The sequence below is a fragment of the Camelus bactrianus genome, chromosome 15, assembly GCF_048773025.1.
Source record: "Camelus bactrianus isolate YW-2024 breed Bactrian camel chromosome 15, ASM4877302v1, whole genome shotgun sequence".
NCBI lineage: Eukaryota > Metazoa > Chordata > Mammalia > Artiodactyla > Camelidae > Camelus > Camelus bactrianus.
This window is the reverse complement of record NC_133553.1, coordinates 36,631,269-36,919,626: the sequence shown is the minus strand read 5'-3', so window position 1 is coordinate 36,919,626 and position 288,358 is coordinate 36,631,269. Positions and strand designations below refer to the sequence as shown.

Here is a 288,358-nt window from a genome sequence, read left to right as displayed (position 1 = left end):
GAGAGAGAAAAACAAAACAAAAAACAATGAAGAGGTAAAATTAAAACTAAAATTACAGACTGATACTTGTGTAACCAAATCTCCCTAATAGTCATTACTCAAACACATAACTAAATTAAATTCAATAGAAAAAAATCTTAGTAGGTTCATCTTACATCACAAATCAAAACACAATTTTTCATAGTCACAGGTGAGATTGTTATTTGAAATCACAACTGTGTATATGTATATATCTTTTATTGAGTGAGGATTTGTGGGAGCTGCTACAGAGAGATGAATAAGACACAGTCTATGCTCTCAGGAATTTGCTGTCCATATATTATGAACAACTATTCTCATATAGCTGATAGCTTTTAAATGCACTTAACAGAGCATATAAACAGTATCATTTGAACTCACGAATGAAAATCAGCTATTTGCTTTGATTTGACTGGACTGGATGGTACCATAATTATATCTTTTACATTTTTGCTATGATTACTTTACTGACCTGTACTGAACAGAGCCCACAGTCAGTAAACTAGTAGTGAATCCAGAATGTGCTTCAAATTGATTAAAGAAATGTAATTGCCGCTTACAGGAAGGCAGAGGTCTTTGCAACTACAAATATCTGTAAGTGTGTGGCCACTAAACATTCACCCATATCTAAATTTTGAAGGTTATGGGCAGCGAAATACACAAGGGTGGCTGAAACACTTGACCAGCTACAAATTTGGTAGAATAGAGGACAGTCTAGTAAATATATGCAGGAATTTAAGTACAGAATATTTTCCCCACTCAGAACTTTTTAGTCCTGGAGGCACTAGCACATTAATGTTAAACATTGTCAAATAAGCCAGTAACTGCACATTAATGACATGTACCTGTTATCTTAAAATCCATGTGTAGATATAATTTATATAAAATACAGGATGCCTCCAAATATGATGGCCAAAGACACGTATCACTGAAAATAATATGAGATATCCAAAATGATAACACAGTACCTTCTTATAACAGTAATGTTTACCTCTTGTTTAAGATGACCACCAGACCCAATAATTACAATTTTTCAGGAGAATCTTTTATGTTCCTTCCTATTTGATTTAAGAATTACTTCTACAACATCCCTAGTATATGGTTATCTAATGTCTGCTTAATAAATCATGGTGAAGAGCTCAGCACTTCAGAAGTAGCCTTTCATGTAACCTAGCTCCAAAAGCCTTTCATTACTCTTCATGTTGCAGTGCATTGTCATTTGAGTATTCGGAATTCAGAGTAAGAAACAGCTGATCTGAACCTCATACTACTGGTGTAATCTTAGGCATAATTCTGAAAGTCTCTGCTTCCCAATCTATAAATGGGGATAATAACAATACCATTTCATAGAATTGCTGTGAGAATTAAGTGGGGAGAGCGTATAAAGCAGTAAACAATGAATGAAACTTAGTGCTTAATAGACACTCTTATTGATCACAATTCTAGTGTTTGTTGTTGTTGTTACATTATGTGACTACTCTGGGGCATTATTCCTGTTCACCACACCTTCCCTTTGAAACTCTTTCTTGCCTTGGTTTTTTCCACGATGTTGCAATAAGAAAGCAAAAATTTTCCTGTACTCATTTTAGGTTCTTGGCTAGGGCTCTGTAATAAAAATTAAATCAACAAGAGAAAAGCACATAAATTTATTTAGAATAAGTTTGACATGACATAGAGGCCCTCATAAGTAAGTAAAGACCCAAAGAAGTGTGAAACCTAAGTACCTACATATTAGGTAGAACAAAGAGAAGCAGTTGTGAGATGCTCAATATCACTAAACATCAGAGAAATGCAAATCAAAACCACAATGAGATATCATCTCACACCTATCAGAATAGTTATTATCAAAAAGACAACAAATAACAAGTGTTGGTGAGGATTTGGAGAAAAGGGAACATTTGTGCACCATGGGTGGGAATGTAAACTGGTGTAGCCACAACAGAAAACAGTATGGAGGTTCCTCAAAATGTTAAAAATAGAACTATCATATGATCCAGCAATTCCACTCCTGTGTACTTAGCCAAAGAAAACAAAAACATTAATTCAAAAAGATATATGCAACCCTATGTTCACTGCAGCATTATTTACAATAGCCAAGATATGCAAACAACCTAAAAGCTCATCAATAGATAAATGTATAAAGAATATGTGGTATATACATATATACACACACACACACATTCAATGGAATGTTACTCAGTGCTAAAAAAAATCTTCCTATTTGCAACACATGAAAAGACGTAGAGAGTATTATGTTAAGTGAAATAAGTCAGTTAGAAAAAGACAAATACTGTATTTCACTTATGTGTGGAATCTAAGAAACAAAACAAATTAACAAACATAAAATAGAAACAGAGTCAAAGGTACAGAGAATAAGCAGGTGGCTGCCAAAAGGGAGAGGTATACGGAAAGGAGGTGAGGGAGATTAAGAGGGACAAACTTCCAGTTACAAAATAAATGAGTCATGGGTATGAAATGTACGTGTGGGGAATACAGTCAATAATAATGTAGTATCTTTGCATGGTGGCAGATGGTAACTAGACTTATCATGGTGATCATTTTGAAATGTATAGAAATATCAAATCACTATGTTGTGTACCAGGAACCAACACAATGTTGCAGGTCAATAATACTTCAAAAATAAACAAACTCATAGAAAAATAAGTCAAATTTGTTGTTATCAAAGGGAAGGGTCAGGGAAAGGGGAATTAGATGAAGGTGGTCAAAGAGTGCAAACTTCCAGGTATAAGATAAATAAGTACTAGGGATATAATCTACAACATGATAAATATAATTAACATGGTTATATGTTATATATGAAAGTTGTTAAAAGACTAAACCTTAAAAGTTCTCATCACAGGGAAAAATGAGATGATGTTCACTAAACTTACTGTGGTAATCATTTCATGATGTATGTAAGTCAAATCATTATACTGTACATCTTAAACATATATGGTTCTATATGTCAATTATATCTCAGTAAAACTGGAAAGAAGGGGGGGAAAGAGAGGCAACTGTGGAAAAGTAACCAAAGTACATGGGCAGACTGAGGGAACATAAGAGTTACGTTAACAAGCCCTGTTTGGACAATTTTCTCAGCCTTGATTCCTATCTCTGGTGATAATAATGTTTCCTTCCTCCCTAGTAGAGCGAGAGCATCTTTCAAGTGGGAGTTTTATTTCCTGCTTTCAGGGGGAAAAAAGTTGGGGCGGAAGCTGGAGCATCCTTCTTGCACCTCCTGCTTTTCAAAGACCTTTAGTGCAAAAATCATTATGCTAAAGTAGCACATTTTGGGGTGACATATTCTACCATCCTTCATTGCTTTCCCCTGGTTTCCCACCTACGCCTTTGAGTCCTCTCTCTCTCCCCGTTGTTAGTTTCTCTTTCTCCACCTACCATACAAACGTCAGAAAACTTAACCATTCCAATAGAAATAAAATATTTATAATAGCCACCACTCCATCCCTGCTCCTGTAAAGAGTAAGGATTCTTACTTGATAGGTCATCTCCTTTTCCTTCCTGTTAAATGCAGAAGCAAAGTAAGGAGAAAGAAAATAAATCTAAAGAATTCAAATAGTACAAATTTATTTATAAGAAAAATATAAGTCAAAAAAGGAAAACAAGAGTAAAAGCCTTCAGGAGGCAATTCAGTACAAGTGTACTGAACTCTTTATAATCTTTAATCTCTTTAGTAATCAAAGAAACTCTTTAGTAATCAAGAAAATGCAAAGCAAAATATGTATATTGTATATTTATATTTAATATTTTATATTGTGTATGTATACATATAGTGTATATATGCATTTGTATACAAGCCGAGATAAAGCAAAACATCACTTCTATATTCCACTAGTGAGAGTGTAACCCTAGAAATGAATTTTAGTGAATGTATGAAAAGTCGCAACAGTCATACTCTATCTATAATTTCACTTTTAGACTTCTATGCAGAATATGTATACATAATGATATGAATTAAATCCTAGATAAATATAATCATTGCAGCATTGCTTATTATAGTAAACTTTGAGGACAACTTAAGCATCCAATATTAAGAAATTAAGTATTCGTGACATACAATATATCCACAGACAGAAAATCATTTATCTAACAAAATACTACTATAAAGGAATCTAAAATAGGGAAAAGTCATTCTGAAAATAGCATTTTTAAATGTCACCAAACCATATATTCCAAATGTGTAAAAACTGAATGTATTATACGTATATTCATTTTTTAAAAAGACCTGAAGAAATACCACAAATGTTAGCAATTACAGATCAAAGGAGAGTTGGGGTTACTTTTCTTTTCTTTTATATTTCTTTACATTCCAGTTTTTATAAATGTGTGCATAATTTTTTCCAGTTTTATGGAGAAATAATTGTATGTGTTTAATTTAATGGTTGTAATCCTTTCTTGCAAAGACAGCCAAAATGTCCTTTCCTCAGAGCTCCTATCTCTTCCACACCATGCCTGTTAGCACTGTGTTAATGCCAGATTCTGAACAGCCTTTCCCATGTTGCTCCTTCTGCCTTTTGAGAGCTGAAATTGTAAAATATTAATCAGATGTTCTCCTTTTAGCACAATAAAATTCTGAGTAGTTACCCAGAGAGTTGAATTGTGTTATCACTGGTACATTTTGCTGTTCTGCCTGTTTTATAATCTGAGCAATACATGTACAATTCATAACTTCAACCTGCCTATGTAGCCTGTTGACTGCTCTCACAAGAATATCCCTCTGCTTCTCTCACCTTTTATCCTCACCCACCTCTCTAGTAAGCTCCACTTTTACATATTTGAATATTCACCTGAATACCTTCTTTACTATGCCACTTTACTATTCTCCTCCCAACCATTATCGATTCTCTCATTTACTCAGTCATTGAACTTTAATACATTTTTATTAGAGTGACTCGTGTACAAGGCACAAAGAAACACATAAAACAAAACAAAAAACAAAGACACTTCTTGCCTTAGAGTATACAGTCTGGTAGGAAGTCAAAGAAACAAGTAAACAGTCACAATATTCTTACACGATTGCTTTAATGGAGGACTGTGTGAACTTCAGCTTGAGCACTTCTAACGGAAAGTCAGGAAAAGCTTTGGAATTGAAATCATATGTCAAGTGACTTAAAAGAAAGGAGTTTGAAATGTACATGATCTGTCTCCAAATGAAAGCAGCAGCATGATTTGACAGCTCATATGAGACCAGCTCAGAAAAGCGTATCTTGTATTCTTCCATTGTCCTATTCTAGACATTAATCCCACCCCACCTCACCAGTGGTCTGGGGTCAACAGAATATGTCACTTTAAAGCTGGTCCATTGGAACACAAAAGCGATGAGGCCCACCAGTAAAGAACAGGCTGCTGCAAGTTCGTTGCCCACAGACAGCCTTGGATATCCTGCTCCTGCTCACCCACTCATCTGATACATAAAAATAATGTCTATATGATTATCTTCCAGATCCCACTTCATCCTTCTCAACGTGCCATCTAAGCAAATGACCATTACTTCCAGTTCTACTCGGTTCTAGTCCTGGAATACGCTTCTCTGAATCCACTGATTCCATAATCAAGTAATTTTTAAAGAGCCAATTTTCAAATCCTGGCTCCTTAGTTCTTACTCAACAAGTTACATAGTATCTCTGAACTTCAATTTCTACATCTGTAAAATAGAGATGATAATAGTATTTAATTTGGGGGGATTATAGCAAGGAACAAAAAAAAAAACAGCAGCAATGAGTAGAACTTAAGTTCTGAATAAAAGTTAGCTGTATCTATTAATATTGAAGTTACTATTACTACACAACACCCTCTTCCAATAAAACCAACTCTCACAAATTATAGCACTGGAAATACTGGAAAATCATACTAACCTTTTTATGTTGTTAAAATCTTGGTTCACTTAGCTTCTTCCCCACAAGCCACCTATACCATGGTCCCAGTATCTAAGTCTGCTCCCTATACTTGAGAATTACTGTGTTAATCCTTGACTCAGCCACCTCTCTTCACACTATATATGTTGTTCTCCATGGGTATGTTCTTATTTTGGGATGTCCCCTCTGTCTCAGCATTTACTTTAAAACTTTCTAGATTAGCAGTTCTGCCAAACATATGCATCTTCCAAATTTTGGACCTTCCCAGGAAATACAAAAAACCTGGAGTTTTAGATTATAGTTAAGCAACCAAACCAAATTAAACTAGACACTGCAAATGCTGAAGATAGTCTTGTTCTATGTCAAATATCTGTTCATATCAAGGAAATAAAATAGAATAAGGGAAATGGATGCAACCTGGCCACTTCAACATTGCTACTACATGTTTTTTGGTCTATGAGAACAATTCAACACCCTTCAGGAAACTCAAAATCATGTTATAAAGTCTTGAACTTAAATTGTGCCAAGACTTTTATAAAGGTGCTTTTTCAAGTGATTTAAACATTCTAATGTTCAGAACTCTCCTCTAAATTTGTTAAGTCACCTACAATTGCTTATTTCAAGACTGGTGAATGGTTACAAAGACCCAAATCATTAGAAAACATGAGGATCTTTACACCATTATGTCTACTGCAGCTGTCAGAACATACTACCATCATTTTTAGCAGGCAGACATCAAAAAGGAACATCTGGTAGAGTTTTCTGTACTGAGCAGATTACAGACTTGGTTATTAAACCAAAAATATTTGAACATAAACAGCTATTTTAAATTTACATATTTACTCCTCCAAAGCTGAGTCATTGGCAAAGATAAATTAAATAGCTTTGTAATAATATAGTCTTCATCAATTATCTGACCAAACTCAGTATGAACTCCCTAGTTGAATGATTTGAGATGATATAAATTTGGCAACCTACAAATAGGTACCTTTCCACTGAGCCACTGGCTCTACATATAGAAGGAAAGTAATAATAATATTTTTATTTATAACTGAACAAATGGATATTTAGCAGTCAAGACCTTCATAAACTTTAAAACTTGGTTTCTAAAATGCAGGACATCTGGTCTTGCAGGACTCTTGGTACCTCTGTAGCATATTACACAAGAGGATTCCTTAGAAAAGTAAAGCCACTGTGTAAACATATTTGAATAGTAAGGCTTCTATTACCATAAAAGATATGCAAAGATTCAAAACATAAAGAATTAAAAATTGTTCTACCCTGTTCTAAGAGGAATAATTCCTTTAGGAAGTAACTTAGATGGAGCCGATCTATATCCTAATGTGTTTCTCAGTTCATATTCAGATGATACACCAGCCATGCTTAAGCCTTGCCTATGTGCCAGAAACCTAGTTTTGCTCTGTTTCTATGGTAAGTCCCTGATGGCCAGTTACTGAGACAACTCTTTTCTGACCATGCACACTGAGTCTCTCCATCTTGCTCAGGAAACTTTCTGCCTTGCTTTGGGCCACTATCCATGGAAAGCTGAGGCTCTCTTCAGAGGTTTTAAGATCCTCATAATTCTGTTACAGTTCCTCACTACTCTCACAATCCACCCTGTTCAGTGCAGCAGCAGCTAGAATTTCAGGCAAAAATGTCTCCAAATAAAATAAGACTTTAGGAAGAAGTCCTGAAAATTCAATGTATTTCAATGACAGCAAATGCTACAACCTGTTTAGCTCTTGGTGGAAAAAGAATAGAATGGCTTGAAAAATAGCCAGCACTTATATTTACATCAATTGCACCTTTCCAAATAATACTGTGCTGTTGATGCCTAGAATAGGATTTATGTTGGAAATTCAATTTAGTGGCTGAAATGAAGCAAGTATTTACAATGTTTCATTGAAAACCTCTTTACCCAAACCTCTCCCATTGTCAGGTTTGTAGAAGGTACTAAAGATGGATGAGGCCACACATAAACCTGACTCGTTCATTGATAGCCAGTTGAAGACTATCCTCTGTACATAAAACTGAGAACTACTGAACAGTACTTAATTGTTCATCCATTCATTCCTCACCTACCTAATTACTATTTGTGAAATGCCTGTTTATTATTATGAAAGTCACTTCAAACAAACATTTTGAAAAAAGGGTAAAAGAATTCTTTAAATCTGTTTAGACCATAAGATCTAACTTAATTCCCTGCCAAAACATTTTACTTACTATTTCATCAACACAGCCAAAAAGTTGAAACAAATATACCACCTATGAAACTGGATTTTAGGCTATAATTACACGAAATAATCTCCAAAAGCCCCTAATGGTTTATATGCATCATTCTGTGAAAAGAACAAACAGGCATATTGAAGTCTACCCCAATGGTGTATTTGAATATGCTCATGTTTATGTGACTCAAAGGTAAAGTGGTTCATGTGTCTCAACATGAAAATAAAGAGACTGTGAAGAGATCCATTTCCAACAGCACGGTGGTTAAGAACTCCAATCAACTCTGCCTCTAAAAATAATTTAAAAGACTAGAGAAATTATTAAAGCCTTTTTTAAGATGTTCCAGATGGATTTTAAAAAATGGTAAGAAATATTCAGAGACCAAAAATTAAGCGGAAACAGGAATCGAGAGAGATTAGCAAGCGACGACTAAAGTCAGATTTTGTCCTGAAGCACACCAAAACTGGTGAACCTGACCTTCATTCATCATGACTTCCAGGGACAGAACCAGGGACAGAAATAAAACCAGGGCCCCTCCAAGTCAGGAAATCCCACAGAAGACTCCATCCATGAAGCTACCTGTCTAACAGCTATGGCCTCAGAGAAAGGTTGGAATAGACCCACATCCTCATCTCAAAGACAGCCAGAAAACATTACTTGTTGAATTTCAATGCTGACTGGCAGGAGAAAAATTCTTCTCTCAAAATTCTTAACTACAAGTCAGTCTTCATGAGTTTTACACAGCCCAAATTCATACTGCCTGATCTGAATGGTCTGAAAAAGCTCAGCAGAGAATTTAATGTAGTGTCTAGAAGTTGGCAGTTGGAAGTTAGAGTGCTGATCGTTCCCGAAAGTGCCTGGAAAAATGCAAAGTGCCTCAGCAAAAATAGCAAGAAAATTGAGTTAATGGTCAAAAACTACAAAACATACAAGGAAACAGCAGATACAAAAATCAGACCTAAAGAGACCGGATGTTGGAATTATCACATATAAATATAAAATATAAGCTTATTTTATTATATATAAAGAAATAAAAGAGATGAAAATAAAAGTAAAAAAACAAGTATTTTTAAATGGCCAAGAAGATTTGAAAAAGAATAAAATAGAACTAGTATCTATTTCTAAGAAAGGTAATGATAAATGTAGAAAGAGTGATATGATTAAAACATAACTGATTAGAAATGATAATAAAATTACTGATTCAGGCAAGAAGTATCAACGGATGGTAGAACTACAGATAAAAGTTTAGGAGTTCAAGATTTGCAGATACTGACAGGTATATAGAAAATAGATAAGTTTATACTGTATAGCACAGGGAAATATATTCAATGTCTTGTAGTAGCTCATGGTGAAAAAGAATATGAAAATTAATATATATCTATACTCATATATGACTGAAGAATTGTGCTGTACACCAGAAATTGACTCAACATTGTAAACTGACTATAACTCAATTTTAAAAAGTTTGATAAAGCACAGAATATTTACATAATCCATAAGTTTCTCTCCACTGATTGCTTATTAATTGTAGAAGGGAAAAATGAAAAGTAAACAGTAGACTGGCTGACACCACTCTTAACCAGGTGATCATATTAATAGTCTCAATACTGAAAGAAACTGACATTGTGGTATCAGGCACTGAAAAGGCAACAATATAATTTATACAACATTCTTTGGATCTGGATTCAGGAGAAGAATGTTGCTATAAAAGGAATTATTGGGACAATGATTGAAATTCGAATATGGACTGTGTAGTAAATAACAGTACTATATCACTATAAAATTTTGTGACTGTGATAAACATATACACTGACGTATTTAGAGGTGAACTGTCATAATATCTGTAACTTACTCTCAAATGACCCAAAATAGAATACCTGTGTTGAAGAAGAAAATAAAATGAGGGATGCCATAGCAGGTAATCAATATTTTGAATTTTTAGTAGTTAATACACCACGCTAGTAGCGGAACAGAATAGATCAACGGTACAGATTAAAGGGCCCCAACAAAAGACCCTCACCTATACGAATACAGATGCCTGACAAAAGATGACATTATCTGTGAATGTGAAAAGGATACCTTTCCATTAAATGGCTTTGCAATAATTAGTATCCATATGAAAGAAGGGAAACTGGACCCTCACACTATGAAAAGTCAATTCCAGGGGATTAAATACTTAAATGTGGGGGCAAGGGGAAACTTTTATAAAAAAAACAACAGAAGAATGCCTATTTCCCTATTTGGAGTTCTTATACCAAGGTAAAAAGTTCAAACTATAAAGGAAAGATATATTTAAGTACATTACAGTCATGATTTTCTGTTCAACGAAACATTCTGACAGAAGAAAACGAACAAGCAAGCCATAAAAAAGTAAAGATTAATTCAGTATGTAATGACATATCAAAAATCATGAAAGATAAAAATTCAATAGAAAATGGTTCCAAGACTTAAACAGACAATTCTCCAAAGAGGAATATTAAAGGGCTAGTAAGTTTCAAATACACTCAAGTTGATTAGTAATCAAAGAATACAAAATAAAACATAATAAAATACCATTTCAAACTTACCAGACTAACAAAAATGTACTATGAATATCAAGAGTTACAAAGACATGGGGCAATTAGAACTCTAATACACAGCTGCTATTAGTTGTTAATGTTATGTCAGAAAATAATTCGGCATTTCTCTGGTGATGTGCTTATGCATGAATCTCCAATTACACTCTGTCTAAGAAACCTGGACAAGAATACTTCTACCACTATTAAAACTGGAAACATAAAATACCCATCAACAGTAGAATGATAAATAATTTGTACATTCATACAATAGAATACTACCCATATATTACAATGGAATAATTACAATTTAAAATGAACTACAGTAAAAGTAAAAATATAAATAAATGTCAAGAATACAATGTTAGGAAAAATTTTAAAGCACACAGAAAAGAATCAAAATCTCAGTTTGACTCCTTTTATGTGAAGTTCAAAAACATGGAAAACTAAATAATTTACTACGACAGAAAAAGGGAAAAAAATGCTATAGAATTGAGGAAGAGAAGCAAGGAGTCTTCAAAATTACTGGTATTTTCCATTTGTCAAATCAGGTGGTAGGAATACTGTTTCCCCTGTATCTGTTATATAAAACACATATTTTGAAATACTCTTCTATCTACTTAATAAAAGAGAAAGAGAAAGAAGGACTTTGTTTCTAACGAACAATATAAGTTAGAGAAAACAGGCTAAGCTTCCTATATTGAGATTCTTGACCATGACATCTATGCTCTTCCAGTGTTACATTTTTGTTGGTAATCTTTCTCTAGCAGATCTTCAAAGCCAGCAACAACAACAAAAAAAGCTTAAACGCAAGCTGTAACACATAGTCATTCATATAAGATAAGGTTCGAATTTTATTTAAATTGTGAAGAGAATAAGAAGGTAAGATGCATGACTTTGACTGAACTACTTACATTTGGCACTCATCTAGGTCTGATTGGATCTGAGGATAAATAGGCCTGGGTAAATCCAAGATACCATGTTGTCTTGGATTATTTGTTTTAAAGATGTATATAGTACACATTTGAAGATATATATACATCTATATATGTGTATCTTCAAATGTGTAGTATATTTCATGTGAATGAGCATCTTGGCACTCCAATAAGAATTTCAACTGAGTCCTGAATTTTTTAGAGGTGTTCTCTCCTACTAGAACATTTGTGCTCTTTATCTGTGTGATTTTCACTTAGGATCATTTCTCCTCCTGATTAAAATTATCATCACCTCCAACTATTCTATGGACAATTTCTACACCCAGGGTTGCCAAACTCATTCTTTCATCCTTTCAAAAGGTTCTAAAGTCCCAGATTTTTCAACCTCCCACCCAAGTAATACGGAAAATAGCTGGTGTTCACCCACTGGTTCCTTCTAGTAAATATATCACAGTCTTCATTCATAGTCTCTGGCACAGGATTTCAAACATTTCTATGAACATTTTTAGTGCAATAAAAATTTAACTTATATTTTCATTTCAGGCCTGACATTCATAGAATGTGCAATACGTAACAATTTCAGCAAAGCCTTGACAGTTTCCCATGATAACACTGAAGACAGATTAAACAAAGGAGATCAAAAGACAGTTGTTACTTGTTGATTAATATGGTACCTTACATATCTTTTTCTGCCTAAAGACTATAACCAATCTGAGGTCAGTGACTACATTTATTTATCATGATACCTTAAAATACCAGACACTCAACAAATTTTATGGAATGGAAGAATGAATAGATATTCAACTGTAAATCTTTATATTAGATACTTTCTGTTTTTGCTGCCAAGGCCTCATTTCTCCAGCTGGTAATGGCATTCTCATGTCATGGGTAACCATCTCTTGCACACTTTTGTGTCTATGGTTTGGGCTTCAGCTATCTCAAAGCTCCCAGCTCCTGAAACAGGCATATAAAATGGCCTGGTCACTTAGCTCTAGCCGTAGTAACTTATTCAGGGATGGGTACAAGACACAGCCCAGACAAACAAGACTCAAGTACAGGATGGGTGGAACTATTGGGCAGAAGAAGCACTCTTTACACTGACAATGTTAACTCTATGGATACTATCAATTTGGAGCTACCAGAGGCCGCCAAATGGACAGAGCCTGCCTGAAAATACAGCCAGCACAAAACAAAGAAGAGCCAAAATGGAAGGAGTCATAGCCAAAGTCCTAATGAAATTTGTTGAGCCCTATATCTAGCAATGTGTGATGCTGATCAACATTTAAACTCAGAAAATATGAGATAATACAACTTTTTTTAAACCTAATTTGGGTTGTGTTTCTGATCCTTGCAATGAAATGAAATGATTGATACTGTTAACTTCTAACTAGTGACTTAGTCTTAGATGAGGAAATAAAAACATTTTTAATGGGTTTCAAAATATAACTTATACCGATTTACATAAATTCCTAATACAGAGTTCCATAAACCCCCTGACAAGTGGCAATATAGTTAAATAGCCTGGGCTCACTGAGCCTATAACCAGGAGTTTCAAAACCTGAGTGAAAGGCCTACAGTTGGGGGATAAGGAGATGGATACAGACACATAGGGAGAAGAACTTAGAAGCAGTACCTGGAGGAAAACAAACCAGAGTGTTAGTGGAACAATTCTTGTGGGAGAAGATGAAAACATTAGTCTAAGGCAGAGACAACGGGAAGCATTAAGAGTAAATAATACAATTCCCTTTAAAGAAGGACTTCGCAGGTGACTGGTATAATACCCTTGGCCCCTTCTCCAGATTTATTTCCCAACACTGCTCCTCTGTAGCTCCTTAATTCAAGCCATTTCCAGCCACTCATTGGTGACCCAAATAGGCTTTGTGGATTTTTTTTTTCCTCAGTGCCTTTGCATATACTCATCCCCATGCGTGGACGCCCTTCTCTTCCTTCACTCAACCTTCAAGACCCAGCCTCAGACTCTTCTAAGAAGCCTTGAGAGGTCCCCTCTCTACCTGGTGACCCACCTCCATGGGAAGGCCTGGACCTCTGGATGGCACTTCCTTGTTCTCATATTTGTCACTCATCTATAATACAAACTCCCTTAGTAAAGAGATATTGTCTAATTCATTTTAACATCCCAGCACAATGTCTGATCCATAATACATACTTCAAAAATATGAACTGATAAAATTAAATTGCATAAATAAAGACTAAAGATAACTAGCAACAAAATAGTACTATAGGTTCTATACTTTCATCAATCCCAAATAAAAGACTTCAACAAAGCATCATCATACTAGAAGATCAAATAAATACACTGAGCATTTACTATGGCCATAGCACTGGAAAGTAATTTCTCTACATTCTCATCCAACCACTATCCACCTCCAAATGCAAATCAGGTCTTCCTCCAATTACTCTCCACCCCATAGAGTTGTCTCTCTGCCAGAACAAGGCATCCTCTATAAAGCAGCATGCGCTCAGCTGTCAGAATGCTTCTGCTTTCTGTCGGACACATTATTTGTCTCCCCTGTATTATGAACCATAGATAATGACCAAATATCTGTGTGTGTCATTTTGTAGTAAAGCACTCTATGTAGCTGAGTTTTTATTGAATAGTTTTAGTAATTATGATTTGACATAAGAAAATGATAATTCATTCAGGTTCTTTAAATATTTCATAAATAAAAAAGTAAATATTATTTTAGACTGAATACTGCTTAGTACAGATTTTTCCTAAATCTTAGAGGGGAACTAAGGAGCTTATTGCAAATATTTAAAGTGCTAACATATAATAGAAGAATTAAATTTAGCATGGTTTCAGAGAATAAAACTACAATAATTGTGCAGAAATTAGCAGAAGACAGATTTAAGCTTAAAATATGGAAGAACTGTCCTGCAATTAAAGCTGTCCAGTAACAGGGGGCAGAATTAAAAGCAGAGAATTTAGCAAGAGTCATAAAAAGAAATGTTCCCATAAATTTTATGTCTTAGAGACATTACTTCATTAATGTTCATGGCATTTTGAAATATGTAACCAAGGCATCAGTCTCCCTTTTGTAGACAAAGAAATCAACAGGCTTAAATGATTTGCTGAAGGTCACATATTAACTAATACAAGTCTGATTTTCTCTTTCTTATATAACATTTGTTTGTTGTCTTAAAAAATAATAAGCTTCCTGCAATTATAGGTGATACTACTTATCGCTATTTAATTCTTGATCTCCTAAGCAAAACTTGGAATTTTATATCTAAGAGTTGGTCTTCTTGGAATCTTTTAGTAGGTAAGGCTTTTATAGTTCTGCAAATTCTTAAGCATGGCACTTTAATTAGTTTTAACCAATTTCGAATTTTAAAAGTTAGATGCTAATGATTAGCCTACAAATTTCTAGATCATCTGTAACAAGTGTTAAAACCATTAAATGTCAACATGCCATTCATTACAAATAGAGTGGCAGTTGGGTGAATAAATGTCAATTTTTTTCATTATTTTTCTTCAGAGTTTAAAAAGCAGCTGCTGTTAGCCACAGTTAATAGTCCAATCTTTCTGTGAAGAAGTAAGTGCTTGTATCAAACCACAAAGCAAAATGACATATAAATTTCCCTCAACTCCCTGAAGTTTATAGAGAATTCGTTCTTCCATAGAAGGGTGACAATTTCAAATTAAATTAGCATTACAAACCTACTGGGGAGAAGGGGCAACTAAGATTCATTAAGGAAAAAAATAGGGGAACATAAACACACAATTTAAAGAATAAAATTAGAAGCAACCAATAAACAATACATAAAACTTTTTCTTCATTAGTAGTAAAAGAAATCAAAAGTAAAATTATAATGAAATGTGATTATTTTGACTTACCAAACTAAAAAGGTTTTAAAACATTAAAACACTCAGTGCTGGTGATGATGCAAAGAATCTAGCGCTCTGTGATGGGCAGCTTCAAAGACAGTTACTATGATTCTTGCCTCCTTGTATTTATGCCCTGTGTAATGCCCTTCCCTCAAGTGTGGGCTCGACTTAGTAACTTGCTTTTAACAAATAGAGTACAGCAAAAGTGTAAAATGTCATTTTCAAGGTTAACTTACAGAAAAACAGTGCCTTCCGTATTCCTTGCTCTCTCTCTCTCTCTCTCTCTCTCTCTCTCCCCTATTCACTCAGAGAAGCCCACTGCCATAATGTGAGCTGCCCTATGGAGAGGGCAACGTGGCAAAGAACTGATACCTCTGGTCAAGAGCCAGCAACGACTTTAGGTCTGCCTAAAGCCACCTGAGTGAACTTGAAAGCAAAAGTACCTAAACTGAGCCTTGAGACAACTACAGGACTGGCCAACACCTTGGCTACAGCCCTGTGAGAGACCCTAACCCAGTGGAACCATGGTAAGCCATGCTAGGATACCTGACCCTCAGAAACTGGGAGAAAATAAATGCTTATTGTTCTCAGCTGCTAAGTTTTGGGGTAATTTTTTAATATAACAATAGGGAACCAATACATCCTGCACAAACTTTTAGATTCTGGAAAGTTAGTGTGACAATACGCATTAAGAGCCTTGTAGAAATCTTATTCATTTTTACTCAATAATCCCACATCTAATATTCTTTATAAAGAAATAAATTGAAGTGTGGTAAAAAGATTATTTACAAGAAAATCTAAACATTATTTTTTACAGTAAAGCTTAAAACTATCACTTATAATTGCTAAAATTTGGTAATAAACCAAATGCTCCAAAATATGGAAAATACATAAAATACCAAACAAGACTTTTGTAAAGGAGAGAATTCTAAAAAAATAAAGTAATAAGGAAACACTAGTTCTACCCTATATTAAAACATATTTTAAGTTACAATAGTTAGAACAGTAAGATACTGGCACATAAATAGATGAATAAATGGTTCAGAATAGATACTCCAGAGATAGACACAAAGAGATACAGAAATATAATATGTGTTAAAATGATATTCAAAACAAAGGCGAGAAGATAGTTTACTTCACAGGTAATTGAACAAGTAGTCATCTGGGGAAAAAAGCACTTTAATTAATGCTTCCAATTGTTAAAATGAAACAAAAAAGTGAAACATGAAAAAAGACAAATAGTAGTTTTCACATATAATCCTAGGGCAAGAAATTATTTCCACAGAACATATGAAATCTAGAACGCATATAAGAAAATACTGATAAATTTGATGACACAAAATGTTGAAAATACCAGCATGGGAGGGAAAAAAGAATTAATGAAATTAACAACACCCATGACCATGGCAAAATGGAGAAAAAAATAATCCAAGAAAACAATTTAGACTCCAAAATCTAACTTTCTTTACTCTTCAAAGCGTTTCTAAAAATAAATTTTAAAAAGACAACAGAAAGTATAGAAAAGTGGCTAAGTAACACGAAGAGTAAACGTAGAGAAAAGGAAATTAAATAACTCAAACATAGGAAAGGTGCTCAAACTCTTTCACAATGAGAAATGCAAATTCAATGAGATAACAAGTGTCACCTATCAGAATGACAAAAATCCAAAGTGCCTGATAGTATGAGTGTGTGGGAAAGCAGGCACTATTAAACAGTGCTGACAGAGTATTCGTTGCTAAATCTCTCTGGAGAGCAATTTGCCTATATCTATCAAACTTCTGACCCTGCTAGAACTTCATCCTGCAGAATCACTCACATTTGGATAAAATCATATAAGTTCAGGGATATTCAGTGCCACATTTTTAATAACTAAGCATGTGGGACAATTTAAATAGGCATCAATAGGAGACTGGTTAAATAAATGAAGGGACTTCAATATAATGGAATGATGTACAGCTTCTACAAAGAATGAAGTAGATCTACATATACTGATAACAAGTGACTGCAAAATATACTGCTAAGTTAAAATAATGTAGAATTGTGTGAATATGCTTTCACTTGTGTCCAAAAAAGGATATATATTCTGTGTACATACCAGCATATAATTTATCAGGGACTGCAAAAATATGTATGTATTAATGATTTTCTCTGAGGGTAAGATTGCAAATGGCTTTTATTTTCTTAATAAACTTTCTCTACATTTTCTAAAGTGACCATACATAATATTCAAAAAAAAAGTAAAGACTTTCAAAATATGCATTTACATATTAGAAAACAGTCATGCTAAACTTTATGTCCAATACTGATTTAAGGGAACAGGAGAAAAGTCTCTGATTTTTTTTTTAAAGTTTCTCATAGCTGAGCATTTTCTTCATGCAGTCATGAAAAATGAACATTATATTGACTCTCATGTATGTTACAGAAAATTGATAAGGACAGAGAACTGGAAGAAAAGGTATAATCAATCTTTAGGTGCAACAGTTTGCTTTTCTGTTAAATGTCTCTTCCAAAGCAATTACTAAGGAAGAAGTGAAACCGGAACCAAAAGAAAAACAAACAAGTTAACATAAGCCTTCAAACACCTTCATAAGTTAAAGTAGTTAGACTGGGCAAGTAATTGTCTCTTTCTGTGGAAAGAGAATGTATTATGGGAGCAGTGTATTTGGTAATTTGGGGAAGGGCCACACTAAAAGCAAAAAATCTTTACTCACTAATTTCAACCTATCAGTAATATGAACAACCTGTTGGCCAAACTATAAAGTGGAAAGAAACACTATTATGCAGATGTATAAAGCTACTGAAATATATATAATAGTACAGAAGTACCTTCCAATTTAGCATCATCCATTGGTAGGTACTATGGTCTGAATGTCTGTGTTCTTCCAAAATGCATATGTTGAAATCCTAACCTCCAAAGGTGATGGTATTAATAGGTGGGGTCTGTGGGAGGTGACTAGGTTATGAGGGTAGAACCCTCATTAGTAGGATTAATTAATTATAAAAGAAATCTCACAGAGCTCCCTAGCCCCTATCACAACATGAGATAATACAGAAGCCTGCAACCCAAAATACGGCCCTCCCTTGACCATGCTGCCACCCTGATCTTGGACTTTCAGCCTCCAGAACAATGAGCAATAAATTCCTGCTGTTTATAAGCCACCCAGTCTGTGATATTTTGTTATAGCAGCCCCAAAAGACTAAGAACAGTAAATCTTCCTCTTCAGGATCCCATCTGCCATTTTAAGGCTTACTTATGAGGGTGTGTTCAGGAAGGAAGGTATGGCATGGAGAGAAATTTATTTCTCCGATGTCTGGTTTTCTAGATTTTACTGATGCATAGGGAGAAGGGATATGGTATGAGGAGAAGCATGATGTGAGATACATGGGGTTTGGCACAGTGAGGGAGAAGTGCTAGAGAAACTAAAGGGAACTGGAGAGCAGTGGTGGGGGATGGGCTGCCCCAAAACATGTTTGGGACCCTAAGAAATAGTTGCTTCCCAGGATAACCCCAGTCCACATGCATGGTCACAGACACTGGCAACTGTGGGAGTGTTCAGTTTTTGTTAAGCAGGTAGAAGGCAAGAGCCCAGCTTTTTTGAGAATGAAATGATTTCAATGTCATAGTCCAGATCTACCAAATCAGAATTTCCAAGGTGAGGTCCCACAACCTGTATATTTTAAATTTTCTAGCTGATTTTGAGTCATGAGGACCATCACCCATTGTTTGAGAATGACTTCTTTTTCACATCTGAATGACTCCTATATGATACATTTCATTCTTTTCTAGTCATAATATTGTTATCTTTCAGACCAATTCATTGTTCTGACAGACTAAAGCATGGAAAATCATCTGAATTTTTCACTGGCCAACAGTATATAAACAGTTGCTAAGAAGTTAAATCATTATCATCAAAAGATAAACTTCAGTAATATATCACTTGATTAAACCTACACAAAAAGCAGGATGTGTGATCAATCTATTTCTAAGCCCTTTTTCTGTCAACTACAGTTTTTGAGTACTACAGGAAAATCAGTATGTAATTTTATTTTGAGTCACCAAGGAAATACAATACTGGAATCTCATAAACAGAAAAGACCTTAAAAGTCATTTAGTCCAACAACCCCTCTAATGCCTAAATCTCTTCTACAGCACCTCGGACAGGTGATTTTCTAGCCTGGCACAACCAGAAAATAGGAATTTCTCAGTTAATGCCCAGAGAAGAAAATACAAATCTGCCGATGAAAAAGAAAATTATAAACACTTATGTGAAAGCAATCTCAGTCACCCAGAAAATTACAAGGCTGAAGTTTTGCTCATGTTTTCCTGGTGTTGTTTTGACACATGTATTCGGGGTTGGCCTAAACAAAAGGAGAACAGCAAAGCACTAGACTATCCACACAGGATGGGTTTCCTTGAAAATACTGCCTTTATACTTATGCAGAAATAGCATAATCACTATAAAATTCAGATTGCAAACAGTTCTAAAGTTAGCAGCACAGTGATAATGGGCCACATTCTTACTGCACTAAACATCCCTTCTGTAAAAGAGAGACAGATGGGCCAGAGGAGGGTCTACACTGGTCATGGCAACTTAGTTTAGGTTAAACCAAGCCTGACTCTTTTGCAGCACTGAAGGTGGCCATGGCCCTCCTGGATAACCCCAAGGTTGAACAAGCATAAAGCAAGTAAACATGTACTTTCTCACTACCATCCCAGCATAGGGGGAACACTCTCAGTAGCTACTGAACTTCATGTTTCCTAAGCTCCAAATATCGAAAGAGGTTGAGGGAGAGGCCAAGTTCATCCAGAGTAGACACTGTCTGCTTACAATTCTGCCACTTACATAATCACTATACAATCTAAGAAAAGAGCACAAAAGAGAAAAATGAAACTTAAAGCCAGGTTTTCATATACAATTCTTAGTTGCTTAATGTTGACTTTATCTACATGGCCTTTCTCCTTTCTCCACTAAAAAGTCTAGCATTGGGCAAATTATTTAACCTCTCTCTGCCTTAGGTTTCTCTTATGGGAAACCATGATCTTTCAAAAATATGACTCAGTGTTTCTTCCCCATGGTTAAAAATGTTAATGGCTCCACACTAACAACTGAACAGAATTCAAAACTGGTTTCACTTCAATTCCCAATTTGCTCTACTATCCAATCCTACTCAGTGTCCCCTGGCAATGTCTTGAGTTTCTCTACCTCCATACCCTTCTCCACACACACTTTATCTCTGCCTGCTGAAGTTCTGTGGATTCTCTGAATCTAGAGGAAGTCTTGTATTTCTCAGTCTATTGTTCTAGCCATTAATCTGACCCTTATCATAAGCTGCCTGGCACTGCTGCAGGTCTTCACAGGTGACTCTATCTTCCCAACAAGATGTTTACTACTTGAGTTAAGGTATCCTCCTTTGGGACTGCATTTGCCAAATAAAATACAGGATGCCCAGCTAAATTTTAATTTCAGACAAACAACAAATAGCTTTTTAGTATAAATATTTCCCATGCAGTATTTCAAGTTAATCCAGGGTAGAGGGTGTCGGCTACAACTGTGCCACTGAACACCCAGTTTCTATGCAATCTAGAAAAACTTCCCAATATTTGAAACTTAATTTGAATCTAAATATGAACAATTAATAAATGATGATAATCTCATGAACAGAATTTCTTATAGAAAAGTAGAAGTGAATGGAGAGTTAGAAAATCTAAGGAGCATGTATAAATTAGCAGAACCAGATGACATACAAGTATTAAGAGAACTGACCACCTACAGCATCCTTTCTCATTTTGCCTCGAAGACTTGTGTGAAACCAAAATGACTAGAGGGGTGCTGAGGAAATGGTGTTAAATCTTTGTATCTTAATATAGATCTTGGAGAAAAAGTGATCAGCAAGTTAATGAGATTTTTCCTGATGGTCCTGAGAGATGTTGCAAATATCAGTGACCACAGATAAAATAATGAAAAAAAATAAAATAGGCTTGGAAACACAAGTGAGACATAGCTGTGTAAAACTCAAGGTGAAAAATGCTAACTCATTCAACTGAGAAGCTTGCTGTGCCCAAAGGACTAGAGGAAACAGGGAACTAATAATGAAAAAAGACACCAACAGGCAAAGAAGAATAGCAAATTAGAAAGAAGTTTATATTATGAGCTTGGCCAGGCAGAAGACTGAACATCACTGTTTGAGTGTACGTACAAAATTCTATTACCCAACTGTGGGAAAAAAACGTATATAGCAAAAATCTACTGAGATTGCTGAGGATGATGTACCAAGTTTGGGGATTCAGAATCTGGTCACAGTTATGTCTAAAGTAAGGGGAATGAGAGACAAAGAATGAACGTGCTATAATAAAGGAAATAATAGTTCCCAGGGAGAGAAACAAGGGCAGCTGAGTGGTTCATAAAAAATGGGCAGCACATGAATTTACTCCATAAATATGTGAAAACGATGTGTAATGGAGGGTGGCATTTTGTCTGAACAGAAATTAAGAAAGAGGAGGGATTTTAGAAAGAGAAATGAAGTGTAATAACCTGGTAAACCCATGAATAGTGAAGCTATGACTCTAATGCTGCACAGGGAATAAGGACAAGCTCATGTCTCCAGGCCTTTAAACTAGCTGGGATCAGATGCTAGAGAGCGTCCTTCCTATCTGTGACATGGTCTTACTGGTGCAATGGACCAAATGACCGACAGAGTCCTTCCTGGGGAAAAGTTTATGATAGGAAGAAACATATGTCCTGCTCTCAGAGGGAGTATCTCTCAAATAAGAATGAAGCAAAAATCCTGGCTCCCTACAGTTATTACATGTCCCAAGACCCAGTTTCAGCAGCAACCCAAATCCCAAGGCAAATTCAACTTAATATGTGACACTTTCATTAGCAAAGAGGACATGTGGCTTCAACACATTTCTTCTACTTAGAAAGTTTCCAACAAAGGTCATACGATGTAGGAGAATTAGTGATGTGTTCCAGGACTTTAGAATAAGTAAGACTTACAGTACTAAAAAAAAGAAAGAAAAGAATTAAGTGCTAACTATTATAATGTCAAAAGTGACAGAACTATGAAAGTTATATCTGAGAGTCTTGGGATATAGGGAGAAAAGGGCAGGGATTGCATTAAGTATGAGGTGTGAGAAGGAGACAGGGTCTTTCATGGTCAAGCAGGACAGACTGGGTAGAGAGAGTTCAATAAATATGTAAAGGAAAGTAGAAGGGCAAAGGGAAATACAGAAAGGAGGAAAGAAAAAAGACCCATACCAGGATTACCTCTACGCCATTAACTGGGAGCTCCACAGATTGCAGCGAGTAGGGACTTGGGGCCCCCTGGCATTCTGATCCAGCAGATCCAGTGATACATAAATTGTCTATAGAAGAACAACACATTGTAAGGAGCCTACAGCTGTCCCCAGTGGGGAAGGTGGCCTCAAGGATTTTGTATTAATATCATGCACTCTCTGTTAAGTAACTATTTTCATTTTGAGAAACCACTCTTGGCTTAGTATTAAGCCCTGGTAGAAACTGAGTATCTTATAATGGAAAATGGAAAATGAGTATCTTAAAATGGAACTAAGTGCTATTTGACTTTAACAACTCATAAATGTAAGTATACCCAGGAGTACCTCGTTATCTAATGGACAAGTTATTTAGGAGATCAGGCTTGAGCACACCCTTAAGGCATAAGCAGGTGGCTCTCCCTCCTGATGTGGCTGCTCCTAAAGTCTCATTCCTAAAAAGTCTGTGTAACCACCTCTCAGTCTACCCACTTTTAAAGTTCAAAGAGAAGTTCTCTATGTCCACTTGACTAAGAGGACATTATAAGCCTGACTTACAGATATTTTTATCCAATTTGCTGGCACCAGAAATGAACTGCTGTAGTGAGTGAGCCTTTGAGCAGTTCTTCATGTGGGCAACTTTGCCTAGAAGCAAAGAAGCCCTAAGGTAAGAATTCGTATCAAGTCATGGATAGTAGTTCATGATTTATACAGATTGTCAGGAATCTGGAAGGATCAAGCTCCTCAGGAGATTCAGGAAAAGGGAGTTTGTGGTAAGAGCTATATACCTATCAGAATGGATCCACAGTGCAAGAATGTTTTTGTCCCATATAAATGATGACCAGAGGGCCTCCAGCAGGGAGGAAGCTTTCTATAAACAATTATTTGTTAGCATCTTTCCCCCACCAACCAATGCTTGCTCATTGGGCTCATGACTAAGGTGACCATGGAGACAGGAATGGAAGTTATACATGGGTTCAAAAATATGGACTTTCACTATCCTCTAGGATAGGAATAGAGCAGAGGGAAACAGGGTGCAAAGCAAGTTTGGGGAACTACTAGAGATATATCAAAGCAGGCCTTGTACACCTATTAAGGATGTTGGTCTTTATCTAAGAGAATTGGGAAGCCATGGTAGTATTTAAAGTGCTGGCGTTTGGGGAGGGGGGATGTATAACATGCTTTGGGTGCTTTGGAGGAGATTCCAGTATCCTAGGCAAGAGGCGGTATAGCTCAGGTGCTGCAGTAAATAGATAAATTACAGAATAGAGCAATCTTTGGTAGTTAACATCAGGATTCATGACTGATCAGGCAAGGTAAAGAGACAAGATGCACGCAGGGGCCCTCATCAAGACAGGAAAACACTGGAAAAGGACCCAAAAGGAAGGAAACTGTCTTTTGGATAGAAATCCTGGGTATTTCTTCTAATATATCCAACTTCTTTAACCAACCACCTCAAAAGATTAAACCAATTTTATTTTTAGTGATCAAAAAGCAGAATCAGGCTCTGCCTCAAAAATACCTGCCCACTGCTCACTGATGCCTGATGTTTTTTTGAAAAATAAAAAGTCAAAACCTAAGTCACCACACTCCATAGTTAGAAGTAAAGGGCATTTTACTGGTTTCCTAAGGCCACCATAAGTTACTAGAAACCAAGTGACTCAAAACAAGAGAAATTTTTTCTCTCACAGTTCTGGAGGCTAGAAGTCTGAAATCATCACCAGCATGACCAGACACCTTCCAAAGGCTCTATACAGAAGAGTCTTCCCTTGCCTTTTTTAGGTTCTATTGGTTCCTTGGTTATGGTAGCATGACTTCAGTGTCTACTTCCTTCTTCACATGGCCTTCTTCTCATATGTATCTGTGTCATCTCCTTTTCTGTGTCTCATAAGGACACTGTCCTTGGATGGAAGGCCCACCCTAAAACCAGAATGATCCCATCTCAAAATCCTTAATTATATTTGCAAAGACTATGTCCAAATAATACCACATTTACAAGTACCAGAGGGCTAGGACTTGTACATATCTTTTGGGGGCCACTATTCAATCTACTAAAGTGTAAAATATAAACAGATTGCTTAGAACATTTTGCTTAGGCACACTTAGATGAGTTTCAACTAAAACAGCATTCTCCAGAGTGTGTTAGACAAACAAATTCCTGGAGATGCTCGAAAGAAACTTTTACTATCACGACATAAGTTTGGGAAACACTGAATACTACATACCCTTTCTACGATTTATCATTTCCAATTACACATTTCAGTTTCTGAGAAGTCCTACAGTAATGAAACCCATTCATTTTGTTCAACCCTGGATTTTCCCAACTTATCTGACCCATAACCTCTTCCTTTTGGTTACATGGCACTGACATCTGAAAAACTGTGGCCCACAGAGCATACTCACAGATATGTTGAGTTAAAATATAATCAATTAATACTCAGTAAGCATAAATGGTCTGAGCTTCTGGATGTGTCTACATTTTGACGGGGAGGCATAAGAAATGAAAGGTCTTAAAACTTGAGGGGACGAGAGGGAGTGACCACTGAATTCAGGAGGTGGGGTATACTGGAGTAAGCAAGCAGAATGCTGGGGAAGGTGCAGAAAGATGAGACTGCAGGCTTATAAGAACTTTTGCTCAAAAAACTCCTTATTCACTTCAAACTGTGAGAAGTCAACACAAGCTGTGAAACAGAGTTTTTTTATTGATTACTTAAATTTTTTATTCGTTGGTGTGTTTTGTTTTGTTTTTCCAATCAAGTAAAACCACATATAGCAACTTGGTGATTTATAAGTCATTTTTGTTTTGTATTTTCTCAAACATAATGATTTCCTTGTGAAAGGGCATGCTTCCCATGGGTTTTATTAATCGAAGTGCCACTATAATTGCATTTCTGTCATTCTGACTTCTCCCTGTTGTTGCTACTAAAAGCAGTAGTCATCCATCACTTAGCTCCTCTAACACTAAACACATATAACAGAGTGAGGTCTTCATCAATGTGACTTCGGATCCTTCATCTGAATGAGCTATAAACCTAAGTATCTCTGCCTTTTGGCCAAGGTGAGCAAGTAAGCCCCACTTATCTGGTCACTTCCAACAGCCAAGATCAGATCAGAGGCCAGGGTTCCAGAGAAAACACAAGTTTCTTATCCATCAGAAGTTCCTCCTGATTCTTGCACCAACTACAGCATTGTCACCATGCCTCCTGTGCCATTCTTTGTCTGTGTGAAAGAGACACAGCAGATCTCTCAGCCTCTGGTGCCATTTCTTCACTGGCGACACCAAAGCTGGGGCTTACCTTCCTTTTTCAAGAAAAAAGATGATATATACTCTTGGCTCCTCATTCACTGAGACCCTCATACTTCCTCTCAACAGACAAGTAGACTGAGACAGCAGGTAGTGAGCAGAGGTTCTGGATCTTTCCACTATTCTTTTCTCGCCTCCAGATTTTAACCAGAGCTGTTGCTCTCGAAGGTCTGTGTCACAGCAAGCTCAGAAGCACTATCCCAGAGTTTCCCAAAATGAAAGTCCTGTATCATTAGGGAATAGCAACTTCACTGTATTTGATACAAGAATAAACACAGCTTATGGTTTATAAGTTTATCTTAACTTACATTAGCAAAAAAGAAAAGCAGAACACAAAATCTATGATTCCGTGAATATGATCACAGCTTAGAATCAGCCTAATTTTTTCTGATACTCTTAGCTTAATCCAAAGTTTATTTTATTTCTGTCATTCTGAAAACATCAATAATCATACAGGTGGTAAATATATATGAAAGGTTTTACCTGAATGAGATTCAGGAAGCACCACTACATCATACAATAAGAATGAGACTGAGACAGAATCTGAGATTGAGAGGGACTTTCACGACAGCCTCAAGAAAGTCCTTTCTCTAAACTTCCCCTGACAAATGGATTCTACTCTGATTTCAATCTCTGTTTATGTGGGAGAAATTTCAAGGGAAGAGACTTTTCTATCACAGACAAGTTCTTATTGAAGGAAGACATGTAATGCTTTTCTTTCTTAGGAAAAAAAAATTAAAAAGCCAAACAGACCTAAAGCAGAAGCCAAGGTTGACAAATATCAGGTCTTGGGGAAACAGGCAAAAGATTTTATTTTGGAAGATGTAACTTCAGAGAGTAACAATCATCAAATTCAGAGGGTATTTGTTTGTAAATATGAACAAAATCCTCACTTGATCTAGGAATGAGGCTTCCTAGCATCATGGGACAAATGAGGGCTCAAATCAATATTTTTCCAAACTTTTGTTCATGTTGATATTTTGACCTCTTCCCATGATATGGCATCTAGAAGGGTGAATCCTTTCCAGAGGTTTTCAACTGACTTTGCTCTTATCCATCAGAGAAATCACTATTCATGATAGCTATAACCTTATGAAATGTATTTCTTACTAGTAAGGAGATCAAATCAGTAATCAAAAATCTCTCAGCAAACAAAAGAATTCACTAGAGAATTCGACCAAACATTTAAAGAAAAATTATTATCAACCCTTCTCACTCTCTTACAAAAACATACAAGAGGGAGGAAGACTTCCAAATCCATTTTACAAGGCCAGCATTATCCTGATACCAGAACCAGAGAAGAAAACCACAGAAAAAGAAAATTACAGGAAAGTATCCCTGATGAACAAAGATGCAAAAATCCTCACAAGATATTAGCAAACCAAATTCAACAGTATATTAAAAGGATCATACTCCCTGAGCAAGCCGAATTTATTCCAAAGATACAGGATGGTCCAACATCTGCAAATCAATCACTGTGATACACCACATTAACAAAATGAAGAATAAAAACTATATATTCATCTCAGTAGATGCAGAAAAGCCTGTGACAAAATTTAGCATCCTTTCATGATAAAAACTCTCAAACTGGGTTTAGAAGGAACATACCCCAACATAATAAAACCATATAAAACAAATCCACAGCTAACATCATACTCAACGGTGAAATTGCTGGATGGAACCTTTTCCTCTAAGATAAGGAACACGACAAGGATGCCCACACCCACCATTCTTAATCAACATAGTCCTGGAATTCCTATCCAAAGTAATTAGGCAGGAAAAAGAAATAAGAAGCATTCAAATCACAAAGAAAGAAGTAAAACTGTCTATTTGCAGATGATGTTATACATATAAAACGCTAAAGATTCCACCAAAAAAATTGTTAGTCCTAATAAATTCCAAAAAGTTGAAGGATACAAATCAATGTAAGAAGTCAGTTGTGTCTGTATAAGCTAATCAACTATCAGAAAAAGAAGTTAAGAAAACAATCCCATTCACAAGTCATCAGACAATGAAATGTTTAGGAATAAATGTAAACAAGGAGATAAAATATCTGTACATTTAAATCTATAAGATATTGATGAAAGAAACTGAAAAAGACAAAAATAAATGGAAAAATATTTCATATTCATAGATCATATTACTAAAATGTCCTTACTGCCCAGAGCCATCTGGAAGTTTAACGCAATCCTACCAAAATTTCAGTGGCATTTTTCACAGAAATAGAAAAAAAAATACTAAAATACAAATGGAACCACAAAAAGCCCCAAACAGCCAAAGAAACCTTTAGAAAGAATAACAAAGCTGGAGGCATCACATTTCTTTATTTCAGACTACATTACAAAGCAACAGTAATCAAAATAGTATGGTAATGGCATAAAAACAAACATATAGATTAATAGTACAGAACAGTAAGCCCAGAAGTAAACCTATGCATGTAAGTACAATTAATTTATGACAAAGAAGCCAACAATATACAATGGGTAAAAGAAGTCTCTTCAATAAATCGTACAGGAGAACCTGGATAGCCACCTGCAAAAGACTAAAACTAGACCCATATCTTATACCATTCACAAAAATCAATTCAAAATGGCTAAAGACTTGAATATAAAGCTTGAAACCAAAACTCCCAGAAAAAAAAAAAAATGGGGGTAAGTTCCTTGATGTCATCTTGGCCATGACTTCTTGGATTTGACACCAAAAGCAAAGGCAACAGAAGAAAAAGTGACAGTAATAATAAGTCGTACTATATCAAACTAAAAAGCTTTGCACAAGCAAATGAAACCATCAACAAAATGAAAAGGTAACCTACGGAATAAGAGAAAATTTTTGCAAACCTTGTACCCGATAAGAGGTAAATATACAAAATATATAAAGAACACATACATCTCAATACTCAAAAAAATCTGATTAAAAAATGAACAAAGGAATTGAACAGACATCTTTCCAAAAGGTACATTAAAAGGTGCTCAACATTCACTGAATCATCAGGGAAACGCAAATCAAAGCCACAATGAGACACCACCTGACACCTTTTAGAATGGCTATCAAAAAGAGAAGGAATAAATTCTGGCAAAGTTATGGATAAAAAGAAATTCTTGTGCACTATTGGTAGGAATGTAAATTAGTGCAGCTACTATAGAAAACAGTATGGAGATTCCTTAAAAAATTAAAAATAAAACTATTATATGATCCAGCAATTCCACTTCTGGGTATATATCCAAAAGAAATGAAAACAGGATCTCAACAAGATATCTGCATTACCATGTTGACTGCAGCATTATTCACAATAGCCAAGATATGGAAACAATCCTTAGTGTCTATCTATGGATGAATGTATAAAGAAGATATGATATTTGTATATAGGAATATTATTCAGCCATGAGAAAGAAGGAAATTCTGCTATTTGCAACCATGTGAATGAAACTTAGGAAACTTATGCTAAGTAAAGCATCACACAGCAGACAACAAACACTTTATGATATCATACATATGGAATATTAAAAAGCTGAACTCATAGAAACAAAGAGTAGAATGCTGGTTGCCAGGGGTAAGGGGATAGGGGAAATGGGAAGATATTGTTCAAAGGCACATACTTCTAGTTGTAAGATGAAAAACTTCTGAGGAATTTAATGTACAGCATGGTGATTATAAGTAACAATACTGTATTATATACTTGAAATTTGCTAATACAATAAATCTTAAGTGTTCTCAACACAAAAAAAGAAATGGTAATTATGTGAGGTGATAGAGATGTTAACTCATCCTACTAGTAATCATCTCACAATCCGGAAGTATATCAAATCAATATGTAGAACTTAAACTAATGTTATTGTCAATTAAATCTCAATAAAGCTAGCAAAATAAAAAGAATAAGAAGGACAAGAATAGAGAATTGGGTTGAGGCTCCAGAGCAGTGCTGTTCAGAACTTTTGCAACAATGAAAGAAATTTCTATATCTGCACTGTCCAATGTGGTAGACACTAGACACATAATACTGTGGTTATTAAACATTTGAAATGTGACTAGTGTGACTAAGGATCTGAATTTTTAAATTTATTTCAATTAATTAAAATTAAACAGCCAGATGTAGCCAGTGACCATAGTTTGAACAAAACTATGCTCTAGAGAGTACACAGAAAAGGCCTCATAAGAAAGTCTCCTAAATTCAAGCAGAGGGCAGGGAGAGTGGTACTAGCCCCAGGACACTCACCAGCCACTATGAACAGAAGAAAGCCAAACCCAGGGCACAGTAAAGCCATGGCATAAAGAACTGTAGAAGGATGAGTTTCATCCTTGGCTTCTGGATCTCAAGGGCATGCAGCAACAAGGCCGAGAAAGCACAGACATTGAAAGCTCACAGGGAGGCACTCTAGTTCTTCTGCCATGGTTTACACCTACATGCCAGGGTTCTTCAGACTTAATGAGACAGAGCCATGAACCTGCAGCCTGCCTGAAGACTGCTTTCCCCAGCCACCACACCTTGCCCTCTCAGAGCCAATAACCCCAACCCCACATGTGTCTCACACTCCTTCCTTACTCATCTCAAAGCCCATGTGCTTCACCTTCCAGGAACCTCATAATCAGAAATTCCTTTCCTGGGTATCCTTAATGCCTGTGCCCTTGGCTGACTTCAGGCTGAGATCTCTGAATGTGATGCTCTGAATGAAATGCAACCCAAATTTCCCACCATAAATATTCTACCACCTCCTCCTCCTCCTCCTTCTCCACTTAAGTGCCTCAGTCAGCCTCCTAAAGTCAAAGGGTTCCAAAGGACAGAGCTGGTCTCTGCCATTCATTCATCCAAGAAACATTTGTGTTCAATTTATATTACATAATTCAATTATAATTATATTCCATATTCTATTATGATCACTGGGAGAGAGATATGGTAAAATGACCCCCAGGCAAATGATCCCAAGTCACTGTGGTAAGGACAGACTATGCTAGTTGAAAATAGAGAAGGTTAAGAAGCCCCAAAGAAAGCAGATCATAAATTCTGAGAGGATGGGTGAGGGATAGGTTACTTCATAAAGAAGGAAACAGAGGAGAAGGGCCTTAAAAATACTCTCTCTTGACATCACAGACAGAGACCAACCATCTACCCTTTACTTTGGACACCTCCCCAAGCCCCTACAAAGGATGGAGACTGCCTGAGGACAATGCCAACCTGCCTATTCATACCTGTAAGGAAGTTAATGAAGGCTGACACAAAATTGTGCTTCTAGGTCCTCAGAAAGAGCTGCATGCAAAGGACACTGTTATAAAAGTGGTGAGAAAAGACAAGATGACTGCAGAGAGCAGGAAAATCCAGCCAGGGATGATGTAAACTGCAGAGGAGTTAGAGCTAGGGCTGGAGCTGGGGTCCCTAAGTAGAGTCCTGCAGAGTCTGGGTAGGGATGGCCCCAGGAGCTTCCACCACCCACATTTCTCAAAGCATGGCCTTGGAGTGAAGCTTCTAACTCTGCCATTTTGCCCCTAAGACGGCTCTGGCCTTATCATTTTGTTCCCAATGACACAAAAGTAATACAAAAAAGAAAAAATATGTGGACAATTTCAGACACTGAAATCATAAATCAATTCTTACCAAGTATTACTATGTGAATCTGGTTATATCCAACCATGTGAGGAAACAATATGTCATCCATTTGCAAAAAAAAAATGGTGGTTTTAATAAAACTGGAAACAAATTTTAATGAAAAAAAAGAAATGGAAAAACAGGAAATAAAAAAATGAAACTGGAAAAAAACAAAGAATAAGTAAATGCAGAGTGGTAGGTCATCCTTACAAGTAAGCTCTACACTCAGACCATGAGAAATGGTTGATCTGGGTATATAATGCAGGAAACTGGGATTTAGGATGCAAAAAAGATAACAACTTGAAAAGGAGCTAATAAACCCAAGGCATTAAGAGGCTTGAGTAAAAATGATGAGAGAACAGTCACTTATCCACAGAAACACAGGTCCCAAAAGTCAAAAATTTAAATGGGTCAAAAACCTGCTGATTAGTCATTCATTGAGGACCTCATGAATTCTGGAAGGGCAGAAATCAGAACAGCAGACTACTAGCAACAAGGAGACTTAGAAATGTAGATGACATTCATCTCAAATAGTTTTCTAAACTTGTCCCAAGGGAATAGTTGTTTCACTGTTTATATTTTGTTTTAAAGTAACAACTTGATAATTTTTGCTAAAATGTGATAGAATGAATGCATATTTATTTAGTTCCCTTCCCAGAAACCACTGAAATGGCTAACAACCGAAATAGAGCCAGAAAAATGTCATCCATGATGTAACTAGGGAATGGTGAAGACACCATAACAGAGACCATAATGAATGTCTGTGTAGGAAAACGCACACTAAGTCAAAGAAGGATGCATAGAAACCAACCAAGTGTGCTTGATCCACACCTCTTAAGAAAAAGGCAGATTTCTCTTCAAAAAAAGAAGAGAGTCCTTACATGTCCTACCCAAAATCCTATGCCTTTAAAAATGGGGACAGGAGTTGTGAGCAATCAATAGGAAAAAACTGCATGCATTATTTCAACAAATAGTTACTGAGCAACATCTATGTGCTGGAGTGGTGGGGCTATTTTATTCTTACTTTTTCTTGATCCAACTATCTATATATGAAAAAATCTAGAGGTGAGGAGGAACAATAAACAGAAGCCAAAATTTCTGCTTGGCTAAATTAAATGACCTCTACACCAGCAAACAAAAGGTCTTGACAATGAGTCCCAGGGATCCCCACGCACCCAGTCTTGTACAGAGTGAACCACTGACCTGAAGTATGGAGTCAGCAGAAGACGAGGCAAAATGGGCTCTAGGACAGAGGATTCATCATATGTAATGTCAAAGAATATAAAGACAATACACTGGAAATTAAGACTTCCTATTAATCCCTCCATCCCTCAAGCACACGAAGGACTAAACAGAGTTGAACCCTCCTCTTCAAAATCCACTGGCATAATTTTTAAGTTTCCAAATAAAGTGGGAGAAGAATGATTTAGAAGGAAGGACAATCTCAGTCTCCACTTCTTGAGTAAATAACGGGCCAAAGAGCATTGCCCCATTCAAAGGAGATGAGTAAGGTACTTTTAAACATGGCATCTGTGCAGAGTTCACACCAAAGCAAAACCAAAAACAGGAGGGGGAAAAAAGAGTAAGAGAAAGAAGAAAAAATACGAATAAGCAAAAGGAAGACAAAGAATAAACACTGGAAGGACAGTTATTCCAAGTAACACTTCCTATAGAACAGAAAACTTTTCTAGGTAAGATTTTCTCAAGGTCTTAAAAAAGTCAAAGAGTACATACTTCACAAAAATGGACATCAAGGAAGAGATTTATGAGATCAATGATGAGACACACAATAAAAGAAAATAAAAAGGGAAAATAAGATTAATAAAAACTTCACGTAATGAAAACCACTTTAGTGGCAGTAGGAAGTTAAACATTCGTAAAAACAGTGAAGTGGAGGATTGGCTTGAGAATGAGCACAGAACGCAAAGGAAAAGCATAAAAGTTATTAGAGATAAAACGATGGTATGAAATAAAGATAATGGACATCCAGTATACAAACTGTAGTCCTGAAGAAAAAAGCAGAGTAAGCAGAATGGAAAAATACTGAGTGATAATAGAAAACCATTTTCTAAAATAGAAGATAGGAACCTTCAGATTAAAAGGATTTACACACATAAGTAAAAATTATTACCAAGTCATTGAAACAGAAACATGGTGAAGTTATTGCATTTCTAAGTAAAAAGTCTATAAGTAATTAGGCAGAAGAACAGAGAATCTGCAAAAGAAAAAAGAAATCAAGCTAAACTCATACTTTGCAGCAAAATTAAATACCAGAAGACAAAGGAATAATACATATAGACTGAGGGAAAAAGTATGCCATTATCTTTGTTTACTTTATCATTCAGCTTTTCTGGTTTATCAATCTTTATAAAGTTTTCATGGGTTCTTAAAAAACAAAAAAAGTACTCTCTCAGGGGACCCATGGAATATTTTTAATGAGAATATAGTTATGTACTAAAGAAAATCTCAATACAACTTTTAATAGAAATGGCACAAAACAAATTTTCTGACCAAAATACAATAAAACTAGAAATCCATAACAGAGGTATGAACTAGAATTCCAGATACTTAAACCTTTTTAGGATAAATTCGTCTATACAACTCTTGGGTCAAAGAATGAATCAAAATGCAATGGCAAAGAAATCAGAAACAAGCATAAAGGCAACACTTACCAAAACCTAAGGGGAAATTAACACTGTACTGCAAAGAAGATCTACATCTTGAACCACATTACCAAATAAAATTTAACCATTGAATCAGAAAACAAAATATACATAAAGCAAGCATGAAAATAAATTTAAAATGAAGAGATACACTCAACAACATGAACAAATTTTGAAAACAGTATGTTGAGCAAAAGAAGCTTTTTACTCAAAAAAAGACCCTCACTGTAATACCCACTTATCAGAAGTTCAAAAATAGTCCATTTCAATTTATGGTGATAGAAACCAGGACAATAATTACCTCTTGGAAAGTGGTGGTGTGGTATTCATAAGCAAGAGGCACAAAAGAATTTTCTGGGGTGATGAAAGTTCTATAACTTGGCCTGTGGGGTAAGTAACATGGGTGTATACAAGGGTAAAATTCATTACATTTAAGATGTATGCATATCACAAGGTAAATAATATTGTAACTTAAGAAAAAAGTTTTAATAAAATAGTAATTAGTAAATTAGAAAACAAAAAAGTAGAATTGACAAAATAGCCCATATGTATTAGTATACTTACCACAGTAAGTTTAAAGGAGATAAATCACAAAATTTTGTTAGATACTAAAAGATATTTTATAAGATGCATATCTCATTATCAATATTAGGGAATAATAAGCCAATTAGAGATACATTATTTTTCAAACTAATAAAGCTGAAGGAAAATCAGGAAAGTAAGATGTTCCAAAATTCAAGTGAAGAAACTATTTCAGGAAGTGAGTGATCTACTCTGTTGAATGTTGCTGAGATTCATGCAAAATAAAACAGGAAAAAGGATCATTGGAGTTGATGGTGTGGAAATCGTTGGTGATCTTGTTCCCTTGTCATGGTGAGGATAAAATTTTATTACTGTGTTCCAAAAAGAATGAAAGAGGAAAAAGTTGAGACAACAAGCATGAACAATCTTTGGAAGAGTTTTATTACAAAGAGAAAGGAAGAAATAGGTTACTGTTATAAGAGGGTGTGGGGTTAAGGAAGGATTTATTTGTTTGCTTGGGGTATATTCTAATATGTATGGTGAATCTGTTAAAAGGAGGAAAAAACTCCTATTGCTGGAGAGAGAGGAAACAATTTGAGGAGCAGTTTCTGTGAGAGGCAACAGGGTAGATGGCATTAGGAAAGAGCAAGAACAGTTCTTCCTCTGTAAAAAGAAGGGCAGAGCATAAATGTATAGCTGTAGATAGGCTGGAAGATTTGATGACGCAAAGAGGAAGGACATCTATGTTCATTATTTGCTCAATGAAGCAAAAATCAAAATTATCAGTGAAAGTAAGAAATCATGAAGGATGTTAAAGGTTTGAAGAAGGTAGTTAAGATGAAAAATTAGTCTCTGGGGAGCATGGAATAGTAACAAAGAGAAGAGGGAAATAATTAGGATTGCTAGACCGTGTTCAATCAGTTCACTTGGGATTTATGGTCATAAATTCAAAGGCCAATCACATGGTTAGATACTTTGTCTCAGGTGTATTCAGCCCAGGGGGCAGACATGCAGAATGGGTGGAGTGGGTTCAAGCAGGGTTGGGCCTTTTCTAAGTGAGTACAATAGAGGAAGAAAGAAGCCCAGAAGTCAAGGGTACATGCAAAAAGTGACTGAGGTGACATATACAGGATTCTAAGCTGGGTAAGAGGGAAAGAAGACAAGGTGAAGGCAACGAATAGTGGAAAAAGTGTGCAGTCAATAGAGAAAATGTCCTAATGTGGTTGCAAATAGTTAGAGGTGAAATATGACAACAAAACAGGAAAGATAGAAGGCAGATGGTCAGATGGAAATGGAAATGGAAATTTTGAAGGTAACAGTAAAGGAGTGAAGAAAAAGACCATTAGAAGTAAGGAAGATAAGATATTAGGAGGCCAGGATGATGGCTTCCCATTTCACTCAGTGCAAAATGCAAGGTCCTAACAATGATCTACAAGGCCTCAAAGTCTGCACTCTGATCTTGTCTCCTACTACTCTTCCTTCTATCACTCTACAAACCACACTCACCTCCGTGCCTTTAAGTTCCTTAAACTTGCTAGGGACACTCACATATCATGGTCCTTTACACTTGCTATCTCTGCCCAGAATGTCTTTCCCATGTCACCACTTTATCTAAAATTTCCCCACTACATCCCAACCCTTCCTATCCCCTTTCCCCACTTATTTTACTCCATTGCACTTATAACAATCTAACACACACACACATATACATATATATACACACACATATAAAATTTAGTTTTCTTGCTTACTCCCTTATCTCCCCTAGTAACCCATAATTTCCATGAGGGTAGTAATTATGTCTCTTTCATTGACTGCTGTATCTCCAGGACCTAGAACAATGCTTAGTATATAGTCAGTGATGAACAAATATATGTTGAGTGACTGAGAGAGAAAAAGAGAAAGATAAGTAAGGGAAAGGATGAAGAAATATATAAAGCTCTAAAAGCTATGCTAAAACTGAGGAAGATATCAATTAATTCCAGACTAATATTGTATGTTTTTATGTAAAAGTTTAGCATCTATCAAACTATCCTATTTTTGAAAAAAAAAAAGTGTTCACTAAAAGTGAAGAAACTTCTAGATGACATACAAAACCACTCTGGGAATGTTTAATTTTAGCTATTCCACTCTCAGTCCTCATCTAACCCTCTGAGCCATTTCTTAAAAATACTTCTCCCAAGAGTCTTGTATAGTTCTAAATGAAACACACAAGTTCCAATGAGAACTAGAGCTGCAAGTAAACTCTAAACTTAGAATTTAAAGTGTTTTTTTCTTTTAGCTGCTAAAGTTTACATCCAAGTCATCTTTAAAACTTCAAGGTTTATCTAAGCCATCAGTCTAATATGAGATGGCCCTGGAATGTTCAAACATAGCTATATAAGATTAGATAACTTAATGAATTTATTCTAAAACTCAGGGCTATTCCTAAGGAAGACAAAAATGGAGTAGATTCCTAAATGGAAAATATGCAAAAAAGAGGGTAGAAAGGGATAAATTGGGAGATCGAGAATTGCAGACACTAACTACTATATATAAAATAGATAAACAAGTTTATGCTGTATAGCACAGGGAAATGTATTCAATATCTTGTAGTAATGTATAATGAAAAAGAATGTGAAAATGAATATATGTAGGTATATGTATGACTGAAACTTTATGCTGTACACCAGAAATTGACACAATATTGTAAACTGACTTTACTTCAATAGAGACAGAGAGAGAGAAAGAAAGAAAATATGCAAGAGAGAAAAAGAAAGAAAAGAAAGAAAGATGGATGGATGGATGGATGAATGCAAGAAGAGACCAGGGGTTCAAAAATGAAGTCCTATGCCACTTATTTTCTGGTGTTCTCATAACTGCATTTATATTAAAGATTTGATCCAAATATTTAAGAGCAAAAAGTAGAAGCAATCTAACTCTCCCTCAGTGGAAGAATAAACAGTGGGCCTTTCATGCAATGGAATAATATGCACTAGCTAAAAATGAAAGAACTGTAAGCTCAAACACAATTTCCCTATTCCCATTCTTTTCTTCTTCCCTTCTCACCCTTTCTCATCTTTCATCCTTACCCTTCTCAAGTTTTTTCCCTCCCCACCCCTCCTTTCTCTTTTCTTCCCTTCTTCCAGATCACTTACCTTCCATTCTCTTTTTAAATAATTCAGTGTAGAAGTCATTAGAAGACTCCAAGCAAGGTGCCCATTCACACTTCCTGCTGGTGATAGAAGTTCACAGCTGCCAAGCGTAGAGTATCAGAGCCAAGCAGGGTCAAGAGAGTTTCAGCCCAGTAGATTCCTATTTATCTTCAAATTCCAATCCACAAGTCACCTCCTCCAGCAAGCCTTCCTTCATGATCCAAACCCAGGTGGAATTAATTTTCCCTCTTCTGGGCTTCCAGAAAATTTTGCCCATGCCCTCAATAGTGTACTCTTATTACGGTTGGTGTTCAAACTGGTTCTTTCTTTTGCTAAATGGTGAATTATTTGGTAACGGTGACCAAATGTAATCTGTTTACATCTTCAGATCCTATGACACCTTCAGTTTGTAAAATGGAGTTGAAAAGTGAAGAGCAGTGGCAAGGAAAGTATGGGCTTTTGATCTAAATCAAGAACTCAAATACAACTAACATCTATAACCACACTCAATGACACTGAACCTCAATTTTCTCATTTATAAAACCCTAAAATACTGATGGGAGAAGATAATACTAGCTACCTCTAGGTTGTTGAGACACATAGAAACACATATAATTACTTAGCACAATACTGGTAGTACTGGGGTTAGTGACATAATAAACACAACGTAACAGTGCCTTTGCTGGGTACAGCCTATGATTTTGGAAACAGTTGTGTGGAGTTAGGTAATACCTTCCTCCTGCCACATCTATTGTATCCATTAGTTCACATGAGATGAGGTTACTTCTAGGCAAAGGACTCTGGTGGTCACCACAACAATTTAACTGGAGAAAACTGGTGGAGGAAGGGGGGAAGTGAAAAGAGACAAACTGTGAAAAAAGGAACCATCAGGACTAGAAAAAGAGAACCCACTGTGGGATGGATCAAGTTTATAACTCATATAATTACTTAGAAATGAATATACTTTCTCAAGTTACCTATATCTCCAGGTGATCATTTGTCCACTGAACCTTATGCCCTCAGTGGAGAATCACTATACAAGAAAGCCTCAGTAGTAGGGTTTGGGGTTAGAAGGAAGTAGTTATCCTGATTACAGCACATGGATGTCACCTGAGCCTCTTACCCACTCACCTAAGAAATCAGTAATCCTCTGGAAAGACAGAAGTTGTAGATATAACCTAAATAGGCACTCATGAAATCTTCTACTTATAGCCAAGTAACCTGTTGCAACTTACGCTAAGTGATCAGAGAGGTAACCATTCCCCTGTGGTATCAGTAACAGTTAACTGGTTTTAAGCAACCAAAACTGGCTCTGGATATTTTAGCCGTAGAAGGAAAGCCAATCCACCTAAACCCAGGAAGGACAAAAAAGCAGAGCAACCCTGGGGACACTGTCAAAAATCTCAGTTTCTTGGAGGCAGTATCATTGGGATAACAACAACCTTCCAACACTATGTCCCTCCATTCAAGGTGCAAATTTCCTGAAGACTGAGTCATTTATCCTAGCTTGGATCATGGGGACACCTGTAAGCCACATGTACACAAGGCACTGTGATTAACAATCTCACTGGACCAGACAGAAGAGGGAGGGATATGTCCACAAGTAGGATGAAGAGAGTGAGAAACTGGATAAACATTAACAGCAGTCTACCACAACCCCTCTGGTGTAAACAGACTGCCAGGATGGTGCAGCAGTATCAGGACCAAGAAACTGTGTGTCTGGACCCTTAAGGGGAAGGTATCTGCACCAGAAGAAGAAATTATCAAGCAGCATGGTGGCTGAAAAAGACCACCAATCTCAACAGGCAGGGTCCCAAGGCAGAGCAGCAATATCTCATCAGATTGCAAGCATCCTGGCAGCAACAGCATGACATAAACTAGTCCAGTAACAAAAGGGAGCAAAGGGCCAGTTTGTGAGAACAAAGAAGACCTCACCTAAGAACTAAGAAGTACATTAAAAGTGCAAAGACTTGAAGGAAAGGCTGAGGTCCTCCCATCAGTCAGGGAAGAGCCAATCATTTAGTAAAATTCAGGGACTAATACTGAGGCATATTTGACTAGAAAAATGTCAGGTTGACTCTTAGTTCTCTTCCGTTCTTCAAGCACAGAAAGGAAAAGAACTGGATTCCAATGCCATGCTTATTCATGCATGGCTCTTACAGGGGGAGGGGGGGCACTGCTGCTAATAACAAGTAGGGAGCAGTTCTCTCTCCCTCCCTGACAGATGAGTATATAGAAGAGTAACTGACTCCATCAATAAGGCTGCCACATACAGGGCTCTCCGTACTGAAGTGTGAAGGAAGGAAAATCAAGCAGTTCTCACATTCAAAATCCTTCCTCACCCTCACTTCCGATGGGTATAATTTTTCAAAGACATACAGTGTCCATAAATTAACTCAAAATGAAGAAGGGGTGGACCCTGCACTGAATCACACAGTAAGCTCATATCCTTGCCTCCCTCCAGCCATGTCCCTATACACACACACACACTTCCATGCCCATAATACTTTAGTCTAAATAAACACCTAAAACAGGACTTAAAGAGAAAAAAATTAATTACAAAACCTGCAAATAGGGAATGAATGAAAAGCAAGAGGTCACATGTACATACCCACACACACATACGCTCACAGTTTGCCTAAATGTGTTGATCAGCAAATTAGGAGATGATAGAAAAAATAACTTCAGGTCTTTTTAAAATATCGGTTAATTTAGTCTCCTTCTTGGCACCTGGGACCCTCTTAAGTCAGTTCTGTGGTTGGCCCCAGTAAGACAGCTCCTAAAGAGCAAGCCTGGCTCATTGCAAACTCTGGGGGGCGGGGCTGCAGGAACAGGGCTCACATCTACATCTTTATTCAAGTTCTGTCTTATTTTTGGAAGGTATAGTAAATAAAATTCTCATATTGCAGATGAGAGATTGTTCCAAAGGAGCCACAAGCAAATAAATGTTTCATTGCTTCTTGCCTCCACCACAGAACGTCTGTGTAGACAATTTAGGGAACCTGCTTAACTTGGTTATTTATATAACCTGTCCTATACCAAAATCTTGTCAAACGTAAGAGCATTTAAAAGCTTCTGAGCAACTGTTTAATACTAGCTCCGTATTACTAAAAGGATCACATTAATTTCTAAAAATATTCTTCTATTTGATCCTAACATTACTTAATTAGGAATCTTTTACATGGATGAAGACCTTAAACTCCACTTCAACTCTATATTTGGGTTTCACTGTTTATACAAACTTAGCTTCTATTTTGGGGGCACCTAAATATTTGCCCTAATATTATCTCTGCAGATCAGAAACTAACTTCTCCAGACTTTGAGAAGACCATTGCTTCTGCCATGAATACTTTATAGAGGCTTAGTTCTCAAGCTTACTGGATATCAACCTTCAGAACCCTTGAGAGACCAAGGAAAGATAAGTTCAAAGATGAAAATTAGAACGTAAATCACATGAAATCCTAAGGGTTTCTCATTTAGAGGGGAAAAACAGGCAAATCATCCTGTTCATAAATTCTGGAACAAAACAATGAAAAAGATTCTATACTACATAAGTTTTACATTGTTTTGCATCTTTCTTATTGCTAGAGCTTTAAGTGCTAAGCAACAATATCTTCAATAAAAGTACATTTAGCCCATGAGAGTACTAATAATATATGTATTAAAAAGTAACATTTCATAAGAAACATACAGTTCCATTAGAACTGCACATTCTTTGGGTCCTTTATGCTTTCCAGCAGGATTTTGAAATGCCTTTATGATTATGGGGCTGTTATTGCTTGTCGTTTCACCAAATAAGGCTTCACTGTTTCATAATTATTACTCAGAGATTTGATGGACCCACATGGAGTTTGTTGTATTCTAACACAAAAATTTAGAATCTCATTTTAAATCACCAATAAATATAAATACAAAATTCTGCATTGTGCAATACAAAAATACCTTTTCACAAAAGAATACAAAAGAAACAAGGGTTGCTAGGCAACCACCCAGCACAAGCTTCAGCATTCGAGGCAACAAAGAGACTACTGTACTGCCACCACCTGAAGGTTCTTGCTTAAAGCAAGGAAAGAAAACTGACAGTGAGGAGTTGAAATAGAGTTCAGAACCACTGCCATTCTCCCAAAATTATATTTGAGCATGTTTTATCAATTTTAAATGTAGAATTAAACTGTTTCAATAATACCTTGGTGAGAATTAGGTCTAGTGTCTGGAGTCCTGTGATATTTCTGCCCTTTCAAAGAGGCCAGCTGCAAGAGGAGTCTGAAGAGGGAATCTCAAAGGGCTGAATGTCAGACAGAGCAACCACTGTATGAGGAGTACAGAGCTCACCAGACCACCACCCCATTACTGTGTCAAAAGCCCAGCACTGCAGGTATAAGGATTACAATCCTTTAGATCTGTGGTGCAGAGCAGTGTTTAGTTACACGCATAGTCTAGAGGCAAGCTGCTTGGTTTGAGTCCTGGCTGTATCACTTAGTTGCCTTGTTTCCTCTGGAAAAATGCTTAATCCCCTGACCTCCTCATCTGCAAAAGGGGGGAAAACTTGCATATCACATGATATTCAAATGTTAACTGAAATAATGTATGTAAAGGCCTTTGCAGAGTTGCTGACATGTAACAGGTGCACAATAAATGTTTATATTATTGACATTATTATGAAGGTCAATAATAAATAATGCTTCATCTCATTTATTTAATTAACTACATAGTCTCAGGGTACTTATTAACTAAATTTCTAGTGGAGGAATATTTCCAGCATACAATGTAATATAGGAATAAATGACATGGGGCAAGAACAAAGAAGTGGCACAAGATCAATGTGACAAAAGACCATTAAATGCAGATGTATGCCTTTCATTATCCTGCATAACTTGAGGCCCTGTTATTACAGAAATGGTGATAAGGATAAACAGACCCCAAAATAGGATGGCCTATACATCTTGGTCCTATCTGAGTTCCTCACATTTATGTAAATGAAGCTACATGGAATTATGTACAACTCAGGTCACCATGGAATTTCAGATCTTTGGGCTACTATCTGAAAAAAAGAATACATGTGAAACCATAAGGAAAATTTCATCTATGGAAAACCAGGAACTACACTGGAGCTGGAGGTGTCTCTAAGGGCACAGTCACAGGAGTTCATATATCCTAATTCCAGCTGGTGACACCCTCCTGTGCTCTCTGGCCTGCTTCAAGTTTTTCCCTGTGTGCTCACAGCTTCTATTTTATGACATTAACTTCTACATGCCTCATGATGGTCTTGCTGGCCCCTTCTTCACAATGACTTTCACTCTCTTTCACAATGATAATATACACTAGATTACCTAATTTAAAACCCAAAACAGAGATTCTGACCGCCGGCAAAAAGGTGAGAAGTACTGTGGTGGACAAACACTGGGATGCTCCACCCAGATTCCCTTCAAAAATAAAGGGATTTCTCCCCCTTGACCGCTGCAGGTGCTGCTGACAGACAGCCTCCAGCTGTCAGTCCCCCACAGAGATTGCCTCAGCTGAAGAGAGTTGCCTCATCCAAGGCACTGTCTCTTTCCTGAGCAGCTGGGACTTAATGATAGATAAGATAAAGGCCTAGTCCTCTTGTCCTGATTCAGGACATTTCCAAAGGGTCATTCCAGGTCGAGAACTCCCTATAGTATCTGCTGAGCCCTGCACTGAAACTGCATCACCATTTAACTGCTCCCTCTGCTGGCTTCTGCTTCCTTTCTTCCTTCCTTTCCTTCCCCTCTCCTGCCTCCCCTCTCCTACTTTCCCCTCCCCTTCCCAAGATACAGATCTCAAGAGCACTCCCAAAAGATCTCCCTACACACTGATCATCTCTGAGTCTGTTTTGGGGAAACCGATCAGTGATATGAGCATAACTCAGAAGTTGCACATATCGTATCTTCAAGCCAACCCATCTAGGTTGTCAGCAGCCAACCATAATACTATTTGCCCTAGATTAAGTGTCCACTTCTGATTGAATAAGCTATGACCCAGTGGCCAGGAAAATAAGGTTGTATATAGGAAACACCATTTTCAGAGTAGCAGAAGCCCTAGATTGAGGTTGTAGCTCTTAAAGGTGAAAGGGTTGACAGGTCTGGAACTTTATCTCATCAATCCAGGCTGGATCCATGGGTTTGGTCTGTCCCTTTATTTCCACAATCTACAAATTTCAGTCTGAGTCATTTTCTTTCACAGCTATCAGTGCCTCCTATGCTTCTTGGAGATCCTTCCCTACGCAAAAATTTCTAAAATGAAAATATCTCCATTTTATTGCTACATAAAAATATTCACTTTTGAGTTTGAGGGGTTTACCACTAACCATGACAGGAAAACAAAGGAGATATGTAAAATAGCAAACATAATTAATACATTAAGAAGGGCTTTTGAAGAGATTTTTAGAAATTCAAGCTTGTGTTATTGCACTAATTAAAGATACCCCATGATACTTCTTAAAAAAAATTTAAATCCCTTCCTCCTCACATTAGTAATGACTGTATCTTTGTTAAGAACAAAGACATTATCATTTTATTTAAAATGATGTGTGCTCATTATGAAAATTAAAGTAGTGCAGAAAAGTCTGACAAAGAAAGGAAAAAAACTACCTAAAATCCTACCATCCATAAATAGGCATAATTAACCTTATGTGAACATTATTCTAGTTGTCTGTCTATTCATATAAAAAAACGATTGACTTCCATTCAAATGGAAACATAATATGCGTGCTAATTTAACTTTAAAAAATATTTAAATTTTATTTAACCAAAAAAATGAACTTGACGTAATTCCTGAATATTAAATGTTTCTCCACTATAAAAATATTTCAAAAAAAAATCTTAGGTCAAAAAGTGATTATAAAAATCTTAAGTTGAAATAATTTCAATGTGTTTCAACTTTAGATGCTTCCAATGAACTGACTTCCTACTATAAATATGTGAAGAAGGGGGAAGAAGATCACAACACCTTGTCTCTTTCTCCTCACTCCTTCAATCATATTACATCAATATTTTTATATCATCAAGTGAGATAAAAACTGCTGTTTCTTCCCCAATCGCCATTTTCCCCTTTTTCAATTATAATACAAGTTTGAGCCAAGCATAAGACATCCCGGCTAAAGATTACATTTCCCTGCCTCCTTTGCAGGTAGGTGTGGCCATTTGACTAAATTCTGGGCAAGAAAATGTTGGAGAAAATGACAGAGAAGGAGCCTGGCCTTGCTTAGATCCCTTTTCCACCTTTCTACAGCCTGGAACACAGACAGGATAGTGGCTGCTAAAGCATCCATGTGGGAATATGAGATGACAGACACATGCTGATGATGACAAAACAAAGGAGCCTGGGACCCCAATACTCCTGGCCACCAAACCTACCCTGGATTATCTACCCAGACTTTTATGAGAATGAAGTAACATTTCCATTTTATTTAAGCCAATTAATTTTAAGGTCTCTTATTATAGCATTCTAACTGCATTCTTGCTAATATCTCAACTAATCCATCAATAGACTATGTAATTTTGGTCTATTCTAAAACCATAATTCCTAGAGTTAGTTTTTCTTCCATATTCAAAAGCATTCAATGTTCACTGTTACATCCTTTTACCATTGCTGTCTGCATCCTAAATTCTGGGAGATTTCTTTCTCTTTTTGTCTTTATTTCGTTAGTTGGCTTGGTGGCAGATTAGCTTTCTATTGCTACTGTAACAAATTACCATCAACTTAGAGCTTAAAACAACACAAATTTGTTATCTTGACGTTCTGTACTTCAGAAGTGGATTGCACTGAGCTAAAGTCAAGGTGTCTGCAGGCCTGCATTCCTTCTGAAGGTTTTACGAAAGAATCTGTCTCCTTGTTTGTTATACCTTCTAGAAGCTCTCTTCATTCCTTGGCTCATGGCCTGTTCCTCCATCCTCAAAGCAAACAGTGTAGCACTTTTCAAGTATCTGTTGGATTCTTAACCTCCTATCTCTCCCTCTCTCTCACTTACAAGAAAACTTATAATTACTTTGGGACCAGCAGGTTAATCCATTGGGACCATTAGGTTAATTCAATATAGTCTCCCTCTCTTAAGATCCTCAACTTAACTGCACGTACAAAGTCCTTTTTGCCATATAAGGTTATATATTCACATGTTCTGAGAATTAGGACATGAACATCTTGGTGGGAAGGGGGAATTATTCTGCCTATCACAGGTGGTTTTGTTTTGTTCTATTTCTTTAATCTCAACAAGTTGTTGTTTCTGGAAAGGGCCCATGACTGCTTTATTGCCTTAAGTATTTGATACACTATTGAGAATGTATGTTTCCTTTCCACTTGAAAACAACCTGTCTGAATGTTATAATATTAGACCACTGGTTTTTAAACATGGCCCTTACTGTTATACTAAAAAAAACTCTGAAGGCAGCATGTTATTTTTCTCTTGTATGTGATGTTCCTTTTCTACCTTAATTTGATACCTTAAGAATTCTCTCTTTAGCTCTGAAGTTCAACCTAATCAGGCTATGTCTAGATGTCAATTGCTTTTTTTTCCCCCCACAAGGATACAACAGCCTTTTTCAATTTATCCATTCAGTTCTTTCTTTAGTTCATGGACCTTTCTTCTATTATATCAATCTCTGAATATATTTTCAGTTTCATTTGTTGGATTACATATTACAGGATCATCAATCATCTTTGCATTGGACTGTCTTTGTCTATCATTTTATATTTAATCGCTTAAATATCCCATTCTAATCCACATTCATTGTGGTTATCTCAAGCCTTTTGTCTATATCAGTATTTTTATTTTCACCTATGCTAGTCTGTACCCTGATGTTTCTAATCACTTTTTTTGGCTCTGTGATGTGTTGGCTTGGTCCTCAATTTGTCTTGTTTGCTCCACAGAATCCTCATTATGTTATCTATCATCTCTACCCTAAGGTATTACATGACTATCATTCCTGTTAAGTTGCTAAATAACACAGGTACTTATGAGGACTTTTCTTTCGTTCTGGGTCACAGTATCTCCCAGACTGAACTTTTCCTATTTCTGTTCATGCTTACTTTTATTGTTGCTGAAATTTGTTTTCATAGTTGCACTGTCATTTCTTCTCATACTATTCTTACTCAACCTGTGCTTCTTTGTCCCAATAATATTTCTCTGATAAAGTGTGAGTTACTGTTTGTTTTCTTCCCTCAGCTATAGTTTGAGAGCTAGATATCTCATGCTCAAACACAGACTGAGTCAGAGCCAGCAGGTAGTGGGACAAGTAAAAGAAAAGAGAGAACTCATCTGATGCTATGAACAGTCTCTTGAAGAATACATGAGCTCCACTCTCTTTTCTGAAAGAGTTCACGCCATTGATTTGGGAAAAGGGATTGAAGGACGTTAAGATAGCCCATCACACACAATTAAGGGTACACCTGAGTTTTACAGGACTTAAATTGTATACAATTTGAGGGATTTCTTTTTAAGGAAAAGAATACAAAGTCATGGTACAAAATTAGATATGACCATGAATTTTTTTTTGGTGGGGGGTTGGGTTTATTTATTTTAGAGGAGGTACTGGGGATTGAACCCAGGACCTCGAGCATGCTAAGGATGTGCTCTAGCACTTGAGCAATATCCTACCCCATGAATTTATATTTAGAATGAAAAAGGAAACCAAAACATTATCAGCATTAAATGAATGGCAAATACCACAGAGTCACAATATCTAGAATTATAGTTAATAATTAACTGCCTACACATTTCTATTTTTCCCTACATTTTTGGCCACAATCTTTCATCACCTCTTAATATGGCCACAACTTTGTAAAATAATTTTCTGTGGAGAGACTAGAAAAATAATATAGTCTCTACAAGCATATTTATCAACATTTGCTTTTATTATGGATAGCTTTATTATGGAGAAATTTTTTATCTTCAAAACTCATTCCTGGTAATATATAAATTTGGGGGAATATTATCAAATTTAGGATTCTCTAACTTTGGGACAACATGAAGCACACTAATATTCACATTATAGGGGTCCCAGAAAGAGGAGAGAGAGAAAGGACCTGAGAAAATTTTTGGAGAGACAATAACCAAAAACTTCCCCAACCTGGGAAAGGAGAGTCACCCAATTCCAGGAAGCGCAGAGTTCCACACAGGATCAACCCAAAGAGGAACACAGCAAGTCACACAGTAATCAAACTGACAAAAGTTAAGGATAAGAAGAAAATATTAAAATTAGCAAGAGAAAAGCAACAAATAATGTACAAGGAAACTCCCATAAGGTTATCAGCTGACTTTTCACCAGAAACTCTACAGGCCAGAAGGGAGTGGCACGATATATTTAAAGTGATGAAAGGAAAAAACTTACAACCAAGAATACTCTATCCAGCAAGGTTCTCGTTCAGATTTGATGGAGAAATCAAAAGCTTCACAGATAAGCAAAAACTAAAAGATTTCAGCACCACCAAACAAGCTTTACAACAAATGTTAAAGGAACTTCTCTAATCATTAAACCATAAGAAAAGAGAACAAAAAGAAGAAAAAAAGGACCTACAAAAGATACTTTGGCAATTTGGGATGTTTTATGGTCCCATATAAATTTTGGAATTGTTTGTTTTAGTTCTGTGAAAACTGTCGTGAGTATTTTGACAGGGGTTTGCACTGGATCTGTGGATCACTTTGGGTAATACAGTCATTTTGATAATGTTGATTCTTCCAATCCAAGACCACAAGGTATCTTTCCATTTCTTTGTATCATCTTCAATTTTCTTCATCACTATTCTACAGTTTTCAGAGTATAGGTAACCTCCTTGGTTAAGCTCATCTCTAGGTATTTTGTTGTTTTTGATGCAATGGCAATGTTTATGCCTGTTATAAAATTCTGGGTTTTGAAGTAAAAAGAAAAAAAAGTGAATGCAGGGCCACAAATGTCAAAATATCCTTCTTTCTTACAGGTAAGTCGTATTCCATTACATATATATGCTGCATCTTCTTTATCCACTCATCTATTGATGTGCACTTAGGATGCTTCCATATCTTGGCAATTATAAAGACTGTTGGGTGGGGTGTATGTATCTTCTTGAATTAATTCTTATTTTGTGGTTGGCTTTATTCCTTTGATAACTATGTAAGTTTAAAAAGCTAAAACTCTAAATGTTCTTAGAAACAATGAACAGTATATATATGTAAGTTATAAAAAAAAAGTGCAGTATATTGTATATGTATTTACATGAAATATGTATGTGCAGTCAAACTGTAACAATTCTACCCATAAAAATGAAAAAAATAAATTTATAAATTTTTTAAAAATATTTTTTAATTTTTTAAATTTGGGATTGTCTACCAAAGTTCTTTCATATATAAACTGTCATATTTGAAAGTTTTTCCACTTTCTGGCTTCCAGTTCAAAATTTTCAAACCTTGTTTCTCCTGCAGCACTCCCATATTTTCAGTGCCAGGTACCACAGGACACTTTCATATCATTATGTGTGGCCTCTGGCTTTGCAATTGCTTTAGATGACTCCATTTGGGCTTGCACAGGAGAAGGCAGAAGTATTCCTCAAGGCAATGTCTACACTGGCCCAGTTAACAATAACTTAAATATTCATGGATATAACTGCAAACCACTTAAATATAACCCACTAAATATAGCCTCATTATATCCTGAGCTCAATTTTCCCTTAGTTAATCCAAAAAAATATTACTGGACACTCCTTTGCTACCCAACACAAAGAGAAACCAGAGCAGAAAAGGCAGCACTCTTAACTGACTGTAGTTAAAATATCTTCCTTTTGCAAATTTTACAAAAACAAAAGATAATGCAAAATCATAGTGCTAGAACCCCTCCTGTAGCACTGGAAAGGACCTATGCCAATGAGAGTCTCTGAAGCTCAAACTTTATTATCTTCACTATAAATCTACCTCAGGTGAATGGACAACCTTAGGTCTTAGAGTGTCTCTCCAATTCATATGAAACCCTGGGCCCACCACTTTCTCATATTTCTTCCATTTACTCTTCTCTCCTCAATTGAATACCTTCAGTGAGAGGAAGGAAAAGATAATCTACTCAGTCATCTTCTTTCCAGATTGGGAGGTAACAGATATTGCTGCTATAATATGATTATGTATTCCTGCTAAACTTTATTTTCTCTAAAATTATGCACTAAAAATTAGAGCATTTATGGGAAAAATATATTCGAAAGAGTTCACTCAAAATCTGTGCAACTTTGTAAGCAGAGCACTAACACAAATAATATCAGTCTAATAGAAATACTAACCAGAGTTAAATATCCACTGGCATCTGCTGCCAGAAAATTCTCCCAGGATTCCTTATTTTCTTACACAGTGTAGGCTTTCCAAGTAAAGGGCACTGACAAGGTTTGTTCAGGGATGATATGATAGCAAATCTAGGATAGAGAGTATCTCCTTCCCCAAAGACATTCCAGAAGAGAAAGTCCCCCTTCTTTTCCCTGAGAATATTTGCACATGTTCCAGGGATATGAGTAATAGCTCTCTAGTGAAGAGGATGGACAGGTCATCAGCAACCCTGATAAAAGTTTCTTAAATTTAGGATTTGTTTCCTGTAATGAAAACCCACTGTATGTGCAGGCAGAATCTGGCCTTCATTTGCATCTCCCTGTGGGGAACTGGGTTGTGGAGAACTGATTCAAGATGTTGCTTGGCTATTTCTGCTGTAATAAACCATCTACATCTCTGACCCAAGGGTCTTGTGTTCATCTGTGTCTGTTTGTGTGAATGTATACACATATGCATATACATATATATACTATACACACACACATACAAGATAGATAGACAGACAGACAGACATCCTGTGGCAGGCTAACTTGTTAGTTTGCAAGTAGGATAAAATCTTAGACCCTTCAGTTTCTGGTTTAAAACCATTTCATGCAACATCATACTTACTACGTAAATCTTGGAAATTTCTCTTTGCCTTTGAGATTTGGGTCCTTAAGAGATCAATTTCATGAAAATTAAAAATCTGATCCACTGTATAGCATTTTTCAACAATCAGTTTTAACACAGAAGGTGATATAGTTTCTTCATCTGCACTCACAGATTTAACAAAGGGCTTAGTGTTTTAGGAAATGTAGCAGTTCCTGAAAACTAAACTAGCTATGATTGGCGTTCAAAGAAGAAACACAAAATTTAAAACTTTTTTCTTAGAGTTTTTACATATTACCTAGGTTTTCTCTGTAATTGTGAGAATGTCGGCCCCTGATCACTTTGAAATATTAGTATGTTGGGGGGGGAAATCACACATGAACCCCCAAAATTTTCACTCTGCGTTAACAAATGTATATTTCTAAAATATGTCATAACAGAGAACATTGTGTTAGGAAAAATTCTCAATGTTGGGTTTGTTTGTTTTGTTTTGTTTTAGCATACTGGTTTAACCTAAGGAGCATAGTATCTAGTTTATGAGCTATACCCTGTTGCTCCAGAGTATTCACAATCTTTCTTTAGAGATCACTTTTTAGATTGATATTAGCTTGTACTCCTTTCCTTATTTGGTTGCTACTTCAAACAATTTTTGCTGGGTTCTTTTGGTGGGGGGCAACAGGCAACTGATGTGGTTCTCTTTCATGTTTCAAAAATAATTTTTCAGTAACTAGTCATGATATAATATACTGCAACATGAATAACAACAGACTGAGAATTAGGACACTGCTTTTTTAGTTTAGTTTTCTTCCAAGAACTAACTAAGTAGTCTTATGAACACAATGTTCAGAACTCCATCTAGAACATATGGGTTGGACTTAAATATATTTTTTATGTGTGGTAGGAACACTAAACATGAGATCTACTCTAAGTGTACAATACAGCACTGTTGACTACAGGTACAATGTTAAACATCTTTTAAGTTCTTTATAGTTTGCAAATTCAATGATCCACAGAAAGACCATGTAGACATACATTTCCTATTCCTCCCACTAAGTACAACTAGAAATTCTGTACATTTTAAATCAAACATTAAGACTTTGAAATATGGAGAGAAGCAGGCAGCTCTTATGATTGGAGGAACAACTTGGTGGTGAGAATCTTGAGTTTTCTTTTTGCCACATATATCCCAGACTGGGTACTGAGAAGCTAGAAACCCAGAAATGTCAATGGTCACAAAAAATAGCCCCCAAAATAGCCTGTTCTCTCTGGCCAAAGGACCAGGAAAGAGGCAGCAAAGTAAGACAAAACTTTTAGACAATAACTGCTCAAAAAACTGTGGTTCCACCTCCACTCTTGCCAGCAAAGGCCAAGTGGGGTTTTAGACTTCTGCCCTTGAAAGGAAGCAACAAAGCCAATACCCAATACTCCTGCCAGGGTGGTGTCAAAAAAAGTCAGGAAGGGAAGTGGGACTTTCATCCCCACCAGGTGGTAACTTGTACTCTCCTGTGGTATCAGGGGAGCCTGGACCTCCACCACTTCCTGGCAGCAGTAAGGCATCCCTTGCCTTCCCCAGTAGGATAGTACCAGATTGGTCCTAGTGGAGAGTCGAGACTTTTACCACTGCCCAGTTGTAATGAGGCCACATTCCCAAGCCCCATGGAATCGGTGGAGGTCATGTGGGGAGCAGTAACAAGATGCCCCTCCTCCTCCAAGCCAAGGAGATAACAGTAGAGACCTAAGAGGAGCTGGAACTCACATCCCTATCCAGCAATAATAAGTCCTCCCATCTCAGCTGTCAACAGAGGTTGAATGAAGAAGCTGAACTTCTACCCACACCTGGCAGTAATGAGATGGTGTCCCCCAATTCTCTGCCCAAGCAGTGTCAGAGAAGTCAGCTAAAACAAAAGGTTTAAATAGAATCCAGAATCTTATATTACCTAAAATATCTAGGTTTCAATAAAAAAATCATACATCATGTGAAACTTAATTTAAAACTTTAATCAACAGATGCCAATCCCAAAATGACAGTTAAATTTATCTGACAAAGATGTTAAAGCAGCCATCTTAAAAATGTCACAACAAGCAATTATAAAACACGCTTGAAAAAAATGAAAAAAAAAATAAAGGCTCAACAAAGGAAGAGGAACTATAAAAGAGAAACAAATTAAAAATTTTACACTAAAAAAAATCAATAAGCAAAATAAAAAATTCAATGAATGGGCTCAACAGCAGAATAGAGAGGACAGAGGGAAGAATCAGCGAACAAACTCAGATAATAGAAATTACCCAATCTGAACAACAGAGAAAATACAGGCTAAACAAAATAAATGAGCATAGGCTCAGAGACCTCTGGGGCTAAAATAAAATTTAATATTTTTGTCAACAGAAGGAGGCAGATAGAGGCTGGAACTGAAAAGTATTCAATAACTTCCCTAATTTCACACAGGATATAAACCTACATATTCAAGATGAGTTCAGTGCCCCACAAACAGAACATAGCCAAAGAAATCCACACCAAGACATATCATACTCAAGTGTCCAAAGGTTAAAAAAAAAGTTTTAAAAACAGTAAGAGAGAAATAACATCTTACCTATGATGAGAAAACAATTCAAAGGAGAGCAGGTATCTCATCATGAAAACTGGAAGGAAAGACAGTTTTCAAGCACTTAAAAAACAAAAGAACTACCAACTCAGAATCTTAAATCCAGCAAAAATGTATTTTAGGAATGATGAGGAAAGGAGGCATTCTCAAATGAAGAAAAACTAAGAGAACGTGTTAGAAGCAGGTCAACTATAAAAGAATGTTTACAGTTCTCCAAGTACGAAGGAACTGAGGAAGGAAACTTGAACATCATGTAAGAAGACAGAACATGCTAAGCCAAAATATAATTAAAACAACAGAATTCCCTGCTCCTGAGTTTTCTAAATTATGTATGGTGAGGAAAATATTATAACATTGATGTGGTTCTGAATTTATGTATAAGAACTATTTCAGACAATTATATCATAAATTGGGGAAAGCGTAGGCACATAAAGCAAACTAAGGTGTTTAGGCTTCACTCAATCTAATGAAATGTTAAAACCAGTAATCTGTAATAAATTATGTATATATAAAGTAACACCTACAGTAACTACTTTAAAAAGCTATACAAAGATATACACTCAAAACACTTGATTTATAGATAAGTCAAGATGTAATTCTACTATGAATAACCACATGGCAACAAACTGGACAATTTGGAAGAAATAGACAAGTTTCTAGAAACATATATTCCACTAAAACTGAATCAAGAAGAAACAGATCACTTGAACAGACTAATGACTAGAAGTGAAATAGAATCAGATGTAAAAAACCTCCCTGGAAACACAAGTCCAGGACCAGATGGCTTGACTGGGGAATTCTACCAAACATACAAAGAACTCATATCCATTCTTCTCAAACTTTTTCAAAAGAATGAAGAGGAGGGAATACTCCCAAACTTATTCAATGAAACCACCATACCCTGACACCAAAACCAGACACAGACACTATCAAAAAAGAATATTAAAGGCCAATATCACTGATGAACATAGATGCCAAAATCTTCAACAAATATTAGCTAACAGAATCCAACAGCACATAAAAAAGATCATACACTATGATCAAGTTGGATTCATCCCAGGGACACAAGGATGGTTCAACATATGCAAATCAATCAATGTAATACACCACATCAACATTAGAAAGAACAAAAATCACTTGATTATCTCAACAGATGCGGAAGAGGCATCTTATAAAATTCAACACCCATTTATGGTAATAACTCTTACCAAAGTGGGTATAGAGGGAACATACCTCAACATAATAAAAGCTATTTATGACAAACCCACAGCCAGCATAATACTTAACATTGAAAAATTGAAATCCTTCCTGCTAAAATCTGGACCAAGACAATGATGCCCACTCTCACGACCTCTATTCAACATAGTACTGGAAGTGCTAACCATAGCAATCAGACAAGAAAAAGAAATAAAAGGGATCCAAATTGGAAGAGAAGAGGCAAAACTGTCACTATATGTAGATGACATGATACTATATGCAAAAACCCTAAAGGCTCCACATAAAAACTACTAGAGCTGATAAGAGAATACAGCAAGGCAGCAGGATACAAGATTAACATACAGAAATCAGTTGCATTTCTTTACATTAAAAATGAAATATCAGAAAAAGAAAGTAAACAAGCAATCCCTTTTAAAATTACATCCAAAAAAATAAAATACTTAGGAATAAATCTAACCAGGGAGGTAAAAGACTTATACATGGAGAACTACAAAATATTGATTAAGGAAATTAAAGATGACTTAAAGAAGTGGAAAAATATCCCTTGCTCTTGGGGTGGAAAAATTAGTATCATTAAAATAGCCATACTACCCAAAGCAACCTACAGATATAATGCAATTCCTATCAAATTACCCATGACATTTTTCACAGAACTAGAACAAATAATCCTGAAATTTACGTGAAATCACAGAAGACCAAGAATTGCGAAAGCAATACAGAAGAAAAAGAACACGGTGGAGAAATAACCCTTCCAGATTTCAGACAATACTACAGAGCTACAGTAATCAAAACTGCATGGTACTGGCACAAAAAAAGAAATATGGATCAATGGAATAGAATAGAACGCCCAAAACTAAACCCACAGATTTACACCATACACAAAAATAAACTCAAAATGGCTTAAAGAATTAAACATAAGACAAAGACACTATAACCTCCTAGAAAAAAACATAGGCAAAACATCATCTTGACATAAATCTGAACAATATTTTCCTAGGGCAGTCTACCCAGGCAATAGAAATAAAAGCCAGAATAAGCAAATAGGACCTTAATTAAACTTATAAGCTTTTGCACAGTGAAGGAAACCACAAGCAAAACAAAACAACAACCTACAGAATGGGAGAAAGTATTTACAAAAGATGAAACTGACAAGGGCTGTTTCTAGAATGCATAAACAGCTCATTCAACTTAACAAGAAAAAAACAAAGAACCCAATCCAAAAATAGGCAGAAGACCTAAATAAGCAATTCTCCAATGAAGACATACAAATGGCCAACAGGCACATTAAAAAAAATGCTCAATATCAGTAATTATCAGAGAAATAGAAATCAAAACTACAATGAAGTATCACCTCACATCAGTCAGAATGGCCATCATTAAAAAGTCCATAAATGATAATGCTGGAGAGGGTTTGGAGAAAAGGGAACCCTCCTACACTTTTGGTGAGAATGTAGTTTGGTGCAGCCATTATGGAAAAGAGTATGGAGATTTTTCAAAAAACTGAAAACAGACTTACCATATGATTCAGCAATTCCACTCCTGGGCATATATCCAGAGGGAACTCTAGTTCAGAAAGATACATTGTGCCTCAATGTTCACAGCAGCACTATTTACAATAGCAAAGAGATGGAAACAACCTAAATGTCCATCAATAGATGACTGGATAAAGAAACTGTGGTATATTAATATGACAGACTACTACTTAGCCATTAAAAAGAATAAAATAATGCCATTTGCAGCAAAATACATGGACCTGGAGATTGTCACTCTAAGTGAAATAAGCCAGAAAGAGAAAGAAAAATACCATATGATATCACTCATATATGGAATGTAAAAAAAAAGACAAATGACCTTATTTACAAATCAGAAACAGACTCACAGACATAGAAAATAAACTCACAGTTACTAGCAGGGGATAGAAGGTGGGAAAGGATAAATTGGGAGTTCGTAATTTGCAGATACTACCATATATAACATACGTAAACAACAAGCTTCTTCTGTATAGCACAGGGAACTATATTCAATATCTTGTAGTATTCTATTTAGAAAAAAATGAAAACAAATGAATGTATATGTATGACTGAAACATTATGCTGTACACCAGAAATTGACACATTATAAACTGACTGAACTACAATTTAAAAAAAAAAAAGATGTAATTCTAAAAAAAATGTTCAAGTAAATCACAGGAATGCAAGAAAAAGAAAACGGAAATATAAAAAAAAAACAAAAATAAAAAAAAAAGGAGCAGACTTCATCTCTAACATATGAATAATTACATTTAATGTAAATTATAAAAATACACCAATTAAAAGACAGACTGGCAAAGTGGATTTAAAAATATGACCCACTTATATACTGTCTATAAAAAATTCACATCAACTATAATGATCAAGACAGGTTGAAAATAAAAGTATGGAAAATATAATATGCAAACATTAATCAAAAGAAAGCAAAAATGGCTGTATTAGTATCAGATAATGTAGACTTCAAAACAAAGAAAATTACCAGAGACAGAGAGGGACATTATCACGTAATGATAAATGGGTCAATACTCCAAGAAAACATAGCAGTCTTCAATATGTATGCACCCAACCAAAGAGCTGCAAAATGTATGCAGCAAAACTGATAAAGTGAAAGGAGAAACTGACAAGTCCACATTTATAGTTTCAGACTTTCACACCCATCTCTCACAAATTGATAGAACTATATCCAGTAAGGATACAGAACTCAAATACAGCAGCCAACAAGTGATAAACCACTCCACCTACCAAAAACTGAATACACATTATTTTCAAGGAACATATACCAAGACAGACCATATTCTATCCATACCCCGACCTCTTCCTTTTGTCAATATTCCCTACTGATTCACTCTACAGAAAGGCAACCTACCTTCTCAACCAATCTCTCTGCATTCAAAACTTAGAGACGCAATATATATGTCTGTGTCTATGTATGTATATATATGTACATACATACGCACACACACAAAACTATGAATTTCCATGTTATCCCCCAAACCCAAAGGATATATATAGATGTAAGTGTGTATGAATGAATTTATTTATTTATTTATTTATTTATTTATTTATTCATTCATTCATTCATTCATTCATTTATTTCCATATATACATATATATCTGAATATATATATTTATCTGCTTTGGGACATTCTAGTCATCAGATCTCTAGTCACTAGGAAAAAAGAAAAGGTAAAGGAGCCTCAAATAAATCTCCCCAAAGGATACAACTCCATTTATTCTAGAATTTCATGGCTTGTTCAGAAAAGAAGTAGGATTAAATGGAATCTTGAGTCCAAACCATGTAAATGGCACAGACCAGAGCTATCAAGATGTTGTAGCTCCTGCAGAGGAAGTGCTTGTTTAGGGTATCTTCCAAAACTGGGACTGATCAAGCATTAAAAAAGAAAGATCAAGTAACTGGCATGACTGCTGTTTTAATTAGATCTAGCAACCAAATTTCATTATAAAGCCTAAAACTACCAGTAAGAAAGGGGAAAATGATTCTCTTTCAAGTGTACATTAATTTTAGGGCACAATTTAGAAAATTACCTCATCCAATGTACTGAATTGCCCATAAGAGTTATTATATTTCTCCAAAATGAGAGATTTATTATTTTCTAACCAGTTGTACCAAGTCCAATTAGAAGCAGAATATAACTTCTAGATATTTAAAATAGGACAGGCCAAGATTATAAAGGCCAACTGAGTAATTTATAGGAATTTTTTTAATATACTGCTAATACTCCATCAAGATACATTAAACTGCCACTTGGGAGAGTAATTTTCATTATATATAGATATAAGCTGTCCTTTTCTTCATTGTCACTCCCTGAAGGCTCTGTGTGTGTGTGTTTATGTGTGTGTTTCAGTGTTGATATCAGAGTTGAACAAAAATTTATTAGTCAGTTTGAAACTGTTCTATTGAATTATTCTTTTTGTTCTTCATTTTTTTTCTTTCACTGTTTTCATATGCTATGACATGATAGAGCAAGCACATCTGCACTCTTTTTCTCTTACATAAATTATTGGATAGTGAAAATATAAACACAGTTGTCTTGGGAGACAAATCTAAATCATAAAACCAAGTTTTCTCCTTGATTTTACCTTAAGTACAATACGAATTTGTAAAAAAAAAAAAAAAAGTATCCCACTAGGATTCAGCAACAAGATATAAATGCTCAGTGTAACCACTGAGTTCCTCAGTTTCCCACTGCAGGATGTGAATGTCAAGATCTCCCTTCTTTCTGCCTCATAAAGGAATTGTGCAATTTAAACTGACTCATAGGCATGAAGTACTGTTGAGTCCCTTGGGGTCAGGGGATGACAAAGAAATTTGTAGTCATATTATTTACAGTAACAGTTACATTGTGTTTCGTCTAAGTAGGTCTTTATAAACCTTAATTATTTTCCTTAAACCCCTGTGGATAAGGCTCTTTTGCTCATTTCACAAGTTAAAATTCAGACACTGGGAAGTTAAGTGATTTGCCCCAACCATATAACCCCCCGGAATTAGACTGACACTCACTGCAGTAAGGAAAAAAAGCTGAAGCATCCACAGGCCTTATAAATAGAATCACTGTATAGGATCTTTAATGTATGGTTGAGTAACATGCTTCTGTTGCAAGGAGCCAGAAAGATTCTTTAAAAATTTTATTTTTGACAGACTGTGGATTTTTCAATTGGAGAAAAAGGAGAGAGAGAACATTGAACAATAGGGTCAAAATCATTATCCCTGTTTTTAATGGAAATGTGGACTCAAGAGTTTACCTTTACTTGCCCTTGTTTGAAATCATGCCTAGGCTGTCTCCCTTCCAACCAGCGGGCACAGTTTATTTTGTTTTAAACAGCTTAGTTGGAAATTGCTCCCCTTTCTAAGCTCTCCTTAACAAAACATTTTGATAAAAAAATTTTTAAAAAACTGTTACTGGTATGAAGCATATGTTCCCTAGCTGAATGTTTAAATATTAGCTAAGTGAAGCTGTAAGAAGAAAAATAAGTACAGCGTTTTCCCTATGCATTTTGGGATTTTTGTTTACAGTGAGTGGAATTCCACAACTCACTATGAAGGAGTAAAACTGGATGTTCTCTTTGGTTTCTTGGCCGTTCTCCACACTGTGTCTTACATATATGAGCTGCAGGCCTTTGCACAGCTGGATAGGGTAAAAAGAGAAATTGACACAAGCAATAAAACAACAGTGGCCTTCAAACCATCTCTCTCTTGGGTTTTGGTTTGTCTTCTTGTTCGTTTGTTTTCCTGGCACTTCTTTTCTTGATTTTATTTTCAACTCCTTGGCAATACAAGAGAGGAAGACCAATAAGAGGTATTAAACTTTGTGAAGCTTCAGAAGAAGCCACAAAATATTCTTTTAGATAACTATTTTTTTTTTTTGGCTAAAAACCCAGACACTGGGAAGTAGAGGATTTGGAAATGAGACAAAGAACAGTGAAATCTAGAGGCATCTCCCTTCATCTTCCTTCTTTGGGCTGTAATATGGAATTATGTAAATACATGTTGCATTTCTAGGCAGTAATGTATGTTGTTAGGGAAGAATTCTGCAAGAAGAGTGCCATTTACCTGGTTATACCCACCCATGGTCTCATCAATAAGAGCCCAACAAGTTAATCTGGACCCAGGAAGTTGCATAAAAATGAGACTTCATGAAGGCTGGATTTGTGAGAATGCCAAGAATTAACATGAAATTGTTACAAGTTCAGGCTCTGAATCATATTAGATCTTTATCATCTTAAATTTCACATCTTAGATCTTTCATCTACTAATCACTACATTGGGCAAATTACTTACCCTATCAAACTCCTATCTATTTTCATAGAATTATTATTCAGAACAGCCAAAAAGTGTTCATCAACCCAAATGCTCATCAACTGATGAATGGATAAGCAAAATATGCATCATCCATACAATGGAATACTATTCATCCATAAAAAGGAATGGAGCAATGACACATGCTACAAAGTAAATGAGCCTTGAAAATACACTAAGTGAAATAAACCAGTCACTTCCATTCATATGTATAATTCCATTTATATGACATGCCCAGAAAAAGTAAATCCACAGAGAGAAAGCAGATTAGTGGTTGCCAGGAGCTGGTGAGAAGGGAAAAATGAGAGTGGCTGTTTTGGCCGCAATGAAAATATGCTAAAATTAGATTGTGGTGATGGTTGCACAGCCTTGTGAATATAAAAAAAAATTACTGAATTATACACTTTAAAAGGGTTAGTTTTATGGTATGTGAATTATATTGCAGTTTGGGGAGAGGAGTAATCTGTTTCTCATCTGTTAAAGTAGATTAATAATAGTGTCTCTCTCATAGGATTGTTGTAACGATTAAATAAAATAATATAAGTAATGCACATTAACACTGTGACCAGCACATAGTAAGTGCCAAATTAATGTTCATTATTAATGAGAACTTGATTCAACTCACCATTCTTAGTTAAAATACTACAAACTATATAAGAAATATGCAGTGAGCTCTCATCTAACCTCCAGGTTACCTCAACAATGATCTGGTGATTGACCCAAACAGTGTGGTTAAAAAACTATTTCTTCTCCAGTCTGCATCCTCTTCTGTGAAACTCATGCTTATCTTTCCCCAAAGTGGATGATCAGATTTAGCAGCTAAAAATATAGGAAATTCAGTGAAATTTGTATTTTAGACAAACAACTGATGATGTTTTATGTAGTATAAGTATGTCCTACATGTTTCATAGAGCATACTTAAAATTATGTAACATTGGAAACATACCTATGTAAAAAAAATTATTTATTTATCTAAAATTCAAATTTAGCTAGGCATCTGGCAACCCTCCTACCCATGAGGTCTGGACTAGGCTGGAAGGCCTCTTTCTGGTGTCACAGAAGGCTCTTACTATGATGCCTTAGTAAATGCCCATGTTCAAAGTCCACCCATGGGGTACTGCATACTTATTAACAGATTTCTACGGTGATTCCATTCCAATATGCTCTGGAAAATGATGGCCTCACGCCTGAAGTCCTACAGCTCTTCCACTTCTGAGATGTCTATGCCTGAGTCTGTTTTCTAAGGAGACGCTGTTTCCCAAGGAATCAGCATTTGTCTGCACTGTGGCAACAGAAGAAGCAGATTAAAACTCTTAGTTGTAAAAGTTTTTCCTGTTGGGAGCAGAACAACTCCACTGTCATAGCTCCTTTCTGGATAATACCTACCTCTCTTTCCCAGCAATAACTGAGAAGAACTTAAGTATGTGATATCTGTGATTTACACTAAAACACAAATATACGTTAAAAAAAAAAAAAGTTTGACTGACAGTGGCTACTGCTGAAAATAACCCCAGTCATTAGGTACAGTTAAAACAACAATTGCCAAAACTAAACCTTTAGATCTTTAAGAATAAGGTAAATATTACATACAATAGTATAAATATAATGAATCTATCTGAAATTTAGCATTCAAAAGCAGCTCATTACTATTCAATTTGATATTTTCCCATTCTTTTAGAAATTCTATTCTACCAGGAGATTTCTCACATTTTTAGCAAATGTTTCAATATGGTGGACCTCAGAGACTGGTGAGAATCCGAATTTTATTCAGAGCAAGTGACTGTCCCATGTCAGTCATGGACAACTCAAGTCATAAATTATTCTGGAAAGTATCACTGACAGGACTAGCTACATAATTTGCAGGACCCAGTGCAAGATGAAAATGCAAGGCCCTTGTTCAGAAACCATTAAAAATTTCAAGACGATGAAAGCAGAGCATTAAGCCAACTGCAGGTAGTTCTGTTCAACCTTACAAGTCACATGCCCATGAAACCAGCCCTACCCACATATATCACAGAAGCCAAACTGAGTCAACATTTTGAGAGTACACTTACTGGTATTCCTCTTTCTGCAGGCCCGGTATTGAAATCATCTGATAAATAGTATTTTTTTTTCTTGATCACATTTGATGGTTTCACCTATCCTCTCAACCCTAAAAGAATAAACTATGTCCGTTGGCACGTTAGGTATTTTGAACTATGTGATGTGAATGTATTATCTACTCAAAAATGAATACATTTAAAGAGAGATTTGGAGTCTCACATTAAACCTAGCTAAAAAAGCAACATGCATTTAGAATGTATACAGGAGCCACCATTGGGGTGTTTTACTTTCCTATTTTTTATACAGTATGACTCAATGGAAAGGTATTTCTTAAGAACAATCATGATATATTCCAGGATGCTTTTAATAGAATTTACAAGGTAGAATGAATAAGGTAAAATCATTTCTGTGCCCCACAAGGTACTTCACCTCCTAATGCACAGTATTTTTTCAGTTTGAGTTCATTGTGAATTATATGACAATACAGTTCCCATCTTGATTTAGCAATTAAGGACCTAATTCAAGTTCAACGTTTTAACTTTTGGGGCTCTTTGATACATTTCTGTGTTCTGAAGTTCCTCTAAGGTTTATGCTCTTATCTTAGGATTTATTTTTCATGGATTTCATTTTCATACATCTTTATATTTTCTTCTTTTATTCTATGATCCTTTTAAACCACAAGAACTATTTTGTACAATGAAGTGGATAATTCTCAGCATTTATCCCAGAAAATAACAATGAATGTAGGAGAATTGAGTTAAAAGGTTTTGTACTGTTTTTGGTAGTATCAGCAGGCCTTGTGTGTCTTAAAGAACAGCTCACTCAACAAGGAAAGAGAATATTAAGAATAAAACTATGTATTCATAGAAAAATGAATAATTGTGTTAAGTCTAGAAACAAGCTCCAAACCAAGCTACATATTTATGATCAGATAAAAGTTAAAAGCAAGGCATAAACTTTCAACCTCCTACTAACACAACTACCAGACTTGGTCGTGATCCAGATTAGAACTAACATCTGGGAATATTATCAGTCTCACCTGTAAATAGCACCTGCACATTTTTCTGTTCATAGTGTTATTGGTTATTGTGAAAAATTAGGAACAACCTAAATGACCAACCAAAAGGGAATACGTAAGTAAATTATCTATCCAAAGAACAGAATATTATGCAACCACTAAAAATAATTATTTCAAAAAGTGTAATCATAGGATGACTAGTTAACACTGCTCTATGGTATATTTGAAAGTTGCCAAGAAAGTAAATCCTAGAAGTTCTGATCACAAGGAAAAACACTTTATTTTTTGGTATCTATATGAAGGGATGAATGTTAACTAATCTTACTGTGGTAATCACTTCACAATATACGTAAGTCAAATCAATATACTGTATACCTTAAACATACACATTGCTGTGTGTCAATTTTATCTCAATGAAACTGAAAAAAAAGCAAAGCATAATGTCATAGTAAACATTTCAGATATAATGTGGAGTACACAGAATATAATTTTGTTAAATTGATCCAGGGAATAAGGGTTAAGGAGAATAATAGTTGTGTGTTCTTCCCCACACATGGTCAGGCTGAAAGTAATTTTACTTTCTTTATTATAACTTATTCCAGTTACAAAAACTTTTGCAATAAATATGCATTATTTTATAAAAATGAGGAAAGTTATTTTTTAAGACAAATCAAGATTTTCCACAATCAAACCCTTGAATTCAGTAAATATGCCAATATACAAGCATCCTTCCTAAATTACAGCTCCATTCAAGTCACCCAAGGGAGAAATGTCCAACTACAAAAATGCCTAAACAAAAGATGTGCCTCAGAGATCTACAGAAACACAACATCCAAATTAATTAAGGCAACATATATGGACTTGATTCTTAAATTCAGTAATGTGGAAGAATAGCAGGTACATAAAAAATGAGACATTTGACCAAACTGAACACACAATTTTTATCAGTATTAAAGGCCCATATATAGGCCTTTCGAAAAAAATAGGAATGGTAAATAAGGATATAAATTGTAAACCAGGGCCCTCAATGTTCTTACTTGTCACTGGACTCCATATTAAAAGAATACAGAATTGTTTCAACACCCTGCATCACATAGGTAACACTGCCAGCACCTTGTCGCTTCCTGCAGCACTCCGAGCATAAAGGAACACACTGAAGGTGTGATCTGGATTCATGGACCCTAATGAGCAAGAGCCTCAGTGATACAAAGCCAACAACCACAAGTTTGAAAACTGTCTTCATCCTTTTGTATCTGCGGAAATAACATATTTTACTCTGGATTTCAAACCTCTGGTTATAGCTCCAAACAAATAAATCAATAGTATCGCACAAGTACTAACTGCCCACCAATGTGACAGATGCAGCTGGTGGTTTATCGCAAATATAAGGTGGAGAGAAGTATCATTACTGTGTCTACCACGTGCTGGGGAGAAGGCTGGAGTCTGGAATCTAGACCAGGATAGCCCCTCCTGGAACCCCAAGAAGGAAATTTCCTGAATCCTTAGTTTTCTGTGTGATAGAATGGCTTTCAGGGCCTCAGAAGCAATATGCAATTTTCTCTGAGATCTTTTCTTACTTCTTTTAAAACCATGCTCTGAAACTTACAACCAAGAGTATTCTATCCAGCAAGGCTCTCATTCAGATATGATGGAGAAATCAAAAGCTTCAGATACAAACAAAAGCTAAAAGATTTCAGCACCACCAAACCAGCTTTACAACAAATGTTAAATGAACTTCTCTAGTCATCAAACCACAGGAGAACAAAAAGAAAGGGAAAAAAAGACCTACAAAAACAAACCCAAAATAATTAACAAAATGGCAATAAGAACGTATGTATCAATAATGACCTTAAATGTAAATGGATTAAATGCTCCAACCAAAAGACACAGATTGGCTGAATAGATACAAAAACAAGACCCATATATATGCTATCTACAAGAGACCCACTTTAGAGCTAGAGACACATACAGGCTGAAAGTAATGGGATGGAAAAAGATGTTCTATGCCAATGGAAATCAAAAGAAAGCTGGAGTAGCAATACTTATATCAGACAAAAATAAAATTTTAATAAATACTGTTACAAAAGACAAAGAAGGACACTACATAATGCTCAAGGGATCAATCCAAAAAGAGGACATAACAATTATAAATACATATGCACCCAACATAAAAGCACCTCAATTGTTAACAGACATAAAAGGAGAAATCAACAATAACACAATAATAGTGGGGGATTTTTAACACCCCACTTACATCAATGGACAGACCATTCAGATAGAAAATCAGTAAGGAAATACAGGCCCTAAATAACACATGAGACCAGATGGACTTAACTGATATCTATAGAGCATTCCATCTGAAAGCAATAGAATACATGTTCTTCTCAAGTACACATGGAACATTCTCCAGAATTGATCACATGCTGGCTCACAAAGCAAGCCTCAGTAAATTTAAGAAAACTGGAATCATACCAAACATCTTTTCTGACCGCAACAATATAAGGTTAGAAATCAACTACAAGAAAAAAACTGCAAATATGTGGAGGCTAAACAACATGCTAGTAAACAACCGATAGATCACTGAAGAAATCAGAGGAAATCAAAAAACACTTTTAGACTAATGAAAATGAAAACACAATGATCCAAAACCTCTGGGATGCAGTAAAAGCAGTTCTAAGAGGGAACTTTATAGCAATATAAACCTACCTCAGGAAAAAAGAAAAATCTCAAGTAAACAACCTAAACTTATACCTAAAGTAGTGAGAGAAAGGAGAACAAACAAAACCCAAAGTTAGTAGAAGAAAAGAAACCATAAAGATTAGAGCAGAAATAAATGAAATAGAGAATTAAAAAAACAATAGAAAAGATCAATGAAACTAAAAGCTGGTTCTTTGGAAAGATAAACAAAATTGATAAAGCTCTAGTCAGATTCATCAAGAAAAACATGGAGAGGGCCCAAATTAATAAAACTAAAAATGGAAAAGAAGTTAAAACTGACACCACAGAAATACAAGTGATCATAAGAGGCTACTATGAGCAACATAACCCCACTGTTCATAGCAGCACTATTTACAGAAACAGCCTAAATGTCCATCAACAGATGACTGGATAAAGAAGATGTGGTATATTTATATAATGCAATTACTATTCAGCCATAAAAACCAACAGCATAACACCATTTGCAGCAACATGGATGTTCCTGAGAATGTCATTCTAAGTGAAGTAAGCCAGAAAGAGGAAAAAAAAATACTATATGAGATCCCTCATATGTGGAACCTAAAAAAAAAAAAAAAAAAAAAAAGAAAGAAAGAAAAAGGAACATATGAACAACTATAAATGAACAAAAAGGACAATGTAGAAGAAATGAACAATTTCTTAGAAAAGTACAATTTGCCAAGACTGAACCAGGAAGAAATAGACACTATGAATAGACCAATTATCAGTACTGAAATTGAAACAGTAATTTTAAAACTGCCAACAAACTAAAGTTCAGGACCAGATAGCTTCATGGGTGAATTCTACCAAACATTTAGAGAAGAGTTAACACCTATCTGTCTGAAACTATTCTAAAAAATTGCAGAGGAAGGAACACTTCCAAACTCATTCTATGAGCTCATCAACACCCTGATACCAAAACAGACAAAGACATCACAAAAAAAGAAAATTACAGGCCAATATCACTTATGAATATAGATACAAAAATCCTCAACAAAATACTAGCAGGTTGACTACAACAATGCATTAAAAGGATCATACACTATGATCAAGTGGGATTTATCTCAGGGATGAAAAGATTTTTAAATATCTGTAAATCAATCAATGTGATACACAACATTAACAAACTGAAGAATAAAAACCATATGATCATCTCAATAGATGCAGAAAAAGCTTTTGATAAAATTCAACATCATTTATGATAAAAAAAAAATCTCCAGAAATTAGGCATAGACAGAACATACCGCAACATAATTAAGCTCATATATGACAAACCCACAGCTAACATCATACTTAAGGGGGAAGAGCTGAAAGCATTTCCTCTAAGATCAGGAACAAGACAAGGATGGCTACTCTCACCAGTTTTATTCAACATAGTTTTGTAAGTCCTAACCAAAGCTATCAGAGAAGAAAAAGAAAGAAAAGGAATCCAAATGGGAAACAAAGAAATAAAACTGTGTTTGCAGATGACATTAAACTATACATAGAAAACTCTAAAGAAGAGACCAAAAACTACTATAACTCATCAGTGAATTTGGTAAAGTTGCAGGATACAAAATTAATATACAGAAATCAGTTGCATTTCTATACATTAACAACAAAATAGCAGAAAGGGAAATTAAGGAAACAATACCACTTATTATTGCACCAAAAAGAATAAAATACCTAGGACTAAATCTACCCAAGGAGCCAAAAAAAAGGTACTCAGAAAACTATAAGACACTGATGAAGGAAATGGAAGATGACATAAACAAATGGAAAGATATACCATGTTTTTTGATTGGAAGAATCAATACTGTTAAAATGGCCATACTATCCAAGGCAATATACATATTCAATGAAATCCCTATCAAATTACCAATGACATTTTTCACAGAGGTGAAACAAAAATGTTAAAATTTGTATGGAAACACAAAAGACCCTGAATAGACAAAACAATCTTGAAAAACAAGGATGGAGCTGGGGAATCATGCTCTGAGACTTCAGACTATATTACAAAGCTACAATGATCAAAATAGTATGGTACTGGCAAAAAAAAAAAAAAAAAAAGACACACAGATCAATGGAACAGGATAGAAAGTCCAGAAATAAACCCACACACTTATGGTTAACTAATCTATGACAAAGGAGGCAAGAATATACAATGGAGAAAAGACAGTCTCTTCAATAAGTGGTGCTGGGAAAACTAGACAGCTACCTGTAAAAGACCAAAATTAGAACATTCTCTAACACCATACAAAAATAAACTCAAAATGGATTAAAGACTTAAATCTAAGACCAGATACTATAAGACTCCTAGAGGAAAACAAAGGCAGAACACTCTTGGACATAAATCACAGTAATTTATTTTTTAAACCAGCTCCTGGAGTAATGGAAATATAAGCAAAAATAAATAAATGGGATCTAATTAAATTTAAAAGCTTTTCCATAGCTAAGGATACCATCAAAACGAAAAGACAACCTACAGAATGGGAGGAAATATTTGCAAATGATGCAACTGACAAGAGACTAATTCCAAAATATACAAACATCTTATACAACTTAATATCAAAAAAAAACAAGCAAGTCATTCCAAAAATGGGCAGAAAACCTAAACAAGCAATTCTCGAATGAAATACAAATGGCCAACAAGCACATGAAAAAATGCTCATCATCACTAATTCTCAGAGAAATGCAGATCAAAACTACAAGAAGGAATCACCTCACACCAGCCAGAATGGCCATCATTAAAAAGTCTATAAATGATAGTTGCTGGAGAGGGTGTGGAGAAAAGGGAACTCCCTACACTGTTGGTGGGAATGCAGACTGGTGCAGCCACTATGGAGGTCAGTATGGAGGCTCCTTAAAAACCTAAATAGACTTACCACATGATCGTGCAATCCCACTCTGGGGCATATACCCAGAGAAAAATAAAATTCAAAAAGACACATGCACCCCAATCTTCATAGCAGCACTATTTACAATAGCCAAGACATGGAAACAACCCAAATGTCCATCAACAGATGACTGGATAAAGAAGTTGTGATGTACATATACAATGGAATACTACTCAGCCATAAAAAACATAAAATAATGCCATTTGCAGCAACATGGATGGACATGGAGATTGTCATTCTAAGTGAAGCAGGCCAGAAAGAGAAAGAAAAATGCCATGTATCAGTTATATGTGGAATCTATTAAAAAAAAAGAAAGACACAAATGAACTACTTATTATTCATAACTTAGATGACTGATTTCTTGAATATGTGTAAGTACATTTGACTTTCCCTTATGATTGGATTACCATATTCTGATTCTTATTTTGTGGTTGGCTTTATTCCTTTGATAACTGTGTAAGTTTAAAAAGATAAAGTTCTAATCTGTTCTTAGAAACAATGATTAGCACAGACATGTAAACTAAAAAAAATGTGCAGTATATATGTGTATTTACATACAATATATTGTATATGTGCAGTCAAGCTGTAGCAATTCTATCTAATAAAACTGAAAACTGGAAAAACACACACACACCAAAAGCTCCTCAGAGGATTCTTCAGCCATGATTAAGAATCACTGATTTAATCCAGCCTCTCATAACCTGTAAAATGGCTTGTCTGAGGCCATTTAAGCTGGTCAGGACCACAAAATACCTCTCTACTCTCCCTTGAATCTGCACTGAACCAGGACTATGGCTTCTTTTCAAAAATATTCAAGAAATTCTCTTAGAAAAAGTGCTAGCTAAAAGACCTAAGGAAAATAAAAACCAAACATAATTACAAATATATACACTAGTTAATATACTGTATCACAATAGGTATCTTTTAAACATACTTCTGAATCTGTGATTAATTGCAATTGCTCATTAAAGGTGTTCTATTTTTTTGCTTTCATTATAGAGAGTGCAAAATTTTTCAGAGAAGCCAAATGAAAAGATGCAGACTAACGGGCAGTGCTTTTGACCACATCCTCTGTATGATGCACTGAAAACCATCAGTTAATGAGCTGATCCTAATGGTGCTCATTTCCCAGCAACCACAACGGGCTTGTATCCTGGGAGACAGAATGTGTTTCTGGTCACTCATTCTAATCCCAGAAATCAAGGAAAATAACAGACTCTCACATGGCCAGACCAAGCAGGTAGTACTGTAACAAGAGAAGCATGGGCTTTTAACAGTAAATGCCAGGGACGAAAAAAGAGAAATGAAAGAGACTGATCATTCTCTGCCTACAAACACAATGTTTATAAATCCCAAAATCTGAGACTGTAAGTGTATGTTTCAGGCTACTAAAATAAATTATTTCAATCCACAAGGTAAAGAAGATAAACTGTCAATAGCTGGATCCTACATTAGCATGATATCTTTGGTCACTTATGGATAGGTCAATTTTATGGAAATGTTTCAAACAAATCAAAATGCTAAAGACAGCAGGGTTAAAAATAATTTTTAATTTTACTTTTGAGAACACAAATTTTTAAGTCCTTTAGCTCAACCATCTATGCAAAGTGCTCATTAAAAATATTATCTAGATTTTTTTTTAATTTGCTCATTTCTTGCATAATATTAGAATCCAACACATTCAGCAAACATGGATTGTAGTGCTTACTATGTGACTGATTGAGAACATGCTATAGCAAGGTGACTAGCTGGGAAATTAACTTTTGTTTTTGCTTCCTGTGTGTAGATTCATCTGAAAGAAAGCATCTGTATTCCTCAAGTTGGGTCCTCACTGTCAGAAAAGGAAGACAGGTTCATTTGTGGTGGGTATGTGGCCAGCTACTGTGGGCCATCTTTTGCTTCCTCAGGTCCTACTGCTGAAAGAAGAGGCAGGATGAACCTTTTCTGTATTAGGAAGAGTGAAAGGAAGAAGGCATTGCTCTTCTGGATAACACAGGATTGGGAATAAGAACAAGGCTTACAAGAGATTCTGTAGTAACTTAGGGGCAGGGTCTTCAATGTGTCAGGCCCATAAAGGGCACAGGACACAACATCAGGAGCCCAGCCTATCATGTGGAGTCTCCAGAGAACTGGACAAGGATATGGATCTGGAGATGGGAAATCACAATGTTAGGTACACAAATGGAACCAGTCCCCGAACCACAGGATCATGTGACCAAAAGAATAAGCAATCACAGAGCAACCCTGGCCTGGGACCATGGACTTGCCTCACCCAAGAATCAAGAGGCTGCATGACCTCTTTTCAGGGTAACAGAAGTCCACAGCATAATACAACACAAGGTCAGAGACCTGTGAAAATGATTAACACTGGACTTCTCAGCAATTTGGACATGCAGGAGCTAATACCAGCTCCAATAAAGTTCCTCTCAAAAATGACAGAATTATTTATTGAATATGAAGAAAATTGACATCTATTTTATATATATATATTTATATATATATATAAAAACTTGATTAATAACTTGTTACTAAATTCACTTGTATGTAGTACAATTATATTTTCTTTAGCCATAATCTAATTCAGATTGTTCTGTGACAATGCAAGGAAAAAAATGGGCGTCAAAGTGGATATCATATAATACTCCTCTCCACATAAATCCCTACCTCTCATCAAACTAGAGAAAGATTTCCTGAGATCTTACTAGAGACATCTAAAAGGTACTTAATTTAAATGTGAACAGTCTCTCACACATAATCTCATTTAGACAAATGTATGTGTTAAATTCCCACTGTATGTCAGACAAATTTGTATTAAACTCTCATTAGATGTCAGGCTGTGCCAGATGCTGAGGATACACTGGAGAGATAGAGAAATGGGCTTCTGTCCTCACAGAGTTTAGTTCAGTGAAAAATCAAGAAAACTTATCAAAAGTAAAAATTCTGTAGATGACATATGGGAGAAGGGCATTTTCTGTAGTAGCAAATAGAAGAACATAACAAACTAGGCAGGGATGGAGATTAGGAGGAAGTAGAAAAATGACAGGAAAAAGATGACTTAGCCAGGTGACCACTGCATATATTACAACTTCTATCTTTTTAACCACCAAAATGAAAACACAGTGTGTTTCAACATAATAAAATCCTTCAAGACTACTGGATCATTTCATTTGATACAATACAATATTAATATCATACCTAATAGAGGGGAGGGGAGGGGAGGGGAGAGGAGAGTGAAAAGCACCTCTCCTGTCCATATATATATATATACACACACATACATACACACACACACACACACACACACACACACAACCAGCCACCATCCTACTTTTCTGCTGCCTTTCACAGCAAAACTCTTTGGAAAAGTGCTATATTCTTGCCATTCCAATTCCTTACTCACCATCCCTCCTCTATCCACTCCAGCCAGACTTTCCTCCCTACCACCCCATAGAAATGAGTCTTACCAAGATCACTAATTACCTCCTTTTTTTCCAAAGCCCACTGACAATACTCAGTCTTCATCTTATTCATCTTCTCAGCCTCATTTGGTATTGTCTGCACTCTCCTTGAAATTTGTTCTGCACCAGATTCCTATACTCCTACCTTCCCTGATTTTCCTTCTGCAGTACCAAATACTCCTTTTCAGACTCATGTTAGCTCTGCCTCTTCTATAAAACTCTGAATGTTGCTATATCCTCAGGGTACAATCCTCAGGACTCTCCTTCTCTCAACGTAGCCTTCCTCCCTAAGAGATCTCATGCATCTTTATGGTTGCAAATACCATCCACACACTGATGACTCTCAAATTTCTCTCAGGTTCAGTTCTCTCCCCAGAAGTTCCAGTTTCGTCAAGCATCCTGCCAACTTGACAGCTCTTCTATAATGTATGTGGCCAAACAGAACTCTTGATTACCATTATCTTGTAAATCTATCCCCATTTCAACCATCAAGCTTTTCTCATACCAATAATGACATCATCATTCAGGCAGTTGCCCAAGTTAAAAAAAAAATCTATGTGTCATCTTGACTCCTTCTCCTTCCCTCATGTTTCACATCCAATCTATCACAAACTTCTAACTTCACTTAACCATACCTCCAAGATATTTATTTTTTTCATTTTTTTTACTTAATAATTACCTAGATAGCATTTTAAGCATTTTACAAATACTAATTTATCCAATTTTCATGACAGTCCTTGAAGGTAGGTACTATTTTTAACCTCTACTCTACAGATGGATAAACTGAGCACCAAAAGAGTTTATGTAGCTTACCCAAGATCATGCAGCTAGAAAATATTCTGAATCTTTCCTCTTCTCAGTGCCTGCACTATTACAGTCCTATTAAACAAGATAACTATTTTCACTTGCCAGGACCCCTGCAGGAGAACTTAAACTGGTTTCCCTGTTCTAACCCTTGCTGTAGTCCCCAGGCCACCCCCTCCGTAATACCTCCTCATAGCAGTCAGAGTGAGCTTTTTAAAGCATAAATCAGACCACATCACTTACAGCTAAAAATTTCCCCTTTGGTTTCCCATCACAGAATAAATTTCCCTGAGGCCCTACATAGCCTGTTTTCTTTCTCTCTACATTTTTCCTTAGTCCTTACTCTCTACTGTCTTTTTTTCTTTCCCTCAAATTTGCCAAGCATTCTGATCTCTGGAATTCTTTTAGCTGTTAATACTTCAGACACTTCCTGATCTTAACATGGCTGCCTCCTCTTTCTTAGCAATCTCAACTCAAATGTCATTTCCCCAGAAGGGTCTTCTCCAACCCAGCCAAAGAAGCATCTCTTGCCCTCTAGTCACTCTCTAGCCTGTGATCCTGTTACAGCTTCTTGATAGCACTTATAAGTCCCTTAAATTGTTTTATTTACCTATGTATTCATCATTTTATCTCAAGGACCTAAGACTAATCCTTCCATACATATTTGTTGAATGAATAAATGAACTAAGTCTGACTGATACTCCTAAGACCCACTCCAATGCCCACAACCAAAGAGGAAGACAGCAGATTCCAATTTCACAATATAACTTACTTCCCAGAACAATTCCAATATTGACCCTCATATATAAGCAGGGACATAGACTCTGGGTATCAGTTAGGGGAATGGTGGCTTTTGCAGAGAAAGCAGATGTGCTGTAATTTAAGAAGCTAACAAGTTAATTGAGAAGCAAACAACAACAACTGAGACACTAGTCAACAATATACAGCAGTATATAACTAAGTGCTTTTTTTTTTCAGTCTAGGCAGAAGTTCAAAGGAAAGATCAGTGAGGAAGGGAGAACAAGAGAACAAGCAGTCCTTTGGCTCCTGAGTTCAAACAGCAAGTTCAAATCAGAGAAGGCTTCCAGGTTGAATGAATGAGATATCCATGGGCCTAAAAGGAAGGGCAGAACCTACACGTTCAGGTGAATAGAGTACACCAGGCTGATACAAAGGAAGGAATGAATTTAGAATCATTGTGAAGCCAGTAGAACCAGCCTGCTGCCTGGAGGACAGGAATGGTGGGAGCTCCAAAGGAACAATGTGTTTTAGGCCTGAAGCAGTAGGAAAAAGGGAGGAGATAATCATGATTAAAGCCACATTGAAAAGAAGATTAGAGTGACAGCAAAAAACAGCTACAAAGCAACACACAAGCATATGTAAGGTAATATTCAGTCTTTACATAAAGGACTGGAGAGACAAATGATAGAGTGATTAGAGTAGGATAGAGCTGGTCATAGAATCTCAAAACAGGGGACTTTTGAACTAAGCCTTAAAAGAATAAATGAGAGTAGGGTGAAGCATTTCAAGCGGGGGGAAAAAAAAGGGGGGATAAGCATTCCTTACTTCCTGGGAAGTAACAGTCAGTTTAAGTAAGGATAGGAGGAGATATGCCACTAAGTTCTCCTGGAGTAGTGAGGCCCTATTGGAACATAAAGAAAAAGAACGCTGAAAGTTAAGAGAAAGTTGATGGCATCTCAAAGTGTATCCAGGAAGATGAGCGCAAGGCAGAGAGGTCCTATGAGGGGACGGGTGGCTGCCCATGAGTAGAAAGTGGCAGACCAAAAAAAAAAAAAATCACTCTGCTGGCATGACACAGGTTCTAGTTGGATAAGGTGACCCAAGCCCCAAGCTTAACACTTGGCATAGGAGCTTAAAAATTACTGTAAATCAACTACACTTCAATCAAAAAAAAGTTAAACTCTTGGGGAGCTAGGCAGTATTGGATTATGTGATGTCAAGAACAGGGCAGCCCTGAGAAAACAGAATTATCAATCAGATTCAACTCCATTTTAAAAATAAAATCTGGACAGCTGAGACTCCAAAAAATATATAGAGAGAGAAAGTCAAGCAGAGAATTAAAAACTGTTTCTTTGTCTTAAAGCCAGGGGAACCAGATAGTATAGTGTAGGAAACAGTAATTGGGAAGGAAGATAGCTTTAGGGCCTAGAATCTACATCAGTGTGTTAGCCTGGTCCAGTGACAAGGAAGCTAGAAAAGGACTAGTGATGAAGACTAGACATGAGAAATTTGAGTGTGTGTAGTAAGCACACATTTGGATACCGGTTATGGCTGGCAAAGATTTCACACTACTCTATCTCATCTGACTGCAAAAAAGCCCTCTTTCAAATTCTTGTAAGGTAAGCGTACAATAAGCCCCCCTACATACTCCTGATCTCCTTTACCTTGCTCTACCTTTTATTTTTCCAAAGCGTTTGTCACCTTCTAACATACTATATGACTTCATTTATTCAACTTACTATTTTTTGTCTATCTGCCATAAAATGTAAGTTCCACAAGGGCAGGATCTTTGTTTTGTTCAAAAATAGTTTCCCTCCAGGAAACCAAAATTTACAATATCATACTGTAAGTTCTGGTTTAGAGGAAAGGAGAAGGGGCTATTTCAGTTTAGAAGAGAAAGTCTAATTCTGCCATGCAGAGGAGAAAAGAGAAACTGGGACAAAGGATGTAACATTTGGGCTCAGTTTTGAATTATGAGTACGATGAAGAATGAAAAAAGAAAATATATCATTTTTGTAAAATGTTACTTGACAAATCTGATTCCAAATTATTTGGCCTTTTCACTCTGTACAATTGCTTCTAGAGTTTCATTAGATACAATTCATATTCACTTCAAAGGTGAAAATGAACTTCAGGGTTGTTTATCACAAATGAATTTGGAGGATTCCGGTTCTCCCGGCTCCGGTGAAGGCATGGCCAAGTTGAAGAACCACACCATATACAACCAGTCCCGAAAATGGCACAGAAACGGCATCAAAAAACCCTGATCACTACTATACAAATCTCTTAAGGGAGTGAACCCAAGTTCCTGAGGAACATGCACTTTGCCAAGAAGCACAAGAAGGGCCTGAAGAAGACACAGGCCAACAACGCCAAGGCCATGAGTGCACGTGCTGAGGCTGTCAAGGCTCTCGTAAAGCCAAAGGAGGTCAAGCCCAAGATTCCAAAGGGCAGCAGCTGCGAGCTCAGTCGACTTGCCTACATTGCTCACCCAAGCACGGGAAACGTGCTCGTGCCGGCATCGCCAAGGGTCTCAGGCTCTGTCGGCCAAGGACAAGGCTCAGACCAAGGCTGCAGCTTCAGCTTCAGCTTCAGCTCCGGCTCCGGCTCCAGCTCCGGCTCCCAAAGGCTCCCAGGCCCCCACAAAGGCTCCAGAGTAGAGGCTTTCATCTATTGATGTGAGGATATAAGGACTAGTGTGACCCCTGGGCTGCTGTCTGCATGGGGCTCATGTCTACCTGTGCTGTTTGGACCAATAAACCTGAGGCAGGATCTGTCAAAAAAAATGGATTCAGATATACTATTTTCTACTCACTGGTAGAGTTGTAACATGAAGAAATAAATAAAGATCAATGTGGGAATGACTGTCTTTCATTATTGATATTTTCTAAATAATAAATTTACTCCAAAAAAAACAAGTAAAATTCATTTTTAATCACATAGGAAAGAACTAACAAGTATTTAAGAATCCTTCACACTGATGAGGGGATGGACTTCATTGTTTTAGGAGTCTTAAATCATTTGGAATATATGAATCAAAAATACCTTTTGTTTACCTTTTAAAGTGTCCTGTATTATTTGTTTTATTGAACTTCATGGAGCTCTTATTAATGAATCATGTACACTTTATAGAACTAATTAACCTTGACGTTTATTAATTTCTTATACTTAGTGACTGATTATGTTTCAATGAGAATATTAAGCAATATACTAAATAGGGAAGACATTTCCCCAAACACATGTGGGGTAATATCTCAAAGTGGCCCAGCAGAACTCCCATGGAGTGACGTGTGTGGCAAAAACTAATCCATCTCATTTTATCTGGCACTGATTAGACCCTAAGCTACTATGTCTTATCTAGTTCTCCTTTTTATAAATAAATGTGTGGAATTTAACATGCGTGCAGAAGAAAGCATATGCATTATAATGATTAAATAAATTTTTAAGAGACTTTTCTCCCCCAAATGTTTTACATTGTTATCTCATTTGGTCTTCATACAACTTGATTAGAAGTAAAAATGGAAGTAAAAATCTTTCCTAAACCACCATGAAAAAAAAAGTCCAAACTCTCAGTCACAATCCAGTTCTCCAAATCAAGGTCAAGTATTATTTCTCTCCCACTGGTATAAACAACGGGCTGAATACTTTGGGGACAAGGGGGGAGAGGCAGCAAAAACACAGATAATTAACATATACTCCCTCCCTCATCAAGCTCATATTTTAGTGGAGTCAGCTAAAACAACTGCAAAACAGCACTCTCTACTTTGTGTTATTCTTTACTGTCCTAAAAGAACAGAAAATTGTTCCCCATCTCAGTAAGTACTAAGATTTCCGTTCCAATTGAACAAGCTAGAAACTCAAAAATCTTCCAATTCTTCCTCCTCCCTCCTCAGCCACATCTGATAAAGTCCATGAGCAAGTCCTGTCAATTTTGCCTCCTAAATATTTCTCATTTTTTCCATCATCATTGGCATCACCTGAGTTAAAGCCACCATCATAGCCCATATGTATGAATTGCAACTGCCTCCTGAATTCTCACTGCTTCCATTCTGGACCTGCCCGATGTATTCTGCATGCTGCAACTGGAGTGACCTTGTAAAAACACAAATCTAACCGTAAGTTCTCCAACTCAAACCACTCCAGAAACTTATCAAAACCCTTCTGGTAAAGCCCAAATTCCTTACACTGGACTATAAGGCCTTATTTGATGTAGCCCCTGACTAACTCTCTAGACCCAACATCTACCACTGTTCCACTCTTTGCTTTCTGCTACTTGGGCCTTCCTTCAATTCCTTGAATATTCCTTAGTCTTTACTCCTCCTGGCATTTCCACTTGTTTTTCTCTTTATCAAGAATGCTCTGCCCCCACCTCACCCTCTATTCACAGCCCAATTTTCACTTTTTTATGGAAACATTCATTGACTTCCCAGCCACAATCAGTTCCTCTCATAAAACTTCACACTCCTAAAGAATATACATATATATATATATGTATATATATATATATAAAGATATATAAAGATATATATGTGTATGTGCATACCTGAATCACTATGCTGTACACCTGAAACTAACACATTATAAATCCACTATACATCAATTAAGAAAAAAAACTTCACACTCATCTTTCATAATACCCATCACAACTTATAACTATTTATTGTGTGATTGTTTATGTAACATCTATCTCCTAATTCTACCCTCTTCCGACTGCACTGTAAGATCCATGAGGACAAGGACAATATCTTTGCTTCCTTTCTATCCTCATAGCCTAGCGTCTTGCAAGGTACCCTGTAGGAGCTCAATAATATGTACTAATTCAACCAAAGGATGGCTAAAAGAAGAAATACTAAGATACAGATTACATGAACGAGGTAATAGTGGAAATGAGTGGTAAGGGAAAAGCAAAAGTGTGATCATCTTACAGGGCAAGAAAGGGACTTCCAGGTTTTAAGAACAGTGAGAAACAAAGATGCAGAGTTATAAAGTCATTAAGAAGGAGAGGGACAATGAGGAATCCAGACTTACTGGGTTAAGTATAGGGTATACTGGAATACTAGCCCAGAAAGATGTGGTTCTGTCAATAAAAAGCCTGGAACGGAGGATAAAAATCAGTGCTTGCTAACATAGTGAGCCACTGTAATTTTAAGAGCAGGAGTTGACATGTAAAAGTGAATTTTATATATATATATATATATATAAAATTCATGGCAACAAACAACTACCTAGTGACACAAAATCATAGAAAGCCACTCTCTCTGTGCTTACAGATTTTTAATACTACAGGGACCCTTAAAGATCATCTTGCTTCTGTTTCTTGAATTCCTTCAGGAATCTCCTCTGCAAAAGCTATCCACAATCTCTTACAACACCTAGACAACTAAGCATACACCATATCCAGAAACATTCCATTTCTATCTTGAGCCCCTCTAATTATCGACTAGGAATGCCTCTAATAAAGTCAAATCTGCATACACATTGCCCTACTTCTACCCTGAAATTCTTTACTCTTTTTTCTGTTGCTTGAAGATAATGTAGATCTGCCCTAAGTATTCTCTGTGCCTTTGATAACTACCCAAATACTTTCTTGTCTCTTCCCTGGACTCTTAATTGAATCAGAAGACCAAACATTTTAGTAAATAATCTAAATATTTAAATACAACTAAGAGTGAACTTATATTATTGATGTCCATGTATTACAGGCTAGTGACAAGGATGTAAATAAATGACTTCCAAAGATTCCTTCCATTCTTCTCAAACATAGTAAGTGCTTCCTGGACAGGATCACCATATAAGGTACAATGACAGGAATGAAGCAGGCAGAAGTCAAAAGAAAGGAGAAAAAAGGGCTCTTCCCTTCATGCCTTGCCCTCCACAGGCTGTTCTGAAGTCAGCAGTTGTCATGAGGTTAGTCACTAAATCCGTTTCTAAGAAATGAATTCAAATTAAAGCCAAGTACAGCAGGCATTGCTTCCAGAATAATTTGAATCTTCAAGCTGTGCTAAGTGCCTTTTTGCCTCTACACTTGAAAATTACATTTTTCAGTTTGTTTTTATTTGAAAGAAAATGGTTTAGGTGATTATAGAGGAGTAGCTTGTCAATTCCACACAAATTCCACGCATGATTTCTATGCTAAATTCCAAGTCTCTTTAATAGATAATTTATATTCCTCTAAGATAGTTTTATTTTAGAATAATAAAAGCCCTCAAACTTCCCAGAGGCAAAAAAAAAAAAACAAACAAAAAAACAATGATACTCAGTGTGAGATCTAAGAGCTAAGCTCTTGCCAGAGGCCTATCCATCTTGCAAGATCAAGAGATACTCTCTCCAGTAGTTCTTCATGGGTGACTGAAAACTGTAGAAGAGTGATGAGTCACAAACTGTTGTCCTGGACTTAAGTTCCACCAATGTCAAAAGCAAAAGAAAGATAAGAATTCCTCAGGATCCCTCATTTGCAAAATTCCACGTCTCCTGATAACCATTTTCTTAAATTCAATTTTTATTTATTCATTTGGCAAAGACTGACTGATCATCTATTATGTGACCAGCACTGTTCTGGGTGCAGGGAATGTAACAGTGAACAAAATAGAAAAAAACTGCTGAAGTTCACATTCTAGGGGAAGGGAAACAGATCATGAGATTTGTGTTTATGTTGTTCTGCTAAAAAGAAAAAATACAGGATGACATCCTAGACAGTGACTATTGGGGCTTGGGGCAGATTACACAGGGTGATCAGAAGAGCCATTTCAGTGAAGATATTAGAAGCAAACAAGTGACAAGAAAATCTACCCACACAAAAAGGGCTTGGGAAAGAATATTGCAGGCAGAAGAAAGAGCAAGTGCAAAGGCCTAAGAGAGCTATTCTGTGAGCATGATTACAAGAATGCTGTCAGGAGAATTTCAACATATTTAGTGATAGTGGATACCTTACTTCATTTGAGCATTCAAGTGAGTGCTCAAAGATCAAGGCACTCATTCTCCCAGCTGCCAGACTGTTGCAGCTGAGTCCCACTCCAGGCACTGTCCACAGCACAAGAGTCTCCCCTATCCCTTGGTACAGTCTGCATCCAATGACTGGCCACAGAGGTATAAAGATCTAGGTCTCTTCCTTTTAATGGCCATCCAGCTCCTAAGCACCCCATGCACTGGCTCTATGTGATTGTATCACTGCACAACTCTTCCCTCTGTCTGGTCTTACAGCCTTTATTCCCCTATAGGTACTGATGCTGAGGGTACTTCCCAATGTAGCTTCTACAGGCAGATCTCCCTCTCAGCTGCTCTTTCCCTGGGGAATCCAGCTGAAGCTCTAAGTTGACCATTTAAGACACTTACAAATATTAAAATATTACAGCAGCACCATTACCAAATTTAGGAATCATTTAAGAGTGCCAGTGCTTCTTTAATCAATCTGTCTTTGCTTAAAAGATAACGTGACATGAGATCCTAACTGGTCTCCATGTTTCTGATATTATTGCTTTGAAATCTGTCCCCACAATGCTGACTGATGCTTCCCAACCACAAATTTGACCATGGTGATCCCCTCCTGAAACCCTTCCATGGCTCTTAGCAGCCTTCAAACGTCAGCACCATGGTGCACAAGTCACTTCTGTTAGAGCAGGCCGATAGCCAGACAATAGCAGTGAAAGAGGGGCACATGCCAAATGGCAGGCTACTATCTATCTTGTGAACAACAGGGGTTCTTGGGCAGAAAGAAAAAAGCAGAAACCTCCAGACTGATAAAAATTTACAAATTTGGGGATGATAAGTGCCCTAGAGGCTGACAAAGAAAGATGGAAAAAGGCAGAAATCCCCAAAGTCCCAATGTAACTTTTCACTCATTATGCCCTCATTACAGTAAAATTAGCCTTGCAGACTAGAACTACCCATCACACACTGACGCCTGACAGTTCCTATCAAGACTAAATATGGACAAAAATACCTCCTCCACTCAGGAAGGTGGAGCTGGGATGAAAATCAGGGAATATGACCCCAAACCTCCCCCACTCCAATGAATATTCTATCCATTCATTTTTACACTCTATGTAACCAACTTGCCAAAGAAACTCAAGGCAGCACTCACCTGAGTGGCACGCTCTTCCATTGAGAGCATTATTATTTACCCCTTAATAAATCCACACTTTACTTTGTTGACCTCCATGTCTTGTCTCTGAATTCTCTCTGTGATGAGAACCTAATCAAGGGCAACACACTCTGCCTTCCTGTTAAACCTTTCCACCCACCTTCTTCTACCCTGAACCCATGGCATTTTGGCTATGCTATTTCACATCCTCTTGCTCATCTCTGAACCTGCAATTTCCTCTGCTTAGCAAATCATTTTTTATTCTGTAAAGGCACCTTCTTTGAAAACCTTCCTCAGCTCCTATAGCCAGAGTTTCTAAAACCCACCTTATAGCTCTATTTTTGTACTCTTTTAGTGTTGCACCTATCACTGTAACATATGCCTATTTTCGCTGTCCAACTGCACTACGATTTCCTAGGAAAAAAAAAAAAAAAGAAATCCAGACACTATGTCCTATTCAATGCTGACCCCTCACTGAGCATCCAAAATAGTGCCAGGCACTTTGCAGACACTCACAAAGGTTATCTCTTTCTAACTGACTTTTGAAACAAAGGCATAGTCACAAAACATATCGGTAACACAGATAGATGCCTTATTAGCAACCATCCATCTTAGTCAAAAGGTTACTTTTCACTGAGTCCTCAGACAGGAAGAGCAGGAGCAAAGAAATGCAGAAACTATGTACAATGCTGTTTGAAATACAATTGTAACTGCCAGGCCCCAATCCCGCTAAGTCTCAGGCATCAAAAATTTTAAGGACCCTACAGACCACTACATTTCCAAACCCGTTCACTCCAGTTAAACTCTCCCCAAGTGCTTGTTTGTTTTGTATGTTCACAAGTGTAAACACCACCAAAGCAGTCCATGAACTGAAGAAACTAGTTTTCCTGATTTGACAATTGACAGAGGCGGCTATTTATTCTTCCAGAAACTTTGCTGCGGGAAAATGCATTTAAACACTAACCATTGATAATGGTAATGATGAGTCCAAGAGAAATAAAATCTTCCCCTACTGACAATCCCAATGTGCAGAAGAGGCAGTGGTGCAACAACAACAACAACAAAAAAAAAAAAAAAACAAAAACCAGGCGTCTTCAAGATAGGACACTTGTGCTTGAATCCAAGCCCTGCCTCTTAGCAGCACATGATCTCAAGCCAGATATTTAATTTCTTGTAGCTTGCCTTTCCTCACCTACAAAATAGAGATTAGCCCTAACTCACACTACCTTTGTGAGAATTAAATAAATGGGTCCTAAGTGGGAAGATGCTTAGTCCAGGCTCTGACATCATTAAGGCCACAAGAATTCTTCATTCAAAGCAACAAGTGTTTTCACAAAAAGCATTTCCCTTATGCCCTAAAACCCAAGCACAGCAGATCAGAAGAAATTGATTCTTATGAATTAATAACATCACTCTACCCTACATGAGTTTGATATGCTGATTTTGAATTTCTCATTTCAGTCTTATTTCTATATGAACAGAAAACCAGTTTATTTAAGAAACTATATCAAATTGTCAACCATATATACTAGGCTTCAGTACCTTTGATTTCTTTTTCCTAAGTAAGCTGTTTGAAGAATGACAGCTAGATAGTAAAAATACAAATCAAAACCTCTGGAAAGTTAGTAGCTTTATAGACTGTTATATCCCAGAAAATACCTAAGCAGATTAAAACCTTTCTGCATTTTTAAAAAACACATTTTGATTTGACCACCTGCATGCTGAATTGTACAATAACAGCATTTTAAAGGGTTAGGATAAAAAATCTCTCTAATCAACCTATTATAAAAAGCAGTATCACAAAAATCTCACCTCTCCAGGTAAAAGACAGTTTAAATCTGATGGGTGTAAAATGTTGTGCTTACTTTTTTAAAAATGTTACTTGTTGGTTGAAAGGTTGGTAATAGTAAATGATACAATGCTTGAACTGGGAAGAAAGTATTCGACCCCCTTTTGTATCTTTTGATATGCAAAATGATAAATCCTGTTAAGTGGACTAGAGGCTAGAGCAAAATTATTAAGAAAACAACTATTAATCACCCCTTGGTGTAGCCCTGCTTGATGAAAATTATATTGCTTGTCAAGACTTTTGTTTAGTCACAAATAAAAGGCTTAGTGGATAAAGGTTTGGCCTTTAGCTACAGGTTTTCTGCCAAACTGTGACCTGAAATGAATGAATTGGCATTGAGTGGGGCCTCATGACTCTGTAATTTAATGCTGACAGTAATTAGCTAAGAAGGAGGTGTTATAATGAAAGCCCAGGGCACGGTGTTTATGTGATTTTACCCAGCTGTAATAGATGGCACATCCTTTTTCAGTCTTTTTCATTTACTACCTCTGAAAAAGGAGAAGGTGCAAGTCATAAAAGATACTGGCTGCTTGACTCTGATAAATCTCTGGACAGTGAAGACCTTGGGTTTAAATTAGCTGTCAGGCTTCAGCCGTCTCACTCACCAGCTCACTCCAGAGTTAGCAACAGTGCAAAGACATTATAAATGGATTCATATGTCTTGATTAATGCCTTCTTTTGTAAACAGACTTTCTGCATAGAGCTGTGCCATAGTAGATGCCCTGTTCTAAAGGTTAATCTTCACATCAATAGCATATTCAAGACATTCTGCTTTTTCACAATTCTTCTCTTTTCTTTTTGAATTTCAAATTCTTTTAGAATAAATGAGAAAGAGGAGCCCTAATAGCAGAATCAGAATCTATTGTTAGAAACTTCCTGTGTAAGTAAAAGATCATTCCTGCACATCTGGCTATTTCATAGGACATAGGAAATCCTCTGTATGATTCAACACTGAAGCCCTTCCTTCTTGGCTCTTAAAAAATTGCTTTAACAGGGAAGGCTCACAGCTAAATGACCCCACTGTGCCTCCAGCTTCGGATAACTTGCCTGATGGATCAGTGCTTTTGTAAAAAGTAGTCTGATGTTAGATGCCGGTGAGTATCTGACTGTATAACCAAACACCGGAGGCCTGTCCTTTTCTAACCGCTGCCAATCTTTGTGTTGCCTGAATGTCACTTTGCTATTACAGGGAAAAACTAGTGAGAAATAAGGATGCAAGAGGATAGTGTGTCAGTACATTTCACTTAATCCAAAATTTTAGTTCAGAAAAAAAGAGTTGATAAGAGATTTCTGTCACCTCAATTATTCACAATGAATGGGAAGTAAATCTTCCTTTCAAATGTTTACTGACATTATCATTTACTCAGCTTTATAAAGCATTTTGTTGACATAAATTAGGTCTTTTGTTTACTCTATTCCAGATAGAAGCAAAAATAAAACCTTTGATAAAAATAGCTATCTAATTACTTCATTATCTTAGAAAATCAGAAATTCTACAAAAGATTAGTGGGTTACATTAGTCCATTTCCAATGATAATGTAATAAGAAAATAAGACTTATGTGCAGGGAATTGGTTATTAATTCTAGTTTGTTTATCAGGGTCTTTTTTCATCTATTTACAGACTATGTTTGTACTTTGGATTTTTAGAACACCTATTCTCTCCATGTTCAAATGAAATAGACAATACAGTTCCCCAAAATTGAGAGCTTATCTGGTATTTGTCACTGTTCACCTCCAATTATTGCATGTTATTACTCTATGCCATCTTTCCTCTTTTGAAATATAATCTTGCTGCAATAAAGAGGCTTCTAATATAATCTAAGTGAAATCAGTAAGTTGATAGAAAGGTTCACGGAAACCCATCTACTCTCCTGTCTTTATGACTGAGGCATCAGAAAGGAACCCTCATCTCCAACAGAAGAACCGTAAGAACTAGAACTGGCAGGAAACAAATGAACAAGGAATCCTTCCTTGGGAGAAATGGGGTCAAGTGGTTAAGCAAGATACAAGAATATGGAACAAAGTGAGCACATTTTAGGTCCTGAAGAACAAAACCCCCAGGACTGATTCCAGTCCTTTTACCAGGCTCCAACTACAGTACAGTTGTAGACCAAGCCTGAGAAAACAAAAAGAAAGTCATGGCACTACTAAATGGGATTTGTGAGCCAAGAATCAACCAGAAGCAGAACAAGAAAAGCATTTAGCAGAAAAGAGGTAATACTTCTTTGGGAGAAAAATTAGGATATGACATTAGAAAGAATTAAAGGTTCTTTTTAATGAATCCACAGGGTCCTCAGTGCCTGAAAAGTTGAGTTATGTAGCACCATATAAACAAAGATCTTCCCCAGAAGGGCAAAAGATGACAGTGTATACTTTATGTAAAATTTCAGATCAAAAGTTGTAGTGATGGGCTAAGCCTGGTGGCTTACATTTTGGACAGGAAAGAATTAGCACAAAATAGGAATAAGGACGTCTTTAAAAAGAAAAGCATATACATTTTTTAAATACTGTAGTAGGCTGAACAATGGCCCCCAAAGATATCCAGGACCTAATCCCTGGAGCCTGTGAATGTTTCCTTCTATGGCAGAAGAAACTTTACAGATGGAAGATTCTTGTGATGGGGATTATCCTGAATTTTCTAGTTGAGCTCTAAACATAATCTCAGGTATCCTTATAGGAGAGGGCAGAGAGAGATTTGATAACAGAAGAGGAGATGTGATGATGGAAACAAGAGACTAGAGTGATCTAAGGAAAGTGTCAGTAAAAGAATGCAGGCAACCTCCAGAAGCTAGAAAAGGTAAGGAAATGCATTCCCCTGATAGCCTTCCATGACTTTTGAATGATTTTAGACTTATGTCTCCAGAATGGTAAGAGAACAAACCTGTGTTGTTTGAAGCCACTGGGTTTGTGACAATTTGTTAAAGCAGAGAGGAGACACTAAGACAAATATGTTTGGGTTTAACTTAATGTTAGGCAGCCTGAGACATAAGAAAGGTAAAATATAAAAATAGACAAATATGCAGTAGTAAATTCTCTAGTATTTTAAAGAACAAAGGTCAACTTCTAAATCTAAACATCATTTGCCCGAAGTTCATTTTGACCACTGCTTTGATTCCTAAAGGGATGTTACACTGGCTATGACTCAGTAACATTCCAGCACTCTTTTGTACATACGCTCTTGGTGCTGCAAGGGCTAGAAGTTTGGGAACTACATTTCCCAGAATGTCTTGCCAGTAGGATATCGACTGAGATTCCATCAAACAGAAGCACTTGCGTGAGATCTGGAAGGCGAGGAGGAGGCAGAATCTACTCTTTCTCATACAGCAGTCCAGACATCTGCAGCAATGGCATCAGTAACAGCTTACTTCCTGGCTTTCTGGTCTACTATCAGGCTTCAGTTGGAATGTAGGCAGCAGCTGACTACAATTTTCTGATTTCTGGGAAGACCTCCCCACTTCCTCCTTCTCTTCTCTGGCCTTTCCTACAATTTTGCAAGCACCTAATTCCCTGGGAAAAAAATGTATTTTTTTCCTTGAAAAACCTGCAGACATCTAGGGTAATTTCTATTCTTCTCATTGAACACTAACTGATGTAAATTAGAATTTAGAAAAGGAAATTATCCTTTTTTAAAAAATCTAGTTATGTTTCCCAACTAAAGTAACTATAAAATATTTTGACATATTGTTTAAACTTCCAAAATATTTCCTAAGCATAATAATTCAGAAAAAAAGAAGTTCTCTTTCATGAGTCTTGAGATTGACTCTATGTGTATAAAGAACAGTAAATAATAATATGGAGAGCATAGGGTTAGTATATGTGAATAGCAACAGGTTGAATATTCGTATTATAAGTACTGTATTACACAGACAATTTGTACAAGTTTGTGCTACTGGGTAGAAGGAAATGCTTCTATATGCCACAGTTCTGGCAATAAGTGAGGGAATAAGAAACCCTGAAGTGGCATTTTGATTTTCCTTTTCTCTTTAGTATTTTTTTTATTATTTCTGAATAATTTAGACATTTGGATAGTTTTTGTTTCTATGCTATCTAATACTATAAGAATTAATCTCTTGCCCATATCCCTCACTTGGTCGATATCAAAGTTAGTTATCACCCTCCTAGTATAAAATTTAGATATTATATACATTTTAATATAACAACCTGAGAGATATAATTCATATAAAATTCACCCTTTTAAAGTACATTCACAGAGTTGTGCAATCATTACCAATATCTAATTTCAGAACATTTCAACACCATAAAAAAAATTTTGCACCCATTAGCAGTCTCTCCTCATTTCACTCTATTCTAGCCCCAAGCAACTACTATCTACTTTTGGTCTCAATGGATTTGTCTATTTTGGACATTTCATATAAATGGAATGATACAGTATGTACTCTTTTGTGATTAGCTTCTTTCATTTAGTATAATGTTTTCAAGGTTCATCCATGACATAGCATGTATCAATGGTTTATTCCTTGTTACTGCCAAATAATTCCACTGAACGGATTTACCACATTTTGTTTATCCACTCATCAATTTATAGATACGAGTTGTTTATACTTTTAGGGCATTATGAATAATGTTGCTGTGAACATTAGTATACAGGCTTTACTGTGGACATATGTTTCCAATTCTTAGATATATACCTAGGGGTAGATTGCTGCCTCATGTGTTAACTCTAAATTTAACATTTTGAAGACTTCCCAGACTGTTTTCCAAAGTAGCGTGATTATAAAATGATACAGCTAACGACATATGAGGGCTTTAATTTCTCCGCATCTTTGCCAATGCTTATTATTTTCCTTTCTAAATTATTACTATTATAGACATCCTAGTGACAAGTGGTATCTCATTGAGATTTTGCATTTCCCTAATGACGATAAGCACCTTCTCATGATCTTATTGGATATTTGTATATACTCTCTGCAAAAATATCTATTCAAATCACTAATTTTTTATTTGGATTATTTGTCATTTTATTTTAGATTGTAGGAGATAATTTTATACTCTGGATTCTAGTCCCTCTATTGAATATATTCTTTGCAAATATTTTCACCCATTCTTTGGGTTATCTTTTTAATTTCTTGATGGTGTTCTCTGAAGCACAAAAGTGTTTATGTTGAAGTTAAATCTACTTTTTTTCTTTTGTCACTTGTGCTTTTGGTGTCATACATAGGAAACCATCACTTAATTCAAAGACAAAGATTTACTCAAATGATTTCTTCTAAGACTTTTATACTTTTAGCTCTTACATTTAGGACTTTGATCCATTTGGAGTTAAATTTAGTATATAGTGTAGTGTAGGAGTCCAATGTTATTCTTTTGCCATATGGATATCCAGTTGTCCCAGTATCATTTATTAAAGAATATTCTTTCTATGGGGAGGGTAAAGCTCAGTGATAGTGTACATTCTTAGCATACATGAGATCCTGGGTTCAACTCCCAGTACCTCCATTAAAAGTAAGTAAATAAACATAGTTACCTCCCTACCCCCACTCACCCCCCGAAAAAAGGAATATTCATTCTATCACTGAGTTTTATTGGTGCCCTTGTCAATACATGACCATAAAAGTAAGAGTTTATTTCTAGATTCTCAAATCTATTGCAATAATCTGTATGTCTATCCTACTGCCAGCAACATACTGTCTTCATTACATAGCACTGTAGTAAGTTTTGACATTAAGCTTTGTAGTAAGTTTTGAAATTAAGAAGTGTGAGTTCCCCAACTTAATTCTTTTTCAAGATTGTTTTGGTTATTCTGGGTCCCTCACATTTCCATATGAATTTTAGGATCAGCTTGTCAATTTCTCCAAAAAAGCCAACTAGTATTTTGTTAGGGAATGCACTGAATGATCTACAGGATCAATTTAGGAAGTACTGCCATCTTAACAATACTAAGCCTTCCAATCTATGAATACAGGATGTCTTTCCAATATTTAGTCTCTTTAAGTTCTCTTCAATCTTTTTATAGTTATCAGTGCACAAGTCTTGCACTTCTTTGTTAAATTTATTCCCAAGTACTTTTTTTTATGCTGTTGTTAATTAGTTTTCTTAATTTCATTTTGATATTACTCATTGCTAACATGTAGAAATACAACTGATTTTTGTATACTGACATTGTATCTTGCAACCTTGCTAATTTTATTAGCTATGACAGTTTTTTAGTAGAATCCTTAGGATTTTCTATATACAAACCATGTAACCTGCAAATAGAGATAGCTTTACTTCTTCATTTCCAATCTGGATGACATTTATTCATTCATTTTTAGGACACAAAGTTTGCTTTAAATATTTCTTTGGAGGAGGGGACACTCATACTTCTACTGAAGAGAAAAACTTTTACAATCCAGAGATCTTTTACTTTTTTAGACTTACCATGCCATGAATTTATAGGGAATGGGTTCCAGCAGCTCTGGCTCCATTCTGTTGTTTCTCAAAGTGTGCTTCTCTGCATGGAGCCAGCTGTTGCTTCAGTTGAACCCAATTACGTTTCTCTTTGGATTCCTTCTTTTCCTGATCATTCTCCTTCACATGTTCTAAGAAGCTACTTCAGCTCTTAGAATACTTAATATGCTCAATATGTACACTAATTATCTTGGCAAGAATCTTGCCCTTAACTTGTTCTTTTACAGTGCCAACAGCATGATGGAAAACACTGTAGATTCTTCCAGTTTTGCCACAATAACATTTGTGGGGCATCCCTTTTCGAATAGTGCCCATTGTGATGTCTACAATATCACCTTTATTGTAGATTCACATGTATGTGGCCAAAGGAGTAACACCATATTTTGTAAAAAGCCTAGAGAACATACAATGGGTGCCTCTCCTCTTTCTCTCTGTGTTAGTCATCGTCATTTTGGCAAATTAACTGGATGATGGCAGTTCCAGCCAAAAGGCTGGTTGTCTTTTATTTCTTTGTCTTGCCTCATTACCCTGCCTAGAACATCCAGTCCAATGTTGAATTGAAGTGACAAGAGCAGGCATTCTTGTCTTAACACCATACGAGGAAAGTATTCAACATTTTACCATTAAATATGATAACTGTGGGTTCTTTAGAGTTACCCTTTATCCTGTTGAGGAAGTTCCCCTTTAATCTTAGTTTTCTGAATTTTTCTTTTAATCATTAAAGAGTACAAGATTTTGTCATATTGCTTTTCTCCATCTACTGAGATGCTTAGTGATTTTTGTTCTTTATTCTATTAATAGATTGTAATTCATTGATTTCAGATACTAAACCAACCTTGCATTCCTGAGATAAACCTTCTTGGTCATGTTGTGTAACTGTTTTTTTGGTTTTTGTTTTTTGTTTTTTTTTTTTAATATTGCTGGATTCAATTTGCTAGTATTTTGTTGAGAATTTTGATATCTGTATCTATATGGGATATCAGTCTTAAGTTTTCTTTCTTTCCACATCTTTGACTAGTTTTGGCATCAAGGTAATACTAGACTAATAGAATGAGGTGGGAAGTGTACTGGTTTCCTACAGCTGCTCTAAAACATTACCACAAGAAAGTGGCTTAAAACAACAAAAATTTATTCTCCTATACTTTTGGATGCCAAAAGTCGAAAATCAGTTTTACTGAGCTCAAATCAAGATGTTGGCAGGCTATGCTCACTCCAGAGACTCTAAAGGAGAATCCACTCCCTACCTCTTCCAGCTTCTTGTGGCTTGCCAGCATTCTTTGACTTTGCCCAAAAGGTAATATTTATATTAGAACATGAATATCTTTTGGGGGGTTATTTTTAGCCTGCCACAGAAACCGTTACCTCTTCTACATTTTGGAAGAATTTGTGAAAGAGTGGTATTCACTTTTTTAAACATTTGTTAGAATTCACCAGTGAAGCCACCTGGGCCTGAACTTATCTTTGTGGAAAATTTTTAAATTATATAGCTAATCTCTTTACTTGTTACAGGTCTTCTCCAATTTTCTATTTCTTCTTGAGTCAGTTCAGTAATTTGTGTGTTTTTAGGAATCTGTCCCTTTCATCTAAGTTACCTAATTTGTTGGGATATAGTCATTTGTGTATTTCCTTATAATCCTTTCATTTCCTTAAGGTCAGTAGCGACATCTCTTTCACTTCTGGTTTTAGTAATTTGAGTTTGATTTTTTTTTTCTTGGTCAATCTAGCTAGAGGTTTGTCAGGGTTTTTTTTTTTTTGGTTTTTTAAAAAAAATTCAGTTTCATTGATTTCTCTAGTATGTTTCTATTCTCTACCCGTCTGTTTCTACTCTAATCTTTATTTCCCTTACCAGTGGTCTTTATTTCTTCATGTGGATTCAAGTTACTTTCCAGGGTCCTTTCATTTCACATAAAGGATTCCCCTTAGTATTTTTTGTACGATAGGCCTACTAGCAACAAATTCTCTCAGTATTTCTTTCACCACTTTGAATATGTTATACCATTGCCTCCTGGCCTCCCTGGTTTCTTCTAAGAAACCAGCTATTATTCATATTAAACACCCCTTATATGTGATTAGTTGCTTCTCTCACTGCTTTCAGTAGTCTTTGGCTTTCAACAGTTCTATCAGTTTCAACAGGATGTATCTAATGTGGATCTCTTTGAATTTACTCCACTTGGACCTTGCTAAGCTTCTCACATATGTAGGTTAATTATTTTCATCTTATTTTGAAGTTTTGGACATTATTTCCTCAAATATTCTTTCAGCCCTTTTTTCTCTCTCCTCTCCTGGTACTCCTATTACGCATTTGATAATATACATCATGGTCTCCCCATATCACTGAGTATCTACTTATTCTTTTTTTTCTTTCTGTTTGTCAAGACTATAAAATCTCACTTGACCTATCTCCAAATTCTCTGATTCTTTCTTCTGCTAGTTCAAATTGGCTTTTGAGCTCAAGTAAATTTTTTCATTTCAGTTATTGTAGTTTTCAACTCCAGATATTCTATTTGATCCTTTTTTCTAATTTATTTTTATTGCTATTCTCTATTTGATGAGACATTGCTCCTATACTTTTAATTCTGTAGACATGGTTTCCTTTAGTGCTTTGAACATGTTTGTAACTTATTTAAATTCTGTCTAGTAATTTATGGTGTTCTAGTAATGTGGGAGCGTCCTCAGGATCAGTTACATATTGACTTCTTTTTTTCACCCCTGTGCATGGGCCATACTTTTTTTTTTTTTTTTTTTTTGCACATCTTCAAATAATATATTATGGCAAAAACTAAGTATTTTAAATAATATAATATGGAAACTCTGGAAATCAGATCTTGTCTCCAAGGATTTTTTTGTTGTTGCTGTTTGTTTAATCAGTTTCCTGGACTAATTCTATAAAATCTATATTCTTTGTCATGTGTGGACGCTGATGTCTTTGCTCAGTTAGCTTTAAATCAACTAACAACTGGATGGAGATTTACTTAAATGTATTGAACCAATAAGTCTCCAAGCATTTGCCAAGGGGTTCTATGTGAGTTATTCCTTCAACATCATGCAGGTAATTTACTACACTACCTTAGTCTTCACGTCCTCCTTGAGCAGAATTTCAGGTCAGCCACAAGTGAAATACAAGAGCTTTCTCAGATTATTCCTACACATGCATACAGCTTTGCATTTGTGTGGCCTTCTAGATTCCCAGGAATATGTCAGAGCTTTTCAAAAACCCCTATGAACATCTCATTACCTACTTTTTCCTTTTAAGTTTTTGGCCAGCTTCCTGTGTGGGCCAAATATATTATCACTACATCAGACAGCTGTAATTCTAAATAACTGCCACTGATTATTTTTGACAAATGCTTCAAGGCAAAAAGGCTGTTAGCATTGAGCCAGTCAGGTCAAATAAAGACAAGTTCTGCAAGCCACTATAGAAAACATTAAGGAGATTCCTTTAAAAAATAAAAACAGAGTTACCATATGATCCAGCAGTCCCACTCCTGGGCATATATCCAGAGAAAACTCTAACTCAAAAAGACAAATGCACTCCAATGTTCATAGCAGCACTATTTACAATAGCAAAGACATGAAAGCAACCTAAATATCCATCTACAGATGAATGGATAAAGAAGATATGGTACATATGTGGGGATGGGGTGTAGAAGACTACTACACAGTCATAAAAAAGAATGAAGTAATGCAAATAGCAGCAACATGGATGGACCTAGAGATTATCATACTAAATGAAGTAAGTCAGATAGAGAAAAAAATTCATATGTCACTTATTTTTGGAATCTAAAAAAAAAATGATATATACTAACTTATTTACAAAACAGGAAAAGACTCACATACATAGAAAACAAACTTATAGTTACCAAAAGGGAAGGTGGGAAAGGATAAATTCAGAGTTAGGGATTAGCAGATACCAACTACTATATATAAAATAAATAAGAAAAAAAGGTCTTACTATACCACAGAGAACTAGATTCAATATCCTGTAATAACCTATAATGAAAAAGAACATGAAAAAGTATATACATTTGTGTGTGTGTGTGTATACTGAATCACCACACTGTACACCAGAAACTAACACAACACTATAAATCAACTATATTTCAATTTAAAAAAAAAAAGTTCTTCCAAAGAGATTTCCAGGGAACTGATAAGCCAATAATGACAACTGTCTGGGAATAGGACTTTTTAAGAATTTTCAAACCTGTTCTGCCTCTCAGTAACTACTAGGCTGCTGATTTTCTTGGCTTCCATGATTTTAAGGCTGGTAAGAGGGCGATGGGACAGGGCAAATTAAAACACCACAAATCTCACTATTCTTACCAAGATTTAAACATTTTTCTTAAAAAAGTGGTCCTCAAATATTACAAGCCTTTGATTAACGTTCAGAGTTCTGGAAATGTTGATTTTGACAATTTTTGTCAATGTTCTCCTTGTTTTTATAGAGGAGTGGATTCTGAAGGGTTCTTACCCCACTAATCTGGAAGTGATCTCCTACATCACATTATATTAAAAAAAAATCATCTCTCTCCTTCCTGACCTTAAGTTACATCAATAGGCCCTCTCCTATTCTTTTTGGTGTAGGAGCTACCAATCCTTGTCTTCTCTTAATGATCCCTGATATTTTGGTTTTTGATTTTACTATAGCAGGTAGGGAAAAGCAATTCAAACACTCTTGTTTTTTATCTTTCTTATTTCTCAGCAGTGAAAAAGTAAATACAGAAAGCAAGAGGAAAAGGAAAAACTAAATTCAAACAGCCTTTCCTCTACTATAGCTTTGGGACTTGCTTTTTATTAAAAACTTGGATCAAACTTTGCATCTATAATTATATATACCATACATAAATAGTAAGCATATGCAGGGTTAAACTGGAACATTCCTAAGGGCCTGATGAAACTGAGGGGGGAAATTTTAATAGGATAAAATCCAATGATACGAATATTGGGTACTTTACATTTTGCATCAGTTCAAAAATAAACTACAGCAGTAAGCATAACATTTTGATGTTGCCTATCTCTATCTTTTCACATTCATGTCAGCAATGTTTAATTTACTACATACTTGTATAACCTATTTTTGTGAGGATATATTCTACACAGTATCCTCTTAAACTTGTAAAGCATAAAGCACTATGTTTCTATGTGTGTCAGCACCACCAAGAGCTAGAAAATAAAGTCTGTCCTGACTTTAGATTATTCACTAAGACTAGTTCAGCACTGGATACAGACAAACAAAAGCAGTTTGAGTTCATTTCATATCACCTTTCAAGACAGAATAAAGAAATTGATCTTTGTTACTCAGCTGAGGAAAGACGGTATGATCACCACTAGAGAATACGAATAAAGCAAAATGATGCTATCTTGGCATTAAGAATTTATACCTAGATGAATACATAAATATAGCTTCCAAGACAAAACAGACACCAGTCCTATAGTTAAACCTGAATCCGTATGAAAAAATATTTTGGCTACACCATGTAAAACTTTTCAAACTATTGCTTATTATAATGATTCATGTAGCTTTAGAATACCCATAGAAAACTTCAGAAACAACCCTTTCAATTTGTGTTTCTGTCTACTAAATGCATGGCTTATTTGTCTTAATAGGTCTTTTGCTTACACACAATTCTTTCTATTTGCAGCTGATTCTTTCATTTTTCAAATTTCAAATCATGAATTTATATAGAGCACTATGAAGTATGCAATACTGTGCTAGATACCCCACAAAGGGAAATTCAAGGTAGACTTTCTTTCGTCAAGGAAACAATTTCAAAGTGGAAACAAGATGGTAGAAATGGAGGAAGGAAGATTATTTGATGTATTAACACTTAACAGAAAAAAATCTTAGGATGTTGATCCAGGACATTTGTAATAAAAAAAAAAAAACCAACAACAACAACAATCAAACCACTATTGGCATTTTCCTGTCCCCAATTTCTAAGAGTGACCTTCTATCTGACTCTCAATTATATTCATTAGAAGATAACCATCCCTCAGAATATAGGTCGTGTAATGTTTATTAAAATACACAGGGCCTAGTTTCTGAGCATAACTCACTCAAGCGCTCTCAGTTAATGCTTTTCAAGCCACTGAAGAAGAGATCCCAACAGGGAAATGTACACAAAATATTATAATAACTCACAGAGAAAAAAATGTGACAATGAGTGTGTATATGTCCATGAATGAAAAATTGTGAACACTGGAATTTGACACAACATTGTAAAATGATTATAAATCAATAAAAAATGTTAAAAAAAAAAAAAAAAAAAAAGAAGAAGAAGAAGAAGAAGAGATCCCAGGCCAAAGGGGGCACTGCTGTAAGCAATGGTCCAAAGACAAAAAGGGTCCTTTGTAAAATATTCCATACTGCTTGAAGGATAGATCTCATTTATAACCTGGACTTTTTCTTGACATCTAAGAAAGCTGAGGAAGAAAATATTTATACACAAAGGGTAAGATCTTTAGGACAAGACAGTATTTAAATAAAGTGCATTCATATGTGAAATATAAAACACTCTATTTGCTTATTGACACACTAAGTGAAACTATAACAACATAAGAGAGCTAGAAAAAAATTAAGGTGGAAAAGAAAAGTACCAGCAAAGATTTACAGTTGAAAGGAGTTTATGTAGAAGTATTTAGAAGGATATAAAGGCAGAAAGAGTAAAGGACACTGCAAAACATTCCATTTCATCCTGTTTGCAGCCTCCTTTCTTCTTTTGCTTTGTTCTGAAGGAGGAAATGAGACTTTCTAATCTAATCACATGCCTGGTTAAAGTCTCAATTCTTTGGAGCCACCCATTCAAATTTTAATATATACACAAATTGGCTGGCATTCTGTAAAAATGCAGATTCTGATTCAGTCATTCTGGGCTGGGGCCTGCTGGTGCTACTAATCTGCAGGTCCCCACTTTGAATAGGGAGGTATAGGAGACTCCCTCAGTAGAGGAAACCTTAATTATCAGTCTAGTTAACATCGAGAATTTCCCTATTTCCCAATATCAAAGTAGGAACAGCATTACACTACAACATCCCGATTTTGATCTCAAATCAAAAGATGATTAAAAACATGATTTTAAACGATGACAGAATAAACCACGCAACATTACAGATTTGTTGATTTAATCACTTCCCAAATAATTATTGCGTGACTTAACTTACTCTATGCCAGGCACAGTTCTACACTCTGAGGATAAACTCAAGAACAAACCCAAGACCTGTGCTCAGGATAATGCTTACATTCAGTGGTGGTAACAGATTAAAAGCAAATAAGCACACAACACAAGACCAGCTGGTGAAAAATAAAAGCAAGGCAAAGAAATGGTAATATGGTAATAAGTGCTGTTATTTTGCCAGGAAAGACCTGTTTGGTTTTTCACCCTCTGAGTCTAACCCAACCTTCCTTTGGTTTTTTTTTGGAAGTACCAAAGTTAAACCATACCACTCCTTCCCAATTCACTTCTCCTAACCTTACAACAAGGGTTAAAAAAAAAAAAAAAAAAAGAAAAGTCACCCAAACTCTCTGGCTATGTAGAACCAACCAAGTGTTGAGTATTTAGCCATACCAGATAGAGCTTGCCAATTTTTACAAAGTATGTATTCCTTATCTCAAAGCCAGGCTGGAGAACCAAGAAGAAAGATCACAGGAATGATTCCACCCTTCAAGTTTCACCAGACATTGTCCCAGCATACTTCTGACTCGATATGACACTCACTCTTAATTTCTCCACTGGCTCAAGAGACTGGGTGGCTTTAAATAGATTAAAAATAGAATCCGAAAAACAAAGTCCACAAATCAATGTACTTTATAAGCTTTCATTTCTATTGCTTTGTCTCATCTGTTTACAATACAGTGTTTATTTATCAATTTATTTATATTTGTACAAGACATTCCACAACACACTTTAATTCAAGCTTTCCTGATATGAGAATTTACATTATATGGAAACAGAACTCAATCACTTTCCCTACTACCCCTAAAGATGCCCTGAGAAAAATAATAGATTCTGAGAGCCATACTGTTTATATCTCTATTTGTCAGAGCTATTTATAAACTACAGAAATGTCCATACTCTTTCCTTACCATCTCTTAACGTGGATGAGAATCCACCATGTGACATCTATCTTCCACCAAAGAACAAATAATCCCAAAGGCAGGAAGCCTCTGGTTTAATTTGCATCTGTCTAATCTGACTTATACAGAATTGTGCCCCTCCCACCACAACATTTTAATAAGTGTTTACATGTTACCATTCCCCAAAGGCTCAAAGACCAGCTGATAAAATTCTTCCTTGGAACTAATTATGCTTAAAGATAATCCTATTCCCCATGGATACATTCTTGAGATAAAAACTTCAAATTCTGATGCTTAAATGAGTTCAGAGCTCCTCCTTGTGGTTTCTATCTGTGAATGCACCTCCTTCCTAAATACTGATCAATTTACTAGAGGAAAAATTATCTAAGTGTTACTTTTGTAAAGAGGGCCTCCAATATGGAAACACATGTGTGTAAAATTAAAATGTCTGTTTAAAGTATAAATTATACTGCTAAATGAATGCTAACTGATATGAAGTATAGCATTTAAGATCAAGCTAATAAATTCTGTAAGAATTGGAAGGATAGCATAGCATTATATCACTCCACGTGAAGGGCTATGCTGTATATTCATTGTTTCTGAACCACACAGTACCCACAACAGTAGCATATGTGAAAAGGTTATTCATTGAACATTGATACGTCAAGACAATGAACCAACAGGATATAACCCAAAATTAAGTACTATAACAGCCAAGTCCCAGGGACTGCATGAAAGGATGGCTCTATGGGCATATGACCAGTACAGTCACACAGAGATACACACTCAGAAGGACCCCTAGTTGGAGTTTAAAGTATTGTTTTCTTTGTCTTTAAATTCTTAGTAATTTTATCTTTGAATAAGTTTTTTGTAAGTGAAGTCCAATGAAACAATGCAGCATATGCCAGGGGGCTGAAGTCCTGGCTCGACTACAATCCTGCCTCCCACTGCCTCCCTGGGATGGGTTCTTAGGTGCTCAGCTCCTAAATCCATGGTGTTCTGAGACCCACTCAATCTCCCAGTGGCCCTCGGTAGGAGGAGGGGGAGATTCAGAGTGATGCATACAAAAGCACACACACCCCTATCTCAGGGAGAGGCATGGTGGTGGCCATCCCCTTTCTGGGCTGGCAGCATCACAGTAGGCTTAGCAGGAGACAAGAAGGGCAAGCTTCTCACTGACCCCTTATCCAGGTACCTAGCACATCCCAGTGGGGCAGTTGCAATCACTTGGGGATCACCTGCCCACTGTTGCTTAAGGCAGGAATCCCAAGGGAAAGGGAGACTGGATTTCCCATGGAGGTCTACTGCTGGCAAAAAACAGAGCCTGGTAGCCAATAGTAGGGTCCCAGGCACCTGTGAGGATCTGCATTCATCCAACAAGTATCCTCGTGCTCAAGGGAGTATGACATTAAGTAGCAAGAAAAAGACACTAAGACAGGCCAAGAGAGACTGCAGAAAAGACAGGAAAGTTTTATATTTTAGTACCATCAATGGCACTTTTTTCTTGCTTTTAAACAAGGGCTCCTCCACATTTTCATCTTGTACTGGGTCCTGCAGATCATGTACCTATAGTGAATTTTGCTTGTATTCCCACAAAGTTCATATGTTGAAGCCCTAACCTCCATTGTGATGGTATTTGGAGATGAGGCCTTTGGAGTGATTAGGTTTAAATTAGGTCCCACCCTCATGATGGGACTAATATCCTCATAAGAAGAGGAAGGCTGAGAGAAAGGCCATGTGAGCACACAAGGAGGTGATTTTCTATGAGCCAGGAAGCAGGCACTCACCAAGAACTAGGCGCTCACTGAGAAACAAATTTGCTGGCATCTTGATCTTGTACCTCCCAACTTCCAGACCTGTGAGGAATAAATGTCTTTCGTTTAAGCTGCCTAGTTTATAATATTTTGTTATAGACATCTGTGCTAAGACACCAGCACTGGTGAATATTTGTCCAAAATTCCATCTCTTTTTCTAGTTGAATTATTCGTCTAACCGGATGTACAGAAGCTGTTAAAGATTAAGAATATATGAAAAGAATGATTCATTATTAGCCAACCCAGTGGATGTGTTCTGTACTCAACTCCACAAGACATAACTTTAGCTTCAGAAACCACCTTTGTAGTTTCTGATAAAATATTTCATGAAGTAGAGCCAGTTACACATAAAGAAGCCACCACTCAAACACTTATAAGTAACTTAATCCTTTCTTGAAATGTTTGCAATTATAAATCTCCACTCGTATAACAGAAGTGTCAGTACTGCAGGGAGATACCCTAATTGGTTGAGGCTTATTAGCCTACATTTTCTTCTAAATAATCAAAAAAGACTTTTAAAAGGTATGGGTTGAAGTCTGGAATATGAGGTCATGTTTCTAGAGTATTATGGAAGGGAGATAACTGGAGAAAGCTTAAACAATGGTTCACAGATGAAAGACTTCTAGGGTGGGATGCAGAAATAACAGGAAAGTGTATCTTGGGACTGAGGAAAATAATATTGACAAAATGCTGAATGCAACTAGCACATTGATAATGAAGAGGAAAATAGGGAGCCACGGAAGTGTTTAAAGGATTAAAATGACAATCTCAGTGACAATCAAGATGGCTAGCAATGCATTTAGTACTGAATGAAGGGAAAAGAGATTAATGAAGTAAAAATGATGCAGGGTATGACTCTAAGCTAATGCGGTTAAGACTGAATTCCAGAAGCCACAAAGGAAAATCAGTTTCATTGGTCTGTGATAACATCTTATATATCAAATGAGGTCAGAAATAACCGGAGACTGGAGAACTAACATGGCATTATAGATTAAGAGGTGGAATACCCCCACACGATCAAGATCTAAGGACTGAATGCAGAGTGGCATAAGTGAGATGTTAACCCTGACTCTGTGGTGCATTGTCAGAGGAATAGTGGTGCAGGTGAGACAATGAGGAGACAATGAGGAGACAAGCTTCTAAGAGAGATGAAGGAAAAGTTTGAGGAAGCAGAAACAGTTCTGCCCAGTGAGTGAGCCATTAGTGAACAGGAGAGAGTTCAGGGCCCTAGCAGCAGACCTGGCAATTTTCCACATGCAGATGAACCATGGTTCATGGGAGACCCCTATGTTAAAATAACAGGCGTGAGCTTGCATTCATGCATTCATGCCTGGAGTCTTCCAGCGACAAATCCTCCCTGATAAAGGGCACTGAATCCCACACCCAGAAGCTCTAACTTTCCCACTAGTGAACTGTGCAGAATGAGGAGCCACGTAGCACCATCAGCCTTTCTTTAAACACAAAGACTATCCAAAGACCACATGGGCAAATAATAAATCTCTTATTTCTTTCCTCAATTCCTCCGAGTTCTTAAATTTCTCTTTAAATATATATTGTTTAAACTGACACTTTTAGCAAGAAATTGGGGAGAATCAAGAGAACACACTGGACATATGAGTCACTTAAACCTTTGCCAAGGTTCATAGTTAAATGGGAATGAGATGTGGGCAATGTGTGAGGAAATACAATTAAAGTATTACTTACAGCTGGTAGTTATATTTACTGATAATTCTAATAAATTCAAATAATTTTAAATTACTATTGTCATTGATTATCATTTTTCTTCTCAGTTTACTTTTATATTTTTTGGATACTGTACTATTTTTACCAGAAACTTTTCATTCAATTCCTGGTAGAAATTTTCTTCTTCTTTTTTAAATGTTTCTTAATTTCTTGAGGTTACCTGGACCTGTGTGTTAACTGAGAAGTTAATCATCTGTGTAGTTCCTCAACCTTGGAATTGTTTCAGGGGAGGTAAACACTAAGAAGCGGAGTTCCTGCCTATTTAGTTCAATCCTCAATTCTATTTGCCACAAAAAGTTGAGAATCTACTGCTTTGAATTTTAAGTTTTATTTTCTGATAAATTTTGAAATGCTAAGTATTCTCTTACTCAAAATAATCACCTTCTAAATTCCTATGGCTAAATGGAAGGGTAATCATTGATTCTGTTTCTAATCAAAGTCATCCACCCTCCAGGTTATTCAGTACCCTTAAATGGTAGAGTTCAAAGGATGCTACTCTTTTTTAAGGAAGAAAAACAGTGTGTGGCTTTTCCAGAATGTCCTATCTCAGAGCACAATTCAGAGAGGGTTTCTGAACATTTTTATATTACAGACTGTTTTGGTGGTCTGTGAAGTTTATGAACCCCTTATCAGAATATTACTTCTAAATGCATAAAGTAAAATGCATAGGAATCTAAAGAAATCAATTATACTAAAATATGGCAATCAAAATATTTCTAAACTATTATAGAGTAACTCATTTATTTATTAACATCTTAATAAGATCCAGAGTCTAATAACCACCATAAATTTAAAGTAGTGATGAACAAGAAAAATATTTCAAGATACTACAACTGTACTGTGAAATGAAGATAAATGTGATTTCTGTTGATGTCGAAAGCATAGGTTCTGCTAACACTGCCATGATTTGTTGTCTACATTTGTAATTAGAGGAAATACTGAGCTGTAGTTAGCTGTAATTTTTCCACTCAAAGTTCCTAGACCCCTACTTTCTATCCATGAACACTCAAGGGCTCCATGGACCAGGTTAAGAACCCCTAAATTAGAAGGACTTAAGGGCTTAAAGAAAAAATGTAATATTAGCTTACTCACTCTATTATAAGTCACTTTAAGTACATTTCCCAGTGTTTAAACAATTACAGTGACTTTACTACTGATATAGTTAATTGCTGCTTTTGAAACAAATATAGAATTATCCTTTCCATTCAAGCCTTTGACTTCTCCATATGTAATTCATTACTTTGGTGATTTGGAGATTCATTCTGTCATAATGATACTATAAAGTGAATTCTATATGAAGCAGGTTCATCTTGGATTACTTCCAAGTATACTTAGGAATCAAAATGGCTTGCTTTCAAATGGCCCAACTCCAAGGTCAATTCCAGAGCATGAACTCTACGGAAATATTACAAGGAGGCTTCCATGTAGCTGCTCCACTAAATCAAATCTGTTCTAATTGCATAGTGTATAATGTTTACACTTGCTGAGATTAATGGTTTACTTCCTGGCAAAACTTTATAAACACCAAATAGTCAATAAATTGCCATCTACAAAGCAGGAAATTTTAAATGCATACCAAACGCAATTCCCTTCTCATAAGCACAAAAATGTTTTTCTGAAAGGAGCTCAGTTTTCAAGTACAAAATACAGTATGTTGTGGTTCATAATATTCCAAGCATACAAACTGCTAGAAGACTACTAATTGATTATCTTACTCATTTATTTTGCAAAGAGCTTACCATAAATCTTAATAGTGACAATTTACTTCCTCACTGTAGACCAAGTTACATTATTAATCAAGTAGGCACAGTTTGAGTTGAAAAAATTTTTCACTGAGCAATTGTTTAATGGAGAAGAAATTCTCAGTGTACTATTTCAAATATGCTCTCTTATGTAATAGTACCATCTAGTGGATTCTCATCCATAACACAGGAAACTAACAAATATGCTCTGTTAACAAATATGTTAACAAGTTAACAAATAAGCTCTGAATCAGGGAAAGTTCTTTTTTAAAACAGTACTGTTGTGTGTATATTTAGTAGACTTCTTACATCCTCAACAAAAGTACTGAGCAGAGCTAGGGAAAAAAAAATTGAAAAGAACTAGAGTGCATTGCTCACTAAACTGTGAACAGTCTATTTTATTAGACCGGGGATAGATAGTATCAGTCACTTACTCTTCGTTATAATCATGTGATATGACATAGGTTATTACTAATTTTAGACACTTTAGCAAATAACCCACATCTCTTTCTCCCAACTATCACAGAATGCAGAATAAAAATAACTGTTATATAGGTACAACACTGAATCCATTCTAAATTGTCTTTCTTTTTAAAGCAAGTCATTTGCAAGCTTTAGTAACTTGTTAATAGAAATTAATTTCTTGTGAGGCACTTCACAAGCTAATTGGGATTCATCCCCCCGTCAACAATGCAGTTAAGAACCATGTGGCATATATCAAGTACTCAAAATTTTAATTTTATTTAGTGAAAGTTACAGTTTTACTTAATGTGAATCTTCAATTTGAGTGTGTGAGGGAGGAAGAGAGGGATGGAAGGAGCAAACAAGTGACTCTCCTTTGGTCAATGGCTCACCATCTCCTAGGACTCGGAACTTTCTAATTCATGAGGTGGGGCCCATTGTAATATTAGAAATTTACAGTTAAAAAAAAAGTATTTGACTTACAGTGTTGTTAGTTTCAGATACACAGCAAAGTAATTCACCTTCTTTTTTCAGATTATATTTCACTCTAGGTTATTACAAGATATTTAATTCCTTATGCTATACAGTAAATCCTTATTTCTTATCTATTTTATGTATAGCAGTTTGTATCTGTTAATCCCATACTCCCAATTTGTCCCTCCTTCCCTCTCTCTCCCCTTGTGGTAACCATAAATTTGTTTCCTTTGTCTGTGATCCTGTTCCTGAGAAACTTACTTCTTAAACTGAACCAAGTTTTTCTCTGAAGTTTCTTCCCACCAAATGGTGCATGTTCCACCTTCTGCAGCCATACAGAACTGCTTCATTCCTGTTTATATGGGACAGTCCTAAAAATATTTCACAAGATACATTTTTTCTCTTCAAACTAAACATTGCCAGTTCTTTCAATTATATCTCCTACAGGGTGGTTTTTAAATCTTCACACTATCTGACTACTCTACTTCCCTTGGATTTGTCTCCTTTCTTTGATGCTTATCCTATACTTAACAGCATTCTCACTGAGTATGTTGGCCTCTATAGCCCTGACTATGTAACTTAAATAAAGAGGTAAACTGAGGCAAGGTCTAATTACCAAAACTTGAGTTTATCCAGGAATAGCAGAGGAAACACAAGTCGGAATACACATGCTATGGCAAGCTACAGGCAAGTCCCTTGAAGGTTTGAGGTGGGCTGTATTTATGGGCAAGGAGTGAAAAGAAGGGACAATTCAGAGCCCAAGCAGTAAATTCATTGGTTTGAGGATGGGAAGAGATTCTTGGCAGATGCTGATTACACAGGAGGTAAATTTCAGTCTTCCATAAATCAGGCATTTACAGGAAATCAGTCTCTCAGTTCTTAAATTCCGTTCTTCTGAGGGTGCATGCATAAGATTATCCATTTCATATCTCAAATTCTATTTTATATGGGGATCCTTTCACAACTACTCAATGAAAGTGACCCTGTCATGTTATTGGCCAAACAAACTCATGACACTCAGTCTAGTGTTATCTTTTACTCTTTTTTGCTGCTATCACTCTAAGTACTGATTTTCAATCTGTATTTCTGGAAATCCTACGGTTAGCACAAGTGCCTCAGGGTAGTTCAGGAGGGGCCAATAATCAGGAGTGAGAAACTTCCCACATCCCTGTCTCAACTAGAACAACTACACTTTCATTCAACCTTACATTCAGCTTCTACAGGGAAATACATTTGAAAAGACTGTTTTGGGGGCACGGGATGATTTTAAAGTTTGAATAGCATCACCCTAGAACAGAGGTGGAACAATACAAGGATGTCCACAAGACATTAGGAATTCAGGGAGCCAAAGATCAATTCAGGCAGGAACACCTTTTCCCAGGAGCTCATCTTCTTCTAAGTGGTAGATCAACTTAAGATCAATTAGTAATTCCATTCAGAGGGTGTTTCCTCTGTCCCTTTCCCGTCCCCTCCCCCAAGTTTTATTGGTATATGGAAAGGTACTTCCTCCAATTCAGATTATGTGATGTTATATTTTCATTCCTAAAGGTCAAGATGAAGGTCAACAGCCAGGTCAAGAATAGTGTCATTCTATTTGGACGTATAACTATGTCCATGCAAATGTTTAGGAAATTGGTTCTCAATCTTTACTACACCTTAGAGCTCTGAGAGATCTTTAAATAACATCAGTAGCCAGGCACCATTCTGATTCTGATTCTGCTTACATTGGTCTTAAATATGACTTCAGTATCAGTATTTTTAGTCTCCCTATGCAATCAGAGTTGAGAACCTCCCTTAGAAAATAAGACAAACTGAATATAATTTAGAGGGAAATGTAAGTATGGAGAATGAGTGGAACTAATGGTAAAAGTGACTGAGGGATTTAATGAGGTTACGGAGAGATTAGTTTGTGAGAGTCAGGCAAAGGGTGGAGGGTATCAGGAAGTAACCATTTCATTGAGCATTTCTCTCAGGTTTCAGAATGATCCATTTGTACACTGGGGTGTAAATGCACAGCACTCTGAACATGCACTTCGGCAAGATTTCAAAACCATCATTTGTAGACGTAGACAACAGGCTAGCCACAACCAGAAAAGCTGCCAGCCAGCTGGTGTCTGTTAAGTATAGTAGAACCAAGCAAGGGTCTGAGTCCAGAGAAATGAGAAAAGAGGGAGCAGATAAGACTTGACCATTCAAACAACTCTCTTGCTTGTACCCTCAAGTCCCTGACCCCTTGTATTTCCTTTCTGTTAACAGTATTTGTTGAGTCCTTACTTACTAGGACAGATATATTGAGTTCAGGGAACTCAATTTTCATTAAAAAATGAAAAGACATTATCCCTGTTCCCTTGGAGCTTGCATTCCAGTAATGAGTTGATGGTCTAGCTTTTTCTATCTTTTCCTTCAAGTTTTTGAAGCAGTAGATTACATTCCTTCATCTGCTTCCCGGCCTCCAATTCACTCCTCAACCTCTAGCAATCTTCCATCCCCTCCATTACCTAATAACTCATAAAGATAGATAATAATCTCCTTGCCACCAAATCCATTCTCTCAACACTCAATAAAGGTCTGAATGACCACATTACTTTTCTGTTTTAGTGTTGTTTTTTTAACCCTGCCTCAGAATTAGACACTATTGTCCATTTTCTCTTGCCTCCCAGAGTTTCTGAAATACTTCACTGTTTTATGCTTTTCAGTCCCTGATACTTGATCCTTCCTCTCTCCACACTCTAGCATTTTGCCTCTTCTATCTTCTGCCCAGATGACTCCTCTACCACAGATTCACTTCCTCCCTCCATCATCATATTTATTCCCTCACATATGACTGCTATCATTATGCTACTGACTTCAAAATCAGTATCTGCACCCAAAGCCCAAATCTATATATTTACCTGCCCACTAAACATCCACCTCAAAGTCCCACAAGCACAGGGAGCCCAATACCTCCAAATATCATCTCTTCTTCTTCCTAAACTGCTTCTCCTACATTCATATCTCATTGAAACAACACTGTCCTAAGTTATCTAAGTTGTAAAGTGGGAGGTGTCCTTCATGGCTATTACCCCTTCCCCACCAACTCCCACAACAGCCCATGAAATGATCCAGGAAAAAAAAAAATCTCGATTTACTCCCTAAATGGCATTTATTCTTTTCAGCAATATGTGCAGAATGTCATTTCACATCGTTTTGGTTGGAATTCTGTTAGCTGGAATGGCATTTTAGAACCTCATTTTAAGAGCTATTAATGAAAAATGCATTACATAACTATGGAATTGAATATGCAAATCAAATAAAAAGACATGTTTTGTATCTTTTTTAAAATTACAGATCAATCAGATGCTTTTAAAACAGAATACGATTCTCTCCCATTTCTCCTGAGTCTGATATAAAGATCAATGTTCTATGTAATCAGTACAACTGGCAGAAATCTATTAAGGAAGCAGGGGAGAGGTATATTTAGTATTTATTAAAATAAGAACAAGGGCTTAACATAGAATAGTCTTTATATAGAAGACTATGGACCACCAGTCAGACAAAATTAGAAGAGTACTACAAACATTCCTTGCATCTCTCAAGGGCCATGATAAGAAAGCCATCCACAACTCAAAACAAAACTTAGTCAATCTCTTTTCTTCTTCCTGTTCTTTCATTCCTACCGCCCCCAAAGCTCTCTCTCCACCCAGCTAGCTACATATGCCCCCCTATACACACATCTTCATTCTTCTACTCTCATCCAGCTCTTGGACTCTCTTCCTCTTTTTCTTTTTCCTCTAATCTTTCTGGTCTTATCCTTCTTTACCAGTTTTGCAAATTCTACATAATTATAAAAGCTTGTATTAGACTGACAAAGACAGAAACCTCCTTAGAGACTAAAGAGAGGGGAGAATCTGTGTTAGCAAAGACAAAATTACCTTTAGCTAGTAAAAGAGTGGGAGAAAACTGAGAAAACTCATTCTTTATTAATAAATCTTGTTCCCACACATTCATTTATAGTACATAGCTGAATTGAAACATCCATACCATCTGCCCAATGACTTCTAAGTATGGAGGGAGGCAAAGGAACTCAGGTTCAGAGTTCTATGTCTCTCTCCTCCATAAAAATAAACTGTCTCTATCCTATTTCTTCCACAACACGTACAGAGCTATGGATGCTCTGAGGAAGTCCCTCCAACATTTCCACTAACTGTCAAAATGGAGGACAACTTTCAAAATGGGAACATGAGGAGCTTGGCAGATCTACTCCCCGCCAAAACAAATATAATTGGTGAAAAGTTTAAAAATAGAACTATTTAAAATCTCTTGAAATTGTCCTAAGGACATATAGCAAATGAAAAAACATTTATTCAAAAATCTACTAAATCTTGGTAAGAACACTGAGAATTCGTAGCACTTGAGCCATGACTTGCTCCCTCTCTTATCCCTCCTACTCAGCATGAGGAAAACTAGGGAAGGTGTGGCCAAGCACACAGGACTCCCTGTCCCCTCAGTTCCATGTCAGATATCATGGTATCTGCAGAAGGGGCATGCTGCCAGCATTGCTTGCTCCCTGTGGCGGAGGCTAAATTCTAGGTGAGTGCAACTGAGAGCTGATGGCTCCCTTCCTCCACCCAGCAGGGTGAAGGGTCTACCCCAAGCACAGCAAGCCAAGAATACTGAGCTTCCAACCCCCCTCACCCACTCACAAGGCTGCAGTCCCATGTCAAGAGAAGCAAACCAAAAAGACAAGGCTACTGACCCATCCAGTGCACGGCCCATAAAGGGGGACTTCACTCTGAATAAAGCAGACAACTATCCCTCCCCCTAGCTTTGGAACAGTGACTCTGAGATTTTGCCTAGAGGTAGAGACCATAGAGAGATTAAAAGCCAAATGAAGAGGAGTGGCAAAACGGTGGAATAGAGGGACTCACAGCTCGCCCTCTCCCACAAATACACGAAGAATTACATCTACAGAATTTCTGGTCAAGATGGCCGGATACTAAACGTATGCTAAAAGAAATATTGGAAGGTCTACCCTGAACAGAAAAGAAGCAGGATGCTACAGAAGGAAGAAAACCATAATTGGAAAGGTGATAACTACAATGAGTTGCAACACAATAAACATGAAGATGTAAAAAGACATCATCAAAATCATTTAAGGTAGGAGAGGGGAGCAAGAAAATATATTTTTGTCTTTTTTTCATTCTTTTTAGGATGTGTTTGAGCTTATATGACTATCAGTTTAAAGCAAACAGATATAGAAATGGGTTAATATACCTGAAAAACAGGGTAACCACAAGTCAAAAGCATACAATAGTCACAAAAACCAAAAAGAAATCAGAATACAACAGAAAATTATCAAACCACAAAAAGAAAAAGAAGAAAGGAACAAAGAGGAAATACCAAATCAACTGCAAAACTAAGTTGAAAATGGCAATAAACACACATCTATCGATAATTACCATAAATGTCAATGGACTAAATGTTCCAATCAAAAGACAGAGTGGCAGACTGGATAATAAAACAAGAAGCTACAATATGCTGCATGTAAGAGATCCACCTTAGGGAGAAGGACACACACAGATTGAAAGTGAGAGGATGGAAAAAGATAATTCATGCAAATGGAAATGACAAGAAAGCAGGAATAGCAATACTCGTATCAGACAAAACAGACTTTAAAACAAAGGCCATAAAGACAGATAAAGAAGGACACAATATAATGATCAAAGGAGCAATACAAGATGAGGATATTACACACTTTAACATATAGGCACCCAATATAGGAGCACCTAAATATATAAAACAAATACTAATAGATATAAAGAGAGAAATTTATAGGAATACAATAATAGTAGGAGACTAACACCCCACTAACATCATTTGGACAGGTCTTTCAGACAAAAAATCAGTAAGGCAACAGAGATTTGCAGATACTAACTATTATATATAAATAAACAGGTTTATACTGTATAGCATAGGGAACAATAATCAATATCTTGTAGTGATCTATAATGAAAAAGAATATGAAAACAAATATACGTATGTATATGTATGACTGAACTATTAACAATGGAAATTGACACAACATTGTAAACTGATTATATTTCAATTTAAAAAAAAAAAGCCAAATGTCAGTGTCTATAAGTCTTTTCTCTGGGGTCCTTAATTTCCCCCATAGAAGAATCCTTCCATTTCTTTTCTGGGGTATATTACCCTGGATCCAGTATTCTGGCATCATGCAGGGAGGAGAGGGATGAGGGTCCCATGTTTCAGGCTTCACATGGTTTTCACAATGTCTCAAAGAATGTCTCCAGAAACTAACTTATTCCATATGTGTAGAAGGTGTCAGAAGGAACTTTGGCAGCTTGCTCACTATATGTATTTCCAACAATGACTTCTCTTCAGCTCTTCCCCACGTCCCCGCCTTTATAGTGCCTAAGTGTTCTAAATTCTGAGACTTGAACCTTCTGTGTGTGGGAATGCTCCCTATTCTTGACAAGGGTAATCCTCCTTGAGGGCACCTAGACTGCAGATTCTTTGCTAGATTAAGTCAGTTACGGCACATTTACTAACTTTCCTAATGACTTTTTTTTTTTTTTTTTTTTTTTTTTACCATTTTCTGGCAGATGGAATAGACTGGCTACTCAAAGGCCATTCTTATCTTGCTTCTCTACCTATCCTCTACCAAAGAGGCTGCACAGTTAAAATACTTGGCTTGGGGCCAAATGACATCCTTCAAAGTCCAACAACCCCCATTTCTAGGCTCTCAGATGTCTGCTGGTGATTCCTCAGCATACAAAGCACATTCTTTACTGGGTGTATTTCCCCTACAAACTAATAGCCCTAGGTAATGCCTAATCTCACAGTAGCTCAGGCTGGCTTGCTTCAGCCCACCTTATCAGTCATAAACCTCACCCTTCATGGACCCTAAACCTCTTACCTCATCTACAACCAATCAGAGACTTGCACACAAGCTGAGCAAGCATCTTGTGACTTTCTTATAAAAGACCCCAACAACTGGCCCTCGGTGCTCACACAAGCACCTCTTATCTGTGTGGCCAACTGTTGTCTATGGCAGCATACCCCTATTAAACTCCTTTACTATATTCCTCCTTCATCTCTGGTAAATTCTTTTACCAACCCATGTCACTGTGTCACCAACTGGCTGCTGTTGTGTCCCACAACACTTGTCTAACTACCTTACAGTATGAGTAAGTAAGTGGGGGCACCAGGCAGACAGGTGGAAGAGAGTGAGGTTGGTCTGGAAGATGACGTTATGCCCACCTCCACCATAAAAGGACTTTACTTCTAAATGAATGCCAGCAAGAAACAGGTTAGAACCCGACAGCCACGACTGCAGGGTAGCAGAAAGGACTTAACCGGCCATGACCCAATGTTCACTGTATTATAATTAACACTGCAGTTTAGGTACTCCTCCATGGGTTTTTCTTTATACACCACGGGTAAGGACGTGCACAAAAGGGGCCAAACATTACTAACCATTCCAGGGACAAGGGCTGTCAATCAATCAAAAGACAACCTCTAAGCCAGGGTAGTAAGAAAAAAGGGAGACAAAAACCGCCACTTTTCCTCCCTTGAATCAGCCCACCTCCTGTTTTTAGAGATATACTTCTTTTTTTCTAAATAAATCTTTAAAATCTTTTGCTACACAATGCACTACCTCCCAACTGGAAACTTATCTTTCAGGTTTGACAAGAACTGGGGTCTTTACCTTTTGGGCTAATAATACCCCCTTGAAGCCAGGGCTGGCTGAGGGGACCCAGTTCTCATCTACAAGACAGAAACAAAAGACACTAAATGGTGCTGCAGGAAAGCTTTCTACAAGAAACAGACTCAGTCCTCATGCCCCTCTCCTTTCTTCCTCAATCTGCAGGATTCTTCCAAAACTATGAGGACAGATGCCTCATGCTGGTGTACAGTAAGGCAAGAAATCATGGTGAAAACAAACAAACAAACAAAAGTTAATTACTTAGAAGCCACTGAAATCAGTAAAGGCCCCAGAAATAGGACACAAGTCATGCAACAATACCAGAATCTTCATTCACAGAAATATTCTGGTTTCTTGGAGTAACTCAAAGAAACACACAAGGATTTGCTTGGGGGACTTTTACTGCATTGCCCCTCGCCTCCTTGTCTTCATCCTCCTCTCTCCTGGCTCTATTTTAGTGAATAATTTCCATTAAAAAAAAAGTACATATGCACACGCTCCCAATTTATCTTCTTTTTCTCAGAATGTACCTTTATAAGCAGGAAGGGGTAACACCATGAACCCCAGGAGACTGGCTCCCTGGGGGCAGTCCCTCTTCCCACCCCTAAATCTGCTTCTGCAACAGAAATCACTGTTCCAAAAATAAATCAAGCCACCCCAACCAAGCAGTGTTGAGAAATGGATGTTTATTAATTATTTCTTGGAGACAGCTAGAAGGTTGTTTTACAATGAACACCTATGGTTAAAAACAAAACAAAACTAACAACAAAAAAAACTTCCTTAAAATAAAATCACCTTTAAAGATCTGTTTTAATCCCATCAGTCATCAACCACATCATTTTTTCCCCTCCCTCCCCTCCCCACCCTGCAGCCTCCCTGCCACTCCAGCCTTCCTATTTTATGCCAAGTAATTTATTTCCTGTCTGCCTCTGATCTTCACATGCATCGGCTAACCTCTTAAAACAAAAATACATTTTTAGGATACAACCTTCTTAGAAAGGAGTTTGTGAGAGGGCTGTAAATAAGAATTTTCTCCTGTCATACCAGAGCCACAGATTTTGTTATTGTTGAATTTATTTTACTCATCCTCCCTCTGTGCATGGCTACATTTCTTTCTCTTACACTTCCTCAGCTCTTCAAACCTTCTTTTCTTTCCCCCATTTCCTGCTTCTTATTATTTCTATCTCTTTCACACTATGATAACTTGTTTCTCCCCTTCTCTGGGCAGAAGATGGGTGAGGATCTGATGAGGGGGTGATAAGGAAAAAGGGAGTGATGGTGAAAGAAGGGGGGTTCTGGAGGAGGAGCACTAAGGTGATGGGCAAGGGTACTGCAATGGGCAAGGGGACTGCTTTGGGCAGGCTTCAGAGGAGCAGAGTCCAAGAATGAGTTTTGGGTGAATGTGATTGGTTGAAGGAATGTGCTCAGAAAAAGCACACAAGGCTAGGAGTGAAGCTGGAAAGGAAAGAGCAAGCAAGAATGTGGTCTCAGGCAAAGATGGACTTTGGCTTGATCCATAGCGAGAGCGCTCTGGAACAGAAATCATACCCAAGAACCTTCTGTGTGGACACTCAGTCAATTGCTGGCTATGAGCTTTGGGGGTTGGTGGACTATGCAGAACTAAGTCCCTTGACAATACTCTGCCAGGGCAATGCTCTGAAGAAAGGGGAAAGAAGTGAGTTATAAGAAGCCAATCTTCACAGAGCAGGGGGATGGGTAAAGGGGATTCAAGTGGGCACTGCACAATCTACCACAGAGACCAACATTTATTTATTAAGGAAGAGCTGCCTCTCTTTCAGTGAATATATGCCAGGCACTACTCAAAATTTTTCTTCCAAAAAAATTTTTTTTTGCATTTTCTCATTTAATCCTCACAATAGTATGGATAACCTTTTCCTCCCTTTGTAGATGAAGAAACTAAAGCTAAGAAACATTAAGCAATATAAAAAGTTACAGATATTAAGAGAGAGAGAATCTAATCTGGATTAGAATCTAAATCGATTTACTCTAAAGTACAAGCTGTGAACCACTGTTTGGTCCTCATAAGAATGGTCTGAGATGAGTATTATATTTATATATTCAATTTATAATTAAGTTTGATTCAGGTCCATTCATGTACCTGTACTTATTTATATACTCAGCACACAGCAGGCATTGATGACTGGCACAGAAACAGGTAACTAAAACAGTGTGATAGAAAAGATACTCAACATCATTAGCCATCAGTGAAATGCAAATCAAAACCATGAGGTACCACTTCACACTCACTACGATACTAAAATTTAAAAAAACAAACCAAAAAAACCAGACAAGCAGCACATTTTACAACAGCCAAGACATGGAAGCAACCTAAATGTCCATCAACAGATGAATGGATAAAGAAGATGTGATGTGTATATGTGTGTGTGTATATGTGTGTGTGTGTGTGTGTGTGTGTATGTATAGCAACACTACTCAGCCATAAAAAGGAATGAAATAATGTCATTTGTAGCAACGTGGATGGACATGGAGATTACCATACTAAATGAAGTAAGTCAGTCAGAGAAAGATAAATATCATATCACTTATTATGTGGAATCTAAAAAAAATGATACAAATTTCTTTACAAAACCAGAAGAGACCCATAGAAATAGAAAAAAAAACTTATGGCTACCAAGGAAAAAGGAGAGAGGGAGAGACAAGTTAGGAATTTGGGATTGGCTTATACAAACTAAGATGTACAGAACAGAGAAACAACAAGGTCCTACAATATAGCACAGGAAACTATATTCAATGGCTGGTAGTAACCTGTAATGAAAAATGTGTGTGTGTGTGTGTGTAAAAACTGAATCACTATGCTGTACACCAGAAACTAATACAACACTGTAATTTTTTTAAGGCAAAAAATAAGATAAAATATGACCTGGGGAAAAAAAAAAAGACAATAAGCGTTGGCGAGGATGTGGAGAAACTGGAATCCTCCTCCACTGCTAGAGGGATTGTATAATGGTGCAGCCACTTTGGAAAACAGACTGGCAGTTCCTCAAAATGTTAAACATAACATCACATATGATCCAGCAATTCTATTCCTAATTATATATGTAAGAGAAATGAAAACACATGTCCACACAAAAATGTGCTCACAAATGTGCATTATTCAAATTAGCCAAAAAGTGGAAACAACTCAAATGGTCATCAACTTTTGGTAAATGAAGAACTAATACATGCTATAACCTGGAACCTTAAACATTATGGTTAGTGAAAGAAGACAGCTATGAAAGATAGATCATTTGATTCAAGTTGCATGAGATAGCCACAATAGGAAAATCCAGAGAGTCAGAAAATAAATTAATGATTGCCTAGAACTGGCGGGGTGTGGATGAGATTTCCAATGGGACAGAGTTCATTCTGGGGAGTGACAAAATGTTCTAAAATCAGACAGTAGTGATAGTTGCTCAACTCAGTGAATATACTAAAAACCACCGAATTGCATACTTCAAATGCATGACCTTTGTGGCATATAAATTATGCCTCAATGAAGCTATTTTTAAAAATGAAAGCATGACAGTAAATTGCACAAGTCCTAAAGGAAGTATAGATGAGGGGTATGATGGGTATTAGTAAAGATGATTTCAGTTGCAAATAAGAGAAAACCCAATTTAAGCTGGATTCTACAAATAAAGGGATTTATTATCCTACATATCAAGGAATATGCAAAAAGGACAGGTCCAGAGTGGTTAAGTCAGCAACTCAGTGGCATCTTCAGGATTCCAATTATTTTCATCTTTCCGTTCCTCCAATTTCCTATTAGCCTTTGCCCTCAGGTCTGTCCCCACACGATCACAAGGTGTCCGCCATAGTTCCACATGTCACTTCCCCAGCAGCAACATCTATAGACTAGGAGAGAGACTATCCCTTTTGAAGAGTGAGATACACTTTCCCAGAAGCTCCCAGTAGACTTTCCCTTACATGTTGGTAATCAGAATTGTGTCACTTAATTATTCCTAAACAGTCACTGGTAAGAGGAACAGAATTATTACTACTGGCTTAAAGCAGCCAAGCAAGATTCAGCCTCTGGGTCCAGTAAGAGGCCCAACCACCCCTGATGTTAAAAAATCAGAGTGCTGTTTATTGGAAAGAAGGGAGGATTATGTGGAAGCAACCAACATTTGCCATAATGAGAAACAAGAAAGCAACCCAGATAAGGCAATCCCTGAGCTAAATTGTAACATGCAAGCAGATACACCAAGGAAAGAGTAGCTTGAAAAGCAGGCAGATAGAGAGAGGGCATTCTAGGAAAAGGAGGAAGAATAAGCAAAAGCATAAAATAAAGACTAGGAAGAGAATGGAAAATTTGAGCTAGTCAGTGAAGTATAAAACAGTGAAAGAGGGGGTCACAAGCCAGCAAGTAAACAAGGTTTTTCCAACTGTGAGCAATGGTTTATGAAACTAAAATAAACAGGTCATACCTGCTTTGGATTTCTCTGTTTAGTACATGACCAAAGCTTCTCTAAGAAATCAAAATAAAAGATAAAAACTCACAAACGTAGTAGGTTTAAACCAATCCTCCTGTTTTTCTAATGCATACCTCCCTCCTTCCCTCTCTTCCTAACCCAACCACCTCCCCTTTCTTTTAGGAAGAAAAGGCCTTTTAGAAAGCAAGCCGGGGCCAGACCTTTTGGCAGCTTGTGTTCACTGGACTGCCCACTTCATAGTATGGTTCAAGATGAAATGGAGGCTCTTACCATGAGGTAGCCCATTATATGTGGGCCTCTTTTCCTCTAAAACATTTCTGATGAAAAGTTTCCAAACATGGCTATATATTCTTCTACTCAATGTGAGTGTTTCTGACTAGGAAAGTGGAGATGGCTTAAAGAAATTCAGAAGGGAGAAATGAGGCTACCTGTCAGTAAAACTGAAGCCCATTCCTAATGGGTACCCTTTGGACTCCAAGGCACTCCTATGGAATGTTACCTGTCCAAAAATTCACGAATTCAAAGGTGGTCTCCACATCCCTTCTCCCCACACTTATGCAACCTAGTAATGTGAATAGTGACCAGTATCCCACTCCTGAACCTGGGAAAGCATCTTTAACCAACTGCAGCATTGTTTCATATTGAGTCTAGATGTGGCCTCATCATCTAGGCTTAAGGCTCCATAAAGTCAAAACTATTTGTCAGACTTGATCTGACAAGTAAAATCAATTTTCTATTCTATACCAGTCACAGTTAGGCAGTCCTATCTGTAGAGACAGAAGGGATAAAGAGTAGGAAACAGCCATATTATGATACAGGTCTTCCTGGTAAAGAAGCTTTATGTACTAAGTGCAGACAAAGAGTGATAGAGAATAGTACCAAGACGGAAGAGCACTTTTTTGGTTGAGGTGATCAGGAATCACTGTTTTGACAACAGTGAGGACGGCTAATCTTTCTATTCTAAGCCAAAAAAGCCATTTATACCAGTAGTAGTGAGATGCTGAAACTAATTAATACTGTATCCCAGGTCACTCCAGGTAACACTGCAACTGCATTGAAAAAATAGGAAAGATGGATATAAAAAGTTATTTGCAAGTTCCCCACAAGAGAAATAAAAACCCATAATCACTGAAATTTTCTAATTTAATAAGGAGAGAAAGCAGATGAAAACATGTTTATAACTCATATCTGCCAAAGAGAATTAACTGCTGTGCACTTTAAAGCTCTCCTTTCAGTGGGGAAATTAGGTGCAATAAAGCCCAGCACATCTTGTCTCAACCATGAAATAAAATGATCATCTGCTTATCATTTATTTCACACAGAGGGCCTACACCAATAAAGCTCTCATTTTATAAAGCTATGAAGGAAGATAAAACCCATAAAACATACAATACATTTTTATAGCTTAAAGATTTGTCTCTCAGAAAGGTGAACCAAATATTTACAAACAAGCCTACCTCATTATCTTTTTTCCAGACTGATTTTTTTTTTTTCACAATTTTGGTAATTCCCTGGGTATCTGGAGGTCAGAGTCCAGCAATGCTTTAGGTATCTAAGCATGGTCATTGTAATCAGAATGTCCTTATTAGGAGGAAAATGTTCTTGGCACTGTTGTCCTGAGCTTAAAGTAGAAAAAAATCATCAGCCCTCTCTCCCTTATTCACTGAAGCAGGAGGAAAGGATGGGACCTGAGCTCATAATCAAGGGTGGGAGATATTGCTTCCCAAAAAGACAAACAGCCTCTCTTCTGGAATCAGCACTCACTTTGGGGGATTCTTTTGCTGAATCTTTGACCCTTTGAATTCTGTTCAATTTGATGGAAATTTCCTTAATAACACTATAATCCAGGCACTGGAGAGATAATGAGGCCCTTCAAGGAGCTTGCAGTCTGGGAGGGAATCAGACAAGCAAACAGATGATTCCAGTACAGCCTGTTACTAGTGAAACAGAAGTGGGCACAAACTGGAGGATGTGGATGAGGTCAGCCCTGCTGGAGACAGGTGGGGTTGTGGAGATTCTGTGCAAGGGTTCTCAGAAAACGCTTCAATATCACTGAAATGATGTATTATGTTACAGCAAACACTAACATTTTGTATCTGTTAATGAGGTTGTAAAAATATAAACTACTTAACTTTAAAAATAATAATAATGATTGTTTTCTCATAAAAGCATATAGGAAAGTATTACCTACAATAAACCACACACCTTGACCCTACTGTCATCACAGACAGGTCTCTCCTTCTTCTTCTATCCCTTCATAGGATTCCTACCCTGGAGGGGATGGAGATCAGAAAATGTAATTAGAATAAGAGGGGAGAAGGAATAAAAGTGCCAGGTATAAAGGAGGAAAGAAGTGACTATACTCTCTCTCTCTTAACTTCGAATGTCCCATCTGCAGCAATCTAAGCTGGAGAAAGAAAGATTTAACTTTAATCCAAGGTTAAACATTTAACTATGACATGGGACTGGAAAGCATCTTTGGTTACCTGAAAATGATGAAAAGAGTTATGGGAATGACCTTAAATTTTATTCAAGGGCAAAGAAAAAATTAGCCCCACAAAATAATAAAAGGAGAGTAGCAGACAAAAATAAAATTGCTTCCTGATTCCAAGGCTGTATTTGTTCAACATAAGAGATAGAGCTGAAGGGCAAGGAAGAGAGGAAGGGAGGGAGGGATGGAAGAAGAAAGAAAAGAAAACTAGATGGGAAGATTTTTAAACCACGATAAAGGGAAAGTTTCAAAAAGTCGAATAAAAACGAAAGTCAAATGGGAGGATAAAAAAAGATAAGAAAATTAGAAAATCAATCTAAGCGTTCTAATATCCTCCTAATAGGATTTCAAAATTAAAAACAAGTGAAAGCCATATGATTCAGCAATTCCACCTCTAGGTATATACCCCAAAAGAATTAAAAGCAGAGACTTGAAGAGATATTGGTACATCCAGGTTCACAGCAGCAGTATTCACAACAGTCAAAAAATGGAAGCAACCCAAGTATCTGTCAACAGACAAATGGATAAACAAAATGTGGTATATACATACAAAGGAATATTACTGAGCCTTTAAAAGGAAGGAAATTCTGACACATGCTACAACATGGAAGAACTCTGATGATACTAAGTAAAATAAGCTAGATGCAAAAAGAAAAATATTGTATGATTCTACCTATATGATATTAATGGTTAATTGTATACGTCAATTTGGCTACACCATAGTACCCAGATATATGGTAAGTCTGGATGTTGCTGTGAAGGTATTTTTCAGATGAGATTAAACCTACCATAATGTGGGTAGGCTTCAACCCATCAGTTGAAGGCCTTAAGAGGACAAGGACTAACTTCCTCCCAGGAAGAGAGAATTCTGCCTCCAGACTACCTTCAAACTCAAACGGCAACATCAATTCCTCCCCGCAACTCCCACCACCTGTCCTTGCCAGCCGGCATACTCATGTGAGCTAACTCCTTAAAATAAAATTCTCTCTCAGTCTCACTCTAGCATACACACACTATTGGTCCTGTTTATCCAGAGAACCCTGCCTAGTATAATGAGGTACCTAGAACAGTCAAACTTATAGAGACATAAAATAGAATGGTAGTTGACAGGGGCTGAGGGGAGTGGGGAGTGGGCAGTACTGCTTAACGGGCACAGAGTTCCAGTTTGCAAGTTGAAGAGTTCTGTGGATGGAAAGTGGTGATGCTTACATAATGTGATTGTACCTGATACTGAACACTACACTTAAAAACGGTTAAGATGGTAAATTTTATATTATGTGTATTTTACCATAATCAAAAAAAAAAAAAAGAGAGAGAGAGAGAATAGTCACTCATAAAGAAGGAAAATTCAGAGACTAGAAAAAGGCTACTAAGAGCCAGACCAGGGAATGAGAAAAGAGCCACAAAGTACACCATTGTGAAATTCCAGAACACCCGAGGTTAAAGAGAAGATTATAGAAGCTTGGGGGGGGGGTGCAGGGAGAGGAGAGGAGAGGAGAGGAAAGGGGAGGGGAGGGGAGGGGAGGGGAGGGGAGGGGAGAGGAGAGGAGAGGAGAGGAGAGGAGAGGAGAGGGAGAGGGAGAGAGAATATAAAAGGTCACTTATAAAGGTTTGGAAATTAGAATGACTAAATTTGCCTTCTCAAATACAATGACGGAATCTGGAAGCAATGTTTTTAAAATTATTAGGGAAATTACCTTTAACCAAGCTTTCTATACTTAGTCAAAGTATTTATCAAGTATAAGAGTAAATGTAAAATATTTTAGACAGGCTGAAGAATGTTCTTCACCAAAATAAGTAAACGGAGCAACAGAGAGACTTAGTATCCATGAAACAGGGATCCAAAAGGGTGACAGAATAATCCCAGAGGATGGCTGTGCAACAGGCCTAGACAGGGGACAGGAAGGGTACAGATTCAAGGAAGGTCTCCAGAGAAAGAGAGCTTAGTGAATTATCTGATGAACTTGTCCTTGTGCAAAACTGATATTAAGAGAAGTTACACATATCTGCCTGAGTGTTTGAAAAAAATCTTTCTCTTCCCTCTGAAACTGAGCAGGACACTGTAGGGCCCACCAGGGTACAAAAGCCCCTCTGTGTCTCCCAATTCTTGTTTGTAGAAAAAGGCTTTAGTCTTCTAGGCCTTTGTGAGTTCCAAAGAGCAGACTCAAATAGTTACTAATTAGGGAAGTGACGGAATGCAGAAATAAAGGAAAAGCAGTCAAGAAACAATAGTTCAGAGTCCTAATTTCTCTTCAAGGGATATACATAACAATTTGACACAAATCTTTGAGATGCTCTTCAGAAACAAAGACCTCCAGCCAGAAAGAAGATGCTGACTACTTGCTGAGCACAAGCTGGTACACCCCAGACTGGTTGGAACCAAAAAGTTGGTGATTAAGATTCCTAAAACACCACCCTGTTACCTCACCACCAACAAATCAGAAGTCACGCACCCTGCAGCCCTCACCCCAAATGTTGCCATCAGGGAGTTTGGGTCTTTTCAGTATGAGCCGCCTATTCTCCTTGCTGGGCCCTGCAATAAACGCTGCACAACCCAGTGTCAGTAAACTGGCTTTGATGCATGGCAGGTGAACAGATACAAGTTCAGTTCAGTAACCTTCCTCCTTCCCTTTCTCACTATCCCTTCCTCTCTTCTTTTTCCTATAAATGTTTGTGTGCTTATATTATATTCATATGTATATAAAAACATCCGTATAAATATTTTTATACATTTGCATGTTCATAAAAATAAAGCAAATGAAAAAGCAACACAATTATTACCTTCAGTAAAAACAAAAACTGTACCAAAAATAGCGAAAGTGAGCAATGAAATTAGGCTGTTTCAAAGTATTAACTCCTCATGTCTCATAACAAATGAATAGATAATGTACAGAATTAATAAGTTACGACATAGCAGTAGTATTTTAAACTATGGAGGCAGATAACAAAACAAAGAGGCAAAAAAGCTAAGTGTCTGCCTCTGGGAAACTGGACTGGGGACTAGGAAAGGATGAATCCATTAGGTTGACTTTTTCCCTTAAAAGCCTGTTAGTTTTACTTTAATGTTGAGCCCATATTAGAAAGATTTAAATAAAATTTTTAAATTACACAAGGACTATACGAAAATCCAAAATTTGTAAAGATATTCTGTCCTCCCCTCTCCATCAGGAAGGACAGAAGTTAATTACCAGAGACAACTGTAGGCAGGCACCAGAGGAATCTACATAACAAACCTTGCTAAAACTAGCCTTTATCTTCCATTAATTTCTCCATATATTTGCCTTCCCACAAGCTTACTACCCTAGAAGTACAAAATCCTTTTCCTTTGTCTCATCACTTCTATAAAAATGTATCGTTCTTTTGTTAAGATGCTATAAAAGCCCAAGTCCTAACAACCTCTTTGAATTTCTCATCTCTGAGGGCTCCCATTTGTATGCACAATGCATGTTACTAAACTTCTATTTTTCTCTTGCTAATTTATCTTTTGTCAGTCGAATTTACAGGTCTCAGCTGGAGAACCTAAGAGTGTAGAGAGAAAAAGGTTAAGTTTTTTCCTCTCCTACAGCTATGTACTATATGATTTCAACTATATTGTTAGCAGACAGACCCCTAAATTAGGAGGCCCACCAATGTGTGGGTCCTTGCCGCTGACTATGAAAGATTTCACAGTAGAGGCAGAAAGGCAAAGTGAAAAGGCTGCTTTTATTTCTCAAAAGAGGAAAAGGAAGGAAAGTGCTTGAGCAGGGAGAAGGAAAGAAAAGCACTCAAGTGGTGAGCCATTAGCCAAGATGGCTGGTAGAGACAGTTTCAGTGGTGGCTTGGGCCACATGGATTTTTATGAGGCTTCTGCCATCATGTCCTCCTCCTGGGTGTGATGGAACCAATAAGCTCTTGTACAGGCTTTTCAGTTCTTGTATGGGCTTTTCCAGTTGTTGATCTGGCAATTGTGAAAAAACAGACTTGACTCCAATCCATGTTAACATTTAAAGGGGATGTGAAATCTTATAATAAAGAAAACTTTTTTTAATATTCTTTATAAATCTCTTAGACCATGTGTTTTCCTTGCCATGTTTCTTTCTGCAAACCTCTTGATAGGTCTCTAAACTATTATGCTCTGAAAAACACAGGGAAATGCCACCTCTCCTAGTCAATTCAGGCTGCTATAGCAAAATACCATAAACTGGTTAGCTTACAGACAACAGAAATTTATTTCTCACAGTCTAGAGGCTGGAAATCTGATATTAAGGTGCCAGCTGGTCAGGTTCTGGTGAGACCCCTCTTCCAGGTTTCAGATCCTCCTGTTGTGTTCTCACATGGAAGAACGAGGGCAAGAGAGTTCTCCAGTCTCCCCTTCATGAGGACACTAATCTCATTCATGAGGGCTCTACCCTCAGGACCTAATTACCTCTCAAAAGCCCCACCTAATAATACCATCACATTAGGAGTTAGGACTTCAACATATAAATTTGGTGGGGGGACACATTCAGTCTATAACAGTACCCTAAGATAATTTCTATGATGAATATTCTAAGATTCCTTCATTATGTAAGATTCCACAGCAATACCTATATAATGGCTCTTACATAAATTTAGGAAAATATGCATACTTAAATCATTACTTTCTCTGATTTCTTTCTTAAGTGCTGTGAAATAACTTTGTAAGAAGTCATTTACTAGGAGGTTATGAATGTCATTTCAGAAATAAAATTTCCATAAAATGAATGATTGTTTCCAAGAACAGCTTGGATATACAGAATTGTTTTATATAAAACTTTTTATGTAGCATAAGCTACATAACAGATAAATGTCTTCTTATCTGAAAATGAATAAAACACACAGAGGCACCGCCAAACTGTCATTCAGTGTTCTAACAAAGAACAGAACCAATTCAGTCCTTTTTAGACCAACAGTAAATTTTCCTCTTTGATAAAAAGAAATCTGAGTAAGGAAAATGTAATGTATTATTTCACAGCTGAAAACTAATTGTCTTATGAATTTATGAACAGAGCCGAGGAAAGCCTCTACCTGTCAATGCTACAATGCAGAAAACACTGCTACTTAGAAGCAAACAGAGAGAACCTGATTAAAATGCAGTCAATAAGAAGTGTCCGTCATAGATCACAGAATGCTGAGAAGAGCTCTTGCTTTAATGCCCTGCAAACTGTGGGAGCAGATGCTGTTATTGGTTCAGGAGAGTCATCAAGGAAACATAAATATGAAATAGCAGTCATGCAAGAAGGTTTAGGGGCCTTGTGGAAGCAAACGGAGAAGGGACTTCAAAGCATATCTCTCCAGATAAGGCACAAGAGAGACGTCTGAATTTATAACAGTTATCAGCTATAGAAGAAGCTGAAGACCTTGACATCATTAGCAACAACTCGGAGTAAATCTTTCCCCTGTGGGAAGTATTTACTGGTCAACTTACAGTCATTATTCCTGATTCTTCCAATTAGGATTACATGAAAAATCTAACCTGCCAGAATTAACATTCTATGGAGGATTGTCTTCCCAAACTTATCACCATAGCCAAGGAAAAAAGTATCCTTGTCCAGGTCAATTTAAAAATAAATTGCCATCTGCCACCAGCAGGAAAAACTCATTGGCCACAGAACAAAGAGGCATTTCAAAAGCTATTGTTGAGTACCTGCTGCAGTAAAAAACAAAAACCAAGTGTCCCCACAGGCTCTGGGGCTTATAGTTAACTAAAACAAAATATAAATATTTTCCACTTCATTGGGGTTTAGTCAACTCATCTTTTGTCTCCTCCAGATCCACGGGTACACAATTAACTTGAAAATGATACTTCTCCTAAATTTGATCTTTCAAGTTAAAAAAAAACACATATACATCCAGTTCTCAGTAGAAACTAGAATAAACCAACCTGGTAAGACATCAAGAATATAAAAACTGTCAAGCAGGAAAGAATATTGTTAGATGTTACTGACTACAAATTAAAAAACAAAGAGTAAAAATATTAAAAGCATGTGAGGCAAATGCATTTTCACTCCCTATACCAATGTGCCACGTGGGCTACCAATCCTGTCTCACTCCTATACAGTGAAGCAACATGGACCTGACCACAGATAGCCACCAGTGAAGGTCCTCTGACTTAAGAATTTATTTCTGCTACTGGCTTAAATTTCACAGGAAAGGGAATTCCTAGATCACAAAGTTCCTTTGTCCAAGATCCATTGTGATGAACATCTAGTTAAAATTAATTATAGTTGACTTTCTAGGGATATTAGGGGACTTGGGGGTATTTTTTTTTTAATTGAACCTTCCAAAAGCAAATTATACTTTTCTTTAAAGAAACAGGAAATTATTCTCTATATACTTTTAAAGTTTGTTATATTTTATAACATCCAAATGATTTGGTCCTTTTTGAATGGGATTAGGACATGCGACACCAAAATACATTACTGCAACATAAAACTTACTTTGAGCTGAAGGCATTTCAGTTCCTGAAATCCCTCATCTGCCTAAAAGCAGAGACTCCCAAAAGAACTCAATTGTCATAGATCCCTTCCATGGGGGCAACTCTAATCTTGAGACTAGGACTCAGGAAGTAGGTACCACACCCAACAGACTGTCACAAAATTATTGTATCTCCCATCTATTGTCCTAAGGGCTCATTTATCTTTCCAGAAAGTCATTTGTCTTCCATAAATGCTCTTTCACCTGCCATGTCTTCTAAGAAATCATTTATTTCCCAATAAATTTTCTCCCTTCCCCCTTCACCTATTAAAATGTATGTAAGCCCCAAATTCTAATCACCTCTTTGAGTTACTCATTCTGAGCACTCTCACGTGTACACGTGTTGCACTTGTAAATAAACTTTTTTTTCTCTTGCTAATGAGTCTTTTCTCAGTTTAATTTGCAGTCCCCCAGAACTAAACATGAGAGAGAGAGAACAGCAGTCCAATTAGTTTTGGGGTACAGAAAGCTCTACTCAACAACATGAATACACACAGATTCAAAAACTCATACCTCCTTTTGCATGCCCGCAAATCCTTCCTTTGTTCCCCTGTTATTGGCAGCACATGACCTTAGATTAGTGTTTGGAGCCTCAGATGAAGAAAAATTTTAAATTAGAGCAGCTGCCTACCTCTGGGTCCAAGGTTGAGGCATAATTTATCTAACAGCAGATTGGCTTGTTAAGTGAGCTATCACTTGAATGATAGCTTTTAGTGATGCAAGTAAAAGGCAGGCATGCAGCCATGTCCTTGGGCAATCCTATGGGGCAAGAATCTTGGGAGAAAAGATACTTGAAGCCCCACATGACCCCGGTAGATCAGGGTGGCTTAGATAGTAGACCACTAGTACGAAAAGGTACCAAGAGCCACAAAGCAGAATCACTATAGGAGGATGGGGAGTCTGGGCTGGTAGTCCAGGCTTGACTATAAGGCAAAGTGTGGTGCAGACAATAAATGTTGCTTGCCATTTCTGTAAACAAGGAATGTTACCCGCCATCAAGTCATCAGCCATTGCAGCAACAGTTTCCACCCTACAGCACACCCTGAGGGGAATTCAGCTTGGAGAAAAACAGGATACTGGTCCTGGATAGCTAAGATGCATATCAAAGGAATAATTTCAGTGAGCCCAGACTCTTGCATCTTTCCACACATAGAAAATCACTAAAACACTGAGATGTCTGTTTTTTGTGATAGCAATAATCTTCTGATTCAACTGAATGTTTTGTTTTTCCCCAGCAAAAACTCCTGTACCTCCTGGCTCCTCCCTCACCTCTCTGGAATCTTATCTGGAAGCTATCTGAGAGGCTGTATCTTAGACTACAGTCATCAGATAAAATATAAGGTCCCAGATAAAACATAACTCTCAACTTTTAGGTTGTGCCCTTTGTTTTGTTTTTCCAGTGGACAGTGGGAACTGACCCCGGCACAGAATAAGGCTGAGTGAGGAGCCCAGCTGGGTCCACTGTGACAGTGTTGGGGCTATGGGGAAAACAGCTTAACATGTCAACATAAGCTTGGAGCCTGAGCCAGAGCAGTAACTTCAACTTCTGCAAGGATCTATGTCAAGAAGGGCATCACTAAAGGAATAGACAAGAGTCCATCAGGCTGTCTAAAATACCCAGCAGCAGAACTCAGTGATAGTATCTGAACAGGCAGCTAACAGGCTGACTGGACTTCCCACCTTGCTCTCTGCCTCATGTCAGAAAAGACTGCAGCTTTGATCCACAGCTTCTTGGACAATTGGGAAGGGTAGAAAAAAACAATAGGAGATATCTGATTTCCTGACAAATAAAGCATGTGAGGATGAATATTAAGTAATGTTTTTTATGAAGCTGGTGAAACAAGTCAGAATCATTTCAGAAGGATAATCTGAGTTTTTAAATTATGCATATCTAATAACTTAATTTAAACAAAATAAAAATTTATCATTTTTAAATAATGAAAACTAGCAGTCATAGCCACCCTCCATCCACATGAGGAAGAAAGGGCTGCCGATTTGAGAAAAACATCTTCTAATTATTTTTCCTTTTTGAAAATATACAGATGTCAATTAACATTATAATCAGGCCAAAAAACTTTTTAAATGAGTAATAAAACAACCTGAATTACATGTTCTTCTTTGAACGTTATTTTCATAGGTCATGGCACTATTTTCTAAGGTCTTTGGAATCTTGAAAGTTCCCCTTGTTTCAATTTTGCATCCAAGGGTAGATTTATATTAGCAAGAAACAAGCTAGAAACAATTATGAATATTCACAGAAATCTCTTTATTGCACAGAAAAGCAAGACTGAGAGTCTAATGAATGTTTCCAGTGCTTTATCAAATTAGATTATTTGACCACTTTCAATGGCACAGAAGGCTCTCCCTCCCCCAGAAGCTGCAGGGTAGAACCTCTCGTTCTCCTCTATTTGAGCCTCCTTCATTAAACACAAAGACTTGCACTCACTAGAATTGTAAACAAAAAGCAGGCTGTAGATACCAATTTTACTGGCAGAAATGGGGTGAGAAATTAACAGAATCTTAGACATGGATAAAAATGAATAGATTAAGTACTAATAGTGAAAAAGAATAAAGCATTAATCTTTCATTTTCAGTAGGTTGAGAATTTTAAAATTACCTCGGGTGACAAATTAGATAACTCAAAAAAAAAAAAATGTGTACATGTCCTGTAAGCATTTTGAGACAGAGATCATAGGCAAAGAATAATAGCGACTCCTCTCCTAGAATTTTACTTCATCACTACTGCCCAATTGGTTTGATTTGTTTGTTTTATAGGAAGGGAAAGAGTATAAGGAGAGAAATTTGTGAATACAATTTACCTTTATAAGCTGTGCATGTTTGGATAACAACTCAAGCTCTCTGAGCTACAGCTTCATCCATAAAGATAAGAAATCACGTATTCTCTTTAGGTCTTCTGAGAGGCTTCCTCACTTCTCTCTCCTAACTTCAAGCACCCTAGTCATGCTACACCTCAGGGCCCCTCTACACATCCTTTTTACCACTGTCCCTGTGGCGAAATTGTTCTGTCTTACTTCTCCAGTTCTCCAGTTCAAATTCACAAAGGAGAAAAATGTTTGGCCCAGCTCATTTTTTCATGTGAGGCTGTAGATCTAGGGAGCATTATTCTGAAATCATGCATTCTCCCCTCACATAGTCAACTGCAACTGATATGGGAGGACACAATGTCCTGTTGTTGGTTTAGCAACAGCAGAGAAAATTTCAATAAAAGGGAAGGTAAGGAGGGCAGGCGATGATCAATAGCTATGGGTTAATAACAAAATATTCTAAAGCTTCAATTAAGATATCTATCTTAGCACCCACTACATTTAGAAAACATATTTCTTATGTTTCTTTATCACTTTTCAATACTAAATAAATTCTAAAGTAGTTTTGTAACAGTGAAATTTTAAAAAATGAAGCTCCAAAAATTCAAATGCAGAAGGAAAAGTCAAAGCAATTCAAACAAACTTTCTGAATTTTAGTCACAGAATACAATAGTTTGAGATCTGATAGATAATGTGATCATAAGACAACCCACGAAAATACTTATTGGGACATATTTTGTTTTTAGTCTCAAGTACCAAATTCCACCCAGTAATTTGTGAATAACAATTGGTCTCCTCCAGTAGACAGCTAGGGAGGGGAGCATCAGCATAGCTCAGGCCCTGGACCTTCTAATGCCACATAGTGGGTACTCAGTAAATGTTTATCAAATGCTTTAAAGAATCAATGCTTTGGTTTTCTATTACTTTAGCAAAGTAAAAATAATTAGGCAGTTTTAACTACGATGGACGCTAACACAAAGTGTTTTTTAAAAGACAGGTTATAATGCAAACAGAAGAGGTAGCTTTAACTAGGTAAGGACAGGCCAAGGAGAGAACAGGCACACATTGACCAAAGCAGAAGGTATGGCCTTACTTGGGTATTTCTCAGTATGAAGGAATTAACCAAAGAATGTTACTTCATATATAAAAAGAGAACAATTACCACCCTGCTTTTAGGAACTTCACATGTAAGAATGAAGGAAAGCCCTATGTTGCATTGTGCTATGAATTGTGGCTTAGAGGTAGAGACACATTTAATAAAAAACATAATGTTGACCCTCCTGATATGTCATTCCTTCATTCATTAAACATGTATTTAATTCTTACATTGTGCCAGACCCTGTTTTAAATAACCACAGTGGTGGACAAGTGCTTGATAACACTAGCCGAGAAGGAAATAAAATTATACCACAATGAGGTAAACCAAGACTACCAGAATGGCTAAAGTAAAAAAAAAAAAAAAAAACAATTACAAAGGCTGACAACAAGGATGTGGAGCAATTGGAATTCTAATTTACTCCTGGTAAGAATGTAAAATGCTACAACCTCTTTGGAAAGCTTGGTAGTTAACAAAATTAAACAACTACTCTATGATCCTGTAACACCACTCCTAAGTATATATCTCAAAGAAATTAACACACAGCTATAGATCCACCCACAAAGACTTATGTCATATTTAGAGCATAGCAAACACAAAGTACGTAAGTCTTGATGTAGACTGGTAACTCTTTACCAATATCTGAGAAGCCCGTTTTTCTCTTCTCAGTCACTAACCCCCGAAGAGTTACCACCACCTTGACTTTAAAAATGATAGATTTATTTTGTCTGTTTCTGATCTTTCTATAAATAGACTCACACACTATGTATTCTTTCTGTCTTGCTTCTATTAAATTTAATGTTTGAAATTCATTGATATTGTGTGTAGTTTTGGTTTGTACATTCTTGCTTCTGTATTTCAATGTAAAGTTACACACCTGGCCATTTTCCAAAATAACTATACAGAGTAAAGGGAATACCCCATTCTGTAAGATACCACGTCTGAGCTGACACCAGTATGAAAGAAACCAAAATGCTGTCATGCCCACTGCCCTGTGGGTTGGGAGCATATGGAGACATAGCTCAAATCCATTTCCAGTTTGCCAAAAAGACCCACCCTCCACTCATTTCCCCAGCCTCTGAGTGTATAACAGAGATGGATATACTCAGCAGCTGAAAGGACCCTCATATGGCTCTCTGACTCGCAGAATATGAGCCAGTATGGTGGAAAAAAATCCAAAAGAAGCCCCTGAAACTGCCCCATGACCCTTGGTTCCAGCCTGAGAGGTTCTTCCTATTCATCATCCTCCTTAGCCACACTTGGAGTAGAACTGAGTCAAAGCCCCTCCTCGAGTACTGACCAGCTTTTTCAGGCTGCTTCCTGCCCATGAAAGGGTCTAGACTCAAGATCATTAAGTCTCAGTCACAGCTTCTTCAGCCAGGTGTGGTTCCTTTGCCAAATTAACTGCCTTAAGTAGGTCTCTGGCTTTCTAATTCCTATCAGTTCTACAGACTTAATTTTTTCTTTTTTTCAGGCAGAGTTCTCAGAATCACTAACATTCTTTTACTTTCTTGCCCTCAAGACTCTCTTTCACATAAATTAATTACACATACCTTGTTTATAGGGCTTCGGGGGAGCTCCTCACATTTACTCTCCTCTTCAATCACTGGAGGGACTGACTGGGCAAGACAATTTGGATGGATGCTGATGCGGAAACATCTTAGTTCATTCCATAGTTTTAACACGGAGAGTTTAAACCCTTGACACAACATTTAATTTATTGGCTTTTAATGCTCATGGGCCTTTTTAGTACTGGCTGTTTCTAGTTGAGATTGAGAAGCAACTGTCTCTTCCAAGAGTAAGTCTCTGAATTTGAGGACTTTCTCTGTTCCTTTTCATTCCTGATTGCAAACATAGCAATTCTTTAGTGAGTTCATCTCTCTCAAATAATACCTTGCAAACGCAGCCAACAGAAACCTACATAAGCTTCTAATATTGTTTTCTAATCTTACTCCCTAGAGCTGAACTTTATTAGATATAAATCTCCAAACTTATCACAGGGAATAGTTTTCAGCTGGTTCACCACTGCATAACATGGATTACCATCCTCCGCCAGCCTCCAAAGTTTATCTATACTCTAGCACTGTTAAAGAAAAAATTATTCATTACACTTGTCATGATGGTAAGGCAGACTTTATTCAGGAGAACTACTACAATGGGGCTGTAGGGGAACAAAATTTGCCACCCCAAAATGTCTCTCAGGTATGCAGATTATTTCCAGCTGAAAGCAATCAAGGCCCAAAAGCGTCATTTAGAAACTATTACCTCCCCTCCAACTGCCACCTAAAACAATTTCGACAGAGGTCCTGGAATAGAGCTATCACCACAGATAACTGCATTCTGTCATGTAGTATTTTGCTTTCCCCAAATCTATTACATTAACAGAGTGTCTTACAATACATTCTACCTCAGAATCCAAGAAGTATTTTTACCTACAGAAAACAGTCCTGACTAAAAACAAAGGGGTTGCCAGACAGGCCCTTAAGGACAGCAGGCCCATATGGGGGCTGAAGGTAACCATCTTTCCCCTCACCAACATCGGACTGAAGGGACCCGCAGCCCCAGAGGACGGGGGTGGGTTGGGGGTGGGGGCGTCCTGCAGGCCACGGCGGCCTGCTGCCCGAGGGAAGGTACCCCGGCGCGAACGGCGCGTTGGGGGCCGCGAGACTCTGCATTCAGGCTACCCTAGGACCGTCCCCGGGTCCAGGACTTGTAGGGACAGAATGAGCCGCCACCAGCAGGGACTTCTGAAGGCCAAACCGCGATGCCAAGGTCCACCCTCCTCAAAAACAGTTACCTGTTTTCCTGAAGCCACGTCTCACAGGAACTCCTTGGCTTTGCCATCCGCTGAGGAGAACTACCTGGGCACTCGACTCTGTGAGAGGCCCTGTGTGTCTTCCCGGCTCTGGGCCACAAAGGGTCAGACTCCAGTGTCCTTCCCTGTTCTTCAGGAGCGCAGTAGTGCAGGCGACCCGCAGCGGCTTCAAGAAGGCAGCGGGGAGGGCTGAGGCGGCTGCTGCTCTTACAGGTCCGGAATGCCAAGTGCCCGCTAAGCCAGCTGCGCAGGTGCATGCCACGCCCACAAACAGCATCCGGGGCCCTGAGATCGGTCTCTGGTTCGGATCTCGCAGGCATAGTCATAGTTACGAGCCGGGGCTTGTGGGAGATACGTCCTGCTGCTGGGATCTATCCTGCTGAAAAGAAAAACAAGCAAACGAATATGTGACAACCACAACAAAAATGCATATGCGCAAAGTTGAGAATCAGAGGATATGGGTTCAGGTATCAGTTCATCATTACTTCTCGCCTGGAGCAGGTCAGTTCACACAAATTCGGAACTCTCTTTGCTAAATAAATACACTGCCCAGAACACATTAGCCTACGGAACGATCAGAGATTGTAAATCTCCCTTTAAAAAGTCCTCAGTCCTCAAAACAGTCCTCATTAGTGAAATTCAGGTAGCAATCTGTTCCTACCTCTTAGCATAGCTCCTGACATCACTTCTGGTGGAGATCTTGTTCCCATACTACCGATATTGTCGTCCATAGTTTTTCTTATGTCCAAGGTCCCGATAACAAAGTGTTTCCTCTCCTTCAACCCTCTTATGTCTTTAGGCCATTTAGCAAAGCCCCCTTGTAGTCTGTGTCTGTCATACCCTTATAATAGTTTAAAAATTAAAAAAAAAAATTCACAGTCCTCCTTTATCTCCTTTTTCCTACTCTAGAGTCTAGGGATTAGGCCCAGTTTTCCTTTCAGCCAAGTCAAAGTCCACTTAAGTGTTACTGCTCTATAACACGCTCAGAACCACTCTTCCTGGATGAGCCCTCATTAACATCTCTGATTAAGTCTGTAAAGTAAGGTGAGTTCTTTACCCAATCTGGCTTAATGCCTGAAAGTTGTCTCAGGGCTAAAGGATGCTGAAAGCAAGACTTCAGCTTCAGGTGTTTGCTCACTGGATCCCAAACATCATCCCATTAGCGCCAGTCAGATGTGTCTGAATCCTTACTGAGTAGCCATCTCAGGCTCTTGTGGTTGGAGCCTCTTCTACTTAGCTGTAAAATTAGGGTCGCTAAGCCATAGAATGAAATACTGAAGCTAGAAAAGACACTTTGTTAGCCGGGAGGCTGGAGAGGAATTCAAGGTGAGCTGCCCCAACTGGAAGAAAGGCAGGAGGAGCCAACATGGAGCAAGCAAGCCAGCACTTTATTGAAGTACAAGCCGGTGGCGTCCTGGCAGGCCGCCCTCAGGTGTGCGCACTTGGCGCATGTGTAGTGTTCATAATGCTGACTCACGCTGCTGGCCCAGGCCTATTGTTCATAATGAGTAGTCACGCTACCAGCGCATGCGTACATTTACCTCTTACCAGGTGCAAGCTATTGTGAACTGTGGCCCGGGCCCCACAGGCTACTCGCTTAAGGCTGAGCCCCACGGCCTACTCACTTATGGCCGTTGATATACTTCCTCATCCACTTCTTTTCAGACTTCTGCTCACAATCTATTAGTGATCAATCTAAAAGATCGATTTAGTGGCTCAAAACCAGCATTTTTTAAAAAATGGAATCGAGGTTTTTTTTTAAGTACTTAAGAGATATGTCTTGTTGCATGAAACTGTTTCAGCTGTGTGCATGTGGGTTTCATACTGATTGACCTGCGTCTTTTTAAGCAATGTAGTAATTAGTCTACATCTCTGGTTCTCAAATTATGGTTTCTACAACAGCAGTGTTAGGTATTACCTGGGGATTCATTAGAAATGCAAATTCTTGGACCTCACCTACTGAATCAGAACCTCTAGGCATAGTACCTAACAATCTGTGTTTAAAAAGCCACCAGGTGATTCTGATACACAGAAAAATTTGAAAACCACTGGAATCTAGATAATTTAAACTTTCTCAAGCAAAAGAGTGATTTGACCCCTAGAGAAAATGTGACTTTTTTCTCTTTTCTCCCAGTGTGATTATATAGATAGTTGGCATTCTAGATGCAAAGGAGAGAAGCTAATTATTACATACAGTGGATGCCTTAGGGCATTAGGGCTTATTTCTCTCTTGGAAGCGGTTGAGAAGAGCTGCTCTAGAAAGGCTGGTCTGGAATGATGTCCCAAGATTCTCCTCAGAGTCAAATTTATGTGACTTTACCAAAATTCTCCAAAATACAAAGCAGTTCAATGCAAGGATTTGACTCTAACTGCTCCTGCTTAAAATATAGTTTCTTCTTATCTCTATTGTGTTTATAAACAATGATCCTATTGTAATAATAAAGAAATTAAGTACATAACTGTTAAGTAAGTAAAAATTGGAAACTAAGATTTTCTGAGGAGGACATTCAAAATCAGCCTCAAGTTCGCTTATCTAATCATAATGGTCATATTGGTGAGCTCTCCCCAGGAAAGTGATTTATAACCTTTATTCTGCTTTCGTCCTGTTTTGTTCACAGCACACTCCCAACAGTAGCATTTCTTATCACAAGACTGTGATGCTCATGGGGGCTTTGCAGGGAGGGACAAGGAGAGCTTGAAAAGTCTCCTTGAGGATACTAACCCCCACATTAAAATGGATAACTGCACTAGGATAAAAGTTGCTAGTAACAATCTAAGTCAGTAGAGAACATATCATCCTACCAGAATAGCCTAGTTTTAAATAGGCATTGACTGAGTTCCAGGATGATCTGAGAGCTCAGAGCATAATTCATTATTGTATACTTATTTATTCCTTGCAAAGAATCACTTTATTCTTTCAGAAGAAAGCAAAATCTGGTCATGAGAAAGGGAAAATTTTCTTGTCAATCAACTAATCAACATTTTTTGCCCCTATTGTGTATGCATCAATTTACTAAGTAATATGAAGGTTGTGCATGGTTTTATAGCACTGGATAGAAAAGACCAGAACATATTTAATATGCAACAAAAAAACAGAACATTAATAAATGTTAAATTATGAAGGACTAATTATGAAGCCATCTGATGTGGTTTTAAGAAAAATGGATTCCTAAACCCACCCCAGAAATACTGACATAAGAGTTATTGAAGGCATGGCCCAGGAGAAGGACCAGGACTCATTTAAGTCCCCCAGACGATTATGATAGTCAAGCTAGGAACACTCTCTTAGAAATCCCGAAGAAGAAAATTAATTTTAATTGGTACAGCCAGGGAAAACATTTGTGGCACAGTGAAGCTGTGAAGACAGGGGAGACTATAAACAAAGCAACAGAGAACCCAGAGGGCATTTGTGCGCTTGCCTGGAACAAGAGTGTTATCTGGGATAAAGTGCTAAGGAAGCTTTGGGAGGTAGAGAATGAGTGCCTAAGTCAGAGAAGGCTTCCCCCAAATTGAGTCTTAAAGATTGGGCAGGAAGAATCTGTCAAACAGAGGATGAGGGAAAGGGGATTTCAGGCAGAGGAAACAACTTATACAAAGTATAGAGACATGGAAGCATGAGGTGTGTAAAGTGAATCGCGGAAGTTCCATGTGACTGGTGAAGGGGATCAGAACGTGCCATACCAAAATATGCTACTTTGGCATATGGATTATTTTGGGCTGAAGGCAACTGAGAATCAACAAGTGCACAAAGAAGCCTTCTCAGAGCTTCCATTAAATGACTCAAAGCAAAAAATTCTAAGAAACTAGGACTGCCATAAATCCCCACTATGTGGGCATTTTATGGCCATGAAGAAAAAAGTTGGCACTGAAATGAGTCTACACAAATAAACCTTACTTGAAATAAGACTTTATCTTCCATTAGTTTCCCCATATATTTATCTTCCCACAATTTACCACCCCTAGAAACTCAACCTACCTTCCCTTTGTTTAGTCACTTCTTCACAACTAATCATTCTTTGTTAAAATGGTACATAAATTCTGAAGTCTAACCATCTCTTCAGGGGTTTTCATTGTGAAGTACCGTGAATAACAACAACATCATCAATAAAAATGTGTATGCCTTTTCTCCTGTTAATCTGTTAATCTGTCTATGTCAGTTTAATTTGCAGGCCCCATTTATAAACCTAAGAGGGTAGAGGAAAATGTTTTCTTCCCCTATATTAGAATAGGCAGAGGAGAAAGGAGGAGAGGCTTATGAGAGGCAGAATGGAAGTGGTCAACATGACTAAGAAGTAAAAGAATAAAAATTGAAATTCTCAAGCCCTCAGTGGGGAAAGTAGATTGCTGGATGTATATGATACATTGTGTGAATGACAGGATCCAAAAACCACAAAGAACTGGTAGAATGAGAAGGGACAATCTTCTCAACCCAAGCCAATTACTGCCTTTTTGAGCATGAAGGGTCTACAGCTGCCAAGTCATCCAATTTGTGTTTTCAAGAAAACCAGAAATCCAAATTTTTAGATAATATCTCTAAACTTTTAAATAATGACTCAAAATTCTTCAAATAATTATTTAGGTCAAAAAATAAACAAACCCAAATCTTAGCCTGATGTGGATGCTAGTTTATCATCTCTGGGCTGGAGTCTAATAAATTCTTATTGCATCCAAATTAGACCAATGTCTGTCTGATTCACTATGTGCTTAATTCATGGGCTGGCAGAACATGGCAACTAAGCCAAAGACTTGTTCAGAAAGAACAGAAATCCAGCTCAGAGCTTTTATTCTGGAAAGACCTGTTTATGGTTTTTTATACATCTGTATCTATATCTATTCCTTTTCCTCAATTTAAACATAGGGATGATATTATTCTCAAACTTTGTGACATTCTTCAAAAATTGCCAGGTCTCAGAAAATATACTAACATAGCCAGAGGCATGATTTGAAAAAAACAAAAATTTAAAAAGTACAGGCATACCTCATTCTGTTGTGCTTCACTTTATGGCACTTTGCAGATACTGCCTTTTCTACAAATTGAAGATTTGTGGCAATCCTGCCTTGAAGAAGTCTATTGGCACCATTTTTTCCAAGACCTTTTGCTCACTTCGTGTCTCTGTGTCACATTTTAGTAATTCTTGCAATATTTTATACTGTTTCATTATTATTATATTTGTTATGGTCATCTGTGATTAGTGATCTTTAATGTTACTATTTTAACTGTTTGGGGATGCCACAAACTGCATTCACATAAGATGACAAACTTTGTCAGTAAATGTGTGTGTTCTGACTGCCCCACTGACCACCCATTCCTTGTCTCTCTCCCTCTCCTTTAGCCTCCCTAGTTCCTGAGATGCAGCAATATGAAATTAGGCCAGTTAATAACTCTACAGTGGCTTCTAAGTGTTCAAGCGAAAGGAGGAGTTGGACATCACAAAGGAAAAGTTCTTAAAGGAAATTTAAAGTACTACTCTAGTGAACACATGAATGATAAGAAAGTGAAACAGTCTTGTTGCTGATAATGGAAAAAGTTTTAGTAATCAAACCAGCCACATTTTCTGAAACCAAAGTCTAATCCCAGAGCAAGGCCCTTACGCTCTTCAATTCTTTGAGGAAGGTGCAGAAGAAAAGTCTGAAGCTAGCAGAGGTTAGTTCATGAGGTTTAAGAAAAGAAGTCATTTCTATAAGATAAAAGTGAAAGATGAAGTGCAGTAGAAGTAGCAGCAAGTTATCCAGAAGATCTAGGTAAGGTAATTCACAAAGGTAGCTACCATAACATTTTCAACGTAGAGGAAACAGCCTTCTATTAGAAGAAGGTGCCATGTAGGTCTTTTATAGCTAGAGAGAAGTCAAGGCCCAGCTTTAAAGTTTCAGAGGACAGGCTGACTCTCTTGTTAGTGGCTCATGTAGCTGGTGACTTTAAGATGAAGTCAGTGCTCATTTACCATTCTGAAACTCCTAGGTCCCCTAAGTATTTTGGTAAATTTACTCTTCCTATGCTCTATCAATGGAATGACAAAGCCTGGAGGACAGTACATCTATTTACAACATGGTTTACTGAATATTTTAAGCCCACTGTTGAGACCTACTGCTCAAAAAAAAAAAAAAGATTTCTTTTAAAATATTACTGTTCATTGACAATGCATCTGGTTATCCAGGAGCTCTGAAGGAAATTTATGAGATTCATGTTGTTTTTTCATACCTGCTAACACAGCCTCCATTCTGCAGCCCATGGATCAAGGAGTAATTTGGACTTTCAGGTCTTTTTATTTTAAAAATACATTTTGTAAGGTTATAGCTGCCTTCGTGAGTCCTCTCATGGATCTGGGCAGGGTACATTTAAAATGTTCTGGAAAAAATTCACCACTCTAGATGCTATGAAGAACATTTGTGATTCATGGGAAGAGGTCAAAATATCAACATGAACAGGAGTTTGGAAGAAGTTGATTTGAACTCTCATGAACGATTTTGAAGGGTTTAAGGCTTCAGTGGAGGAAGTAATTGCAGATGTAGTGGAAATAGCAAGAGAACTAGAAGTGAAAAATTAAATGTTATTGAATTGTTACAAGCCCATGATAAAACTTAAATAGATGAGAAGTTGCTTCTTACGGATGAGCAAAGAAAGTAGTTTCTTGGGATGCAATCTACTCCTGGTAAAGATGCTGTGAAAGTTGTCAAAATGACAACAAAAGATTTAGAATATTACATAAACTTAGTTAATAAAACAGTAGCAGGGTTTGAGAGGGTTGACTCCAGTTTTTGAAAGAAGTTCTACTGTGGATAAAATGCTATCAAACAGCATTGCATGCTACACAGAGAAATCATTCATGAAAGGAAGATTTAATCCATGCTGCAAACTTTGTTAGTCTTATTTTAAGAAATTGCCACAGGCACCCTAACCTTCAGCAACCACCACCCTGATCAGTCAGCAGCCAGCAAAAACAAGGCAAGACCCTCCACTAGCAAAAAGACTCACTGAATGCTCAGATGATGGTTAGCATTTTTTAGCAATAAAGTATTTTTAATTAAGGTATGTACTTTTTATGCATAATGCTATCACACACTTTAATAGACTACACTATAGTGTAAACATAATTTTTATATATACTGGGAAACCAAAAATTCGTGTGACTCTCTTTATTGTAATGTTCAGTTTATTGCTGTGGTCTGAAACCAAACCTGCGACACCTCCAAGGTACACCTCTAAGAGTATTTGAGATCCTACAAGATTAGTTTTACATGCTAAAACTAATGTTTTAGGGGAAGTACTGTTTTCACTGTGCAAACTATAAAGGTAGGGGGGGAAGTACTGTTTTCACTGTGCAAACTATAAAGGACTTTATTTAGTAGCATATACAAACTTTAATTTCATGAGCAACATGAGCAAATCTATTTTGTCTTTCTTATTGTCTCCTTGTTGGAGAGTCATTCTAAAAGCAAATTCATTAAAACTGGAAAATGCTGCCATTTTTTTCAGACTCTTCTAATTGAGAGGGAAAAGTATTTATTTTAGGTGCTTGTTAAGTCAACTTTTAGAAACCAATATTCAAGTTTATACCTACTTATTTGCCATTATAAAAATTACTCTTCTATGGGTTCTATGGGTTTTATAGATAACTTTCTTAAGAATCTCAGCTGCATAAAATTTTAATTACTACATAATTCAAAGCTTCGCCTATAATAATCTTTAAGGTTATGACATAAAAAGATGTTCCTCTGAAAACTGAAATCAATTTTCATTTCAATTTTCCCTTCTATATATTTTTTTCACAAGTATAAAATATGATTTTTTTTCTTTACTCTTTTCAAGACTATCTGGAAAGTCTGGTCTTTAAGATCATTCATGATTTCTAGTTGAACACCTTCTATACAGAAAAATCATCATAACTGATGGAATTTAGACAACTCTAAGTGTTAGAAAACTCTTTCTTATACTGATCCAAGGCAAAAACCAGGGCTCCCTAGCTCCTATATCAGTGTTCTTTTCATTCTATTAAATTCAGCTTGAGTGAAACCTTTGGATATCCAGGCTACAATACAAATATAAACAATTTCAAAACAAATTGCAAAAGATTCCTAGTAGATCCTATACAAATGATAACAATATTGACATTTATTTATTTATTTATTATTGAAGTGTAGTCAGTTCACAATGTTGTGTCAATTTCTGGTGTACAGCATTATGTTTCAGTCATACAGATACATACATATATCATTTTCATATTTTTTCATTATAGGTTATTACAAGATATTTAATGCAGTTCCCTGTGCTATACAGAAACATGTTGCTTATCTACTTTATATGTTAGAATCTGCAAATCTTGAACTCCCAATTTATCCCTTTCCACCCCCTTTCATCCCCTGGTAACCATAAGTGTATTTTCTATGTCTGTGAGTCTGTTTCTGTTTTGTAAAAAGGTTCATTTGTGTCTTTTTTATTTAGATTCCACATATAAGTGACATCATATAGTATTTTTCTATTTCTGGCTGGCTTACTTCACTTAGAATGAAAATCTCCAGGTCCATCCATATTGCTGCAAGTGGCATTATTTTATTCTTTTTTATGGCTGAGTAGTAGTTCATTATGTAAATATACCACAGCCTCTTAATCCAGCCATCTGTCTATGGACATTTAGGTTGCTGCATAATGGCTGCATCAAACTACATTCCCACCAACAGTGTAGGAGGGTTCCCTTTTCTCCATACCCTCTCCAGCATTTATTATTTCTGGACTTTTATATGATGGCCATTCTGACTGGTGTGAGGTGATACCTCATTGTAGTTTTGATTTGAATTCTCTGATAATTAGCAATATTGAGCATTTTTTTCATGTGCCTATTGGCTATTAGTATGTCTTCATTGGAGAATTGCTTATTTAGGTCTTCTGCCCATTTTTGTATTAGGTTGTTTGTTTTTTTCTTCTTAAGTTGTATCAGCTGTTTATATATTCTGGAAACTAAGCCTTTGTCAGTCTCATCATTTGCAAATATTTTCTCCCATTCTGTAGGTTGTCTTTTTGTTTTGCTTATGGTTTCCTTTGCTGTGCAAAAGATTATGTTTAAGTCATTCCCATTCATTTATTTTTGCTTTTATTACCTGGGTAGACTGCCCTAGGAGAACATTGCTAAGATTTATGTCAGAAACTGTTTTGCCTATGTTTTATTCTAGGAGGTTTATTCTTGTCTTATGTTTAATCCTTTAAGCCATTTTGAGTTTATTTTTGTGTATGGTGTGAGGGAGTATTCTAACTTCATTGATTTACATCTGGCTGTCCAGTATTCTGAACACTACTTGCTGAAGAGAGTGTTTTCCCCATTGTATAGTCTTGCCTCCTTTGTAAAAGATTAATTGACCATTGGCGTGTGGGTTTATTTTGGGGCTCTCTATTCTGTTCCATTGGTCCATATATCTGTTTTTGTGCCAATACCACACTTTTGATTACTGTAGCTCTGCAGCAATATTTACTTTTAAAAGCATTGTTTTTATTGCAGCAAAAATCCATTATAGAATTTTTTTAATGGAGTTATTGGGAATTGAACCCAGGACCTTGTACATGCTAAGCACAACACTAGAATTATTTAAAATAATAACTTAAAAACCTTTCTGTTGGCTACCTCCATTTAATCTAATGATTTGCATTGGATAGAGATAATAAATTTAGGGGAGTCATCACTTGTTCATACACTAATAATATGGGTTATAACATACATTGAAAAGTGAGTAAAATATGAAACTTTTTTCCCCAAATTGATTTTGCATTATGAATTATTCTTCGGCACCTTCAAAAACCCTATGAGAATAATTATTCCATTTTTATTGTAAGGTTATTATGTATAATATATACAAGTGTAAACAAATTCAACTAGCTAGATCCTCCTATCTTCTCACATCCTATTTACAAATCCTTATTTGAATAGTCAAATAAAAAGAAATATGGATTTAAAGATATCTCATTCTCAAAATCCAGGTCCTTATTGGTCTTACCATTTCTGACAGACCATTAAGCCAACCAGCTTCAGGGTCCTCAACTGCAAAATGGGAGTAATACTTACACAGCCTTATGATTGCATAAAATAATACGGATCAAGGAAGTAATACCATACCAGGCACACACAAGGTATATAATAAATGTTAATACCTTCTCCAGATAGTGTAAAACAAGGAACTTTAAAAGGTACTATTAAAGATGGGTAGCATTAATCCATTAGACGTGAAAATTCTTGAGAACTTTAAAATAAATCTACAGGTACCAATATGAACTATTTAATTAAATGCTTGCACAATTCAACATTATGCCAATTTAGTTAAATATAATTTTCTAAACATGCCATCACTTTGAAAACAATTTTTCTCAATTTTCAACAGTTTCTAAGCACAGATCCAACAAGCTACTGCCAAGAACCCACAACCCAAAGAGAACCAAATGTCACACCCAGCCAATTAATGCCAAAGCAATACCAATACAACAAAAAAGTTTATTTGCTCTTTAAACTGCATAGATTTAAATATACTCTATTTGATGTTGCTATGGAGTGAAAACCTCCTCTTACCCCTCCAACTTAAAATAAGATGCTTAGTGTCTTGGAAGGGCTTAAAAAGTCAGGTAAAGAATGCAGAGGAGGGAATGAAACAACTTTCTGAAGACATCCCTGTCAAGGGAAAGTTGACTCCTCCCTAACCCTGAAATACAGCCACTGAAATCACAGGGAAATCCAAAGGCATGTTATCTGCCATTCTCGGCACTTGGCCGATCTACGTCTGTCCTAAGGAATTAGATCCGAGGTAGGAATTTTCCCTTTCTCCATGACCCACAGCTAAGGTTAAAACGCACCGGCAGCCTGCAGACACCCACTCGGCTGACTGCCTGGGATCCAGAGACTCCGTTTCACAGCCAACACCCACCCCAAGTCTTGAGGCACTCCCTCCTCAAGCTCCTCCCCCGCCCGCCTCGCCCCAAGATTCGCACATGCGTACATCCAATTAGGAGAAGTTAGCGCTCTCTCAGCCTCGCCTGGTCCCCACGCCCAGCTGCCACGCAGCCAGTCCTCCTGCCCTTCTTGGGGCCGCTGGCTTCACTATTCAATAATACGCATGTGCAAACGGTGTCGCTCGCTATCCTTTGGCCGGCCGGGGCGGGGCGGCAGGCGGGACCAAGGGTCTTGCGCACGCTCGGGACATGCGCAGTGCAGGGGCTGAGGCGCCAGCTGTCGATTTGGAAGTTCCGGGGAGGCGGCGCATGCGTGAGTGTACGCGTTGCCGGCGAAGAGGGGAGCCTGACGACTCGGAAATTTGAATACCACAGTAGCATGGAGTGTGACCTCATGGAGACTGACATCTTGGAGTCGTTGGAAGATCTAGGGTAAGACTGCCAGGGCACGGGTCTCCTAAATCCCACACTGCTGGCCCCTCGGGAACTCCTCCTTCGCCTCAGTGGGAGACACCTGCCTCTCCACGCCGCACCCCGTGGCTCCTGGCTGTCGCCTCCCTGTGGCTCTGGGACCCCAATGCCACGTCCACTGCCTGCCCTGCCGGGTCGGGCCCCTCCACCTGCGAGGCCCCTAGGCCTGCCCTGTGCTCCCTGCAGCCGAGTTACCCGCAGCGTTTGTCAGTCATGCGTGTCATTGTCTGGGCTCTGGTTCTCGCCACCCCCCCTCCCCGAGCTTCTCTCCTTGCTCCCATCCTTCTGCCCTACCCCCTCACTCTGGAGGTTGCCAGAGATGATTCTCTGTTTTCCCACTTGCCATCCAAACTTCCTGCTCCTGTGTTGAGCCCCTACTCCTACCCCACCCCACTTCTCTGAAAAAATCTTTGCCCAGTCATGTCTGCATGCACCCAGGCTTCCCTAAGCCACATGTCTGTGCGCTGCATCTATTCCGCCAGCCAGCTCACTGGGGCACCTAACCTGTCACCCTCTTCATGGGAACCCTGGAAGTTTTCCTTGACTCTAACACTGTCCTTCATTGAACCACTGTTAGCCCCTTACCTTTAGGGACATCTTAACCCACCAAGTCCCTGCTTATTTGTTGTGCAGTTTGTCTCTCTTCCTGATAGTTACCCAGCCATTCATCAGTATCTACAAGCTGGAAGTAGGACTTCTTATCTCACTGGGTCACCCAGATCATTGTACTCTATTAAAACTTGAGAACTTAGAATTTCTTGGGCTAAATGTGGTTCCAGAAACGAATTGTGTAATTAAATATTTGCCTACAGGCTTAAAAAAATACAGATTTAGGTAACTTTATACAGTAACAAGTCCCTTGTCAAAACCTTCCCATAGATTTTCCCGTAGCATGGACACCTTTAGGATAAACCTTTCTTTTTTAGGAGAAAGGACACTGTGAGGGTTCGCAAAAGTCTTACATTTAAGTAACTTGTCCTGGTAGAATTTTTTTAGGAAAGGAAGTGGTAGTTTATATATATATATATAATTTTTTTTTGGTCAACGTTATTATTGTTCTTTTCTTTGGAACTTGCTCTGAATTTTCATGAATATCCCAGACTTTAGTTGGCTTATTTCTTTGATTAGAGCCTAAATAAAAGTCACATTTCAGCAAGATGGTGTCTATTTGGTGGACCTCTTAGACTAAATTGCTAAATTTCACCCATGAAACCATTCATTCAGTAAACATTTTTGAGGAACGCTTGACCTATTGACAGTGTTGATCTGAGCCCTTAAGGGTACGGATTGTAGTGGAAGAGAAGTTCACACTGAGAATATGCTGTGAGGCAACTGAGGAGGGCCAGGGAAAGGAAAAGAAATGGGGGGAAAAAAGTGGGAAAGCAAACAACTTCTAAGCTTCTTCGAAGTGACACTTGGAAGATTAGTGCTGAAGGAGATGTAGGATGAGAGGATGGAGGTAAACCTTATTTAAATGTAGTCACTCTGCATGGATAGAGATTTAACCTTAACAACTGGTGATGGATGCCATTTCTTCCCGTTACTGTTCTTTTACCCTCTTTTAGCTGTGTTTTTCTTCTTTTGGTACTATAAAATTCATTGTTACCATAATAACTCTAATTAAATAAATAATTGAGATGTGTTGTACTGTCAACCAACAGATTTTCTGAAAACTTTAAAGTTTAACTAGTAACTGCTTAGTTTGGTGGCATTCAGTAACTCAAGTTTAGCCTTAATTGATTGACATGTACATTTCAAGGATTTACTGAGAAATAAAAATAAATGACCTTTGTTTATCTCTAACCTGACACATAGGAGTTCAGTAAATACTTGTAGAATAAAATAATATGGTTTAAATGTGTAACACAAGAAGAAATTTCTAAGCCTAGTTTGTTTATTCCAGTGTCTAATAATATGTGGTTTTGAATCCAGAATGCCAGGCTATAAATAATCTCATTTTTTGTATAAGATTTTTCCATCCCATTCAACATATAAACATATAATTGTGTTTTTAAAAGATTAGTAACTTTTTTATCAATATTTCATTATAAGAAGATAAAATAACCTGAAGAATATGTATTTTAAAAGTGCTTTGAGAATGATAAAATCTTTAATTTTAGCTATATTCTAGATTGAAGTTTGTTATTACGATTGTCTTTTATGAACGTTTGAACGTTTGATAATTTTTTTTAATTACACTTGAATCACAAAGGATTGGCATTGAGTTGTACCAGTTCACCCAAACATCAACCTGCCAGCAATTATTAAATTAATTTTGACATTTCTCTGGTACTAGTATGTCTTACTAATCTTTACTGTCATTAAATACAGAAAAAGAAAATAAATAAATAATTGTAAAGTTTTTGCTTTTAAAGAAAGTCATTAAAAACCTAATCTAATTGATTTTCGGAAAAAAATTCTGGAAAAGATAGCCTAAGTTTTATTTCTGAAGTAGTAAACTATAATTGCTGTCACTTTTATAAGTCTAGTTTTACCATTCAATTCAGTTAAAGTAAGGAAGTAAGTCTTTGTACAATGAAAGCTCTCAGTAAATGTACAGAGTTTGACATAATTTAATAGTATATATGATTCTATTCAATATTCACATTTATTTTGAAGGGATTAGCTTATTTTCCTTTTTGGGGGGATTAGCTTATTTTTTAATGGTTTAGTATAGTCCTAAATTTTATTTGTATTTGCAGGTTTAGAGATTGGCCATTGTAACTTATCTTTGTTAAACTATTGCTTAATTATACAAATAATACGTAAATATATTGTATCTGTAATATATTAGATGTGATTTTATATTTTTCTGAAGTGTAATTTCTTACTCACCAGTTACAAGGGTCCATTGTTAGAAGATGGCGCTCTGTCTCAGGCAGTCTCTGCTGGAGCCAATTCCCCTGAGTTTACCAAACTCTGTGCTTGGTTGGTGTCTGAATTAAGAGTGCTCTGTAAACTAGAGGAAAATGTGCAAGCAACTAACAGTAAGTAAACATTCAGTTTTAGGTGCAAAATATAAAAATAAAGTTTGTATTGTAAAGTGAACATTATCAGTACTACAGCTGAAATTTCAAGTTCTTCGTAAATGTAAAACAAAAAATTTGTAAAGAAACCAAATTCTTTTTTGCCTTCCCTTCTTTTTAGAGATAAGTTGATTCCGAAGTTGAAAAGCCAGAATATAGTTGTACAACTATGAAAAAGTGGTGGATGTTAGAAAGACCCTATTACTGAGATACAAAAAAAATGGAGGAGACAAATATATCTGAACTTTCCATTCTTTGTAAAAATTGTGAGATCTTAAATTCGTGGCTAGAACTAGAAATTGGGATACTTTTCTCCTAGGACTACAAAATTCCAGAAGTATATATAGCATTAAATTAAATGCATTATAATTCTGTTATGCGTGGGGAGAAAGAATACTTTATTAAGAAGCTTTCTGTGTTATAAGAATATATAACTAGATAAATCACAACCAGTTCCAGCACCATCAGATTTATGGTGTTGAGGGCTGTGTTGTATTTGCCTTTTTTTAAAAATCTGCTTTAGCACTAGTTTTGATGCTGCAAAAGATACTAAACCCTGGAAACTGACACTCCACCACCTGGTTCCCTCCTATCATAGGTAAACCCATAATAGAAGACAAAGAATAATTTCTACCTGCTAACCCACCTTTATTAAGGAGAGTATAGTGTAACAGTAATAGCAGCAGCTTACTCTTACTGAACACTAGCCATGTTCTAAGAACTTTACCTGTGTTAACCTCAGGGCAACCCTAGGAGGCAGCTTTTATTACTAATATACATTAAACAAGGAAAAGTCAAGTACTTTGCCTGAGGTCACAATCAGTAAGTGATACAGCCCTGATTCAATCTCCAACAGTCAAGTATGGGAGCCAGTGGTCTTCACACTGCCTCTTGACCTAACATTTCAGAGATTGTGGTGCCTTTGAAAACACCTATACTAGATGGTAACTTTATAATCTGGAGCCCTTTTGTTTGAATGGTAACATCTTATAGAAGTCAATATGAAACAGGTGAAAGTGTGGTTCTAGTTGAAGTTGAGAAGGAGTACTTTGAGCACCACAAGTCTCTCCTCCCCAGCTGCCTCTAATGGAGTTCTTTGACACCCTGGAATTCACAGACACAGCTTGCAAAACGTTGGTAATACAAGTCTTCCCATTTTATAAATGAGAAAATGAACTCAAGTCGAGTGACTCTCTCAAGTTTGCTAATTAAATCTTACCCCTCTGTTATACTGGATAGAGAACCATCAAAATAGTAAGGAAGAAAGAGCATTGCTTTTCCTTGATTCACCCAAGGAACTCTGTACTGACATGTTATAGGAATCAGAACTACAAATCATGTTTGTGATCTTCAAATGTCATCCAACAGAGTTTTAGGCACAAATGAGACAACTGGGGATTAGTACAATAATTAAACTTCTCTTTGTGGTTTTGTGGTTCACAGGGGAAGGAAATCAGTGAGGGCAGCAGGACTTCGGGAAGATTTCATCAAGGAGTAGGACCACTGGGCTTTGATGGATAGGTAGGGTTTGATAGATGGGGAGAGAGTAGAGGGCATATGAATCACAGGGAGTAACTTAAGTGAAGGCATGGAAGTAGAAATGAGACTGAGCATTTCTGGGACAGTATGAGGAGACCAACCTGGCACAAGTAGAGGGAATATTTGTGGAGACTGAAGGGAATTACTACAAACATGTAGTAGGAACTACTACCTAACACTGTATTGTGAAGGGCAAAGCAGAGAGGCTGTGAAGAATCTTTAAAGGCAGACATAAAAAAGTTAGATTACATGAGGCAGAAATTAGGAAGCCATTAAAGATTCTCAAATAAGGCAACAACCTAATGAAAACTGTTGAAAGAAAATTGGCAGTGGTGTGAGAAAGGATGAATTAGGAGGAAGGAACTTGTGTTAGGAAAATACTATGAAAATTTTCAACTTATATATAATTATTATGCTAGTGGAGAAAACAGTAATTTTTATATTAAATAAAATTATTTTAATTCTTAAAAGGTCCAAGTGAAGCTGAAGAATTCCAGCTTGAGGTGAGTGGGCTACTGGGGGAGATGAACTGTCCATATCTTTCACTGACATCTGGGGATGTGACCAAGCGCCTTCTCATTCAGAAGAACTGCCTCCTTTTGCTCAGTAAGTTCATGGCTATGAGAATGTAGCTACTCTCTTCTACTTATATTTTCCATGACTAATAAAATGGGTTTTATTGTTTTGCTTCATTATGGACTTATTAATTCAGAAGACAATTTAAAGAAAACTTTGTTAAATTTCTAACTTAGAAGCTAATGGTGGGTCCATGCAGTGGTAGCAGTGTTGTTTTGTAATTGCTACTCTTTTATCCATTTAAGTTCAGTGTAGTGCTCAGCCTGCTGTGTTTCACCTAACGTGACCAAAGGTAGTGCTGGAGGGTTGTCCAAGTGTGTGGTCATCAAACCTTAGCGTTCTAGACCAGAAGTACATTTTAAAATAAATTAGGAAGATAGTGTGGGAATAATGAAGATTTTTTTAAAAAGTTAATTTATTTGAGGACAGTAATCATTCATTAGGCACAGTAAATGGTAAATGTAATTATTTAAAGTATTTTGTCTTGTTCCTGTTTCTTTGTGGCTGGGTAATTGGGGATTTTGGTTTTTTTATGTAAACATGTCAGATTACAATGTAGACATTTCTGGAATACTGTTTGGATTGTTCCTGTACTTAGTGATCATTTGAAAAGTAAATTTTTATGAAAAGTTCTTTCCTTCCATTTTTTTTTTAATATACTAACTACTGTTTCTCTCTTCAACCTGAAAAACAGTAAGTAGACTCAAAAGTTATATTTCCTTAGATCAGCTCTCCAATAAACACCACCAGTAGTCTTAAACTCAGAATTTTTGTAGTATTCTGAGATACATTTAGATTAAGTTTTGGTTAACTGAATATTATAGTTCTTATTATGACAAACACAATTCAGAGGATCTTTTAAATGTTTGTCTTTACAGCTGAACTCTGGCTTCTGAAAAATGATACAACACCAATTTTGAAGGTTCAGTTAAAGAAGTTGTTCATAGCCATTATACTTAGGAATTAGGTTATTCTGAAATCACTTTCTTCCCCTTTGTCAAATGATTATTACTGGGTGGGGGCTGAGGTAAGGGAGGGGGGATAGATACATAATGTTAGCTCTTGCTTTAGATGTTGATATTGCTGCATATAATTCTTATGCATGTATTCATTATCCTTCAAATTGTATAATTTCTGTAACTGACTCAGCCGCAGTATACTCACTGAATCTTCCTTGTAGCACTGCTTATCCTTACCAATACCTAATATTTGGCACTTAGAATATGTTATCTTACGTAGGAAGACAACAGCTGTGTGGAAAGCTTAGTAATGACCCTGAATGGCGAATTCTTCCAAAGACCTCAGAGTTTGGTCTTTTTAGTGCTGATGCTTATAAAAACCACTTGGAATATAAATCTTTATAAAATGCCTTTAGCGCTTTCCTGTTTCTTAAGCAGACTGCACTGAACATTATTATTTTGGACTCAGGGTCATAATTATAAACTGTATTTTAATTTGCTGTCACCTCAGACACTCTTCAAGAACATACAACTCTGCTCCTCAACTAAATGACTAAATCAACTAAACTTATTCAGCTCTTGGAGATCTTCACACATGCATACACCCTGCTGCCTTCCCTCCTCTTTATCTGTGCTTCTGCTGTTTCCTCTTTCTAAAATAGTCCCCTCAGTTTGTATCCTCTCTCATGCTAGTATGTTTTTATGTACATATACTCATTCTCTATTCGCTCTGTATAGAAAGTCTCATCTCTCCAAGTATCAATTGTCACATCTTGATGCTATAATTTTACTTACTTCTAGCACCCTTACCTTAACTGATTTGAATCTTTTAATACATTCTGTTCTGAGGGGGAAAATAAACCAACCTCATTAGAATATTTAGGGAAGTAGAATAGTCTATTCTCTAATAGTTTGTAGTGGCTGAAAAACTCCCATGTGTCAGGATAAGAACTGTTTTGGCTGTTCATTGGCCTTTCTGGTTGTCAGTTTATTTCCCTTAGGTTAAATAAGTCAGGGTTTTTTTTTAATGCATATATTTTTTATTCCTAACTAGATTGTCAGTAGATATAATCTTTTTTGTTTGTTGTATATTATATCTCCAGTGTCTTTCCTAGTACTTTGAATATATCAGTTACAATTAATGTTTTTTGATGGTAATTGTATTGGTGAACTAATACTGTGAATGTCTGAGTTATGTTGTCCCAAATTTAGAGACCAGTTTATTAAATCATGTAGTATGTGATTTTCTTGAACAAGGGTTGGGAAACTTTTTCTTAAAGGGTCAGATAGTCAATATTTTCAGCTTCATAAGCCATAAGGTCTCTGTCACAACTACTTAACTCTGCTGTTGTAGCATGTAAACAGCCACGGATGACATGTAAATGAATCAGAGTGTGACAGGGTTCCAATAATAGCTTATTTGCAAAAACAGTGATTATTTTCATGACAGTGGAGTTTTACTGTTTTGATCTTTAACTCATACAGTTTGCTATATGGAACACATTAAGATTTTGTCAAATCCATTTAGCATGACCTGACCTTTTCAGAAACTTAGCTGTGTTTATTCTAGAATAGGAGTTGGCAGCTTGTCAGAAATGATCTGCTAAAATTATGACCCCTGTACTTCTCACATTACACCTTGGGTGTAGGAAGTGAGATATTAAAGCTGATTGTTCTTTTATACTTAAAATAGGGCTTAAAAGCCCAGAAAACGTCTTTTTTCAAAATTCTCTTCCTAATGTCAAAAACTTTGCACGTTGTCACGTAACCTGAAATCCTGAGATCCAAATGATTATAAACATCTTTTATAAAAATGTCCTTGCGGAGGTTAAAGGAATAAGATTGACTATTTATACCTTAAACTGAATTACCTGAAGCAGATTGCAGCCCTCGTTACACCTGGCTGAAATCAGTACACAAGGGGATGTTATTGATATGAAAGAAGTCCACCAAGAAATGATTAGAAAGTTTTTGGGGTTTTTTTCCCCCTCCTAGGGGTGGGGAGAATGAGGAATGTAGGAGGAAAGGAAATAGTGAGAAGAATACAGATGGAAAAGCCTTTTCTGTTAACAGCCAGTGGGTGACATTAGGCTACTGGAGACCATGAAAAAGGAATGTTTGAGAATTTAGTACCTTCCCCCTTCTCTTGTAAGTGAAGCTTTGACTATTTAAAAATGTTCTTTCACTCCAGCCCTCAACTGACTACCTAAGTATTGGAAGGTAAGAGGGCAAAATGGTTAAATCACTGGTACGTGTGAGTTGTGAGAAGTAAAAAATTAAATAAATAACCTTTTTAACTATTGCTGAAAATTTGCCACCTGCTGCCTTTTGCAAATTTGTTAAGAGATGCCAACCCCTGTTCTGGAGGCTCCTTAATAGTGAAATGCAAGAATCCAGATTTTTAGATGTGATCTACCTTGATCCCTTGGTTTCAGGAAAGAATCACTTTTAAGTCAAACTTTAAACATATATTCGTTAAATACTGAATTATAGAACTAGTTTATATATTATGTCATTTGCAGGTAAAAATGGTTTTCCTTTCTTGTTTTTATCCATTCTTGCAGCTTTAAAAGTTACATATCATTAGGCCTATAGAGTTGTGACTCCAGACTTATGACTATTAACTGTAGCTGTATCTCATTTTGAAATCTTATTTTGTTTACTTCAGCATACCTCATCTCAGAACTAGAAGCTGCCAGAATGCTCTGTGTGAATACTCCTCCAAAAAAAGCTCAAGAAGGAGGCGGTAGTGAGGTCTTTCAAGAGTTGAAAGGCATATGTATTGCTCTAGGAATGTCCAAACCTCCAGCCAATATAACTATGTTCCAATTCTTCAGCGGGATTGAAAAAAAAGTAAGACCTTTAGTACCAAATTGTGGTATATTAAAGGCATAGTCCTACAATTGTTTGAAATAAAGCAAGTTATTTTCTCTTAATGGGAACCTAATGTGCATATTATTAAGTGGTTGTTTCTGAGTTTGGGGTTTTAAATCCTAGATACCTTAAAGAAAAATTGGTATTTTTACTAATTTTTTTTTTTAACATTTTAGCATGTTTCTTTTTCAGAAAAGAAACTACATTTTGATTTATAAACTGAAATAAGCTAGATATAATGTAAAAAAATAAGGACTTAAGTCCTTTTAAAAATTATTTTATCATTGAAATTTGATGCAATTAATTTTAAAGTCTTTATCATTAAATGTTACCACTATTCTCCCCATTGACTGGACAGAAAAGGATGTTAATGTTTTGTAATTTTAATACAGTCACTTACATGTTTCAATTGGCAAACTAAATATGTTGACTGCTAATATAATCTAGTATGTGAAAATAAGTCACAGTTATTTTTATACCACATGTTATCAACAATTAAGGTTTTTTACATAATTGATTAGGAACAAGGAATTTTCATGAAAAATTAATGAAAAGAAGAGAATGATATCTGTTATAGCAGAATCATTCTCTATATGCATATCTGCTGGACTCTTAAGAATTGGTACATTCCCATTGCGGGGTAGATGGACGTCATGATGCACAAATTTGGCTGAACTCTACAGGGGAGCAGCAATGTATCCATAGTCCATATTTTTCTGTGTGTTCATTCATTCATTCAGCAAATACACATTGAGTGCCCACTGTTGTCAGGCACTGTTCTAGGTGCAGTGAAGGACTCATGCTTCATAGGCACATGAGGAGTGGGACAAGTGAGTGTCTTTATCATGTGGGTCCTGTACATTTCAAAACATCCTCCACCTTTGCCTCTGTCAGGAATCTTCTTTTGATGGCAGGATATGATGGGAATTGGGAAGATGAGGAGGATGTGTTTTACTTTTAGATTTGTTTATTCATTCATTTATTTTTTGTGTCAGTTAAAGGAAACATTAGCAAAAGTTCCACCTAATCATGTGGGAAAGCCTTTATTGAAGAAGCCAATGGGACCGGCCCACTGGGTGAGTAGTGATCATCCTGAGTAAACTTTGTAAGGAACCATCTACCTATCTCAGGATATTTATGTTTGTGCTTTTCAATTTATATTTTCTAATATGTGGTTTCCTAGGTGGACATCCTTAGAATCATATTTGTAAATCTTAAGATTTATCCAGAATAATTTTATTTGTGTAAGATTGGAAACATTTATTTCATAATTTATAAATATTTCACACAGCTGATTAAAATAAATTGAAGTTCAGTATGATGCATGTTTCTAATTGCCAAATGGGTTGCCTTCAGGCCAAAAACTTCACTGGGCTGAGCTTTACACAGTAAATTATGGGAAAGCTAAATGAGAGTTTTGTACTTTACATATTCTTTATTATGTTTTAAGACAAGGTTGTTATGCCTATCGTTTCACTTTTTTATTATATTTATTAAATAACCTAATTTATTTTGTGGTAAGTGCTGGGGATTCAGTTATGAATGAAACAGATACAGTTTCTGCCCTTTTGGAGTGGAGGGTCAAACAGATTTAAATTCTAACTGGTCTTTTTTATTTTGTTTCAGGAAAAGATAGAAGCAATTAACCAAGCTGTAGCCAATGAATATGAAGTTCGGAGAAAGCTGCTAATAAAACGTTTGGATGTCACTGTCCAGTCTTTTGGCTGGTCTGACAGAGCTAAGGTACACATTAAATAATTTAAAAGAGCAGTGTATTTATAGACATGATCCTTAAACTTCCTAGCACAGTTTAGGTACAGTAGAGACTGTAAGAGAAATACATTGGAGGTACACATAGGAATTTTTCTTTAGTGAGTTACTGAGTGGCAATTCTTTCAGCCATTTAGCACTAATGAAAACATTTTTCAACTTTTAAATATTTTTCAATGAAGCTGTATGTTATAAGCCCTACTGGAAGTACCCATATGTGAGAAAAGGAGAGAGTATCTGAAAATTACTAAAAATGATGAATTTTAAATTATTTGTTTACTATACGTTAAGCTAACAGTTTAATTTGTTAATTAAATAAATTAATTATATTAGAAATACTGGATTTAGTAAGACCAAATATTATGATCCATTTATAGAAAATTGAGGAATCTGGTAAGACTTCATTTTATTTCAGCTCAAATGAGATAATCCAGGTAAAGTCTTGGTCATTTCAACAGGTGCTTATTAAATATCTACTATATCATCAGTAAGTGGGGATTAATTGGCATAATTGATTAATTTGACTTTTCTTGGAACCCTGAAATGGTACTAATTCTTGAATTTATGTGGAGGTCGGTCTAGATATGTTAACATTAGATATTCTTTTAATAGTAACTTCATTTTTTGAAAGTAGATTTTCCTCAGAATTTTAGTTAATTGACTGAGAAATAGTTCAACTATCTTTCTAATATGTTAGTTTCACCTAAAATCTTTAAACCATACCGTAGTCCTGTTTGACTACTAATTGATCGAGTAGATAATTTATTGAGTTGTAATATTTTACTGTTGGGAAGGAGTCTTAGAGGTCAGTCTTAACTTCCCTAAAAAATTTTGCACCTAAAAAAATGGAGACCCAGATAAATGGAAGTCTTTGCCTAAGATCTCACAGTAACATGAGGAGTAAATTGTTCTCTTCTTGGACTGTTGTTGAGGAAATAGCAGTCTTTTCTTAAATTGTTTTTGAAAAAAAACAATCGTTTCACTCTTGGCATAGTACACATATTTCAAAAACAGTAATCTGCACCTCTCAGCTAGAAAAGCATGTAGTGATTGATGGATGTGCATTGACCCCAAGGCATTAACACTGTGGATCTGGTCTTGACATTGCCATTAATGGAGTTCACTTCTGAGGTCCTGATGCAGTATGTCTGAGCTTGTGTTTACTCTCCTCATTTTTGACATCTTTAAAATTTCATGTTCAATCTAGGTGATATTTAAGATCCTTTGGAACTATAATACACAATGATTCTACAAAATAGATTAACATATCGGAGCTGATAAGGAAGGACTACGAATTACTTAACTTGCACAAGTTTATTTTTTGTTTCATTTAATGGAATTTATGTAGTGATATCTCACTTTCAAACTTCATTTCAAATCACTGTATAGAAATTACTTCAATATGCACAACATGAACTTTTGTTTCATATAAGGAGATTTACGTACTTACATCTCACTTTGAAATTGCATTTTAAATCAGTTTTATTTGAAACATGTATGAAACTATTTTCTCTGATGTCTTTGTTTCTATTCATCAAACATTGAACATTTATTGTAGGTACAAAAGTGACTGAAAGAAAAAGAAATATAAGACATTCAGGAAACATTCCTCAGACAAGCCATGGAATGGCAATCTCTTTAGTCTTTTAATCATTAAAGAAGATTTTTAAAAATAAAAAGTCACTGATCATCCCATTGTCTTAACCACAATACTTATTTTCATTTTTAGTATTATCTTTCTTACTTTGTCCACGTATACAATCATAGTAAACATACCTTTTTACATCCTGTTTTTTCAGATAATACAATTTAAACATTTATCATCAGTATTTGAGTACCTGCATATAACTGACAGACTAAAAACAAATATTTTTTGTTCTTTCTATTCTCCTGGGTATTGTAGTTATAACTGTTGCTTCTAAAATTTAGTAGCTAAGAGTTTGTTAATCATTTCCCCAAATTTAGGTTACTTTAATTTGCATTTATTGATTCCTGTCTGGAAAACATGTTTTATATTTATTAGAACTTTATTTTCTCTTGTCTGAACTTCTTTATATCCTTTGTTCTTTCATCTTTTGTGGTCTTATGTTTAAAATGCATTAAATTTACTTCTACTAAATGGTTAAAGTAGACTCTTTTTTCCTATTTATTATTTATAACAGAGGAAAGTACTATGTGGGGAGTCATTTTTGCAAAAATATCATGTTGACAATGTAGTTCAGATTAGTCACAGCTAACTTTTTTTATCTCACAGTAAGCAGGTGGGAAAATTAAAAAGCAAAATTGTTGAAATGGATTTACATTCTTATATTTAAATAGATAAAATGAAGATGTTTGATCTGAGACCAATGGTACGGGGAATGTTTTTAGTCCCGCAGTCTTAAAGGGAAGCCCCTCTATCCTCCTCCCCTACTCCCAACATACAGCTGTATCAGCAAGTCTGACAGCTGTGCTCTTAAGGTAATAATTGACTAGATAGGAGCAGTGGTGAGTATGTAACTTTTTCTCTCATCTGGAGCCTAGTAGATATTCTCATCAGACATTTTGGAAATCCTTAACTTACTGTTTCTATGTCATCTTGAAAATTGATATTCTTTGAACATTTTCTTTCGACAGAGTCAGACAGAAAAATTAGCGAAGGTTTACCAGCCGAAACGCTCAGTCTTATCTCCCAAAAGTACTATTTCTGTTGCACACCTTTTGGCCGCAAGACAAGACTTGTCAAAGATTTTAAGGACAAGCAGCGGCTCCATAAGAGAAAAGACTGCCTGTGCCATCAATAAGGTGATTGGAGTACCTTTAATTTTCTTTCAGATACATTTATTTTTGTTTATAAAGTGAAATAATTTAAAATGTCTTTCTTATCCCATAGGTATTGATGGGCAGAGTGCCTGACAGAGGAGGTAGACCCAATGAAATTGAACCTCCACCCCCAGAGATGCCACCATGGCAGAAAAGGCAAGATGGCCCCCAGCAGCAAGCAGGAGGCCGAGGAGGAGGGAGAGGTGGTTATGAACATTCCTCATATGGAGGACGAGGAGGTCATGAACAAGGAGGAGGGAGAGGTGGACGCGGTGGCTATGACCATGGTGGCCGAGGGGGAGGAAGAGGAAATAAGCATCAAGGAGGCTGGACAGATGGAGGGAGTGGAGGAGGAGGTGGCTACCAAGATGGTGGTTATCGAGATGCGGGTTTCCAGCCAGGTGGCTATCACGGTGGCCACAGTGGTGGCTATCAAGGTGGTGGTTATAGTGGTGGCTTCCAAGCGTCTACATATACTGGAAGTGGATACCAGGGTGGTGGATATCAGCAGGACAATAGATACCAAGATGGTGGGCACCACAGTGATCGAGGCAGTGGTCGTGGAGGGAGAGGTGGTCGCGGAGGCCGAGGGGGTCGTGCAGGTCAGGGAGGAGGTTGGGGAGGAAGAGGGAGCCAGAATTATCACCAGGGGGGACAGTTTGAACAGCACTTCCAGCATGGGGGTTATCAGTATAATCATTCTGGATTTGGACAGGGAAGACATTATACTAGTTGAGGCTACAGAACCTTACATTTTGCTAGAGCTCAAGTAATAGAAATTTAGTTTCAGAATCCTGAATCCAGCATTGATTTTGAATTAATGTGAGACCACAGGTGGCAGGCAGATTCCTGCTTGGTGTAAGCATTTGTAGGTCTTCATTCAATACTGTTCTTTTTTTTTTTTTTTTAATGGACTTACATAATGCTGTTTATTTGAGAAACACATACAGTATCTCTCCTTTGTATGAAGAATTTCTTGAAAGGTAATTAAAATTGCCTTTAAATGACCAGCAGACTAATTCCACAGTCAGGACATGCATACTCTTTTGAAGAAATTACTTGAATAAGTAGTTTTCATGTTTTCAATATGCGGTTTTGAAAAATGAGGATTCTCCTAGACCTTTTTAGACTTACAACTAGGAAACCCTCCTCATATTAACAATCCGTTTTAATGTGTTTTCCTTAAAGTATTCTAATGCCTGTTTTCCAAGCACAGTTCTGCCCTGATTGGCTTTTTATTCAGAGAGGTTGTGCAACATTTGCTTCATGATAGAACATTTAAGTCAGTTCCTATTAAATGAGCTCTTCTGCAGATAACACATTCAGTAGCCTTATCCTTTCGATGGAACACTGTACCATATGCTCAACTCTGAAAACCTTGAACGTGGCCAAAATCCATAAAGATTATAAAAAGCAAACTAAGTTATGAACCTATAGTACATGTAGGCATTTAGTTAAGTATAATAATTCAAACTGACCTGCATCCATTCAAAACAAGTTCCTCTTTCAACCTTCTTTTTACTTGAAATCTGCTAGAAGAAACAGCAAACTGAAATTTGTTTTATGCACGAGTTAATACCACTGGTTCAGCAAATACAAGTTAGTTTGCTTTGGACAGGAGACCTTTTTTGTAATGGAAGAAATGCACTACCAAGTAAGAGGACAGATTTTTGCTTAGAGCAGGAGGCCCTTTATTATTGCTGCAGAAAACAAAAGCCTGGCTGAGTTGATGTTTGACACTCTCCTTTACTGAAATCTACATGACGCTTCTTGCTGGGTTTTTGTACACGTATATATTGTCAAGCTGTGAAAGAAAATGGCTGGAGGTGTGCTTTGTGTGAAAGGTGAGCAATAAAGTATCTCTATGTTCTTTCTTTGGTTTGAGTTTTCTTTTAGCCACTTTTTTAAGACTTATGCTGGGCACTTGTTTCAGGCTTATGAACTAAGTAAGGCCTTTGTTTCCCAAAGATTCTCAAGTGTTTCCTTGAAACAATTTGTAGTGAAAGATAACCCTCACCCTAAAACCTTAGGTAAATTGAAAAATAGCTATTTCCGAATTTATCTTTTGCTGTAACTTTATAGCTGGAAAGCTTCACTACGCATCTCTGGCCACTGGGTGTAGCCATTGCTACACAGTATACTAGGCAAAGTTGTATTAATGGCCCTGGTCTTTTAGTTCAGTTTTATTTGTTTCTCTCTTCTTCCTGAGAATGAGAGACATTTTTCTTAAAAGGAAGTGAATTGAAAATATAAAGATATGTTTGTAAAAGGAAACAGAATTTCCTTTTCCTACTAATTTGGTCTTTTTAGAATAAAGAATCAACTCACGACCTACCATTAAAAATATTCTATTTGCTGTTGAAATAAGCACATTCTTTTGATTGCTAAAACCATTTTTGAAAGGCTTCCTTGATCATTTTGTTAATTTTCCTGTTTATTAGATTCTTCGACTAGCATTTACCATTCTAAAATGTTCAGGCTTGAAGACAATTTCAGATATTTTTATTTATCATTAAAGATTTTAAGTTTTGTCTTGAAAGTTGTAAGTGTTGGTCTCTTTATGCTGTTAAATATGTTTAGTACGTAAAGTAGTTTCCAGTTAGAAATAAAATTGTCAAGGTTTCATATCTTAAAATGATATCTTTAGAATGTATTAACTTGTACCTTACTGCTTTACTCTGTTTTCTATCCTCAGACTCCACAACATTCTTAATGAATATGTTTCATTCTTTTGACAAATATAATTTTTATGGTTAATAGATTAATTATCATATATAAGCATATAAGAAAACAAATGATACATTTCTCCACAATGGCTCTAAAATTTGCACTCTATTTTCTGCTTTACATTAGAAGTTTTTTCAAATTATAACCCCATAAAAGAACTGTCTTTAATTTCTTCTCTGTGACGTAGATTAAATTCTTTAGAAAGAGGATATTTCAAACCACTAGTTAGTTTTGTTATATTAAAGTTCTCAGATTTTGTAGAGTGTTGATTTTATACACATTCTTAACCTTTACTTACGGAAAATAATGATTTACTGTAGTAGGGAATGTAGGAATTTCTTGGAGAAACAAATTTTTAGGAGGAAATTTTTGACATGTGAAATCTTAAAATACTGTCTCTTAAACAGGTAGACAGAGACAGACAGTACCTTTTGTGAGTGCTTTGTTCCCTCCTCTACCAGGAACTGGAGCAGGATGTCAACATTCTCTATGAAAATTATCGAAGATATGCCACTATCATTTTCATTTCTTACTCTAGATCTAAAATGAGCTAGTGTCTGTTGGGGCTCATGGCAGGCCACCCCCAAAATATGCCACAATAGCATATTGATTATTTTTAATTAAAGTTACTTAAGAAATAGCCAGTGCAAGAGGGACATAGAACCTCCTTTCTGTCTCACTGAAGCAGAAAGTAAGTCATGTGAAAGGTGCACTCCCTCCATCTGCAGATAGAAGGGCACCCTTATTGCCAGAGATAGGGAATTTGAACCAAGAAGTCTGTATAAACAAACCTTGTTACTTCTTTAATTTACTACCCCAAGTACAAACTGTGTTTAGATTCTTCACTAATTAAGCACCCAGAACCTTAAGTTGCTTTGTCCTGTCAACTCCTCTCAAATTTATTGTTTTTATTTTTCATCTACAAAGTATAAAAGTTGCCTGTTTTGACCACTTTTTAGGTTCCATTTCTATGAGACCTCAAATGTGCACAAATTAAAATTTGTTTCTTTTTCTTCTGTTAATCTGTCTTGTGTCAATTTTAGTATTAGTCCAGACAAAGAACTCAAGAAGAGTACAGGTGGAAATTTTTTCCTCCATGACATACCCAACTGTGCCAGATAGGGAGTTAAATAAATTTGTGCTGAGGGAAAGCATTTGAAATCTTTCTTTTTTTTTTTAATTTTACATTTTCCTTCCCTATTTTCTTTTTTTAAGGGAGGTGGTAATTAGGTTTATTTATTTTCACAGAGGTACTGGGGATTGAACCCAGAACCTTGTGCATGCTAAGCACGCACTCTACCACTGAGCTATACCCACACCCCACTAAAATCATTTCTCCATACAGTTGACCCTTGAACAATGCTGACCCTCCACACAGTTGAAAATTCATCTACAATCGTCCCTTAGTATCCATGGAAAGTTGGTCTAGGAAGCGTGCAGATACCAAAATCCAAGGATTCTCAAGTCCCATAGTTGGCCCTCAGTATCCACAGTATCCATGCATTCAGCCAAGCAGATTGAGTAGTACTGTATTTATGGAAAAAAAATCCCTGTTTAAGTGGACCTGTCCAGTTCAAATCTGTGTTCTTCAAGGGCCAACTAGCTGTATACTTACATGTTTTTCCACTGCCCAAATCACTTATATTCTTACACTTAGATTTTTTTAGGTTATCCCCTTTCTACCCTTTTGGATACTTTGCCTATATTATATCCTTTTGAAAATAGACTTTAAATGTGTGCATATTACTCAGCCATCTCCCCCTTAAGTAATTTGGATGGTATTTGAGTCTTTTTTTTTTTTTTTTAACAGAGAGGGCCACTGGGTTTACCTAAATTTTAAAATACCCTCACCACAGGGTATCTAATGTTACATAATCCCGCCCCCCACCTTTCTTGTTTCTCTCATTCCTCACTAATGTGATTATAATCTTTAGAAATGCTGTGTGTTTGACAGTACATTTCCACATTTGTGTACGTTAATATACTGCTAGGGTTTGACTCACTGAAGCAGGTACGCGTTTCAGTGTTTGGACTCATTCGCCTTGGGTACTTTGGAGTCAGCTGCAAAATTATATTGGTAGACTTTGCATAAACTATTGGCATGAGAACTTCCACAGTAAATCATTTTTAATATGTTCCCTAAGAATCTGAGGGAAAATCTTGGGGGGAAATCTATGAAAATGACCAGTATTTGTTAAAATATGTTGTTATACTTTCCTTAAGAAGAAGAAAAGCCTACAGTTAGTTTAGTAAACACTTGAGTAACTGTTGTATTCCAGGCACTATACTGAGTGTTTGAAGCACAAAGATAAGTTAGAAAGTGCTTGCCTTCGAAAATGTCCAGTGGCAGAGCCAGAAACAGATTATTGTAGCATAATATTTAAAAAAATTATACAGGGTACTAGGCTGGCATGGTGTTCAGTATTGCTCATATGTGAGATGGAAATTGGCAGGAGGAGAATTTGGAAAGTTTGCAGAAGCAGGGATAATAGGGGGCCCTACATACTTTCGTAGGTAACTTGGGCCTAATTTATGTTCCTTAGTATGCCAAGGCTTGTAGTGTGATCCGTTTTGGATTCTGTATAAATCATTGGCTAAAAATTAAGAGAATAGATTTAAGGAGAGGGACGAAGATTGGAATCAGAGGCATAGAGTTTAAACTAACAGGGATAAAGAAAGGACAAATTCAGGAAATATTTAGAAGATTAAATCACAGGACTTCATTGGTTTGAGTGAGAACAAGAACTTTAGTTTGATGTGTATGTGTGTGTGTGTGTGACTAGATGACAATACCATTAATTGTCATCAAATATAAGAAGGGGAAAATGTATATGTAGGCAGATGGTAGATGGCAAAATTTCAATCTGAAACTCAAGAAAGTGCCTGGAGATGGAAATTTGGGAATGATCATCATCCAGTGACTTTTTTTTTTTTTTTGCATTAGAACATTCGATTAGAATAATGATCCTATATTACATCACTCAAGAGGAGGGGAAAAAAGAGCATTGGACCAAGGAAGGAATCTTAGAGAATAATCATTTAGTGGGGTGATGGAGCAGGGTCCGAAGTAAGAGGAAACCAGAACAGTTGGTATGCTTTTCTTCAAGAGCAATGTGGTACTGTTACCCGCATTTCACTCGTAAGGAGAGTGAAGCCCAGGATGGTTGGGTAGATGGCCCATGTCCATGTAACTGATAAGCAGGGGAGCTAGAATCAAACCCAGGCCATCTGGCTCCAGAGCTCAGTAACCAGCAATTCCAGATGCTAGAGATTTAACAAACCAAGGCTTAAAAATATGCGTTACCCTGACCTTTTCAAGAGTACTTTCAGATAAATACTAAAGCCAGTTTTCTGGAGTTTGAGGGGAGAAAATTTAGACTAGTTCTGGAAGCTTCACTGAGATGGGAAAGAGTAAAATAGCAATATAAAACTTAGTGGGGTGAAGTGTTGTATTGTGAAAGGTTACAAAAAGCCAAGGAAGTTTTTGACAAAATGTAGTAGTTGAATAGCTTTAAGAACCTTAAAGTGTCAACTGCAGAATTCTTAAGGAATTCAAAGCAAAACTATCTAGCCATCACTGTATCTGAATGCTATTTTTCATGAGGCATTTACAAGATGCTTGGGATATATCAGGTTTTCTTGGGGAAAGGTATAAAATTACCATCAAATCCTCAGAGCTGATAGGTTTACTCCCAGTTTTACATAGCTTCCAGCACTTACCAAGGCCTTAGCCAGCACCATCTCTAATGTCTCCTAAGACTTACCTGCTTCAGAATCCTTTCTCTCTCAATAGAGACCAGTTGCATGGTGTAGAAGACCAATCACAACTCAACTACACCAATGTGAAATTACAGAGAAACTTGTTTCATTCTAAATAATCCTCAGTGATCAGAAATTAATGAAAAAATTCAAATGAAACAAGTGGAAACTGAACCCTTAACATAAAGGGATGAGTGAGGGCTTTTCTGTAATCTTACTTACAATGATGATGACCTGTAACAGTTTAAAATTGTGTGGGGCTGTTCTCTATCAGTTAACTTCTTACTCAGTTATTAAAGTGCTTGCTATGGAAAAAAGAAAAGTAACGGGAAACGTGCTTCCCCTTGGAGCACTTGCCCTGTTACAACCTCGAGCAATGAAATGTGTACATGTATTAAAATTTGAAAGCTATTTTCAAGAAATACTTGCCTAACAATTCATTTAGAGCACCTAGAGGCTGGTGATGTGAATTCAGAACTCTGGTACACCAGCCCTGTGACTTTGAGCAAGTTAGTTATTTAACCTAGCTAACTCATTATCTTCCATTCTGGAAAACGAGGATAGCAAGTCCCGCCTGCATAGAATAGCTGTGTGGATTAAGTGTGATAATCTGTGTAAAGTGCCTACCACAGTGTAGGGTACATAATATGAACTCAGTGTTTACCTATTATCAATACAGAAGTAATTAATACTCAGGAACATCTTAAACAGAACCTAAAGGAGAATCTCTCTCTTTCCTTCCTGGTTCAAGTTTGGAACAAATGTTTCAAAGAAGTATGTAACATTCAGTTCTCTATTCTGCAACTTCAAAATAGCCTAAAATATCCCAATTGCCTACACATGCAGAATCTATAATGGACAGTCTGCTATGCATTCTTTTGAATTCTCATTTTTGTCAAACAAGAGACTCTTTCCCAATGTATTTAGTGTGTGTAGAACAGAGAAGCCTTGTAACCATTGTCAAGGACAACCAAGGGAGTGAGTTGAAGGTTAGGAGCTTGTTGCTCATCAGCTCATGTTACAGAATTCTTTTTATATCTTCTGAATGTTCCTTCTAGTTGGGCATTTTTTTTCCCATCAAAATCAAGCTAAAATAAGAAGGTAGAGTGATGCTTGTGGTTTAATGTTTTTCCAAAATAGAATAAGCAAGAATACACAGTCATTGCAAGAGATATGCTGCTTGAATGGATTGCTTTAAGCAAAGGAATAAATTTTCTATCCTAATCTTCCACCAGTACTCTTTCCTAAAACTAGCTGAGAAAGTAAGTTTTCCCACTTTATGTGGGAAATACACACACACACACACACATATATATGTATACCCAAATGCATCCCACATCTTCCTCTTCTGAATTGCCCTAGAATGTAAAACCCTCTAGGTACCAATCACTGAGATCATTCAAAGTACTGGTTCAAGGAGGCTTCCTTTAAAAATCTATTCAAAGCATTCTAGCCCTTTAAGTCCCTTTTTACTTACTTCCCTTAAGGATCAAATTGACCCATCTAGGGACACTCTGAGTTTAGAGCAACCAAAAGAGTATTGGTTAATTATATGGATTCTTTTAAATATATAACTAGACCATTTTATAACATTGAATTAAAACTCATGGATAAAATGTTAAATGACTTCTTTTCAGATTCAGAGGTTTTTATGCAATAAGATACGTAGAATTGATTTTATCAAATCATGTCATGAGATGTTCTCATCACATTCAGTGCTCATTTCATTTTACAGAAAAAAATAAACATTTAAATTTGTTATAAAAAATTTTGTATATAGACTTTAAAGTTTGCAGGTGAGCAGAAAGGCTCGGTAAATGTCTTCATGTATGTCTAAGGAATACTTCATTCCTAACGCATTGTCCTGGACCAGAGAGAGCTCTCTCTGTATATTATACACCAGACAAGTCCCTTTTTGAGGATATAATTTCTACTATCTTTGGAGTGTATAGAACACAACTTTGAAGTTGTTTTAGCTATAGAAAAAATAAAAGTGATGGCGTGATGTACTGGAAAGAGGACTATATCAGGAGCTTAAAAAGCTGGTTCTGCTAATAACTGATTCTTCAGTTTCATTAAGTGATTATTAAAGTGTGACTATGTGTTCTTCTGTAGTCATTCTTAGGAATTTTCTGCAAGGGGGCATTTGTCACCATTGTTCACCTTGCCTCAATTAAGGAGGGTCCATACCATTCTTTTAAAATTACTATTATTTAATTTTTGAATAGGCAATACATGGCTCAAAATTCAAAATGTAGAAAAAAATTATTCAAAGAAATCTCCTTACTTTTGACTGTCAGTCACACAGCTTTGCTGTCACAGACATCTAATTTGTTAGGGGTGTGCCTGCATGTGCGTGTGTGTGTGTGTGTGTATGTTCATGTGTCCTTTTTCAGAGACATTTTAAGCATGTAGAGAGAATAAATATATTCATTCTTTCCCACCATTTGTACACAAACGATGGCATGCAGTCCGTACCACTTTTCACCTGGATTTTTATTTAACGTTTATTTTGGAGACCTTTCTATATCAATCCACAGAGAGTTTCTTTTTTTATTTTTTTAAACATCTGAATGGTATTATATTGTATAGATATAACCATTTATTTAACCAGGGCTTTATTAATGGATACTGAATTATTTCCAGTTGTTTCCTATCCCAAACAATACTGTTGTGAAAAACCATGTTCACTTTGTATTTCTCTTGTGTCAAGTATATCTTGAGAGGTCACAAGCATGAGCCTGGATTCTGGAGACAGTACTGCTGGGGTTTGAAGTCTGGCTGCACCACTTACTAGCTGTGTATTCTTGAGCCTGTTACTTAACTTCTCTGTGCCTCAAGTGTCTCATCAGTAAGAACTCAGACTATTGTGAAAATTCAGTAAATCTCCCTATGTAGACTACTTGGAAAGGTGCCTGACAAACAGTAAATGCTGTAAGTACTAGTTGCTGCTACTACTGCTATTATTATCATCAATATCTTTAGGATACATTTCCGGTTATGGAACTAATAAATCAAAGATAAAATACATTTATAGTTTTGATACATATTGCCAAAATGGTCTTCAGTCGAGACTCCACAAATTTACATTGCCAGCAGTGATGTGTGAATAGAATGTCTATTTCCCCACATTCATACCAAGAAAGTACTTAAAATTTTTTAATCTGATGAGTGAAAACTGTTATCACAGTGTAGTTTCAAGTTACATATCATTTTAAGTGATGGGAGGGTAACATGGTTTCATGAGTCTTTTGGATTTCCTTTGGTGTGAAATACATGCTTAATTCCTTTGCCCATTTTATTTGAAACCAGGATTTTGAATTTGTCATATGAATTTGGAGCTCTTTATATATTAAATAAATTAGCTCTGTGTTAGTGATAGGACTTGCAGATATTCTAAAATAGTCTTTATCTTTTGACCTAGCTTTTGGTGGATGAGCCACTCATAATTTTTATTTATTTATTTTTTACAGAGCTGATTTGATCAATCTTCTCTTTTAAGGATTCTGGATACTATGCCATATTTAGAAAGGTATTCCCAATCCAATATAATAATTTAAAATAATTATACTATAGATTATAATATGGTTTGATTTTTTTTCCATTTAAATCTTTCATGCACTTGAAAATGATCATAGTGTAAGTTTTGAGCCATAAATCCAAATTTATTCTGATGTTGCTACCCAGTTGCCTCAAACTATTTTATTGAGTAATATTTTTTTTCTGAAAAGATATGAGATGGCCACTTTATCATATACTTAATTACCATATTGCTGCTTCTATTTCTGGACTCACTATTCTATTTCTATCCATTCATAGTCTTGTAATAAACTGTTTTACTTTGTTTTACTATCTGACAGAGCTAATTAGTACTCACCCATTCATTACTCTTTTTCAGGTATTTCCTAGCTATTCATGTTTATTTTTCCCCCAATGAATTTTAAAATCAATTTGCTAATGCAAAAAAAAAAAAAATTCCTCTTAGTGTTTTTTGGAATTTGCAGTAAGAAATTCAAAGATTCACTTGAAGCAAACTGAAATCTTTGTGATATTTTCTTCCTATCCAAGAACTTAGTGCCTTTCCATTCATTTCAGTCTTCTGTGTCTCTCAGGAGTATTTTAAAGTTTAGCTTGCTTGTTTCTTATTAAGTTTATTCCTTAATACCTTAACTATTTTTGTCACTCATATATGAGATCTTTTATTATATCTTCTGATTACTTTATATATTATGACATTATTTCTGTCTATTAACTTAATGCCCAACTACCTTATTAATTTTTCTTTTTGTTTGTGGTAAGTTTTCAGTTGATTCTCTTGAGTTTCTCAGTATAAAGTCATTTCATAGTAATTATTTTGCCTACTTTAAAATATTTACACTTATTTCCTTTTTTTATCTTTTGTATTACCTAATACCTCTCTTGAAGGCAATGTTAGATAATAATGATAGGCCTTCTTATTTTAGACAAGTTGTTAGTAAAAATGCTTGCAGTGTTTCCTCACTAAATATCATGCTAGTTTAGGGGTTGAGATAGATGAATTTTAATCACATTTAGAAATTTTCACCTATTTTTATTTTTAAGAGTTTATGAATCAAAATCTGTACTGAATTTTATCACATGTTTATTTAACATTTATTAAGATGATCATATAATTTTTCTCTTTAGATTTTATTAACATAGTCACATATTCATTGATAAATGAATACTGAACCAGTCTTAAATTCCTAGTATGAACCTTCATATTTTGTACTGTACTTACAATGTTTCAGATTTGCCTTGATATTCATAAATAAGATTATTCCAATTTTCTTATTTGGGGCAATTCTTATTGGGCTTTGGTGTTAATATTATGTTTGATTTATTTAAAAGTTTTTAGAAGATTTTTTTCTTATGTGCTAGAACAATGTAAATTACACTGAAATAATCTATAATTTAAAAGCTTGATAAAATTTCCTACTAGAACCACAAAAGTCTGATAATAATTTTGGGCAGTAGCTCTTCAACAACCCAACTTTTTAATTCTTAAGTCAGTTTTTGCAGATTGTATTTTCCTAGAAAATTATCTATTTTAACTACGTTTTCTTTTCTGCTTTTTCTTTTTTTAGTCTAGATTTGAGCAAAGTACTCACTTGTTTTTATTCTTTCTTGTCTATTAATATATTCGTGTGTTTAAGACTAACTTTTCCTCTGAATAGTGCATATGGAACCTGTAGGCAGTATGCACAGTGTTTTCATGATCATTTGTTATACATTCTTCAATTTCAATTTCCTCTTTGAAGAGTTGTTTGACAGATTTGGAAGAGGAGATGGGTTTTGTTTTAATTTCTGAATTTTAGGGACTTTATTTTTCTGATTTTGCCATTAAGTTCTAATTTTATAGTACTACGATAGAGTTTTATCTATATTATTTCCAAATTTTAAAATTTATTGATGTTTTTCTTGTGCTCTAACATACAGTCAACTTTTGTGAATGTTTTATTGAAGAAGATACAACTCAAGATTTATTTCTGTTTTTGGAGGACAGAGTTAATATGTATATGTATCAATTTTTAGCATCATGGTTTAGAGTACAGACTCTGGAACTAGACCAACAGGATCCAAATCCCAGATTCATTACTGGAATGTTATGCAAATTGCTTATATTTTCTATGCCTCAGTTTCCTCATCTGTAAATGGCTATAATGATAACATCTGTCTCTTAGGGTTGATGCAGGGATTAAATGAACTAATATGTGCAAAGCATTTAGAATAGTATCTAGAATGAAATAAGCACCGTATATATATTAGCAGTTATAATTATTTAGATTGACCTGGTTAATTTTTTAGTTCCTCTAGAGCAGCACTATTTAAATTAAATATAGCACAGTCACATATGCAATTTAAAGTTTTATGGTAGCTATGTTAAGAAAGTGAAAAAGTCATTTTTAATGGTATATTTTATTTAACCCATTATATCAACAATGTTATCAATATGTAATCAATATACAGAATTTTTTAATGACATATTTTTCTTTCTTTGTTGTGCACTATCTTTGAAATCTGGCATGTTTTGTAGCTATAGCATACTTCAGTTTGGACTAACCACATTTCAAGTGCTCAATAGTCATATGTGGTCAGTGGCTACTATACCGATGACAAATTCTAGCTACTTTTTTTGTGTGTACTTAGTGCTTGGTATATCATGAGCTGAGTAGGTGAAAATAAATATCTTATACCATTCATATATTTCTCTGTATTTCTTCTTGATCGCCTTTAGTTTTTATTCTATAAATGTTGATGCTCTGTAATTTGATGCAAAAATACTCGTAATTATTAAACTTTCATTGTGAATTGTATCCTTTAGTATTAAAATGGAGCTGCCTTTGTCTCTTTTGGTGCCTTTTGCCTTGAATTTAATTTCATGTGGTATATTTATGACCAGTGTTTTCTCTTTGCATTTATCTGTTGTATCTTTGCCTTTTTTTTTTAACCATCTCAATCATTTCTGGTAAGTCTCCTGTATATATCATATAATTGGATTTTTCTTTGTTACCAGTCAGTCTGAGAATCTTTTTTAAAAATAGAGTTTAGCCCATTTATATTGATATGACATATATGTTTGAACTTAGTTCTGTCTTATTATTTTAGGTTCTATTTTCTACTTTTACAACTTTTAAAAGTCACAGAGGGCCTCTTTGCTTTAGTTTTTGTATTTATTCTGATATTCAGAAAGATTTAGAGTTTTGTTCCAGTGTTTACCTTTATTTATATAGAATTGCCTTCACCTTATATTTCTTCAGAAAGAATTACTAAGAAAAGTCATCCAAAACCTGGAAATAAGGCAATGGATGGCTGCATGTCCTTCGGTTGTCATTCTAGAGCAGTGTCTAACAAGCCTTCTTAAGGGTTACCTGATTTTCTGGAGCACTGAAGTGCAGTACTCAGCACCATCATCACTTGAGAACTTGTTAGAAATGCAAGTTCTCAGGCCCCATCCCAGACCAACAAAATCAGAAACTCTGTGGTTGGGACCCAGCAATCTGAGCAAGACTTCCAGATGCATGGGCAAGAGCAATTTTGCTCCGTAGAGGACATTTGGGAATGTCTGGAGGCATTTTTGGTTGTCACAACTTAAGGGAGGAGAGGGAGCGCTAGTGCCATACCTCAAATGCACGGGACAGCCCCCACCCCTTTCCAACAAAAAACTAGCTGGACCCTAATGTCAGTAGTGCAGAGGCTGAGAAACTCTCTTCTGGGAGAATATAACTTTATTTGATATACTAAGTATTATGCGCCCAAATGCTAACTTGAAGAAAACTTGGTAAGATGCAAATGGTTTTTATCTGATAGAGATGCAAATTATTTCCGTGCAGTAGAGAAGAAGATAATGAAAGAAAATTCTGGTTTAATCACCCAGTTGGATATTTTGTGTAACAAAATACCCTAAAACTTAGCAGCTTAAAACAACAATAATAAACATTTATTATTATCATGGTTTCTGGGATCAGGAATTCGTTAAGTGGCTTTAATTCTTAGAGAAACAATTTTCATATGCTCTGTAACGTTGTTTATTTTTTCAGGTGAGAGGTCTCACATTTAACTATTCTTTTTTTTCCCTCTAGTATGCCCTGGATTTTTGTTTTGTCTAAAGTATTTTAATTTTGAGCTTTTATCCAAAATTTGTAGGAAGTTCCTGTAAGGAAGGAGCCAGGGTAATATCCAGGCCAGGTGAAATTTGTCTTATGATCCTAGGTTTTGTATGTAAATTCAGTTGGCAAAGGCTAATTGGCAGGGATTGGCAACTGTGGGATTTTTCTTTTTTTTCCATTACAAAGACTCTCTAAGCAGTCTGCCCTTTAGAGACAGATTGCTTCTTGCAAATATTCCATCTCTGTGCTTCATTTCTGCTACTTCTCAGAACCAAACCAGATCCAGGAAGCTCCTGCCACCTGCTGATGCATCCCTTCCTTCTGTTTTAAGGAATAGATTGAGGATTTGCACTTCAGACTGTGCCCCTCCCACTGAGATGGTATTTGTTGCTGTCTGCTGTTTGTTTATATTGCAGCCAATGAGTCCTCCACTCCAGCAACTTCTCTCCGTGTCCCCCTCAAGCATCTCTGATCAGTCTCTAATGCTTTGGGCTGTCTTTCCTCCGTTGGGCCTGGGATTTCAGATCTGTTCTAGTTTCTCTGCATAATGGAACTTGTTATTTGTTTTTATTCTTGTTGTTGCTTTTTAAATGAATTCCAGTAAGAGAAGAAACAATGATTTCTTTTTTCACAACTCTTTTTAAACTACAAACCTTCAGAAAACCTTTAAAAATGAACAATAAATGTCCATATACCCTCTACCTAAATTCAACAGTTAACATCTTGCCACATTTGCTTTATTTCTCTACACAAAAACGTTCTTTTTTTTCTACTGAACCATTTGAAAGTAAATTGCAAATATTGACACTTCCTCCCCAACTACTTCAGCAAGCATCACCTAAAAATAGACATTCTCCTACATAACTATAAAACTATGATCACACTGGAGTGAATTAACATTCACAGGTCATTTGATGTATAGTCCATATTTATATTTCTCCAGTTGCCCCCCCAAAATGTCTGCTTTTTAAATTTTTTGGTCCAGAATCCAATCAAGGTTTACGACTGCATTTGGTTATTTTGTTTTGTTTTGTTAGCGTGTTTCATTTGATCCATAACTGCGTCTCCCCTGCTTTTTCTCTCTTTTTAAGACATTTCATTTTTGAAATGTTCAGGTCAGCTATCTTATAGAATGCCCCATGTAATGCTTTCCTTATGCTATTATATATAAACAGAAAGTCACTTAAATTCTGAATAGATGTGAATTCCAACATACTTGCCATTAACATTTTAAAAAGAGAATAAATATTTTTGTTTGAGGTCTGAATACTCTCTAGACTTCATTCAGCAAGCAAGTTTTGGATGCAGCATGGAGGAAGCTATTTCCTGATAAGCCTTAAATTCCAAGTAGTTTCCTATGGTTACCATCTTTAATAGTCATAAAATACATTCTAGTTGTCAAATAAATGGAGTACTTTTTATTTGAAAAGTTAATTTTTGTTTTCCTCTTGTAAAATTGATTATTTCAAGATGAGCCTCTTAAGCATGTTTATGCTTTGACCTATTTTTCTCTAGACTCATTTATATCTTACCCATTTGGTTTCTTAATCTTGCCTACCTGTTTACAAACAGAATGAGAATAGCCAATATTAGAAAATGGAGCAGAATTGACGCTACACATACAAAGTGCCAGGAATCAGAAAAAACCTCTATGAATATTTCTTTGTTTAATTCTTGAACACAAAAGTTAGTTAAATGTTGGTTTTAGAGCCTCCAAAGAATACAGCCATGTAAACATGTAGTCTGGGATCTTAAAGACAATTTTAGAGAAGGACCCTGTGTAACTGTAAAATAATATTAACTTGTAAGGTCTTTACAAAGTACTTTTACATGTATTACTAGACTTGATCTTTACAACAACTCTATGAGGTAGTTGAAAGTGGTAAAACCTCTCCTTTTCAAATGTGAAAACTGAGGCTCAAATAGATGTACATGACTTGCCCAGGACCTCATGACTACAGCAGAGATGGGATTTAAATCTGGCTTCGGATTGCATGTCAAAGGTGTGCTGGGAATCTCATTTGACTGAATTTACCTTTTCAAAAATCTGTATGTTTACCTTAGGGATGCTTAAGCTTCCTGCTGTCAGTAGTGGTTTGGTGCTTCCTTCTAAAGCAGTCCTGCCTTCATTGTTAAATAGCAACCCTCTTGGACCTTTGGAGAGACTCTGCTACCATGGAAATCTGGAGACAAGAGATAGCTACTCAACATAAAGTGTTCAGATGCCACTTAGGGTCACTCTCTGGTTTAGGTACATTTCAAAAAGCATCAATCCAATTTGTACATCCTTCAATGAAGGCTCAATTGCAGCATCTAATTTTTCCTCTCCTGTTACCTAATAATATTCACTGTTCAGAGTTTGGTTTTGTTTTTGCTTTTCACATAAAAGGTAACAATGATCATCAAACCTACAAAAGGAAGCTCTGGAGGAACCAACAACCATGATAGTTCTTTTGCTGCACCACACATTTGCCTTATTTACGTATTTTACTGATTATGGAAAATTGATAGAATGGAAACATCAGAATCACCATTGTGGTTACGAGTACAGGATATAATGAAAATTATAAAGCAGCTTCATTATGGACTTAAATTCCTCTTCAGCAAAGTAGTAACAGTAGTGTGTGTATGTGTGGGCCTGTGTATACATATAAATACATTGTTTAATACATATACAAACACATATGTTTTATTTTCTTTTTTGTTTGTATTTATTTGTTTTTTACTCAAGATACAGTTAGTATCTTTGTCACAGGAAGGCTGATAATATAAAACTCTTCTTATATGTGACAACTCAAAAATAACCCAAACTAAGTGGTAAGTGAAATAACTGCTTTGAGAAAAAAAAGGCTAGTCATTCATTAACAAGTTTCTTCCAGAATTTTCTTAAAGTTAAAAAAACACACACACACACAAGAAAGATTTCTTGTACTTACATTGCCATTTTCTGTTTTTAATTTTGTTAACATATATCTCATTGCATTTATGAGTAGGAACAGAGAGTGTATATACATATAACCAATACTGGGATGGCTGTTTGCCTTCTGAGGGGCTTGCCAATGGTAAGTAAGTTCTCTTATTATCTAGTTTCATCCCAACTCCCTCAACTAATAACTTCATTTAATTTGCAATATGTCTGCAAACTGATCTCTAAATCTGTTTGGCACAATTAAGTCAGTTCTAGCAAATTTGGAACTGTGTTTTAAGGAAGCATCTTGCTTACTGCCCACAGGCTCTCTGCTCCTGAGAGCAGAAGACCAAGTGTTCCTCCTCTTTGTGCATCTAGCACAGGACCTGCCTGCCCAGCACAGGCGCTCAGCAAGTGTTTGTTGAGCAGAACTGTCTTCAATTACCTAATGGAAAATGAGAAGAAAGGCATTTCTTTATTGATGTGATTGCCCCAAATAAAAACAAAATCACTCTTAAGCTCCCAAAGGCAGACCAGTGCATCTCTGGGGACCAGTTTCTGTCTGGTCATTTGGTAGCAGGTCATTCCCCTCACCCATAGGCTCAATCCCGTCTCTATTTTGAACATTTTGAGCCAAGTTCTTTCTTTTCTCATCTTGTAAGAAACAGGCCCATGTCTAGTTATGGCAGATATTTAAAATATTGACACTTTTTAAATGAAATGTAACACAAAAGTGGTTTGTGATGATTTGCTCTCTACAATTACTCTTTAATCACGGACGGAAAGATTTCTTAGGAAGAGCGTAAGAGTTATCTTTCACAACCAAAATTTCTTTTTTTAACAAACAAAATTCTTAAAACTATTTTGAGTTTTTAAAAATTGCTGGTTGTTGTTGTTGAACCCCCACAAAGAAAACTGCTGGTTGTTTAGCATTTCAGTAAGTGGTCTGAGTTTGTATTTCTCCTAAATTTTATTCCCCAAAACTTGAATTGATTTTTAATTGCTATTCAGACTTCTACATAGAAGACTTAAGAAAGACGGCTAAACCTAGTCAGATAGGACAAGTATAGTTAATTTTCCCCATGACAATTATAAATATTAGAAGAGTTTTCATGGCTGTGTCATAGCTACCTAGTGATACAGAATTGGTAAGACTTATATGATTATAAAACTGTGACTTGTTACACATCATAACAGCAATTGTATGGTAAGAACAATGTAAACAGCTTCTCCTTGCAACAAATCATAATTAGAAGAACCCCTGCTTTCCAAGACAGGAAGAGCTTCCTTGTCCCTCAAGAAAATGGTACATCCTGGTCCCATCCAAAAAGCACACAAAAAGATCTCTGAATTAACTCCTTGTTAAAACCCCACTCAAAGGTTTATAAAAATACTGAAATAACATTCTCACACACAAAAAGCAAAATTTGAGTTTAGAGAATGAGTATCAACTACATGCACAAAAGCTTTCACTTCACCCATATATAAATGGGTCTAGAGGAAGATAAGAGAGAAAACTACCAACTACATAACACAGTCTTTGTGGCACCTAACGAGGGGCAAGGGAGGAGAAATAAATAGTTCATGGGGTAAATCCTCTGTCCCACAGTTTTATCAGGGAGATCCCACAGTGTCACAAGGGCGGTAAATATCCAGATATCTTTTCGTATAATTTCCTGAGAGCTGGAGTGTTCTTCAGAGTTTCTCATCTTGCTTCTTCCAAATGCCAGCGCAATTGCCTTCAGTATTCTCAGCCTGAAGTCAGCCATCCTGCAATATGAATCAGAACCTGTTGTGTGGCTGGGTCTCATTTTAAGGAAATCAGAATATTCCTAGAAAGCAGTTGATCAGATAATTTCAAGGGAACATCTCAAATGATCAATACCTTGTACTCTCAAGACCTAGAGGGAATTAAAAGATCATGTAGTCCTCCCGGCACATGATGTATATGTTCTAAAATTAGATTGTTAGTGGTGGTTGTGCGACTCTGTGAATATACTAGAAACCATTGAATTATACACTTTAAATGGGTAAATTTTATACTACATAAATTACATCTCAAAAAAGCAGCTTTAAAAGTTGGTGTTATAAGAAAGGAAAAAAATGTATCAGCAGGAACTTACAGTAAACTTCATATGACTGAAGATAATGTGTGGCATCCTTATTGTCTTCAATGAGGAAGGAACTAGAGGAATTTCGGTAAAAGGTCATTGGAGTTTTTCTCATCATGGGAAACTATGGAGACTGTGTGTTTAGGTCTCCTGGTAACAAGTGGAATCTGGAGGATCAGTCATAAGAACAAAGAGCACTGCCTTATCCAAAACGATCTTTGCCTAACCCAATAGTATATTTATGAGAATGATTCAGTAGGGAGGCAGTGACTGCCCTCTGTGACACTGCTTTAAGGTTAGGAATATGACAACAAATTCCCCAAATCATTTTTCTTAATCCATTATGGACTATTGAATAATAAATTTATCTAAGTTAATTTTGAATCAATTTATGTTTTCAGCTTATTCTAACAAATTCCATATGCTTCTCAATTTGCCTTGGATGATATGAGTGTAATTTCTGTGTGGAGGCAAAGTCTGGCTTATAGAACTGTGATGTCCCCACATCTCTGATACTCACCACCCTTTCTTCCATAATGCTGTCAAAAGCCTCTCTATTTTTAGTAGAGGCAAGAGATTCCAACTCTCCTTCTCTGTCTGCAAGTCTTTTGCTTCCACTGCCTCTTCTGAGTTTGGGCCCTCATTCTAGCTTGGAAAACTAAGGTAATGATAGATATAGAGTACTGTTGTACTGGATACATGCAACAGTCAGGGGCCCTGGGACATCATGTCAGTACACAGACATGGAAACCATCACTTTTCGAATCCATCCAGTTCAATTTTATACCTGTTGAAACCGTGGTCCAAGGAGAAGAAATCATTGTTGCAGAGTCACAAAACTAGCCAACAGCAAGACTAAAAGTGGTATGTCTTGATTCCCAACCATTCTGCTTTCAAAATTACCAAGCTGCCTCTCAAATAACCCTCAACTCATTATAACCCTCATCTCAATCCCTTTGAGCCTCCTTCTTCTCATTTTATTTGTGGTTTGACCAGCACTGACCTCACCATCCTGTCTGGTCTCACCCATGTCTTCTTCATCCTGGTCTGGTTCGAACGTGGTGCCACGGTCAACAACATCCACGCCAGCCTGCACCCTGGGCTTCTCATTCTCCCACTTGGCAAAGCCTTTGTCCTTTGCTGCTTTGTTGTGGAACTTGGACTTCATTTTGGGGAAAGTGTGGGACCCTGAGTCCCCCCAGCCAGCTTCTGACCACACAGGTTCGGTCTGGGTGGCCTGGCTGGTGGTGGTCCTTTGCAGCCGCACAGAGATCTTGCGAGAGGAGCCTGTGACCAGTGTGATGGCTCTGCTGTCCAGGTCTCGGTGTCCAGCAGCAACGCCAGGGAACTCGAATACCTCATCCTGCACTGGAAAGGGAAGAATTACTGTAATTATTGTGATTATTTGACATCTGACTGCTTCATAGCAAGCCATCAAAGTTGCTGCAAACAACAGGAGTCTGACAGGAAAGGTCCTAGAGGAAGAGACAGAATGAAACTGGCCACAGGTGAATTGCATGTTAGTGAGACCTGAAAGCAGACAGAAGCATGTGGGATTCAAGGGCTTTTGCCACTGCTGCTGATCCTGAAGAAGGCCTCGGTGTTTAGAATGGCCCTGACCAGCTTTAGATCCGGAACCCCACTGAGGTGGAGGTATGGGAAGGTTAGCAGAGAGAAATCGCAGGAAGAAAGAGAGTCTAGGACATTACCTGGGGGCAGCGATGGACTTCCAGGCAACGATCCATGATTACTGCTCAAGGAGGGTGCCCGGGCAAATCTCCTGCAGGCCAAAACCAGAAGGTCTTTGCACTGTTTGTGACAATTGACTCCACAGTCTGAAACATCCCAAAATATCACAGATGATTAGTGTGAACCACATGCATTTGAAAGAGTAGAAATCTAACTAACATAACTCACAAAATGGCTTCCTTAATGCTAAGGCTGTTTGCTGACTCATTTTGACACATCTTGTTTTTCTTTTTGTTTACTCACTCAATTGCTTTGTTGAAATAGCCCCCAACCTTCCCCATACATTCTTTAACCCAGAAGCTGTTTTCCAGAAAGAAAGTCATGAGTTGATGACCTCAGAAGAATGGACAGACCCTAAGGAGTTTTTGTGAAGCCAGATGGACTTATCAAGATTAAGAAGAATCAGCACCACTGCCCCTGATTGTTATCACTCTTCTGTTCCATCCAGTTTCTATAAAACCTCAAGACCCCAATTCCAAGACGGGTTCACAGTCTTTGTGGCTTTAACCTGCTGTGATTGCCCTTTGCCTGGCTTGCTTTCTTGGAAGAAGCAGAAAATAAGGTGAGCATATGTTCAATAAACGTGTCCCAGACTTGACTATGGCTTGGAAATGGCATGTGGCAGATTCTGTGGCCTTTCTCATTTGATGCTTTAGTTAAGAAAGTAGATATTAATTGCTACTTGGGGTAGAAAATTTTGGCCACTTTGGAAGATAGCACACAGTTATTTCATGTGATGACGGTCCTACATTCCCCTTAGAATCACTGAACAGATACGATCATTTTAAAGGGTTTATTTCTTTTTCACTATCAAAGACTTTTCTCATTATTTCCAATACCCATTTTCCCTCAAACGGTCTTGTTTCAAATGATTTTGTAATGATATCATGGAAAGATCAAATTGTAATGACATGCCCAGTCTATTTTAATTAGATTTTTCACTCTATGTGCCTTTAAGAGAAAATACTGTATGAACAAAGATGACCCAAAGGTTAAATTGATTTTCATCTTCATAAAATTGTGTGTGTCTGTGTGTGTCTAGGGGAGAAGGGGCAGAAACCAGAATAAAACTAATGACTTATGGTGGGGCAGTAAGATATTGCACTATCTTTGCTGCTTTAAAGTAAAAATCAAAGTTAGACTAAGACAACTGATCTAGAGAACTAAAGGGAAGCAGTTTTTTAAACACTAAAAGGTGGCTCTCATGAAGGTTCAAGGAAGCTCCCTATTCATGTAAAATGAGAGCCAAATACTGAAAGATGGCTGGAGAAAAAGGGTATCCCAAGGGGACAATATTAATCTGAAGGCATTCTGTGTTCCCTTTGTGGTTTTATTATATTTGACATTATATTTTTCAAGAGCATTATCTGATTCTTAAAAGAACAAGTATAAACAGTCTGCATAAAATATCCAGCAATTTCTTAAACATGAATAATGTGCAATAATCATACATCTGCAAGTAGCAACACATTCCTATTGCATTTGGCAAATATTTATTCAGTTGTTCTAAATTTCAATTAAATGGAGGTATATGAACAAATTCATTGAACTGGATGCAAGTTTCTCCTTTTTTCTCATTGTCATCTATGATTTAGCAGAGAAGGGAATAGCTGTGTGAGAGTGGAAAGAAATGCATAGGTGTTACAGAAATAAGCACAGGTTGTTGTTGTTGTTTTCCCCCTTGAAGGCAGAGTTCTTACATACAATGTTTCCATTAGGCTTGCCCTCCTCAGAGTTCTCACCTAACTGTGTGCAGATGATGAGCCTGGCATCTTAGAGCTGGGGGCTAGATGTGTGTGTGTTGGGGGTGGTGATAGTTTGCTTGCTCTTGTAACAAGCCATAAAATTCCAGCCTGGTCTCTCCAAAACTCCAGGGAGTCCTTTCCTGAACACATTAACTCTTCAGTTGCCAATGGCCCCGAAGCACTAAATTCTCTATAACACCGAGGAGCTTTGGTGGTTTCCATTAGGCAAATTTGAGTCCTGCCCCAAATGTCACAATGTAAAATTTTAACAACAAAAGAAGTTTATTTACCTTTGCATTTGTATCCTTGCTTGATTATGCCCCAGAGCTGTAACAAAAGACAAAGGAATGTCAAGGAATCTGAAGAGAAATCTGGAAAGAAAACAAGGCCACTGAGAAGGAAGTCCTGGGAAGCGTGATGACTGGTGGAGCACAAACAGGATGTAGCTGCTCCTGACACCCTTCCTGTAGATAGAAGAGCCCTCTCCCAGCCCACTCCAGCTGGGGCAATAATGGGACTTTTGCTTCCCTTTTCTTTCTGGAAGCCAAATGGGAGCTGGGATGGGAAACTGACGTGGGTGCATTTCTGGGATTTTGGCATAATGCCCTCTCAGCAAAATTCACCAGGAGAGACTTTGTTCCTCTGCATTTGGAAGCCCCTAGCTCCCTCTGCCTTCTTTTTAATCACTTCAGCTGCTCTTGGCGCCCCCTACAGGAAATCAAGCGACCAAAGCGGTGCACATCCCAATGACACAACAGCATTTTGCTTGGTTATTTTCTGAGAAGCATTTCTATCTTGATAGAATACAGAAGAGGAAAAGGTCTTGTATTTATTCATGTATTTATTCTCTGCATTTGCTCGGTGTTTGGCCTGTGGCAGGGCTATGGGAGATGCAGAAAAGGCTCAGAGCCTGCCAACCAAGTAGGAAGCAGGATGTGCGCAGTGACAAGTGTCTCAGGAGAGATGTGAGGGCCTACAGTTCAACGAGGGAGTGTTTGCCCAGGTGCATCATCCTGGTGGTGGTGTCCCTGCCCTCTGGACACACTGTGATCTCTGGGAAGAAAGAGTCCTTTCTTAGGCCTCCCATAGCACTTGCATATGGGAACCAGGGACACCAGGAACACACAGTACTGATGAATTAAATGGGCTTAGCTCAAGCAGGAGAAGCTCCATTCCTAACCCTTTACTGGTGAGGTTAAGTGGCTGATATCTACCTCATAAAATGATTTTGAAAGAAACAGGTTGGTGGCCTGCTGAGGCTGCTGGGGTGTGTAATAGGGGAACAGCACCCTGAGTGTGGGCATCATGGCCTGAGAAGAGTAAGTAGCTGCCGACATGAAGTGACTCAAGGCATTAGGAAGGCTGCTCCTTACCCTCTTTCTGACAAGGAAATTCCATTAGTGGAGAGCGATTCCTTTGAGCCTTAAAGGTTATTTGGTCCCTCGGAACACATTACTAAGATGCAGATGTCTCCGGGGACAGAACAAGACAGGAAGGATTATTAAGACAACTAACTGGAAGCAAGGCCTCAGGTGCCTAGGATGACCTGAAGAGGGGTAGGGAGGGGTCAGCACAGAAAAGGGAAGCAGGTGGATAGGACAGTCACATCTGTCAGAGCTGTAAGGATCTTTATGATAATCTAGTTTGCTTCCCTTTTATAATAGGTAAATGTGATGATCCAGGAAATTAAATAATTTGCACGGTCCTGCATCTGAGAAGCTTTATAGTGATAAGAAATTTTTCCCTCACAGAGCCCTTGGTAAAAGTAATAACAACGATAGCTAAAATGTATTGAACTCTCACTGTGTGAAAGACAAAGTTTTAAGCTGTGTGTAGCAACTTAGTTAATGCTCACGCTATCCTTGTTGAGGTGGGAAGCCCCATGAAAAAGACAGCAGGACCCCCAGGCAGGGCCAGTACTCTCCTGCCAGCACCATCCAGTTCCCTGGCCCAGTGGCATTATCTTGCTTTTTGCCTCTAAAATGGCTTGGAAAGCAGAACTTACCCTTAAGATTCTATTGGTTCCCTCAGCTAACTCCTGATTGGTCCATTTGTAGTGCTTCATTTGCATAGAGCTCACTCCTGATTGGTCTATTTCTACAAAGCTCATTCCTAATTAGTCAACTTTGTTACACCTTATTTGCATATGATATTGCAAGGTCCAGACTGGCAGCCTATAAAAGCCTGTGTAAACGTACAGATAGGGTCCAGAGTTTGGAATGTTAACTCCTTTGGGCCTGCTGACGTAATAAACCTGAGTTCTCCAACCCTCCAAGAGCTGCCTGATCTCTCATCTGGATCCAGGTTGCTGTAACAACTGAGCTGTAACACACTTTGCTGCAACATGGTGAGACAGGTAATAATAATTTTCTCATTTTTACAGATGAGGAAACTGAGTTACAGAGATGTGAGGTCACTTGGCAAGATCTCGGAGCTGGTGAGTAGGGAAAGAAGAATGTGAAGAATGTGTCACTAGAGGGAAAGACAGGAAGCCATTGCTCCTGAACGTTTTGTCTGTGATCAGAGCAAAAGCCACTGATCTAGGACAAGAAAGGGTAAGATTTTAGAAGCATCCTAATATATGGCTAGGGCACATTATTAGCATAACTGCAGAAACTGCTGAAAAAGATAAAGTCAAGCGTGAGTCCCATCAGGAGGGCAAGCCAGGGCATTGCTTGCTAATGCTTACTTAAGAACCAGGAGACAGCACGAGGCAGGAAGAGGCTCTGGGTCAAAGTGCCAGTCAAGGACAGGACAGGGTACTTCCCACAGTCCTCTGATTTTGAGACCTCAGGCTGCTGTAAAATTTGGAGTGATTGTGGTGTAAGGAGCACTGGACTGGGAGTCAGGAGACCTGAATGTGAGTCATGGTCCTGCAGCTAATAATCCATGTGACCTTCAGGAAGTCACTTAACTTCTCCAGAACTCAAAATAAGGGGATTAGCAAAACTTTTGCAGTGCTGGAGTTCTAATTCTATGATCAGCGTATTTCAAGTAGTGTCTCTTTGTCTTCTTTACCCTTAAAGTGGAATGTATTTCAAAAGCAGGTGGTTCAGGCACTAAAAAAAAAGGAATCATTCCCCCATGATTCCTTTTAATGACCCTTCTAGAGCATTATATTTATAAATCTCTTTGAAAACCAATGAGTTTTTTTTTGGGGGGGAGGCAATAATGCATTTATTTATTGTTTGAAACATTTTCTTATGACAATAGAGTACCAAATTTGCCGTATCTAAAACAGTATTTAGGTTACGTGGTCTTTTTTTTTCCACTATTTTTTTGTAGTTTAATTTGTATTAAAGCAGTTTAAATTTCTTTCAGTCACTACTTTGATTATGTAAGAAACACATGCTCACTGTAGATAAATCAGAATACACAGATGAACAAAAGAGAATAAGAATCTAAAAATACCCATACCCCTCCTACCTAGAGATAATTATCATTTTTTATTTTGTTATATAAATTCCCAGGCATTTTTCTTGTGTGTAAATCAAAATTAATTCAGGTTTTGCATAGGACATAGGATATCATAGCCAGAAAACCAATGAGCTTTTTAAAAAAATGTGTAAGTAAAGATCAAATCAAATTGTTCCAATGGAATTAAATATATTTTAAAAAATAAAAGGACTATTAAAACTTTAAATGAGTTAATTTTAATTAAACTCCAAAAATATCAAGGAATACTAAGAAAAGAAAAGTTTACTCTGAGTTCTGTGACATACATATCTGATATCATTTACATGACAACAACATGGCAGGTAAGTCTTAACTCCCTTGTATAGATAGGAAAATAGAGACTCAAAGATGGTCAATAACTTGGTCAAGGACATAGAGTTAATAAGGGGCAGAATTGAGGTTCAAAGCCGAAGATTTCAGACTCCAAGTCCAGAGCTTTCTACCTCATCACAGCTGCATCAGGAACCTAGTACCAGCAAATCTGCTCCGATGAGTTGGGGAGAGGAGTATGGAAGCTCCCAAGATGGCTCACCTTGCTGCTTCTACAAAACCAATGCCTCCATGGAAGGGAGAGACATCCAGAAGGACTGGAGAGCAGAGAGAAGAACTTGAGATTTGGTAAGGCCTACCAGCTCTCACACCACACCACGGGACAAGTATCTCAACCTGACTTTGGGCTGAGCCTTGCCATGGCCAAACAGATTCCCTGGGCCCCACTCTGCAGAGAGAGTTACACATGGCTCCCTCCCATTTGAGCATTTTTCTGGTCTAGATACAGGCAAAAAATCCACAGAAGAGAAAACATGAAAAAGGAAACGTATTTGTTTTATGATAAAGTGATCAGGTGATGCAATCCCAGTGGCGTAGCTGGTAGAAGAACCTCTCCTTCTCTGAGGTGGGTGAAGAGAGCTGGTCAGGCTGGTCTTGCCCCTTGACCACATCAGCTGCTATGACCACCTGGGGTCATCTTCAAGGTAACACTGCCTCTTATGTAACCCACTGTCAGTGGGGTGTGTGCTTGAACACAGACTCATGCCTTTGGCAGCCCCTCTAAAGCTGGTTCTTCAAGAACAAAATGGGAAAATGTAATTTAGTGGGAGCATATATAATATCAGCTTTGAATTCAGTATGTGTCCACAGCAGGGCATGACTGCTGAATGAAGCTGACATGACTGAGCTGGCATCTGGACCAAGGAGCAGTAGCCTCACTCACCTGGCTGCTAGGCTACCCTCACCTAGAGTACCACATCTTCCATCTTATATAACTTGGGTATCAACTAGAAGAAGTTCAAGACCCTAGGGTATTTGTTTAATACCATGGCCAAATCTGACTTCAGTTGCCAAAGAATCATCAAATGTGGGGAAATGAAGTGTACAACCTTCATTTGTTGCAGTGATGCAGGTAGAGCCAGAACACCTGCGTCTGAGTCCTAGTTCTAGCCATTATTGGCTGTGCAATCCTGGGAAACTTGGGTTGTCCTCTCTGGACCTCTCTACCTTCACATGCAAATAGGGAGAGTAAAATGCCGACCTCATAGGCTAGTTATAAGGATTAACTACACTAATGCCTCTGAAATAGTTCATACTGTCAAGTGCTGAGTAAATGTTATTATTACAACCATCTTCTCTTTGAAAAGATTTTTTCTTCTCTGAGTTATGAATTACTGAGCCATGCCATGATGGAGTTCTAGGGACTGACACGTATGAAACAAGAACTGAGAGGAACTGGCTAAGATAAAAACTCCCCTTAACTGCACCCACTTAGTGATGAATTTCAGGGCTCGCTGGGCAGAACCTTTCCCTGGCAGGGATGAACAGACAAACTGCTCTCTTGACTTAACAGGCCTCACCAACCTTCCCTGTCTTCACCAGCCCTGCATTCCTAGAAAGAACATAGCTAAATCTGCAGATCTTGCTTTTGTTTTTAATTGAATTTTTAATTTTAGGGAGTCATCATGTTTTACTTCTGATCTAAGGCAGACAGAGGACTCCGTTACTGCATCATCTTCTTACTTTCTGAGAATGCTGCACAAATCACTAGATACAGGAGAAAACAAGGGAAAACAGACTTACAAATCCTGCACAGTGTTCACAGAAGGTTGGCTTGAGATAGGTCATCTCCTGAAAGTTATGGACAAATCCTGGTCCCATTTTACAGTGTAGTTGGGACTTAGCTCTCAGGAAGTAAGCCATCATTTCATCTTTACTAATTAGGCCATCCCTGTGAAGAGAATCAAAGAAAGGAGGGGTCTTTGAATACCATGTTGCTAAGTAGTTGCCACACTTAAATCACTCGCCTTCCAAAGCTTTTTTGTAGCCAAAAGCAGGTGGGGAATGTTCACTTCCCTGATACATCTGACAGGAGGAAAGGACCTGAAAGGACAGCTGTTAGGTATTCTTTGTTCTAGTTAAACAGTGAAGATCAATTAAGGCTTTAAGACCTTTATTATAAAGTACCAAGGCTTTACTTGGTGTGTTGCAGTATTTACAGATTTTTTTTTTAAATTCTCACACCAACAAAAATATTAGAGGATTTTGATGTGATATAATTTGAACATTTAACCAACATAAAATCCAGTATTTCATTACAAATGATTTTTAGACTAGGAACTAATATCACATAATTAAAAATTAAGCAATAAAATATATTAATACCATGGTTTCTTGGCAAAAATTTTTAAAAATCATTATTTTTTTTAATGATGCAGGTTTTAGCCTCTAAAGTTATTTAATTTCTCAGTAATCATTTGAAGATAAAGAGTAATATATTTTTTCTTTGTTTCTCAAGGCAACCTTTGAACTAGCAAAGAAAAAAAAAAAGCATGGACACTTCTCAGCTATCTGCAGCCTTCACCTGCTCTCCTGAAGACTGTAAGTAATCTAAACAAAAATCTTACTTACTTGGTCACTTTTAAGATTGCCCTCAGGTCCACTGATGCTGAGGACTCTACCAGGCTAGATCTACATATGTTTCTCCTTTATTCTTTTTTGATGGAAGCTTTGGGGTTGATGAACTAGCTAAATAGTAGAAGTAATATAGGAAATGAAGAGCTGGGCTAATTTGCAAACGAGCACTTGTACTCAACACTGATTATGAGGTCTGCCTTGTGATTCTATCCAACCAGTCATGTTCATAGACACCAAGAAAAAAAAAATCAGTGAAAAGTTAGACATCTCATCACGCTAGGACTGAAGCTGTCAAGATGTAAATTAAAGGTTTCCCTGCTCTCCTGTGATAGTAATTTCCTACTTCAGGACAGTTGCATTACAATATAACAAAATTAAACTTACTGATCTTTGTCCAGCACACAAAAGGAATCCAAAAAGGGAAAATTGGCAGCTATACTTTCAAAGTCCTCTTGAGAGATGTACCCATCATGGTCATGGTCATAGTTTCTAAACACAGACTGCAAAGGAAAGACAAATATTTATTGAATGACTGTGAGTCAGGCTCTGAACTCATTATTGGGAAAGCAATGATAACTAGCATATTATTCTTTCTATCAAGGTGCTTGGAATTTAGTGAGAGATAACAGAATTGAGAAGCCTCTGTGGTACGATGAGATAAGAGCAGTGCTGAGGATAAAGACAGTGCTGAGGGGAGGGAGGAGGAAGATTTAAACAGGTTTTCTGGAAAAAGCAAGGTCTAAACTGAGACCTCAGGGTTGAGTAGCAGTTAGGCTTGGTGAATTCACAAATGCCAATACCATAACAATAGAAAAAGAAACTTTAAAATGTTAAATTATCCCCAAATCAAAGTATACATTTAATGCAATTCCAATTAAAATCCTAGTGGGAATTTGTTTCAAATGAACAAATTGATTCTAAAATTCCAATAGAAGTGAACATGTTGAGACTAGCCTAAAATTGTTTAAGATGACAGTAAAGACCTTAGGCAAGGGAAACAAAAGCAAAAACAAACAACTGAGACTACATCAAAACAAAAAGCTTTTACACAAGGAAAGAAACTGTCAACAAAATGAAAAGACCATCTACTGAATAGAAGAAGAAATTTGCAAATGATATATCTGATAAGAGGATAATATTCAAAATATACAAAGAACTGATACAACTCAACATCAAAAAACAACAACAACAACAACAACAACAACAACAACAACAACAACAACAACAACCTGATTGAAAAATAGGCAGAGAACCTGAATAGACATTTTTCCAAAGAAGGCTTACAGGTGGCCAACAGACACATGAAAAGATACTCAGTATCACTCATCTCAGGAAAATGCAAATCAAAACCACAATGAGATAGCACCTCACACCTGTCAGAATGGCTACTATCAAAAAGACAACAAATAACAAGTGTTGGTGAGGATACGGAGAAAAGAGGACTCATGCACTGTTGGTGGTATTGTAAATTGGTGCAAACACCATGGAAAACAGTATGGAATTTCCTCAAAAAATTAAAAATAGAATTACCATACAATGAACTCATCTACAAAACAGAAACAGACTCACAGGCTTAGTAAACAATCTTACGGTTACCGGGGAAAGGGGTGGGAGGGGATCAATTTGGGAGTTTGAGATTTATAAACGCTAGCCACTATATATAAAAACAGATTTTTAAAAAATTTCTTTTGTATAGCACAGGGAACTATATTCAGTATCTTGTGATAACCTTCAATGGAAAAAAATATGAAAATGAATATATACATATACATGCATGACTAGGGGACATTATGCTATACACCAGAGACTGACACATTATAAATGACTGCACTTCAATTAAAAAAAAAAAAGAACTAACATACAATCCAGAAATTCCCCTTCTGGGTATTTTTTCCAAAGAAAACAAAAACACTAATTTGAAAAGATATATGCACCCCTGTGTTCACTGCAGCATTATTTATAATAGCCAAGATATGGGAAGAACCTGTGTTCATTGAAAGGTGAATGGATAAAGAAGATGTGGTATATGACACAACATTGTGAACTGACTGTAATTCAACAATTAAAAAAAAAGACGTGGTATATAAATAAAATGGAATTTAACTCAGCCATAAAAAAGAATGAAATCTTGCCATTTTTGACAACATGGATGGACCTAAGGGTATTTTGTGTGCCAAGTGAAATAAATCAGGGAGAGAAAGACAAATATCACATGAGCTCACTTATGTATGGAATCTAAAAAACAAATGAACATACAAAACAAAACAGAAACAGACTCATAGACACAGAGAACAAAACAAAACAGATACAGACTTACAGATACAGAGAACAAACACATATACATGAATGAATAGGTGAAGGAAATTAAGAAGTGCAGACTTCCAGTTATAAAATAGATGAGTCATGGGGATGAAAAGTACAGCATGGTGAATATAGTCAATAATATTTTAATATCTTTGTATGATGACAGACGGTAACTAGATTTACTGTGGTGATCATCTTGTGTTTTGTATAGAAATATCCAGTCACTATGTTTTATATCTAAAACATCTGGAAGGTCAATTATACTTTAATTTAAAAAATGAGGACTAATGAGGGAGAATGTGCCCTATCAGAAATTAAATATTCTATAAAGCTACATTAATCAAAACATGTATTGCAACTTATTACAGAAAGTACATTCCAGGAACAGATCCATATACGAATATATATGTAGGAATTCAGAATATCAAAAAGTTATCTATTCAAATCCACAGGGAAATTATGGATTATCCAACAATTTCTGTTGAATTAAATAGCTAATAATTATAGATGCATTAAATATTTTAATATAAAAAATTATAAAAGAACCAAAAGTAAATAGATGAAAATATTTTTCACGTTTTACAATCTTTGAGTAGGAAAGACCTTTCTTGGCCTGATATCAAAGTCAGATGTCATAAACCAAAACATTTTATTACAATAAAATACAAATTTTGTCTGAATCAAAAAAGCTCAATTAACAAATTTAAATATAAATGACAGAGAAAATAATTTGCAACATATATGAGAGCAAAGACCCAAAGAAAAACAGGTGATCACCAAAGTGAAAATACAGATGGCCAATACATTCATGGAAAGATGATCAATTCTGCTAATCATTATAGAAGTACTAATGAAACTTTTTTTTACCTCTCAGATTGGAAAACATTCAAATAACTGATAATTTCCTAGGGTACGAGAAAATAGATACTCTCATATCAAGTTGGTGAGGCAAATACCCACAGTTGTTCTGGAGGACACTCTCTGATGCAGCAATTCCACTTCTAGGACTTGTTCTAAGGAAATCATTGAACAAGCTTGCTCAATAATATACATGTATGTGTGTGTCCGTGTGTGTAGAATAAAGTCATACAAGATAATCTATAGGTTAGCAGTAGTTATCTCTACACAGTAGAAATACCAAGGCCTGAAAGTTAAACTTTCTATTTTCTATGTTTTATGTAAGGTTTTAATATTTACAATGTTTCTGACTTTCTTTATAATCAGAGAAAGAGAAGTTTTTCCATTGTCCTCTGCCTAATAGGATTTTCAAAAAATTTTGTAAGTTCTCCCTGGAAACTCATGTATGCAAACATATATTTGGCTTAGAGTCCAGTTATAATGAATCTTTCTCTCTTTTCCCTAAAGTTTCTGTCTGTTCTGTTTTATCTATATTGCCTTACATTGCAAGCTGCTTCAGGAGTATTTTGGGAAGTAGGCAAATTATAGATCAAAAAATTAATTAATCAGAAACATGATTGTTTAGCACCCATTATAGATTTACCCACAGATAACTGAATTTTTTTGCAAGTCCCACTATCAGTACTTATTCATAATCAAAATTGCTTAAAAATTAACTATTATGGAGTGCCTATTATTTATAGTCTAAATCCATATTTATACTGAGAGTACAAGATTTTTTTGTGAAATAAAATTCAGTGTGGAAATTCCAGTAAAACGTGGCCTTTCATTTCGTTAAACCAATTGTAGTCAATTTGTCCAACCTTCCCCGTGAAATTGGAGTTAGAGAGAAGAGAAGAGAGACAATATAAGGGGTGGCAGGAGAAACAGAGTCCACCTGTGGAGCAAAGAAAGTCTGTCTGCAGAGAACGAAGTGAGCATTCAGAGAAAAAAAGAGATGAGAGTAGGAGAGAGAACACTTCTATTCTCCATTTCCTGATTCTAGACCTTCCTGAGCTGCACCTCCAGGCACTGGGATCCTTTGCCCACCTTCCCTGGCACCGAGTTGGGTCTGTTACCACCATATCACAGGCCTCCATGCGACCTTATCGCCTTCTCACCCAGCTTCCTTCACTCTTTCCGACCTCTCCTTCCTGCCTCACATGCTCCACGTAACTTTTCTTTCAGCATCTCATAGTTCCATGGATGTAGAACATTCTTTCTTTTTCCGTAAACATCCTTTCCCAGCAAAGAGCACATTATACCCCCAAAGACTTGTTCCTGCTGCATCAGAGGATGTACTGAATCCATGAAAGTTGGTGTTTAATCAATCGTCACAGTTTCCAGTGCCTGAGATATTTCCATCTTTCTCACACCAGTGCTTTGACTCCTTTCTAGATCGAAGACTCTGACATAATCTTGCCCTTTATGAACTGATGTTTCTGATTTAAATGGCATTGTGCTGCGGTGTCACAGACCTTCAGATACATACAACTGGAGAAATGATCCAACTTACCAGATTTTTTTCTACCCTCAAGTAACCAATTTATTGGGCATTTTACTATGACCCATGTGGGTTTTTAATGAGTAGATTCTAATCCTCAAACAGCCCCTCCGGCGGCAGGGGCAGTGACAGAAGTGTCCAGTGCCTAGGGAACGGAGCGGTTCTAAACAGATGACAGTATTTGCACAAGTGAGACCTGCCAGACAGGAAGGGGACAGGCGGCCTTCCTGGGAGGCTCTTCCCCAGAGGCCAATGCCGGGTAGAGCTAAGCATCTGCTGAATTGCTCCCACATGCCAGAGGGCTCTCTTCATGGCCTCCATCTGATTCCTGGGCAACCAGAGAATATACTGGGAAGACAAAGGGGCCTTCTGGCGCTCGTTTTTAACTTTCCTTCAACCACTTACCTCCACTAATTTCCGTATGTGCTTGTTGATGACCGTAGGGTCTGGCTTTGGCATCACCCCTGATGCCCACTCCAGGGGCACCACGGGCTTGGTGGGCGTTGTAGGGGAGGTAGGCTGCTGGCACAAAACACACAGTTTTCAGCTTTATCTGGGGCCTTGAGCAATTAGAGCCAAGGACACTGAGAAAGATATGTGACATTTGTGTATTAATAATATCGGTAAAAACTTATGTTTATGTATCACTTAAATGTTTTGAAAGCAGACACCAGTGGAATTTTTGTTAATGGAGTATTCTGTCAATAGACTCTAACCTGTAACTAAATACATGTTTGGACAGTGCATTCTGGTTAGAGGAGCTAACCTGTGTTTTTTAGATGGAAAAAAATATCGCTCTTCCAGATCATCCAAAAATCCTATTCAAGTTCCCCCAAATAACACTAAAACACCCTTAGACATCTCTACAACAATCCATACAGTTTTAAAAATATAATACAAAATATATAAAACACCAGTTATCTAATTCTTAGTGACAAATTAAGTGTGTGCAGTAAGCGGGCATCAGTGCACGGCCAAGTTTCTGCCCTTAACGCCAGCAATGCCAGCATCTCTCCTTATACGCTTAACCACTTCTTGACTGTTTGGCTAATCATTAGCTCTCTTGAGTCCTCTTTGGTGAACTTCCTTTCTCCACAGGTTTTTCCACGTTCTTGCAAGACATTCTCACTTAATATTGTGGAGAAAATGGTGGCGATAATGCAGAACACATTTACTCAACACAAGCGTGAAACCCAGTCCTACCAGGAGCCCAGCCAAAAGTGCTGTGCACTTTGTATCCTCTCCCTGGGACTCTCATACGATGAAATATTTTTGCTGGTGCACACATACAAGCCTGCACTAGCAGGTTTTTTATTTGATACTGAGTTGGGAATAAACATTTCTGCAAGAGGAACTGAGAAATAACTGTATTTAAGCCCCTACCAATGTTGAGTGGTGGGTGTTGCTGGAATCCTGTGGGCCACAAACAGGATGAAAAATTACCTGCCTTCTGAATATGGTACCTCCATACTCAGTCACATACACACACACACACACACACACACACACACACACACACACACACACACACACACACACACACACACGTTCACACATCTCAGCTCTTTTGGTCAAGCCTTTCATCTTACTGTTCTGATAAAGGATTAAACCCTTGGCTCCTAAACTATACAGCAAGTCACCCTGCCCAGAGCACTGCAGTAAATTCAGAGGAGTAGCAAAAGATATTTCAAACTTCCAAGGGAAATACAGCAATATTCAACATTTGTCGGATACCTTGTGAACTACCTTCTTGAAGTAGTTCACAACTCACACATTAGACCAGGCAACGTTTCTTTCAATGATTTCGTATCTTTATGAAGCAAAATGTCAATGTGGAATAAGAAATGAGTAACAATATCCAATCTGATTCCAAGATTTAAGAAATTGTACAGTGCCCAACAGGCACACACATCCACTATTGAGTAATTGCGGTTATTTAAGAATGAAATAAAAATATTATTATCAGAAAACTATTAGATATTTCTTTTGACCTAGAGGTACATGAAGTACAACATAAAAAATAGACACTAAGGTGCCACGACAAACAGAAAACTGTTGAGAGGCTCTGGGACTAACTAGGTGAGGTCAGCCAGCACCCACTGTAAGCACGTTAAAGCTAGAGGATTTAGGAATATCATCAGTAATGTAATCCTGACTGGAAATTGTTCTCCAGTTACCAGCATGTGTCAAACACTAAGCACAAAGTGGAATGACATTCCACTTAGAGAAGAGACAGAAAGGGATTGGGAAATGTGTTTTCACAGATTCATAGGATTTTAGCACTTAGAGGGGGTTTCAAAAGCTTCTGCTTTTACAAAAGATAAAAAGACTTTTTTTTAAATGTTGGATGGAAATGTGTCCTAAAATTGGCAAAACTTTATCCTGAAAATAAAGTAAATCTAAAGGGCGCAAATCAGGCAAGTGTGCTAAAATGGTTATTCCTACCCTGCTTCTGAACAAGGGGTGGTGGGAAAGTGACAGGCAGCATCCCGTGATAGAAAAAGTACAGGTGATGGAGGCAGATAGTCCTGAGAGTGAATCCCAGTTCTCCCGCTTACTGGCTGTGTGGTCTGTGAAAGACACCTGTGCTCACCAGACTGTTTCTTAACACAGTTAATGAGGTAACACATATCTGATGACATGCCAGGTATCCAACAACCAACAGGTAGAAATGAAGGTGCCCGGTTATAGGTACAGGAAGGTGTCAGGAGGTGGAAATGCTGTGTGTGCATCAATAGTGCAGCTTGCCACACCACGGCCAGCTTCCTCACACTAACGCTACGGGATGAGGGAGGAGCTTATAAATTCCTTTTTCTCAGTAAAGTTACCTTTCTTTCTAGCTCTCTCTCTGTCACCTCACTGCCTGTGCTGTATCTTCTCACATTCTGCAGTGTCCCCAGGAGACGGGCCTCTTGGAACTGGCAGGGAGGGGAATGTGCTGATGGAACCACCATACTCACTATTTTAAGAACAGATGCTACCAGGTCAACTGACTGAGACTCAAGGTCATGCCCTCCCACCTGGCCTTCACTGTGAACAGCATTCACAGTCATTCTGCCTCTTTCAGTTCGATGGTTCAGAATTATAGTAGGTATTAACAGATGGACAGACTTAGGATCTAGAGTTGTTGGTAACATGACAGAATTCAACTGGTAAGGAGGTAACACATGAGATTTCTATAAGGAAACTGATCTCAGAATATGAGTGTAAGAAGTAAACATGAACTTTTTCTTCAACATGCAAACCTCATCTTCATTGTAAATTTCTAATTTACCTAGGTATTTTTTTTATTAGCACAAAACATATCTGACCTACAGTCTACTTACTAAAAGTAATGAGGAGTGTACATTCAGTAGTACAATTTCCTCAACTCATTATATAATGTTTCTTTATTAAGGGTCAGCTATCAATTAAGTGAGACTCTAGCCAATGTGAAATTGAAATGTTGAGCTGAGTTGATCATTAGTACAGAAACCTGTGAATTATGATCAGGGTATTTACAATTTATTAAGTCTAATTTTATGTTAAATGGGATTTTTTAAAAAGCCTAGAGGGTCTAAGTGATCTGTAACGTTAAAATGAATTACTGTATCTTCATCTTCTTCTTTTTTTTTTTTTTCGGTCCTATATGTAGATGAATTCTCAGAGACGACAAACACATAGAAGAGCAACAATAAAAAGGAGTAATTGTGAATGGTATATTGCTTTATTAGCCTCTGATGAGAAGAAATAATTCTCAAATTGTCAGGGCTAAGCTGTTCTACTGGTAAAATGGGAAGAATACAGATTTAAAAAATTTCTTCAATCTTTAGATCACAAAGCACCACTATAATGGCCAATTATTATAAATGACAAACAATGGTGTTTGGCATGAATCCTTAGAAAACAACACCTACCGATTTAGAATTTCTAGGCTCCAGCACCAGTGAGAGTTTGTAAATGTCATCTTCTGTGTGATAGAGGTCCAGAGAAAGCTACAACAAATTAGAAGGAATAAATAAGTATATTGGATCATATTTATTTATATATTTATTTGTTACATTGCTGAAATATTTTTCAAACCAAATGCTTAAGCTTAATGTCTAATAATTTTAGTGAATGCCAAATATTAAAAAGCTATCATGCAGAAGTGGAAAATGAAATTTAAAAAATTTAAAAAAAGAAAAAGTTAAACCTAATGTGGTCTTCAGCATTAACCAATAAGGGGTTAATATCCAAAATATATAAACAGCTCATACAACTCAATATGAAAAAAATAAACAACTTAGACTATTGAACAGCATGAATAAAATTTGCAAAACCTTAAAATGCATGGTCCCATCCACCTAAAACAGAAGTCTTAAGACTTAAAATAAGCCTGGATAATTTCCCCCCGTGCCCTTCAATGTTAAGACACATGATAAATCACACCATTTCACCAGCAGTGAGGAGAACCAGGTGCCCTATCATTTTTTTTGACCATGTAGGCGTGAAAATTTTCCTTTAATATATTTTGTCTAAAGGTAAAGACTTAATGTGTATGAGTGTGGAGAAGGAAGAGAAAAAAGGAGAAAGTGAGAGAAAATTCAGAGGCAAAAGTATGTCTTTTAAGGATTTATCTTTTTGTTCTATCTCATTTCAAAAAGAAGCTGACATTATAAAATGCCATTTTTGAATCATTCATTCTTTCACTTAGCAAATATTTATCGGTCATTTAATATGTGTCAGGGACAATCTTAGTCACTATTCTACCTACTAAATACAATATTTAAATTAAGGGTTTCATACATCTGGTCATATATTGCTTTACCTAGACTTTATCACCTAAAGGTATTTTCTAAACATAATAAAGTTGATTTTATTATAAAATTGCCCTTAGCATCATTTCAGATCATGAAAATCCTGCTTACAAAGAATGAACACTGTATCCACCTTCCCCTGAACAGCAGTCACTCCTACTTCCAAGGCTCTGCATTTCTGCAGGAGAGGTACCATTCCCGTGTTAGAAATAAATGCTTTTAGGATCCAGCCAACTATATAAAAGTGAAGTGGGATTCATGAAAGAGATATTGTGATAGAGACATTGGTATAACAATGTCTTTGGAAAAGAGGGTCTTTGCAAATAACGATTAACTTGGGGATCTTTCCTCTTAGCCTGACAATAAGAAAAATGTGTGATAATTAGTGGAATCTGACACTGGATATCTGGATTAGGGAAACAATGGGGGAGGCGTGGTCTCTGACAAATGAGAGGCAGCTACTACTCAGCTAAGGCAAATTGTTGTCAGTCTGACAATTGCCACGTCTTCTAATTTGTCAAGGGAAGTCATAAATCTGGCGTTTTATATGAAATAGCCCCATTTAAAAACTCTGGCACCTAACAACAAAAATTTTTTTATGATTCCATGTGGGCCAAATAAAACACATCTACCATGGACAGTTGCCCACCATTTTGTAAATTCCACAGTAGGAGGCTGTGCTGGTCTTAAGCCTATGAAAGCAGGCAGCATATCTGTCTCTGTGATCCCAGTCCCAGCTTGCTGCCTTGCAATGTGAATGCTACATAAGTAGAGAGAAAACCAAGTGACTTCTTCCGTCTGAATTCCTTTTTATCAGGAGTTAATCCAGGCTTTGATGGGCATGTTCCTGTCCTCCTGACTTGGCCTCTAGTGACTGGCATCGGCATCTGCTGGAGAGGAGATGACAGCTGTGCTGGAACATCCAACCCGAAATCCAAATAAGCTACACACTAAGTAGAAGAGATGCTCTTTCAAAAGACACAGAGCATCCTCAGGTATTTTCATATGTCAGATGGACTCTGTGATGGAAATGTTTTGGTCTTCTCCCAATGTTTGCTCTCCATTTCTTAGTGATAGTATGAACCTGGGGAAGTCATTAACCTTCCTGAGTTTCAGTCTCCTGCTCTGTTAAATGGGGATCATCAATAATAGCTCCCTCCCAGGACTGTTGTGAAGATTAAATGAGCTAATGTGCATCCAACGGGGTTTATTTAGAAGGCCACACAGATGAGAACTATTGAGTTTGACTCCCAGTCAATGCAGTGGCCAAATGCCACTGTGCTCATCCATGAATGCAGAGCTGCCTTCCAGGTTATTCCTGCCATCTCTCTGCATTCCCAGCCACAATCCTACTTGCATTCTCGGATCTCCTCTGGGCTTTATGGCCATTCACAGAGTGACCTGTTCTACTTTCTACACATCTTTTTTTTTTATAAAAAGATGAGGTTTCAAAACGTTTGCTTCTATCTAACATATTTTAAGTTTGATTGTTTCTGATGTTCTGAGTCACTGTTTCAGGTTGTTGCATTTACATCCACGCCTATCCGCAAAGATGGTTGTGGATTTAGTCTGCACCTTAGGACGGACATTGTCTTGACTGGAGAATTGGAAAATAAAACACACTCATCAAACTATCTCCATTCACCATTTTTGCAATTATTTCTTCTCCTCCTCCTCCTCCTTCGATTGTAAAAGTACAGGGGCTTTCCAGTAATTTGCATATACCCAGAATGGTAAAAGTAACTGATAGATCTAAAAATACTATGAAAAAATCAGACTATTTCATACACCATGAAACAAGAAGCATCAGCTTTGAAAGCTCCTGGTAACATGAATTGGGATCATCGTGGAAAATGTCTTCTTCAGATCTTCCCTGAAAAGGGAAACAGTCCAGATCCCAGCAGCTTGGTGGTGCGGTCCTCTTTCTTTCATGTGCTCAGTGCTGTTCAGGAAGCTAAGGTTACAATGATAAAAATGGCAAAAATAGTCCCTGCTCTTATAGACTCTGTTTTGTAATTAACTTTCTTTAAATCCATGAAGAGGGAGAGATATTATTTAATTTGTAGAGATGCAAAATAAAATGAATGTCAGCAATATTCCCACATAACAGATTAAATTTCCATCAGAGAGAGAGAGAGAAAGGCCCAACCTGGGATTCAGAAGTTTGCTATTTGCAGACTTGACCTTTATGAATCGCAGCTTCTTCATTTGTAAAATAGGGACAAGGGTATTACACCCTCTGAGGTCATATCAGGGTGCATTTAAGAATCTACTGAGGAAATATATATGAAAAGTTCTGTGAAAACTGTAATCAGTTATTACAGAAAGTTCATCCCACTGCATAGAGTAAGCATTTAGTAACTGTTGACTAACTTTAAAGTTCTCATTCTCTTTCTTCCAGGGCTCTCAATCATATTATCAGCTTCCTCGCCTGGGGCCATGTTTAGAAGCAGTCTCTTCAGGCAGAAACTTGACCAAGACAAAAAGAATTACCCCTTCAAAGGCTGTGCTTATGAATGATCTCACATGCATTTGGGCAGCTGCAGGCAACCATACAGTTCGAATCCCCGGTATGTATGTGGTTCATGAGATGCTTATTGGGCTCTAGTAACACCTAGTGGGAGTCTCCTCCATCTTTCTTCTGAAGGGATTAATCCACCTGTGGCGAGGAAGCAGGAGTGGGTATTCCTCTGCACTGAGCCTTCTCTTTGTTTATGGGGAGAGAGGAAGGATCTTAGCTTTAAATGGAAGCTGTCTCGGTGATCGTGCTCTTATGAGGGACTGTGCTATCCTAATTAACAGCTGCGCTGGAACCACAGAATCAGGTTGACACTTGGTTCCTTATTCCCAAGGCTCTACAGTTCCTTACATCTAGAACCAGAAAAGGTTAGAGCCGGATGAGACCTCGCAAATGAGCACTGAAGAAGCAGGGCTAAAAGGTAGGTCTCCCATCTTGGGATTCTTGTCGCTAGCGTACACTATACTACATAACACTGCCATTACTAAATATGGTGCTAGGTGGCTTCTGGATTTTCCTTCAATACGAGAGAGAGAGAGAGAGAGAGGGAATGAGTCTTTTTCTTGTTTCTTTCCTTCCCAGCAAAAAGGAATTATTTCTTAGCTTTTATTTCTAGAGTTAAGATTTTCCATTTGCACCCCAAAAATTTCATGCAAAAATCCTTCAGTATTTCTCTAAATATCTGTCATGATAATGCTTGCTGTATTTACAACTCAAAAATTTATTTTCTCTGCTCCATCATGATCTTTTTTCTGGATGAGAAATTGCCCCAAGTGTGGGCATCTGCTCTGTGAAATTATCTTCCATCTCATAAAGACAGTCTGGACACAGACACTTGAAACCTGGGCTACACCTTGGGACTGGTCTGCAGACATCACCTGTGCCTGTGGGTTTGCACTCTGATTGGGGCTGCAACTCTGGTCACTTATTCATAGAAACAGATTTACATGGCAAATGACTAATAAATGCAGGTGCCTGGATTATTGTGAGGTTTTTCCCCCTCAATAGAGAATGTCTGTGTATTTACTATTTGTCACACAAATTCAACCCCAAGAGATTTGTGTTTCTGTGTGTTGACCACTTCTGCTTTACACTAAGAGTGCAGCTGCCTACACCTAGGGGTTCTATTCTTTGGTAAGCAATTATGTGTTCTAGGAACAGTTTGTGGGAAGGTCTAGGAACGCACTCTTACTCCTATGCAGCAGTCCTAGAGGATTTAGCCCTTCAGAGCTTCAGAGCGGTTCTTTTCTTTTCCTATGGCCATTGGGAGGAAGTAGTCAATTCAGTATTGCAGCCAAGTTTCAGATGCTACAGTGTTACAAACCCAAACAAGGAAGTTGCTCCTCCACTTGTTTAAAAAGGGGTGAGAGAATTTGCTTATGCTTCTTGCCCCCTGACAAAGCAGCAGCCAATGCGAAATGTTCTCTTCTACACACCTGTGTATCTTAAAGTGCTAGGACCTAGAGACCAGCTAAAGGTATGTGCCACAAATGCCAAAAAGTATGAGCAGTAGATGAATTTCTTCTGACCCATATTATTCCTAAATACAGCCCTCAGTTCATCTGTTGAGCTCCAAAATATGCCAGGTTGTGTGTGAGGTGCTGAGGACATGTGATGTAGAAGGCATGTAAACAGAAAAAAAGAAAATCTAATGTCAAGTGATACCTCCTATAGTTAAAGTACAAAGTGCAAGGGCAACACGTGACAGATGTATGACTGCTTTGGAAGGGAACAGAGAATGCTCCAGAAAGATAGAGGCTTTTGAATTTAAACTAGTCACAGGGGTGGGTTTTTCCAAGAAAATACAAAGGCTCTGAAGCCAAAAGCAGCAGTTTGTAGTGAAAAGTAGAGGCCCAATAGTTCCCAAAGGCAGGTGTGATGCAGGATCAGATGATGACAAATGAGGATAGGCTGACCATCAGAAAACAAGTCCTGAAGGGCCCCGAATGCCAGGCTGGGAACTACATCTGGTGGTTTGGGGAGGTTGGTGGTGGTCGGGGACAAGGAGATGACAGAGATGGTCTCTACATTACTCCAGGCCTCAACTACAGCAGTGCAGTGAGGATCCAGGGAAGCTGGTGAGTCGAGGACATAGAGAAGGAGGTGATGACTGAGATAAGTGTGATGCAGGAGAGTGAAGCACTGACGACAGGGCTGGAGAGGGCTCTAAGAACTTCAGAAGTGGGAGATGTAGGGATAGAGACTGGGCCCCTCAAAGCAAAGGGAATTTATTTTTTGCTAGATTAGTCTCAAGTCATGCTGATTATGGGTGTGGGTTTCTCTCTCTTCATCCTTTGAGATTTCTTCCCATTTATTAACTCTGAATTCAAACCCCACTCCCTCCAAATAGTGAAATGCTGGCACAGCTCTTCCTGTATCCCCTGGGAAGTGATGAGTTATTACCACAAACTCCAGTCCCTTGGACTCACCGTGAGCAAGTTGATCAAATCCAGGTTGGGTTCCAAGTGGTGAGAGGCGTTCTGCAGGGAGACCAGTTCACTCAGGGTAACAGAGAGCTGGTGCATTTTCACAATGTTCACTTTGTTCTCCTCCGTCCAGTCTGGGAAAATGACATGGACTGCTATCAAATCTTTCAAGTGGACGCCAAGGATTGGGATTTTGAAGCCATCGCAGTCGGCAAAGGCCTTGCGGTAATTACAGTAATTGCCGTTGGAGGAGACCAGCTCCATCATTTCATTCCAGTTCTGGGAGCAGATGGAAAAGTAGAATTTTCAAACAGCCTTCCCTTCTGCCCACCCCAGGCCCAGCAGTGTGTGGCTAGGAAATTCCTCGGCTACTGAGAGAAGTATCAATTGTTGATGCAGGGAAATATGAACCAGGAAAAAGAAAGTTCGAAAAATGTACCAGGCCTGGCTATGAGTTGGACAGACTGTTCCACTCTGCTACAAAACAGAACAGCCTGCACCTCTGCCTACCTACTAGGGATGCTGAGATGTCAAATAGCATCATGTATATATAAGTATTTTGCAATTCCTGGAACTACTGCAATCCACAAATACAAGCATGTATTGTATCAAAGTATGTAGTGTATTAAAATTTCCTAGTTGTCCTTTAAAGTTGCATTCAAGATATAACTTGAAGGTTAATCTAGGGCAATATCGGGTAGGAACACACTGAGGTGTGAGATAGCTGTGGTTTTGGACTCTGCCACTAACCAGGAGGGTGACCTTAAGCAAATCACTCCACTTTGGGGGGCTTTGGTTTCCTTTTCTGTAAGAAAGAGGAGTTCAAATAAATAATTTTGAAGACATACTGGTGGTTCCAAGCCTCTATGAGCTTCCATTGAAATCTTATTCTTCACAATATTTAAAATATGTTTTGCTCTTTGCTGGACATTCAGTACAAATCTCAAGGAAAATGAAACACTTACATAATGAGCCCCATTATACTTGAAATGGGTGCAGTGTTTGAGGTCAGACAGCAGTGCTTCTGTGGCTTATATCCTCTTGTTTATATGGACAAGTTATTGTTGGTTGCCTAATAGCAACCAGATCTTCCTAATAGACCCTAATTTTGATCAGTCTGCTCTTGCCCAAAGCAGCCCATGTGACTCAGATAGAGCTGTTTCCATGCCCAGGTCCAAGGATGGGTTCTGATCATCATAATTCCATCCCTGTGGCTTGTGATTGGTTCAGGAACACAGAATTAAGCCAATCAGTACATTGTATTCCTCTTGATACTGTTATTGGTCCAGGGATGAGCATGTGATTTGAGATGGTCCAATCTGTCTAAAAAAGGTCTTTAATTCCATGGGGGCAGAGCTGAAGAAAGAAGTTTTTCCTATCTCCAACTTTCATGAATAAGAGAGCATAATTTTCCTGTTCTGCAGACAGCACAATCAGGAGGAAAGGCAGTCTGATGAAACAAACAAACAAACAAACAAAAACCAAAAACTGATACTCAGAAGAAAAAAGAGCAACTGAGCCAGAGCTCTGATCAGACCATGCCTGGAGTTGACCCTGCCTCTGGATGTTCAGGTATGTGAGACAATCTATTTCCTTATTGTTTAAGCAATTTTAAGATTTTTTTTTAAACTTACAGCTGAAAGTGTCCTTACTTATACAGCAAAGTACACTCTTATAGGGAGATCTATTCATAAGAATGAACTGTTCTTTTTTGCTTAATAAGGAAAAATTATTGTGGTTTGGAAATAAACATGGCAGAAAAATCTGGGTTTGGGAAATGACCATTGTTTAATTTTTTTTTTTTTTATTCCTGACAACTCAGCTATAATCTGAGGGATTTCTATACAAGGCTTATGCCCCCCCCCTCCAATTCCTTTGTATCTTCCACTGTGTCAAACACAGTGCTAAGAAGAGAGCAGGTATTCAAAGACTTCATTTGAGGAAGGGAGAGAAGGAACCATTTTGGTCTTATTTGCCCTATCCCTGCCTCCCCCAATGTGTTTCACAATGCCTATCACATAGTAAACACCAAATACATATTTACTGAATATTTAAAATTACGATATGTTAATGGTATTCAAGGTATTCTTTCTGAGACACTTGCCACCCCCTCCAGCCTGTTTTTCCAAGTGGAATGGCTATTCCTTTACTATTTTATCCCTCATGTGTAACCTACTACTATCTAAGAAGAAACCTTTCCCCTTCTGAGTGACATTTGTTAGGAGCATCTTACCCCTAAATAATTTACAAATGAATTTTTCACTTAGGATTAGGATCTGATTCACTGTACCTTTGAAACTTCTGAAGAAAGATGAGAATGGGTCTCTTTGAGCCGAGAAATGGAACTATGACTAAGGCCTCCCACCACTGCCATCAGGGTGTTAAAATTTTTGAGCTGAAGGAGCTTCTGCAATTAAAAAAATGTTAACTTCAATACTTTGTAACAATTTTTGAATTATTCTGATCTTTTCAAGTTACAGATGAAGTCATGTACAATTTTACTAACCAACATGTAGGAAAAATAATATCAATTCAAAATGAAGGACAAATGAAATCTACTAGAAAAATATATCAATCATTTCATAGAAAAATAGCTACATTAAATGCTTCTAAAGTATGGCCAATTAAAAGCAATCTTCTTGCATGAGAGAAGTATGATTTATTCATTAGACACTTAATGGGTAGTTTAATTGGCTTTTATCCTGTGAACCCCAAATTTCCTCAATGACTCTTCTCAACAGAGTGAATGAATATCTAGAATCCTTTGAGAACCCCAGTCTAATTAACAGACATACATACCTTGGCAACATTGATAAACTTTGTGATGACTTGTGCTCTTTGCTGAGGGGTTGGTTTGCTGAGAACCATCAACTGGACCCACTTAGAGATTCCATTAAATAAAGCAATAGACCGCTCCAAGGTTGGATTGTTCTCCAGGCAGCCATGGATGACATAACTTTGGTAATCGGTGAACTAGGAAAGGAAGATTCGGAGACTCTGAATTATAATGGAGTCTTTGCAAAATCAGAAATTAGAATGTTGCATGGAAGAGGTGAGATAACTGTTTCAGGACAACATAATGATTTCTTTCCTTTCACGTTTATAATGGCATCTTACAAGGTTAACTGTTTCTGTGCCATTAACATGTTATTCTGCTGATTTTCACTCTCCTATACAGACACACATTTATTGCACACCACAGTGTTGGTGGGAGAAGGAAGAGACAAGACTCAGAGTCATATTCCAGTGAGTCCAAAATTTGCTGAGTCATAAGATCCACCTGGGGCATTTGCTAAATACTGGTTTCAGGGAACATGTCAGACCTACAGGCTCACTGTTCCTGAGGGACAACCTAAGAATCTCCATTTTTCACCCACTGCTGGTGATTCCAATGGTCAGGCAAGTTTGAGATACAAGTAAGAGGAGGAAATGAATACAAATATCATAATTTCAAGTCAGAATAAGTTCACAAAGTTTTTTCAAGAAAAAAAGAGAAAAAATAGTAATTGGATTAAGGCCACTGTTTAGCAAAACAGACACATCTTTGGGAAGTCAGCATGGGTGTCATAAGATACATAGGAGCTTCCTATCTTATAAACAAATGGTGCAGGGGGTTCCCTCTTATGGCCTGTCTGTAGAGAAAGATAAGGTCCTCTCCAAGTAGGATTATTTAGTGAAAAGAATATCTTTCAGAAATCCGTACTTCTAACCTCATGTTCTTCTTTGGCATTTTGGAAAAGAAAGAGTGACTTCCCCAGAGCTTGGTGAGACAAAGACAAAGGCTGATTGTGAACTATTGTGGAAATAATACAGCCAGTGAATAGTGAATAGGTGGCTAGGAAGAGATCATAGTCAGGAGAAAGAAAAGGGGTGAAGAGAAGGAATGCTATCAAGGCAGAGTTGAAAAGAAAAATTTAATCCAGGATCTCCATCCCTGGGAAAGAAACAACCTGATGCTGAGATTCTCCTGAAAGCCTACGATTCCTATTTTCAGCCTATACCCATAATTAGGCATTTATACAAATCCCAACCTAAATAAATATTTATTCCCCCCAAATAAAGGGCCCAGCCAAACATGTTCACTTGGGAGCAGTCAATGGAGCTAAATAAAAACTTTGAATGGTTCAATCTCTGCTGAGTATTTAGAAAACCATGCTTTAATCCTATGAAAGGAGACATTGAAAATAGCGACAGAAATATAGCTCCTGAGCCATAAAATAAAGACAGGATAATATTTATCTTTGGTTAAAAGGGATTGTTCCTGTGAAGTAAGGGCACTTTTCCAGTGGAGCACAGTGACAGAGGCTGCCAACACTTCAGAGAATGAAAACGCAGCTCTTGGGAAAGTTGGCATGGTGGTTGTTATCCTTGGAGGAATAAATGTCCAGTTTCTTACTGAGATCCTTCTAAAAGATTTATGCTCCAGAAAAGTGAGGTGCTCAGCCAATTCAATGGGCTCCAGATGGTCAAACAGCAGACAGGCTTTTCCCTTCTTGGATACTTTTTTCCTCTGTGTGACTCTTCTCATCCAATCATAGGAAGGACTATAAAAGAAGAGTGAGTCTGGTCAATGTGCTGAAAGCCCATTTCACTCAATGGAAGTTATTAACCTACTGACTCTGTAACTTGTGGCCTGCTTCCAGGGGCTTGTGCAAAATACATGCCCTGCCCTCCATATTTGAAGAGAAAACCACTGACCCATTGCCAATAGAACATAAACTTCAAGTGTCTTTCCAGATAGGGCGGGTTTGCACTGATCCATCCAAAATCTCTTACTTGGCCTTTCTTGTGAAAGGTTTGGATCAGAAGGCCGAGGTTAGGGCTAGGGATATACATTAGGGAGTTTATCAATATATAAATGGTGATTTAAGGTACATGGAGATCACCAAAAGCTGGTTCTCATGCTTCAGCAACATATAGACTATCTGAAAAGCTTGTATAAAGACAAAGGCCTGGACCTCGCTACCAGAGATTCTGACTTACTAGGAATGAATAATCTGAATAATCTGTATTTTAAACAGTATCCCTAATGATTCCTGGATTGCTCACCATTGATCACTCTTGAAGAAGTTTTCTAGGAAAACAGACTAGGGTGTGAATGTCTAGGACACAAGAGCATATATTTGTAATATGGATAACCATACTTAGGGACCTAAAATAGTTTTGTCTGCAAAGTTAACTAGTTGATATAAAATGCTAGCCTAATGAGCACTAAGTTCCTAACAACTGAGCTAATCAGTTCATGATACAATTATGGACAACATTTGTACAGCCTCAGGCTGACCTCAGAAGCACCACAGTATAGAGCATCTCAGACTTGAGTGAGCATATGAATCACCTGGGGATCTTATTAAACTATAGTTCCATTCAGCAGTGTAAGGTGGAGCATGAGAGTCTGCATTTTTATTGAGCCCCCAGGTGATGCCAACGCTGCTGACCCACAGAACACACTATGAGTGGCAAAGGCATGAGACATTAGCTAGATTTAGTAACTAGGTACTGAGCATCTATCATGTGCCAAATGCTTTCAGACATAATCTTTTGTATTTATTGGATGCTTATAATAACCCCATGAGAAAAGTACCATCCCCACTTTGCAAATAAAGAAACTGAAACTTGGAGAGATGAACTATGTCCAGTGGGGCTATGCTCATTGCAGCAAGCCTTTCCTCAAAGAAGCACACCTTGATTCTGAAATGGTGTGCATGGAGGTCAAGTGGGGTCATCATTACTCCCTCCCCAAAACAGTGGACTCATCTTGTTTGAAAGAAGCTTACACCACTCTTACATGCTGGATATGTCAATGAGGCTGACGTGTTTCTCATATCCCAGTTGACTAGCTACTTCCCGGAACTCCTCAGTTATACGGATCAAACCGAGGTCCAAATTAAACTCTGCAGGAAACTTCAGAATCCAGTACCTGAAAGGCACCAAGTATTTTTGACAATCGGAAGATTTTAAGTAGACTTCTATGGAAACTATTGTTTTTACAGATTACATTTAACAACACATCTGGGACCACATCCCAAGTTAGCGATCTTTGATCCCTCACCAATCACATTGAATCTCACTCGTCTCTTCTTCAATCAAGGACCCAAGTCCACCTCTCCCACTCTGAGCCACTCTTTCTGACTCTCTCTTTAGAACCACAGCTGAGAGAAAATTTTTCTCTCAACTCATGGCAAGTAGGTGGGAATGTGTATGGTGAGGGAGTAGACAAAAAAAAAAAAAGAATGTACTCTTTCTGAACGTTGGCTTCATTCCCTAATCACATTGATCACTGCTTGATTTCTAGTCAAAAAGAAAGCTAAATTCTACCCCGAAGGAACAGAGGAGGGCCAACTTAAACAAAATCAATAAAAGGGGAATTTGAGTCAATTCTATTGTCAGACTAAGTCTGTTGTTTGGGGAAAAGGAAACTGTCAACAATTCCAGAATCAGAAACTACAAGACAATTAAATTTCTAAGTATTTACCTTATGAAGTAGCAGATCTTTAATCGAAATTCATCACAGCTTTCTCCACTGGCATTTCGATACGTACATTAGTTAAAGAAAAAATGCTTGTACTTTGTTTCCTTTGAACAGACCTGCAGCTGTTTGATCTATTTAGATGAAGTTCTAATAAGAAGGCCATAGTAGGAATATTAGGGTTATGTGGATATTCAAATAGGGAGAGAAGTGGGTTCTGATGCCATCAGCACTGAATAATTAGAACGGTGTATTATTGCTCTGGGATGTATTTTTTGGTCTGGAAGAGATGCCACTTAAAAAATGAGTTTCACCTTCCTGAGCACTTACCAAGTAATGACTGTCAACTGTCATTACAAATATATTACCAACTATAGATAATTTAGATTTGATAGTACATAGAGGCACCATTTTAGCCAAAAAGATTTTGTAATATAGGATGAATGCTTTATATAAGTACTCTAATTTCTTTAGTATTTGAAAATGTTATTTTCAGGTATGTTAATACACAGGTGGGGTTGTGATTTAGTCTCAAGTCTATTTGTTCATACTCTTTTTAACTAATATTTATTGAGCTCCTGCTATATATGCCAGGACACTGTGGATATGCAGTGAGCAAGGAATCCAAAGGGCAGAAAATCTGAAGAAATGGTAATTCACAGGCAGTTTCAACTTCCGTACAATCTGTACTTTCAGATATTGGGCTCTGCCTAAATGTCTCATTTTGTTTGCGTTTCATGTAACAGTGGACGTTGCTAATGATGAGAATGCTGTTTGTGGGCACATTTTTTGGACATTGTTTGAATCCTGAGGAAGGATGGGGCCAGACTGAGTCAATTCCCTCTGTCTTTCCCTATGCACTTCCCTTCAACACTGGGACCCGTGGAACTCTTGGATCACTGGGGACCCTCCTCACTTCGTGGGACCTCTGTTCAGGGTGAATGTCCCCTTATCCTCTCTCACATCCTCTTCTGCCCTGAGGTTGGGGGAATGATGGAGGGAAGTAGAAAGTGGCGGAAGCATGAATTGAACAGGTAGGAGCCCTGCTGGCCCTAATGACACTTGATGGACCCCCTCCCTCTTAGGTACCCTCTGCCCGGCAAGGCTTCTTACTCACCTGTAGGACCCCTGGGCGTGAAGCAGGCAGAGACTGTAGGAACCAACATTAGTGATTATATAATAAACATTAGATCTCAGGGAATAAAACCTCCTTATAAATGTTAGACTATTTTGTAGCCATTTTCAGTCATCTGGCTTTTAACCACCTTTTAGGATTGTACCATGTACAAAAGTGGTGAACTGCTAAAAGCCCTTATTATAAATGGGTTTCTAACTATGTGGGGTTTTTTTTTTTTTTTTGCTTTTATGTCAGAAGAAAATTTAAAATTAATACTTATTGACAAATTATAATAAATCTGCTAGAATGTTCCTTGTGTCTTGCCAGCAAGGGAAGATATGAAAATTTAAGTGGTGTTTATGCCTGAGCCAGATCATACTATTTTGGCTGTCATTTCCATATGTCTAAAATGTATCCTCTAGGTCCACCATTTTTCCTTCTTGAAAGGAATAAATTAGCTCTCAAATTAGTCTTAAATACTCTTTCATTGTACTAACAACAGAAATGTTTAAGACAAGCTAGAAACATTCAGCCTACAGCTCCTGTTTCATTTTATATCTAGTGATTATTTTCAAGTGGAGCCAAAACATCCAGATGGATAGTCAACTATTTGGTCAATCATCCAGCTGTTTTGTCTAGACATCTATATATATTCACAAAACAGCTGGATAACTGACTGAAGACTGTTTATTCATCTTAATTTACTGGCTTTGGTTAGACACTTTATCTAAATACAGAACTTGATTTATGATTGTAAAAATTACACAGTAGTTGAAAAGATATATGCAGAGAAGTTTTTCCGCCAGTTCAGTGGAAGATAAATACCATCGGTGCATCAGTAGAACTATTCTTGGCAGATAACTATTATTCAGCTCTCCATTGTCATCTGTTAAAAAATAAAATAAATTAAGGGGTGAGGAGACAACAGTACGTACTACTTTTCTCTTTTTCTAATAGCAGTAGAGAAATGTTAGTGTCAAAAATTTCTTGTTGGACTCAAGTATCATTTTCCTCCTACTTTTTCTGGTATTTCCTTGCAAATTAAGTGGGTAGGTCTCACCCTTCGTCTGGTTTAGGGTTGCCAAATTTCACAAGTAAAAATACAGGACACTTAGTTAAATTTGAATTACATAAACCACAAATAATTTTTTAGCATAAGTGTGTCCAATGCATTACTCAGGACATACTTATACTAGATATGTGGTTTATCTGCAATTCAGATTTAACTGATCATCCTGTATTTTATCCGGCAACCCTAATCTATCTGGTTTAACTCTTCTTATAACAACAGTTCAACAAGCAACTTCTTTGTGACTCTGTTTGTGCAAGGAATAATCCAAAATGCTGAGGTAGATACATAAACAACATGAAAAAGCATACAGCTGTACAGTCTATCGCCTAGTAGGAGATACAGGACATACACACACATAGAGAATGCAGGAGATGGTGCTACTTATAGATATCTAAGCCAAAAGACCAAGAAATGATCACAGTGGCATATACCATGCACCATGAGAAAGTCAAAGGGCTGTCGGGTGGTGGAGGACGCAATCAGCACTCCTAACAGGGGAGACTGGGAACGGTGGTATGGACATCTGAGGTGGCCTCTGAAATGAGCCTGAAGCAGAGTTGCAGTGAAGGAGAATGATCAAGGCACGAAGGTAGAAAGATGCAGGAAGTGCTCTGGGAACATCAAGTGAACAGTATGGCTGGGGTATTAGCTACAGGCACTACAGGGAAGGAATTGCAGAGGCAGTGCTAATGGGGAGACAGATTGGGGTCAATCAGAAAGGCCCTAAATACCAAAGTATGGAGACTGAATTCTGTTCCACAGCAACACTTGCATCTGAACAAGGGGAAAGTAATAGTATCAACATGTACAAAAGGGAGAAAAGGCACGTACCAAACATCTCAATGCAAGTGCTCAGCAGTTCATCTAATGTTGCCGCTTTCCCAAGTCCACTTGACCCCATGGTTGTTTAGCCGTTGTCAAAAAACTAGGGACATTTTCAACATCAGACAGACCATCTCCATAATCATGCAAGCTGGTGATGTTTGTGCCTAGTGGTGGGCTTTGTCCTGGAGCCTCAAGACTCTAAAGAAAGAGGAGGAAAAGGTTATCAGACTAGAGTTCTGCCAACAATTAAAGCATCACTTTCCTACCTGAAAAGATAATGACTTCCACTGACTTTACATTTCTGTGAGAAAAGTATCAGAGGGGCAGGGATTGCATCGACCACCATGATGGCAGAACGCCTGCTGAGCTGTTCCTTTGCATGTCTGGTGCTCTGAGAACACGGAGACATTCCCTATTAAATACCATCCCATTTTGCAGCTGAATTTTTTTTTGATACAACATCTTACACTTTCTTCATATACTTAAGTGATAAAGACATTCAAGAGTACATTATTATAAACATTACTTGGCTTAATATTATTACAAATATATAAAGGGAGATAAACTTTAAAGTGCAAGTATATTTATGAGCATTATCTTCAGTGATCATATAAGTGTTCAACAACTGGTGAAAACCATCTTATTTACCTAACTTCTCTAATAGTAATATTATTAGTAGTAGTGGTAAAAATACTAATAATAATCGATTAAACACCCACCTTTTGTGCCAGGCACCATAACAAACGCTATATATATATTATCCAACTTGACCTTCTTGACAATAGTGCGAGGGAGTAAATATTATTCCCAGTTTGTAGACAAGGTCATGGAATTCACAGACATTCAGCAACTGGTCCAAAACCACATTAACTATTAAGAACTAGAATCAGGACTCCATTATAAAATAAAGTTTTTTGTTTCCCTCTTTCCCTTTTATTGCTCTCCCAAGTGTGGCTAACATAAGCTGTCATAATTTTGCCCCCTAATCTAGTCTGAAGAGTATCACTCCACACCATCTCAGAAAGAGGACATGAACCAGGGAATCTGTCACAGAGGTAAAAGAAAAATGTGAGCGTGACAGCTGTCTCATTTCATAGCACTGTCACGGGGAAAATGGAATTAGAAACAACCTCTCAGAGTTGTTTATACAGAAAGTATCCCTGCTGAAAACACACCATCATTTTATTTTACAGAGTAAGTCCTTAATGCCAGCTCCGTATAAGGCTTAGAGAAATTGAGAAATCATCATGATATAAGTCAGTTACCCACTTTGGGCAGTTCAGTAGGTATATGTGGGCCATTGGGAATCTCTTGAACCTAAAGTCAATGTCTATTTTACTCTCAAAGTTTATTTATTCAGCTAGTAATCATGGAGCACCTGACAATTGCTAGGCACTAGGTGAGGCATTAAGGCTGCCAAGGTGAACATAGCATTGTCTCATCCCTGCCTTCAGTGAGCTCATAGTCAACTTGAGAAGGTAAACACATGAATGAATAGAAAAACACCTAATGTTCACATGTGCGGCTGTGTTAGTTTAATGGTACCACTAAAAGACTGGCATCTGAATGAGTCTGTTCACCAGCTATATAACTCTAGTGTAAACATGCTTACTGTGTATTATTGCTGTGTAAGAGCAATATTCATGTGCTGAAGATACAAAACTCTTAAAGCATGAAAAGAATGATTATTTCACATATGCAATAAAAATAACAGATACAGTGGATCAGTGCTGTCCCACTTCTGTTGCTCAAAAGATTTGTGAAAGAGAGGAATATTGAAGTTGTCTGGAACCAACACTTACATCACTTAACCAAGTTACCTTATTGGTAAGGCCTTTCCCGACCACCCTAATTTAAAACAACAGCACCTCACTCTCCACACCCACCTCCCAACTGGCATGCCCTACCTCACTTTCTGGATTTATTTTTCCTCCTAACACTTATCCCCATCTGACACACTATATATTTTACTTGTCTATTTGTTTTTTAATCTCTCTAGCACTATAAACGTAAGCTCCATGAACACATGGATTTTTCTGTTAGTTCTCTGGTGTACTCCCCAACTCCTAAGATTTTGCCTCTTATATAGAAGATATTCGAGAAAGCATTTGCTAAATTAATGAATGAGTGGATGGATAGATAAAGAAGTGAATAAAATACGAATTGTAAGAAGTTTTTCTTTGAATATGTATATATATTAGTATGAATGTATACTATAAATTTTAAGAGGTGGCTTTTTAGTTTGTTTTACTAATTTAAATCAGCTTTCAGTAAACATCACTGGGACAGAAGTTTTCTAGACTTTCTGCCAGCTTTCTAGATGTGATAGGATCTGCATATACTCTAGTCATAAGAAGAACTTGGTACCTCTTCCAGGACATTTTGGGGCAGCATTTCTCTGATTTCCCTAATGTAAATTCTGTCAAACCAATTACAAGTCAGCACTGGACAACTGACAAGTTTGATTACCTTCATGCCTAAACAGACATTTTTTTATCTTGTTAACTCCTGTCACTGAATATTAAATGTATTACTTAGAACCAAACACCCTAGATTAACTAAACTAGTTTTTAGGTTAAAACCAAAATTATTCAACTCATCTGTTTGGGGAAGATGTCGACTTTCCACAAGGGGTTATAAATAATCTGGTACCAAAGACCTGTCACCATGTTTGGAGTTATATTTGTGATCTGCAGAGAAGCCAGTACGTGAGAGCCAGGTGGGCCAGGCTATCTGGTTACAGTCTGTTTCTGCAATTAGTAGATGTGTCTGTGTCCCTGCTTAGTATTCTGTCACCTGCACATGTACCTGAGATCTCATTTCATATGTGTGGATATTACTGTGCCTACAACTGCTTTTTCAAAAGTAAATCTTCCTTATTGTAAAGGCAATATACGTTTATCATTTAAGTAAGACAATAATGAAATAGGAAAGAAAAAAAAGTTACCTATAATTTCATCATACAAAGAACTCTTGTTAACATAATGTCATGTTACTTTTAGTTTTTCTGGAATAATTATTTTGGTGTATTTCTTACATACAGTAATCTATAATAGTTAAGACATACTTACCAAAATACTTATTGGTCTCACATAGATAGATATCCAGGTCTGAAAGGATTTTAAGGGCAGTTATCATCATTGGAAAAAGCATTGGAGATGCAGTCTGCTGAACTGGTTTACCCAACTCAAATAAGTCCTTTGGAGAACCTGATTAAAAAACAGAAAGAAATCCCCAGAGTTAAATAATAGAAACACCAAATAATCCACATTGTGTTCAAGCATTTCCAAAAACCTTGAATTATAAGTGTTTTTTGAGATTTTTGTCTAAATGTTACTAACAAAGTTAATCAAAAAGAGAATACATTCAAAACAGTTATTTGGTGTCATGCTATTTTAAAAATCAAATAATTAAAAAAAATTTGATCTATGAATAACCTACAAATGTGACAAAACCAAAATTTATACACATAGTGTAAAATACTATTGTAGCCCAAATATTCTATCAGTGAATTTCTCATTAAGAATTTCCAAACACTGACTTTGGAATGTTAGTAAATCTCTAAAAGAGTTTGTTGTGGTGATCATCAAACTCTGACCCTAAATCACTCCCGACTGTCTCAATGTGAAGGTCAATGTTATTTTAGTCCAGGTTGTTTAGTCTCCTGATGCTTAGGACTTGCTTTCGTGTTGATAGATACTCTCTGGCTGCAGTGAAAATTATTGCTCCTCAGCATAAACATTTTCTCACAAGTCTGAAAAGGACACAATAAGCTGAAATTCCCCTAGGGCTTGAATTATTCCTAAGAGAGAAGGTCTCACTTCAAAAAGGCAATAGAGTTCTGTTGGGTGTGATTTCCAAAGGCCATGATGTGTTCATGCAGCAAAAAGACTTTCATTAACATGACTGGCAGAGACTCTGTCTTCAAAAAATCCTTGTGAAGTTGTCTAAGACAATAAGAACTCTGCTCTCAATTTTGGCAATAGGGAAAAGGAGCCAATTCCATGTAACTGTACATGAACAGATCTTAATTAGCACCCAGGCTCTTAACTCAGAACCTTTAGAGTTTTTACAAATTGGATTTCAACATTAGATAGACAAATGGGGAAAGTTTTACTACTTTGAGTAAAACCCCATTACTACTCTAAGGAAAATGCCATTAACACTGCTTACTTTACTAGATTGTTTAAGGAGCTGGTGAGGTAACATAAAATGCACCCACCGTCTCTCCTGCAAAACACGCTGGGAAGGTGTCTCCCTTTGTCCACGCTTCCTGTTCCCTCCCAGTATTTACAGGCTTTTAAGTTGAGGACATAAGGTGAAGTAGAGGATCAACGTTTAGATGTGACAGGAAGAGAGATGTTAGTTTAGAGAAGGGAGAAGGAAATAGGAGAAAAGTATACTGTGACACTAGGGCATCTAGCAGTGGGACAGGTGGCCTCACCAGCAGTGGAATCCCATTCCTGAAAGTGCTCAAGCCGAAGTAAAGTAATGCCTGTCAGAGATGCTGTAGACTAAATTCCCAGACAGTGTCTAAGAAATATGCCAAAATAAAAGTAAAGGTTCCCCCTGGCTCTAGGATTACAGAATTTATAAGGTGAAATATTATATCTAGTAAGTATTCAAGAAATATTTGTGAACTGGTATTGGCCATATTAGAACTTCTTAAGATAGTCTTGTCTACAGCATTACCTCTATTGTAAGAAAAAAACAAACAAAACTCTTTGACTCTTCCCTCCTAATGGCATATATATAAATAACCATATGTGTGTCACTGCACTCATTTGATCTTCATATGGAGACAAGGAGGTTTCTCCAAATGCCTAAATCCTCTGTTAAGATGAGTGGTAATTATTACAAACCTTGAAGCCTTAAGGATTAACAATGAATGTGCCATAGCATTTGTTCTGGCAACATTCAAGCTTAATTAATCTTTCTTCTTCACCACAGACATGAGATTTTGAAAGTGCTGTGATTATATTCTCTGAGACTCCACAGGAGATTATTGAGTTCAGTAAGAGAAATAATACAACTATGAAAGATAATTAATTTTTTTGACAAATAATTACTGAGGATCTATTAGATGCCAGATACCAAGCAAGGTACTAGAATGGATGGTAGAGGAGGTTGGAGGCAAGCAGACAGGATAAACTGGTGAGCAAGGCAGACACAGTTCTTGCTCTTATACTCTAGCAAAGACTTAAACAAATAATTACAACAAACTATCCTATGAAGGTAGCAGGGCACTGATATAGTCTAGGAGCCAGAGGAGTTTTAGCTAGGCAAAGAATGTGTGGGAAGATGGCAATTAAGAAAAGTTAAAAGACATTTAGAATGACTGAAGTACTGAATGGGGAAAGAGATGACACTAAAAAGTCATTAGGAGTAGCTCGTGAACAGTCCTGCAAGCTATATTAAGGAGTAGGGACTTTATTTGAAGGGCAATAAGAAACCATTGTTTTAATGGTGAGTAAGGGAGTGGCATGATCAAATGTGGACTTTTAAAAGATCCCTCCAGCTGTAGTATGGAGAAAAGATTAGTAAAGACCTACACTAATGATGGGGAAGTCAGTTGGTAGCCAATTATAACCATCCAGGCAAGAGAAAATAGCTATCTGAACCAATGAGTGGCAATGGAGATGGAGAAAAGTGGTTGGTTACAGAATATTTTTTGAGGATAGATTCAGCAAGATTTGCTGGTCAGATGGCTTTGGGGAATGAGCAGAAAGGAGAAATCAAGGATAATTTCCAGATTTCCAGCTAGATATTTGGTTGAGTTGTGGAGCCATTCCCCCTGAGATTGGGAAATTGAAGGAAGAGGGAAGGAGTAGGAAGTAGGAGGGGCAAATGATGAACTCACTTTTGGACATTTTGAGTTAGGGATTGCTGAGATATCTTAAGGAGAATGTTGAGTTAGTTTCTGGATATCTGTTACAGACTCCTCACTTGCCCAATCACGTTTAAGTGCTAAGAATTAGTGGAAGGAGAAATTTAAGGGGCACGAAAAAGAGAATTTACATAACAAAGGCTCTGGAAAGACAAAAATGATGGACTATGCACAGTGGAGAGATTTACTTTGATAAAGCAGAGGCTCACCTCTTTCAATGTAACAGCAGGAAAGGGGGAAAAAATGGGTACAGATACAGGAGTATTTGTCCTTTTGATAACAGGAAGTCAAGGAAGTTCCTGTGTGGTGACTTTTATTTACTCTAAGAAGGAGACAAGGTCATTCCCTGGAAGGTCTCATGGAGACATGTCTGAGGTTTATCAAGAGGAGAAAATATACAAAATATACGGTGTAGAGCAGAAGAAAGAAACCAGAAGCATTGGGATTATTTCCATCCAGAGTAGAAGGCTGATTTGTTTTGAGAGGAAGTTTAGTGTTCCTTATTCCTTGGGTGAGATCACTCACTTGTGTCATGTTTCTAAAATTATTTAAGGTAACTTTTCTGGAACAAGTTATATGGTAACTTTCTTTTGTATGGAGCAGGCAATTCTGAGTTTCTGCTGTTATAGTCTAGTCACGTAAGTTTCCATAATTATGAACCTCAGAGCTAAAGCATGGCTGGCATTGGCTTGGTGGTTTCTTCATGATGGCATGGATCCCTGCTCCAATTTCACTTAGCTTTGCTTGAAATGGGGAAAAGAAAGACAGACATGATTGGAAGTGAAATTATAATAAAGAAATAATTTACCTCCCACCCTTTTGACTTGCTCTGGGATATTTCTTTCCGGCAACTTCAGCCTCAGCCACTATTCCCATGTTCTCTACCCTCCAAGCCAGAATTTCTGTAGCTCTGACCCACTATGCACAATCTCCAATGCCCTCATTTTTAAGTTATTTTTAAAAAGTTCACAAATCACAAGATATATTGCTTTTTTTCTCAGTTCACTATTCACATTTGGCATTCTTTAGTTATTTCTGTGTTGGTCTTGTTTTATTTTTAATTTTCCTTCTCATTTCCTTCAACATCACCTCTCAGTTCTTTGAATTTATCTCCTCCAGTCAGTTACGTTTGCCAGAGTCCTCCGTCATAGTCTCATTGCCAGTACTGTTGAAATTGATTCTATCACAAACCAACTGGGATAGTATGAACTTAGAAAATGAGTCCAATGCTTATAGCAAAGTTTAAACACCTCAAACGGGCTGTGATAATGACCCATAGAAGAAAGTATCCCACATTTATGGATAGTGGAGTGATATCCCTGAAGTTTATTTAAGACTGATTGGAGGGAATAGCCATGGATAATACTGAATTTCTCAGTTCTAAAGGTAATTTTTTTTTTCATTCCTGGCTTAGATGGGTTTATTTAATCTCACAATGAGGTTTTCCTGGGCTTTCAATTTGTATTTGTTATTGTTTGTTTATTTTTTCCTACAAAAAAAGCTCTTTTACTAATGGAGCGTTAATAATCAACATTGTCCTGAATTTTAAAAACAAAATAATAATAGCCTCTAGAAATAATTGTTGGCATATGTGATAGACTTATTGTTGGGAAAATTACCTATATTATGTTTAAATCTTATAATCCTGAAAGCTAAGTATTATTCTCCCCATTTCATAGAGGAAGAAATTGAGACCTGGAGAGGTTAAACTTCTTATCCATATCATATTACTAGTTATGTTGCAAAACTAGGTCCATCTGATTCCAAAAATTTATATATTTTTCCACTACCCAGACACATGTTAGCTGTTGTTATATCTTGCCTATTAGATAAATTTCTAGGTATTGTCTGGAACAAATGTTTACTATTCCCTGTGCTTAGCTTCTAAGCATTCTATCACTGGCCCTATTGTCTGAAAAATGAATAACCATTATTATTACAGCAAGCTTGACAATTCAGGGACTCACTGGTACCAAACACTGAACAACAAGTCAATAACCAGCTCAGAGCTCATCTCACAAGGCCTTGTTGCATTTTTCAGTAACAATTAGGTAACAAGATTAAACTGCATTTTATTTATTTTTTCTTGGTTAACAGCATTTAGTATTGACAACCAAACAAACATATTTATGGCTACCTGACATGAATTGAATGAGAAATGAGTCTTGAAGAAGCTCTAGTAATAAATAAAATGAAATTCTAAGGTCCAACAAAGGAGGTGTTTTCCTAGCATTTGGCTGGGGCTGAACACAGAAGAGAATTTACTTATATAAGACATTTGCAATCAGAAGGTTTCCAGATGGACACATTCAACTACACAGAAAGGTTATGACCTACTATGGCAACTCCAGTGTTCAAATTGTAAATAATATCCCCGAAATAAGACCCAGAACTAGGAAATGTTTAACTCATTAAATTTAATTAAAATTTTAAACTTCAGGAAAATAGTTTTGTTTTAAATATCAATATTTTCTTCTCTTGAAGATGCCAATATTATATTCATAACTATTCTGTCTGTGGCACTAATACCTGGAAGGACCTGGTTCCAAATCCCTTGAAATAAGGTCACATTTCCTCACCCTTTGTTCATTTATTTCAGAGTGACTTTGATGATGATAGTGGTGATGATGATACAGGAGAAGGAGGAGAAGAAGGAAGAGGAAGAAGAGGAGGAGGAAGTCATCTTTTTGAGTGCTCCTGTGCCAGTCATTGTGCTGAGTGCTTTACCCAATGAACTCTGGAAGATCAGGCCCCACTCCAGAAACCCAGTAATGAATAAAACACAGCTAAATTTTGCTATTTCATTGTTACCAAAAAATGCAAGGACACCTTGTGAGGTGAGCTCTGAGCTGGTTATTGACTTCCACTTAGTACTTGATACCAGCACTAACACACTCATGCCTGTGTACCCACCATGGGGAGGACATTTTCAATAACTGGCATGGGTTAAGTAAAACTCTGAAGCCAGAAGACAATCTCAGGGGATAGAGTCTACACAAAGGAGGCTCCATGGGAATGAAGACACTACACAGAAAACCTCTAAGAAGCAAGAGAACATGAACAGAGGATACAGCCTAGAGGACAAAATCTGTCTCTCACCTACCACCACTTCGAGCTGGGGGTGAAGCTGCCTGTCTACGAAGATTCTGGAATAGGATTTCAAAGCCTGTGTTCCAAGTTGCTATACAGGAATGCAGCAAGAAGCACTAATATAATGAAAGATTGCCTTCAAAATTATCCCCATCCTCTCACAGAAAGGCATTGTTTGGTTGAGCAAAAAAGCCAATGATTATTGAATACCCATTAAATGTTAAGCACTGTGTTGCAGACTGAAGATGTTAAGAGCTGTTCACAGGGACTCACATCGCTGTGTGGAAGCAGATTACAAACCAGTTATAAAATAATAAGCCTGTTAAGTCCAGTGTCAGAGATGCATGCCCAAGACGTAGGAGCGTAGGAACTGGACCAAATTCAACCTAAGAGATCTACGAAGGCTTCCAGAAGGAGGATATACCCAAGAGTGTTAAGTTTTATTATCACAAAACTAAAACAGAATACCAGCTAAATTCAGTGGTGTCAGATGGCAAAGTGGCTGGAAATACCTGAGCATGATTTCAGAACTGCACAAGGGACAGATATCCCCAACCTGCTATCAAAACTCATCATCACATAAAAAAGAATAAGAACACGCATAAGACAATATTTAGAATAAGAGCTGGTGAGAGTGAAATGATTGGGGTCAGGTAGGTATGCACTGAGTTCTGAACAGTTTTGGGATTAAAAAAAGGCATAAGTAAATAAATGTACTACAAAAAGATAGGGACTGTACAATGCTTTAGCATCATCGTTCTTATAATTTATTTTATTTTCCCCAATTTCACCACTGACATTGATAAGCTTTAAAAACTGAGTCCCTTACACCATTTTGATGCTAATTTTTGTATACACAGATACAGATCTACTTGAAGATGTAATATGAATTTCTCTTTTTCAGGTGAAAGTGTAGTATGTTATCACCTAAGTGAAAACATCTTGCTCTTGTTCAGAAACAAATATGTTTATAGCATTCTTTTATGGGATAGTAAATTCTCAGTTTGAAATTACTTCTGAATCAGGGGTTTGGAGCTACACTTTTTATTGGAGCCAATTAAAAGTAAAATATAGTAACCTCCCCCAAATGTATTTTTAATTATTTCTGTATTCTCAATTAAATTTACACAGCTTGAATGAAGCCCATAATTAGAATACTCTCCTTACTGACTCTCTCATTCTCTTTTATTTCAGATTTTTCTCCTACAGCAAACGTTTCTTCCTTTCTCTAAAAGGAAAACAAATTTCAAGAAGTGGTGATGTCTCGCTTCGTCCTATGTAAGACCTTAACTAATTTCGCCTTACTCCTGAAATCACAGTACATACCAACAAAAGAGAAAACATAAGTAACTAGAACATTTCAGAAGTATCTTCAGTCCCACTTAACTTCTCTAAGGTTCACTTTCATCATCCTTAACATGAGAAAAATAATATTACTCTGCCATTCTTATCAGAACAACAAAAAAATTCATTTGAGAAGGTTTCAAGAGCATAAAACATGAGAAAAAAGGAAGTCCTAAAATTATGAAATGTTCCAAATTATATTTGAAAAGTCCTTATATAGGAATATATTTCCCCACTGGAACAATATTATAAATGGATTGCTAGTAGATTTACACATGGAGGACAAGGAGGTTGGTGGGGATCTGTCAAAAATGCTACAAATAACTTTTGGAATTCTCAAGAAGTTTAGCAGTTGATACCACTCGTTCCTTATATGCCAAACTAGCCTTCAGAAATTGTGTAAGTCCTAGAAACATGAAACTGATGGGTATTTTTAGATTGAGAGAGACAGAGGAGGAGAAGAAGAAAAAGGGAGAGAGATAACTTCTCACAAAGTCACTGTTACGAAGTTAGAGGAGGCAAAGGAATGGGGATAAGAATTTTGTTGGTACAGTTATAAAAGAACAGAGGAATTGATGAATTGGAACTAAAGTGTTAGCAGTTTAGGTAAACATGAGGTGTCATTTCTGGCCCCAAACAAAAACAAACAGCAAACACTAGCCCTCTGTCAGCCATCTTGCCTGTCTCTCCAACCTTCACGGTCAAATAAAATTTGCTGGCTCGATTTTATCCCCTCTTCAGACCACCCAAATCAGTTCTCCCTCCACTTCCCACCCCCACACCTCTCCAAAACTACTCCGGTAGAGGTCACCGGGTTCTGTTAGAAGTTATGCCACGTGTTACCCCTTGACCCCACCCTCCCTAAAATTCTCCCCTCGGATGGTGTTCCTGGCACCTTCTCTTCCCTGATTTTCCTCCTATGCCTCTGGTCACACATTCCCAGTCTGACGTACAGGTTTGCAGGTCTCCATACCTGGCCTTTTTCTTTTGCTTCAAATGCTCAGTGTAAGCTCATCCACAACCACAGCTTCACCCACCACCTCTGTGTTGGTGACACCAGTGTGGTGCATAGTAGAGGGCAGAGTGGGCTCTGAAGAGAGGCAGGCTTGAGATCACACCCTAGCTCTGCTCCTTACTAATGAATGACTTTGGGCAGGTTTTACTTAACTTTTGAGTAAGTTTTCATATCTTACTATCATACATTGCTAGTGGAAATGTAAAATGAAACAGCCACTTTGGAAAACAGTTTGGTAGTTCCTCAAAGACATAAACATAGAGTTACCAGATGGTCAAGCAAATTCACTCCTGCGTACACACCCAAGAGAACTGAAAACTTAGTGTCCACAAAACATTTGTACACAAATACTCATATCAGTATTATTCAGAATAGTTCAAAAGTGGAAACAACCCAGATGTCCGTGAACTGGTGAATGGAAAAACAAAATGAGGTGTATCTATACAGTGGAATATTATTTAGCCATAAAAAGAAAAGACATTGATACATGCTATAATAAGGATAAACCTAATCATTAAGTAAAAGAAGCCAGACACAAAAAAGGCCATATATTGTAAATTCCACTTATATGAAATGTCTGGAATAGGTAAATCCAATAGGTAGAGACAGATAGTAAACTAGCAGTTGCCAGGGGCTGAGGAAAAGGAGGACTAGGGAGTGACTGCAAAGAGTTCAGGGTTTCTTTTTGAGGGTGATGAAGATGTTCTGGAATTTGACTGTGGTAATTGCACAACCTTGTGAATACACTAAAAATCACTGACCTCTACTCTTTAAAAAAAGTAGATTCTAATGGTATATGAGTTATATCTCTATTGATTTTTTAATTAATTAAAAAATATGTTGTCTTCACTTTCCTAAACTACTATATCTCCTATATTTTCTTCCTTGATTTATGGCTCAAACTGCCTCCCAATATTCCATGCCAGAAACTTGGGACTCACCCTAGATTTCCTGGCACCTTCCTTCATCATCCCTCCATGTCCGAGTCTGATCATCTACCTCCTGATTGAATGAGTGGTGTGTGAGCATATACCTCCACTTCTTTCCCTCTCCATTGCCACTCCTGGGTCCAAGCTGTCATTACTTTTCCCTGGGCCACTGCGATGCTTACTTGTCAGGCTTCTAGACTGGCTCTCACTTCTTGTTTATCTCTCCTCTCCATTAGTGCCAAATCAGTGTTCCCAAATTATCAGAATGATCACATAACCCCTTTATTTAAAGTCCTTCCACCATTCCCAATTGGCTCAATCTAAAGTCCGTGCTTAGCATACAAAGCCTTTAATGAATGGCTCTGATTCTGCCCACCCACACCCTCACTCCTCTTTACTCACCTCTGCTTTACCCAATGCATGTTCTATTACTGTAAAATGAACTTCTTTTTCATAGTGCCCATGTGATATGGACTGAATGTTTGAGTCCCCTCAAATTCCTATGTTGAAACCCTAATCCCCAATGGGGGGGTCTTTGGAAGATAATTAACTCATGAGGGTGGTTTGTTGTTTAAGCCACCCAGTTTATGGTACTATTGTTAAAGCAGTCTGAACCGACTAAGACATGATTTGCCTATATTGTTTCTTTTTTTAGAATGTCTCTCCTCCCCACAGTATGTCTGCTTGGCAATCACATACTCACTTCTCAAATGCCTACTTGAAATCTCCTCCTCCCTCCCAACTTTTCCAGGCAGACTTTGGCACTCAATGTACTGACTTCCTTTAGGCTTTGTGTGATTTATGTTACTGAATAGTTCTGTCTCCCCAGTAGTTTCTTAAGAACTAGACCCTGTCTTTTGTCTTTCTAGCTCCCAAAACAGAAGTATGTCTGATATCTTTATATGGTTATCTTTCTCTGCCGTCTTATTCTTCCAACATGGTCTTCAAACTTTAAATTTATTTCTTCTCCAACTTTCCTCTCTAATCTTATTCTTGTCTTGAACTTTTTTCTTTTAATTATTGAATAAATTTATTTCCTTTATTTTAACATGCCTGTAATGGAATTTCAAGACCCGTTTCTAGATTTTTAGTAGTACAGATTTATGTTAGAGAGAATAAAAGTGTACCAAATACTTCTTCCAGTCATTTTCTTGTCTATTCAATATTTGTTTCTGTGCCAGATACTGTGATTAACACCATGGCAGAGGTACAAGTACGTAACAGGCACAGACTGTGATCTCAGAGGCCTCAGGGTCTAAAGAGGTGACACATATCAACAGAAATTATGATATAGGGCGTTATGAAAGAGAAGTAAAAACAAGCTCTGACTCACAGAATTGAGCTGTGCCTTGCAGCATGAGTGAGGTTGCACTGAGCAGAGAAAAGAACACTGCATGCAGAGAGAATGATGCTGAAAAAAAGCAGACAGATATGGAAACACAGGAATGCTAACAGAATGGTGCTGTCTTAAAATGAATTAAAGTACCTACATGTTTATTCATTCACCAAACAAACATAGAGAGGGGGCTACCATGTTCTAAGCATCAGAACTAAAAGCCTCTGTGATGGTCCATGTGGTATAATCCAATGTATTCCTTTCCTGTGGGTCTGTGTAGGCTTCACACGTTTTACTCCTTGAATGAGTTCTGAGTATATAACTTAATGGTTAAGGGCCTGGACTTCAGAGCCAGACCACTGGGATCAAATTTGACTCTTACACTTTCTAGCTGTGTGGCCTTGGGCAAATTATTTAATCTTCCTATATCTCTGTATCTTTATCTGTATGGCAGGATAATAACAGTATCTCTGTTGGAGGGTTGTTATGAGAATTGAATGAATGAGTGAATATAGGTAAAGTGCGTATTAACTGACACACAGAATATTCTCAGTAAATGTTAGCTACTATCATTGTTTTCCTGGCAAGTGACAAAAAGTGCCTTCTACCTAAGGGATATAATGATTCCTATTTATGTCATCTCTCTCAAACTCAGAAGTCACATATATCTATTTTGCAAAAGACTTGGGGGGAAAGTAAGGAATGTTGGGGAGGAAGGGAGGGAAGGAAGAAGGAAGGAAGAAAAGGAAAAAGAGAAAAGGAAGAGAAAGAAAAAACGGAGAAAGGCAGCATAGGCTGGAAATTTGAGTTATGAATTGAGAACTAGTTTAAATACCATTTCTACCAACTGTGTCTTAGTCTCAAAAAATTTTTAAATGAAGATTCTGTTATCAACTTCCCTATTCTAATATTCATTATTTTTGGAGGATAGACCTAACTTCTCTAGATATGCAAGCCTGTCTATTCAATTATATTTTTACTGATCAGTTACAATCTATTTTTTAAAGAGAGATTTATCAAGCACATACAATAAGTACTTAAGGGGATACAAAGACATGTACATGCCCCCAGAGAGGTTAGAGACCAGGAGATTTCAGTAGATCCACACAGAAATGTCAGCAGTATCTTGTGTGTACCAATGAGTCATGGAGGGGATCCAAGTCTTGACACTGCATTCATTCTTCTGTGAAATGGAAATAAATGCGTGTCAGGTTACTAATACTTCAAAAACAATTCTTGAGAGTAGATATTGCACAAAAACACTTCCACCAAAAGTTTTACTGATGGATCCACTTGTCACAGAAGAATGTTGAAGAGTTGAAATAGTAAGTGAAACCAAGCTGGGCACTAAAATTAGAACGAGAACCTCATCGGCTTCTGTGGTAATTTGCGGGGATTTCACAAATCTGCATATTCACACAGTTTTATACCCTTGCCAATCTTTATCTCACCACAATATCTCATCTTCAGTGACTTCTTTTTAACACTTGCTTCTAGTTTCTAGTCCAGGAAAGTGGACATGTATTTATTTATTTGTTTAGATACTCTTTAAATATTAATCACAAAAAAACCTGAAAGCATTCACCAAGAATTTAGGTAAAAAGATACTTCCTCACTACTAAGTGCAACACAAATTATTTATAGCATTTTTAAAACAGAAAAATGCAAATGAAAATGTTTAAACATTCTCACTAACTTACTACTACATAATAATGTAGTAATACTTGGTTCGGGAGATAAAGGCAAAAACCCATCATAAAAACATCAACGACTGTGGGAAAATACTGGACTACCTGAAGCCATATCTACACTGAAAAATCAAGGAGTGCTCAAGACCCAAAATGTATTACCTTCATGTATCTTAAACAATGTGAAGGGAGCCCAGATTTTGTAAAAGTGTTTTTTTTTTAAGTTAGTTATTGCACTTTATTATTATTTTTTAAATTTTATTTTATTGAGTTATAGTCAGTGTGCAATGCTGTGTCAATTTCCAGTGTACAGCACAATTTTTCAGTTATACATGAACGTACATATATTCATTGTCACATTCTTTTTCACAGTGAGCTACCACAAAATCTCGTATGTATTTCCCTCTGCTATACAGTATATTCTTGTTTATCTATTCTATATATACCTGTCAGTATCTACAAATTTCGAGCTCCCAGTCTGTTCCTTCCCACCCCACTCCCCCCTGGCAACCACAAGTATGTATTCTATGTCTATGACTCTGTTTCTGTTTTGTATTTATGTTCATTTGTCTTTTTTTTTTTCTTTTTAATTCCACATATGAGTGATCTCAAATAGTAAAAGTGTTTTTGTTTCTCAGGTATTCCAGTTTCTTTCCTAAAATCTAATGTTGCTTTTGGATACGGAGTTTTCAATTTGACAATGTGTTGTCCACAGAGTGCCAAACATCTGTTTTAAAAAGACTGGAAAATTCCTTGCATCATCTAGGTGTATCCAAATCTCCATATCTTTATTATAATATGGAACAACCTGAGTCTTTCCAGTGAGTTTTTTTTACAGAGACCCATATTCACACCAAGATGACTGAACAGATGCCATACTTGGCATCAGCAATATCTCACACAGATGTACTTGTGGGTCCTAACACAAAATCGTGCTTCCTGTAATAACCCAAGAACTCTGGCTCTGACGCGACAGCAATTAAATAGGAAGGTATAGTGGCTATATACACATTATAAATATTGTTCTTAAATGCCCTTCTCTTTTTGCATTTTCCCCTTTATTTGAAAGCCTAGAGACACACAAATAATAAACCACAAGTCTCAGTTTTTTCCTCCAAAGTGAAGATGATATAAGTTAACAAGTTCTTTGTCACCCAGCATCTACAGGTTATAAAATAGTGACCTCCTAAACAGAGATCTAGCTCATAGACATATTTTTGGTTAGGTTCACACAGGACTGGCCATCACAAAGTTGTAGAAATTCTGAATTAGTTGCAAAAATGTGCAAATCCAGATTTTCACCTTAAAAAAATCCAGTTTTCTAGATTCTTGTGGAAAAATCAGATCTGCTGGTTTTAGGGCTGCATCCCCATGAGGCATCACCTGGCTGGAGCTGAGTGGCAACCACCTCCCAGTTCCCCAAAATCTCCACTACCCTCTATTGTCTCCCCAAACTGAGGCCAAGTGTCAGGGCCATTTATCACCCAACTCTGTGCCTTTTCTTCTGTAGTACATTTAAGAAGAAAGCGAAATATCACTTGTCCTAGGCAGAGAGAATTTGTCTTATCCCTAAATCCACTGCACTCATTCTGGTATTTTCCTGGCCTTACAAACGTTTGCCTTTGCAAGCCCCTTCCTGCAGCTCCCCAGGATGCCAGCTGACATCAAGATGCTAAGGAGGGCTCTTTAGAATGTTTCTATTTGTGCATTGGACAAGGAAGAATCACAAGACAGCTACTATGCCTCCTGGCATATTTCCATTCAAATGTAGGCTCAAATTGCAAGACTAAGTCTTGCTCAAGCAAGAAAGTAAGATGTGGATTTCTATAGCATTTGTCAAGCTTGGTCAATAAATTATTTGTATCCATTTATAATATGAGTAAATTTCTAGATTACCTCCAAGTTTTGCAACTTCCTCAGATACCTGTGTTCTTCTTTTACAGAAACGTTGTCCTAATCACAAAATGGATGTTCACTAATGATTCCCAAAGAGCATGGGACTTGGTGCCAAATGCCCTCTAAGCACCTAACTTTGTAGATTCTGGAAAGATTAAAGGCAACTAGAATGTACACTGGGATAGCTACACAAAAAGTACCTACCTACTTATGCTTAGAGGCAAATACATTTTCAGATTCCCCACACTACAATAAGTATCCAGTTTCACTCTCTCCCACTTCCTCTCTCTGCTGCTTTGGATTTGTTGACTTAAACTAGTAATGGCTTATTCCTTCATGTCAGATTCAAATAACGCACAGGTACTCATCACTGTGGACTTCTCAGGATAATCTCCTGTGGATAATTTCCAGCACTTAGATAATGAGTCACTTGGATAATTAGTGACTATATACGCTGAGTTGGTATTCTTCCTTTGTTGTTGTTTATGACTCTAAAAATAGAAACCAGCAACCAGGGGAGTGTTATTTACTGGTCAGTGCAGCTGCAAGGATTAACCTCTAAACACCTGATTTCGTCATCTTGCTCATTCAAGTCTTCTGATAGAGCTTTTTTTGTCTACTCCAAGAAAACCTCTGGTTCTATTAGAGAAATAGATTGTGGTACAGGAGAGACAGAGACATATTTTCCCTCTTTTCAAGAGGACCTTTTATTTTTCAGGTTAACTACCTCACTTTATAAAGGAGAGCCTCGGGGCCAAAAAGAAAACATAATTTGCACAAGTTTAAACAGTGAGTTAATCGGAGAAAGAAAAATATGCCATCACAGTAGTGCTTCCATAGAATCCAGACTCATGGTGGGGTCCCTGGGACGTAAAAAGTGCATGTGTCAGAGGCTGATTTTGAACTAATGCATCTGCTTAAGAAAGTGAGTTTTCTGATATGAAGCAGTTGTTTTGCTATTTAGGTATGGAGAATTGAATCAGCAGCTATATGTTGTCAGTCATGGGATTTCTGCTCATCAGTCTGGTTTCAAGGGAATTTGACTCTTGAACTTTGCAAAAACTATTTCAACCTAATCATCTCCCTTTGTCAAAATAATTTTTGTATTCAGGGGTCTAAAATGACAGTGGAGGGTTTAGTAAGAAGCTGATATTCCTGGTTGATGGGGGCTGGGCATCAGAAGCAGTTCTGGGTACCTTTGAGATGAATAAAAATGTGTGGTGAAGGTGAGATTGACCTCAAAAGTCGTCTTGGCACAAACAGCTGGCTCCCTGGCTCTGACGCTTGGATCCAGAACCCTGTCTCGTCATTTACTCTTGTCACATGGAGCCCCACATATTTTCTTGGTTATCTTTGTTCATTCAAACTTTGGCGTCTCTTTTAAAGTCTTCCAGAAAAGAGCCACACATGCTCCATTCCCTGAATCTAAACTCACTCCTTCAACACCATTATAAGCTTTGAGACTCTGCTCTTCTGAGTTTGGGACTACATTATCTGCAAATTACAACTCTCATCATCCTCGTCCTCAAATTCCATTCACATCAGACAGCAGCAGCTTTTTCAAGAGGGATAACGATTGGGCAAATGGATTTTTAAGGAGCAAGTTCTTCCCACATTCCCAGCAGTTTGATTCTGGCTCAGGTGGCTCCAATCTTAACTCTGGGGGAAGAGACTTCGCCACTTTACAAGATTACCATATTCAGGAGGATACCTGTCTCTTATTAAATGTTTGAAAGAAATTCAAGAAGGCCCCTGGGCTCAGATGGATAACCTGCCCGGTGAAATGAAGGAGAACCTATAGAAAAGATCTACGCTCAGCACAAGAGCCCATCAGCCTTCCACGCGTCCGTCATACTTCATACTTTGCTCGGTAGTGTGGACTCATGAAGCCCAGGGCAGAGAGCCAGGCATGGTGCTGCCAGCTGATCCTGTTCCTGTGCTCCCAGTCTCCCATCCATGGTGCAGGGTGGTTCTTCCACATTCAGAACATTTGCTCACTAGGGACCTCCCCTCCCCCAGTCCCACTCCTTCATGGATCAGTAACCATAAACATAGCTACTTTGTGGGGCAGAGCAGTTTCTAGGAGAGAAACTTGTATTCGTTTGTTAACACTGCTGTAACAACATATCACAGACTGAGTGGCTTAAACAACAGAAATTTCTCATAGTTCTAGAAGCTGGGAAGTCCAGGATCAAGGTGTTGCCAATTCAGTCCCTGGTGAGACTCTTCCTGGCTTGCAGCCTTCTTGCTATGTCCTCACATGGTAGAGAGAGAGAGAGCTCTGGTGTCCCTTAGAGCACAGCCCTGTTGGAATAGGGTCCCATGCTTATGACCTTGTGTAACCTTTAATTACCTCCTTATAGGCCCTATCTTTAAATACAGTTACATTGAGATATAACATGAATTTTAGGGGGACACAATTCAGTCCACACCAAAGCTCTTAACCAAGAATCAGAGATTTATAAAACTTATGACATCACATGTAGAATTTTGTGTTTACGCCTGTGAGCTTTTTTCTGGGGAAGAGGATCCATAGCCTTCCTCAGGGTCTCAAAGGGGCCTGTGACCAATAATAGTTTAAGAGCCACTACTCAAACACACAGAGACTGATTGCCGCAAAGGATTTCAGAAGAAGACACAGGAAAACAAGTATTCCCTAAGGTTCCACCATCTGATGTCATTTTAAAACAGATGAACTTACCCAGGGCAAAAGGAATGGAAACACATCACTCCCTGATTCTCACCACCAGCTTTTTGGAGTCACAAAAAATTTGACATACTGCCATTTTCACTCCCTCCCAAGAGTCCATGAGCAACCTCAGACTTAACATCCAATTTAAAAACATAAGGTTTCCTTTTGCAGAGGCATCTATGCCCCTGTCAGGGTCTAGAGATACTACACCTACTCCTCCCCGTGAAGTTGCTTCCTCCACCACTTCGTTCACCTCCGTTACCCTTCAGTACCTTGGTCAGATGCCATGAGAAGGGAGGGTGGGCACTGTTCTGTGCGGTCCACCAGCGTCATATGACACTTCCCACAGGGCAGGGCAGCAGAGAGGAGGGCCCTGAGGCTGCATAGACAATGATATAATCCTAGCCTGTCAAGTGTGATGTCCTTTCAAATAGGGTGTATTAACCATTTAGACTGATGACATTTTTTGGCTCACAAACCACAGGAGTGCGGACATTAACCCAGTGCAGTGCAGTTCTCAGACTGGAGAAATTTGTCCGTGTGTGCAATCGCTGTACCCTCAAATGGGGCTTTGCTTGTCTTTTATGCAAAGGAGATTTGTGTCTTTCTTCAAAGGAGATTAAAGGGCAATAATCTAACTTTGCCCTATAAAATAATTCTGGAAAAGAGACAATAGTATTATTTTATGTTATAACTAAATAAATTGGAACACAAAGAAATTAAATAAATTTTCAATTGGTCAATCTGTCCATCAATCTATAAGCATTTATTAAATGGTAACTTGTTTTTCCTCCCCCACCCTCGGTGATGTTTAAATGTTACCTTTTAATCTAATTAAAAGTATGATTCTAACAGCAAAAGGACCTGATTCTTTTCTTGTCAGGGGGAAAAGAATGTCTGTTTTAGGCTCAGTATTCAAATCCTAAGTCCTTTATTGACTCAATGAATATCGACTAAGCACATACCTCTATGTTTCAGACATTATGCCAGGGCCAGGGTATCCAATGGTGAATGACACAGACCAAATCTCTGTGGCGTGTACTGTTTATGGAGGGAAACCGACATCAAACAAGTAGATAAAGTTGATATATGATTACAAATTGTTATAAGAGCTATGAATGAAAATCCAAATGAGAGGACAAAGAGAATGACAAGAGGGATTATTTTAGCTGAGTGGTAAGGAAAGATCTCTTTGAAGAGACAGTATTTAAGCCAAGAATTGAAACTTGGAGATTAATTTAGTGAAAGATGTGAGGGAAACAAAGGCTTGAAAAACAGGTGAGGTCATAATTATCCTTACTGAGTTGGAGAAGATTGACAGGATGGAGAGAGTGGGTACATTGCAAGACATCTAGAGTTGTGCTTAAGATGCCTTCAGGCTGAGATGCCTGTGAAACTCCTATGTGCAGGTCTCAAGAAGCTGTTATTTATACAAATATGGAGGTCCAAGAGAAGATCTGGATGGAATTTAAAATTGGGAGTTAACCCCATGTGAACAGCATTTAAAGCCATAAGAATGGCTCATATTCCTTAGGAAGAATGCATAAAGAGAAGGGACAAGATAGTCCCCCCTTAAGCCTTGGGCATTCTAGAGGTCAGAGAGAGGAGACAAAGCAGAAAAGTGTCTTAAGGAGGAGTTGTCAGAGGAGCAGAAGCAAAACTTAAAGCATTTTGTGCCATGAGGCCAAGAGAAGAACGTGCTCCTGGAAGTTAAAACAATCAACTGTGTTGAATGCTACTGAGAGGTCAAATAAGAGAAGGATGGAAAACTACCTGCTTTATAATTTTTGTTACAAGGAGGTCACTGGTAACCTTGACAAGAGCAGCTTCAGTGGAGCTATGGACAGAAGCCACGTTAGTGTGAGTTGAAGAGTGAATGGGAGGGCAAGAAACAAAGATAGCATGTGTAGAATATGAGTTTAATGAGTTTGTTTAGGATTAGCATGAAGACAAATTGGCAGAGGTTGTGGGAATCAAGGGGTATTTTTGTAAGACGAGAGTTGCTGGCACATACCTAGATGCTGATGAGGATGATCTATTAGAGAAGTGATCATTAAAGATTCAGAAGGAGAAGGGGATAACTGAAGATAAGGGCATGGCTACCAGCTGTAACAAGAATGAAGAAAGGAGAATATGGTTGCAAGCACAGATAGAGCATATATAATTGCTGAGGGGAAAAGGAAGGAGAATAACATCAATCAGAGATATAAAATCACCAGGCTGGCAGCAGGAGCTTATCTAATCCACCTGTTTCTGATACCCTCCAATCTCCTTGAATTTTTGAAGAGGAAAGAAGGAAGAGAGAAATGAGCTCCCCAAGTCCAAGAGGGAGATATCCCAGGATGAACTGTCCCATAACTTAGTATCTAATGATCCTTTTTCCTGCTCCTATAAGCAATGTGGTCCTCATTCCTTTGAATGCTGTTCTGTTAGTTAAATATCTGTATTGTTGTCTGCCAACATTTGATGCCCTTGGACACCAAAGAGTGCTGTCATCTTGTGCTGTGAACCACTGAACTTGGCTTTTTGTGAACTTTATTCTGGAGGACTAGTCATTTGACATCTCATTTTTGCCATCATGCCAATGCAGATTGTCACTACTTACTGTTCAACAGCAATTACGAGAAGGAATGTCATGTGTAAATCATCTGAAGTGTTTTGAAGGCATATTAGAGTAAGACTTGTAACTGACTCACATGGATCAGGGTTTCTCAGCCTCGTTACCATTGATACTTCAGCTGGATAATTCTTTGTTGCAGGGGTCCATCCTGTGTATCACAGGCTGTTTAGCAGCATCTTCAGCCTCTACCCACCAGGTGCTAGGAGTACTTCACCCCCACCTCCACCCGCAGTAGAGACAGCTCAAAACATCTCCGGACATCACATAATGTTCCCTCGAGGGTAAAATTTTTCCTAGTTGAGAACCACTGATATAGACAGATGTCACAACATAAAAATGAAAACTGAAAAAGTCAATTAACTAAATTTTTTCTAGTATCAGAATGTCTGCTTTTAGTGTAGGCATATGCCTGGCTATTTGACTGAATTTTTCAGTTTTCAAATGAATCCTAGATATCTTCAACAATAACAGACATTTGAATGAATGCGTCGTCTAGACACCATCTCAGCTTGATTTTCCATTCTTGAGGCAACTGGCAGGATTTAACACGTCAGAATTTGACTCAATTTAGAACACTTCAAAGCTTTCTAAGTCTAAACTTGTTCCTCATCTACAAACTGGCATATCTTGGCCCCTTTTTCATCTCTATGTTAATCATTTTCAGTTTTATTTTAATTTTGCTGTTTATCATAAGCTGTTTTAATCCTTTTGAAGAACTTTAGAGGACAAATACTTATACATTGAGGCATTTTTTTCAATATGTGAATAAAAAATTCTATTTTGTGAGAATAATTCACTTCCTTTCCCATTGCCCAAGTACTGGCTCCCCCTGAGTAATCTCAGGATGAGTCTATATTGAATGTATTGCCTGTATTACAGTTTTTACTTATAAATTATTCACTATGTTGCGCTGTTACTGTGCAGTTATTCCAGGCAGGGAGTGATGCTCAATGTGAAACTATTGGAGGTGATTTGTTCTCCTACAAGCTCTATCACTTACTGGCAAATAGCTTGTGCTTCTGGGTGTCATTTTCTCACATTCAAGTCCAACTAACATTTACTGAGAGGCATGTGGTTTGCCAAGTCAAAACTTGACAGTGCTTCAAAGGCTCTTTTGTGGGAGGGTGTGTCTGCTTCACATGGCAACAGCTTTTGAGGATCAAGAGGTCCTCAAACAGCTTCTTGCTTTCATAAATAACCCAGGAACAATCAGCCATGAATTCCGTTAATCCTCCTTGAATCACAGCCTTTCCTTTTGGCAAAATAAATGTAATCTTGTGTAAAAAATAAATTCTGCATAAATAAATATTAATGCCATGTATGATGAAGTGTTGAGGACTGAAGTATACTGCTGTCTACAACCTATTTTGAAAAAAAAAATAGATGGACCAATGGATTGACAAGAGGAATGAATAAATAGAGATATGTGAAAAAAAAAGTAGATTGTTAATGGTAAAACTGAATTGGCAGTAGATGGATATTCACCATACACTTCTTTCAACTTTTTTTTTGTTTGAACATTTTCACCATAAAGTATGAAAAAAATTCTTGCCATTATCTTATTTTTATTTTTATAGTCAACTAATCTTTTTTATTAAAGCATCCATGTTGCTGCAAATGGCAAAAATTTTGTTCTTTATGACTGAGACATATACGCATATACCACAACTTCTTTATTCATCTGTTGATGGACACTTAGGTTACTTTCATATCTTGGCAATTGTAAATAAAGCTGCTGTGAACTTTGGGGTGCATGTATCTTCGAAATAGTGTTTTTGATTTTTTTCAGTCTGTAGTGTTCAGTGACATGGGGCAAAGAATAATCATTCCTTAACTGTACACAATGAATCCTGGTTTGTAAAGCTTTTTAAATATGATCTTATTATCTTATTTTGATCCCTTCTACAGTCTCTTGAGGTAGTAAGGGCAGGTATCATTGTCTCTATTTCATAGATAAGGTTCATTGTTTTAAGAGTAACAGTTCTAAGATTAGGAATCCCACTACACCTCAGGCCAATTAAATTAGAATTTCTGGAGATAGAGCTTTCAGTTTTTCAAGCTCCCCAAGTAATTCCAATACACAGCCAAACAAACCAACCCACTTCTTTAAAAGAGTGCTTCTGAAAATTTAATATGCATAAGAGTCATCTGGGAGAATCTTGTTTGTAGGCCTGAGATTCTGCATTTCTGAAGCTCTCTCAGGATATCCAACTAGTCTGAAGACCACAATTTTGAGTATGCCTGGCTGCAGGGACATTTTTGAGGGGAAAAAATCCAAATTCTCATGCAGGCTTCAGTGAATTCTTGTGTAAGTCTATGTAGGGGTGGGGAGTAGGAGGGTGCAGAATATGTGGAGAAGCAGCATCAAGATTATCAGAGTCCTATTAAATATTCTGTTTGTTCACAACAAGAAAGCCTAGCATTTTCTAGTTATGCTCAGTCATCTATAAAAAGAAAAATCCTCTTCCTAAATACGTTGGAGGACAACTGCTATTCCTTCAAAGATGGCTGTCCTATACTCACGAAGATGGATGAAAGCTGGGCATGAAAGGGCGGGTAATCATTAATTATATCCATTTCACCTATAACCTGTCTTTACTAATCAAGGTTGTTTTAATTGTTGCCGCAAAAGACTTCCATGTCCTCTAAGTGGCAAGCAGCCTAAACAACAAGATGTTTAAGTTGTTTTCCAGAAACTCGAAGTCAGCTGTGCCTAGTTTAACTGAGCTGGTTAAGACAGGAAGGGACCACCAACTTCAACTGGGCATGCTCAAGTGTCCACCTGGTGACGTTTTGAGCCTACAGAGGCTTGTAGCTTAGTTACGCCTGCGCAGAAGGATGATTACGGCACCTTTTCCCATCATGCTCCCCACGCTCCCTACGATCCCTACGCTTCTCACGCTCCTTACGCTCCCCACGCTCCCTACGCTCCCTACGCTCCCAACATCCCTGCTGCTTTATTCCTTTTCTCAGGGCCTCTGCATGTTTGCGGTTTGTTTTCCAGGCTCCTCACTTGGCTGCCTTGTGAATAAGCCCTCTCTTTGCTGTAAATCTCAGCATCTCAGCGTTTTGGTTTGCGCTGAGTCAGGCAACCTGGGTTGGTAACAGATTTGGCGAGTGCAAGTCCAGGAGGGGCGTCCAGACGGAACGTTTGCCCGTGGCTCAGCCGCCCCTTGCAGGTACTGAGAGCCTGTGGACAAGCCGAGCAGCTGCCCGGTCCGTTTGTTCCAGAACCATCCCTGGATTCCCCCAGCGAGGTGCCGCTGAGCTTCCACACTTTCTGTGCTGCAAAAGGAAACTAGTGGTTTCGGAGTTTGAATTTGGAAGACGTCTTTTGGGTGAGTAACCTCCTTAGAGAAACGCACCTGTTTCTAGATTGTCTTTGCAGTTCTGACCCGATCGTGTGTTGGTGGCCCACCTGGTGGGACTTTGGCAGAGAGTATAAAAAGTTACAGCTGCTAAGGTACTCCGTACCCGGCTTAAAGGCCCGGGCAGAGTTTTTGGTTTGGTTTTGAGCGTTTGTCCGTTTACGTCTGGTTGTCTTGATTGTTAAGTAAGAACTGGCTTTGGGGGATTGAGCTTCTTGGCGACCATAGCAAGGACCCTCCGAACGATTTTGTTGCTGTGACCCGCTGGAAGCAAAGCCCCCTTGAAGGTGGGAAATGTTAATTCAGCTCCCTCTTGCAGCCCTCTAGGCTGCGTTCTTCAAAACCGGCACTTTCAGTTATGAACCTGATGGGGGAGGTGGGGGAAGATGGTACTTTTTGGTAATACTGCATGGGCACAATAGCCTTTAGACTCCAGAGCAAAATGGTCTGAAAATGAACCCTTAAATTACAACAAAATTTTGCAACTAGATTTCCTTCATAAGTGGGAAGAAAAAGGAGGTGAAATACCTGTTCACAGTCTTGTATGTAACTGTATCAAAATAAACTTGTGTGAAGAAAATGTAAGACTCCGGTCCAACAGGAAGGAAAGGTAAGAAACCTCTTCTGCTTGACTGATGAAAAAGACTTGCTGTTAGCTGAGCTGAACACTCTGAAGGCTCCTCCTCCCACCTTAGATGATGGTGCTGCTGCTCCTTTGCTGCCAGTGCCTGAGCCTCAGGCTCAGCATCCCCCTCTCCACCCTCTCTCTGAGGATGGAGAGAGAGGAATGGTCTCACCCTCTCATACCTGCCAAGGAGCCACCCAAACTCAGGTAGGGCAATGTCCCTTGTCAAGTCCTCATTGAGGGTGTGAATGCTGAGATTGGGCAGCTGGTGGGACTGATCTGGGTGCACTCCCCTTTTTCAACTGCAGATTTTTTTACTTGAAAGAACAATATGCCAACTTGGAGATGACCCAAAGAGAATGGAAAATCTTTTTTCCTTTGTTCACTTTAAAAATTGTTTTATTTTCATACAGGTTTTAAAGTTTACTTGGCATTTACAGTTATTACAAAATACTGGCTGCTGCATTCCCTATGTTGTACAATATATCTTTGGGCCTATCTTACACCCAGTAGTTTGCACCTCCTACTCCTCATCCCTATATTGCTCCCACCTCCGCTGCTAACCACTAGTTTGTTCTCTATATCTGTGAGTCTGCTTCTTTTATGTTATATTCACCAGTTGGTTCTATTTTTTAGATTCCACATGTAAGTGGTATTGTACAGTATTATTGTTCTCTGTCTGATATTTCACTTACCATAATGCCCTCAAAGCCCATCCATGTTGCTACAAATGGCAACGTTTCGTTCTGTTTTATGGCTGAGTAGTAGTCTACTGTACATATATACCACATCTTCTTTATCCCTTGATCTGTTGGTGGACACTTGTTTTTTTCCATGGCTTTGCAATTATGCTGCTGTGTAAATAATGCTGCTATGAACATCGGGGTGCATATATCTTTTTGAATTAGTGGTTTTGGTTTTTTTGGATATATACCCAGGAGTGGAATTGCTGGGTCATATGGTAGTTCTATATTTAGTTTTTTTTTGAGAAACCTCTATATTCATACTGTTTTCCACAGTTGCTGCACCAATTTACATTCCCACCCAGTGTACAAGGGTTCCCTTTTCTCTGCATCCTTGCCAACATTTGTTATTTGAAGATTTTTTTGGTGATAGTTATTTCGACAGGTGTGAGGTGATAGCTTATTGTGGTTTTGATTTGCATTTCCCTGATGATTAGGGATGTTAAGCATCTTTTCATGTTCCTCTTGGCCACCTGCATTTCCTCTTTGGAAAAATGTCTGTTCATGTCTTCTGTCCATTTTTCAATTGGGCTGCTTGTGTTTTTGATGTTGAATTTTATGAGCTGCTTATAGCTGTTGGATATTAACCCCTTATTGGTCATATCATTTGCAAATGTTTTCTCCCATCCAGTAAGTTGTCTTTTTTTTTTTTTTTTTTTTTTGCCTGTGGTCTCCTTTGCTGCGCTTAAGATTTTAAGTTCAATTAGATCCCATTTATTTTTGCTTTTATTTCTTTTGCCTTAGGAGACAGATCCAAAAAAAAAAAATGTGCTTTGATTTCTGTCAAAGGGTGTTCTGCCTATATTTTCCTCTAGTTTTATGGTTTCTAGTCTTATATTTAGGTCTTTAATCCATTTTGAGTTTGTTTTGTACATGGTATTAGAGAATGGTCTAATTTCATTATCTTACATCTAGCTGTACAGCTTTCTCAGCACCACTTATTGAAGAGACCGTCTTTTCTCCATTGTATATGCCTGCCTCCTTTGTCATAGATTAATTGACCATAAGTGTGTGGGTTTATTTCTGGCTCTCTATTCTTTTCCATTGAGCCATATGTCTGTTTTTGTGCTAATACCACACTGTTTTGATTATTGTAGGTTGGTAGTGTTGTCTGAAGTCTGGGAATGTGATTTCTCCAGCTCTGTTCTCAAGATTGTTTTGGCTATTCAGGGTCTTTTGTGTTTCCATACAAATTTTAAAATCATTTGTTCTAGTTCTGTGAAAAATGCCATTGGTAATTTGATAGGGATTGCATTGAGTCTGTAGATTGCCTTGGGCAGTATAGTCATTTTAACAATATTAATTCTTCCAGTCTAAGAACATGGTATATTCTTCCATCTTTTTGTGTTATCTTCAGTTTCTTTCATCAGTCTCTTATAGTTTCCTGAGTACAGGTCTTGTACCACCTTAAGTAGGTATATTCCTAGGTATTTTATTCTTTTTGATGCAGTGGTAAATGAGATTGTTTCCTTAATTTCTCTTTAGTTTATTGCTAGTGTATAGAAGTGGAATAGATATTATATATTAATTTTGTACCCTGTAATTTTACCAAATTCATTGAGCTCTAGTAGTTTTTTGATAGTGTCTTTAGGATTTTCTATGTATCATGTCATCTTCATACAGTGACAGTTTCACTTCTTTTCAATTTGGATTCCTTCTCTTTTCTTTTCTGGTTGCTGTGGCTAGGACTTCTAATAGTAAATTGAATAAAAATGGTGAGAGTGGGCATCCTTGGCTTCTTCCTGATCTTAGAGGAAATGCTTTTAGCTTTTCACCACTGAGTGTGATTTAGCCATGGGTTTGGAATATGGCCTTTATGATGTTAAGATATCTTCCTTTTATGCCCACTTTCTGGAGAATTTTTTCTTTTTTTTTATTATAAATGGTTGTTGAATTTTGTCAAAATATTTTTCCCCATCTATGGAGATGATCGTATGATTTTTTATTCTTCAGTTTGTTAATGTGGTGTATCACATGGATTTTCAGATATTGAAAAATTCTTGCATCCCTGGGATAAATCCTACTTGATTATCCTTTTGGCTTGCTAATAATTTGTGGAGGATTTTTGCACTTTGCTTGTCAGTGATATTGGCCTGTAATTTTCCTTTTGTGATATCTTTTTGTGATACTGGTTTTAGTATCAGGGTGATGGGCTGGCCTCATAGAATGAGTTCAGAAATGTTCTTTCCTCTACAATTCTTTAGAATAGTTTAAGAAGGATAGGTTAATTCTTCTCTAAATGTTTGGTAGAATTCACCTGTGAAGCCATCTGATCCTGGTCTTTTGTTTGTTGGGTCCTTCCATTATTTTAAATTCACGTCTTTCAAACCTTAAGTATTTGAGGATTTGGTGAATAAGTCATGTTTATTAGCCTTTATGATTTTATAACTATTAATCATATGTAGGCTGAAGAGGTTATCAGTTATCAGTCTGTCCAAGTGGCTCCTATCTCCCCTGAAGTATTTCAGATGCTATTCTCTGGATGTTGTCCAATTTTTGTTAATGAGTTCCTTAAGGTAGAGCAATCAAAATTACTCCAAATGTTGCAAGTCTCAAAGTTTTGATTGAGGGTGATAGGAAAATATTTTTGACTTTGTTTATAATAGTGTCTCATTAGTGAAGAACCAGGCTAAATTGGTTTTTACAAAATCCCTATGCTGCATCAGTTAGTGGCACATTAACATGTGATTACGCAAGTTAAAAATCTCCAAATTTTTCTCAACTCCCTCCTTTCCTTCATCTCCATTTCGAGTCGATCTCAAGAACTATCAGCATTACTTTTAAACATTCTTAAAGTTCTCCTGTCCTCTCCATCATCATTGGCTTGGTTCATACTCATCTCTGGAATCTTCTAAGTGGACTTTGGTATTTTTTCTCTCCAATCTGTCCTCCTCATTGCCTCCAGAGTTTTTTTCCAAAATGCAAGTATATTCATATCACTCCTTTACTTAACAAAGCTTTAATAATTATTAATAATTATTAATTATTTTAGATGTATTAATGATATTGTAGATTTTTCACAAGAACTTATTTTTTAGAAATATATACTAAGCTAATTACAGGTGGAATGATGAAATGTCTGGGATTTGCTTCAAAACTAATATGGGAAGGAGAGAACAGGGTGGGGATATAAATAAGAGTGACCATTCAAAAATTGTTAAGTTCAGGTAATGAATACATGTGGGGTTCATTATATTTTGCCTACTTGTGTGTATATTGGAGATTTCCTATAATAAAAATATATATTTCTTAACTTTTAAATGGTTCTCAGAAAGATCTAAATGCTTTAGAAGGGCAAACACTACCTTTAACCATCTGGAACTACCTTACCTTTTGAGCCTTTTCTCTAGTTCCTCCTCCAACATGTAGCCTGTGATTCAGCTCTGCCAAGTTACATGCTACTCCTGGAAAGGAATCTTTCAAAATACAGATATTTCTTTCTTTTTAAACAGTGGCTACATATCCTTTTATACCCAGTTCAAATGTCACTAACCTTAAGGAACCTTCCCTGATTCATCCTGTTATGGTCACCTTCTTTCCCCAGACTTCCATAGAACTCTGTATAAATTTCTCTTGTAGAACAAATATTTTTGTGTTGTAAGGTAATTGGCATAATATTTTAAAAATCAATATGCTTAACTAGGTGGCAATAAGGTAAAGTCTATGCCACTATTTATGTTTGTGCAATATGCAGTGCAAAGCATATGTTTAAAAATATTTGCCAAATGAATCATAGGAAAATATATTTTAGATTTTTTCTTTTATTTTTTTTTAATCCAAATATGAGTTCTGACTTCACATAAGGGGGTCCCATAAACTAGAATGTACTTACTGAGGTTTTGATAACTTTGGACTGAGTGAAATTTCCAAATCTGAGGATTACAACTCTACCGAGGATTACAACTCTAAACATGTTTAATCTTCCAAATATCTTAGCCTCCCTTCCACAGGCTTAATGTGAGAGAGTATTCCAAGTTAGTTGCAAAATTTTATGCATGACACATTTCTCAGTCATCCTTGTAGCTGAAAAGATAAAGCCTCAATGCTTACACAGCAATATTATCACTGGCGTAAGTCAATCAAAGGCTCTGCACCTTCCAAAGAAGAGTTTGAAGGTAGCATTTCTTCCAGAAAATAGAGAGTTAAAGTAGCATAAAGATATGTTCCACTGGTTCTGCGTCATTCAAGGTCTGTTCAGCCCTTCTATCTATTTGTAATCATGGCCCCAAGTAACAATTCGTGGAATGAGTATAATTGCCCCTCTTGGTGTTAATATTATGTCACTTCTTGTAAAAACCAAATATAATATAAAGCAAACTGTCACTGCTAGCTAATCAGCCAGGTCTTACAGTCTAGATCCTTTTTATACCTGTCATCATCTGAGATAGTATAATGATTTTTGAGTGTTCCAGTTGCTTAGCTCTGCAAGGGAACCCTGCCCAAGGTGCAGAGCCCAGCAGTTGAGAGGCCTCCTCAACGAAGGAAACAGGATGAGACTGCGGGATACAATCTTGAATCCAGCATCCTGAGATGTTTCTTTGTCCTGCAGCATGGACATTTCCTTCTAGTGGAAATGACTATGCACTAGGCATAACAAGAAGAGCAAAATCTGGACCTCACAGAATGGCTGCCCTTTCCATAGTGAGCGTTTTTTTGACATAAACACGGTGGAAACCATGCAATGAATGGAAAAGGCATACACTTTGTTTCCAGAAAGACCAGGACCAGAACTCTGGCTTTACTACTCGCCACCTTGCTACCTTGTGCAAGATGCTCAACCTCCCTGAAATTTAGTTTTTTCTTCTGTAAGAGAGCAATAATGTCTAACTCTGGGTGTTGTGCAAATAAACTCAGTTTCTCTCTTCTCCCAGTAGCAGATTTAGTTTAAATGCCTGCTATAGAAGGAAACTAGAAGAGACTGATTGATCTTATAATCAGAGTGAAGTGACTGAGGACAGAAAGAGACCTCAGAGGAATCTGGAGCACCACCATTCATTTTGAGGCTCTATCCTTGCCATAAAAAAATAATGATCTCTAAAGCATTCTGTCAACTCATAGGATTTTGAATAGCAGTCATTCCATGCGTAAATGAAATACTTTCTACTTTTAAAAAGCAGAACTGTGAGTGGGGCAGAATCCAAAGTTCAGTCAAATTGAATTCATGGTATGAGTTTTCCAGAACCAAATATGGAAAGTATACTCAGTTCTTCTATTTTAGAACTGTTTTAAATTCTTGAGTAGTTTATGAGCTCCAGAAACCTATATTAACTGGAGTATGAGCTCTAGAAATCTATATTAACTGGACTTTGAGAACTATCATTCTTGATAGTCATAGGGCAAGTTGTTTGAGTGTGGCTGGAAAATTGTATTTGTTCTTCCTAGCTCCTTGATCCCAGGTCTAAAGAGTTCCAGAAATGGACACATTGTAAACTGACTATACTTCAATTAAAAAAAAAAAAAAGAGTTCTGCAAAATCAGAATGGTTTCACGGTGTGTCAGTTTCTAAAAAGAAATCCCTAGGTGGAACCTTCTCAAAGTGAACTTAAGTAGAAGACTCCAAGGAAACTTGGTTCAGCCCATGTTGAATTGTTGGATGAAAGGAAAAATATTACTTTCTCAAAACAAAACAGGTGTGACTAACATTTTTTTTTCTTCTACTTCTTTTAATGTGGAGTCTAATTCTATGGTCAATTGATGGCCTCTTTGCCTGAGTTGTTCTTCCTTTCAGCCAGTTCATCAGTTGCTAAGGTCTCTACCACAGATACCTCAGAGAGGGAAAAGAGAAGCAATTAAAATCACTTACATTCAAGTGCATTTACTTGTCTGCGATATTTGAAATAATTCAGCAAAGTGGGAACTAAAATGAAGTTCTGTAATTAACATGGAAGAAGTTCACAGTTATTCTCCCCTACTAGTTCTCTATCAAAGACTATCTGGAACACATTAGAAGATGAAACTCTGAGTGCACTTATAATAATACAGCAAACCAATGGCATAATGATCTATGCGAGGGTATTGGAACATTTTTTGAGGTGGCAACAGGTTCACCTAAACCAATACAGAGTGAAGTATAAAGACAGGGCAGCTGTTGGCAAATAGAGAAGCCTTCAGAAAATAAAACTTAACAGTTTGATCGCATAGAAACTAAAAGATACTGAGATATCTGCAGCCACATAAATCATTGGTGTATTGAGTTGAAATCTCCACTTATAAATAGGGGCATTCAAATTCCTTTAACCTATTTCATCTTTTTCTTTCTAAAAAGTTTTTTCCTTCCCTTTTCGTTCTCTTGAAAGGTACAGAAAATTCTAATTATTGCACTGTAGTCCCTAAGGAAGATGCTCTTTGAGGCGGTTCATGTTTTTCAGGATTTTTTAAATTTGAAGAAGGCTACCTTTCACATCCATACTCAAGGCTATTTTAGAAAGAAATGCTTATAAGCACTGTTACTGTCATAAAGCTGTTCACAAGTTTCTCCCTCTCTGCTGCCTCTAAGCCCTAGCCATCACAATGTACAGCTGCACTATAAGTCAGGAATCACACACTGTCAGTTTTAGGACCTTGCCGACATGCTGATTATGTGGTTATACAATGAACTGGATTGCTATAACAGAAAATTGACTAGTAGTGAAGATTATCAATTACTCTAGCAAGCTAAGAGTCAGTTGTGGGAATATAATTTTGCAGAGGGAGATGGTCACAGGGACCCTGTTCCTGCTTGTCAGTACACTACTTCCCATGGGAATAAAGTTACTGTAACCAGTAAGAACCTCCAAGAATGCTGATGGTTTTGTTGAGTAAGAGGAATGCATAGTGGACAGCAGACTACATTTTTTAAAATCTCAAACAACAACAGGATCCCTTCTAAAAGCCAAATATTACATCATGCCTTAGCTGGTATGACTCCAACTTAACCACATTGGGTCTGCAGGTTAGGAAAATGACCAGTAAGTTCCTTTAAAAATACTACCCAAAGCAAATACTACTGTGTCTGTAACTAAGCTGACCCTGTTTCTGAAGCCAAATATCCAAAGGCTTTGGAAATATCATCACTGACATATGTGAGATGGCATATCATGAATCAGTGATCCATTTACCTTTCACCCATGAGAAGATAATACAAATTATAGCACTTTGATCACAAAGAGCAATTCCATAGATATTATTCAGAGTCAGAAGACTGGGGACTTAGTTGAGCTTTGTTAGTTACTGGTCCCCTGACCATGGACAAGTCACTTTCTCTCATTCTTGGCTTCCTCTCTGGAAACAATGGTGGTGGTGTCGTCCTTCTTTCATTGGACTGTGGCAAAGTGCAAGAAAATGCCTTATACTGGAAAGTTTCCATAAACACACAGGAGTTTATCTTAACACTGTGGATGGGCTCAGAAAAGATGAAAGCACAGCGAACCTACATACACACCATAGACTGCAGAGGTACGACTATGCTCATTTGAAACGACAACAACGACGACGACAACAAAAATTCAGACTTTCAAATCCATAAAACAATGAGACTGTGACTCACAAACAGCTGAACAACTCCAGGGACTGCAAATGAGCAATCAACACAAAGAGAAAGTGGGACCCAAGGGGGTTAACTCTTTGGGAACAGGTTTTTTGAGAAAACAGAGAAACAAAACAAGCACTACATCACAAAATTTATTTCCTTATCCTAAAAGGTCCCAAGTAAATCATCACTTTATTTTGCTCCAGACCAGCTCTGGAGTATGATTTGTGGGCTATGCTGTGAGTCCATCTTACACATCTCCATATAACACCCACTGGACCACGCCAGTTGCTATGGAAATAACCAATTCCCAGCAAGAACTGGAGGTAATTTCCAGTGTTTCTGGGTTGGAAGACTTAATTGCTGATTACTCTTGAGTTGGGCTTAGGTTTAGAAGCATCAGGCAGGTGAGAAGTAGATTAAAAAGTCCCTCCTCTTGTTATAAATAGCTTGATCTTCAAAATGTGTTATCTTGTTATAACAGCCTTGAAAAAACATTGACAAGTTTCTCAAAGACATGCATGAATGGTCTGGTTACTTAACTTTCCTCTGATTAACCAGAAGGCCCTTCTGCTACTTACTCAGTACTCTTTCTCATCCCCAGCCCTCACTTTGTCATTTAACCCCATGGAGGAACACGGAGAGCCAAATTAAACTTTTAGAAGAGTTCAAGAGGTAGGTTTGTCTCAGGGCTCTGTCTCTGATGACCCAGGAAGCCTGCAGCTTCGTGGCCCACAAGTGAGAAGGTCAGTCTTGAGATACGGGGCAGATGTGTGGAGAAGTGTGCACCCGCGCAAAGGCAGGTGCAGGCAGCATCCTGGTCAGCAAAGAAAAGTCCACCTCTCCTCCCTCTTCCCAAACCCAGTCCCCTGGGTGGGAGCCTCCCTAACAGCTCAGAACAAACGGAGGAAACAGAGGGAAGGATTGTGTTGCTTCAATTCCCAAATGACGACAGCTTCCCAGGTTGAGCCACGCAATAAGCAGGTCTGACACCAGTGTTATCACCACTAACTGGCTGTTTGGGGGTGGGGTATGGGTGGAGTGGCTGTCCTCCAAAGGAAAGGAGTGACAGGAAAAACTGAGGGAAGGGCCAGCAGGGGCAGCGAGTGCAGCGTATGGCTGGGTAATAACAAAGCTCTCAGTTGTTGTTCTGACCACGTGAGGGCCATCCGTGAACTACTCTCACGGAGACAAACATGCTGCCGGTCAGTGCTTTTATAGAGCCTGGGCTTGGACCATCACTAGGGGAAACCTCACCCTTCCTGCCGGAGATTGGAGAGCTTGAAAGGGCCATGACACACATGGTGTGTCTAAACGTATTGTGTTAAAATAGTCTGATTTGCATTTCATGAGCTTTTAAGCTTCAATGTGTGGGATTAGCATATGAGCTCCACTTTTATTTTTTAATGTGTGCAGGTTCTGGAGTCAGATCTAGGTGTCACTTCTGCCTGAGCCCTGTGTAATGGAGCGGCTCAGTGTCCCTGCATTTCAGCTTCTCTGTCTGTAAACTGGAATAATTGGATAAAGCACATAGCTGTACTGTGAGGATTATATGAAAATAACACTTGTTTAGCACATCGTTTAGCATGGTAAGTGCACAATAAATGTTAGCTATAATGATCAGTGTTAATATTACGATGGTAATAGTGGCAGAGGCCTTGCGCTTTCTCTGTGAGCTCTGCCACTCACTAGCACTGAGGCCCAGATAAATTTACTATGATTTCCTCATCTTTGAAATGAAGGTATTAAATCACGCATTCTAGGATTTCAATCTAGAGCTGAAAGTCTTTTGTTCTACGGACATACTACCTGTATGTAAAATAATTTTTACAATCTGATATTAATATTTGAAAGTCAAGGTATCATTGGGATTTTCAAAATAATCTGTGGGCTTTCAAAAATTCAGGATTCTTTATAATTCAAAGGGTACTCTGACTGGCATCCCCCCCACCCATTTTACTGCGGGTGACTGTGATTCTGGAAACATAGTTTTCCCTGAGAGTTCTTTTCCACTATCAGCCTTTGGAAAAAGTGAAACTGTACCAGAAACAAACTCCCTAAAGACTGACCTCTGGGCAGCCGGTGCCCTGCAGTTAGACAGGGAAGTCACTGGGCCACATGCTGACCCAAGGACTTCACCCGAATGGCATAAAGAGGAACAGAGGAGTTAGAAATGTTGTTTTCTCATTGGACATTCTAGGTCTTGTGACTACTTCTACATTTTAAGGAAAACAAGGGGAAAAACCTCCCAGTGCCAGACTAGCCCGGCATCTGAATCTGCTTCTATCCCAGGCCTTTAGCTGATGTGGCACTCAAGACCAACTGTGTGAGGGGAAACCACAGCAGAACTAGCATGTCGTTTTCAATCCATTCTCCATATACCTTAAGGGGTGGTGGGGGTGAAGGGAGAGCAGTGCTCCCTCTGGGCAGAGGGCAGAAATTGCAAGGAAATTGTACAACTTGAGCCTATATGACAATCCATCAGTCACTTGGGGAAACAAGCACACTTCTGGGTGCCCTGGGCTTGTCACAAGAAAAATACCTGTTCGGTAAGAATTCAAATCAAAACGACCACTCTCTGCCCTCCTCAACATCCAGGCAATCCAGAAAAAGGAACTTGTTTGGTTACCTCCCCACAGTGCTCTGATGGAGGCCTGTCACTTCCAGAGGCTCACATTATCAATTCAGGGTTCTGCCCTTTCCTCTTCATCTTAAACATTCTGTCTAGTGACTACCAGGAAGGACAAAAGTCCCTGAACAGCAGCTCTGTTCCAGGATAGTGCCTGCTCTGCTGCTTTCTTTCCCAAGAGCGAGCTCCATGACTGCTGGGTGAACCAGAGAAAGAACAAGTCCTCTCAGGTTGGGATGCCAGACCCCTCAGAGTTGATAATCCGTGTCAGGAAACACTTTTATAACCCAGATCATAAACAAGGAAGAAAGACTCTGCATCATAAAAGTATGAACTTTCCCTTTTCTAAAATAAGGAAGACCAAGGACAGCCATAAACTTTAGCTGTAAAGAAGTGAAGTTGAGTTTACTGCGTTGAAGAAAAGAGCTATAAAATGTATCTTTCGATGAAATAGAAGGCATACCTGAAATCTAAATACGATTTCCAATCTAAATCTACGTATTGTTAGCTTTCTATATTGCACATTTTTACACGGAGTTAAATGAGATAATCTTCAAAATTGACTAGAAATGGTCAAGTCGGACATGCAATCAATTCACAAGTTATTTCTCAAAACACTGTTTTCCAAGTGTCAGTGGCAAAACTGGTTAAAATCAAACCTAGTCATCAACTCACTGCAGTAGTCTCTACTTTGTAACTTGAATCTTGGCTTTGAACCTAAACACCACAGACTGTAAAATGCCCCAAATAGCAGGAACTAAACTCACTTTTTCCTAGCTAGTCAAGTAACATGCCTCACTCATCCTTAAAGTTAGAAAACAATGTTGCTGAAAATAACAGGTTCTTAAAAAAAAAAGTCAGTAAAAAACAAATGGCTATTAGCAACAAGTACAAATAAAATACCTCCTTTAGTGCCAAAGGGAAACCAAAATCAGTTAAAAATTGTCAGTGGCTTGCAAAATGTATGCGTGTGCACACACAAGCACACACACGCGCGCACACACACACACACACACACACACAGAGTTCTCCAGTTACTTACTGGGGCACTTGGTTGCAGTATTCCTCACATCAGCACCCTGCCTGTTCAGCTGCCAAGTGCAGAGCACTCTGCGAGCAGCTGTTTCCTTCAAGCCGGGGCTCTGTGTCTTAGCCAGTCACATGCACCTCCTGATAAAGACCGCTGCGTGCCAAGAGGTCAGAAACTGAAGATCATTATTCTCCTAATTTGCAAACCTTCTCATAACCCCTACACCGGCTCAGCCGTTTCATTAGCATGTAAAGCAGTACATTCCATGGTTTGTTTTCTTTTTGTGACAAAATCCAAGTAGCTGATAAGTCACCCTGGAGGGCAGGTCACAGCAAGTGGAAAGTTGATGTATTTGTGTTGAGAGGGAAGGGCGGTGGGGAGGCTGGCAGTCCTGCTTTTCATCTCATTCAGGTTTTCACTGGGGCTCTTGAATAGAAAGAAGAAGGAACCCCAGACTAGTACAGCAGGTGGAAGTGGCTCCTCTTTCCAGGTGCCCCCAGACTCCCATCAATCTGCCACTCCGTTGTGCTTTCATTTTCTCAGCATTCCAGTCTCCGGTTTGTTGGAAGAGCTGTAAGACTGAGTGCACTGTGCTGAAGGCAGACCAGCAGTCTAAGGACGCTTAGGTCTAATCTCAAAGACCATGGCTGCTATGCCCAGTGATGCTGAGGGGTAGATGTGTGAGGGGTTAATGAAGAATATCAAGGGCAGCTTTATCTAAGAGCTAATGGAAATGACTGTAAGATCAAACTTCCGCATAGTTATGTGTTGGATTGTGTCAACATTTGGGAGCACTGCTGGGATTATCAGCTAGGGAATGAGTGGAAACAGAAATTATGAAATTTACAAAGCACTTAAAAAATGTGCTGCTGCCCCCTTTGGTATGCTAGGAAATGGGATCAACCTGCTGTTTCCTGTGTTGCTCATACAAGTGGCAAACCATTCTGAATACTGTGGTGAATGCATACTTTTCACCTGAGCTGATATCCCTACCCCTTCCTCTTCATCCCTCTCTCCAAGGGAAGCCCTTAAATAATCTGATTTTGGATAGTATCTGACTTGGGTATCTGACTTCTTGTTATATAGTAAGGGTGACACTTCCCCAAACCAGTGCCCAAGCAGGGTAGAGTGGAGGTATGACAGAGAATCAGCCCTTTTAGCAAACTGAACATCCAAAAAAAGCTTTTAAAAGGTTAAAATGTCCCAGGGGATTTCTGAACCATAATGAGCCTGTTAAACCTGTCAAATTTGATTTTTAATAAGTGAGACCTTACTCAGTAGAGGAGCCTGTGTGGGCAATCTTTCATATCTGGATTTTGTCTCACAATTATTTACAGTGTTAATCAAACCAGAAGTTTCCCTCCACACAGAAGATAATGTTTTTCCAGAATAAAAGAAAAAGACTAAAAATCCTCAGTCTTACCATTCTTTCAGGGGATTAACGTGTTAGCAACATGTGAGAGCCCAGAGTACAAATGAAAACATTTTTGCAAGCTTCAAAACATATCCCTTTCTAAGGGTTCAAAGTTAGTAATAGAAATAAACTACAGATACCAATATACAATATGCTAGAATACATGTTACCTTCATAAACATTTTTCCTCATGTGTTTATGTGACAGTCCTTAATCAGATACAGAAAGGGAGGCCCACTGAGGATTTGAACTATTCTAATTGATTTATATTTTGTAAGTACAGTAACCAACTTTGGCGATCTTACGGCATCCATCACTTTATTTGCAATTGACTTGTTAATTGTGCTGATGATCTATTGCATACCACACAGTTAGCGAAAGAGAGAAACTCTTCAGTGATCAATAGAGAAAACAGCCTCAGGAAAGGAAAACACAGAAATACGTTTCTCAGTCTGTGGTCAGAAAGGAAAGGATGGATCCTGAAACATACCTATGAAGGGAACTGTCAATGCAGACCAAGACCCAGCACCTTTCCAACAGGGTCCATGAATGTAATGAAAGGTTCTAAAATGACACCTTTCAGCCTCTCAAAGAAATGGGGAGATCCCACCTCCCTGTCCACACTGTCTACAGGCACCAGTCATTTCCTTCGACTCAGAAAGAGGTACTCTCTTTCAGTCAGAGGCCATCCACCCCCTGGGTTTGTGTCTCACCCTGCAACTCCCACGTTCAGGACCCTGCCGCCAACAACTGTGGTTTCTTTCCCTGTCTGCTCACCCTCCTCGTTATCTAAATATACTCATAGTTTTCTATGTCCTAAAAAGTAATCCTTTTTGATCCTTTGCTTCTTTAATTCCTACCCTAACCCACTCATTCCCTTCAGAACCATGCTTCTGGAGAAATACTTCTTGCCTCCACCATCTTGCATTCCTTGTAAGTCTCAACCTGCTTACAGTCTGGCATCTCCCATCCACTTCACTGAAACTCCTTTCCCCAAGGCACTGAAGACCAAGGCTATTGGCTTTGCTTTGATTTTACTCAACTTCTCAGCTCCATTTGACCCAACTCACCAAATACTCCTTAAAATGTTCTTCTGTGATTTCTGTAAAATTTTGCTCTTACCTCCTTCAGCCTCCTATGTAGACTTTTAGTCTACTTGCCCCTTAAATGTGTAAATCCCCTCTTTTCTTCCTGTTTTCTAGCATCTTTCATGTCTTAATTTATTACTGAATGACTAGAGTGGTTTCTTAATTAGTTGCCTTGCCTCCAAAAGCCTGTCTCTGCCTTCAGTTTATTTTTTTATACTGTTAGACTGAAAGCCTCTCAGGGGCCGTGGTGGTGTCTTCAGTATCTTTGTATTCCCAGAACCTATGACCGGGCTTACACTTCTCTTTTGTATTTTCCACTGCTGTTGCATTTCTTACTCTGCATTGTAATTAGGTCTTCGTGTATCTGTGTTCCATCTAAACTTTGGCAACCTTAGAGAAAGAGTATGACTTACTCATTTTATATCTTGCAATGCGTAATACAATGCCTGGCTTGTAGGAGAGACATGGCTGAAACCATGCTAAATGAATAAACAAATGATTGAACAGAAGGATTTTCTGTCTATTCCTTTAAGAAAAGATATTTTTTTTAAGTTTGCAAAAACTTATATCAGGCCAGCAAGACATCTTAAGCAACTTCCCCCCAAAAGAAATTGTTTTGGCTACATTCTATGACTGCACTGTAATAAAACTATAAAACAATTACAGAAGTGTTAAGTCAGAAAACAGCTAAGCTCTTGGAAAATTTTTATAACTCTTCTTTAAAAAAAATCGTTGATTGGAAAAGAAAAAAAAAATTACAGAATGCTTAGAAGATTTCAATAATGAGAACATCACACATCAAATAGTATGTGCAAAGCCAAAAGAATTAGAGGCAAAATGACTCAAGAAGTTGAAAAACAATAGATCAATAATCATGGAAAAATGCGAAAGTTATTGAAAAATTATTTCCAAGAAAAACTATTTCCAAATTACTTACACAATCAAGTTCTCTTGGACTTGAAGCCACAGATAATTCCCAGGCTATATCAAATATTCAAGTGGACAAAACTAACAGAAAGCTAACATAATACCCTTGACTTGAAAACTAACAAACTGATAAAGCATACTAAAGGAAACCACAGCCTAACCTCCCATATAAACATAGTTTATCCTTGAGATGAAAAACTATCTCAATATTAAGGAATGCATTAGCATAATGACATAAATAAGTCAATGGAAAAAAGCCTTTGGATTAGCCTTTGGATAGGTAATCTTAACAAGTCTTTTGATAAAATTAAATATCAGGGTTTTTTTTACATTAATAAAATAGAGTTAGAATTTTTCTTAGCACAGTAAAGATTATCTATCTCAAACCAAACACAGGCATCACACTTAATGGTTATAATACTAGAGTTACTAACATTAAAATCAGAAACAAACAAGAAAAGGGTGCTCATTGACATGACTATCATTTAGCACACTGTTCTGGACCAGTTAAGAAAAAGAAACTAAAAAAGAATTATGAGCAATTAGGAGACAAAATTATCCAACTTGTATATGATATAATCATTTATTCAATAGAATCAACTTTTTAAAAGATTTTAAATAATTAGAAATGTCAGTGAGGTGAACAGTTAACAAAAAAATACAAAAAAAATTTTTTCCATATAGTAGCCAAAAACTGTTAAACATAACGGGGAAAAAAACCTCATTCATAATAGTAATGACAACAACAAAATTTTTAGGAATAACAAAAAAATGAGTAATATATTAAAAATTTATAAAACTCTGTTGAGAAAATGGAAAATATTTCAATAAATGAAGAGTTATACAATTTTCCAGGACCAGAAGACTTAACATTGTAAAGATGTAGGTTCTCCCCTACTTAATTTCTAAATATAACTAATTTTTGATTAAAATCTCCCAAGTATTTTTTGAACAGCCTAAAAAAGAAATCCCAAAATTTATTTGAAAGAATAAAAAACTGACAATGGTAAAGAAATTTTTAGAAAACAGCAAGAGGTATTAGGTATTAAATAGGCTAAAAAAAATTAAAGAATTAAAAGTTTGATACTTGCAGATATTAATATATTATAAAATAGATAAACAATAAGTTCATACTGTATAGCACAGGGAACTATATTCAATATCTTATAGTAACCTATGGTGAGAAAGAATATGAAGATGAATATAAGTATGTTCATGTGTGACTGAAGCATTATGCTATATACCAGAAATTGACACAACACTGTAAACTGACTAGACTTCAATAAAAATATATACACAAAAAAAGAAAGTTTGATACTGATGCCAAAAGAGGGAGGGCAATGGAACAGAACAGAAAGCCCAGAAATATAAATACAAATACTATATTAAAATGTTTATTTGTTAAATGTGGTATTTAAACCTAGTGGGGAAAAGTTATTCAGCAACTAGTTGAATAGTTAATTATTAGGAAAAGTACAGATGCAGTTATTACCTCACATGAGACACAAAGTAAAGGCAGAGTGGGCTGAAGAGTAAAATGTGAAAATAAAACCACAGACAAATTTGAAAAAAATTATGATTTTTTTATAATCTTAAAATAATTTAATCATGATTAAATATTTTAATCATGAAAACTATTTTATGATTATAAAAGCAGACACATTAAAAAGTTTAAATATTTAAATGAACAAAATGTAAAATTTATGTATGCCAAAAATAACCCCACCATAACTAAAATTAAATCACAATGACAAAATGAGATAAAAAATGAAAACTGTATGGTAAAGAGTTAATAGCTTTAACATATAAATAGCATTTATAATTAACAGTCAGGCAGAGTATATTATAAATGGTTCATGAGTTCATAAAGGAAGAAATATAAATGACCAATACACATATTAAAAAATTGTTTCCTAAAAAAGAACACAAATTAATAATGAGGTGTCATTTATTATCCATAAACTTGACAAAGATGGAAAATTGATTCTTCCTAGCTTTGGCAGGAAGTTTGGAAAATGGTACCTTCATAGTCTTCTGGCAAAAGTATAAATTGCTACAACATTTGAAGAAGATAATTTTATAATGTGTAGCAAAAGCTTTTCAAAATATGTATACCTTTTAATTCATCAGTTCCTGTTCTAGAAATATATCCCTACAAAAGAATATGGATTTTCATACATGTAAGGTGTTTCTCACAGCATTGCTTACACTAGTGAAAAATTTCAATCTACCTGCCAAAAGTAGTAGAATAAATTATAACACATTCAGAAGATGTAGCACTATGCAATCACTATAAAATAATGTTGAAATATATTAACATGGAAAAATATTTGGCAGAGATTAAGTGAAAAACACAAGTTACAAAATAACTTATTCAGTATGATCTCATTTTTCTAAGAAAACATGTGAACATGTAAAAGTTTGAAACTGTATATCAAATTTTTAATAGTGGTTATGTTTGCTGGTTGGGGTCAAGTACAGTTTGTCCCCCTTCTTTGTTTATCAGCTTTTTTATACTGTTTCCATGGCAAATGTGTATCAGTTGTTCACTGTCAAATGAGAGGTGCTTTTAATATAAGAAAAAAGCTTCTAAACCTATAATCATACATGAGTACGTTAATCATCTATACAAAGAGGAGAAAGCCATTGACAAGAAAAGTGATCTAAAAAAAGGGAACCAAAGCAGAAAAGCCTCACCATCCGTTAACCAAGCCAGACACTTCCTCTCAACTAAGTCCCAATTATTCTCTAACCTGCTGGTTCTGGAGGCAGTATTTGATAGCCAGTCACTGGAAGTGGTGGAATTACCACGTTCCAAGGATGCAGGAAGAGGAGGGAAGCATGGTCTTGTTTGAGCACCTTGGATTCAGTCTCTCAGAGATGTCCTGCTGGCCTTTGTGCCTATCTGAGGCATTTTTGTAAGTAGAAATTTCCAAATGGTATCCATCCCATGCACACGTGATCAGATAGCATGAACCTCCCCTATCAGCTGTCCTTTCCTAAACTGTCCACCCACCCATTTTTCTTGTGCCAAACTCCAAACAAGCTGCTTCAAGTTGGTGACACACCACCTGCTGGTCAACTCAAGGTACTAAGGCCACGCTTATCCCCATCCCTGCCTTCTTTCTTTTCAGGGGACCTTGTACGTAGTATTACTCTCTTATTTCTGGAATTGAGTAAATTCTACCTGGTCATCTTTTTCTCAGACACTTTTGGGGTCCTTTTTCTCCTTCTCTTTTTTCTTCCAACATTTGTCTAAGTATCTTGGGGAATTTTCTCTCCCACCTCTTCTCCTTCCCTTTTTCTTCCCCTTGAACCATGTGTGAGCCAAAATAAGCAGCTAGTCACAATCAGTTATACAGGCTGTGCTAGCTACATGCCTGCAACAAACAGAAGGAAAGAAAAAAATGGTGAAAGAATCAGAATAGAGCTTTTACTCTCTGAAGCTCCTGAACAGAGCAAATTATTGTCAATAAATGAGAAGATACATTTATTTTTCTTATGTTCAATGTGCATTGCATTTAGGGATTCATCAAAGTATGAAGAAAAATCTCTGCTCTCGAAGCTTATAATGTCTCTGGGGAAAAGTGGGACATGTAGAAAGCCCTATATAAGGAATAATGATAATTATATATCATAACAATCCATTTCTATTAACATTATAATATACTATATTAATATATTGTTAATAATACACGCTGACATTTGTGCAAAATGCTCATTTAATTCGCACAGCAAAGCTCTGTGTAGGTGCTATTATTATCTGCAAGTGACCTTCAGTGAGATTAACTAGCCTGCCTGCAGGTAGTAAGCAGCAGAAAAAGAGGTATTTGGATATGACTGTCTGTCTGACTCCAAACCCTGCACATGTACCCCACAAAATAATTTCGATAATCATAGAAGTTTTCATAGACTTGCTCATCCTTTTCTAATTAAACCTGCTTACCCTCAAGCACAACAGCCAATTGTATTGCACTTTGGAAGCTAATTATTGACATCACAACAGTAGTTTGCTACTGTTATCCACTGCAAATGTGTGATCTTTCAGCCAGTGATAACGGTTTAGTCGTGGGACAGCCTGGTAGACTGATTGGCATTTATAACATTGTTTCTGAGGATAATGCTTCTATGGATTAAACACATCGCGTCCTAAATATCTGATTATCGTTCTCCCTTTTTGTAAGATGTCATTTACTTTTCAAAAACGCATTGCCTATTAGTATAGTTGCACTTACTTAATCTAATTCATTTAAGTTTACCTTATGGTAGCATTTTCTCCTCCATCTAATCAGCTTCTTAGACTACGCTAGATTTCTAGCTGAAGCTGGATTTGGTAAAACATGGGAAGGAAAATTAAATGTTTATGGCACAAAAGAACTTACTTAGCATAATTACTTACATAACTCCCCCTCAATAGTTTTATTTCAAAACCCTGATTTGACAGCAGTTGTCATTAATCTTTGAGGCTCTCACCCCAATAAATCACAGACTAGTGGTAAAGTTAATCTCAATCTAAATCTTCTAAAATGCCACTGCCTTTTTCAGAATTCTTTTAGTTCTTGAAAAGAGCTGCTCAGAGTAAAAAAAATAATAATAAAAATAAATAAAATCTGAGACTGCCTCTGCATTTTTCTAGAGTCAGTGTGTAGAAAATAATAGAAGGGCAATTTTCAGAGTTAAGATTTCCTTTCTAAGTTTCAACATCATTGCTATTTCAAAGCATAAAATTCAAAGTTGATTCAGGGATAAATGAGGCAAGGAAAATATTTAAATTAATTTTTTTCCTCGAAATGTGTGATAGCTAAGTGCATGAGGTGGTGCACAATGTGATCTTCATGAGAATCATAGGAAAAGTGCTGTCAGAAACTCCAAATCGTCTTATTCTCATATGCAAACTATAGACCCCCCGCCCCCTCGGCCTCACCTCTCTCCATCCTCCCGTTGCTATTTCACTCTTGCTGAGTACTGGCCTCCTTCTGGGTCTGCTAAGCTGTCCTGGGTTCACATCACAGCCCACTGGCCTTGGCAGAAGATGATGCTCAATATATACTTTATGAATGAATGAATGAATTTTTACACCATGGTTGTACTTATGAAAGAGCCGTATTATTTTGATACCAAATCCATTTGTTCACAATTGTGTCTAAATAATGTCAATGTTCTACTGAATCACTTTTGCTCTTCACTGTACCGTATGATCCAAATCCAGCTAGCTGACTACAAGTTCTGTTTTCCAGTCTTTAGTGCCACTACTTGCTCAAGTTTTAATCTAAACATCACCGCCTGCAGGTTAAAAATCTGTGAGTCCTGAGCTTTTAACCTCATTTCCATATCCTTTCTTAAGGTATCACTGCCTTTATCATACACTTGGTTCAACATCCCAGTGGTTTACTTGCACTCTATTTGCGGAAACTTTCAGGTGCATCTTGGGATTATTTATACCTTTTGTGTGCAGAAAGGCTTTGGATAAGATATTCCCTTTTATGACTTCCTGGAAGAACACAGAGGCAACCACAAGCCAGTTGGAACATGCAGAGGAATGAGGATCTAATATTCTTGCAGGAGGATTTTCTTATTTGCAGATCACAGGGGGTAAACTAGAAAGGCCTTTTAGAAGCACATAAAAAAAGTGGTGGGGAAATTTTCAGTTTTCCTTCATGTTCTAATTAAACAAAGAGTGTTTGTTCTCAGGGCTCTTCTTTGTGATTGCCATTCTTGTTAGTGAACGGCAGTAGACCTATTTATGCTGTGTAAAAGTCTCAAATTGAGAGGCAAGTGCAGGGGAGGAGTCAAAGCTGAGAGGTGTGTGCTGTTTCCTTAACATAACCATGGGAAGTGAGAAGATCAGCAGAGCTCCTTGGCTGGTGAAGATAAACACATGGTAGTGAGAAATCAGTGCAGGGGAGGATGGGCTAAAACAGCTGAAAAATAGTGACCTCAGTGGTGAGGCTTCGATAGATATTTGAATGCCTATAAATTCTTTTTAAATATATATTTTAATGGTCAGAATAACTACATTACCACATGGAAGAGTGATCTTTTTTCCTTTTATAAAATAAGAAAGGCAGGACACCTGTGTTTTTTACTTTATAAGAAATTTAAATTTCAAAAGTAATAATGCTCAATGTAGCAAGTAAAACAATACAGAGATATTTAAAAAATACATTTTTATAATAAAATAAATAAAATATATTACAGATATGTATAGACCTCTCATTCTCACCAAGATAACACACACCTGTAAGAAATGTATCTCATACATATGTATATGTGTGTGAGGGGGTCTGTTTTTCCAGTTTAAGAAAAAAAAACATTAATCTGTAATTTGATTTTTCCCCTTAACAATGTACCATGAGCACATACATTGGCTCCAAGATCAATAATATAATTTGTTCTTTTTAATGTTTTCATATTCCTCCACAGTATAGTTATAGTTTATTCACCCTATTGCTGAACATTCAAGATGCTCCCAGTGTTCTGCCTCTGTAAATAGTGTTGCACTAAACATTCTAGCACATGTAGCTTAGTTTCTGGTATTTTTATTTCAACAGTATAGATCTCTAAAACAGATTATTGGAACTGAAAAGGTATCCATTTTACTATGCTTTTACTATTACTACACTAGTTTCCCCGAGTGAAACTAAAAGCCATATAAGGGTCATGGCCTTTAAAGCACCAATATATGTCAACTTAGAGGATCAAGATTGTAATATGAAAGCACTAAAAGTTCATTTCAGAATCATATCCTAACAGGCATGTTCACTAAATCTTTTATGTTGAAGATGTTTGCTTGCTTTTCATGTAGAATAAAAATATTTCTTAAAAACCAAAGCATCTTAAGCCACATTGACTAAAATTCCTCAAAGTGAAAGGTTGGAGTATATTTCTCCCTGGCTAATCCGTATCTGCACACACCAAAAATTCCATGAACTCTAAAGGCCATTCCTGTTATAGAATCAATTGCTGATTAATTTAAAAAATGTATGAGCAACTGAGAACTGATGTGTTAGGAAGAACAAAAATGTTCATGTTGGACTAGAAATACTGGACTGTACTTCCAAAGCATGCAATGGTGCTAGCGTGACAAAGGGCCAGTTGCATCCTCACTTATTTCTATCTTATTTGCTGGACAGTGGCCTTAGTAACTGAAGAGCCAGGTCTTCCACATGCCATCTGGATGAGGCAGGAATGGGGCCCACAATCCAAACATAAGGATAGGAGCACCCCAGGTCTACAACTGTATTCTTTCTGGCATGGGGTGTTTATTGCAAACCACCTCTTTTAAATTATACATTTCACCACATTGTTTGGTTTGGGACTTTGGAGTGACAGGCTGGACTCTATTAGTCTATAATTTGAGAGCATATATATTCTATATTACCATTAACTAATCTGGCTATACCATCCAACACACTCTAAGACGCAAGCAACTGAGCACAGGGTTCCCTGCCTTAAAAAAAGAAAAAAAAAGTTATATTCAACATAAATTAAGGGAAAATTGTTCACATTACCTACCAAAGCATTCTTTGTTTTAGAAAGCCACTCATTGCAGGATTACAAGAAATGTGTGTACCACTGGTGCACTGAAAATGGCATTCAACCAACCAAAATTCAACTCATATTTTTCAAGAACACATTTATTAAGTAAAATAAACATGAGTCCAATTTTGGACCCAACTTACTGGCCCAGATGGTCTGTGTCCTTTCCTTCGGAACAAAAAAGTAGGCAAGCAATTCCTAGCTGCCTGTGGAGAACAGGCTATTTTACCGCCTCTCCAGGGGTGCTTAAAAGTAACCTGCTAAAAATAGCCCCTCAACTCTTACATCAGTGTCCTCAACTGAAGGGCCAAGAGAAACTATAAGTTACCTGAAATATGTCCCCTGCATTCTAATTCCATAAGAATACTATTAGCTGAAAATCCCTAGTAATCCTCTTGACAATTCCAACATTAATAACCTATTTCTTTATTTACCATTTCCAAACTAGTAGGAAAGGCAGTGTGGTAAGTGGTGAGAATGCTGGCATATTGGAGACCTGGGGGATCAGGATTCTCATCCCCCAGTCAGCTACTCACTAGCTGAGGGAGTTATTTGTCTCTTTAAGTACAGACAGTCCCTGATTTACCATGGTTCGACTTAAGTTTTTCGATTGATGGTAGTGTGAAAGCTGTATGCATTCAGTAGAAACTGCACAGAATTCTGAATTTTGCTCTTTTCCTGGGTTAGTTGTGTGTTAGATTATTTTGCCTGGCTGTAGGCTAAAGCAGGTGTTCTGAGCACATTGAAGTTAAGCTAAGCCAAGCTATGATGTCCGGTATGTTAGGTAAGTTAAATGCATTCTCCACCTGTGATAGTCTCAGCTTACAATGAGTTTATTGAGACATGACCACACTGTAAGTAGAGGAAAACCTATATGAGATTCCTCAATTGTAGAAGGGAAATAATACTCAACTCAGATGGTGGCTCTCTGGGTTGGAAATCATGCTTTTCAGAGTTTTATCCAATAAAAATAATAAATGCACAAAGATATATGTAAGACAAGTTCATTGCAACATTTGTAATAACAACAATAAAAAGGAGACAACCTAAAAATAAGAGATTAATCAAAATAATCACAATGTATTAATTCAATGCTGTATATATCATGCAGCCATGAAAAGGGTGGATGGTAAGATGGCTTTGATGTAATAAGTGAAAAAAGCAAAAACATTATGCATAAATGACTATTGCTTTAGGCCCAAGAAAACCCCACTATGCCTTAGCCCGATTTTTATTACAATCACGTATGTTTTCAAATGCATAGACAGTATTTGCAGTGACAAGAAGCAATAAACATGTATCTATTCTGAAGAAAAAAGCATATTGCAAGTCTTTCCTCTACTATTCATTTTGGTATTGAGTACATCCATTTATAATAAACCTGTATTGGTTTTTATAATTAAAATTAAAGACAATAAAGAAAGCAATGAGAAATACTAATCAATTATGTCATGTAAAGCACTTGGCAGAATGCCTAGTGGACTTAGGTGAATGGTCATTATCATAGTTATTTCTGTCCAGAAGCAGTGGAACTCCTTAAGTAAAGCAAGTTTACATCAACCAGGCATGTTTGTGTATGAACTCGATTGGTTTTTTTAGTGGTTGATTACTGTCTTTACTGTCACGATACATATCATGGATGTATACATATGTCAGGACATCAAACTATGTTTTTATTATATGTCAATTATACCTCAACCAAATTGTTTTAAAAAAAAGTGGAGCTAAACGTTTCAACAGTAGTAATATGAAAGATGGCAGCATGAGATCAGAAAGAAAGGTTTCTAAGATCTTTATGTTATTCAGAAGATTTCTTTTATGTCATTCAAAAGATGTTACTATGAAGATATTTACAATAGGCTTTGCTATATCAAATATGGATTTAAATTTTTAAGTATAATTACTAAAAGAAAAGAAATAGATTACATAACTCCCAAAACACTAGAGGGGAGGAATTAAAATACAGAAACCTGGAAAAATCCAAAAGAAAGCAGGAGAGGAGAGAAACAGAATGGTAAATAGAGAATAAAAATACCCGTGATCAGTGTTGATTGTGTGAATTCACGTTAAAATGAAAAGACTCTCGTTAAGTAAGAAACAAAAAGATGGATCCATTTTTTAATCCATTCAGTCCCACAGGTGTAGGGTGTGTGTGTATACACACACACACACACACAGATAAAAGGCTCAGAGACTTCTCCCTAACTCAACTTCCTTTAACTGCTTCTCTGAAGCCTTGAAAGTAACTGAAGGAAAGTTCTTTATACCAAAAATAACAAAGGGAACTGACTTGGTGGGGAGGAAAGAGCGTCAGGGAAGTTGGAGACAGAAAGATCTGGCAAAGGGAAATGTGCTTCCCTGCTATAACCTCAGCAAAAAGGTAAATGAGGCTGTGTGCTATCCAGCTGGCCTGCAGCAAACAGTGCAGCCCCTCCTACCTAAAGCAAGGCCTCAGGGCAGGGTGGGGCTCGTGTCAGGGACCTCCGGCTCCTCTTCCCCAGAGGGGCTCTGAAGGTAAAGAAGAGGCCTTCCCTGCACAGTAGAGCTAGAACTCGACCGAGAAATGTGAAACTAAATTTAACCAGGCCAGACGGGACATTCATCCATTCTTTCATGAAATCTATGAAACTGGATAGATCGTTCTAATCAATCTTATCTGGAAAACAGATGGAAAATTCTTCCCAGAACTTAATTCTTTAGTCTTATTCCAAAAGGAGGCCACGTGGCTCCTCTGGGCTGTGTGCGTTTGGCAGGCCTCTCCCAGCCTCTATTGATTTCACACGTGTTGGGGTTGATGTGCCGGGAATTGTGGGCGAGACGCTAGGAGACTCTGAACAGTCCTGCAGTTCATTGCCTGTAAACAGCAGCTCCAAATGTTGTTCCCCGCCCAATTATCTAGGAATCTGTGATCCTGGACTCATCACTGGGATGCTAAAAAAGAAATTGCACCAGACTATGAATCAAAAGACAGGATTTCTCATATTAGCTCTGCCTTAATCGAGTTAGGGGGTAGTGAGTGAGTCCACCGCATTCCCATTATGAATCCTCCTTAATAATCAATAAGTGGGAATGGTAGTATCTGCAGATTTTTCTGGAAAGCAAGGGAAATAGTATAGGAAAAAAGTACTTTGAAAACCCACAATGTACTGTAGAAATGTGAAGTGTACTCATTTCTTGCACCTGTGAGACAATTTTAAGCCTTCGTAGTACCTTTGCCTGCATAACATCATCTTCTACAAAGGAGGCTGAGAATTTTAGTTGACACCTAGGATACGGCCCACCTGATATGCCCACTCTCCTCTCGCACACCTACGACAACAACCCCATCTGCCCATCCTACCTTTGGTACTTCCTTAATCTATTGGTCAAAGTTCATTGGTCCAAGGATGCATGTGATGCAGACTGGGCCAGTCATAGTACCTCTTTTGCTTTGGCCACATTGGAGTGTTTCAGGGGTAAACTCCTGATTCAGGCAGACAATTCCATCACCTAATAAGTCCCTTCCCCACGTTTTTCGGATGGCACCAGAACACCCTTCTTCCATGGCCACATCTTAAGATATAAAACCTAGAACCTATTAGCAGTCACTTTTTCTGCTTTGCCTACCGTGTTCTGGGAGCCAAGTGGAAGGAAAGGGCTGGGTCTTAAATTTAATTCTCTGAGTTCAGATATAATGTGCCCACCTTGAGCTGGGCCTCATCCAAAGCCCGGTGTCCCCCAGTCTAAACACCCTTATTTTTTCCTCTTGAGAGAGTAAGCTTCCAGTATCCTGGTATTGAATAAAGGAGGGGACAGGATCTGGGAACCTAACTGCTTTAGGAAGATTTTCAGCCAGTCTTCCCTATGTTAGTCTCAGCTTTACCTACAGTTTTAATGGTACCTGGTGCCACTAATTCCTGAGTCTTTGAAGGGTTCTCTAGTGTAAATCGGATTGATTTTCTGGTTTCCACTGTTGAATTAGTAGTCAACCATCTGCTTTCTAGCTTCCAAAATATTGTCATTGTGTCACTGTGGAAACGCCCTACCTGACACCTGATTGCAATTGCTCATTAAAGGTGCTTGGCATGGGAGTGACTTGTTTCACAGAAATAGGTAACTAATAAATATCTTTCTTATCTCTTCTAAAATTAATAACAAGCCTATAGATTTTCAGTCTGCTTTTCAATATCATATTGCTAATGTCATTAAGTATTCTTAAATATTCCACTGCCATCAAATATTCCTCCATTCCATCTCACCTACATCATATATTTTGTCTTAAAAGTAGGTATTTGAAAAACAATATCTCAACCCTAAAGGATGAATTCCCCTAGTGATGTTAATGTGGTGGTGGGAAAAAAAAAAATGAGTGGAAAAGGCAAAACCAAAGTCTAGAAGTAAAATTAGATACAGAAATGAAAAGGCCTTCTCCACCTTTGCATCGTGTAGATAAGGCTGTCTCCTTCGAAAAGAATTCCATCCATTTCCTCATTCTTCTCTAGTGAATTTGCTTTCCTACCAACATTAGCAAAGAAAATAAATGTAATTTATCTTTTGTTTGTCCTGGCTCCTGATAGAGCACCTGGCACTTCCGAGGTTCACTGTCAGTGCTTTTGCTTTGGTAGATGGAGATTGTGAGTTGATTCAATGTATTATTTTTCTATTTGGGTTACTTATTAATATATTATTAATGTATTAATGCAATCTAGTTATTAACAGTATTAATGTAATCTAGTTATTAACACAGTATTAATGTATGGTATAATGTATTAATGTAGAAACAGTACATTAATGGTTATATTTAAGTATAAATGCATTGAAATAATTTAATGATTAATACATATTTATTATAAATCATGATTTAAGAATAATAATTTAATGTAATGCATTGTGAATACATTATAAATACATTGTAGTGATTTCATTGTAAGCATATGATATTTTAGGTGCACATACCAATCATTCCTTATAAAGTTACAAAGTGCTTTCTATGGGAAAAATGGAAAGTCAATTCAGAGGGCCAAGAACGTTCTTAAAAGCAATTTTTTGGAGCAATTCTAATTTGTATATCATGCAGCAGTTGGTCATTATTTATATGTTAAATGTCTTTAACTTTTATTTTGATTTTAGAATTTTCCAACTGCTTTAAATCTCACCCTATAACCAAAACTTCATGGAATCGGAAATGAACCCAAAATATGATCGTTCAGTTGGCTGCGACTCATTGCCAGGACTTCAGAAGCCTTTGTTTCCAGGTCCCTGCCATTGGCGGGGCCTTGAGAACCTACAATGTCTTTTAGTTTTATCCACTCCATCAGTTCTATTTTTGTGTCTCCATACTTAGCACACAGAGCTATCTTTATCCCTCCAGCTGACTGGCATGAGAGTCCCTAGGGCATAGTAGTTACACAGGATTATTGAAGCATACTTCCTACCCTTCAAATAAGACAATGCAGAATGCAGAAGAGACATCAGAAACGGTCACAATGGTAGAAGGAGAGTGTGTGTGTGTGTGTGTGTATGTGTGTGTGTGTGTGAATTGCTAAAGATTTCTTTCTTTGTACTAAGTTCTATGCACTATTAAGAGCACAGTATCTATAATGTTTCCTAGAAGTTCATTTTAGGCTATGTATTATAATCTGTTCCCATGCCTAAATTCACTTGGAAACATCAAGATAAAATAAAGTTTCTTATAATCATATAATCCAGATTTCAAAAATTGAGAGTTTTTTATAAACCTCTATTACCTTTATCCTCAATTCAGGAATCCATAGTTACGCAGCATTCCAGTTGATCCAACGAACAATCGGATTGTTCTAAGAGGCCAAAATTCAAAACTGTCAATCCTTTGCTTGCTTTTCAGCAGTTCAGTTGGAGTTGACAGCTGTAAGCGTGGCCTGCTGAATGCATCAGAATGGGGAAGACTGTTGAGTTCTCACCGTCCAAGCTTCACATGCTCTTTCTGTACTGGTGGGAGCAGTGCAGCTCTTCTGCTGGGGTTTGCGCTGCCCAGTACACTAGACACTGGGCATCTGAAGCTACTGAGCACGAGGAACAAGGCTCATCTGAACTGAGATATGCAACAAGCATAAACTACACATGGGATTTCAAAGTCTCAGCACCCAAAATGAAGAAGGTAAGGGATCTCATTAATAATCTTTTATATTGATTGCATTTTGAAATGATAATGTCTCAGCTGTATTGAGTTCAATAGATGAGATTTTTTAAATTAATTTGTACCTGTTTCTCTTTACTTTCCTAATAGGCCACTAGAAAATATAAAATGACATTTGTGGCTCACATATATGACTCACTTTATATTTCTAGTGGACAGCACTGGTCTAGAGGCTGCCATAATAAATCACATGACCAGTCATTGGTCTTTTAAGATTGGAAATGAGAGCTGCTGCAGAATTTTACTCTAAATCAGGCTAATCAGAAGAAAATATGACCAGGAGTAAAGGTTAGAGCAGCCCCGGCTGGTTTAGTTTCCCATCCAAAGCATTGTAATAGTACCCAACAGGACTGTGAGGTCATGTCTATGGACACTGGTAGAGATAAATGTCACGCAGTGTATGTAATACCTGCCTTACTTAGCTCTTTCCCAGTTGATAACACATCCTTCATTTTCATCTTAGCTGTTATTAACTGTACTTATTTCACAGCATGGAAACAGGAGAGTGAATCATGAATTCACTTGTTTTGACTTTTTGTTGTTTGTTTCCCCCAACCATTGCTGCTAAAATGAAGATGAGGAATCTTTTCATAGAAAATAGAACCATGAATTTGATTTTTAAAAATGTAATGGAAAATAAAAACTTCTAAGATTCTATGTAGGAGCAACAGGTAACTAGTTGTTATTACAGGAGCATCATTACTGGACACGCGCACAGGGAGTTCACACTGACCCTGAATAATATACATGAAAAATTCAGTCCCAAATTCCTGATGTGGGATTACCAGATTACTGAATTAAAAACACATTGGGGGTCATTGCTGCCAGCAAAGAGTTGTATAACTGCTGGTAAAAACAATAGTGATTTCAGGAGTAGATTGAAAACAAAACAATAATATCTTTGTAATGTTCTGAAAGCGTTGCATGAATAGAACCAAGACAGGCCCCACTGCATTTCCCAGCCTGATTTGCTGACCATCTTGTCTGCCCATAATTGTTTTCTGCCATTCATTTCCTCCAATTGTCAATTATTACTAAAACAATTATGAAAAAAAAACCAAGTATCCGTCTTTGTTTCCTGTTGCTGATGAATACAGTGAAGTCATAGACCAGACTAGTGCATCATAATCTTTTCCATTACAATGAATTATGCTGTCACAAACAGGATACAGCTCTTTACAGGGCAGAGAAGCCTAAATGGGGCTGAATTAGCACAAACCTGACTGTCAGCCATGGCAGCAGGGAATTAGAGCACTGGGACTTATTTCTCCACTTTTTCAAAACATACTGATTTTTGTGCCTCATTTGAAAAGTAGTACATGCTTATCCTGGAGACAAAGTAGAAAATAAAAATCACCATTACCTCAACAACCAGAGAGTCTTATTATTAACATTTTGGTGTATGAATTTTTAAGTCTTAACTCTTTTTCGTATATACATTTATGATTTTTAAGAAAATGGGATCATTCCATGTATATAATTTTTGCCTTCTCTTTTTCACTTAACACTCAACTATGAAGTGTTTCTGATGCCATTAAATATTTTGAAGTAATTTAGTGGCTATATGAAATTCCATATTGAGGAATATTATTTAGCAATTCCCTTGTTTTGTATATTTGTCCAAAATTTGTCTGTTTCAAATAAGTTTTCTTTTACATACATTTTTGTCTCAATCTATGAATGTTTCCTTGGGATACATTCCTAAAAGATAGACTGTTTACTTTTCACTAAAGAATATATTGGATACTTTGAAATAAAATAAAATATTTAGAGTAAAAGATCTAGGAAACTTTTGTCACAGTTAAGGCACAGATGTGCATTAAAAATTTAATAACCAAACTTAATATACATACCTTTCCTAACAGGATACACAAATGAAATACTTTCAATAATTACAAAGTTTAAGGTAAATCTAAAATGGGTCTATCCAAAATGCCCTTCAGGCCAGCCAGCTGTAAGGGTGTAAATGATTCCATGATGTCCTTTCCAGAATCTCCTAGCACAGCTAGCTTCTAAACCTTTTAGGAGCCCACAGATGATTCTGCTGTGATTCTGTGACCTCTTGGTTTCCCAAGGAGCTTGCTTCTAGGCTGCCTGAGCTGTCCTTGACCTAGGCTGGGCATTGTTACCTGATTCTGCCACTAGAGGGCAGCCAGGGACAGGGAGAGGAGTTCACACTCTTGGTCCTGTTTTCAGCATAGTCTTTACTTCATGAGGTAAATGAGGAGAAATCTTAAAATGAGGCGCTAGAGGAAAAAGACAATTTAGGTAATAAATATTAAAATAAAGAGGTGTCTTCACCTCTGTGAGCCTCGGTTTTCTCATATATTCAGTAGGGCTGGCCATGGAACCTGCCCGTAGGTGGTTGTGAATAAGATAATGGATGTAAAAAGCTTAGCATATAGAAAATGCCCCATCAGTAGTGGGTGTTATCATTATTTCCGGCCCTTACCTTCCTCCTAAGCTATTTCTCATTTCCAGCTGCCCACTCACTATTTCCACCCAATTATCCCATCATTGCCTCAAATTGAATGTGTCTGAAACCAAAATCCTTGCCCCTCAACTCCCTGACCTACTGCTATATCTTGAACTGTTTCTTCGAACAGACCATGAAACATGACATCCTCTCTAACATGTCCTCTCCTCCTAAAACCATATCCAATTAGTTTGCAAAATGTGGATTTGTTCTCTAACCTGTCTTCGGCTAGTTGGTTTCTTTCTGTTGTCACCAGCACCCAGGCCTTGGAAGGTCCTGCCTTGAATGGGCAGATCTTATTGATGTCATTTCCCTTTCCAAAATCCTCAGTGGCTCCCCAGTGTCTAAAAATTAGATTCTAAATTCCTTGGTCTGGCATTACTGTCCCTCTGCCATCTGACCCCAGCCTCCTCCAGATGCTTCTCTCTTGCTCCATGTGTGCATTGCCCCTGCTCCTGTCAAGCTGTCCTGTCCAGCCACAGTTCCCTGGTAGGACTGCCAGATGTAGGAAATAAAAAACACAGGACACCCAGTTAAACATAAGTCAGAGAAACAACAAATATATTTTGTATAAGTATGTCCCATGCAATAGGTCTCATACACACATGTGCAATAGGACATCCTCTTTCAGAACGAGTATATGTTATCTGGAATTCACATGGAAGTGGAAGCCTGCATTTCATCTGGCAACCCAGGTACATTCCTATCTGCCTGTGCACACAGCTCCATTCTCGTCTTGGAAGTTCTTATCTCTTGCTATATCCATCAGATCTCCTTCTACCCTTCCTTCAAGGCTTAGCTCAAACCTCATCCCTCTGTGAAGCCTGCCTGGATGATGCCTTCCTTATCTGCACTCATCTACATCATTCATTTGGTTCCATACGTAGGTTGCCTTGTATCCCCCTATAGTTCTCTCCATGTAAATGTTGAGTTTATCAAAGGCAGAGGTTGTATTGTAAGTAGGAGAACTTAATAAATCTACTTCAGTGGTGGTGCTGCTGACCTGTAATAAAGGATGTGAAGGAATGAGAGTGTAGGAGAAAAAGAACCTGCAGAGGCTACTCATCTGGATTTAAGGTGCTCATAGACCCATGAAAGTCAATATGCAGCTCCCCCCCACCCACAGCATCAGTCCAGGTGGGTACGGCTGCCTGACCTTGGCACACTTCTCCCAACGCACCTCCCTCAGCACCTCCAAGTTGTGTATTACATTTGGTGACATCTAAATTTCTGAACATTCCACACTGTCTCTTCAGTAATCTGATTTCACTTATATTCAAAGGTGAGGGTCAAGGGTGACTATACAGTGTAACCTGTAAACATAAGTGGTTGTAGGAGCTATACTGGAAACCAGGAAATAAATTTCTGTTTAATTAATTGAGGAGCTTAAAAAATGACAATTTTTCCTTTTCAAAAAATCAGGCAACTCTAATAACTTAAAATATTCTCTGTGGCTTAAGAATACATCAAGAAAGCTGTGAAACTATTAGGCCATTCCCAAGAACTCTGTTTTAAGTAAGTGGTATTTCATGAATACATTTATAAGCATCTGTGGGCATCCAGAAATGAATGACGAACAGGACTTTTAAAAGTGAAAAAATATATATTCTTAGAATAAAATACGTAACTCGTAATTGTTTCTATTATTTAAGCCTGTAATAGTGTTTAAAACATTTTTATTCTCATGATGTAAACACGCAAATGCGTCAAATGAGAAATGTTATTTTGAAACTATAAAAGGAAAAAAAATTCAAGATCAACAGAAATCAGGATCAACTGTACACAACATCTCTAGCGCTAGACCCACGTGGAGCAGCAATTAATTAGACTACCTTAGATTTCACTTTGTGGAAATAATAAAATGGATTCAGAATTGACTTTGCCGCACTGGAGCGTCCTGGAGACAAGGGCTAAGAGTCTGTTTTGTTTCTTCAGACCCATCATATTTGTCCAGATTTTGTTTCCCTCTTTTTTTAACAACCTAAATTCAGCTAAGAAATACTGCTCTTTCTATTCAAGAATATTATACTCTGCTGTTTCCATGGAATGAATTATAATTTTCTAATCAGAAGAAAATAACCCTTAAATTCTTCCAGGAAAGAGAACAGCCAGTGAGAGCCACACTGAGACAGAACTGAGAGTGGCCTCCTGTGTTCGCTGCAGTCTGGCCAGCTCAGCTTTTCCAGCTTCCAGCTCTGCTATCTTCTTACGACAGATTCTAAACATACCAATCTCAAACTGGGATAAGCCAAAATAACAGCAACACATCTCCTCCTGCTCTTCCTCTTCAATAAACCACCAGAACCTCATTCCTTTGACATCGTGGTGACATTACTCAAGTTTCTCTAGGACACAAATGTGGTATTATCGGCAATAGAGGCAAACATGGTGCATCATCTAAACAAACGCACTTGTCTGATGGCAAGGAATGTTAAATGAAGTTGGAATGTCCCTCGGAGCTTTCCAAGCTTTTGTGGGCAGCATCAGCTGCTCTTGGATTTTATCCATTCCCTTTCGACCTTTCCACTTCCAACCCAGGGACATTTTTTCAGATCACTCAGAAAATGTATGTTGAATGACTGTTTTGAAATAATAAGTTAAATGCAAATAATGATTGTGAACAGTTTCTGTCACTGGAGTTGCTAAATACTGTTTTTTGTGCTTCTAGAAGGTTTTCCTTAGTCTGAAAATAAATGTTCAGGAGAAGCTTATCATTAAAAAATTTAATCTTCACTTAATTTTATACAAAATTTAAATTTTAGTTAAAATAACTTTTCTAAAATAGACCTTTGCTTGAGGGCCTGCTTATAAAATATATTCTAAACCAGTATTGATTAAAAAAAGTAAATGAATTCTTAATCAGTACTTTGCAAAGGGTAGAAAAACAGACAAATATCAAGAAATTATCTTTCAGAAAGGACCTTCTATGAAATTATGTAAACTATTTAATTTCCTGGTGATAATGAAGCCAAAGAAAACTTAGTGGAGATAAAGCTATCTTAAGAAAATCACTAGCTAAAAAATATGTATTATTGTTAAAAACCAAAGATGTCATATCACTGAGGCTGATTTCTACGTTTCTTCAGAGATATAAGTAAAGCTTTTGAGCCCTGCATGAGGATCTGCCCTCCAGTTATATACACCATGTCTGTGGCTGATACCCACAGTGCGTGATGTGCATGTATACGCAACAATGGATGGTCTGGAAAAGGGCACTTACCTTAACTCACAGACATGGGATCATTTCAAGCTCATCCTTCTGTGGAAGACTCTCTCGTTCCGCTTCACTGACTCCTGCCCAGCTTCTCTTCCACGTGTCTAAACACCCAGAGATTCCTGTTTTCTCTTCCAACCTGCTGCATTCACCTCCATTGCCCAAATCCAGTTCAGAAGTGGGGAGAGGGGAAAAAATTGAATTTGCAAGCTGTTTACGCCTCACGACAACAGTGAAGCTGCTAAGCTTTGAGCTCAATGAATTAGAGGTTGTTTGGCTAAATGGCAGGCAGACTTCCTCCTATTCTTTCTGAACTTAGTTTTCCTGCCTCCAGCGGAGCTTTTTCCTTTCCTGGGCTATAAATAGGCTGGTCGCAAGAGTACAGAGGAAAGAAGAAGGCAGGAAATGCATTTGATTTCAAAAAGCAGTCTTAGGTGTGTGTGTGTTTCAAATGAACACCAATAAACAAGTTAAGGAAAATTCAACTTTGGTGTGTGTACCATTGCCAACATTTTCTTTAATTTCCTGTAACCTCGGTTTGGCTATATGTTGTCATTTCCCATAAGCAAAGCTTGGGTTTGGAGATGTCTCATTTTGTATATAAACCATAAACAAACCTACATCTAAGCCTTCATTTTTCAAAGGAGTGCCGTAAGAATCAAATTTCCAGGGGGAAATGAGGAAGGGGGTGGACAAGGGGGGTTACCATAATTGTTTCTTTTCATTCAAAAGGAGGTGAAGCAGTACTTTTCAAGGCAAGGTTCAACAAAAGGAAAATGTCAGGTGAACAAGAAAAGCAGATATTTTTGCTTGAAAGAATGTATAATGTTGAATTTATAAACCGTCTATCATTTATCAACCAGCCATTTGTACTAAATTAATAGATTGTCCATAGTCTTACTACTCAAAGTTGTTTAACTTTTCTCATAATTATATGCAACAACAACAACAAAAAATAAAAGCTAGGTGTCATTTTTTACATGTCAGATTGATCAGAATTTCAGATTTTTGTGATACCATTGAAGTATGGTGAAATCAGCATCCATAGAATAGTAGATGGAAGTGTGAACTGGCATAAACTGTTGATACAGGGCACTTCTTGACTTCTTTCAAAATGTTAAGTGAACATTCTCTAACAAGATACTTAAATATGGTTGATTCTGCAAAGTGGGAGTGGAGATCTGGAATGGGGGACAGTTTCGTTTCTGATATACGTATTTTGTGCTCTTTTATCTTTTATACTGTGTATGCCATGCTTTAAAAACTTATTAATTTTAAAGATAGAATTTTAAAAACTTATTACTTAGAGTCCTTCATAGGATTCCATTAGTTATCTGTTTATTTTCTATCATCTACCTGTTGATCACTCTACACTTAACTGTCTCAACCAGCTTCTCTTTACACTGAGGTAACACTTTGAGAAGCAATACTGGGATATTTAGAGAATCTCTGGACAGGAGGGGCTACTCAGGGCGCCGTCCACAGACCAATAGCATCAGTAGCACTTTGATCAGCATCTCCAGGGCAGGGGCCCAGGAATCTGTATTTTCACTCCAGGTGGTTCTGATACTCATTAAAGTATGAGAAGCACCAGTCTATCGGATTCTTTTGTTTCTTTGTTTATTAATATTCAACCCTCTAAAAAGAGTCTGAGCATACAGCAAGGTGACTAGAGTTAATAATACTATATTGCATATTTGAAAGTTGTTGAGTAAGTAAATCTCAAAAGGTCTCATCACCAGAAAGAAAAATTTGTATAACTATGAATGATGGCAGGTGTTAACTAGATTCATTGTGTTGATTTCACAATATGTACAAATATCAAATAATTATGTTGGACACCTGAAACTAATATAATGTTATATGTTAATTATACCTCAAATAAATAAACAATTAAAAATTTGAGACACTGATTTTATGCAAGAATAAGGATATTTTTAAAACACTTTTGTTTGTATATATATTTTTTACTGAAGTATAGTCAGTTTACAATGTTGTGTCAATTTCTGGTGTACAGCACAATGCTTCAGTCATACATGAACATATATATATTCATTTTCATATTCTTTTTCACCTTAAGTTACTACAAGATATTGAATATAGTTCCCTGTGCTATACAGTATAATCTTGTTGTTAAACACTTTTAATGCCACTGACTACTATTTAGAAGGCTAGAGGAGTTCTTACACATAAAAGTTAAAAAGCCACACTAACTTCCCAATTACTTTGGAGGAGCTACCAAAGTAACTGCAAGGCAAAAGCAGTAGAAAGAGCAAATGATGGAGAGACGAAAGCACTCTCTCATTTGGGGGTAGTCATGATAAAAAACATACATTCAAAGCAGGCTTTACTAACAGCTATGTTGGAAAATTATAAGTTGCCTGAAATAAGACAAAACCAAAGAAAATATGAAGAAATTTAAGTCTCTAAACAGAAACAAAATGTTCCACTCCCCATTTTTGTTTAATGATTTGATTTCAGTTTTCTGGCCCAGCACCTCTTGTCCATTCACAGCCTTAATGCAAAGCCCTGCAGATGAGAAACAATGAGTTGAACAATGAGCTCAGCCAGAGCTGGTGAGGGAAAAGCGGGAGTGTCTGCCTCCCCCAGCACAGATGGGGAGGAAAAGAGTCCTTTAGAAAAACAAAAAGAGAGAGAGAAAAAGGAGTGAATGACCTCGTTGTAACAGCAGAAAGGAAGAAGGAAGTCCATGGTGGTCGGGCTGTAACAGCTGCAGTGTATTCAGGTGGCTACAAGGTACACGAGTTGACTTTGGCAAGAAAATGACTGGCAACCAGGTAGTATGTTTCTAGGAGCAAAGCATCCTCCCACATGAGAAGAATGAGCTCTTCTGAGAAACTCCAGGTCCACTTACCAGGCTTTCATTGTTCTCTGAAAACTTTCCTTCTCTTTTTGTGGGGAATTATTTTACTTCTCAAAAAGAGCAACTTCACACCCTCCCGACATAGCCCGTCTCTAGAACTGAAGCTTTAAAACATTTTTGGAAACAGAAAGGCTCTGTACTCTTAATCTAAAATTAACGATAGACTCTCTTAAAAGGCATTAGGGGGAAAAAGTCAAAGGCCTCACGAGGAAAGGTATGTGCAAATTTCTTCAGCTATTTTGGTTCTGCAAGTGGAGGAAAACACATTTTTTATTTCAGTCACCTACAAAGAATTTCAATGAATACAGTATAAAGGAAACCCAAGCAGAAGTCCTCAAGGAAAATGCAAAAAAGTCTGTGTATTATTTCTCAAATGACCCCGATGCACAGCATGTATCTGAGCCTGTATGCCTTGTAAGTATTTTAAATAATAACCTTTGTTCACAAAGTGCAGAAGTTCTAGGTGTTACCAAAGTGTGGGGAAACTGTTCCTTTGACTTGAATGGTTGTATCATACTAATAAACATAAATCAGACCTGTTGGAATGTCTAATCCAAAGGACACAGGTAAAGGATGGGTCTCTAAATTTTAGCAGCAACATTGAAAAGATGGTTGCAAGTTAGGAAGGAATTCCACGTTGTAAGATAAAATATAAAAGTTAACAACTCTTTAAAGGAACTAGAAGACTTAGTGGGATAAGAGTGAAACTTCTCCATTAATTTTAGTGAAATCACATTGTGTTCATAAGTAGCTTATTTGTACTTGGCCTAACTGTCAGTAAACAAGAAAAAGTTACTTTGCAGAATTGCAATAATCTTGGCACAGATGAAACAGTTCACCATATCTCCCAGCAGAAGCCCAGCCTTGGTTAAAATTCAGTGGGAAAATCAAAACCAGACTGCCCTCCCTGGATTTGGCTATGGCCTTGATTGGTATTCTGTCACTTTGTCATGTACCTAAAATAAAATAGTGCTAGTTTCCAGGTAATGATGATTAAAAAAAATAATAATCTTGAGATTCTCTAGTAATAAATGCCTAGAGTTTATCAGTTTCGTCAAGACTAAAATCTGATGTCATAATAACTGACGGAAATTCTAATTGATGTTGTGGTAAAAGTTTTTCTATTAATTTTGAAACATACACACTTTTCATTGTTTTTGTCAGTTGTGTGTTCTTTTGGGGAAAAACCTTTGGACTCAACCTAAAGTGGTTCATGAAGCTAATCACTGATGGAGGCAGGAAGAAGCAAAACCATCACTGGGAGGAAAATATGCAGAAAAAACAGATCATTATAGGGACCATTCAAGGCACACTTCTGAAGACAGGAAGATTGCCATGGGCTCCAAGAGCACTGGTGTCCAAACAGTACCTTATTTTTGTGCAGCATTTGGAAAGAGGAAGAGAAGGAAGTAGGAAAAAAAACATGGCAGTGAAATTGACTAACCTATCAAAGATTGAAATGTGTTGCTTTGGCAGACACTCTGTTCTGGTTGAGGCCAAGTGGTAGGCTGGTTGCTAATTTAATAGTTCATACAGTTTCCTTGCTTGCACAGTAGATTAGTTTGAATTCATAATAGAGTCAATACACTCTGTAATCCCCAGAAACATATGATTATACAATTAATGAAAAAAATATAAACTGAGTTTATATTGATGTTGTCAAGGTGAACACAATCACAAGCTTTAGAATTCTTACATAAAGTTTGGGGTGCAAATTCATCCCAATTAGATGCAGCAAGTTAAAATAACTGAGTCTTCTGGTTGTATCCAATATGACCAAAATACTCTCTCCCTTGCTGGCTTGAAGAACCAACTGCCATGGCGTGAGCTGCCTCTGGAGAGCACATGGCAGGGTACTGAGGGCAGCCTCCTTCCAACAGCAAGCAAGAAACTAACGCCTTCAAGCCGTCAGCCTGCAAAGAACTGGATGCTGCCAACAACACATGAGCTGGAAGCAACTCCTTCCCCAGTAAAGCCTCAGATGAGATGAAAGCCCCAGCTGATAACTTGATTGCATCTTTGTAAGACTGAATCAGTGGATCCAGCTAAGCTGTGTCTGGCCAGGCAGGCTATAGGAGAGTCTCCTATCATGATGGTTAACAGCTATGGGTAAGGTCATCATATACACATAACCATGTATATCCTGTCACCTTTGCTGCATTCTGTTAGTTAGAAGCAAATTGTAGGTCCTGCCCATTCTCAGGGGAGGGGGACAGAAGGGTGTGAATACCAAGAGGCAGGGGATCATGGGGGCCACCCTAGGGTCTATCTGTGACAATGGGTAACCAACCTAGAAGGAAGAAACAAGTACCCATAATACCAGGTGGATTTCTAAAGGATGGCTAGGACAGTGTTATCCACAAGCAGAATAGACAAAACAACTTCTTAAATTTTCCTCCTTCAAAGCAGTGGGAAGTGTACTGCCTTTCAAGGGAGAAGTAAGTCATCTTTCTACCATCATACACTCTTGGGCAACTCAGTGACCTCAAAGCGCTCATGCTCCATCTCTGAGGTCCTTTCAGTTCTAAGCTTCTGTGACTTTGGACCTGCCTTTTCAAGGCTCTCAAGACATTTTGGAGTGCCACAAATCCTGGTTGTATTCTTGCAACTACAACTCATTTGCTGACTATTGTGTTACTTTTGACACCTTAATACAGGTGGAAAGAGAAAATATATAATAGATTAGTCCCTTAGAAAAGTTAAAAGCCAGATCATTTGGGTGTTATTATTTGATCCAATTTTTTATTTTCCATTTGAATGTTCATATTTCTAAAGCATGATGTCATTCTAAAAATACATGGAGATAAAACTATTATGCAATTTACTTTATACAGTCAAATTTGGGGCTAAAAACTGTTCTCTGTGGGGAACAAGTTACATTTCACATTACACCCAAGTAATATTGAGTGTATCAAGAAATTACTTTGGTAGTATAAATTCATAGAATCTCAGGGTTAGATAGAGCCATCATAGACATTTATCTAACCATCCATCTAATGGGCAAAAATCCTCCAGAACACGAAGAACAAATTGTCTTATTAATTTCTAAGTAAAAAGACTGTCATTGCATATTTTTGTGATATCGTAAATGTAAATGACTATTAAAAATAAAATTATGAATTTAATATGAATCAGGCAACTCCAAATTTCTTTGCTCACTAGATAAATGAAACTTTCCTTCTCTTCACACAATAAATTAAATTCTAAAGTATATGGAATTTTAAAAATATATTCACAGTTATTCTTTTGTGGACAGACTACACAATGAAATACATCATAAATGTCTTCTAACACTTCATTGAGAAAAAACTGAAAGTTGTAAATCAGATTGAAATTAGGAATGCTTCATTTCCATTTAGAGGCTGAAGAGGGATAAAAAGTTCAAAAAGGAAATGATTTTTTTATAGCTATATGAGATCAGAGACTCTGAGAGTCTGGGTTTCAAAACACTAAACACTAAAGCCATATTTTTGGAGCTAGCCTCACATTATAGCTCCTTATTATATGGCTTGCTCAAATACATATTAATGCACAATTAATTCTGAAAGAAACCACATGCTACAGATTGTATTTTATTAGGACAAGTCCAGCCAAATACTTTTTTTAACTCTATTTTTTTCAACCACATGTAAGTCCCTACTAAGTACAAAGCTTTGAGATTGAGCCTCTAGAAGGAAAAATAAAATTAAACACTTGGTCCTTGCCTGAGAAGCAGCATACCTTCTAAAGCAGAATTTCTCAAATTGTGGTACAATGACAGCCTGTATCAGCATGATGCAGGGTTTATTTAACATGCAGATTTCTGGGCCTCAGACTCGGAGGATTTCTAATTCAGTAGATCTAGGGTTAGCCTTGGAATATGCATATATAATAAGCCTGTGATTGTTATTGCACACTGAAGTTTGAGAACCATTGATCCAGGGATCAAAACATACGTTCTTTTTTTTTTTTCTTTTCCTTAGGGGAAAGCGCGAACACAAGCCCCTACTACCACAAATTACGCAGACAAGTTTCCCACATTTGGGGAAATCGCAGGAGTCAGCACATCCAGAGTACAATGGATGAGCCTTACCCTGGGAAAACCACCTTCATGATCATGATATTTCCCCTGCCAGGTAAGTATAAAACATACATTCTTAACTCATACAAGAGAGTGACTCAAGGGAACAAGTTATGCAAGTATTGAGTGAATTCTGATTATAGCTGTAGCCAACACCAAGGAATACCTTAGAGTGTAAACTTCTTTTACAGCATTTTCTAATTAGTGCCTATTGGTAGCAAATTTAATTTGTGTTTCTTAGAAAAAATCTGGATGGAGGGACCATTTGTCTTTTTCTGGGTGCTAAATTTTTTTTTTTTTGGCATTTTTTTTTTCCTGGTGAAAAACACCTAACATAAAATTTACAATCTTAACAATTTTTAAGTGCACAGTTTGGAAGTGTTAAGTATATTCACATTGTTGTGAAACAGATCTCCGGAACTTTTGTATTTGCAAAATTGAAACTCTGTACCCTTAAGACAACAACTCCTTCTTCCCACCCTCCTAAAGCCCCTGGTAACTGCCATGCTACTTTCTGTTCCTATGATGAAGGGACCATTTTTAAAACTTGATCTAATGACAAAGTGTCAAGTCTGAGAACAAAAAGAGCAAGGAGAGCTGAGTCCAAACATCAAAATCAGGGGTTAGATTTAAGAAATGAGATCATAAAGCAGAAAGAAGGAGCAAAGCAAAGACAGATGGATGTAGAAGCAGAGGCGCTTCAGGATGGAGCTGGTACAATCTGGCCATCTGGCGGTGGGTGTTGGGTGCCAGGGAGATGTGCTCTCTGAAGTCAGATATGAACTATCAGCCACTGTCAGATACCAGATAATCCTCCTCCATCTCTGATGAACAAATGACTATGATGAAAGTAGATGAGAAGAAGTTTAGAGGATGAAGACTGGGGATTATAAAGGATATTTACTACCTCCAAAATTTGCTGCAGACTTGGGAGATGGGCAAATCTGTGATAAAACCCACTGTGATAGTTTACTAGGACTGGTGTGGTTCAGGTGGGCCTTGAGACATTGTGAGGCTCTGCATTCTGGGCACAGATATCATTACAATTAAGTGTCAAAGGCACCATGCCAGATGCAGAGCCTTCAGAATTCCATACTGAAGGGCCATGGTTAATGCTTTGAATAGGCCGTGATCTTCCAACAGGGTTGGGGAGATAGCCTGAGGGAAGTCAAGAACTTCCCTATATGAATGTGGTCCCCAAGGCATTAAACTAATCAACCTGGAGGCCTAGACTTGCCTCCTACTGTGTATGCTGGGGAGGCTCTGAAGCTCATCCAAGCTCTAGGACAGGAAGCAGGGAAAAGTAGAAAGAGCCTGCACTTTGGAGCCAGACACACCTAACTTCAAATTCTACTGCTGCTTATCATCTGGATGACCTTTAAACCATCCAGATATCAATTTCCCTATCTATACCTCAAATTCTAACAATAACTAACTAGTGGACAAGAACACGGGTCAAATGCTGTGTAATGTGAAGATGCTCTCCTGGTGCAGAGGCACAACTTCTCTCGATGAAAGCATCCTGGTAAGAATTGAATGTGATTAAGTGTATGTGTATGTGTGTGTGTGTGTGTATATATATATTTTATATATATATATTATATATATATAGTAAATGCCATAAAAATACATTTTTGTCATCGTGCACACTCTTCCCCAATAAAAATTTAATTTGACAATGTAATAACCAAATATATGGATGATTATAAACATTATTCATTTTATAGATACATTAAAAAAAAGAATTCGATGTGGTAAATTTCCTGAGGTTGAGAATGAACAAAGCGGGCAGGGAGGTATATGGAAGCCTGAGAGGTCTGTGGCTTGCGCCGCTAGGTTATTGGGCTCCCTAAGTTATGACCTCATTTTCAAAACAGCATGGTGGCCCAAGTCATGGCACCAAGGGTAAGTGTCTTAAGTGGGCCATTATCTCCATGACATTCGTTAGCCTTCACACCCAGAGTCATCCCAAATAAGCATACAATATAAGTAAAACTAGAATTCTTGTTCTGCAAAAGCAGCTTAATGACAAACTCCCTAGCTCCGCCTCCCAATTCAACAGCTACTCCCAAGCCACACGTGGAAAATTTGATGCTTTTAGGTGCCTCTGATTCTACCATGACTTGAACCTGGAGGTGGGCACTGATTGCTCTGACCTCTGTGAATAGGACCTGACCAGTCTTATTTTCCCAGCAGCGGATGTGTGCTGCTGCAGTCCCCATATAGGATGTGGCATGTTGCAGCACAATGGATGGACAGATATGTGCCCACCTGGAGGTGGCAGCAGAGAGTGGTGACTGTAACCAGCTGCTATGGCTTACAGTCTGCTCCTGGAGCTGTGTAGGCTCAACAAGGAAACCAGCTTTTCAAATAGCAATCCCCATTCGTCTAGATTTGGACTTGGTGAGTTCCAAGAGCAGCTTGCAAAATGATGCCTAATGTATATTGTATATGGTCATAGAGTCAGACACATCTGGGAAAAAAAAACCTTTTTTGCCTTGTGGCTCTTTGTGTCTACTGCGAGGACCAGAACTGTCTTGAGACCAAAGTTGTGAGAGCACTTACTCAGTGTGTCCTCAGAATTACTGCCTGAACGTTGCAGAGTACTAATCCCAGTGGTCTTCAAGGCTGGTCCATCTCATGGCATCTCAACACCTCCACGTAGATGATCCTGGGCATCTCAAACTCATCATGTTTAAGACTGGATTCTATCTCCTTCAGTTTTCCCTGTGGAAAGTAGATAAGAAGCACTAACTTTTTTCAATGTAGCCACTAAAACCAGGAATATTGTGTCATCCCAGAATCTTCCCTTCTTCCTTCTCTCTTATGGGCTTCAAACTGTTTGGATAATTTATGTGGCGTATCAGTGAAAAAAGATGGAGTTTTATTGCCTAATTGGGAACAAAAATCAGTAAAAAGTAAATCTGGGAAAGACTTTTAATTCAGATGTCTCTCTTATAAGGGAATCCTGAGCATTGAGAAAATGAGAGTGGGGCTGGTAATTAGGATCATGGGGAGAGAATTCTGAAGAGCTCTATCTCTGATCTGCAGGAGAAGTTTGTGAACAAAGATGCTAAGAGTTGTTTGACTCCTGTTGCCTTATTCTGAAATGCAGAAGTCCTTGGGCAGGAAACCTTGTGGAGGGTATAGACTAAACCATCCTGTCATTGTCAGCCCCACAAGTGGCTGAGCAGCTGGAGCAGAAGGAATTTGTTTTATTGTATTGTTTTGTTTTTGTCTTAAAGAGATATCCTTCTTAATATTTATAGTAAAGTCTGGAATAAAGATGCTTAAAGTATGCAAACTTGAAAGAAGATGGCAACTATACTAGATTCTCAGAATCAATCTCAAAAGAGTTTGACAGGCTAGAGTAAAGGGACAAATGACGGAGAGTGAAATTAATAGGAGCAAAGGTAAAACTGCACTGAGGCCAAAAAAAAAAAAAAAAACCGCTTTTTACAAGTTCAAAATGGGGAGACTTGGCTTAAGAGCCCATAATTTTCAAACTTGTTATTAATGTTACATTAGTCAAGGTACGCTAATTGCTATAATTACAATTTCCAAGCCTCAGTGGTTTTAAGATATCCTAGGGAGAAAAAAGTGCCAAGAGGACGGATAGTCCTGGCTCAATCAGTTGATTGCTTCTAGCAAGTCTTCAGACATTCCACTAACGTTTGCCCAGAAAGGGGATTTTCAGATAATATCTCATTTTAACCAAGTTAACAGTCATATCGAAAATATGACTTACAAAGATTTCTGCCAAATAGTAGCAGGTGAAAGAGACAACAGCAAAATGAACCTAAAGAAAATGGTAGAGCAAACCTTTCTACTCTTGAGTGCAAATCAGCCACATTATAGTAAAAAGAAGGAGGAGGAAGGGGAAGAGGGGAGGAGGAGGAGGAGGAAATTAAAACAGCAAGAAGTAGTTTCTCCAAATCAAAAATTACTGAGAAGGCCATTTAAAATATGGATTTACATCCACTTACATTAGTGGACTTATCCACTAATGATAAAATTCTCTTTAGTTGGCTAATTCTCTTTAGTTTTGAGATATTAACTAGTAATAAGAATTCTGGTGATTAGCACTACATTTAAAAGCTAAGCACCCAGAAGAGGAAGACAAATTTCAGCAGTTTTTCAGAGATATTTAAAGTTATGTGGAACAAATCCAGTTCTTGACAAATCTCATGAAACCTACTGATAATTGCTTAGAAGCCTCTTTTGAGGTTTTTATACTTTATAATGAAGGATCAAAAGTCACAAACCATTAGGGTCTCTACTTCATCCTGTCTCAGTAAAAAAAGGTTGAAATAATTATATAACAAAAGACTGACAAACTTAAAGACAATTCCTTTGTCAGCACATTTTTGGGGAAGCCACATAAAAAAACACTGCTAAAGAGATGAAGAAACAAATATTAGAACAGATTACTCAGTATTGGCCATGCATTTGGGTGAAAGAACAAATGTTTGTAACATGTCTCCATTTATGGTACTTGTTAGATGTATGGTACTATGTCAAGAATTACATTCCCAAAGAACTGGGTTTTAGGGAGGGCGAGTGAGGCATTTAAAAAATTTTTACTGAAAAATCCTACTGAAGAATATCCCAATGATAAATGATTTTGTAAATGAAAACAGTATTTTATGGTAAACTTGTTGAAGTGTAACCACTGAATTCAGAAGAATAAAAGATATTCCTGCAGAGGAATAAGAGGAAGGATTTCAGGAAAACTTGACAGGAACGTTCATCTCTGTGGTGTTCATCCAGTGTTTCATTCTTTGGGAAGCTAATGCAGTGAAGAAATTGGGCTTTAAGTGCACATGATACTACCTACTGTCACTGATGTGGTTAGTTTTAATGAAAACCTTTAATAAAGTAGAACTTCACAAGATTGTAAGGAGATAGAGAGTCTGTTGAGATTGAAAAGCCATTTTCTTCGTTTACCTAATATTGTTTCCTTCCCTTCCCTTCTGCAGGCATGGTTCCCAAGAACATTCCCTAATTCAATTCCTGTGTGATAGATCTGCTTCCCAGGAAACTCAGCTTGCAACAATGGCAGAGGTGGTCCTAGAAAAACAGGGGTGGTCCAAGATGCCCGTATGGGATTCCGAAGCTGCTACCCAGCCAGCCAGCTAGCAGTGAGGACTGTGATCATCAGAAGGAGGAGGGCTGCTGCTACATAATGGAACAGAGAAGAATGTGATGGGATCCTGGTGATCCGCTGGGGTGCCTCCTGACATTCCTTTGCTCATCTTGATGATAGATGGACAAACACAGCAGTCATGCTTAAGAAAGACATGGAGATCAGGAGCTCAGAGATGTCAGAAATGAAGATATGGGTCATACTGAAAGGTAAGCCATCTACTCAGCAATGATGGTGGCTGAGAATGAGGCAATCTAAAATGGGTAGTAGATAAATATCAGTTGTGGCTCCAAGTACTTGGGCTCTGATTGCTTATAGTCAGGGCCATATTTTATCCTACTAACCTTATCCATTTCCCCCAGGAAAAGAGTTCCGACAGGATCTTGGAGGAACTCTTCCCAGAATTTATATGGAGAAATGGATCTGAGTAGTGCAAATGGTGGACCATAGTAGAAACTGTGATGTGCTCTGTCCCCTTGAAGACTGAAGGACTTATTCACCCAGCTATTGAGGGCACTATTGGCTGACAGTCATCAGAAATTACTCTAGGCTGGAGAATTCTGTCTTGTGCAAAGTTATGCCTCCTTCCCCAGGGCAGCTCAGCTCCATTAACTAGTCAGTGTATAATACAAAGGCCTAAACCCCTCACCTTATCTCAGGACAACATTAAAGGGCATTATAGCTTCAGGGTCCCCAAAGGGTTGGCTGAGCCTTTGCTGATACTACATGACAGTGCAATTTTTAATTCTGTCCAATACTGACTACTTCTTTCTCTTCCTTTCTGCAATGTTGATCCCGAGAGTGCTTCCTATAAAAATTCCTGCACACTAATCTCCATCCCAGATGCTTCCTGGGAAACCCACCCTTCAACAAGAACATTATTGGGACACCTGATGAAATTTGAATATGGACTCTTGATTAGATAATGGATTATACCAACATTAAACTTCCAGATTTTTCACCATGTATTGCATTTATATAAGACAATGTTTTTGTTCTTAGGAAACATACTGAAGTAAATAAGGATACAAGCACGTGATATCTACAACTTAGTCTCAAATGATTTGGAAAAAATTGTACATGGAGAGACAGAGGATCAGAGAGAAAGAAGAAAATAGTGCAAGTGTGAACAATTTGCAAATCTTGGTAAAGAGTATGGGAGTTACTTACACACTTCTTGAAACTTTTCCGTAAGTTTGAATTTATATCAAAATAAAAAGTTTACTAAAGTAAAATAACCAGACCCCTCTCTCATCCCATTCTCAGAGATTCTGATTCCCTTGGGCACTAATATACTGCCAACACTCAGTGCTAGTCTGAAGGTGTTCAATAAATATTTGTAGAATAAGTGAATGAGTACCCTTGGAAGTTAAAATAATGATGATAAAAATGATAATGATCTCCATTTTGGATATGGAGACTTTTTTATTGAAGTATAGTTGATTTGCCATGTTATGTTAGTTTCTGCTATACAGCATAGTGATTCAGTTATATATATGTGTATATATATGTATATAATTCTTTTTTACATTTCTTATCATTATAGGTTATAAGGTATTGAATATAGTTCCCTGCACTAAATAGTAGGACCTTGTCGTTTACCTATTTTATATACAGTAGTTAGTATTGGCAAATTCCAGATTCTTAATTTATCCTTCTCCCTCTTCCCACTCTGGTAACCATGTTTGTTTTCTATGTCTATGGGTTTGTTTCTGTCTTATAAATAAGTTCATTTGTGCCAACTTTTTAGATTCCACATATAAGTAGTATCATATTTTTCTTTCTCTTTCTGGTTACTTCACTTAGAATGACAATCTCCAGGTTCATCCATGTTGCTGCAAATGGCATTATTTTATTCTTTCTTATGTCTGAGTAGTATTCCATTGTACAAATACACCACAGCTTCTTTATCCAGTCATCTGTTGATGGGCATTTAGGTTGCTTCCGTGGCTTGGCTATTGTAAATAGTGCTGCTGTGAACACAGGGGTTCATGTATCTTCTCGAATTAAGATTTTCCTCTGGATATATGCCCAAGAGTGGGATTGCTGGATCATATGATAAGTCTATTTTTAGTCTTTTGAGGAATCTCCATACTGTTTTCCATAGTGGCTGCACCAAACTGCATTCCCACCAACAGTGTAGGAGGGTTCCCTTTTCTCTACTTGGATATGGAGACTTTTGAGTGCCTATGAGTCTTCTTTTGAAAGTCTGCTCTAGGGATTGTATAACCTTTCGTTCAATTCTGAAGGTAACCAGTGAAAAGATAACTCCTGTGTCCTTTTTTGAGACCATTATTCTCTCTCATATTTAGAAGTCTGAAGTCCCCATGAGACCTTGTGTAATCAATAGCTCATCACTTTGGACCTAATTTGATTTTAAAATGGCATAGTGACTGAGTATTACCCTTAACTAATGGAAAAGTTGCCTGACTTTTGTGGTCCTACAAATTTCTCTATCCTGTTTTGACTGCAATACACACAATTATCTTTACTTTTTTATTTTTTATTTTTAAATTTTCGAACTTTAGCCTAACACATCATAGGCATATCACATTAAAAGTGTTCTGGTAAAAGCTAACTCTAAAAGGATGGCATTTTTTAGTTGGACAAGGAGGACTAGCTAATGAGTAGAAAAAATAAGAAAAAGGGGAAATTCAAGGATTGTTACTGCCATCCAGTGGTGGTACTCTCAGACAAACATGATACAAAGCCCATCATTAATCTCTGTTTGCCACTGCAAAGTCCCAAATGCCATTCATTCAAGCTTAGGGACCAAACTGCCATTCTAACTTGGCATGAAATTTGTATTATGTTTCCCTGATCTTAAAGTAATGACTTCAGTTGGTCCCATTGTATGCTGAGGCAGATCATAGGCATCCATAGCAACCAGTTTACTCCAGGAGTACACTCAATGTGGGGAGAATCTGGTCCATGAAAGCCCTTGTCTTGATGACACCAAACTCCTGCCCTGTTCTCCCCGGTTCACCCTGTTTACAGATCCCTATGGAGAGGGAACAGCACTGATTCACCTTTCAGTCCCTACTGGACATTTCCAAGTCATTTTTCACCTGCGCTCTTACAACTATGAGCTCCTACATTGACTGTTTAGAGCCCATGGAAATTAGAAAAGGAATTAGTCAAAGCTCAACTCATTGATTTTAACTCAGCAAGAACCTTTGCCTACTGAATAAAAAGAAAAGAAAAGAAAATTTAGATTTAGAATAAAAGAAAAAAATTGGCCCAAGCATATCATGTAAATTTTATACAAAGCATATTTTTGGCCTTGGCAAACACCATCCAGTTTACAGTTTAACGTTTCCTACTTTTAAAACTCACATATAGTGTTCTCTGTGCACTAATGATGTGGCCTGTTAACCAAAGTTTGACCTTTCTGGGCTGTAAATCCAAGCCCACCCACCAGCTTGTCCAAAGTCATAATCTCTGGCAGTGATGTCATTCCTTGACACTAAAAACAAACACCACCCAGATCTGTTTCCTTTCTCCTGCAGGTTTGAAGTCCATTGTAGAGGTGCCAAAGGGTAGGGGCTCAGGAGACCACAGGGCTTTGCTTGTGCCCACTGGTTTGAGCGGCTGGCTTCTAGGGACTGGCCCAGATCAAAAAAAAAAAAAAAGAAAAAGAAAAAGAAAACCAAACCCAAAAACAAAAACACCAAAAACCACCTCCAGAGAATGCTGTGCAAGCTCTGCTTATGTAATTCATGAGAGTGTGAAGACCAGAGCAAACAGTTGCCATCCAATAAAAGGTCAATATATATATTGTATTTACTGGCAGCTAAGATATGCCAGTTTCACAAGGAAATTTGGTGGGGGTAGTGGGGAATGTGGAGGGAAAAAATGAAATAGTTTTCATCTCACTGGTTTTAAAGAGAGTTTTACATGGTTCTGTAGATGAAGTTTACTGTATACAGAAGTTCAGATGAAAATCCTCAATTTTAATTATGCAAGAATATTTTACCAACCCTGAAAAATGTATAAATTCACACAGTTAAAAATAAATATATTAGTGTTACTGACTTTTGGTATTGAGTAGGCTACAAAAGAAAACAAATTTACTGGTAAACGAAATCCCATATCCCACATGGACTACTGTATAAACAGATATCAATATAGTCTTCCAACAAATACTGGAAATCAGAAATTCCAGATCACAACATGAAATAATTTTGAATGAATTTTTATAAAAACAAATACAAATCAACTAGCAAAACAGAATTCATAGGAACAATTTCCTATGCAGTAGCCAAAGGAGTCAGTAAAAACTTGGTGCAAAACACACAGCAAGAAAATAAATGTGAAAGAATGCCAAGTTCTCACGCTCATACATGTAGTAAAAGGAAATACTGCACTGCATATTAGTGCAGTCGTCCCTTGGTATCCCCCAGGGATTGGTTCCAGGACCCCTGCAGATGCTTGAGTGCCTTATATAAAGTGACATAGGACCATTGGCCCTCTGTACCTGTGGGTTCCATATCATGAAGACAGAGAACTGACTGTATACAGTAAACAACAGAAAAAAAATTAATGGATTCTAGTGCAAACACTTGACCCTAACATTAT

At 37.3% G+C, this 288,358-nt stretch overlaps 2 protein-coding genes, 1 long non-coding RNA gene, 1 other non-coding gene and 2 pseudogenes across 13 annotated transcripts; 3 read left to right on the top strand and 3 right to left on the bottom strand.

Annotated features, from left to right (window-relative positions):
* Window positions 1–76,326: 76,326 nt before the first annotated feature.
* Window positions 76,327–76,906, top strand: LOC105078957 (large ribosomal subunit protein eL29-like; annotated as a pseudogene).
* A 12,329-nt stretch (window positions 76,907–89,235) lies between these two features.
* LOC123612045 (large ribosomal subunit protein eL21-like) lies at window positions 89,236–93,934 on the bottom strand (annotated as a pseudogene).
* Window positions 93,935–143,830: 49,896 nt separating this feature from the next.
* Window positions 143,831–159,449, top strand: FAM98A (family with sequence similarity 98 member A). The gene is made up of 8 exons (XM_010967641.3): window positions 143,831–143,994; window positions 146,872–147,020; window positions 149,070–149,204; window positions 152,802–152,986; window positions 154,003–154,083; window positions 154,634–154,750; window positions 157,394–157,561; window positions 157,650–159,449. The coding sequence occupies exons 1-8, from the start codon at window positions 143,942–143,944 to the stop codon at window positions 158,313–158,315; spliced, it is 1,554 nt and encodes a 517-aa protein (XP_010965943.1). The 5' UTR covers window positions 143,831–143,941; the 3' UTR covers window positions 158,316–159,449.
* Window positions 159,450–174,615: 15,166 nt separating this feature from the next.
* RASGRP3 (RAS guanyl releasing protein 3) lies at window positions 174,616–271,984 on the bottom strand. 10 transcript variants are annotated; one of them, XM_074378714.1, is made up of 21 exons: window positions 271,697–271,984; window positions 248,891–249,031; window positions 225,146–225,263; window positions 213,551–213,688; window positions 210,486–210,677; window positions 209,366–209,468; window positions 207,472–207,534; window positions 206,785–206,916; window positions 205,393–205,540; window positions 203,796–203,969; window positions 203,287–203,403; window positions 201,000–201,275; window positions 195,171–195,248; window positions 191,680–191,796; window positions 186,954–187,069; window positions 185,736–185,883; window positions 180,497–180,533; window positions 178,422–178,547; window positions 177,716–178,080; window positions 176,725–176,786; window positions 174,616–176,371 (listed from the first exon to the last, which is right to left on the bottom strand). In XM_074378714.1, the coding sequence occupies exons 5-20, from the start codon at window positions 210,553–210,555 to the stop codon at window positions 176,772–176,774; spliced, it is 2,085 nt and encodes a 694-aa protein (XP_074234815.1). In that variant the 5' UTR covers window positions 210,556–210,677; window positions 213,551–213,688; window positions 225,146–225,263; window positions 248,891–249,031; window positions 271,697–271,984; the 3' UTR covers window positions 174,616–176,371; window positions 176,725–176,771. The 10 variants fall into 10 exon arrangements, with proteins under 10 accessions (XP_074234815.1, XP_074234817.1, XP_074234813.1 ...); XM_074378716.1 differs by lacking the exons at window positions 225,146–225,263; window positions 248,891–249,031 and adding an exon at window positions 265,573–265,725; XM_074378712.1 differs by lacking the exon at window positions 248,891–249,031.
* On the top strand, window positions 264,245–271,109 carry LOC141579842 (uncharacterized). Its single transcript, XR_012511859.1, has 3 exons — window positions 264,245–265,314; window positions 265,689–265,961; window positions 270,573–271,109. It is a non-coding gene; the product is annotated as an uncharacterized LOC141579842 (long non-coding RNA).
* Window positions 271,985–278,533: 6,549 nt separating the features above from the next.
* LOC123612068 (U1 spliceosomal RNA) lies at window positions 278,534–278,697 on the bottom strand. The gene has a single exon (XR_006719241.1). It is a non-coding gene; the product is annotated as a U1 spliceosomal RNA (small nuclear RNA).
* Between the last annotated feature and the right edge of the window lie 9,661 nt (window positions 278,698–288,358).

Coding starts and splice junctions, on each gene's coding strand:
- FAM98A (XM_010967641.3), top strand. CDS start 143,942: ATGGAGTGTGACCTCATGGAGACTGACATCTTGGAGTCGTTGGAAGAT. Junction 149,205..152,801: donor GAACTGCCTCCTTTTGCTCA/GTAAGTTCATGG, acceptor TGTTTACTTCAG/CATACCTCATCTCAGAACTA. Junction 152,987..154,002: donor TCAGCGGGATTGAAAAAAAA/GTAAGACCTTTA, acceptor TTTTTGTGTCAG/TTAAAGGAAACATTAGCAAA.
- RASGRP3 (XM_074378716.1), bottom strand. CDS start 210,555: ATGGGGTCAAGTGGACTTGGGAAAGCGGCAACATTAGATGAACTGCTG. Junction 206,917..207,471: donor AAGATCTGCTACTTCATAAG/GTAAATACTTAG, acceptor GGTGCCTTTCAG/GTACTGGATTCTGAAGTTTC. Junction 178,081..178,421: donor AAGTCCATCGCTGCCCCCAG/GTAATGTCCTAG, acceptor TTCCCTTTCCAG/TGCAGGATGAGGTATTCGAG.